This window comes from Notolepis coatsorum, assembly GCF_963971535.1.
Source record: "Notolepis coatsorum genome assembly, chromosome: 14".
NCBI classification, from domain to species: domain Eukaryota; kingdom Metazoa; phylum Chordata; class Actinopteri; order Aulopiformes; family Paralepididae; genus Notolepis; species Notolepis coatsorum.
The window spans coordinates 90337313-90614812 of record NC_140178.1 but is presented as its reverse complement, the minus strand read 5'-3'; the positions used below and the strand labels follow the sequence as shown (position 1 = coordinate 90614812).

Below are 277500 nucleotides of genomic sequence, written 5' to 3'. Positions count from 1 at the left end.
TTGACATACAGTAGACATAAAAAAAAAAAAACGTTAGCTTGAAACACAATTTATTTTGTGCAGCGATTTCGAATGTAATAAATGGAATCGCGGCACAAAGTGCAAAGCCTCGTCATTTTTAAATGACAGCCTTCCTGCTAGATGCGGTTCTAAGGTTTTGTCAGATAGTCAGGACAGCCATGTCTCCTGTCTCTATAACACAGTGGTTCTCAACCTCGGGGTCGGGGCCCCCAAAGGTGTCGCTAAGAGATATACAAATACATCATCGCGCTTATAATCCTCGGTATACAGGTAGATGCCGCTTTCTTGTGAAATAATTAATATTTGAAGTCTAAAGTTTATTATTATTTCATTATTATGTGTCAAAGTTACCATTCTGTCTATGCTTGAGTATTGGGGGGGGGGGGGGGGGGGGGGGGGGTTGTGAACAAGTATCCTGTTTTTAGGGTCGAGAACCAAAAAGCTTGAGAGCCGCTGCTCAGACAATGGAACATGATTGTGGCAGGAGGGCTGTTGTTCCCTTTTCCTTTTTTTCTTTTTTCTTTTTTAAAACCCTTTCACTACCACACTACAGAAGGTTAACCTTTCACTACCACACTACAGAAGGTTAACCGTCTGTAATGTGGTGGTGAAAGGGTTAACCTTCTGTAGTTTGGTAGTGAAAGGGTTGACCCTTTGTCCTGTGGCAGTGAAAGGGTTAACCTTCTGTGTTGTCGCAGTGAAAGGGTTAACCATTTGGAAGTGTGGCAGTGAAAGGGTTTAAGGAAGTCGTTTGACATGTTTGACCTGCTCCATGGTATGTCCTCATACACACTGTTGTGCCAGCCTTTCCTCTGTGTCACTCACACACATGCTTTTACCACAACACTCAATACACACACACACACACACACACACACACACACACACACACATTGCTCCTCTACTGTGGTATTACAAAGCGTTTAGCCTACTACACAACACATTTACAAAGTGGTAAATGATCACCTTTGCGATTGAGATTATAATGCATTGTCTGGAGTTACAGCACAGTGTATCCGTCTAAATACTCATAAAGGGAAGGACACTTATCTCTTGAGAAAGACACATCTTTAGGTTTCAACTGTACTCTACTGCAGTGCCATTATCAGACAAACGGACCCGGTCTAAGAACGAGGACTAAGGTGTCCTGTCAGTCATCTTACTGTAGTCGTTTTGTTCTACTGCACACATAAAAAAGGTAAAGAAATAGCTTTTCTCCATATACTCTCTATATGAAGTAACTAGCCCTCCTGTTTAATCACTTGTCAGGCAGAATAATTTTTTTTACACATACAGATTAGGCATTTATTTAGAAATGAAGGAGGATTTGTGGGCACTATCGCCTGAAGGGGTTATTTGTCCGTTGGCTATCTACTGTCCTTATTAGCGCACATTCACATTATGAGATCATAAGGATGATTTAGGACGAGTCCAAGCTAAGAAGTACTAGCAGGCTAGCAAAAGGTGCCTTCACTGATTGAATGTAGCCATCGTATTGTCTCCTTCTCCTGTAGGATGGAAGAATTCATCCAATGTATAGAGAGTTTCAAAGTGACAGCATTAACATTCTAAAAGGACCTAAGTTTATTTCCTGTTGGGTCCAAACGGTTCCCCCAACAACAGAATTCCAGTGAAACCGTTTACACTTTGAATGGAGAACTTGTCCAAAGTTCCGAAGTCCAAGGGTATTTATATTTATAGACATTAGACAAAGAATGCATGGATTTCTCTGCCCCTCTCTCTCTCCCTTTCTGATATACCAGTTCAGTTCCATATCACTGTGTAGTCTACATGCTGCCCATCAGTTAAGAGTCATCCATGGTCTTTGCACCATGATTGGAGCCTCACATATATCGCCACTGCCAAAACCCCCCTCCTCTGTGGTGTGATGTGGTGGTTATATACTGCAGAGGGAAGGTGTGTGTACTATAAATCCACCGTCCAGTATAAGACTATTGTAATTGTAGGTGGGTGTGCTTGATTTACCCAGATAAAGAGGTGTGTTTACTCTGTATACTTGCAAATAACTTGGACCTCACGACTACTACTGTCTCTCCTCCAGAGCTGAGGGGTCGAGGTCAAAGCCTGCCAGAAACGTCGTAAAGGAACAGGCACTTACCATCTTCTCCAGAGTGAGTCAGACAAGAAGATAGATACCAGTTTCCTCTCTGTGTGTTCAATAGAAAGCTATCCGGCTGCAAGCCAGCCTAGCTCAGCACAAATTAATGGAAGTGGATACGGACCACTAGCCTATAGCTTAAAATGATGGGAGAGGTGTTTTTGGCCAACAGCTAGGCTAGCTGGTTTGTATCCACTTCCATTCATTAGTGCTAAACTATAGGCTAGCTTGCAGCCGGATAGAAACTGGTATCTATCTTCTTGTCCGACTCTGGACAAGACGGTCATCGCATTTCCCATAATGTCGGCGTGTTCCTTTGACAATCGCCCCCCCTCTCTCCCTCCTTTAGTGTAACGCGGTCTTCGTGTGGCTCGCAGCTTTGCACCGTGGCACAGATGTTAACCGTGAGAGGGAGGGACGTTTGGAGGGTTTGGGACCGGGGGGGGGGGGGGGGCTCGTTACTATAAGGTTTTCCAGTGTATTCAGACTGGAAGTCAGTGGCGTCAGAAGGCAGAAGTTGCAAACTGTGATGTATATTTCTCTCATTATGTAAAGTTAAAGGGCCCTGTGAAGCCTGCTGCTTGAATATAATTAGAATGTGTTAAATACATTTTACTGGGGCCCCTGTGATCACTCTGTCCACTGCCATCACGTCAGCTATACCGACTGGTTCCTCCCTCTATACACAAAATGATTGTATGACATAGTTGTTGTTCATCTGGAAATGTATCCTTTCCTTTGTTACTGAGATGTGTTTGTTTTTATGTTGTGTTTACATTCCAGATTATTCCAGATTACCGTAGTGACTGTTATGTTATGTTATGTTATGTGAATCAACTCGTTTTGTGGCCTAAGACCTGCCGTACCGTACATAATTATTCAGGCTCTGAATCTGTCGGTTGGAAACACTGTTTAATAAGACATAGATATTATATATATATGAGTATAAATATAAATGTGTATATGAGAATAAAGAATACATTCATTACAAAAGGGAAATGGTGTGAACAGTCATTTATTACTATTCTGTTCTAAATATGACGTCCAATGTGTTTTGTGTGAGAGTTTATTACCTGTATTAGGGCTGTCCGGTCTTAGTCCATTCCTTTGGTCTTAGTCCACTAAGACGTTGTTAAATCTTAGTAATTTATTTGATGTTTTATTCATGCTGAACAAGTTATTTCCTGAAAAGTACTGGCAAACATTAGATTTAAAAATGATAAACACTGAGATTAGATTAGATGAAAATATAAAAAAGAAATGAGTGGTCTACAAACTCTTTCATGTCAAGGACCCCCAAATGAATATGTCACTGACCAAGGACCCCCATTTGATAAAATAGTATCCCATGGAACCCCATCTGACAAGTTATTTGTTGTTTACATGTGATACAATAACTTAACAATCATTCTCGTACGGACATACATTTACACTCTGGCTGGATGCTAAATTTATTTTCGTTGTATTGTACTTGTGCTGTATGATGACAATATATTTTAATCTAATCTCATTTTGGGATTATTATTATCAGGAGTCGCAAATCGCTGTCGCGCTACTGCATCGTTAATGAACTAGATTTATATGGAATTTGTTAATCTATTCTTAGTCTATTCCACTATATCGCACAATTGGGTTATTAAGATGCAGCAGGTGAGGCAGGCGGCTTAGTGAAGACACTGTACACACGCGCATGTGTGTGTGTGTGTAATGCTCAGGTTCCTCATTGAGCCATGACTATAAATGCAAAACGTAATTGTCGTATTTATTATTATAATTATTGAATTTTGATGATGTCTGTATAATCGACTTGAAGCAATCACCAATTATTTATCTTAAATGAAGCCTTCAGTTCCATCACCTGTGCATTGTATGTTACTATTGCACTTTAGTATTACATTTGCACTCTGGTTAGATGTTGTATTGTACTTGTGCTGTATATGACAATACATTTGAATCTAATTGAATTGTGATCATTCGCAAATTGGTTCCGCACTACGGTACCTGTTGAATAAGATCAACACAGCAGAGATGCAACGGCAGACCCTCTCACCTACTTATAATGAGCTGGCGGGGCATGTCTGTATGCAAATGAGGACATACGTGAACGCGCCTGGAGATGTGAATGAGTGACGTCAGTTGATTCAGCGGAGCACATCCGCAAACGTTTTTGCCCATTTACAAAGACCGCTTCACGCGTTCAGGAATCCGGAGGAGGATTTCCGTAAATCTGTTGGTACAACATTTACCAAGATATTTACCAAGGCACTTTTTTTTTTTTATACACTTTTTTTCTCCCATTTTCTATATTTTCTCCCATCCCAATTTCGTATCATCCAATTCAACCCTCCCCTGTCACGAACGCTGTTTCTTGCCTCCCACAAGCCGGCTGCAAATCAAATCAAATCAAATCAAATTTATTTATAGGGCCCGGCAACACACGTTAATGTCCCCATGGGCCGTACAGATCTTCTTTAAACAAGTCAAGAAGAAAACATAACAATAAGTCAAGAACAGAACAAGAACACCATAAGGTCCAAACATTTTTAGATGAATGCAAATAAATGAAAGAATGCAAGCACTCCCAGACATACCCCACGCGAAGGTAAGGAAAAACTCACCAAAACCTAACAATAGGGAAAAAAGCTCCACAGGCAGTGTGGAGGAGAGAAACCTTAGAAGGGCCATTCAAGGGGGGATCTCCCTTCTTAGATGTTGGTGATATAGTAGTGTTGCAGACGGACAGTTGGTAAGCATGCACTCATGTGTGTAGTGGAACACAGATGAGTGCATGCAATAGCAACTGTACATTTTGAAAGATTAAAGATAGAGCTGATAGCGAATCTATTTGAGGCACAGGGGCGGCGCAAAGACTAAGTGGACTAAGTCATACATAGCATAAGTCCCCTCCGGTACTTGAGGTAACAGCAGTCGCATCTTTTCACCTGCGCAGCTCGATCTCTCAGTGGCGAGGAGTAACGCGTGGGAGGCTCACGCTGCCCCCGACACTTCCTGATTCTACTGCGCAGGCGCACCAACCGACCTGTAGGAGTCGCTGTCCACAACGCCCGATCCCCACCCATCAGTTTCCCACCCCCTAATACGGCCAATGTGTATTAGTATGAACGACCAGCTAAACTGAAAGCAATGTGGAGCGCTGGGCTCGAACAGGCGAGCGCCTTGCCCACTACGCCACGTAGCCGCCCCTATATTTACCAAGGCACTTACGAACACATTTGAGAATGAGGACCATTAACAGTAATGATTGTATATTCATTTCAGCGACTGATTGTTTGTAGATGATTTTGTTCACTATTTAATGCATAATTCCATAACTGTCTAATACTGTAGGTGGATAGATTACACAGGACATTTTACATTTACATTTAGTCTTTTAGCTGACACTTTTATCCAAAGCGCCTTACAAGTTCTGTACAACAGGTCAGCAGGAAGGGTGCAACTCTTTCAGCTGAGTAACAATGTCCGGTAAACAGTGTTGAAACTTGCGGGTGCTACAGTCTTAAGTGCATAGTAGTAAAGACTATTAGCATATAGTAGGTTATAGGCAAGGAAGATCATTTAGTGGAAGAGTGCATGATAGTAAAAGACGGAGGAGAGTGCAGAATAGTCATTCTTATACTTTCTCTCACTGTACTAACTTCTAGTGAAGAATATAATTAGTGAAATTAAACCGTTCCTCATTTTACTGGGGACCTCCCTCGGGGACCCTATAGGGTTCCTCGGACCCCACTTTGAGAACCACTGGTCTAAGTCTTCAAGGTGATAGCATCTATAATTTATGGCCATATAGACAGCCTATATAACTCCTGAACTCACGCCATTAGGAACATGTTCTATCTAAAGCCACACTCTGCCATTGTCCTCCACAACAATACATGCTTTGCAGGTTCCTCTTTTTCTTGTCACCAAATCTATTTCATTGTTTCTGTTGAACCTTTATTTAACCTAGGTTCTCTGAGCACGGATGCTTACACACAATCACACCTGCGAGCTGCCGAGTAGGCTACAACCACAGTCCCACGGGAGCGGATGGGGGTTCAATGCCTTGCTCAAGGGCACTTCAGCAGTCGGTGTTGTCAAGGGAGGAGAGAGTGTTATTCATTCACTTCCCCATCTGGTCACAAGCGCAGCTTCTCTAACCTTTAGGTTCAGCCGCCTTGTTACCGTTACACAAACCCTTCTGCGCTGTTTCACCAAGCTGCCTCAAACTACATCAGGGATGTAGTGGAGGGCAGTGGCGGCCGGTGTGAACTACATTTGGGTGGGCGCGGGGGGGGGGGTGAAGGGGGGGGGCAAGCGGACAGCTGACCAAGTGGACAGCTGACTCGACATAACGTTACCAACGGTTAAGTCGAGACTCGAGTTCATTCATACTACACTAGTACACGTATGATCAATGCAATAATGAACACATATATATATCTTGTCATTTTAAACAAGTTACCATTCATTCATTCATCCATTATGCGTCACCCGCTGCGAAATTAACAACAACAACAACAACAACAACACGCTGTGTTGTGAGAGCGAGAGAGAGAGAGAGAGAGAGCGAGAGAGAGACCGCATTAACTCACTGTTTAGTTGAAACGTGGTCCAGGAGGGCTTGATAAAGTGTATATGTCCACTGTCCCACAGTCCCAGACTGTTGATGTATATCCACTGTCCAGACTGCATCCAGCTATAGCCAAATAGTTTCTTGTTAGCACAACACAACAATACTGTGATGAGCTGTGTCTTACTGTCTTTGCCCATTTCCGCGTCGAACAGCCTGCAAACTACCTGGCGTTCTATCGCCATGCTCTAAGACAAACTCTAACCTTAACCAACTTTGAAAGAGTGCCTAAGCTTAACCGTCGAAAGAACTATATTATTATATATATATTTTCTTCTTCTTCTTTTAACCAGGGAGGGCGGCGCTCTAGCGCCCACTATTGGTCGGCCGCCACTGGTGGAGGGGTCAACTCACCTAATAAGTGTGTGTGTGTGTGTGTGTGCACACCTTTAAATAATTTGTGAAATAGATTTTGCCAACCTTTTTAAGCCGATATAAATATTTTATTGAAATTATAGTAAGAAACAAAGTTTCATGTAATACTAGTTACATACAAATGTGCTCTTTTTGAAGAAATAAAACAAAATACTAAGAAAAAAGGTATATAATTATTATGTGTGTATTGGTGATTATTTACTGTGATCATCGATCATCATTTTATTTCACTACCACTGCTGTATCACTGTGTGTACTGCAGCTATTACATCAGTTATATTTGAACAGATCGTGGAAAACAAGGATCCTGTCCACCTTCAACTGATGCAAAGAGAAAGAAGCACTGGGTTCCATTCGCTCTCCTGTTGGAGTTCGTGGGGATGGGTCTAAACGCCCCGTGCGTGTTTATCACGGGACCAGTGACACATACACAACAGCCTGCAGCACAGATAAAAAAAAAAAACAGGCCAGAAGAAAAACATACGGGTGTAGTTTGTAGATAAGAAACCGTTAACTCCATGAGGTGTGTGAGCGCGCTGTTTCCGCGTGTGGTTTCCGTTACTTCAACACTTCAGCTACCTTACCGCACCACCACCACCATTACCCCGCCACAACTGTCAAATAAGATAAGAGAATTATATAATTGTTTTTGTTGTTATTTCTTTACGACCAATTCGTAGACCTTGAGGTTGTTGGGTTTACTCGGCCGGGACATCTTTTGGCATCTTGGCAAAGTTGGCACTGCCCGCGCTCAGGCCGGGGTTGTTGTAAACGTCAATGAGCGCGTGCTTCCCGCCCAGGGACACGCGGGCACGGCTTTATAAACTCCACCTCTTCTTCTTCGTTGCCTTTTAGAAGAAAGTAAACAGCGTCGCTCACTCTCACCTTTATCTCCTGAGATGCACGCGCGGTATCTCCAGAGCAAGCTGTCAACAGGCGCGAGGAGGAACGTTTGGAGCAGCAGGCTATACGCGCCAGTGATGTATTATGAGGACAACAGAAGACAGCGAAGACAAAGACGATGTTTTATTATGATAATCTCAACAGATTGTGGGCATTGTGTATGTTATTCTGCTGCGCCCAAGCAGCCTCCACTACTGTCCAGAGCGCACAGGACTTTGAAAAGAAAGGTAGGATATTAAAACGTTTGTTTTTCTATCTTTAGATGCACCTTGGTGATAATAAATGCAACTGGATTATTTCAACAAGACAAATAAAAAGTATTTCAAGTCAAATTTGGGCTGCAATGAGCATCATAAATGCAGCAATAATACAGCAATGAGCATAATAAAATGAACTAAAAATCCAGATAATTGTGTTGGCATATTATATATATATTTTTAAACCTTTGTTTAAAGGTAGAAAAAATATATATAATATGCTAACACAATCTACCAATCCTGTAATTAGGGGATATTGAGATAATTCACTTAGTCTTACTACCACGTGTTCTGATGTTGTAATGTTTAGATCGCCATAGCCGTTATTGTAAACAAACATTGGCCAATCCATGAACCCGTTACATCTTGCGCAACACCTTGTTTTCCATGGTGGAATGTTGACCCCCCCCCCCCCCCCCCCCTCCCTCTCCAGTGTCACTACTGCTGCACGAGGAGCCAGAGAACCCCAAATGTTTCGCTGAGGGCATGAGGGACCTCACCTGCTTCTGGGTGGAGGACGAGGAGAGGGCCGGCTCTGTGGACCAGTACACCTTCACATACGCCTACCAGTGAGTCACACACTCTACATATATATCACACACCACACATCATGCCTAATGTTGCCAGTTCGGGTACAGAACCTCACCTGCACCTCGTGTATATACTGTTTCTCATATTTGTATATTCAGAGCTAATTATATTGTTTACAATGTTTATTTTTCTCATATTTTTATATTCCGATTGAATTGTATTGCCTATAGTTGTGTCTTTCTTCTACCTATACCTGTACCCCCCCCCCCCCCCCCATGCTGCTATGTGACGCCCACATTTCCACGAGGGGATGAGTAAAGGAATATCTTATCTTAAATGGATCCAATAGCTCTTGTGAACATGAATGTACATGAAAATGTAAACAAAAGGATTTTCAGAATATTATGTATATTTTTGTAAAGGAGAGATGGGCATTCCATTCCACTGTTCGTATTTGTTCTTTATTGAGAGACATTAGGAAGGTGGAGCAGGATACAGAGTAGAGGAGACAGGAGGCTCTGCTTTCAATCCCAGGTCAGCAGGGGGTGCGTGTGGTTGTGGAGGCGGGGCCTGGGCACTCATCACCTGACCACTACATCACCTGACCACTACATCACCTGACCACTCATCACCTGACCACTCATCACCTGACCACTACATCACCTGACCACTACATCACCCTGACCACTCATCACCTGACCACTACATCACCTGACCACTCATCACCTGACCACTCATCACCTGACCACTACATCACCTGACCACTACATCACCTGACCACTACATCACCCTGACCACTCATCACCTGACCACTACATCACCTGACCACTACATCACCCTGACCACTCATCACCTGACCACTCATCACCCTGACCACTACATCACCTGACCACTACATCACCTGACCACTACATCACCTGACCACTACATCACCTGACCACTACATCACCTGACCACTACATCACCTGACCACTACATCACCTGACCACTACATCACCTGACCACTACATCACCTGACCACTACATCACCTGACCACCACATCACCTGACCACTACATCACCTGACCACTACATCACCTGACCACTACATCACCTGACCACTACATCACCTGACCACTACATCACCTGACCACTACATCACCCTGACCACTACATCACCTGACCACTACATCACCTGACCACTACATCACCTGACCACTACATCACCCTGACCACTACATCACCTAACCACTACATCACCTGACCACTCATCACCCTGACCACTACATCACCTGACCACTCATCACCTGACCACTACATCACCTGACCACTACATCACCTGACCACTACATCACCCTGACCACTACATCACCTGACCACTACATCACCTGACCACTACATCACCTGACCACTACATCACCTGACCACTACATCACCTGACCACTCATCACCCCTGACCACTACATCACCTGACCACTACATCACCTGACCACTACATCACCTGACCACTACATCACCTGACCACTACATCACCCCTGACCACTACATCACCTGACCACTACATCACCCCTGACCACTACATCACCTGACCACTACATCACCCTGACCACTACATCACCCCTGGGCATGTGAATAAAAAAATTAAACACGGAGTGTTCTTTGTTGTATATAATGCAATAACGTGTTTACTGAAGTAGGTGCATCAACACTAGAGGCACAGAACACATGGGTCCGTGTACGTTTTGATAGTTTGTTTTTCGTTTCAAAAGGAAATACGAAAAAAAGAAAAAAAAACGGAAATACGAGGTGTTTCCTATTTCCGTTTGAAACCCAAAATCGAAAAAATGGGGAAAAACTGAAATACGGAGCTGTTTTTCGTATTTTGGTGTCAGAATCAAATGAATGAATGAATTTTTTTCGATTTTGGTTTCAAACGGAAATAGGAAAACACCTCGTATTTCCGTTTTTGTTAGTTTTTCGTTTTTCCGTTTGAAACGAAAAACGAACTATCAAAACGTACACGGACCCACATGTCTTTCAACCACAGGGCTCTTCCCTTACACTAAGGGCGGCAGTCCACTCTCCTTCCTAACACATGGGGATCCTTCGTTTTGTTTGTGTGGCGACAGCGTGGCCTTTAGACAAAGCCGTTGTGTTCAGAACATGACAGACAACCTCATTCTAAGCATCTGAACGTCACTTAACCCTTTCACTACCACACTACAGAAGGTTAAGCCTTTCACTACCATACTACAGACGGTTAACCTGCTGTAGTGTGGTAGTGAAAGGGTTAACCTGCTGTAGTATGGTTGTGAAAGGGTTAACACTTTGTCGTGTGGCAGTGAAAGGGTTAACCTTCTGTATTGTCACGGTGAAAGGGTTAACCCTTTGGTAGTGTGGGTAGTGAAAGGGTTAAAACAACCTGAAATAAAAAGAGCCTTATCCCTAAACGATCTCCTCTCTCCTCTCGTCGCCCGTCCCGCCCAGGAATGAGAACAGCAGCAGGTGTCCCGTCAGGGCCGTGTCCGCGGCCGGCGGTAAGACGCTGTACGTCTGCCGGCTCAATCAAACGCTGATGTTTGTCCCAATCGACATCCGGGTGCATCGGGCCGGCCTGCTGATCCACAACCGCAGCCTCTTCATCGAGCTCGTCTGTAAGTCATATCGGTCTATTGTCATATATGGGAGCGTTAGATAGTAGTAGTAATAACAGAAAGAAAATACTAACCCTCTAACCCTTTTTACTATTATGTACCCTAATACTACATGGCTATTTTTTTTTTTTCTTTTTTTTTTTTTTATCAATTTCTCTTATTTTCTTTCTTTTCTTTCAAATGGAACATAAAACATGACAAAACACAATACAGTAATAATAATAGTAAACAGGACTTCACAGGACAATAATAGTACCGTAATAACAATAACAATAATGACAATAGAATAACAAAGATAATAAATACGGAACATAAAAATCGAAGTAAAATTATATTATCAATCACAGACACCACAAAAGACATTTCCTCCCCCACCCCCCCCCCCCCCCACCCAGGACCCCCGGACCCCCCAGGACCAACACTACAACCCCGCTCCGCTGCTAGATAGTGGCTTATCCAACCCCAATCACATGTGCAGTAGAGATTTCCATATAAATGACATCCAGTACTACACTACTATTCTTATACTATTACATATCTTGCTAACATGTCTATACTACTATGCACTCAGAGTGTAACACTCAACCTCGTTATTATTTGACAATGCCACTGACCCTTAGCTGCCAGAGATGTACCCCTCCTGGTGACATGTTGTTCAATCTGTAAGTCGCTTTGTATAAAAGAGTCAGATAAATTACCTAATTGTAATATTAATAATTATAGTAATAATAATAATAATACATGTGATTTATTTAGCACTTTTCAAGAACTCTAAGTCACTTGACAATAGGCGGCAGAGGTAGTGAGACAAACAACAGACATAACAAACATAACTGGATGGAGGGGGGGGGGGGGGGGGGGGGGGCAGTGGTGAAGACATGGGTCTTGAGGCAGGATTAGAAAATGGAGATGGACTCTGATTCCAGAGCCTGGGTGCTGCCCTGGAGAAGCTCTGTTGGACTTGAGGAGAGACAGAAGACGGGCTGAGGTACATCTGAGGGACAGAGAGGGTTGGTACGTAGGGGGAGAGGAGTTATGTGAGATATTGTGGGGGCAGTTGATGGAGGGCTTTGTAGGTGAGGACCAGGATTGATTGATTGATTGATTGATGTTTAAATGTAACAAAGGGAGATGATGGGGTTAGTAAAGTGCTCTTTTCGCTAAACTGACAGTAAATAATAAATGATTGACATTAATACCACTGTCTACAGTCACGACTAACATTATTACTAGTAGTGTATAATGACGGTTGTGTTCTAACCTCACCATCAGAATGCCTTATCTTTCAGACATGCTTCTGAATAATCCAAGTAATCACCAGTAGTAATCACTTGCTTTCTGTAATCAGATCATTTATATAATTCTACTCATTTACTAACTGTAATTTTCAACTAATTACAGGTACCAAATGTAAGTTAAAATTGCTGTAGGGAAATTCGGGGGAAATGAGCTAAATTTAGTTGACCTGCCCAGCAGAAATAGAGCAAGCTCTGCATCACTTCTTAAGCCCATGCACACGCAACAAAGGTTCCCCTTTGGAATAAACAAGAACATGTTAGATCGGCCCCAACTTTGGCTACTTTTACCAATAGGCTAAATGTGTTCATCTTCACATTTGCCTTTAATTGAAACCCTTAGTTGCAATTTTATTTAATGTTCTTTCCTTTTTATCTATTTCATGTAAAGCACTTTGAAATGACTCTGTGTATGAAACATGCTCTATAAATAAATAGAATAGAATAGAAATACTTTATTCATCCTGAGGGAAATTTGGCACTACAAATCGCTCACAGTAAACAGTAAACATTTAGGTAGACAAAACAAAGTCACGAATAAGAATAAAAATAAGCCTAAGCATAAAGAATAAAATAAGCCTAAGAATAAAATACGGTCTGGGATTTACATTTCCTATGTTATGTATATACATTCTAATATAAAATATACAGTAAAAATCTACAGAAATCTACAGTAAGTGTACAGTAAGTGTAATATTGAACAATGTTGTTTTAAAAGTAAAAGTAAAAGTCCAGGAAGATGGTAACTGTCACCCTGTGCTCAGTGATGCAGTGAGGCACAGTGATGCATTGTAAAGTCTGATGGCTGTCGGAATGAAGGACTTCCTGTGCCGTTACATCTTGGGAGTCTTAGTCTAGAACTGAACGTGCTCCTTCTGTCAGCCATGTCTGTGTATAGTGGGTGGGAGGGGTTGTCCCTGATGGCATGGAGCTTAGCAAGGCCAGTACCTAGTATGTGGGAGAACACATGTACTGTATTCTCCTTCCATGTTAACACCCACCACCCCTGTCTGTCTGCCCTCAGTCCTGCTGGATCCTCCCACTAATGTCACAGTGAGCAGCACGGACCAGCAGGGCCAGCTGGAGGTGACCTGGCTGCCTCCTCCTCTCAGATACATGGAGGACAGCATGATGTATGAAGTCAGCTATGCTCCAGCAGACAGCCACAGGGGACAGGTATGACATCACAATAACATATACTGTTTACTGTCATTACCTTAGTGGTGTATATACTAGGCCTGTCCCCGACTAAGGATTTGTATAGTCGACTTTGAATTGACCGATAGTCGACTGATGAAAAAATAAATAAAAATGAAATAAATTAGAATTTTTCGGATCATTCCATTTGGGCTGTGGGGGGTGCTTAATGTCTGAAGGAGTAGACTGAAGGCTTCTTGTCCTCTGTGAAAGCATGCAATTGGTCCACTGATGGATAGGCTACATCTTGATATTTGTCTAGTTACTAGACTCTAGTATATTCATTAGATGGGTGAAATCCTCTTTCAGTGCCTCTGTCCCCTTTTTCTTAGGCAGTTAGCCTCACTGGTACGCGCTCCATTAGCGTTAGCCACGCTTCTAGGCCTCTATGCTTTTGGAAAGAATGATATTAAAAAAGATTATATATATATATATTATATACCTTAGTGATAGTATCCTTAGTATCTTTGTTGTGAGTACATCTCACAACGAGGTTGTTAATGTTCTTAATTCCTGAAAAAAATCTTTGCCTGGATCCAGAGACCCTGAATCGGCTATCGATAATTCCGACCTCCTGAACATTTAAGAAAAGTCTACAGAGATACAAAGGTTTTCACCGGACGGCAGCGCTGTATTAAATACGGCGATATATACCAGCCACTGAGTGGGCTCCAATTTGTGTGACTCACTAATGCGAGTAGAATTCGGCAGTGGCGTGTAACTCGGTCACAGTGCAGTGTCACCGTTTTAGAGTCGTAGTGAAGAGTCTCCCTCTCTCTCTCTAATAATAATAATAATAATAATGGATTCGATTTGTACCGCGCTCCACATTCGCGAGAATCTCAGAGCTCTCTTTCTTTCTCTCTCTCTCTCTCTCTCTCTCTCTCTCTCTCTCTCTCTCTCTCTCTCTCTCTCTCTCTCTCTCTCTCTCTCTCTCTCTCTCTCTCTCTCTCTCTGTCTCATGTAGCCAAAATGTACACCATAAAAACGAACTGGATATTAGATAGAGTGTGTGTGTGTGTGTGTGTGTGTGTGTGTGTGTGTGTGTGTGTGTGTGTGTGTGTGTGTGTGTGTGTGTGTGTGTGTGTGTGTGTGTGTGTGTGTGTGTGTGTGTGTGTGTGTGTGTGTGTGTGTGTGTGTGTGTGTGTGTGTGTGTGTGTGTGTGTGTGTGTGTGTGTGTGTGTGATTTTTGGCTGGTGAAAATGCTGAGTGGCCAGTGACTTTGGAAAACCACTAGCCACAGTGGCTGGTGAGCCAAAAAGTTAATGTCAAGCCCTGCATACACACATATCGATAAAGTATCCTACTACTGTTCCTACTGTCCGTCCAGGCGGAGGAGGTTCGAGCCGGCTCCGTGTGTATCCTGAGAGGCCTGGAGCCAGGCACTCAGTACAAGGTACGCGTCCGCGTCAAGCTGGACGGCATCAGCTACAGCGGCTACTGGAGCGCCTGGACTGAGCCGGTCTTCATGGACACGCTGCCCGGAGGTCAGTGAGACAATAAGCATTCATGTTATTATTACATTAACGTCTTAGGTTTGTGAGATTATACATTTGAGAAGTGAACATTTGGTGATTGATGATGTCACAGTGGGTGCTGGTCACTGAAAGCTGTGGAGTTGTACAATTCCTGGATTCTGAAGAAGCATTCCAAAACGTCCACCTAAAAGGGTTAACACATTGTGCGCCATAAACGGCGTAAATCGTTATTGCCCGCCATGCGCTGAACGCCAACAATGGCGTATCACGTGTTTGGGATCAATATTTCATTTTTTCGGTGCATCGAGGAAATTCCTCCGCCAGAGATATATTGTGGCGTGTATCAATATACACACTCGAGTGCATTTGGATCACTTTCTAAATGCAATAATTTATATGATTTCGGCGTTTATTGCGTCATACAAACCGGAAATGGATCTAGCAGATCGACGTCAAATAATTGGGATCTTTTTCCTCCAGTCTCATTGGCGAACGGTAAGAGGACACTAGCGTTATTTTCAGCCCGATTGTTTATTCATTTCACTGCAAACAATCTGATCAATATATCAACCCATACTAAATAAAGCCATTACTGACGATCAAGGAATTATAAACGACCCCCCCCCCCTTTCCTTCACGCATGATGAAGCATAATGTATACCGATCATATACATTTGAATTTTTTAATATAGCGTGTATAGGAAAGAAACGCCAATCGATAATCTATCATATGCTTCAGGGCCTATAACTAGTGTTTTTGGAATTACAGCAGAAAAGCTTAAAAAGATACTTATATTATCGACGGTATTAAGTTTCAAGTTTCAAGTTTCAAGTTTCTTTAATAGTTGTCATACAGAAGTACAGAATACTTTTATACAAAATGCTTCTTACTGTTGCGCTCCAGAGACTGTGCAAGACAAGATAAGTATGAAATAAAATAACATAGTAAAATTAGAAGTAAAAAAAAAAAAAAAAAAAAAAAAGGTCACAGTGTTCAGTTTAGACATATGTACAATGTTCGATGCAGAATAGACGTAGTTACCATACAATATACAATACTGTGCAGTGTACTAATATACAATACTATATAGTGCAAGGCAGAAATGGAGAAATGGGACGAGGTGCAATTTAGGTACAATTCACAGTAGGTGTACGAGTTGTAGTGCAAATCCTTTATCAATAAATATAAAGTGTAAGTGTGTTTGTGTGATCTAAAGTGTGGAGAGTGGGTGCTGCAGTGTGTTGTTTGTTTGAGTGAGTGTGTGCGTGTGGGTGTGTGTGCTGTGTGCATTTGATGGTTGTTGCATAGTGATTATTGTTCGTTTAGCAGCCTGATGGCCTGGGGATAGAAGCTTCTTCTGAGTCTTTCTGTGCTCGCCTTAAGACTCCGGTATCGCTTAACACAACAATGTATGAATGAAAAAATATAACATTCCCACATCCGGAACGATAGATACCCGATGTTGAATGGGCCATAGTAATACAGATATAGGTATAATATTTAAAAAGTTATAGCCCTGCAAAGAAGGTAAACATCTCCATAGGCTTACAACGGTGGCAGAGAGGGCATAATGATGGGCACAATGCATGGTGCCCAATGTGTTTTAATAATAGGGGCTGTTGTATGTATTTTGTTTATAGATGTCATGAACTGAGGCAGAGTAGAGCGTGTTCTGGTGGGATGTGAGCCCAGGCCAGCAGGTCCCAGAGTACACGTGGTCCCAGAGATGGAGGTCCTAGACCACAATACCGTCTCTGGGGGCGCGATGACATACAATCCTGTAGGAAAGTGTTTCTCCATCGTCTTGTTCATAATCTGTTGTTGTGTAGATTTGTTCTCAAGGACAATATATTGCACCTTATGTAAATACTGTATACTTCATCAGAGCATATATTTAGCATTTTTAGATTATATATTAGATTAGATTTAGATTATTGGATTATTAGATTATATATTGCATAAATTTAGCATTTATCATTTTAGCATTTCGTTTTTTTAGATTATATATTAGATTATATATTGTAGGGCAAATATAACTGAGAGGGCATACATACCCTCATCTCGCACCTTGTTACCCATACGCACATGTCCAGAGTTAATTATACTGTATATTGTTTACACTGCCTTTTTATTATATTTAAAAAAAAAATTTGATCCACTTTTTTCTCCCATTTTTTCTATATTTTCTCCCATCCCAATTTCGTATCATCCAATTCAACCCTCCCCTGTCACGAACGCTGTTTCTTGCCTCCCACAAGCCGGCTGCAATGTGGACTAAGTCATACATAGCACAAGTCCCCTCCGGTACTTGAGGTAACAGCAGTCGCATCTTTTCACCTGCGCAGCTCGATCTCTCAGTGGCGAGGAGTAACGCGTGGGAGGCTCACGCTGCCCCCGACACTTCCTGATTCTACTGCGCAGGCGCACCAACCGACCTGTAGGAGTCGCTGTCCACAACGCTCGATCCCCACCCATCAGTTTCCCACCCCCTAATACGGCCAATGTGTATTAGTATGGACGACCAGCTAAACTGAAAGCAAATGTGGAGCGCTGGGCTCCAACAGGCGAGCCCAGCGTCTCCAGATTTTGTGGCGAGCGCCTTGCCCACTACGCCACGTAGCCGCCCTTATTCAATTTTAATTTTTTACTTCTCCACTGTACTATAATTCTGTGACCTGTACCTGTATGTCTTCTACGACCTGTACCTCCCCTCCCCCCTCCCCCATGCTGCTATGATGCCTGCATTTCCCCCAAGGGGATCAGTAAAGGAATATCTATCTTAAAGCTGATCCTGTCCTTTAGTGAGACCATGTTGTCCTACTGTCTCCTGCAGATCTGGACCCTCTCATTGTGTCCCTGTGTGTCGTCATCTCCCTCATCCTGACTCTGCTGTCTCTCACTGTGCTCCTGTCCCATCGAAGGTCAGCCCCTCATTTCATGTCATTTTGATTTTGTTCCGTTCATGGCAACGCACAGCTCCACAAAAGCACAACAGCATCATTTCGTGATAAAAAGCACCTCCTAATTTGTACATTCCACGAGCGGAAAGGAGCAGGGAGAAGAACATGCTATTTTGCCTGCTGCCCCTTACGCAAAACAATAGAAATAGATGGTCTGTCAATTACACACATTTAACAAGAAATAATTATAATAATCAAATAAAAATAGTCATAGGGAAAGCAATTACCCCTCAACTTTATAAAGTCTAAATGTTCTTTCTTTATACATTTTCTTGAACTGAAAGATATTTGTACAACTCTTTAAATCATTCTGTAGAGAATTCCACAGTTTATGCCACCTACTGAAAAACACATCTGCTTTAAAGTAGTCCTACATACTGATGCTTAAAATTACATTTCTTTCTATGGTTCTCGTCCTCAGAAATAGAAACAAACAACTTCTGCAAGCTTTCTGGCAAAAAAGAATCACTGCCTAGTCCTGCCTAATTATTTTGTGACTCGTGGTCTGGTCCTGCTGCCCTGATTGGTGCTTTACCCAGGTTGGAATAATATGCCCTTTATCCATCAAATGTATCGGCTAAATATCTTTTGCTATCTGTGTGTTTATATTCTCATTTCATTTCCAGGTTTCTCATTAAGAAGGTCTGGCCTGTCATTCCAAACCCTGAGAGCAAGTTCCAAGGTCTCTTTACTGTTTACGATGGTGACTTTCAGGTACAGAAGAATTACTGTTCACATTTTCTACTATAGATAGTTTCATTCTGGTTTAGAAGCAGCCTGTTTTTTAAATGTAGAAGATTTATAAGTGTGCCCCCCCCCCCCATCACATTCAGAACATGATAATGGCTTTAATGTTTTATAAATGTCGTACAGACCTCTGAGTCCCTCTGTCCTCCTTGTCCTCAGGAGTGGTTAGGACAGACCAACGGAGGCCTGTGGTTCACCCCGGCCTTCTCCTACAGCGAGGACAGCTCCACCCCCCTGGAGGTCCTCTCGGAGGTCAGTCTGAGCCCCCCGCCGCCTCCCCCGGCTCTGCCTCCCAAGACCTCCCATCCGCTGGCCAAGGACGAGGAGGGCGAGGGGAGCGAGGAGGTGGTGGCGGACGAGGAGGAGAAGAGGCTGAGGAGGGTGGACTCGGCGGAGGGCTGGAGGGAGACCCCCCACGACCGCTGGCTGATGGAACAGCTGCGGGCGCTCCACCGGCACCCCCCCGGCCCCCACTCCCAGTCCTCCCTGCTGGAGTCCCACGACGCCTACGTGACCCTCAACGCCCACGACTGCAGCAGGGAGGAGCCGCCCCTGGACGACATCCTGGAGGAGACTGTGCCCCTGCAGACGCTCTTCGCCTCCGAGAGGACGCCGTCGGGGGGGGAGTCCCGCTCGGACCTGGGCTCCATGCCGCAGAGTTCCGGGTCCGGCCGCCTCTCGTCCCAGTCCAGCTTCGAGTACCCGAACCACACCTGGCCGCCCAGAGGGCCCGGGTACGCCTACATGGCGGTGGCGGACTCCGGGGTCTCCATGGACTACAGCCCCATGAGTTCCAGCCGGATAGACGACATGGGGAAGGGGGTTGTCATCGTCTACGCCCACGAGTACAAGAACGAGACCGCTCCTCACAAGAGACCCGTTCTGACGAGGCAGCATCCCCTCCACTCTGGCTGTTGACAAGGAGCTGAGATAGAAGACGTCTTTATTTGTCATGCAGATTTAACACACACACATGCGATGGGTGACCCACAGGAACACACACACATGCACTGAGTCGCTGAATGAAATGTTCTCTGCACTCCCCATCCCATCTTCCTTCCCCCCCCTCCCAAGGGCAGCCGGGAGCAGATAAGGGCTGCAGTGTGCTCTGCGCCCGGGGACCAATCCAAGTGCTCCTGCCCGTCTTCGTCAGGGACGCGACAGCGTTAGCGATCCGTTGCGCATGTTTTTCCATTGGGTTTCTCTTATCGGGAGGGGAAACCCTTGCGTGCGCAGGAAGGAAGAACATGCAAACTCCACACAGGAAGGCCCGCGAGATACCCCACCTGGGTAACTGGCAACACGGAAACCTGGTCCCCAAGCAGGAATCGAACCCAGGACCTTCTAGCTGTGAGGCGACAGTGTTAACCACTACACCACCGTGCCGCTTTTAGATGATGGGACGTCCCATGTAGCAGCTCTGAGAGAGGATTATCTGGAGGTTTGAACCAAACTACAACTCTATGACTGTCCCCTGCCTGCCAGTGGAATGTGGAGACATTTTCTAACTAACACAACATAAACATTCTAAAGGTTTATTTCATAGACTATAAACTTGATCCCAAGCTGTTCCCCCAGTAACGGAATTATATTGAACAGCTCTATGAAGGGTTCAGTCTCTTTTTCAAACGAGAGACTGACTGACACCGACTTGTAAGCTAAAAGGACTCTTTAGGACACGTAGGAAGACGATTCCACTGGTTTTCCTAAAACAATCTCCCATCAGTACAGAATACTAGCATTCCAAGTAAATAGCAGCTGTGGTTTACACCTTAAACACATACTCTGTGCGATGGCCATGTTAATGTATACATTATACACTATAATCACATTATTGTATCTCATATATCCGCTGGATAAATACTTAAGATTCTTTTTTATATATATATAATTTTACTTAGGTGCAAGTTGAGGCCTATTTGTAAATATTTTTTTCTGTGATCACTTTGTCTATAGTATGTTGTATTTGTTTGTATAGAATAATCATATTACTGATCTTTAACCATTTCTTGAACACAAAACCCCTGTCTAAATGAAACGTTAAGAAAAGCTACTGTAGGCTGTGCAGGAATGTGGCTAGGAAGTGTTGTGTACTGAAGAAGCCAGTATTTGGTAATTAATTTAGTTTGTTTCTTTGTGGTGTTTAGAAAACAGTAATTCTGAAAGTTGGTTTCAGAAGGATAATCTGGAATGATAAGACAAGGATGGGTCGGTGTCATCATGAAAACATTAGAAAATGGCTCCTTTTACAAATGTCTCACTATCTGCCTGTTGAGTTGTTAACACTTGTCTAGTCCAAAGTAAGCATTTTAAGTTGGCTAGCCTATGTCTAGTCCAAAGTAAGCATTTAATTTTTAATTGGCTATGTTTAGTCCAAAGTAAGCTTTTTAAATTGACTATGTCTAGTCCAAAGTGAGCATTTTAAGTTGGCTATGTCTAGTCCAAACAAAGTAAGCATTTTAAGACATCAGCATTTTGGAATCAAACTGTAAATAGTGTCAATGTTTTATTGTCTTAGTCTTAGGAGCCAATAAGGTAAAGTTGAACTGATGACACTTTGAAGCATTAATGACCTTTTAAAACAGCACGGCTCAAATACTCACTCATACCTTTTAAACCCTGCCTTAACAATAGAGGGGACATGCCAGGCTAAAAGATCCAGGGTTCATATCGGGAAACACAGAAAGTACTGGAAACTTCATGGAAATGTGTTAAAACACTATTTTTTTCAGGTTTTGCTATAGATATATCTAGTTACTTTGACGGAATAATAACCAAATAACACATTTTATAAGTCTACAGTCATTGTGGTAGCTTTCCAAAACAAGATCTGGGACAAGAAGCTGTCCAACAAAAAAACTAAAAGTAACATTTGGATATTAACACCAACACTTCTTGGTCATGAAAACTGTACTATACATCACTGAATAACCATGGAAAAGGCATGTAATTTGATTTGGGAAAAAGTGGAATGAACCCTGAAGATCACCAAGTACAGAATTTGCATCAGCACAAATTATTTGAGCTAGTTTAGATTAAAAAAAACTTGCGTGGCTGACTTACAGCATAAACTAGAGGGATGATCTGGAGGGAAGATAAGGTGTGTGGCATTGTAACTTCATGCTAAAATAATTAACCTTGAGTTTAACTAACATTACGAGTATAAGTAACAATCACAATAATTTTTTCTTGTTCATATCATCGTATCGTATCATATCATTTATTTAAAAAGAAATATATATATATACATTTTTCCCTTTGGGTAATTTCCTCTTCCACATAAAAATGTCTTTCTCTATTTTATTATTATAATAATAAAAAAAAAAAGCATTTTATGGTTTTATTATGATATAAGCTACTGCAGCTCAGTGCCTTCTGTCAGGACTGTGTACACTCAACCACTAATCTACATGAACTACACTCATTTAAAATGGTCAAACGCCTCAGATAGGTCTTTAGAACATTGTAACTCAATAATAGAAATAATAAAAAATGAAGTTGAAACCCCAAAACTATACACTTTTGTAGTTGTAGGATAGTCTTTAAAAACATTTTGTTCTTTAAAGCTCAGTTCGGATATAGGCTAAAATATCTTTCTATTAACATTTTCTTTACATTTTGCAAGCATCTTAATACTCTATATTCTTGTTCAGTTATTCCTCAAAACAAAACGACAAACTGAAATTAATTTTTAACATTAATAACCAATACAAAATCTGTTTCTGTACTTGAGTTATGATGCTACAGCAACATAATGCAACCGTCAGTCATCGTTCCTCTGTTTAATATCATCATGTAAACAACAATATACTATAATGTAAAATTCTTTTAAATGTATTAAGTGTATTTTTTTTACCATCGTGTTTATAGAACTTTTGTCATTTCAACTTTTAATGAATTAAATGTCCACCGTCAAACAACATCCTTGTGGCCGTCTTGAGTTGAACCATTGGTGAATATGGACTGTGTGGGGGGGTGACACTGGCATGACAGTTAGCAATCATGTGAGTTGAGTGGGTGCGTGCCAGGTCACAACACACTACGTGAGATAAGACAACAAGGCACAGCAGCCACAGACGTTGGGTATTGTGTCAGGGGAGTCATGTAGGTTCAGACTTGAGCCAGCCCCCCTGGATTTACCACTTTTTCCCTTTAAAAAAAAAGTAGTCTAATAAAAATAAAAATAAAAAGTCTAATAATTCTATAATTTGGTTCAGGCAATACGAGACCTTGCACAGAATGTTTGTGTAGTTCTCCTTCTTCCAACGTGGCTGCCTGTAACCATTGGTACCCGCTTTCTGATTTCTGTGCAGTGGTAGTGTAGGTAAAACACTGGAAAAGCATTATTACTGTTCCACTGTGACTCGCTTACAAGATCCAGTCGTAAGACACAAAATTATTTAAAAAAAAAAGTAATTTTTTTTAATGTATTTTTCTCACATATCAACATGTAGCAGCTGTTGTTTGTTCCAACTACATGGAGGAAGAATAGGCATTCTAAACAATCTGTGAAACGCCTCGATTCAGGGGGTTGAACTGCTTGCATTTTGAGGTAGGGAGTCAGGGGTCTGGATCCAGGCTAGGACTGCTTTATTAATGCATAGAAAGACACGGCTGACAATACATACACAAGACTTTGTTTGATATAGTCTAATATAGGCCAAGCTTCAGTTCCTCTTAAATATCAAAACCTGGCCCTGCAATTCCCCAGCCACTGAGAACATCTGTCTCTGATTCACATACAGTACATTCAAACCACCGTAAACTCCATTGAGCCATTAGCAAACAAGGCCAAACGCCACTCCTGTGCTACACTTGGGTCCTCATCCTCATGTCCCTCAGTGCGGGCGGCCTCTATGATGCCCGTCCCGGACAGGTAAACAAGCCACGCCTCCTGTAGTCCGGCTGCCGTAAGTCCACAGCTTCTGTCCCGATCCAGTGTGCACCGAACCTGGAAATAGCGATCGAGGACAGCGAGGGTGGGGTCCGGGGCCTCTCCGCCTGCGTGCCCGACCTCCAGCTCCGACTGGAACGAGGCGATGATCCGGCAGGGAGCCAAGCTCGATGCCCGCTGCTCCAGTACCTTTGTGAAGAACGCAGCTGTGTCGTACAGCAGCGCTGAGACGTGGGCGGCGTGGGACTGCTCCCCCTGGTGGTATCCGCTGTGGCTGCTTCCCCCGAGGAAGCCCTCCAGCCTGTCCAGTAGGATCAGAGATGGAGGAACACCAGGCAGGCTGGCTAACTCGTGAAGACAGGACACCTGCTGGACCAGCTCCTCCACCGTCCGGGGATAGGAAAACTTGATTTTCTATTAAAAAACAAATATAAATACATAGATCAAAATAGAGACAGATAGATAGATAAATAAATCGATAATTTTAATTATTTGGGAGATGAGATTCTGGTGAGATTCAGATTAATAACATGAGGCCCATAACATGGATTTACAAGAGTTGGTCACACACTGACTGCACCAACAAAAAAAAGCTACTAAAATATGCTTTCAGACACCTTCAGTTTTCACTCAGGGGCCCATCTCTGGCGTGTTTTGCCCTGATAAGAGATACACAGATATGAAGAGCGTGTGGACAGACCCCTCTTGTTTATCGCCTGTAGAGAACGAGGAAAAGGAGTGGAGATAACTCGCCCCCCTTCACATGTTGTACACTTGTTGTTGTTCTGTTTTGACTTGAACATACAACGCAGGCTTTTGTATGTATGAATGAAGAAAGGGCGGCTAAACGCGGCTCTGCTGGGGAAGTGTGTGTGACAGCCGGCAAACACAATAATCAACGTGAAATCCTCTTTTCCAACATGTCATTGTCATGCGTGGATATAAGCCCCAGAGCACCAAAGGCCCTGATAGCATGATTATAATTTAATGGCGCCCCAACATAGAACATTTTAAGTCCCAATGGACCGAAACATACACAGGCTCCAATTTTGTCAAATAGTATCCTTTATCAAAAGTCCCTAGAAATAAATATTCCAGAGCTATTTGTTATGTTTCTTCCCCAGACCCCCCCTAGTTATGTTCATTTCATGCGGGACAGGGGCCCCTAGTGGCAGACTCTGACCATGGCATTCTCCGTAACAAAATATCATAGGTAGTCAGCTCAGATTAAATATCCGTGAAAGAAGCTGAACATCACTCTGAGGTCCACTACTACTACTGCACGCCCTGACTTAAGAAGCTGAACATCACTCTGAGGTCCACTACTACTGCACGCCCTGACTTGAGCTGAACATCACTCTGAGGTCCACTACTACTGCACGCCCTGAAGCTGAACATCACTCTGAGGTCCACTACTACTGCACGCCCTGAAGCTGAACATCACTCTGAGGTCCACTACTACTGCACGCCCTGAAGCTGAACATCACTCTGAGGTCCACTACTACTGCACGCCCTGAAGCTGAACATCACTCTGAGGTCCACTACTACTGCACGCCCTGAAGCTGAACATCACTCTGAGGTCCACTACTGCTGCACGCCCTGACTTGAGCTGAGACATTTGTTTTCTGCAAGGAGACTATAAAACAAGGAAGGGTTACAACGACAACGTACGATGAATTGAAAATGGGGGACCCTGATGTAAACAAGACGAAAGTATTTCTCTGGTCTGCATCCCCTTAACAATGGACCTGTCTCAAACCCTGCCCTCTTTTCTTGATCCTCCAATCACAACTGTCGCTTACCTCGGACAAACTTGGTTTGTCCGAGGTAAGCGACAGTTGTGATTGGAGGATCAAGAAAAGAGGGCAGGGTTTGAGACAGGTCCATTGTATGTATTGAGCTGTACTGTACTGTACCCATTCTGCAATCTGTTAATAAAGTTTTCAATCAATCAATCAAAACCGCCAAGCGTGGACATTTTCTGTTAGGCGGACATTGAGTTGAATGGGTTCACCCATCTCCTCATTTATATTCATAAATTATGACCTTTAAACGGGTTATTACCTCAGTCCTCAGATATCAGAATCACAGAAATGTGTTGCATTGATAACTAGCTAACGTTTGATATATTATTAGTTGATGTGTCCTTATATAGCTTGTATATTTTGAACGTTAATACAGGCTTCAATAGAACTCTGGCACCAAGCAGAGCATATAAGGCTGGTATTCTGATGTGATGATCCTTCCTTCTTGTATAGTTTAATTGGCCTGGGCTGTACACTGTACATTGGAATACTGACAAAGCCATACTTGGTCATTTACTGTACAACTGGGTTAGGACATTTGTAGGGGCCAGTTTCGAATTGCAGTCTCCTGTAGGTGTTCTTTGAGAGTGTTTTTGAAAGTGGGTAGTGATTCACATTCCTTTACAGCTTTGGGTAGGGAGTTCCACATTGATGTGGCATAATTGCTAAACGTGTTTAGTCCCTTGTTTGAGCCGAATCTGGGTTTAACATGATTTGTGGAGCTCCCTCTGGTGTTGTGATCGTGGTATTCACTGACCTTTGGGAAGTATTTTGACATGTACATGGGTACCTTGGTCGCGTAGTGTATCTTGTAGACCAGGCCCATTGCAAGTTGCTGTACTCTGTCGTCTATTCTAAGCCATCCTAGGTTGTCAAAGTGGGCAGGGGTGAGGTGGGTTCTAGGAGTAAGGTCAAGCAGTAGTCTGACCAGTTTGTTTTGAGATGTTTGTAATTTTGTTTTTAGTGCCTTTGTGTATTCCTAAAGTAGGAGGTTCGGGTGCTAACGACAGCCTACCTTCAAGCTGTCTGGGCTGGGGTTGGGCGTGCGGGCATGGAGACAGGCGGGGAGACTCTGGATCTGAGTTTGGGTGAAGAACACGACTCTCATGCCCAGCTCCGAGGCCGCCGTGACGGCAGCGAGCAGCAGCAGGGAGCGGGTGATGCCGCGGTCCCCCACCACCAGGCTGCTGCACGCTGCTGGGGAGGGACTGGGAGAGAGACCTTTGAAACCCTTCGTTGTTGGTCCCGTCTTGGGAACAAGGTTTCTAAACACAAGTGTCAAGATATCGGCCATAACTTTAAAGAACTTAATTTTATTATTTTAATAATTCGATCATTATTATGAACTGATCTGCATGCACCGGGTCTGTTTACATGTTCACATGGGTGTCCGCGCTGGTGAAGTCCGGGTGGAACAAGTATGCACTACACAGTGTACCGTCGCGGTGTTACATTCAAATCTACTGTTAATGCCGATTCATTTGGTTCGATGTTTTTTAGGTTTTTTTCTCAGTAAGCATGGATTTTGCAATCCAACGGTGTAAGGCCATTTAGAGGGAAATAAATGTAATGAGGAAAAACGTTCAATCAATCAATCAATCAATCAATCAATCAGACTTCCTGTTAGGTCTGACGCCGCTTCCGTATTGGGAGATGCTAGATCGGACGGGCCGGAAGAAAATGTTTAATATTTATTTAAACATTTTAGGTAGCGGGGGTGGTTACGGTTAGGCTTAGGGATATGTTCATAAACAAACTTTTAAGGGTAACATTAGGACGACTTTCGACTACTTTGCAGGCTGCAGCTTGGGCCAAAAACTGACGAGCCGTCCGATCTAGCCTCAACCTTGCGTGATCCTCCTCTGGCAGCATCACAACAACAGCTGTTGCCAAGATGGCGGAACGCTATGCAGAAGACGGTCCCTTGGACACCCATCATCAGACCGGAGACCCGGTGAAGACGACGGCGTTGAGGCGCTGCAGAGGACGCCCGCGGCTCACGGACTCCGACCGGGCGCAGAGACGCCTCGAGTCCCGCAAGAAGTACGACGTCAGACGGGTGTACCTGGGAGAGGCGCACCGGCTCTGGAGCGAGCTGCGGCGGCGCACAAGTCTGAGTGACGCCGGACTGGCCGAGTATCTAATCCTGCTCAACTCAACCTATGGGGAGAAGTATCAACAGAAATACTGCGGGTAGGTCCCACCATTTACCCCTACGATGCTGAATAGTTGGATGTTATTAACCATTTTAAAGGACGTTATTGCAACAAGAGAGGATGCCAGGAGGATAGACAGCACATGACAGTACAGTACAGCTCAATACATACAATTGTTAAGAGGATGCAGACCTGAGAAAGACTTTCGTCTTGTTTCCATCAGGGTCCCCCATTTTCAATTCATCATATGACACACATGACATACAGATAGACAGTACTGCTACATCTATACATTTATGACGTACCAGATTTTCAAATACAGTACTGTTTGTGATACTAAAAAAATCCAGAAGAAGAGTATACATTTGACATAGAAAAAAAAGCTCAGCTCCTCCTTTTCAGCTCTGACACTGACAGTCAGGCACACTCAATTTGTACTTTTGACCACCTTTCTGGGTTTCATTGTGCAGGTTTTATACCCCTCTATAGCATGCCCAGGTATCCAGTGTTGTTAGTCAAGTCGAGTCTTAAGTCAACAAGCCCAAGTTCAAGTCACTAAAGCACCAGCCCACGCCCCAGAAGTTACTATTTAGCAATTTTCGAAAAGAAAAACACTTAAATATTTCAAGAATATTCAAGTCCCAGTCGAGTCTCAAGCATAGCCGCTTCAGAGTGGCAGATGGTCAAGTCGTAGCTACTACAACAAGACTGACTGCCTTGTATCTAAACAATGACACAGGTTTTCTCTTGATTCTTGTCTGCCAGGAAGAAAATCGCTCCAGAGGAATCGGCGAAGCAGAAGAAAGGTACTTTGGCTGGGTGTGATGATGCAGGCCGATACGTTTGAGTGTTTCCGGAAAAAGCAAAGCTCCCAATTCACTAACCATTGTTCCTTTTAATTGATTGATTGATTGACTGATACTTCATTGATCCTTGAAGAGGAAGTGGGTGCAACAGCAACTCCTGCACAGATACACAGAAAACCAACACAGAGTACATTGGGCATGGCTACAAGATACGGAGTTGGACCTCTGACGTTACACGAAAGAAGAAGAAGCTTAGAGTGTCATATCTGGCGGGTTTTATACACATATTGCAGTCGCCTCCTAATTGTCCATTCATACACTCATAGGACGTGATGTATATAAGTGGAAGTCCACCTCTCTAGTCATATACCATCAATAGATACTTAAAAGCATGAATATACTATCAATCAATGGACTAAATGATAAAATACTACCATATGAGTGATGAAAGCAGTAACAAATAATGATATAGCGTTCTATAAAAGCATTCAAAATATATCCTCAATAAATAGGTCAATGAGTAAATATCTTTTCCTTCCACAGGGAGAAAGGAGAGAGTGTCCAGCCTCCACAGCTTAGTGTCCTGGTATCAGGAACACTCCCAGTCCTGCCCCCATGAGCCGACGCTCAGAGCCCTGGAGCCTCAGCCCGGCTTCTCCACCGCTGCCACCTGGCAGTGCGACGCCGACCACTTGTTCGTGCAGTACCTCTTCTCGCCACAGAGGGAGGACAGCGAGTCGGAGCTGGAAGGACAGACGGACAAAGAGGGCGAGGAAGAGAGCGCGATTACAATAGAAGCGGCGCCGTTGGCTAAAGGGGTCATGACCAGGATGAGGAGAAAGGAGGCCAATGGTTATGAACAGCTGGCAGGTACAGAGAGATTCAAGGGATGGCATTGAATTATCAACCAGAACAGCAACAGCCAGAGTCTATAGCTTTATCAACCAGCACCTCAACAATCTATAGCTTTATCAACCAGCACATCAACAATCTATAGCTTTATCAACCAGCACCTCAACAATCTATAGCTTTATCAACCAGCACATCAACATCCAGAGTCTATATATAGCTTTATCAACCAGTATCTTTAGCTATTTTTACAGTTCTATGAGACTCATTTCTAGGGCCTTTTGACAAAGGATATCTGACAAAACGTTGGGCCTTTTTACTCAAAACAGTACACTGAGACTCATTTCAATTAAAACTATGCTTGCATGGGCACATATTACAATTACAATGAGTGAGACGATGCAAAACAATCTACACAATCTACATAAATCCTGTGGGCCTTTTGGTGGCCCAGAACATTTCCCTGGTGTGTCGGTAGTAGCCTACTTGCATGGGGGGTGAGAGCCACACAACCATTTAGATTTTAGATGACCTTACTCCTAGAACCCACCTCTCCCCTGCCCATTTTGACAACCTGGGATGGCTTAGAGTAGACGACAGAGTACAGCAACTTGCAATGGGCCTGGTCTACAAGATGCACTACGCCACTAAGGTACCCATGTACATGTTGAAATACTTCCCAAAGGTCAGTGAATACCACGATCACAACACCAGAGGGAGCTCCACAAATCATGTTCAACCCAGATTCGGCTCAAACAAGGGACTAAACACGTTTAGCAATAGACCTATCTCAAACCCTGCCCCTTTTATTGATCCTCCAATCACAGCTGTCGCTTGAGGAAGTCCGAGGTAAGCGACAGCTGTGATTGGAGGATCAAGAAAAGAGGGCAGGGTTTGAGATAGGTCCATTATGCCACAACAATGTGGAACGCCCTACCCACCCACCTACCTTCAAAACCGCCCTCAAAGAGCAAGTTTTCAAGTTTCAAGTTTCTTTAATAGTTGTCATACAGAAGTACAGAATACTTTCATACAAAATGCTTCTTACTGTTACGCTCCAGAGACTGTGCTAGACAAGATAGTATCAAATAACATAGTATAGCATGTAAATTAGAAGTAGAAAATGAGGTCCCAGTGTTCAGTATAGACATATGTACAATGTTCGATGCAGAATAGACGTAACTGAGTTACCATATAATATACAATACTATGCAGTGTACTAATGTACAATACTATATAGTGCAAAGCAGAAATGGGATGAGGTACAATTTAGGTACAATTTTCAGTAAGGTGTACGAGTTGTAGTGCAATCCTTCATCAATAAATATAAAGTGTGGGGAGTGGGTGCTACAGTGTTTGTTTAAAGTGAGTGTGTGCTATAAAGTGTGGGGAGTGGGTGCTACAGTGTGTTTGTTTAAAGTGAGTGTGTGCGTGTGGATGTGTGTGCTATGTGCGTTTGATGGTTGTTGTTGTGTAGTGTTCATTGTTCGTTGAGCAGCCTGATGGCCTGGGGATAGAAGCTTCTTCTGAGTCTTTCTGTGCTCGCCTTGAGACTCCGGTATCGCTTGCCTGACCGCAGCAGTTCAAAGAGGCAGTTGTTTGGGTGACTGGAGTCTTTAATGATTCTCTTAGCCTTGCCCCTGCACCGCTTGTTGTAAATGTTCTGGAGGGTGGGGAGCCCCCCTCCAATTGTGCGTTCGGCTGAACGTGTCACTCTTTTTAGTCTGCTTCGGTCTTGTGCAGTGCTATTCCCAAACCAGGAGGTGATGTTGCCAGTCAGGATGCTCTCTATTGTACATGAGTAGAAGTTCTTAAGGATCTTCTGACTGACTTGGAACTTCCTTAGGCGCCTGAGGAAGTAGAGGCGTTGTCGTGCCTTCTTCACAACACTGTCAATGTGTGTGGTCCATGTCAAGTCCTCGGATATGTGGGCTCCGAGGTACTTAAAGCTGTTGACTCTCTCAACCGGTGCCCCGTCGATGCTGAGGGGGCTGTAGTCCTTGACCCCCGACCTCCTGAAGTCCACAATCATCTCCTTTGTTTTGCTGACGTTCATGGAGAGGCTGTTTTCCTGGCACCATCCCGCCAGGACCTTGACCTCTTCCAGGTAGGCCCTCTCGTCGTTGGCAGAGATCAGGCCCACCACCACTGTGTCGTCAGCAAATTTGATGATTTGACAGTCGTGTGTGTACAGGGAGTAGAGGAGGGGACTCAGAACACAGCCCTGGGGGGCCCCTATGTTGAGGGTGATGGATGAGGAGGTGCAGTTGCCTGCTCTCACCACCTGGGGTCTGCCCGTCAGGAAGTCCAAGACCCACTGGCAGAGGTCATAGTTCAAGCCCAGGTCCCTGAGCTTGGCTATGAGTTTGGAGGGGACTATGGTATTGAATGCTGAGCTGTAGTCGATGAACAGCATTCTCACATAGTTCCCCTGCCTCTTGTCCAGGTGTGATGCTGCTGTGTGCAGCACATGGGCTATGGCGTCCTCCGTGGACCTGTTGGGGCGATATGCAAATTGCAGGGGGTCCAGGTTGATGGGGAGGGAGGAACAGATGTAGCCCTTCACTAGCTTCTCAAAGCACTTCATGGCTATGGAGGTGAGGGCTACAGGGCGGTAGTCGTTGAGGCAAGCGGGCGTAGATTTTTTGGGTACAGGGATGATGGTGGATTTCTTCAGACAGGTGGGGATGACAGCCTGTTCCAAGGACAGGTTGAAGATGTCAGTGAATACCGGGGCCAGTTGGTCGGCACAGACTTTTAGGACGCGGCCGGGGATGCCGTCCGGTCCTGCTGCCTTCCTGATATTCACTTTTTTAAAGATCCTTCTCACCTCATGCTCTGTTACCCTGAACACTGAGTCTCCATCAGCAGACCCCCCCCCCCCATTGCCGTGGTTTGTAGGCTGGTGTTGTTATTCACAGCCTCAAACCTCGCATAGAAGGAATTGAGATAATTTGCTAAGGAGATGTCACTGTTCAGTTTGAGGGAGGTGCCTTTGTAATCTGTCATTGTTCTGAGGCCCTGCCACATGGCTCTAGAGTCAGCCTGTTCAAACTGAAGTTCAACTTTATCCCTGTAACGCCGTTTTGCCTCTATTACTGCTCTCCTGACGTTGTATCTTGCCGTCTTGTGTTCTTCCATATCGTTAACGTTAATATCGCCTAATCTATGTTTTAAATTATGGCTGTGTCTAATCTGCCCGTCGCTTATCAAAGAACACTTTTCCAGTCAGTGCTGTCAAGGCAGATTGTTTTTTTATCGCTTCATTTCCGTTTCAGAGCATTTTGAAAAGCACCCGTTTTGAAATAAAAAACAGTTTATTCTAGACCATTCTGTGATAATCGTCTTTTACTGGAATATTCCAGAACGTTGATATTCGTCGGCCTATTTATGAATCGTTTTCAAATAAACGCTAGATGATCAATATTATACGTGCACGCAAGCACATTCGCGCCGCGCACGGATAATCGCCGTGTTCATTTCCTCTTGGACTTTTCCAGTGAAACCGAAAGAGCCCATTTCACAAAACAGCCTATATCTTCATCAAAATTAGTCTGATTATCCTAACACTGATAACATAGATTCCTTACCTGACATCAGATGGTATCCAACTGGTATATTCCAATTCCTGATCACCATTCGAAAAAATCGATAAGTGTATGGATCCAACGTGATACAGTAGTACACATGATTCCGCGGGGCTGAGAGGCTCCAGAATGAACTGTGGTAACCCCGGCTGGATCAGTGGACTGGAAAATGTGGAGTACCGGATTTTTTTCCCCATCCATTTTCATTGAGTCCATTCCAAAATCCCTTATGTCATCTGGGAGACGATAGGGGGCGCTTTTTTCCACATATGATCGCCGGCGGTGCTCGGGTATACTCGGGTAGGCTCGCGTGATGCAATATGATTTCAGATCGCTAAAAAAAAAAAATAATCAGAGAAATCTCGTGAGTGGCTTTCAACATAACTATCGGAAACCCGATATATCTCGTGTGTGGCAGTTAAAGTGTTGTACATTTGTGTGTATTGAGCCGTACTGTAGTGTACCCATTCTGCAATCTGTTAATACAATTTTCAATCAATCAATCAATCAATCAATTTATTAACATTGTGTGACAATTTAATGTTGGCTATTAAGTCTTGGGTTAAGCGTTGCAACCCCAAACCACAAAATGTTTTGTACTTTTGCTGTAGCTAACTAGCATGGACGGTGCTTTTGAGTTTGGTTATGGTAGCTGTGTCAGTGTGTTACCACAGTTACGTTCCGGAATTGATATTAGGAATGTACATGGCACCAAATCCTCACAGTTCATTATTGCTGTAGTTGCCGTGACCAAATAATCGTCTGTTCCGTCTCTCGTTAACTTTTACTAATTTGCTAATGTGCTTTTTCTTATCTGGCATCTTATCTCATTACTTCCCTCTCCTCTCTAGACGCCGAAGAAAACCTGGATGTTTCCGGGGCTCAGGACACAACCAGGAACCACGGGGTAGAGGCCACACCTCTCTGCCACCTGCCCAGCATGGAGCCTTCCTCGGGGGAGACGCCGCCACAAGACCAGCCCGTCTGGGAGATGGACATGGTGATGGCGAGAGAGGCGGAGGACGGCATGGAGGCATCGTTTCACTCGGTGGGAGAACACCTCCACTCGGAGGAGGAGGAGACGGAGGATCTTAGGGGAGACACTGGAGGGGAGGGGGAGAGACTCGGAGAGGACGGGATGGAGGCATCATTTCACTCTGTGATCGTGGGGGAACACCTCCACTCGGAGGAGGAGACGGAGGATCTGAGGGGAGACCCTGGAGGAGGAGGAGAGGGAGGGGAGGGGGAGACACTCGGAGAGGACGGGATGGAGATGGGCGGCTACGAGTGTGTGGTGATGACGGCGTCGCTAGCGGACAGGCTGGAGGAGGAGGCGGAGGAGGTCGCCATGTTGTCCCAGGCGCTGAGCGGCTCCGCCGGACTGGACCCTCTGGACGACCCGTCGGTACCGCCGCTGCCCATGCAGGTGGCTCTGCAGACGGTGGTGACCAGCTGTGAGATACCAGACCAGGGCGCCACTCTGGAAGGATCGCAGGTGGGCAGTCATTCCAGCTTTCTTCTGTTTATTTGTGGTGGTGGTTGGGGGGCCACGGTAATGTATTGGTATTTATAAATGATCGTGTCACAGATTTCTTTAATATTGTGGATCATGATACACAATTACATTGTAGAAAATCATGATACAATTATTTTTGATTAATATATTATATTAAGTAAATATGAAGTTCTATTTTTCACCAAATGTTGCAGTCCAATATGATGAATATTTATTATATATATCTATCACGTGATAAATATCCACTGTATATTTGAGTTATCTGGTCAGTAGATTCTTTCCAGTAGGGAACCTTCTCAGTGACATTTGACCTCAGAGTCAAATGGTTACAAGACCTCGGAGCCAAATAGTTACAAGACCTCAGAGCCAAATAGTTACAAGACCTCAGAGCCAAATAGTTACAAGACCTCAGAGTCAAATGGTTACAAGACCTCAGAGCCAAATAGTTATATTCACAGATGTAATGGTGAAGCAGAAACATGTAATACAGAAATGTAAAGGTGCTATAGATAACATTCAGCCACTAGATGTCGCACTAGAGCACCAGCATGTCATTTATCCAATCAGGTGCATTCCACATGGGGAAATGGGAAGTAGGGAGGGGATACATGCCTGCAACATGTAAACAACATTAATTTAGGACCCGCAAATCCTTTTAAAATTATATATTAATATATTCATTAATCAATAATATTTTGGGGTGGAAAAGGAATACTTTCTAAAAGCTCTATGGATGTATTATTATAATATATATATATATATATCTTATTTATTATTACTGTACATACCATTTTTATCTATAGCACCTTTAATAAACACATAGTAAGCTGATATTTTAATATACATGTATTGATATTGAAAAAAAATTGAATTTCCATATTGCCCACAACCCTAATGTTGGTAAGATGGTACGTACTACAACATAGTCAGCGGCACAAAAAGACTGCGTACGACATACTACATGCCACAGCACCAATCAGGGTTTCCGTTGTCCGGTAATTACCGTTTTTTTACCAGGGAAATCTGTTGAAGTCCGACATATTTAAATATCTCCGGTCATAATGTCCTGTGAAATTCCCTCTAAGCACAATTTGAATTGTATTAAAATAGTTACATTTGTTTCATTGTTGCTTCACCAAGCAGGTCTAATAATGACAACGATGTGTGTTCCTATATCATATCACGCGCACAGCAAGTTTGCAGCGCGACCTGTGGTTTGCTGATGAGAATGGCGGGGCGGGAGCTTGATGCTGGATTGGGCCTAAAAAAAATTATTGTTTGTTTCCGGTTGCCGACCGACCCTGCCGATTTAGGTGCGACCCAATATATTTTCTGAGTTTAAATTTTTTATTTTTATTTTTTTAAGAATACAGTTTAATAGAAATCTTAGTCAAACCTTTAGTATTATGGATATTAAACATGCTGGCAGAGTACATGCATCCATGTTGTTGTGAACATTTTAATTAAATAAAGAAATTCCCTATCCATAGTCGCCGTGGGAAAGAATAAAAAAAAAAAAAAAAAATCCCTACCTACCCATGGCCTTAACTGACAACCAACAGGAAACAAACAATATTTTTTGTTATGCCTTAGCGAGAATCATGCAACTGCAGAGCTCACAGTTGTGCCCGCACAGTGCAATATTCCAATTCAGCCATTGGCAATTCAGCCACTGGGTGGGTGGCGCTGCTGAGCGGTCCCCAGACCGGACCTGATGGCGCCGCTGGCTCTGAGGCTCTGCAGTTGCATACTATTGGGATTAGTTTATCGCTTCGTTGAACGTTTCAGTGAACCCCACGATAATGTTGCCGTCTCTCTGCCAAATTTCTCAGTTCTTCGCTTGATATAATTAATACAAATGTCCAATATAACGGAATTCGTTAGCTCATAAAAATGTGATTATAACAGACTGCTGTTAATGTCGGGCCGACTGCCCACAGACACCTATTTGATTTCAAGTCAGCAGCAGCACGGAGTCTCGAGGGACTTATTTTATTTGGAATATAATGACTGTATACGCAAAAGTAGCCTAGTTTTAAGTTAAAATATTATAAATCTACATGCCTTGAGGATGTCATTCTTTATATAGCCTGCCTATCAATTGTTTTTAAGCTCAATAAACTGACTGGAATTTCTCACATTTGTCCGGGAGATTGAAATCTTCCAGGACACGGAGACCGGCAACAATATTTTCTAACGGAAACCCTGGCACCAATATATTAACACAATGCTCTTCATATTATGTTATTGGTCAAGTTCTCACCATGTTATATTAGATATCATTGTAAAGACTGTCCATGTCTCACCATGTTACTCCCAGCTCATCATCATCACGGGCACCGGCTACGAGGCTCTGGCGACGGACGGCATCCAGCTCAACATGGGAGACGGAGGCGTAGAGGAGGTCAGCTGTACTGAGGTACTGAGTGCTGTACTGAGTACTGAGGTCACCTGTACTGTCATCGAGGGCGTGGTGAGCTACAACCAGGTCTGCCAGTCAGACACAGACCTCAGGTCAGCAGAGGAAGAGGAAGAGGACTCCATCGCAGGTTTGTTCCCTTCACAATCCACTGAACCTTTTTTTAAACATTTAGACTAACGTAGACCAATTTCAGTTTCATGTCATGAGACAAATCCTGTTCTTGTGCACCTCCTATGTAAGCTTTACCTAATATAATAATAATTTTATTTGTATAGCACTTTTCATACAGAAGTTGCAGTTCAAAGTGCTTCACAACAGTAAAAAAGACAGGCATAAGCGAGCATAAACAAAATAGAGGTAGCAAGTAGGGCTGGGCGATATGGAAAAAAATCATATCGCGATAACGATATGATAATGTTATCATATTTCTCGATATCGATAATTATCGAATTGTCATAAGTATTACATTTTTTTTTTTTTTTTTTTTTAACAACAGATGTATGTTTATTTTGCAGCAATTCTTTGTCATTGCCGCCATCTTTAGTGTTACATCCCCTCACACTCCAGTTCTCAGGCTGCAGCTGGTTTAAAAGCGAAAGTAAACAGGCTTCTCTGCTGGCTGTGGCTCCAGGGGAGTTGAACAGTTCTGGCTCTGCTAGTTTATTTTCGATCTTTTGGCGCTTTTTTGGTGGACAAACCACCGCACATGTGCACCGTGACTCGTGACTGGAGTCTAGTTCTGCTAGCACACATAGCCTACTGTGTACAGACGGTTTCAAACTGTATTTTAAATTAGAAAGCAAACAAAATAAATGGACAAGAGAAAAAGAAATCTCAATTTGGTCAGTATTGTCATTTGGACAAGCAAAGCCATTACTTTAAGTTGCAGGCAAGAAAGACAAGTCTGTTCACTGTCTCTGGTTTTAAAACTGCCCTGTTGCAGTTCACAAAAAATTAAAAATAAAAAAAAAATTTAATTTCGATATTCGATATCTATTATTAAAATATATCGCGATATTTATCGTTATATCGCCCAGCCCTAGTAGCAAGGTAAGGTAAATCACAGTGTTTCTCATTAGGATCTAGCATCCCAATAGGCCTCTCTATTTACAGTTTCATTCAGTAATACAAATAATAAAAATAGAATAGACGGAGTAAAAAAGTGCGGTTTGATTCAGTTTAAAAATAGGCAAAAAATAATAAAATAGAACGGACATAAAATAGTTCTAACATACAACAGGGTATCTAACATTCTCGAAGACACTCTGATGTCACGAGACCGCCGCCATCTTGGTATAGGGGGACCATACGGATTTCTACCATCAAATCCATGCATTGAGCTCCGTTTTTATTACATGTTTTATCACATTCTTGTTCATTTCATAACATTTTCATACGATTTGTTTTGAAAATATTGAGGCCAACATGGCATTTCACTATTTCGAAAGCCTTTCTGGTGATTCTAAGGCGAGATATGAGTCAAAGAAACTCACCCTGATTCCCACGACCACAACATCAGAGCGAGTTAGCCGAACGTTAGCCACCAGCCACTTTTTCCTCTGTGATGGTATAAAACTTCCGATTTGGATTTCTGTTTTTGTCATTAGTATAACGCGTAACACAGCAGCTATTTGGCATTGTGAAGGACTGAAGAAAAGTCTGCTTGATTGTCTTTAATTTGCCGCTTTAACTATCCGTTTCTCCACTAAATAGTGTACACAATGTACCAGGGGGGGCAGTTTCCCCCCACGCTGCAGTTGCGTAGCAATAACAGACAGGAAGTTGACTTTGAGAATACAACAGAGCAGTGCATCAGTTTTGAATTACAACAGAGCAGCGCTCTTAAACACGTTCACTCACATTCACAGACTTTTCTAGGGGCAGAGAGAGGAGAGAGAGGACCTGGCTAGGGTCTTTGCTCAGGGCAGTAGGGTTTGGTCCTAGATGGCCTAGTTATGGTCTTTGCTGAGGGCAGTAGGGTCTGGTCCTAGACGGCCTAGTTATGGTCTTTGCTCAGGGCAGTAGGGTCTGGTCCTAGACGGCCTAGTTATGGTCTTTGCTCAGGGCAGTAGGGTCTGGTCCTAGACGGCCTAGTTATGGTCTTTGCTCAGGGCAGTAGGGTCTGGTCCTAGACGGCCTAGTTATGGTCTTTGCTCAGGGCAGTAGGGTCCATATGAGTGCCCCTTATAAAACTATGAAGAACTCTGGTGTAAGCGTCCCTCTGACGTGATTTCTTTGGTTAAATGACATATTGAAAGTATCTCTTTAGAGCACACATGCAGCCAGGAAATAGAAGCCAGTGAAACGATATATTTAGATTTCTCTATCTAAAAAAACGTATCCTGGGACCTAAAGACAAATGCTGTTGACCCCTGTCCTACACGCCTCTGTCTGAACATGGTAATGGTTGAAGGGATTTGTACGTTGACGTGTTTTTTGTTGTTGTCGTAACCTCTCTACCAACAGATCTGAATGAGAAACAGCTCCTGCAGCCCACAGTGGAACCTCTGGAGCCGAGTTGTGAGACCTTCCACAGGTCAGTCATCCGACTCGCAGGATGTTGATGATGTGTATAAAGTCCAATGCACATGGTGGGCGATTTTTGCCAGGCGACCGATTTTTTAAAGCCAGGCGACCGACAGAATTCTATCGCTTCCATTGTTATGAATGAGAGAAGCCACACAGCAGGAGATTTTCGAGCGACGATCGCGCAGCAACTTCTGTCGCCTGGCTATTTCTTTTTTTTAGGCAGACAGGCGACACAGCAAGGACAATGAGGAAATAACATGACTTCTACTGGTGTATCATTTGTAATATTTAATTTATCAATACATTCATTGATCAATAACCTACGTATTATTACCATGCTACTTATGTTAATTATTAATTAACAGGAACAATTTAAATAAATAATGTTAGTTGGAGAAGGGATGTCTCCCCCCTGATGTCCCGGTAACATTACATCCACGCCGGTTTGGCTTTAGTATTTTGTAGTCTGGTGAAAACGCACCTTCTGGATCAATATTTCCAACTCTCTCACACAGTTTGCACGAATATACTCGTTATTGGCAGTCAATGAGTTATTAATGCTGCTGTCATAGCAACTCATAGGCAATGTTCCCTCTTATTTTTTCCCGGTCTGAGCAAACACTCAAACCTCCTGAGCAGACATCAGCAACTACTGAGCAACATACATCACCTGCCGATTAACCCGTTAGTTGATTAGCGGCGGTTTGTAAAAAATCTGAGAATCTTAATTTCCCTCAATGTCTAACATAAAAATCTATACATTTTGCTGATACACAGAGAAATAATACAAAAGGGCATATTATATTCCTTAATCAAATATTTATTTGACCATTGATTGACGATACAGAGCAAAGTCCTTACTTTGGCGGCGGCGGTGTGAGTCGTGTCACTAACTTTTGTCTTTTTAGGAGGCTGACTCGTCATTATTTTATTAAGTGAATTATAATGCGACTTCAAGGGTGACCATATTGTGATTTTTTTTTTTAAAGAGGACACTCTGCCTTCAGCCTCAAGATACTTAATGATACTCAAAGTTTACTCAAAGATGCCTTATCATTTTTTTTGGTCCACTTTTTCTCCCATTTTCTATATTTTCTCCCATCCCAATTTCGTATCATCCAATTCAACCCTCCCCTGTCACGGACGCTGTTTCTTGCCTCCCACAAGCTGGCTGCAATGTGGATATGTGGATGTGTCATACATAGCACAAGTCCCCTCCGGTACTTGAGGTAACAGCAGTCGCATCTTTTCACCTGCGCAGCTCGATCTCTCAGTGGCGAGGAGTAACGCGTGGGAGGCTCACGCTGCCCCCGACACTTCCTGATTCTACTGCGCAGGCGCACCAACCGACCTGTAGGAGTCGCTGTCCACAACGCCCGATCCCCACCCATCAGTTTCCCACCCCCTAATACGGCCAATGTGTATTAGTACGGACGACCAGCTAAACTGAAAGCAAATGTGGAGCGCTGGGCTCGAACTGACGAGCCCAGCGTATAACTATACAACTATAAAGTCTATATCCTAGCAACGGCTGTGAGCCCATAGCAATGCCGCCCTATCTCTTAACACTTTCAATGCCAACGACGCAATATGTCGTTTATTCATGCCGACCGTTCATTGCCAACGACGCGATATGTCGTTTGTTTTTTTATTAGCGATTTTAATTCATATTTCATCAATCTAGTCTCACGTTAGTGCTGCAAACTCTCTCTGAGTTCCATTGGGAAAAGACCGCCCCCTATCGTCTCCCTGTGGTACTGCACCCATTTGGAATGGATTGCATGAAAACATATGGGGGGGGGTGAATCCAGCATCCTCATCTTACTTCTCGGCCAAGCCACCCGAGGGGATCCAAGTCATTTCCGAGCCCCAAAACAGCGTGGAATACATATTTCCAGTACCCAGCATTGGATCAATAAACGCGATCGGTATTTGGAATGGCGATCAGGAATTGGAATAATCTTTTTGGAGAACATCTGATCTGAGGTAAGGAATCTATTTTACCAGTCTGTAAGATCCTGATCAAACTGGCCAGTATCACGTCTTCGTCTGTTTGGCCCTCCATCCAATTCCTCTGCGTTGTGTCATTTTAATGGTCCTGACGTCTCCGATACTGGCGGATAAGATCCTTATCTCCCCCGTTAGTGCAATCCATAAACCATACTAATTCTCCACCTCCGTAAGAATTCGACACTTCGACACCGTGAAATACCTTATGAGGAAAAGCATTGTTTTATTGCTATAAACAGAACCTCATAATCAGATGTTATCAGATGTTATCAAATTGTATCGTCCTTGAAGAGTCTATTCTAATGATCTTTCGGTGTGTTCGTCTATCGTCCTTTTGTTATTCAGTCCAATAGTGTTCAGGCCTGGTCTTCAGCCTAACCCTCCTCGCGTTAGCCGAAGCTAGTGATGATGTGGCATTCTTCCCCCCCCCCCCCCCCCTCAATGAGAGGAGAGAGTGTCTTCTGTGTGATCAGTCCTACTCGCTCTTGGTCAGATTCTAGTCTGCCTTACACCCGGAAACACCGTTCGACTTATAGATGTTCGTCGTCGCAACGACGGCCCCGCCTTCTGGTTGTCATGCGACGTGTTGTCATGACAACTGCGTTAATAACCTTTACACACATTAAACGTTTCATTCACTGTTGCATTAAGATGAACCTCTCTCCCTCCTGCTCTGGGAGACACTCGCTCTTATCTCAGATGTTCTTACAAGGAATGTAAACAAACATTCTCTCGCTGGCAGTGTGCCTCACAACAATCACCCTGCTCTACTGAACCACCGTCTCCTGCTTCCACCGTCCGCATGCACTTCGACCTCTCTGACCCGGCACCGTTTTAGCTGTGGTCACTCCCCCCAATCTATACATCACATACATTGAAAAAGCACCCCAAATCCTTCAGTCTTAGGATAATCAGAGCTATTTCACAGAGATATCAGCATGTGCCCTGTGTGTGTGTGTGTGCGATCAGGAAATAAGAGATTCGATTTTTCAGCTCGCTTCTCTAGCGTGCATAAGTACACATATACTATCGATAATCTAGCGTTTATTTGAAAACGATTCATAAATAGGCAGAAAAATGACAGTTTTTTGTGTATTCCAGAATATGCCAGTAAAGGGCGTTTATCACATAATCTTTATATTTTCCTGAAACTTTCAAAAAACAAGAGTTTTTCAAAATGGTATAAAACTGAAATGAAAATAAAAAACCATCCGTTTTGACAATGTTGACTGCAAACAACTCATTGATAAGCGACGGCCAGATTAGACACACAGCCATAATTTAAGACATAGTTTATGCGTTTGCAAATATGAGAGCTCCATCATTGAAGTGGGTGGTGGCAAGGAAGCACTAAAGCTTGCACTGAGCTCCGGCATTGAAAGTGTTAATGGAATGTTGACGTTATCCCTAGCTATGAGTGACCTTGACTGGGCTTCTTATCTCGCTTCTAGCCACCCTGGCTCCTGCCCAGAGCACCCCGTCTGTCTCTACCGTTTCAGAGTTTAACACACAAGAGGATCCGTTAAAACTAAATATCTGTATAGATATTTACATTACATACACATATGAAAACCATCGATATCTCTCAATCTTCTATGTATATGTGTGTATATATATATACACTGTATATATATATATAAGATAATGTTTTCAGTCTGTTCACCTCATTCCATTAATATTTATTGCAGCAAAATGGGATTCAAATAATTGTGATATATCACTCATCCCCTATTTTCCTCACCCCTACTAAATCATATTGCAAGATGGTCTTTGTCGATTCATTAGCACCTTTTTGGGTCACCTGTGGGGAGGATTCAGGGCCAGTGTCTGTCCTAAAGGTCTGCAAACCACTACATTTTTGCTCCAGGTGTACAGTAATAAGGGACCAGAAGGATCACTGTGTGAAGGCAAAAAGTTCAATGTAGCTCAAAATTGTCATGTGAAAATAATATAGCATTACATGTGCGGTATATTCCATTCACAAATTGCCTTTCACTTGGATGAGGATGTTGGGCTACTTTGCTCACAACACTGTCACTTGGATGAGGACGTTTGGCTACTTGGCTCACAACACCGTCAGTTTGAGAACCGTTGCTGTAAATGCTCCTGAGGATTAACCTAACAGCATCTGTCTCTTGTTCAGGATCCGGTCCAGCAGAAGCAGACGAGGTCCCGTCATCGAGGAAGACGGCATGCTGAAGATGTTTCACTGCCCGTATGAAGGCTGCAGTCAAGTCTATGTAGCCATCAGCAGTTATCAGGTATGTTTATGTTATTTTATCACATATGTCTTGCACTGATTGTCTGACTGTCCCAACAATTCCAGAAAAGTAGTTTTGTAGGTACCGGTATTCTTAATGGTAATTTATAGTTTGTAATTTCCTGGAAAATGGGGGCATATACAAATTTAGCATCCAATGAAATGTTTTCCGGAATGACATTTACAGCACATTGTAACTGAGCTGCACTCGGCCTCTTTAACTAATTTGAAGCTTACTAGCTAATGTTACTAATGTGGCGTAACATTGCTAACATGCGTTGCTAACATTAGCTTGCTAGCTAATGGGTCGCCCGTAATGCACATTCTGCACTATTGGCTACTGTAAATGCCAATCAATATCCACAACCAGTCCCTCCCTAGCTTCCTGTTCTGCATAAATATGTGGAATCAAATAGCATTCTGCGAGCCGTTTCATGGGGACTTTAAGAGTGTTCTTCGCTTAACCCTTTCACTGCCACACTACCAAAGGGTTAACCCTTTCACTGCCACAACACATAAGGTTAACCCTTTCACTGCCACACGACAAAGGGTTAAAGGGCCACATTGCCGATTTTCACGTGTTCGTGTCTCCAGAGCTCTGCTGAAACGGATGCCATCCCCCGGAGGAGAGCAGACCTCTAGTGACCTGCAGACACCGTTTCCTCAAGGGTCTCTGCAGTTCACTAGAGGTCTCTCTTATATTGATGGTTATAATAATCCTCTTTCTCTCTCTCTGTAGAACCACGTCAACCTGGTGCACAGAAAGGGCAGGACCAAGGTTTGCCCCCAACCAGGCTGCGGAAAGAAGTTCTATCTGTCAAATCACCTTCATCGCCATATGATCATCCATTCAGGTGGGTGTACACACACACACACACACACACACACACACACACACACACACACACACACACACACACCCTAGCATATACATATTTAATGAAATAAGAAAAAAGAAGGGTTAATAATTTTTTTCTTTTTTTACTATTATGCACTTTGCTACTAAGTAATCTACCTTGCATATACTACTACCTACCAGGGGAGGAAACTAACTTTTTGGCTTACCAGCCAACTGGCGAGTATCTGATTTTTTTTACCAGACAAACTGATTTTTTACCAGCCCAAAAAAATCGCTAATTGTGATAATTACTTCTTTGTATGTCTTTGTCTAAATTGATTTTCAATCATAGTAAAAATCACACCGTGTCTCTACTCTTTAAAATATTTATTAGCATAAAACATTAATAACAGTCTCTACTCTTCACAATATTAGCATACAACATGTATTAATCACACTGTCTCTACTCTTCAAAATATTAGGATATCACATATTAACATGAAAGAGGGAACTATTCTGGACTGGGTTGGGCTGAACTAGGCAGTGAAAGATGCTGGGCTGGACTGGACTAGGTTGGACTGGTCTAGGTTGGACTGAGTTGGGCAGTGAAAGAACCAAGCATTTCACTGTAATGTAATAGCTAAATAAAACAACTTGACTTGTTACATTTGCACTCTGGTTGTATGCCAAATGTATTCTGGTTGTACTGTACTTGTGCTGTAAGATGACGATACATTGGAACCGAATCGACAACGCTAGGGGTTCAGCAGGTGTATTCTGAATGCCAAGTATGACAACATCACCGTTGTGAAGGGCATAATGGGCGAGTGGTGATATGGGGGAAACCCGGTAATAATAAAATGTCACTCGGCTGCATTTAAGCAAAGCCGCTCAGTATAGTCCACTATGTTGAACGCGCGTTATGGTAGCTTGTTACATGCTAGGTAGCTAGCCGGCTAATGCTGGTGCCTGGTTGACTTGTCATTCTCATCCGACTCGAAGGAGACGCGTCGCATGCTGTTGTTCGCCCCCATGTCAGACCGCACTGATATCCGAAAGCGACGACACTACATGCAATTATTTTCATCCACTGATGTGTTTTTGTCTAAGTTTGTCTACGTTGTCAAGCCGGTGGCAGGAGTCTGTAGGTCCGCGCGCAGTGATCTGTCCACTTCCCCTAGATGGGCGGCATCTTCTAGAAAATGAGTGTTCATTGGAGGAGCTTAGAGCGCATCTGTACAACGATGATGTTCATTGGTTATGGTTGGATTGAGGCGCAAATGGGAGGAATCAAGGGGGGAGTCAGAGTTCGGCTTGTGCCAGTGAGCGAATCAGCAGATTGCAGAATGATTTTTTTTCTTTGTTTTGTAATTACAAGTACTCGCCAGACTGGCGAGTGCTCTTCATGAATTACTCGCCAAACGTAAAAAATACTCGCATTTGGCGAGTAAAGTGGCCTAATTTCCTCCCCTGCTACCTACTATGCTAAAATGTCTATACTACTATTGCACCCTAGACTGTAGCACTGTTCATAGAGTTGTACCCTTCCTGCTGACTTGTTGTACAGAACTTAAGTCCCCTTGTATACAAGCGTCAGCTAAATGACGAAATGTACATTTTATGTAATTAAAAAATTATAATCATATTTCCAGGTGCTGGAAGAAACGGTACATCCAGACTGGACATGTGCTCTGATGAAAGGTCACGTTGGCCCGAAAGGAAATTAAATTCCGTTGAAATGTAAATTAAATTGAACAAAATTATTCTTATTCCCCAGGAGTCCGAGACTTCATCTGTGAGACGTGTGGGAAGTCGTTCAAGCGCAAGAATCACCTGGAGGTTCACAGGCGGACGCACACGGGAGAGACGCCGCTTCAGTGAGTGAACCAACGCTCGACGCACGGCTCCACATTTTTTACCTTCTGTAGTGTGGTAGTGAAAGGGTTAACCGTTTGGTAGTGTGGCAGTGAAAGGGTTAAACACGCACTGTTGGGTGGCTGGGTAGCGTAGAGGTTGTTGTGGAATCTTTAAATCAGCCAAACAGTGAAGCTGTAGAAATTCAGATAGTTTATTATCTGTTTCCATGGCCATAGACTAGAGTATGATCAGTTTATCATCAGAGACACACGAGCGTCTGACCAGAAAGTGACAGAGAGCTTTGGTCAGACTGACTTACCATTAACACTTTGAATGCCATCCACGAGTTTTCTTGTGTTTACCCCCCGCGGGTTGAATGCCCACTCACGAGAATATTTGTTTTATTCGTTTATTTTTTTTATTAGCGATCTGAAATCATATTGCATCAAGCGTCCCTACCGTTGGAGATCCAGTCACCCCAGGCGCTCGGATGTGAAAAAAGCGCCCCCTATCGTCTCCCAGATGGTAAATCACCCTTTTGGATTGGACTCAATGAAAATGAATGAGCCGCTGCGAATATGTGTTTTACTGTATACACGATGGATCAATCAAATGAGCGATTTTTTCGAATGGCGATCGGGAATTGGAATAAACCATTTGGATACCATCTGATCTCAGGTAAGGAATCTATGTTATCAGTATTAGGATAATCAGACTCGTTTTCACAGAGATATAAGCTTTTATGTGATTATGGTGATAGGCTGTTTGACTCTGCTCACTGTCAGGAAATAGGAGAATCGATTTTCAACTGGCGGCACGAGCGTGCGTGCGTACACATATACTATCGATCATCTAGCGTTTATTTGAAAACTATTCATAAATAGGCCGAAAAATTACAACGTTCTAGAATATTCCAGTAAAAGGCGATTATCATAAAATGTGTTTTTCCGTGAAAACGAGTGATTTTCAAAATGCTAGAAAACGGAAATGAAGCGATAAAAAAACAATCTGCCATGACAATGTTGACTGGAAAATTAGTCTTTGATAAGCGACAGGGCAGATTAGACACATAGCCATAATTTAAAACATAGATTAGGCGATATTAACGTTAACATTGGAGTGGATGTGGGCATTCAAGGGGGTAAAAAGGAAAACACGGCTGGCTCCCAAAAGTACAAAGTTGACACGATGTCAAAAGAAATTAATAACAGATCTGACATGAAATGAAAGGTAAACAAAAATGCCCTAGAGAGAAAATGAAAACAAAAGATGGGTCTAGGGCTTTGTTATGTCTCACACAAGAACTGGAGTTGAAAATAACCTTGGCCGTGTCATATCTCCTGGCCCTTTTGGCTGTTGTTTAAAGAAACACTGTCAGACTGTTGCCCTAGTGTCTTGAGCTGTATACTAGTTAAACTATTGTTAACTAGTCAAGGCTGTACAGAGAATATGTATTTAACACAGATGGACATGATAATATTTTCCAAGACAAGGTCTAAGCACTCGCCTGTCACCACAGTGGGAAGCCGGTGGGGTAAGAGGCCCTAGTTGTTGCCATAGCGACTCCTACTGTGCCTGTTCAGCGGGGAGGGGATCTGGGGGAAGATAGCATGAACCTCTGCACGCATTACGTTCCCCCAGTGAAACTCCTCGCTGTCGGGTGAAAAGAAGCGACTGACGACTCCACATTATCGGAGGAGGCATGTGATGGTCTACAGTACACCCTCCCCAGACCGACAGTAGGGCAGCCCAACGATCAGGAAGGGAGTTGGCAGAACGACAAAATTTGGGGGATGGGAGGAAAAGATAGAAAGGCAAAAAAAAACACACGTGTTAAGATTTCCATATCATTTGGAATGAGGATGGTGTTGAACAATGCCTGAATAAGTATGTCTGTCATGTTACAATGTCGTCTGTCCTCCTAATCTACCCTACAATGCAAAGCATGTTTTTCTGCTGTTATTCAAAATGTACATCACAATATGGTACGTTCCTGTATGTGTATCCTGCATCTCTTCCTACTGACTTTAGGCGTGGTTTAGACGTTGGTTTAGTATTTGGTGCTTTGCTGCAGTTCGTTTCCACACACGGAAAACTCAAATCTTCTTGTTTGATACAAATCTATTGTTAAAACATTGCTATCAAACATAAATTTAGGTTCAGGAGTTTAGTAGGGGACTTGACTTTCTTTGGCCAGGAGAAGAATCAACCCCCCCCCCCACCCCTTTCTGTGAGCTTGCCTTCTGGAAAAAGGGGGCAGGGGTTGTGGCGAAGGGCAAACGGGTGACAGGTGTGAGGCGGGAGGAAGGGGAGGATACAGGGGGGAGGGAGAGGTGTGAACAGAGGCCTCAAAGGAAACTTCCACAGAATCGAGGGTGGCTTTTGAAAAACCTTGGACCCAGTGATTCACTCGGCTCTTCTCCCCCCCTAGGTGTGAGATATGTGGCTACCAGTGCCGCCAGCGTGCCTCCCTGAACTGGCACATGAGGAAGCACGCGTCAGAGGCCCACTACAACTACACCTGCGAGTACTGCGGCAAGCGCTTCGAGAGGCTGGACAGCGTCAAGTTCCACAAGCTCAAGAGCCACCCGGACTAGCAGGCGACCTAACAGCGGTGTATCACAGCTGGCTAGAGGGCACATCACAGCTGGTTAGAGGGCGTATCACAGCTGGTTAGAGGGCGTATCACAGCTGGCTAGAGGGCGTATCACAGCTGGTTAGAGAGCGTATCACAGCTGGCTAGAGGGCGTATCACAGCTGGTTAGAGGGCGTATCACAGCTGGTGAGAGAGCGTATCACAGCTGGCTAGAGGGCGTATCACAGCTGGTTAGAGGGCGTATCACTGCTGGTTAGAGGGCGTATCACAGCTGGTTAGAGGGCGTATCACAGCTGGTTAGAGAGCGTATCACAGCTGGCTAGAGGGCGTATCACAGCTGGTTAGAGAGCGTATCACAGCTGGCTAGAGGGCGTATCACAGCTGGTGAGAGGGCGTATCACAGCTGGCTAGAGGGCGTATCACAGCTGGCTAGAGGGCGTATCACAGCTGGTTAGAGGGCGTATCACAGCTGGTTAGAGAGCGTATCACAGCTGGTTAGAGAGCGTATCACAGCTGGTTAGAGGGCGTATCACAGCTGGTTAGAGGGCGTATCACAGCTGGTTAGAGAGCGTATCACAGCTGGCTAGAGGGCGTATCACAGCTGGTTAGAGGGTGTATCACAGCTGGCTAGAGGGCGTATCACAGCTGGCTAGAGGGCGTATCACTGCTGGCTAGAGGGCGTATCACAGCTGGCTAGAGGGCGTATCACAGCTGGCTAGAGGGCACATCACAGCTGGTGAGAGGGCGTATCACAGCTGGCTAGAGGGCGTATCACAGCTGGTTAGAGAGCGTATCACAGCTGGTGAGAGAGCGTATCACAGCTGGCTAGAGGGTGTATCACAGCTGGCTAGAGGGCGTATCACAGCTGGTTAGAGAGCGTATCACAGCTGGCTAGAGGGCGTATCACAGCTGGCTAGAGGGCGTATCACAGCTGGTGAGAGGGCGTATCACAGCTGGTGAGAGGGCGTATCACAGCTGGCTAGAGGGCGTATCACAGCTGGCTAGAGGGCGTATCACAGCTGGCTAGAGGGCGTATCACAGCTGGTGAGAGGGCGTATAACACAGCTGGCTAGAGGGCGTATCACAGCTGGCTAGAGGGCGTATCACAGCTGGCTAGAGGGCGTATCACAGCTGGCTAGAGGGCGTATCACAGCTGGCTAGAGGGCGTATCACAGCTGGCTAGAGGGCGTATCACAGCTGGTGAGAGGGCGTATCACAGCTGGTGAGAGGGCGTATCACAGCTGGTGAGAGGGCGTATCACAGCTGGTTAGAGAGCGTATCACAGCTGGTTAGAGAGCGTATCACAGCTGGTTAGAGGGCGTATCACAGCTGGTTAGAGGGCGTATCACAGCTGGCGAGAGGGCGTATCACAGCTGGCGAGAGGGCGTATCACAGCTGGTGAGAGGGCGTATCACAGCTGGCTAGAAAAGCTGAGTATACCAGAAGATGAGGAGAGGAGGGAAAACACTACTGCTGTGGAAGGAGCCCCTCTGTGTTTGTCTGCTACTCTTGATGCCTCTTGTGTTGAAGATGCTTCTGTAATAGACAGGGTTCTTGTTCACCAGGTTGACAAGCGCGCACGCAGTCGTGCAGCAATGAACCGTGTCGGTAAGTCACAGCTGATGCAGGACTGTGATCCGTGTGAGCGAGGCTTTATGTGTAATTGACCTATATCTCAAACCTCGCCCTTTGTTGTGAGTGAAGGATCAAGAAAAGAGGGCGGGGTCTGAGATGGGATCCATTGGAAATCGGGGGCATTACTTTTAAGAGGAAAACGTTGTGCACTTATTTTCTATTAGTATCTTAACACTTTCAGTGCCAACGACGAGATATCTCGTTTGTTCATGCCGACCGTTCAGTGCCAACGACGAGAGATATTTAATTTTTTTTATTAGCGATTTGAATTCATATTTCATCAATCTAGCCTGACGTTAGTGCTGCAAAGTCTCTCTGAGCTCCATTGGGAAAATACCGCCCCCTATCATCTCTCCCTGTGGTACTGCACCCCTTTGGAATGGATTGACTGAAACGCATGGGGGAAAAAAAGTCCTGCTTCCTCATTTTTTACTTATCAGACAAGTCACCCGAGACGATCGGATTCATTGCCGAGCCCCAGAACAGCGTGGAATACATATTTCCAGTACCCAGCGTTGGATCAATAAACGCGATCGATATTTGGAATGGCGATCAGGAATTGGAATAATCTTTTTGGAGAACATCTGATCTGAGGTAAGGAATCAATTTGACCAGTTTTAGGATAATCAGAGATTTTTTCACAGAGATATCAACGTGTGCCCTATGTGTGTGTGTACGATCAGGAAATAAGATCATCGATTTTTCAGCCCGCTCCTATAGCGTGCATAAGTACACATATGCTATCGATAATCTAGCGTTTATTTGAGAACGATTCATAAATAGGCCGAAAAAGTTTTTTGTGTATTCCAGAATATTCCAGTAAAGGGCGTTTATCACAGAATCTTTCTATTTTCCTGAAACTTAAAAAAAACGAGTGTTTTTCAAAATGGTATAAAACAGAAATGAACCGATTAAAAAAGATTAATAAAAAAAATCTGTTTCGACTATGTTGACTGCAAACAAGTCATTGATAAGCGACGGCCAGATTAGACACATAGCCATAATTTAAGATGTAGTTTATGCGTTCGCAATTATGAGAACGCTATCATTGAAGTGGGTGGTGGCACTCAAGCACTAAATTGTGCGCCCCCTGCTGGCACTGAAAGTGTTAATACACGCGGACTGCACCGATCGCCTCAATACGTAGTTCTCGGCCATGATGAGCAATTATAGGACCTCTCCTTTTGTTTCAGACCGCCAACTGATTTTGACAGTTTACTGCAGGACACATCTTCTTCATACCCGTTTGTTGAGAGTCCAGTCGAGCTTTGTGCCCCCTGGTGATGTGCACTTATGTGCAGCTGCCATGATGTTGAAGAGGAACCCATCTCTAGAGGGTGGGGTGGGGGGGCTGCCGTACGCGCCGGCTCGGACCACTACTGAATAATGTGCAGACTCCGCCTATACGGTCCACTGCAGGTGTTGGGCGGCGTGCCGGCGGGGAGGACACTGCTCCCAGAGACAGCCGGTGTCAGTTGACTCAAAAGGTACAGCTGTGCCGGACACAGGCTGCCTGAGGTCATAAGGACCAGGGTCATGATGACAGATTCTGTGTTCAGAAATAACTGAAGTCATCACATTTTCAGAATATGTGAACATGCTGGTTTTTGGTGTGTATATTGATGGATTCTTTCCCCACTTAGGGCCAATCCCAATACTTCCCCTTGGCCCGCCCTACCACTCGGCCCTACCGCTTTGTTCTGCTCGTGGCCATGCAGGGTGTCATGATTGTTTTGTGGATGGAGGGGTAGTGGTCATGCAGCCCTCCACCTGGTCCTCCAAACCGAGTGTTTTCAGATGCCAACTCCAAACTGAGGGGTAGAAGGGAGAACATAAAGGACTTAGGTTTCTGTAGTGATACGTATATTATATTTTGTACATATCCCGCCTATTTGGTTTTCACAGAACACCTTAGTCTTTGAGGAAAACACATAGAATGCGTTTCATTTAGTTTTCTATCACTTTTCTCCAGATGCACACCGTTCCAAATATTATTAAAGATATTTCCACTGCTCCAAATTAAGAAAAAAGTCACGGCTATAGTTAATGTTTTGACGGTGGACACGGTGGTCATGTTGATTTGACGATGGGACGCGGGGGAAACCGCTCAACTGGACGGACCGGGCGGTACCGCTCCTCATTCCGGGTTCTCCCCAGCCCGCGGCTGTAGAACGCCAGTCGGGAGACTCGTCCGGTTTACGGGCGAACCAAACGGTTTCATAACGTGCAGCCGTTGCCGAATCACGTGGTTTCCCCCCCAGACGTACGCCGTTCCAAATATTTCAGTTAATAATTTTTTTAAATAATAATAATTGTGGGCACACAATTAACGTAATCTCTAATTTCACTGTAGATATAGTGCTGTGGTACAATGAATAAATACATAGGATTGTCATTATTATATGTTAATATTACACTTATTGTATAGGACAATATTAGATAAAATGGTTTCTAGGCCCTTCAAAAACCAAATAAGCTGATGCCTACAAAAATACATATCACTACAGAAATATGTAAGTCCTTTACATTATTTTACTACTGATGACAAAACGAGGGGTGTCCCATCTCCTGGGGACAGATTTCAACCTTCAACCCCTTCCCCTTCGTAGCTCCGTCCTGAAGGGCCCCTACCCAGTCAAGGGCACTGCAGAACCAGGGGCCGGGCCAAGGGAAGGGACTTGAGGGCACTGCAGAACCAGGGGCCGGGCCAAGGGAAGGGACTCGAGGGCCAACCCTTAATGCACAAGACAGCCTTGTTATTTATTTTTCTGTCCGTTGTTACATCTCACATACTGTTTTTTTTATCAACAACTGAATCATTTCTATTGATGAAAATCACAAAACATGACACCCTGATGTGTTAATCCAATAATATGCTGAATGAAAGATGTCGTCTCAATTCAGAGATTAAATGCAGAGGGTCAGCACTCTGTTGAAATAATTCACTTGGAACCTTTATTAATAGACCAGGAAAAAAAAACATTGCACAACGCAATGGTAAATGGACTGCCTGTATATCATGCTTTTATCCAAAGCGCTTTACATTTTATGCCTCACATTCACGCATTCACTCACATGTTCATACATTCACCCATTCACTCGCACGTTCATACACACTGACTGCTTTCTTTCTTCCCAGATATATATATATATATATATATATATATATATATATATATATATATATTTTTTTTTTTTTTTTTTTTTAAATATTATCTTTCTTCCCCTCCTTTTTCCCGATTTTTCTCCCATCCCACCCTTCCTGGTTGTTGCGTACTTTCCCCTACTGTTGGTCCGGGAGACCGGAGACTGTCACATGCTTTCCTCCGACGCATGTGCAGCCTGGGGCAGGCCAACCTGGCCGCGCAGGTTCTCACCGGGGAGAGTGTAGCGTGTGGGAGGCCACACTATCTCTCCTCAGTTCCAACCCTCGCTGAGCAGGCGCCCCGACCGAACTGTAGGGGTCGCTGTCCACAACGCCCAGGACCCACCCTTCAGCTTTCCCACCCCCTGATACAGCCAATTGTATCAGTGTGAGAGGCCAGCCAAGCTGATAGCAACGCCGGGAGCTGGATTCGAACAGGCGAATCCTAGTGTCTCCCGGTGTTGGTGACGAACGTAATCTCCGTGCGCCACCTGCCCCCCCCTTCCCAGATATGTTAATAGATCACAAGTGAGTTATTTACAATGCAATGCTGACCCCTGCGTTTTCTCTTTGAATTCCAGTTTGGAAAAAAGAGAATTCCAGTCCACTGTTACCGTTTTTTATGTCTTCAGAAAAGTTACATTAGTTACAAGATGTAACTTGCACCAATCTGATACTACTTGCTATAATTTATACATTTCAGTCATTGCCGTTGTACTGTATGTCCGCCTGAACGTGTGGGTAGAACTATTTTATTCTCAAAAATAACAAAGGAGGGTAAACCTGAGGCGGCTTCCCCCTCCATGGTGCCGTCTCATCCAGACAGTGACGTGAGACGCCGTCCAGGCGAGACACTGACTTCTGTTACATCTCAGGAACCTTTACTCAAACCTCCATAGTGAAACTCACGTTTTGTCTGCGTCTTCTGTTTTTGTACACCGATCACTGTAATATATGTGAATAGCCTATAGAACATATTGATATTGTAGAATATGTCTGAATGACATTTGTTTGAGACAAATGGATAATAAAGAAAAATGTGTCGTAGACCCTTGAACACAAGTGTATTTGTGTGTGTGTGTGTGTGTGTGTGTGCACATGTGTGCACATGTGTGTGCATACTGGCGGTAAGGAGGGGCATTGATGTGTTATGTCACCATACAATTCAACATACAATGACGCAGGGTTGATTGAGTGTTATTGGCCCAAGGACGGGCTGTAATGGTTTATAAAGAGCAAACGGTATTAATGGTAAATATTGCTGGTGTATTTGTCATCGACACAAATGAAGTTATGCATGCGTGTAAAAGAGCTGGTGCAAAGATCACCACTGGGAGTGTTTCGATGTGTATTGAGTCTGTTTGTGTTGAGCTGAACGTGTTTGTGTTCTGTTGTATTGAGTGGTCTGTGGGTGTGTTTGTGTTTCTGTGGGCTTCGGGTATCATGTACTGTATGTATATGTATATAAAATTACATTAACCCAGTTACATAAACATTAATCATATGCCATAAACCAATCAACACTTTTAATTAAACCTCTTCATATATATATTTCTACCGCTGAAGTTGACGACCCAAACTACCAGCATTTTATTGGACACCAAACGAAGGTAATCATTTCTATCCATATTCATCAAGCTACTTTTAAGAGCTTTGAACAAATGTTTACTTCATTATGAAACATCGGAGCGCTTTCCTATTTGTTTCTTGCAATGGATTTAATTTCTACCCATTACATGTCATTTCTATTAAAGGGGAATTTTACCAATTTCAGCTCAACCTCATGAATGACATCACATAGAGCAGACTTAAGACAGAGCAGACATAAAACAGAGCAGACCTAAGTCATATAGAGAAGACATAAAACCCAGAGAAGACTTATAGAGCAGACGTAAAACACTTGATTGATTGAAAACTTTATTAACAGATTGCAGAATGGGTACAATACAGTACAGCTCAATACTAACAACTGCTAAGAGGATGAAGACCAGAAAAAGACTTTTGTCTTGTTTACATAAGCATCCTCCATTTTCAATTCAAGACATTTATGACATACAAGACTTAAGACGCATAGAGAATACCTAAGACACATAGAGCAGACCTAAGACAGATAGAGCAGCCATAAAACAGAGCAGACATAAAACACATGGAGCAGACCTAAGACGTGTATAGAGCAGGCCTAAGACACTATTTCCTCATGTATTTGGTCAACTTCTGAAACTAGTTGAGACCGTGTCTGCAGTTCACTAGAGGTCTACAGTTCACTAGAGGTCTACAGTTCACTAGAGGTCTGTAGTTCACTAGAGGTCTACAGTTCACTAGAGGTCTGCAGTTCACTAGATGTCTACAGTTCACTACAGGTCTACAGTTCACTAGAGGTCTACAGTTCACTAGAGCAGGGGTTCCCAAACTTTTCAGGCCGGGGCCCAGAAAATAAGGCATCAGAGAGCCGCGGCCCAATGCACATCGTCTGGCTTTTTTTTTTTTTTTTTTGCCAGGCGACCGATTTTTTAAGCCAAATATCACTTCAATCCTATTAAGTTAGTTCAAGTTAGTTATTCATTTATGTGCTATTTATGAGAGGGCTAACTTGTTGCATAATGATAATAATAATAGCCTCATTAAAATACTATTGTTGCTTCGGTTGTTTTCAGCGTTTTATGTGCATAATCTGTTATTTAGTTTGAAATGTTCGTTGAAATAAGTAGATTTTTCGTTTTTGTTTATTTATTAAGTTAATATAAAACCATATAGTCACATTTTAGAATACAATAGAATAGAATTTTAGAATACAACTAGAAACACTGTCCTGGCCTGCTTCTAAGTTCAGTGGCCTGACAAAAAAAATTAAAATAAAAAAATAAAAAAAATATGTTTTTTTATTTAAAAAAATTTTTTTTAATCATCTCGCGGCCCACCCGTGGCTGCTCGCGGGCCACCTTTGGGTCGCGACCCCGACTTTGGGAACCACTGCACTAGAGGTCTGCAGTTCACTAGAGGTCTACAGTTCACTAGAGGTCTACAGTTCACTAGAGGTCTACAGTTGACTAGAGGTCTACAGTTGACTAGAGGTCTACAGTTCACTAGAGGTCTACAGTTCACTAGAGGTCTACAGTTCACTAGAGGTCTACAGTTCACTAGAGGTCTACAGTTCACTAGAGGTCTACAGTTATACAGTTCACTAGAGGTCTGTAGTTCACTAGAGGTCTACAGTTCACTAGAGGTCTGTAGTTCACTAGAGGTCTACAGTTCACTAGAGGTCTACAGTTCACTAGAGGTCTACAGTTCACTAGAGGTCTGCAGTTCACTAGAGGTCTACAGTTCACTAGAGGTCTACAGTTCACTAGAGGTCTGTAGTTCACTAGAGGTCTACAGTTCACTAGAGGTCTGTAGTTCACTAGAGGTCTACAGTTCACTAGAGGTCTACAGTTCACTAGAGGTCTACAGGTCTACAGTTCACTAGAGGTCTACAGTTCACTAGAGGTCTACAGTTCACTAGAGGTCTACAGTTCACTAGAGGTCTACAGTTCACTAGAGGTCTGTAGTTCACTAGAGGTCTACAGTTCACTAGAGGTCGACAGTTCACCAGAGGTCTACAGTTCACTAGAGGTCTACAGTTCACTAGAGGTCAGGTCTACAGTTCACTAGAGGTCTGTAGTTCACTAGAGGTCTACAGTTCACTAGAGGTCTACAGTTCACTAGAGGTCTACAGTTCACTAGAGGTCTACAGTTCACTAGAGGTCTACAGTTCACTAGAGGTCTACAGTTCAGTTCACTAGAGGTCTGTAGTTCACTAGAGGTCTACAGTTCACTAGAGGTCTACAGTTCACTAGAGGTCTACAGTTCACTAGAGGTCTGTAGTTCACTAGAGGTCTACAGTTCACTAGAGGTCTACAGTTCACTAGAGGTCTACAGTTCACTAGAGGTCTACAGTTCAGTTCACTAGAGGTCTGTAGTTCACTAGAGGTCTACAGTTTAGTTCACTAGAGGTCTACAGTTCACTAGAGGTCTACAGTTTAGTTCACTAGAGGTCTGCAGTTCACTAGAGGTCTACAGTTCACTAGAGGTCTGTAGTTCACTAGAGGTCTGTAGTTCACTAGAGGTCTACAGTTCAGTTCACTAGAGGTCTGTAGTTCACTAGAGGTCTACAGTTCACTAGAGGTCTACAGTTCACTAGAGGTCTACAGTTCACTAGAGGTCTACAGTTCACTAGAGGTCTACAGTTCACTAGAGGTCTACAGTTCAGTTCACTAGAGGTCTGTAGTTCACTAGAGGTCTACAGTTCACTAGAGGTCTACAGTTCACTAGAGGTCTACAGTTCACTAGAGGTCTGTAGTTCACTAGAGGTCTACAGTTCACTAGAGGTCTACAGTTCAGTTCACTAGAGGTCTGTAGTTCACTAGAGGTCTACAGTTCACTAGAGGTCTACAGTTCACTAGAGGTCTGTAGTTCACTAGAGGTCTACAGTTCACTAGAGGTCTACAGTTCACTAGAGGTCTACAGTTCACTAGAGGTCTACAGTTCACTAGAGGTCTACAGTTCACTAGAGGTCTACAGTTCACTAGAGGTCTACAGTTCACTAGAGGTCTACAGTTCACTAGAGGTCTGTAGTTCACTAGAGGTCTACAGTTCACTAGAGGTCTACAGTTCACTAGAGGTCTACAGTTCACTAGAGGTCTACAGTTCACTAGAGGTCTACAGTTCACTAGAGGTCTACAGTTCACTAGAGGTCTACAGTTCACTAGAGGTCTACAGTTCACTAGAGGTCTGTAGTTCACTAGAGGTCTACAGTTCACTAGAGGTCTACAGTTCACTAGAGGTCTGTAGTTCACTAGAGGTCTACAGTTCACTAGAGGTCTGTAGTTCACTAGAGGTCTACAGTTCACTAGAGGTCTACAGTTCACTAGAGGTCTACAGTTCACTAGAGGTCTACAGTTCACTAGAGGTCTACAGTTCACTAGAGGTCTGCAGTTCACTAGAGGTCTACAGTTCACTAGAGGTCTACAGTTCACTAGAGGTCTACAGTTCACTAGAGGTCTACAGTTCACTAGAGGTCTACAGTTCACTAGAGGTCTACAGTTCACTAGAGGTCTACAGTTCACTAGAGGTCTACAGTTCACTAGAGGTCTACAGTTCACTAGAGGTCTACAGTTCACTAGAGGTCTACAGTTCACTAGAGGTCTACAGTTCACTAGAGGTCTACAGTTCACTAGAGGTCTACAGTTCACTAGAGGTCTGCAGTTCACTAGAGGTCTACAGTTCACTAGAGGTCTACAGTTCACTAGAGGTCTGTAGTTCACTAGAGGTCTACAGTTCACTAGAGGTCTGTAGTTCACTAGAGGTCTACAGTTCACTAGAGGTCTACAGTTCACTAGAGGTCTACAGTTCACTAGAGGTCTGCAGTTCACCAGAGGTCTACAGTTCACTAGAGGTCTACAGTTCACTAGAGGTCTACAGTTCACTAGAGGTCTACAGTTCACTAGAGGTCTACAGTTCACTAGAGGTCTACAGTTCACTAGAGGTCTACAGTTCACTAGAGGTCTGCAGTTCACTAGAGGTCTGCAGTTCACCAGAGGTCTACAGTTCACTAGAGGTCTACAGTTCACTATAGGTCTACAGTTCACTAGAGGTCTGCAGTTCACTACAGGTCTACAGGTCTATAGTTCACTAGAGGTCTACAGTTCACTAGAGGTCTACAGTTCACTAGAGGTCTGCAGTTCACTAGAGGTCTACAGTTCACTAGAGGTCTACAGTTCACTAGAGGTCTGCAGTTCAGTTCACTAGAGGTCTGTAGTTCACTAGAGGTCTGTAGTTCACTAGAGGTCTACAGTTCACTAGAGGTCTACAGTTCACCATAGGTCTACAGTTCACCAGAGGTCTGTAGTTCACTAGAGGTCTACAGTTCACTAGAGGTCTACAGTTCACTAGAGGTCTACAGTTCACTAGAGGTCTACAGTTCACTAGAGGTCTACAGTTCACTAGAGGTCTGTAGTTCACTAGAGGTCTACAGTTCACTAGAGGTCTACAGTTCACTATAGGTCTACAGTTCACTAGAGGTCTACAGTTCACTAGAGGTCTACAGTTCACTAGAGGTCTACAGTTCACTAGAGGTCTACAGTTCACTAGAGGTCTACAGTTCACTAGAGGTCTGTAGTTCACTAGAGGTCTGTAGTTCACTAGAGGTCTACAGTTCACTAGAGGTCTACAGTTCACTAGAGGTCTGCAGTTCACTAGAGGTCTGCAGTTCACTAGAGGTCTACAGTTCACTAGAGGTCTACAGTTCACTAGAGGTCTGTAGTTCACTAGAGGTCTGCAGTTCACTAGAGGTCTGTAGTTCACTAGAGGTCTGCAGTTCACTAGAGGTCTGTAGTTCACTAGAGGTCTACAGTTCACTAGAGGTCTACAGTTCACTAGAGGTCTACAGTTCACTAGAGGTCTGTAGTTCACTAGAGGTCTACAGTTCACTAGAGGTCTACAGTTCACTAGAGGTCTACAGTTCACTAGAGGTCTACAGTTCACTAGAGGTCTACAGTTCACTAGAGGTCTGTAGTTCACTAGAGGTCTGTAGTTCACTAGAGGTCTACAGTTCACTAGAGGTCTACAGTTCACTAGAGGTCTACAGTTCACTAGAGGTCTGCAGTTCACTAGTAGATGTCACACAATTAATGTATAAAGCAAAAGGTAATGTACTTCCAGGAAACATTCAAGAACTGTTCTTTGATAGAGAGGGGGGTTATAATCTGAGGGGAGAACTCAATTTAAAAGTTCTTAGTGTACGCACTACCATGAGAAGACACTGCATCTCAATATGTGGAGTGAAACTGTGGAACCGAATGTGGTGCTAAAACAATGTCCAAATATGAGACAATTCAAACTGATTTATAAGGAAATTATGTTCACGAGGTACAGGGATAAGGAAGGGACTTAATTTGATTTCTTTCATGTTTTACATAAATAGTTTTTTTATATATATATATATATATATATATATATATATATATATATATATATTTGTTTTGAAATGTTTTAAATTAGTACACTCATTTGAGTAGTGGAAAAGGGGTAGGATTAAATACGTGTATACTTCTTCCTACTCCTTTTCGAACATGTAATTTGATTTTGTTTAGTTATTTATTTAGTTTGTATTTATTTATTTACATGTTCGAAATAAAGATTTCAAATCAAATCAAATCAAAGACAATGTGAGACAGATAAGGTCAAAGTATTGCCATGTGTCATGGAGACAAGAGTGACGTTGATCTCGTCAACATTCCATATCCCCTGTTTGTTTGGCTGTGTAGATGACATCGGGAGACGGCTCGCTGGGGGGCGGGAGAGTACAGAGAGGTCTGAACCACACTGTAAAAAATTTATGTTTTTTCACGGGAAATTCACTATTATTTTACAGATTACTTTTGTTTTTCTACTTTAAGTGTAAATGCCATACAAATCCAGTAAATTACATTTTATCAAAATATTAACCATGAATAAAGGTTGTAATCTGTAAATGTATTTGACTTTACTGTAATTTGACAGTAAGTATTTGGCAACCATTGATGCCAGACATTTACCGTTTTCTTGCAGCGTTTTTTCTTACAGTGCAGGCTGTCTGACTGATTGCGTTACTGTACCTAATGACCCCTCCATGATGAGCTGACCGCACGTTTAGCCACAGACTTATTGATTGATTGATTGATTGATTGAAAACTTTATTAACAGATTGCAGAATGGGTACAGTACAGTACAGCTCAATACATACAATTGTTAAGGGGATGCAGACCAGAGAAAGACTTTCGTCTTGTTTACATCAGGGTCCCCCATTTTCAATTGATCATAACATATATGACATACATGACATACAGATAGACAGTACTGCTACATCTATACATTTATGACATACCAGATTTGCAAATACAGTACTGTTTGTGATACAGAAAGAGTCCAGAAGAAAAAGTATATACATTTGACGTAGAAACTGTACATCGGAGGAGGTTGGGTAGGTGGGGGGGGAATGTACATTGGAGGTGGTTGGGTGGGGGGGGGGGTTTGGTAGGAGGGGTGGGTGGGGGACACTGTACAACTGTACAAACAAAACTGTACATTATCCCCCCCGACATACCACAAAGTATGCAATCAGGCTCCACAACCAGGCAGGGCCAGGACGGGCTAACTGCCGTGGACTGGAGGAGCTGATTTGTGGACTGTAATTAATTAACAACATGATTAGACTATTTTTTTTTAACCACTTTTAGCAATTTCTTTTAGCTCTTTCTTAGCCCTACGTATTATGTCCATCTTTGTTTTTAACACGTACTAACTAATTGTATGTTATGTATTAACTGTTTTTAAATGGCTGTGTGTTGATGCTGTGATGGACACCTGAATCTCCCCTCGGGGATAAATAAAGGTTTTCAATTCAATTCAATTTCCTTTTGTAGTCTAAGTATTGAAATGCTGTTGAGTTGTTCAGTAATGTTTCTTCACACCCCCCAGCTCCAGGATCACACCTCCAAGCCAAGACACGTGTGTTTTAAAGATTGCTGTGGCCACTGGCTACATCAACAAGTTTATCTTATTAGGAAACACAGACACACACACACACACACACATACAAACACAATACCTAGTCTGTGTGCATGCTCCTGCCACTCTGTGTGTGTTCGCCTGCATGCGTGCGTGCGTGCGTGTGTGTGTGTGTGTGCGTGCATGAGTGTATGTGTGTGTGTGTGTGCGTGCGTGCATGCATGGGTGTGTGTGCGTGCGTGCATGCATGGGTGTGTGTGTGGCTAAAGACAGGTGCTGCTACCTCTCTCCCTCCGGTGGGACAAGCTCTATCCCAGGTGAGCTGAGCTCCTTGGTTGCACTGGTTCCACCCACCTCTAACCCTCTCTGCTCCACCCCTTCCCCTACTCCCCCTCCCCTACACCCTTCACTCACATGGTTAACTCCATGTCTAGCAGAGCGAGCAACAGAAGGAGAGAGAGAGAGAGAGACTACTTCTAGGTCATTTTCAGAGGACACCAGAAAATCAGCCAGTTAACACTCCTACTCTCAACCACGTATACGTCCACAGCAACAGCCTCCATCACCACACCAGCACCGCCAGCCTCAGAACTACTTCCTGATAGCTGTATCGTCTGAAAGGTATGTATACTGTAGGATGAGACTTGAGAAAGACCTGACTTGGAACTGTTTCAAAGGGAGCAGTCAGGTCATAAGATAGTTTTCCTTTGTGTGTGTTGTGTGTGAGAGCTGAGAGGGGGGGGGGGGGGGGGGGTGTTCAGGTTTGACTTACTTTCCAGTGAAATCAGAAGCCATGACAACGTAGGCAGGGATTCAACAATGATCCCTTGTTCCCCCCTGGGATCCAGACCTACCATTACTCCTCTCAGTGGCCTCCTCTGAGATTGGTCTCTGGTGTGTTTTTGATGGATCAGTCGGAGCCGCACACCGGAGGCTTTGTTGATCTGTGTGAAAATTACTAACTATGATCGGGGTCCCAAGATGGATGAATTGCTCTACCAAAAATACAAACCATGTACCTGAAACTAAAGGGGGTCTTTATTTTATATAATGATGTTGTCCGATCAGATGCTGCCTTCATCTCAGGTATAGGGTGGGGTGACTCTCATTTTGGATAACGGGTTGTAATTAAAAATCTGTTCAGATATAATACAGTTTATAGAGGTTCTCCTTCCTCTATATTCCATTGTTGAGCATTTTGCTATCTTGGTTACACCAGGAAATGTCAGCATGCAAAAGAGGTCGGCTTCCAAGTTCTAACCACTTAACGACACGTTAACGATAGCAATACGTGTCAACAAACCATGTATATCATAGATATAGAGCCAGTTTCAACTTGACAACACAAAACGTTCTAAATGGACCAGAGTTTATTTCCTGTTGCAGTTCCTGTTCCTGTTTTCTTGTTAACAGGAAACAGACTTGGGTCCAAACTTATCACACGGTATTATCTCAAAGTCACACCGCTGCTTCGATGCACACTGAGGGATGATGACGCCTTCTGTTTACAACATCATTTGAATTATACAAAGTATGCAAATTTGCCCGAAGGTCCATGCTAGATCATTATTTATTTCATATTTATTTCACAAACTACAGATCAAGTGATGTAGATTGTAATAATGGATTTCATTTATTATGAATGCTAATAATAATAATAATAATAATAATAATAATAATAATAATAATAATAATAATAATAATAATAATAATAATAATAATAGTAGGTGTATTGCTGCAGGGAGGGATCCTGTGTCCTGTGTGTTTTTCTCTGGGGGGACATTTTGTTTTGTCATTTGCATGTGACTCCAGTCGGGTTAATAAATCACCAGGCTGACTACTCAGTGTTGGAGGGGAGCCGCTGGAAGAAGAGATGGACAGTAGAGGGAGGAGTTGTGTTGAGTCCAGGCGGGGGAGAGGGAGGAGGGGGGAGCTGTGTTGAGTCCAGGCGGGGGAGAGGGAGGAGGGGGGAGCTGTGTTGAGTCCAGGCGGGGGAGAGGGAGGAGGGGGGGGGCTGTGTTGAGTCCAGGCGGGGGAGAGGGAGGAGGGGGGGGCTGTGTTGAGTCCAGGCGGGGGAGAGGGAGGAGGGGGGAGCTGTGTTGAGTCCAGGCGGAAGGAGGGGGAGTTGTTTTGAGTCCAGGCGGAAGCTTGTGGTGTTGCTGAAGGCTCCTGGCGCCAAATGTATGATTAACCGGCTTTTCTCTGACGCTACGGTCTGACCACGTTGAATGTACTCGCGAGCCGGGGTCGGAAACTGCCCTCCTGACAGGCTTCATGCAGGCTAGTCTGCTGACAGACAACCGCCAGTCACTTTGGAATTCCTTTCTATAATAGAAATCAATAACAAATTTGAAAAGTTGCAATTGGTTGTCATACCAAGCTTATAAGCCACCTGTTGTTTTCCCCTGTGTTGTGTTAACAATAGTGTGGTTATTTGGTGGAAGTGTTAACGATATGGTGTGGTTATTTGGTGGAAGTTTTAACGATATGGTGGGGTTATTTGGTGGAAGTGTTAACGATATGGTGTGGTTATTTGGTGGAAGTGTTAACGATATAGAACACAGAGACTTCTGAACAAATGAACGGGAGGTGTAAAGCTTGTCGCTCAGACTCTGACAGAGCAGCCTGTCACTCACAATAGGCTGTTCTGCTGCTCTTTGTTGTATGAGGGAACAATTTATTGCTGTTTTGCTCCTGAAGACAAAGGGGACTGTTCTCTGTTCTAGGAGGCCTATATGCACACACACACACACACACACACACACACACACACACACACACACACACACACACACACACCAGTGGAGGCTGCTGACCAAATTTTTAGGTGAAGCACAAATTATTATATTATATATTAAATAATATTTTTAAAACATCCCCCACTGTGTGTCAGTGGTCAGTGGACACAGATGAAAACATATTATCATTAGGTGACAGCGGACCTGACCAGATGAAAACATATTAGGTGACAGCGCACCTGACCAGATGAAATCATATTAGGTGACAGCGCACCTGACCAGATGAAATCATATTAGGTGACAGCGCACCTGACCAGATGAAATCATATTAGGTGACAGCGCACCTGATCAGATCAAAACATTTTAGGTGACAGCGCACCTGACCAGATCAAAACATATTAGGTGAAGGTGACAAGGAAGCCACAGACTCATACCCCCCCGACACTCAACTAACCGCCTCGGACAGTCCTTCATACCAGTGGCCATCAGGCTCCACAACAGTGGGCAGGGACTGCTGCCAGACATCGACCTAGAACTAATAGGAACCCAAGTAGGACAATAACACTACCTTATGCATACTGCACCTTATGTGGATACTGTCATACTGTGAATAATGAATAATGTATATTTCAGTTAGTTAGATAGTAAATTATATTGACCTATTTGTTTACACTGCTTGTGTTGTTTTCACTACCTGTACCCCCCCCTTCCCCCATGCTGCTATGATGCCTGAATTTCCCCAAGGGGATCAATAAAGGAATATCTTATCTTATCTTAAAAGGAAAGATGAAATTACCTACCTGGGTTCCATCCTATAGAGGCAAATCTTTCCTGTGACAAAATGGGATCCAATGTAATAAAACTAAGTCAACCAACGAACTAGATTCCTGTACCGGATCTCCTCTCTGGTAAACAAGAATACCTTGAAGACTCTAACAGGAGCACTCATTCAAGGGTACTACGACTATGCTTGCACCTCATGGTACCAAAGCACCTCAAAGGCACTAAAAACAAGATTACAAACATCACAAAACAAACTGGTCAGACTACTGCTTGACCTTACTCCTAAAACCCACCTCACCCCTGTCCACTTTGACAACCTAGGATGGCTTAGAGTAGACGACAGAGTACAGCAACTTGCAATGGGCCTGGTCTACAAGATACACTACACCACTAAGATACCCATGTGCATGTCGAAATACTTCCCAAAGGTCAGTGAATACCACGACCACAACACCAGAGGGAGTTCCACAAATCATGTTCAACCCAGATAAAATAATAATAATAAAAAAAAAAAAAACGTTTTTTTTTAATAAAAGAAAATAGTCATAACTTAGAAATTAGATTGCATAGGTCTATGAATCGATATCGCGATTCTGTTTCAATTAATTGCCCAGCCCTACAGTGTGTACAGTAAGTTAGCTTGGTGATTATCATTGTGATGTAGGCTAAGCTGCCTAGCTACTGTTAGCATACAAGCACTGTAGCCTACTTACTTTTTCATCCACAAAGTTTTTTCTGATCCAGATGCATAAATCCACTTCTTCATGTTGCTCAGTTGCTGGTTTATACTTCGGTCCTAATGTTGGCGCAAAGTTTAATTTAGCCTGACTTGTTATAGCTGTACAGCTTACTAACTACTAAACAACAACTTTCTCATAGTCTCAACTTTCACATAGTCAAAATGGGTCCAGCTGCATGTGAGGAGGATAGGTTTAGCTCGGGCCAATCTCAAGTTTCTCAAGTTTCTTTATTAGTTGTCATACAGAAGTACAGAATACTTTTATACAAAATGCTTCTTTATGTTACATTTTGTATAAAAGTATTCTGTACTTCTGTATGACAACTAATAAAGAAACTTGAGAAACTTGAGATTGGCCCGAGCTAAACCTATCCTCCTCACATGCAGCTGGACCCATTTTGACTTTGCAATGCAGAAATCTCTGATTGGATTTGCAAGGCTGCCAATCATATTCAACCTCCGTGTATTGGATGTCAAGGGCTGTCAATCAATCAATCCTCCATTCAATGGCAAGAGTTTAACTGCACAGACCGTTCTTAGATGAAGTTAATAGCCTATTTTGATTCGCTGTTATTTATTATTTATTTAACAATGGGTCACACCTGTGAAGTTTTCTTCACGAATAATTACTGCAGGCAATACTGCAGTGCAGGCCTGCTCAGAGCTGTCAATTTTGGCCATTTTTGAAGATTTTTTTTTTTTTTTTTTTTTTTTTTTTAATATATAGGTATATGTAAATTAATAATAATTATGAATTATGAGTGAATTTGTGTTTCACGTGTTGTCATAGAGAAACCTCCACTGACACACACACACACACACACACACACACACACACACACACACACACACACACACACACACACACACACACACACACACACACACACACACACACACACACACACATTAGGGACAGACAGACCTGAACACACAGAAAGGGAAACCAAAGAGGTTGTAAAACGAAGCGGGGTGAGATGAACCATAGATATAACACACAATCAGAACAATCATAAACCTGCAATTGACTGTTCTCTGTTCTAGGAGGCCTATATGCACACACACACGCACACGCACGCACACATACAAACACAATACCTACTCTGTGTTTGTGTGCATGCTCCTGCCACTCTGTGTGTGTGTGTGTGTAAGTGTAGGTGTGTGTGTAGGTAGTTAACAGGCTGACACGTTGGGCCCTGGTTGGCGCTGGGTGTGAGGGCCATAAAACTGCTTCCCTGGCACCGCGTTGGCATCGTGATGGATGTGATGAACACAGAGGTCTCCATGCAAATAAAGACCCATGTTGTTCACCTTCAGTTCAATACATTCAGGAAGTAGATCCTCTTTAAAGGTAAAATCCGTGATCCAAACGTAAACAACTGGGTAACCCCACCAACAACCAACATTTTTATTAGATTCAAATGTATTGTTATTATACAGCACAAGTACAGCACAACGACAAGAGGTTTGGCATCGAACCAGAGTGCAAATGTAACAGTAAAGTGCAACAGCAATATACAATGTACAGGTGATCCCCGAGGGGATCAATAAAGGAATATCTTATCTTATCTTATTAAACTGGGTACAAAATGTACAAATGAGTACTACTGCATATAGCATTGTATAGCAGTGTACATAAAGACCCAGTGCCTCATCCGTAGCTAACAGTGTATTGCACTACCACAGGACCTAGCATGTCCTACCATGCTCTGTAAATAACTCATGTACAGATACCGATATGCCCTACTTTGTTACTTGTTATTGCACAATGTCGTTCTATTGGATTCTTATTATATATTACTATTGTAATTATGCACATCGTTGCGGGCAAGACCCCCCGCATTTCATTGTATACTTGTATGCCATGACAAATAAAACTCTTGTATCTTGTATCTTGTATCTACTGAGTACAGACTTGTATTATAATATGTACAGTGATACAGGTATAAAGTCAGTATGGTAGTAGGCCTAGTCAGCATACTGACCTGACACAGGTGTCAAGACAGTATGGTAGTAGTCATCATACTGGCCAGCAGCGTAACTAGTAAAATAAGGATGTAGCAGCTACAGATATACAAAATACAGAAACATACTAAGGAAATTGGAATGGAGACATATTTTCATTCTCTAGTTGATGGACTGAACTCTTGATAACATAATATAAACACAACAGGTAAACATGAGTTTTAAACAGCATTTGCTGTATTTTGTGGCTGTAATATGTTTGTAAATATCAAAGTAAAACAGACCAATATATTTTGCATGTGAATATGACATATATATTCACATGGTCTGGAAAAAAGATTCAGATAGAGCCTTTAATATTCAGATACTGGGGGAAAACCTTGATGAAAAGGTTGTATTATCCAACGTAATGAGAGAAGACTGAACAGTAGAAGTCACCTGAAGTCATTTCATGCGTCTTCTCCATGGCTCCTGGGCAGGGGTGTAAAAAGTACCCAGAAATTATACTTAAGTGAGAGTATGGGTACCGTCTCAAAATCGTGCTCAAGTAAAAGTCAGAGTATCTGGCTAAAAACACACTTGAGTAAAAGTAAAAAAGATTCTACTTTTAAATGTTTTAAGTATAAGTAAAAGTAAAAAAAAAAATTATTCCGGGGCAATAACATTTTCAGTTTCGTCCTCTTCATCACTCGTACTATCGTTTGTGGCCATCTTCTGTAGCTTGTCACCCTGACTGTCTATTTTTCTGATAGCAGGTGTTTAATCAAAGATCCCTGCTTTTTAGTCTTGCACAAGGACCAATCAGCATGGGTATGGGCGGGTTAATTTTCCATTGATGGGGATTTGATTGGCTGTTTTTAAATAAAGTGCGGCCGCAGGATTAATAACGTTAACGTTAGTTCGGCCAGAGAAACAAATATACTAATTAAAATGGTTGAACCTGCAAGATTTGTACTTTGTACTTTGTAGGTCTGCATTTTAAATGTAAGGAGTAAAAAGTATGTTTTTTTCTCTGAAATGTAAAGTACAACTGAAATACTGACCGCTATGAAAGCCAGAGACAAAAAATGCTCTGAGATTCGTAAAAGTCAATCAAAGCTTACCAAAAGCACGAGCAGTGAACTCCAAGCCCACGTGACTGAACTCAAACTAGAAAGAAACAGACTAAGAAATGACATAAACTCCATGATAAAAACTGCAAAAAAAAATGTCATCAATGACAAAACTGAGGAAAACAAAAATAAACCTCGTGAACTTTGGAAATTACTCAATAATCAACTAGGCTGCAGTAAAAAACTTAAAACCAGGTTCTCAAACATAAACATAAAGACGGACAACACGCTCATCACAGACAAACTGGATGTAGCCAATTACTTAAACACTTTCTTCACAAACATAGCCACAACACTGGTAAACAAACTACCCTCCCACTCAGGGCAGTATGGGGTAGAACACATAGTAGCATACTACAAGACCTAGGCGTCCACAAAGACGATTTCAAACTGGAAATGGTAACTACAGATGAGGTACTCAAAAAACTGAGCGCCCTCCAACCGAACAAGGCCACTGGCCATGACAACATCCCCTCCAAATTCCTCAGAGACTCAGCAGCCGCCATCACCCCAGTCATCACACACATAATAAACCTCTCCATAAAACAGGGACACGTCCCCAAGGACTTCAAAATAGCGAGAGTAACACCCCTGCACAAAAAGGGCAGCAAATTAGACCCAGGCAACTACCGCCCTGTTTCTATCCTTACATCCATCTCGAAAGTCATGGAAAAAATTGTATACGAACAGGTCGAAAAGTACCTTGCGGAAAAAAATCTAATCTACGAATTCCAATCTGGCTTCAGAACATCCCACTCCACTGACACATGCCTTCTCTATTTGAACGACCGCATCAAGCAAGAGGTGGACGCGGGCAAATACTGCGGCATGGTCATGCTAGACCTACAAAAGGCCTTCGACACTGTCAATCACACCATTCTGATTGACAAGCTAAAAGCAATTGGTTTTGATAGTTTATCAGTGAGCTGGATACAATCCTACCTGGAGGGGAGAGAAAAGATGGTGGAGGTAAACGGTACCCTATCCCCCCCCCTCACAGTGAACTGTGGTGTTCCACAAGGAAGCATACTAGGACCACTACTGTTCCTAATTTATGCAAATCACATGTCGTCAGCTTGTGACTGCAACTTGTTCCTGTTTGCGAGAACAAGAACAAGTTACAGGTTGAAAAAACCCTCAGCTCGGAACTAGGCAAAATCTGCATATGGCTCGCCGACAACAAACTATCATTACACATGGGCAAAACAGAGTCCATTCTCTTCGGTTCAAATAACAAACTCAGCAAGACCGACGGCTTCTCAGTTACAGTGGGTGACAATATTGTCACAAGGAAAGATGAAATTAGCTACCTGGGTTCCATCCTAGAGGCTAATCTTTCCTGTGACAAAATGGCATCCAATGTAATAAAAAAAGTCAACCAACGAACTCGATTCTTGTACCGGATCTCCTCTCTGGTAAACAAGAATACCCTGAAGACTCTGCATGAGGAGCACTCATTCAAGGGTACTACGACTATGCTTGCACCTCATGGTACCAAAGCACCTCAAAGGCACTAAAAACCAAATTACAAACATCTCAAAACAAACTAGTCAGACTACTGCTTGACCTGACTCCTAGAACCCACCTCACCCCTGCACACTTTGCCAACCTAGGATGGCTTAGAGTAGACGACAGAGTACAGCAACTTGCAATGGGCCTGGTCTACAAGATACACTACTACACGACCAAGGTACGTACCCATGTACATGTCAAAATACTTCCCAAAGGTCAGTGAATACCACGATCACAACACCAGAGGGAGCTCCACAAATCATGTAAAACCCAGATTCGGCTCAAACAAGGGACTAAACACGTTTCGCAATTATGCCACATCAATGTGGAACTCCCTACCCAAAGCTGTAAAGGAATGTGAATCACTACCCACCTTCAAAAATACTCTCAAAGAACACCTACGGGAGACTGCAATTCGAAACTGGCCCCTACAAATGTCCTAACCCAGTTGTACAATAAATAAAGAGCAAACTGGCTTTGTCAGTATTCCAATGTACAGTGCCCCCCCCCACACCTCCAATGTACAGCCCCACCCAACCCCACCCCACCTACCCAACCTCCTCCAATGTACAGTTTCTATGTCAAATGTATGTCAGTATTCCAATGTACAGTGTACAGTGTCCCCCCCCCCTACCCAACCCCCCCCCCCCCCCCCCACCTCCAATGTACAGCCCCACCCCACCTACCCAACCTCCTCCAATGCACAGTTTCTATGTCAAATGTATATACACTCTTTTTCTGGATTTTTTTTTAGTATCACAAACAGTACTGTTTTTGCAAATCTGGTATGTCATAAATGTATAGATGTAGCAGTACTGTCTTATCTGTATGTTGTGTGTGTCATATGATGAATTGAAAATGGGGGACCCTGATGTAAACAAGACGAAAGTCTTTCTCTGGTCTGCATCCCCTTAACAATTGTATGTATTGAGCTGTACTGTACTGTACCCATTCTGCAATCTGTTAATAAACTTTTCAATCAATCAATCAAAGTATACAAACCTAATAATACTTGAGTAAAGTACAAATCCCCCAAAACTTAAGTCAATTACTCAAGTACTTTACACCCCTGCTCCTGGGCTTCGTGCCCTGGATGCTGTGAGGGGAGAGAAGCAAGGGCACTCTGAGTGTTTGAGAATGATAACGCAGAGAGCGATAAGTCTGTTAACTTACGACGGCTGGAGGGGAGGCAGAGAGCTCTGGGAAAGTGGCAGGTGTTTTTCCCCCTCACCTCTCTCTCTCTCTCTCTCTCTCTCTCTCTCTCTCTCTCTCTCTCTCTCTCTCTCTCTCTCTCTCTCTCTCTCGCTCGCTCGCTCGCTCTCTCTCTCTCTCTCTCTCTCTCTCTCTCTCTCTCTCTGTTTCCTGGTAACAATTCAAAGAAAGCTGCATCTCACTCTGTTAATTTTTTACCCACTCGGTATGACAACACAGTGAAACTGAGGACTGAACATAGATATGGGTTTAAATAGAAATAATGAATTTTATAACATTTCTATGGGACTAAAGCACTACAGAAACAATGAACGAACAATGAAAAGATTATTAAAAAGTCGTTTCTGCCTTCAGAAAGTTTGATAAGAAACATAGTTTCCGCCTTGAAAAATGCTTTCCTTACATTACATATAATAAAGGGACATCAGTCAAAAAGGAATGCAAACCATGGTTTACTTCTGGTTTGCTGAAATCTGCAAAGAAGAAAAACAAATTATACAAAAAGTTTGTGACTAGCCCGACCCCTTTAAATTCAGATGTTTACAAAAAATTCAAAAATAAATTTACATACTTGCTTCGTGCAGCAAAAAAGACATATTATTCCAATAAATTTAAAGAAGCTGCCAGCAACATAAAATCCACATGGAACGTCATAAATCAATTACTTAATAAAAAAAAGCATGCTGTTTCATTTCCATCTACTTTTGTGGATGGAAATGAAACATACACAAACTCATCAGAGATTGCAAATGGTTTCAATAATTATTTTGTAAACATTGGAATTTCCTTGGCTAGAAATATTAAGAGCACAAATAACTGTCCACTTGACAAGATTCAAGGTCAGTACCCATCTATGTCTACATTTGAACCACCTACCTCGGAAGAATTGCAAAATATTATTTTAAATTTAAAAAACTCAGCAGCAGGTTATGATAATATTAAAAGTAGTCTGCTTAAAGAGGTATTACCTTCAATAATTGAGCCATTGAACCACGTTTTTTCACTCTCCCTGGAAACAGGTGTTGTTCCAGGAGACTTGAAAGTGGCAAAAGTTATACCTCTGTTTAAATCTGGTGACTCATCCTTATTCTCCAATTACCGTCCGATTTCGTTATTACCGTCCATATCTAAAATATTGGAGAAGCTGGTTTATACCAGAATTTTGAAACATCTTAATGACAATAATATATTATATGAACATCAATATGGTTTCAGACAAAAACACTACGTACATGGCTCTCTTACAGTTTATAGATAGAATCACAGATGCACTAGACATTAAGCAATTTTCAATTGGCATATTTCTGGATCTATCCAAAGCATTTGATACTGTGGACCATAAAATACTTATATCAAAGCTTCAGAGGTATGGTTTGGCTGGCGACGTGATTAAATGGCTCAGTGACTATCTTTATAATAGGGAACAGTTTGTTTCCATAAATGGCGATGACTCTGACAGGGCAAAGCTAGTCTGTGGGGTTCCTCAGGGCTCTATACTTGGCCCCCTTTTATTTTTGATTTATATAAATGATTTTGCTTGGGTATCTCCTAGAGTATTCTCGATCTTGTTTGCTGATGACACCAACATTATAATGTCACATGAGAATTTTGCAGTATTAATTAGGGAAGCAAATGATGGTTTATCTTGTGTCTCAGATTGGTTCCAGACTAATAAGCTATCGTTAAATGTAGAAAAATCTAATTTTATTGTATTTTGTAATAAAGGTAAAAGTTATTCGAAAAAGGAGGCAAAGATATTGATCAGTAACACCGAAATCAAACAAGTAACTTCAACAAAGTTTTTAGGGATCCTAGTTGATGATAAACTAAATTGGAAAAAACACATTGATCATGTTTGTAAAAAAGCAATGAAGTCAGTAGGTATAATTAGGAAGGTGTGTTCATTGATAAATAGAAGTTGTTTTTTAATCCTGTATTATAGTCTTATCTTTCCTTACATATCTTATTGTAACATAATTTGGGCTAGCACTCATTCATCTCATCTTCAAAAAATTATTTTACTTCAAAAAAGATTTGTTAGACTGGCAACCCTCTCAGATCGATTTGAACCATCTGCTCCTCTTTTCAAGAAACTAAACATTCTGACTGTGTCTGAGGTTAATTCTTTACAGATATGTATATTTGTGTACAAATGCATTCATGATCACAATCTACCAAATGGTTTTAATAGTTTTTTTTCTTTTAATTCAGATGTCCATTCATATGCTACACGTCAGTCCAGGGACCTGCATATACCTTATTGTGGTACTTCACTTAGGCAGTTCTCAGTGAGGTATAGAGGGTCCAATCTTTGGAATGCAGCTGATCCTATGCTGAGGAAATCTCCATCTCTGCTTATTTTTAAAGCAAACTACAAAGAAATTCTCATCCAAAAGTAGTAGATAGATAACAGGTCATACATGTAGGTATGCATTTGGTTATGTGGGTGGGTAGGTTTATAGGCAGGTGGGTGGGTTGTTATATATTATTATGTACACAGTATATCCATGTATGTACTGTGTGTATGTATGTTTGTATTAACACGAATCTTTTAATGTATTCTGGTATTTTATAATATGCATATTCTTGTATTTTTGTATGTTTGATTTTATAAAACGGGGGACGTTCTTGATAAGCCTCTAGGCTTCTAACTTCTCCTTCACAATCGTTATAACTTATTATGTATTGTTTTTACTTCTGTTTAACTGTGTTAATAAACAAACAAACAAACAAACAAACAAACATTCATTCTTATATCTACTTTTAGCTATTTTGTGATTTTCCGTTTTTCTTCTTAAAAAAGATTATACTACTAAATATGAACATTTGGGGTGAGACATTTTTGAAAAATCATTGATCATGCCTAGACTGATTCTATACATCTATACTGTTAAGCTAAGCTTACTAGTGGGGTTGCTGTACTGAGGAACCACAGGGGAACCAGCCTTATGTTTTCCATTTTAGGTTAATTAGTTTGATTTACAAAAGAAGAGTAGGCATACTACCCCTTCTACGTAAGACTCATAATCTAATAAGACTAATAAATAAAGGAAAGAGGGAGGAGGAAGAGAAGAGGGGCGAAGATGAAAGAGGAGGAGAAGAGAGTAGAGGATGACAGGAAAAGGGAGTGGAGAGGAGTTGAGAAGAGTAGGAAGAGAAGACGGGAGCAGACACAAGAGGGGAGGTGTGGAGAGAAGAGGACAGGATGAGATAGGAGAGGAGTGGAAGAGAGAACATATATCAATCCCAGTGCTCATGTGTTTCAAAGTTCCAGTTCAATAAATAGTTTTTCATCTACAGCTTGTTGCATTATTTCATGCATTGATATTATCAATAAGACATAATCTCTAAGCATTTACAATGTAGCCTTGACTGGCACATCTTTTAAATCAAGTAAGTAGTCAGGTGTCCTAGGGGGTTGTGTGTGTGAGGGGAGGGGGGCACGGATGGGGGCGGAAAGCTTCAGGGGCCTTAATAGATCATCACTCAATATGGTACCTGGAAAATCAGGAGGTAGCATGGAAAAAAATGTCAAAGCAAGTGTGGGAACCCTGAATTGGCAGTGTCAGCAGGTGGAAAGCCGGTGGGGTGGGTCCTGGTCGTGGTAAACAGCGACTCCTACAGGTCGGTCAGGGCGCCTGCACAGCGAGGGAGGGAACTGGGGGAGGTAGTGTGATCCTCCCACGCGTTACACTTCCCCAGTGAGAGTCCTCTTTGTCAGGTGAAAAGATGCTGCTGGCTGTCTCCACATGTATCGGAGGAAGCATGTGATAGACTTCAGGGCTCCCTAGACCGGCAAGTGGGGGGCAAATGCGTGCAACGACCAGGAAGGGGAGGGGGGGAATTGGCATAACGACTAAAATTGGGATGGGAGACAAAATACAGAAAAATAGGAGGAGAAAAAGTTGATAAAAAAAGGAAGTTCTGTAAGAAACATGTAAAAATAAGACAACACTCGTATTATTCAATCAATTAGGCATGATGACAAAAATGCAAGTCAATATAAAAATGCTACTTGAGAAGTGGCTTCAGTCATTGAATCAGCTGCTAACCTATAATGTTCTCAGGAAATGCATTCCATAGGGAGGTGTAGTCTGACGTCACTTTAGTTTCCCGCACGGTCCACCCGTATAGGGATTTATCATTGGGAAAATGTATTATCCGCTATTGTAATAATTCTGCCTCATGAACATTGGCAAGCTTTCCATTTTTGCACAAAATGAGTTCCCTTCTATCACTAATATTACTGTTCATTTTTGGTTGAAATAAAGTTAAAAAGGTTGTTTAATTTGTTGTTAAAAAAGAACTACACTTACCAGTGGAACTTGTCTGTCGTTCAGTGCTGTCGCCTAATACACGTCACGGCCATTGTGTAGACATTGCAATTGAGAATACATTGCAATTTCAAGTGGGGTGGACTGTGCGGGAAACAACACCTCCCTATTATGCAGGGACCTTAGTTTTCATGTTGCAAAGTGACGGATTACTGTACATAGCAATTAACAAATGAGTCAGTGTCAGGTGTGGGTACAGTATGTACAAATCCACAAGTAGTTTGACTCATTTACATTCCTCCTTATACTGACTGCATGGCTAATATTTTACCTGTAGAATTGAAAAGAGAACCATGCACACTGGTTCTACACTGAAGAGAGTGAAATATTGGCTGAGGTATGAACACTATGTATATACATTTTGTTTGTATATACATATATATTTCAGTGTATTCATTTGAATTGATCTGTACAAAATAACAAATGTAAAAAGGGTAGGTTTAATACGCTAGGGCCTCAGCCTACCGGACACCTTTTAAAGGGTAATAAAGCTTCAGCCTACCGGACACCTTTTAAAGTTTAAGTTTATTTCGATCCCCATTATTCTTCCTGGGGTCCATAACACATAAAATACAGAATGAATACAGACTTACATTATACACTCAGACATTCACATGGCATACAGACAAATGAACAACAATACATACTCCTAATCAATTCATAATACAATACAGCATAATATACAATTTAGCTTTTTCATATATTATCTACTTTTATATCAACCAATTATTCAATCTTCTAATAATGTATCCATATCAGACACATACATTTTCATTTACATATCCCTATCTCCTTATCATTTATGTACACACCTATAATATCTATTAGGTAATGTCAATTTCTCTCATTGAAAATGGTGTTTTACCAAGATTCTGAAACTACCTTTATTATTCTCCTGCGTAACATGTCTGGGAAGAGATTTCCATTCCTGCATACCTCGGAACATGACAGTTTGCTTCATTGCATTTTACCTTACTTTTGGAAGTGTAAAACCTTGTGCAGATTGCAGAAGCATGTCTAGTGGAATGGTCGTGTCTGTCAAGACTTATAGATAAATAAATTGTTATACAGAATTGAGGGGATATTTGTAACAAGAATACTCCTAGTGAATACAAGGAGTGAGTAGAGTAACTTATTTTTGACAAGTAACCAAGTTAAACAATTGTGCATTTCTGCAACATTAGTTCTGTACTCACAGCTAAGCGCTATATGTGCTGCTGTTTGATATAATTTAGTGGTAACAAATGAGCACATCTTTTAACAACAGCAATACCTCCCTTTTCACCACTAGATTGTTTATATGTTATGACCATGACAATTTACTGTCTAATGTTACTAGGAGTTTAGTCTCCTGGACTTGATCAATTACCTCATCACTTATTAAAGGTTTCAAGACTGGGTTCGTACTCAGAGTATGGTTTGAACTGAAAATTATGCTACTTGTCTTTGATATGTTTAGAACTAGTTTATTATTCTTTATCCATTCAACCCCTGATTGCAACTCTGCTTTTGGACCGTATTTAATGAATTGGCTGTAGAGGCTGATGTGTAAATCGTTGAATCATCCGCATACATTGAAATATAGGACTTATTTAGGACTTACCGTGTTAACATCTGAGTAACTCCCATAACAAAAAACTATTTGTTTCCAGTTTGCTAAATAAGTTTGAATCCAAGATAATGTTCAAGTTCATTCAAGTTTTTTTAAGTAAGAATTTGTGATCAATGATATGAAAAGCTGCAGTAAAATCAAGCAAGGCAGCGCCAACCATTTTCTTTTTATCTATCTCTCTCAGCCAATCATCTGTCATTTGGGTTCAAGCAGTCGCTGTTGAATGTCCTTCACGATATGCATGTTGAAAATCAGTGGTTAATGTGTTCAAAGAAAAATAAACTAAACTGAAACTCTGTCTCTCTTTCTCCTCTGCCTCTCTCCCTCTATCTCTCTATCCTTTTCTCTCCTCTCTCTCTCTTTCTCTCTCCCCCCTCTCTCTCTCTCTCTCTCTCTCTCTCTCTCTCTCTCTCTCTCTCTCTCTCTCTCTCTCTCTCTCTCTCTCTCTCCCCCCCCTCTCTCTCATTTTACAGGTAGAAAAGCCCACAGCAAAAATGGGATGTTTTGGATTCCTCAAAATCATGATGTTTGCCTTCAATGGTATTATCTTTGTAAGTATTCAATTGTATTATGTTTGTAAGTCTTCAATGGCATTTTCTTTGTAAATCTTCAATGGCATTATGTTTGTAAGTCTTCAATGGCATTATCTTTGTAAATATTCAATGGCATTATCTTTTTAAGTCTTCAATATTGTCTTTGTAAGTCTTCAATGGTATTATGTTTGTAAGTCTTCAATGGCATTGTCTTTGTAAGTCTTCAATGGTATTATGTTTGTAAGTATTCAATGGCATTATGTTTGTAAGTCTTCAATGGCATTGTCTTCGTAAATCTGAGGGGTTTCATGTGAAATGAGAAACAACTGATGGTGCAGTTCACCCGTTCCCAATGAAAACTGCCATCTCATGTATGTTTCTTTATTGCTATGTATTTGTACAGTAATTTACAATGTGGTAAAGTTATGAGAACACATAAGTGAAGGACAGGGGCGACTGTATTAGTTTATGACATACTGTACAGTACGGTAAGCCATGAACATGAGGAGGATTTTACTGTGTCTTAAACAAGTATAAAAGGAGTGAGTGTGTTTTGTGGGCAGGAATGACCTTGAGATAGAAGAGAGGAGGACACAAGCCACACATTGTAGTAATAAACATTTAGGGGACCGCGGGCCAAATTCTGCCCTCCATAACATTACTTTTGGCCCTCCAATGGGTTCCAGAGAATGATTAGATATTCTGTTCATGGTTTATTTTGATGCAATTTGAGGAGATTTTTTTACATTGACTATTACAAGCTACAAACACACTGACATTACACCTAAGACACTTGTTATTTACTCGTTACATTCATTAAATGCTCAATGTCCAGTCACACTATTTTACCCCACGGTGTTACATTTAGGTCCTTCACCCTTAAAAGAAGTTTGGGCAGCCCTCATTACATTAGATTCGATTAGATTAAAATGTATTGTCATTATACAGCACAGTACAGTACAATGGAAATAAGTTTGTCATCCAACCAGAGATCTATATCTACGTCCTGAAAATCTGCTTTGTTTATTTAACACAGTTGTCCAACAACTAAAGTATACAAACTAGCGGGTAGTTATTCACTGAACAGATATACCATCTCTATATGAAAGAAATATCTTAAAGGGGAACTATTCATATATGTTATTCCTGTGGTCCAAAGACGGTCCATAAATATTAGTGAACACAAACATCTCTCTCATCATCTCCCAAAACTAGAGTTTGTGATGTCTGATCAGGTATAAAGTCTGAAGCTGCTTCATAGACAATGACTTGGGAAAGTTGTCAGCGATGAGTCTATATGAATTGAAAATGGGGGACCCTGATGGAAACAAGACAAACGTCTTTCTCAGGTCTGCATCCCCTTAACAATTGTATGTATTGAGCCGTACTGTATTGTACCCATTCTGCAATCTGTTAAATAAAGTTTTCATTCATTCATTCATTCATGACACTGAGAGCTCATAGGTACATTTTCTGTCTCAGAACTGAGAACATTACTATAGAATAAAGCTCAAAATCAGTCTCCCATTCATTGTCAGTGGAGCAGCTCCAGCCTTATGGAATAGAATAGAATAGAAGTACTTTATTGATCTCGAGGGGAAATTCAGCACCACAGATTGCTCACTTTATACCTGATGACGTAACAAATGTGAGTCTTACTTCTCTGGTGTCTGGCTTTGGGAGAGAGAGTAGCTCATGTTATTGATGGAACCTTCAATAACCTTCAGGATGCTCAATGACTCCATGTAACAACCCATCATCTATTCTACACTCATTGCACACACATCCACATGCACACACTCACTTTTAAACAAACACTCACCTTAACACTCACTTTAGAACTCGACTCGATCTGAATTACTACAGCTCATCGTTTCTTCTCTTAGAATAATTTCCACAACACACTTTAACACTACATTTACATTCATATTTAACACTTTCAATGTTGGCCGTGTTTTCCTTTTTACCCCCTTGAATGCCGCCACCCACTTCAATGTTAGCGTTAAAAACGCATAATCTATGTTTTAAATTATGGCTATGTGTCTAATCTGCCCGTCGCTTATCAATGACTTGTTTGCAGTCAACATTGTCGAAACTGATTGTTTTTTAATCGGTTCATATCCTTTTTATAGCATTTCGAAAAGCTATCGTTTTCTCGAACATTTCCGGAAAATAGAAAGATTCCCTCATAAACGGCATTTATTGGAATATTCTCGAATACACTAGACACGTTGTCATTTGTCTGCCTATTTATGAATCGTTTTCAAATAAACGATAGATTATCGATAGTATATGGGTACTTATGCACGCTATAGAAGCGAGCTGAGAAATCGATTACCTCATTTCCTCAACATCACACACACACACACACATACGGGACACGCTGAGATATAGGTAAAAACAGCTCCGATTACCCCAAGACTGGTAACATAGATTCCTTACCTTAGATCAGATGTTCTCCAAAAAGATTATTCCAATTCCTGATCGCCATTCCAAATATCGATCACGTTTATTGACTGATTATTGGCTGCTGTAAATATATATTCCATATATATTTCCATCTCACGATCACTGATCAGACGGCTCGCCAGCATAGTGGAACCAGTAGGCTCCCCCCACACACATCCACCAGTATAATCGAATGGCCTGCAGTTACACAGGGATAGATGATAGGGGGCGGTATTTTCCCATCGGAGCTCCTAGAGGGGCTGCTGTACCAACGGGAGACTCGGTTGATGAAATATGAATTCAGATCGATAATAAAAAAATAAAACGACAATTTGCGTCGTCGGCACAAGTGTTAAGAGATTTGCACTACATTCATACCTCATTTGCATTTGCACCTTACCTCAAAGTGTTGTACCTCATTTTCTGCATTGTACCTCACTGTTTACTCATTTTTACTCACTGTACTTAGATTGTACCTAGGTTGTACTTTAGATTGTATATTGTACTGTATATTGTATATTCCTCTTTACTTACTTTTTTACTTACTTTTTACTTACTTTCTTACTTACTTTAATTTTTTTTACTGTATGAAGCACACTCTGAGGGGCTCAAACAGAACCAAGCATTTCACCGTAAAGTATGTGTATTTTATTGTGATAATTAATAAACAAACTTGAAAACTTGAACTTGAAAACTTCGGAATGAACATAACGGAATCCTTCCTCACCACACCTCCACCCTTCTACCCCCTCCAGGTGGCGGGTGCTGCCATCCTGGGCATAGGGATCTGGGTGAAGGTGGACAGTGGTTCCATCCTGGGGCTCCTGGAGAACCTCGAGGACGCGCCCTCAGAGCTCAGCCAGCTGCTGAACGTGGGCTACCTGCTGATCGCAGTGGGGGCCGTGCTGCTCATCATCGGCTTCCTGGGCTGCTGTGGAGCCATCAAGGAGAGCAGGTGTATGCTGCTTCTGGTAGGTTGCTGTTGCACATTTTCTATGAGCCTCGGACGAGATTGATATCAGCGTTTATGCAAAGCACCTCATAGACAAACGATCACTTACTTGATCACTCACTCACTCACTCACTCACTCACTCACTCACTCACTCACTCACTCACTCACTCACTCACTCACTCACTCACTCACTCACTCACTCACTCACTCACTCATTCACTCACTCACTCATTCACTCACTCACTCACTCACTCACTCACTCACTCACTCACTCACTCACTCACTCACTCACTCACTCACTCACTCACTCACTCACTCACTCACTCACTCACTCACGGACGGCTAATCAATCTGCTCCTAGTGGCGGCTCACAGACATGGCACTTTCTGTAAGACCAGGTCAATCTGCGAGAAGGAATGCTTTGGATCTATGTTCTCGTTTACTAGTCGAGTGCAAAAAAAAAATTCACTTGCCAGGATTTGCGTTGAGGTTAAAGGAACATGCCAACATTATGGGAAATGAGCTTACCGTCTTCTCCAGAGTCAGATAAAAAGATAGATACCAATTCTGTGCGTTCAGTAGAAACCTACCAGGCTGCAAGTTTAGCCTAGCTTAGCACAAATGAATGGAAGCAGATACGGACCAACTGTCTAGCTGTTGGCCAAAAATACCTCTCCCGAAGTTTTAAGCTAGGCTAGTATCCAGCAGACATGGATACTAGTTATAGTTGAAAGTGGAGGTGCAATTCTTTTTTAATTTTTTTAAATTTTAAATTTTAAATTTTTTTATTAAATTTCTTTTTGTTTGTTTTTTGGGACAGGCAATGGGTGGTTTGGAGGGAGTCTGGCACGACCCCCTCCACGGCATTTTTTTATTTAATTTAATGAACCTGTACGTGCAATTTCCTGCAATATAGAGCCTTCAATCTTGACCAATAAAGCTGCTCTTTTCACTATAAAACTCAGTTTATATTGCAGTATGATAGCCAATTACTATAATAATAATAATATATTAATATATATATATATACTGTATATATACTGTATATTGATTTTTCGCTCATTTATTTTTATTAAATCAATCTCCTTTCAAATAGGCCAAGTTTTTAATAAGAAAGAGAAAAAATATATATTTCCATTACCTGTAACTCTTGTGTCTCTTTCTCTCCTTCTCTGCCTCCTCCCTGAGTCTGCAATGCACAGTCATGACATCGATCTAAAAAAAAAAAAGTAAAAAAAAAAAAATGTTGAGGCCCCTCATCACTAGAGGCCCACGGGCCGCGGCCGTCGTTAATCCGGCCCTGCTCGTCTGCCATATAGATAGCGAATGTATTTTGCAAACAAAGTCATGTCATCCAGCTGACACCACATATCTAGATAATATGACAACGTTAGCTAGCTAGAGAGAAACGTTGTTATTATTATTATTATTATTATTATTATTATTATTATTATTATTATTATTATTATTATTATTATTAGAGGATTTACGGTATGACCAGATGGCATTTCGGGACGTGAAACACTTTTATTGTATTGCGTGGTAGAAGTTTTACCATTCAATAGTAAAGACATGTCTAACATAAAAGTTTGTTTGAACAACTTACTTAGTGGAAAAGCCTGGCTGTGCCTAAAGTGTTCACGCTGCCTGGCCACCACCTTATTACACCTGGAGGCTGCAACGCTGTGCGCCGCGCCACGGTCTGCTGGGAGTGGGAGGCACTGGATCAAACCATATGGGGCAGGGGGGGGGTCGCAATCTTTGGAAACTTAAAAACTTGCTATTAAGTGTCATTGCGTATTATTAATTTGATTGAAATTACGTAGTTATGGTTAGATTTATATATTGGGGGGGGGGGTATATCTAATTTTTATATGATCAAAAAGTGAGGGAGCAAAGGGACACGTTTGCTCCCCCAAGTTCAATAGTGGGGGAGCAGCTGCTTTGAGTGCTCTATTGCGCAGGCGTCTATGATATGGTCCATATCCGCTTCCATTCAGTTGTGCTAAGCTAGGCTACGCTTGCAGCTTACAGATAGCTTTCTACTGAACGCACAGAGAAGAAATTGGTATCTATCTTCTTGTCTGACTCTGGAGAAAACGTTGGTGTGTTCCTTTCAATGACTGAATGAGGGACTGAATGGCATCTCAAACAGCCGTACCATGCAGGCTAGAGGCCTACATCTTCAAATTCAGCCTCTACATTGGTTCTAAATATATAAAATATATATATGGTATATTCATTGCTTGTTATTAGTCGATGCAACTCCTAATAATACATTGTATTGTCTCTGCCTCCCTGTGTTCCAACTAGTTCTTTATAATCCTATTGGTGATCTTCATCGCAGAGGTGGCAGGAGCAGTGGTCATCCTGGTGTTCAAACCCTTGGTAAGTCATCAGCTGGCTTGGTTGCAAGGAAAACAAAAGAATAGAGGCCTTTCAAGGAATGTGTAGAATGCCCATTCTTCCTCCATGTTGGAAGACACAGCAGTTGCTATGCGCAAAACAACAGTTGCTATGTGTTTATAAATGTGAAACATATCGACAAGCATTTTTACTCTTCCAATGTTTTACCCGCTGCACAGGAGTTAGGCGGTTTCTCTCGAAAGTGGTTACCAGTGGTTACATGCGGCCATGTTGGAAGAAAGAGAACTCCACAGAAAACATTCAGTGTAAAAGTCTCGATTGGATTCAAACGAGAAAGGATTCTGTGTTTACATTTCAGGCAGAGGAGTTGATTAACAAGCTGGGCACCAAAGCAGTTGCGAACATCAAGAAGGATTATGGGAAGAACGAGGACATCACGGGTCTCTGGAACACTACTATGGACACGGTATGACGTTCTGCTGGACAAGAGGGGAGCGGCTCTCACACTACCGGCAATACCTGCACCTCCTGTTGCCTTTGTGTCATATGAATTCTCTTTATGCCCTCTTTAGCTTCAATGCTGTGGATTCTACAACTACACAGACTTCGAAGACTCTCCATATTACACGAGCTCCTCCGGCCTCGTCCCGCACCAGTGTTGCCTGGACACTAACTCTACTTGTGATTCTGCAGCTGCAGCAGCTGCTGGCGCAAAGGTATGAGTTCTGAGCATCACAGAAACCAAGTATCTAGATCAGGGGTGTAAAAAGTCTCAAAATCTTACTCAAGTAGAAGTCAGAGTATCTGGCTAAAAACACACTTGAGTAAAAGTCAAAAAGTTTCTACTTTTAAATTGACTTAGTATTAAGTCAATTAAGTAAAAACTTTTTTTCTGAATGTCTATTCTTCTGATAGCAGGTGTTTAATCAAAGATCCCGCTTTCTAGTCTTGCACAAGGACCAATCAGCATGGGTATGGGCGGGTTCATTTTCCATTGATGGGGATTTGATTGGCTTTTTTAAAATAAAGTGCGGCCGCAGGATTAATAACGTTAACGTTAGTTCGGCCAGAGAAACAAATATACTAATTAAAATAGTTGGACCTGCAAGATTTTTACTTTGTACTTTGTACTTTGTTGTTGTACTTTGTACTACTGCATTTTAAATGTAAGGAGTAAAAAGTATTTTTTTCTCTCTCTGAAATGTAATTGAGTAAAAGTACAAGTATACAAACCTAATAATACTTGAGTAAAGTACAAATCCCCCAAAACAGTACTAAAGTATTGTAACTAAGCCTTGATAGTCTTTGGCATGATTTATATTTAGTTATTTAGCTGACGCTTTTATCCAAAGCGACTTACAGATTGTGAACAAAATGTCACCAGGCAGCTAAGGGTCAGTGCTATTGTTTGCCAAATAGTATCAAGTGCATAGTAGCATAGCCATATTAGTATAAGGTAGTAGTATAAGGATAGTAACTGTAACAGTGTACATAGTGGTAAGGTATATAATAGTAAAAGACAGTAAGAAGGTTTTTTCTTTTTCTTTTTTAGAATTTCAGATATTGATTGAAGAGGTGTGTTTTTAGTCTATGGTGGGAAGTTGGGGCGGGTTTTAGCTGTCCATCCTACCACCCTCACTGTTCTGTGTGTCCTCTCCAGACTGTCCTGATGTCCATCCTACCACACTCACTGTTCTGTTTGTCCTCTTCAGACTGTCGTTGGCTGCTACCCAAGGATCCAGACACTGATCGATGACAACTCAACCGTTATCGCAGCCGTCGCACTCGGGATCGCCGCTCTAGAGGTAAGCCTGGTGGTGGACTAAGTATTACTCTCATTTTCTTGTTTGTATGGGTTAAGATAAGATAAGATTTATTACGTTTATTGATGCCCTTGTGGAAATTTGGGCACCATAGCATTATGGGGGGGGGGGGGGGGGGTATAGGTATGGGCAGGGTAATAGTAGAAAGACATAAATATAGGCAATAGATCTGAATTTAGAGATATGATAAAAAATATATATAAACAGTAATGTAATTAATCTAATTTACTCTGAATATAAAAATAATATTTTGTTTTATTTTGAGGAAAATAAACTGTAAACAATTTTTATTTTTTATTTTATTTTTTTTACATACTATAGACTGTATTCTTTACTCCCAAGAGTGTTTATTCCCTATAGCAGGGGTGGCCAACCAGTCAGAGACTAAGAGCCACAAAAAAATTACTGTGGTACCACAAAGAGCCACACCATATACCAGCGTTTCTCAACCTTTTTTTTCAGTCACGGCACCCTTCATGTGTTTATAGGTCTCACCCTCTGGCCTCTGAAGTTGCTAATGTCTTTTTTATTTGGGCCTCACAGGGTTAAAAGTACCCTGTGAGACCCACGGTTGCAAAATTACAAAATCACTTTTAGCCATTTAAAAAAATAATGTTTATTTAAAAAATGTTAAAGGGGAACTATTTTACTATTTCTTTCACTATTTGGGCACTTTTACACAATTCCTGTGAGTCTATGGAACACCTAGTTTTTTTTTTTTTTAAATGCATTGTTTTGTATTTCTAATCAAGTACTAAAAACCGCATTTTTCTACCTCAAGCCGTTTTGAGGCTGGGCTCCAACCACTGTGTGCCAACTGCCACATCAACTGCCACATTATAATGCAGCTGAGAAATCTCTGACATCACAGATATGCACATTTTCAGATGACTCAGTTCAGTGAGGGTGAATATTGTGAGAGGAGAATTGGAAGAATTCGCCAATATGAGAATTAGAGACATATATCCTATTAATATAAGTCCACATAGCTAAGAAACAATGGTAAACACTGAAAAAAGCCATTTATAAGATAGTTCCCCTTTAAGCACATGTATAGTCAATTGGTCCTGTTGTTCAGCCTCACAATGCTATTTGATTAATGTGTTTATATGTCCCACCCTCTGGCCTCTGAAGTTGCTAATTTCTTTTTAATTTGGGCCTCACAGGGTTAACCTCTAAAGCCCGAGATATACAGTAAAAGTGTATATTTTCAGCATTATGTTTGTTTACCAATTATTTTAACTGTTATTAGTGAAATATAAGATTATAGAAATCTCAGGGCATTGAGTCGGAAACCGGCGCATATTGACAGGAGGAAGTGGCACAGCCAAAAGTGAGTGTAGTCTTTTGAAGGAAGAGACTCAGGGCTTTCAAATTTCGAAAAACTACCCTACCCAGCTCACACCAGCCCCTGTCAATCATCTGACTTCTGGATTTACTTTTTAATTTCTCTTATTTTTTGGGATTATCTCCCACAAACCTGAACGTTATTGCCATAAAACAGAACGCAGTTAGTTTCTCTACCTTTCTGTGAATGTCTTGCAAAAAACGGTGTTGCAATATGATGAAGAATGGTGGAGAAATTTACATTATAAAAAAGATGGCAGAATTCAGTACTGTATCTACAAAACCTTCTGTTTAATCATCTTCCCTTTATTCATTTGCTTAGATTTTTCAGGTCTGGTCAATTTTAGCATGGTGTTATTTACAGTCAAAGATATATTTTTTTTTAAATAGAATTGATATTCTCCTTTGGTTCATTACAATTTACTCAAGCCTAGTAACAGACACACTATTTCTGACACTGATCCATATATGTCCCTAGATTCAGATACCAAGAACATGCAAATGGACCATTTAAAAAAAAAATGTAAATGTTTATTCTACGTCCTTATGGAATGAGTGACATAAAAAAAAAAAGTAAAAAAAAAAAAAAAGTAATTTTTTTTTTTTTTTTTTTTTTTTTATGGATGGAAGAGCCGCACATTGACGGGCAAAGAGCCGCATGCGGCTCGCGAGCCGCGGGTTGGCCACCCCTGCCCTATAGTATGTAGAAGGACGCATACAACTCAGAAGATAGATAGAATACAGTGTGTCCATTGTTTTCACATTTTGTTTACACCAGAGCGAATATGGGCGTAGCTATCGAGTAGAATCAACAATGCTGTACATGATGGAGTCATGATATGGTCTCTGGATGAGTCATCATATCCACAGCACTGCCTTTTTATGCTGTCCACTCCCCTCAGTATTTATATTTTCATTTGATTTGTATTATTATTATTTTAAATGTCTTATAATTATAATTCTTTAAATATAATTATTTATAATATACATATATATGAATATCGAGACAGTAGGAAGGCTGGGAGGGAGGGAGACAGAGTGGGTGAGAGACACAGGACAGAAGGTTCTGTCAAGATTCTATCAAGAGTAAAGTTCTAGAATCATGGATCTGAACTACCACTAAGATACCATATGGTCCACTTCTCACGTGTGTCAGTTCTGATCTGATCGCTATATCATGTCTGTTGTTTTCTCCTAGGTCTGTGCCATGATCGTCTCCTTGATCCTTTACTGCAGGGGTGGCCAACCCGCGGCTCGCGAGCCGCATGCGGCTCTTTGCCCGTCAATGTGCGGCTCTTCCATCCAAAAAAAAAAAAAAAAAAAAAAATTTTTTTTACTTTTTTTTTTTTTTTACTTTTTTTTTTTATGTCACTCATTCCATAAGGACGTAGAATAAACATTTACAATTTTTTTTTAAATGGTCCATTTGCATGTTCTTGGTATCTGAATCTAGGGACATATATGGATCAGTGTCAGAAATAGTGTGTCTGTTACTAGGCTTGAGTAAATTGTAATGAACCAAAGGAGAATATCAATTCTATTTAAAAAAAAATATATCTTTGACTGTAAATAACACCATGCTAAAATTGACCAGACCTGAAAAATCTAAGCAAATGAATAAAGGGAAGATGATTAAACAGAAGGTTTTGTAGATACAGTACTGAATTCTGCCATCTTTTTTATAATGTAAATTTCTCCACCATTCTTCATCATATTGCAACACCGTTTTTTGCAAGACATTCACAGAAAGGTAGAGAAACTAACTGCGTTCTGTTTTATGGCAATAACGTTCAGGTTTGTGGGAGATAATCCCAAAAAATAAGAGAAATTAAAAAGTAAATCCAGAAGTCAGATGATTGACAGGGGCTGGTGTGAGCTGGGTAGGGTAGTTTTTCGAAATTTGAAAGCCCTGAGTCTCTTCCTTCAAAAGACTACACTCACTTTTGGCTGTGCCACTTCCTCCTGTCAATATGCGCCGGTTTCCGACTCAATGCCCTGAGATTTCTATAATCTTATATTTCACTAATAACAGTTAAAATAATTGGTAAACAAACATAATGCTGAAAATATACACTTTTACTGTATATCTCGGGCTTTAGAGGTTAACCCTGTGAGGCCCAAATTAAAAAGAAATTAGCAACTTCAGAGGCCAGAGGGTGGGACATATAAACACATTTACTATCAAATAGCATTGTGAGGCTGAACAACAGGACCAATTGACTATACATGTGCTTAAAGGGGAACTATCTTATAAATGGCTTTTTTCAGTGTTTACCATTGTTTCTTAGCTATGTGGACTTATATTAATAGGATATATGTCTCTAATTCTCATATTGGCGAATTCTTCCAATTCTCCTCTCACAATATTCACCCTCACTGAACTGAGTCATCTGAAAATGTGCATATCTGTGATGTCAGAGATTTCTCAGCTGCATTATAATGTGGCAGTTGATGTGGCAGTTGGCACACAGTGGTTGGAGCCCAGCCTCAAAACGGCTTGAGGTAGAAAAATGCGGTTTTTAGTACTTGATTAGAAATACAAAACAATGCATTTAAAAAAAAAAAAAACTAGGTGTTCCATAGACTCACAGGAATTGTGTAAAAGTGCCCAAATAGTGAAAGAAATAGTAAAATAGTTCCCCTTTAACATTTTTTAAATAAACATTATTTTTTTAAATGGCTAAAAGTGATTTTGTAATTTTGCAACCGTGGGTCTCACAGGGTACTTTTAACCCTGTGAGGCCCAAATAAAAAAGACATTAGCAACTTCAGAGGCCAGAGGGTGAGACCTATAAACACATGAAGGGTGCCGTGACTGAAAAAAAAGGTTGAGAAACGCTGGTATATGGTGTGGCTCTTTGTGGTACCACAGTAATTTTTTTGTGGCTCTTAGTCTCTGACTGGTTGGCCACCCCTGCTTTACTGTGTCTGTTGTTTTCTCCTATCTGTGCCATGATCGTCTCCTTGATCCTTTACTGTGTCTGTTGTTTTCTCCTAGGTCTGTGCCATGATCGTCTCCATGATCCTTTACCGCAAAATAGGATCAAAGAGAGGCTGAATCCGCTCGAGGACAATAGAGGTGTCTTTTCTTTTTATTATTCTTTTGAAACGCTCCAAGCATCTCAAATGGACTCTGGGAGAGGATGGCTCTTTTATGGAAAAGTATCATCATTGAACCGGGGGGCCGTTAATATCAAATCTTGTGCAATCATCATACTTATTGAATTACATAAATCTATTTTTTACACAAGCCTTGTCTAATAGATGCCTTTTAATGAATGTACATTGTATGTATTTATTTCCCGAGATTTCACTGTAATGTAGAGTGGAGTGCATAATAAACATTGTGCTGGCAAAGTGCACTGTTACACATGGCTATTAAACGAGTTATTACACGTCAATTGCATTCATTGTAACCATGAAACCCAGAGAGGCAGGGATCAATGTCTGAAACTGCCAGAAAAAAAGCAGGGACGATTTACGTGTTGTTTGCATGTATGTTGTAACTGTAAGGTGTCAACATTTTGAAATAAAGTTAAGTGTATTTCTCTAGTCCTTGTTTTATTTTAATTTATTTTGTGGTAAATGCCAGTGTTTTTGAAAGTACCACAAATGCGAAGCTGGACAGGAAGACGTCATATAAACCCTCTCTGATATAACTCTCAAATCTTGTCAATCTTATGTGTCACTTGTTTTCTGAAAAGTTTGGCCATTGTGATATGATACAATCTTCCCTTTTAGACCATATTAAGGCACCATGGTGTCTACTTTCCAGGGGGGGGAACTCAACTTTTCAGGAAAATGCACAACAGATGTTAGCATGGCTTTTTTAGTCAGATGTGGTGACTTTCATTTATACACATTTTCAGATACAATGGAAGCCTATGGCAGTGGTGGATCAGCAGAAAATAACTTCATTGACTTAATGTTAATTACGGCTCATTGAAGGTAGCAGTCCCTATAAGACAAGGTATTGCTATTTTGGGACAAACATGTCTCCAGGTGTGATTGTTGACACAACGGGGAATTCCATTGTGTGTCGTAAGGCTGGTTAATATGACCACACAAATCCACTGTTTATAAAGTCTCATGTTATGCAATTTAATGATTTGGTTTATTATACAATTATGCAAATAATGTACAGAGCTAAATCAAAGTTACTCCCGGACGGTGAGCAAAGGTTTTTTTCAATACATGAAAGAAAATATGATTTGAGAGACATTTGTAAATTTGCTGTTCAAAAAGCTAAGAAAGGCATTAAAAGGAGATGTATTTCTATTGTTGGGGTTAACTTGTGGAACAATGCTGATATACATTTAAGAATGAGTAATTCGCTTTTGGTTTTTAAGAAATTGGTTTGTATAGCTATTTTTGATGATTACAAATGTGAATCATTCTTTTTTGATCTTTTCTTTTAGAATACTGTTTTGGAGTCTTCATTTTGTTAAGAATATAGGACAGGCATGTATAAGCATTATGCTTCAGTCTGTACCTTTTCAGTCACTGCCAAATAAAAGATCATTGAATGATTGTGCATATTGTATTGTGTGTGATGACTGAATACTACTACTACTACTACTACTACTACTACTACTACTACTACTACTACTACTACTACTACTACTACTACTACTACTACTTCCGTCATCTCTTTGAGACTCAAAAACACAGGAAAGACTTTTGTTATTTGAGGTCCACTGTTACGGTCGAACCAAGTAGTCAAAAGTGGCAGTACCCCGGGACAGACAGACAGGAAACATAATAAATAAACCAGATTTAATAGAAATATACTGGGCCGACTGGGGATTGGTAGGAGGCCTGCCGGTGGGTGGTGGGAGGCCTTGCTACGGGAGCAGGTGGTAGAGGCTCCTATGAACTCCCCTACCAATACCCAGTCGGCCCTGGTCACACATTGCCCTAGGCTTCGTGACGGGCCTTCCCTTGTCCCGTGGTAAGGACACCATCCTGACCATCGTTGACCGGTTTTCCAAGGCCGTTCATTTTGTGGCACTCTCTAAGCTCCCTTCTGTCCCCCAAGAGAGTGGGCCACCAGAACCGCCAGCTGACAAACTCGGCAGTCCGGTGTACTCCAGGATGGCAGGCGAACTGGCTAGAGTGACCCCACTCTAGGAACTGCGGCCGGACAGCGGTGGGAACGAACAGCCGGTGTCTGGGTCCATTATATTACCTGGATCCGGCTGGGTAAGCTGGGCCCTTCTTACCTCCGACTCGACGACCCAGGTGATGACTCCCACCGCCCGGGGCTGGGGGAAGGATAGTGTCCAGGGCCCCCGGGACCGCAGAGCTCTCCTCAGAGAACTGTCGGGAGAGAGCGTCAGCCCGGACGTTCTTGGATCCCGGGCGGTAGGTGATTGTGACGGCTGAAGAAAAGGGCCCAGCGCACCTGCCTGGAGTTCAGCCTCTTCGCCGTTCGCATGTAGGTCCAATTCTTGTGGTCTGACCAAACAAGGAACGGCAGCTTTGCTCCCTCCAGCCAATGTCTCCACTCCTTTAGGGCGTTGTGGACCGCCAGAAGCTCCTTGTTGCCCACATCATAGTTCCTCTCGGCCAGGTCATAATGTCGGGAGTAGTAGGTGCAGGGGTGGATCCTCTGGTCTTCCTGCTGGGAGAGGACGGCTCCTAAGCCAGAGTTGGACGCATCCACCTCCACGATGAACTGCCTTGAAGGCATTCCTAAGATCTAATTTAGTGAACAGCCGGGCGTGAGTCAGTGGCTCGAAAGTGGAACTGGGAAGTGGGAGTAGGTACTTATTCTTAACCGTGATGTCGTTCAACATATGAAAATCAATACAGGGCCTCAGGCTGCCATCCTTATTCGCCACAAAGAAGAAGCCTGCCGCAAGGGGGCAAGACGATTGTGAGGGCTGGGTACTGCCGCATCTCTGGTGTGAGACGTCGCGTCGCTCCCTTGTTTCCCCGGGGAGGATTTCTGTGCGCTCTCTCCCTTTCCATGGACCCTCGTTTTTTGAGTTGCCCGTCGGCGGTTGCTCTGGTGAGTCTGGAACATACAAACCCTAACAACGATGGTCTTATAATGCCTGAGGCTAAGGATTCGGAAACATAGTTACGCATCGCCTCCTTCTCCGGGACCGAGAGATTATACAGCCGCTCCGTGGGGAGGGCCGCCCCGGGAAGGAGGTCGATGGGACAGTCATAAGGCCGGTGAGGGGGAAGTGAAAGGGCATGGTCCTTACTAAATACCTGAGCTGAGTCGTGATAAACAGAGGAGAGACCACGTCTCTGGGGCTACTGGACGGAGAGAGGGCGGAGCGCAGACAATTGGCATGACAAGCTATGCTCCAACCCAATATCCGTCCCGTGGCCCACGGTACAGAACCTGGCAGCAGCGACTAACATCGCTCAACTAGCTGCTTTTATGTGCAAGCTATGGCCTCTGGGAAGGTGACGACGCTTACAACCTTGATGCACAGACAGACATCTGTGGCTAGAGCAGTCATCCCTGGAGGAAGAGAGGAAGACTCCTCTCATGGCCCCCCTCTCCGAGGATGGGCTGTTTGGTTTATTCGCGGAGGAGATGTCGGCGGCCTATGAGACCCAGGCTTCCCACATCGCCCCATGCCCCACAACCAGAGGGGAGAGCCCTGTCTCGTCAGCGGCTGCTGCGAGACCTCTGACCGGCGGTGTTATGACCCCTGCCCAGGGCACCCTGGTGCGCGAAGTGCAAAATAGAACAGAGAAGAGGGGCCCAAAATACCGACAGACCCGGGCGGGCATAGGTCTATGCAAATATGAAGTGCACGGATCCCCCCGGGGATTAGACCAGCGCCTTCATTCTGCGGTGTCTACAGGGCTTGACGTTAACTTTTTGGCTCACTAGCCACTGTGGCTAGTGGTTTTCCAAAGTCACTAGCCACTCAGCATTTTCACTAGCCAAAAATCCCCGCACTCGCACCCCCACCCAAAAAGTAATAAATATAGGTAATTTCTTCTTCACTAACCCCTGCTGGGGACAGTATCATTGTAATCATACTGCTACACGCCAACTGTACAACTGTGCTTCTGACTGTTGACTCCATTGTTTACTACTGCCTGCGACCAGTGACTCAGCCGCAAAAGGAGCTCCAGTTGGGGCAACGGCTGACTGGGACAAGATGGAGGGTGTAGATGTGGAAGAGTTGTGTTGAACCTAGCAATTACATTGTTGCTCCAAACGCTGTGAACATTATCATTGACACACCTATGCAGGGCTTGACGTTAACTTTTTGGCTCACTAGCCACTGTGGCTAGTGGTTTTCCAAAGTCACTAGCCACTCAGCATTTTCACTAGCCCTGGCAGGTGGGCAGGTGTCAACGTCAAGCCCTGGGTGTCTAGCAAAGCTCTTTGTTCATCCCCTAGTATTCTATATAAAAATAGGGGCTCTGTTCCCCCTCTGGCGTTGGGTCGCGCTACTATCCCTGCCAGAAAACGTAAGCGGCCCGACAAATCACCTCATGGCTGCGGGCCATACTCAGGTCCTGGGTGAGTGTTGTATTTTCTTCTCATATCGGCGCCTGTGTACACAGTGCATCCCAGAGACAACAGCATAATGACGGAGCGAGTCTCCCTGACTCCGCTCGTCAGAGAGGGAACCTCCGGCCACATCATAACGACGTTGTGACACTGTGCGGGTTCCCCCAGCCCCACCCTCGCCATGCCGGGTATTACGTTTGTGCTCTCCCCGTCCAGACTACGTGTCCTAACAGAGGCAGCGGTGTTTGGAGCACTCGTAATTTGGATGGTAGTAATACCATTGCAGGGTCACAGTGTAAAAGTAAAGGTATATGCCACGGCTATATCTTCATGTCACATAGGCTTTGAGGGCAAACCACTATTCAGCCACCCTCTTGTAAAACGTTTTCTGCTGGGCGCACGGCGTCTTAAGCCTGTTAAACATACTTTGTCCCCAAGCTGGGACCTCCAATTAGTCCTGGTGAGACTTTTGGGTGCCCCTTTTGAACCTCTTGAGCGTGCGCCGTTGAATCAGCTGTCTTTCAAGACAGCGTTTCTCCTGGCAATCACCTCCGCTAAATGCGTGGGTGAATTATGCGCTCTTTCGATTCGGCCCGAGTGTCTATCTATACAGGTACCAGGTACGAAGGCCCAATCTAGCCTTCGTGCCAAAAAATATCCGGAGCTCTTTTCGCTCCAGGGATATTGTGCTAAAGCCTTTTCACCCTCCCCCTCACCTATTGTGTCCCATTCATGCGCTTGTGATATATCTCAAGCACACACAGGACTTCAGGGCTACCAGCCAACTGTTTGTTTGTCATGGTGGCCCTAACAAGGGTAAGGTGCTGTCCAAACAACGCTTGTCACATTGGTTGTGCGAGGGCATTGCCCTCTATTAGACCTTGGCTGGACATATATTCCACCTGTGGAGTGGCAGCCTCTGCTGCCCAGCTTAGAGGGGTCTCGGTGGAGGACATAAGCACTGCGGCTTCATCTGGCCCTTTCGACAGGTTCTATCTCATGGACATGACTGATAGCTCTGTCTCTCATGCAGTCATTAGTGCTGGGACCTCTTCGGCATCCCACCCCTAATAGGCCGTGAGCCAGGGCCCCAAATTTGGGCCACGGGTACCATCTTATAGCTCCTGAACCATTTAAGGCCTATACTGTTTCTGGTCTCCTTTGATAGGTAACAAGCTAGGACATGTGAATCCAGTAAGTAAACCCACATATATTACCATTCCAGAGTAAATGGAGATACAATGAAGGAAAACATAATATTTTTACCCTCGCCAGGTACATATTCTACATTTAATAGGCAATATCACCATTATAAGCAAGATCCCATGGATAATAATACAACTGAATGTGTCCTCCTACTCCTTGACTACAAATATAACTCTGGATGTGATGAAAATACACAAGAAATACAACATTTATGATACAATTTATAAAGATATCCCATTCGATCCATGGACATGACTTTTCAAGGCTGTCTAGATCTATAATTATTGTCATCTGACTCCATCCATTGAATCAATTAATCATGTTTTAACATGATACTGTGCAGGTTAAGAAGTGTTAACATGTTACTGTACAGGTTAAGAGCTTACGCTGTTACTGTGCAGGTTAAGATGTTAACATGTTACTGTGCAGATTAAGATGTCAATGTACATAATCTGTGTTTAAACTGCGTTTAAAGTAAACATGAGATGTTATATTACTTGTACATGTCAAAATATCATGAGAGTGGATACTATAGGTGTAAACGTAAAGGTTGTGCATTTTAAAATTAAAACATAGTGTGGATGTAGCCATAGATTAATATCACCTTTGCAGCAGGTGATTTTTTTCATCAGCAATGTTAGTGATTCATTTTTCTTTGTTTTTGTTTCAGGTACTATGGTGAGAGAGACGAGTAGAGTAGATTTGGTTCTGGAGTAGCTGAATAAATTTGCATCAGAATGGAGAGCCATACACACAGATTATATTAAGAAACAGTGTATCATACACCAGAACACATCAAAAGAAGATGATGACCATTTAATTAGTCCTCAAGACTATGCATCCTGGAAAACATTATTGAAGCAGCCAAAGTGAGAAAGTATGTCCCTATTTTAGATGTTGCGAAAGAACTTGGGAGAAAAAGAAGTCCCAAGAAATTGAATCTACTATCACCGAAAATGCCGAAGCCTATTCACCATGAAGAGAGACTTCAAATAAAGCATTACTGATGAAGCTGGTGAGACATCAAAAGGCCAAGGAGGAGATCTTCATCAGAAGCAAGCGTGTATGATAAAATCAGCATTTTTCTTTTTAGATAAGATGAAGAAGGTTCTAAAGGGCTCCCAGATGCATGAAAAGCGTACACAAGCTGTACAACTCAGAGCTGACCAAACACCACGAGAATGTGCAACCCAAAAGGGAGATGAAAAGATTCTAGCAGCAACAAGCAGAGAATGATGAAGAAACAGATGGTGATGAACTGTATAAAAGGATTGAAAGGGAAGCCTATAAAGACCTTTTCAACTATATCAGAACTGATATCATACCCAACAGGAGGTGGTGGCAGAGAGGGGGATGAGAAGGAAGCTGGCTGCTATCCTGGAGAACCCCTCCCACCCCCTCTACGACGAGCTAGTCAAGATGAGAAGCACGTTCAGTCACAGACTCATACCCCCCCCCGACACTCAACTAACTGCCTCGGCCAGTCCTTCATACCAGCGGCCATCAGGCTCCACAACAGTGGGCAGGGACTGCTGCCAGACATCCAACTACTAGGAACCTAAAAGGACAATACTACTACCTTATGCATACCGCACCTTATGTGAATACTGTATACTTCATCAGATCATATATTTAACTTTTAGCATTCTTAGATTATATATTAGATTAAATTTAGATTATATGATTATTAGATTATATATTGCATATATTTAGCATTTAGCTTTTTTCAGACTATATATTCGATTACATTTAGATTATTGGATTAGATTATATATTGTAACTATTATTGTAGGTCAAATATAACTGAGAGGGCATACATACCCTCACCTCGCACCTTGTTGACCATTATGCATATGTCCAGAGTTAATTATGTTATGTTAAGCATATTGATATGTTATATTGTTTACACTGCTTTTTACTACCTGTACCTCCCCTCCCCCATGCTGCTATGATGCCTGAATTTCCCCCAAGGAGATCAATAAAGGAATATCTTATCTTATCTTAACAAGATGATTGTACAACTCAAGTCACTTCTTTGTGACTTAAACTGGAATATTTCATGCTATCTGGTGGAGTTACACTCAGGCAAGATTCTACAAGGAAGCACATTCGTAGGAAACTTGAATCTGAGCTGGGCAATTCAGTAGATATATCTCCAGATGACAAAGGAAAATTGTTGATGGTTCCTCAAAGGGTATCCTTAAGGGACATTGTCTTGGAAAATCAAACTCTACAGAGGGAGCTCAAAGTTTGGAGGGCCAAGTCAACCAATCTCAACAAGATCATAGATCAAACTTCATCATATATCAGATCAATCATTAGACAGGGGATGACTGTGACTACCTGGCCATTCCAACCATCTGATGTGAAAGATAGATATGCTCATATTAGTTCATGGGCCAGAGGCCAAAATTTCACTTGTCGGTGCCACTCAGGGTGAATAAACTTACATATAATTTTTTCAAAGATCTCTGTCTGTAGATGATATTTTGGTATGATAGCCATTCCAGAGTGGTAGCTTTATCATAATTATCAAGTCATGAAGTATACCCACCCCCTCAGGAAATTGCATTTCAGATGCTGGCGCATATCCTGTTCAGACTCACGTAGAGGACATCTGTCAATGTTTCACAATATTGTGTTTGGTATCATTTCTCATAAAGGGGACTATGTCATCTTTCATTCAAGCTAAGATGTGAATCTTTCTGACCAATATAGAGGTCACTGGAGCTCTTTGAACAGTCAACACACATTTTTACACGATTTTCGCCTAAATGATATACTATCTTTTAGCCTTGTGTCATCTACGAGCAACAAAATACAATATCTACAACACTCTCAGGACCATAAGGATTCAGGAAATGTATAATATGCCTATACTATTTCATTGTTACAGGTCATTGTGAGCCTTAAATTAGAAGAGCAGTATTAGGCTCCTAAACTATACAGAACAGCCACTATAGTCTAGAATGGAAACATAGGTCCACCTGCATACTTAGGGTGGATTTTTTTTCACCACCTGTTTTTTATTAATCCTTGAAGTGTCTATTTTAAGATTCTGACAGGTAACAGGTTGGAATAATGTCCCATGGGGTTTATTTTTAACCCTTTATTACACCTATCCTGAACCAAAACCTGAAAGATAAGAAAAAGAAAACAGCATAACTTTTGAAGTTAACAACATATAGAGACAAATTAAAACATTTTCCCAAACAAGTTTGACCCAAGGAATTCAGTACAATTGTTATTTTTAAGATTCAAACAAATGTACTGAAAGTTTCTGGGTGACACTCTGAGGTGTTCCATTACAACTCGAAGTGGAATTGGTCTTGAACTTTGGGTGCTTTCCTTTAAATTATAATCTGAAAGTAACATTTTCTAGGGCTTTTATTTTGAAAAGCCACATCAGAATGTACTGAAAGTTTCTGGGTGACACTCTGAGGTGTGCCATTACAACTCTGAAGTGGAATTGGTCTTGAACTTTGGGTGCTTTCCTTTAAATTATAATCTGAAAGTTGAGGTAAATTTATATAACATTTTCGAGGGCTTTTATTTTGAAATGCCACATCAGAATGTACTGAACGTTTCTGGGTGACACTCTGAGGTGTTCCATTACAACTCTGAAGTGGAATTGGTCTTGAATTTTGGGTGCTTTCCTTTCAATTATAATCTGAAAATTGAGGTAAATTTATATAACATTTTAGAGGGCTTTTATTTTGAAATGCCACATCAGAATGTACTGAAAGTTTCTGGGTGACACTCTGAGGTGTTGGCCTTGAACTATGGGTGCTTTCCTTTAAATTATAATCTGAAAGTTGAGGTAAATTTATATAACATTTTCGAGGGCTTTTATTTTGAAATGCCACATCAGAATACTGAACGTTTCCGACTAGGGCTTTTTTCCCTTTCTGAATGTAGCACTTCATGTCACACTCGTCGTGTATACGATATGAAATATTAATTTGTAACTGAACATAACATCTCTTGCTATATCGTATGAGATACAAAGGGGTGAAGGGGAAACAGGATGGCAACGGGCAGCGTCTATATTAATCCCAGCCGAAGAGTGCAAGAGCGCTTCCGCATTCTTCCCCATTCGCCGGTAAGCAATGCGCATTTCCTTTTCCTTCGCCCAGGTGCTCGCCGCGCATGCGCATGAGGTCCTCGCTTGGTTCAGACCCCCATTCAACACGGTTAATCACAGTTGCCAGAACGCGCCATATTAAAGCCTTTGGTTCATATTAGCAACGCTGGTCACATTAACGCTGGTCAATCACATTAATCACAGAAGCCGGGGAGCTCCAGTAGCTCACTGCGTACCTCGAACGCTATTTCGGCGTCGGGGACAACCGTGCACTGCGGCTTCATCTGGCCCTTTCGACAGGTTCTATCTCATGGACATGACTGATAGCTCTGTCTCTCATGCAGTCATTAGTGCTGGGACCTCTTCGGCATCCCACCCCTAATAGGCCGTGAGCCAGGGCCCCAAATTTGGGCCACGGGTACCATCTTATAGCTCCTGAACCATTTAAGGCCTATACTGTTTCTGGTCTCCTTTGATAGGTAACAAGCTAGGACATGTGAATCCAGTAAGTAAACCCACATATATTACCATTCCAGAGTAAATGGAGATACAATGAAGGAAAACATAATATTTTTACCCTCGCCAGGTACATATTCTACATTTAATAGGCAATATCACCATTATAAGCAAGATCCCATGGATAATAATACAACTGAATGTGTCCTCCTACTCCTTGACTACAAATATAACTCTGGATGTGATGAAAATACACAAGAAATACAACATTTATGATACAATTTATAAAGATATCCCATTCGATCCATGGACATGACTTTTCAAGGCTGTCTAGATCTATAATTATTGTCATCTGACTCCATCCATTGAATCAATTAATCATGTTTTAACATGATACTGTGCAGGTTAAGAAGTGTTAACATGTTACTGTACAGGTTAAGAGCTTACGCTGTTACTGTGCAGGTTAAGATGTTAACATGTTACTGTGCAGATTAAGATGTCAATGTACATAATCTGTGTTTAAACTGCGTTTAAAGTAAACATGAGATGTTATATTACTTGTACATGTCAAAATATCATGAGAGTGGATACTATAGGTGTAAACGTAAAGGTTGTGCATTTTAAAATTAAAACATAGTGTGGATGTAGCCATAGATTAATATCACCTTTGCAGCAGGTGATTTTTTTCATCAGCAATGTTAGTGATTCATTTTTCTTTGTTTTTGTTTCAGGTACTATGGTGAGAGAGACGAGTAGAGTAGATTTGGTTCTGGAGTAGCTGAATAAATTTGCATCAGAATGGAGAGCCATACACACAGATTATATTAAGAAACAGTGTATCATACACCAGAACACATCAAAAGAAGATGATGACCATTTAATTAGTCCTCAAGACTATGCATCCTGGAAAACATTATTGAAGCAGCCAAAGTGAGAAAGTATGTCCCTATTTTAGATGTTGCGAAAGAACTTGGGAGAAAAAGAAGTCCCAAGAAATTGAATCTACTATCACCGAAAATGCCGAAGCCTATTCACCATGAAGAGAGACTTCAAATAAAGCATTACTGATGAAGCTGGTGAGACATCAAAAGGCCAAGGAGGAGATCTTCATCAGAAGCAAGCGTGTATGATAAAATCAGCATTTTTCTTTTTAGATAAGATGAAGAAGGTTCTAAAGGGCTCCCAGATGCATGAAAAGCGTACACAAGCTGTACAACTCAGAGCTGACCAAACACCACGAGAATGTGCAACCCAAAAGGGAGATGAAAAGATTCTAGCAGCAACAAGCAGAGAATGATGAAGAAACAGATGGTGATGAACTGTATAAAAGGATTGAAAGGGAAGCCTATAAAGACCTTTTCAACTATATCAGAACTGATATCATACCCAACAGGAGGTGGTGGCAGAGAGGGGGATGAGAAGGAAGCTGGCTGCTATCCTGGAGAACCCCTCCCACCCCCTCTACGACGAGCTAGTCAAGATGAGAAGCACGTTCAGTCACAGACTCATACCCCCCCCCGACACTCAACTAACTGCCTCGGCCAGTCCTTCATACCAGCGGCCATCAGGCTCCACAACAGTGGGCAGGGACTGCTGCCAGACATCCAACTACTAGGAACCTAAAAGGACAATACTACTACCTTATGCATACCGCACCTTATGTGAATACTGTATACTTCATCAGATCATATATTTAACTTTTAGCATTCTTAGATTATATATTAGATTAAATTTAGATTATATGATTATTAGATTATATATTGCATATATTTAGCATTTAGCTTTTTTCAGACTATATATTCGATTACATTTAGATTATTGGATTAGATTATATATTGTAACTATTATTGTAGGTCAAATATAACTGAGAGGGCATACATACCCTCACCTCGCACCTTGTTGACCATTATGCATATGTCCAGAGTTAATTATGTTATGTTAAGCATATTGATATGTTATATTGTTTACACTGCTTTTTACTACCTGTACCTCCCCTCCCCCATGCTGCTATGATGCCTGAATTTCCCCCAAGGAGATCAATAAAGGAATATCTTATCTTATCTTAACAAGATGATTGTACAACTCAAGTCACTTCTTTGTGACTTAAACTGGAATATTTCATGCTATCTGGTGGAGTTACACTCAGGCAAGATTCTACAAGGAAGCACATTCGTAGGAAACTTGAATCTGAGCTGGGCAATTCAGTAGATATATCTCCAGATGACAAAGGAAAATTGTTGATGGTTCCTCAAAGGGTATCCTTAAGGGACATTGTCTTGGAAAATCAAACTCTACAGAGGGAGCTCAAAGTTTGGAGGGCCAAGTCAACCAATCTCAACAAGATCATAGATCAAACTTCATCATATATCAGATCAATCATTAGACAGGGGATGACTGTGACTACCTGGCCATTCCAACCATCTGATGTGAAAGATAGATATGCTCATATTAGTTCATGGGCCAGAGGCCAAAATTTCACTTGTCGGTGCCACTCAGGGTGAATAAACTTACATATAATTTTTTCAAAGATCTCTGTCTGTAGATGATATTTTGGTATGATAGCCATTCCAGAGTGGTAGCTTTATCATAATTATCAAGTCATGAAGTATACCCACCCCCTCAGGAAATTGCATTTCAGATGCTGGCGCATATCCTGTTCAGACTCACGTAGAGGACATCTGTCAATGTTTCACAATATTGTGTTTGGTATCATTTCTCATAAAGGGGACTATGTCATCTTTCATTCAAGCTAAGATGTGAATCTTTCTGACCAATATAGAGGTCACTGGAGCTCTTTGAACAGTCAACACACATTTTTACACGATTTTCGCCTAAATGATATACTATCTTTTAGCCTTGTGTCATCTACGAGCAACAAAATACAATATCTACAACACTCTCAGGACCATAAGGATTCAGGAAATGTATAATATGCCTATACTATTTCATTGTTACAGGTCATTGTGAGCCTTAAATTAGAAGAGCAGTATTAGGCTCCTAAACTATACAGAACAGCCACTATAGTCTAGAATGGAAACATAGGTCCACCTGCATACTTAGGGTGGATTTTTTTTCACCACCTGTTTTTTATTAATCCTTGAAGTGTCTATTTTAAGATTCTGACAGGTAACAGGTTGGAATAATGTCCCATGGGGTTTATTTTTAACCCTTTATTACACCTATCCTGAACCAAAACCTGAAAGATAAGAAAAAGAAAACAGCATAACTTTTGAAGTTAACAACATATAGAGACAAATTAAAACATTTTCCCAAACAAGTTTGACCCAAGGAATTCAGTACAATTGTTATTTTTAAGATTCAAACAAATGTACTGAAAGTTTCTGGGTGACACTCTGAGGTGTTCCATTACAACTCGAAGTGGAATTGGTCTTGAACTTTGGGTGCTTTCCTTTAAATTATAATCTGAAAGTAACATTTTCTAGGGCTTTTATTTTGAAAAGCCACATCAGAATGTACTGAAAGTTTCTGGGTGACACTCTGAGGTGTGCCATTACAACTCTGAAGTGGAATTGGTCTTGAACTTTGGGTGCTTTCCTTTAAATTATAATCTGAAAGTTGAGGTAAATTTATATAACATTTTCGAGGGCTTTTATTTTGAAATGCCACATCAGAATGTACTGAACGTTTCTGGGTGACACTCTGAGGTGTTCCATTACAACTCTGAAGTGGAATTGGTCTTGAATTTTGGGTGCTTTCCTTTCAATTATAATCTGAAAATTGAGGTAAATTTATATAACATTTTAGAGGGCTTTTATTTTGAAATGCCACATCAGAATGTACTGAAAGTTTCTGGGTGACACTCTGAGGTGTTGGCCTTGAACTATGGGTGCTTTCCTTTAAATTATAATCTGAAAGTTGAGGTAAATTTATATAACATTTTCGAGGGCTTTTATTTTGAAATGCCACATCAGAATACTGAACGTTTCCGACTAGGGCTTTTTTCCCTTTCTGAATGTAGCACTTCATGTCACACTCGTCGTGTATACGATATGAAATATTAATTTGTAACTGAACATAACATCTCTTGCTATATCGTATGAGATACAAAGGGGTGAAGGGGAAACAGGATGGCAACGGGCAGCGTCTATATTAATCCCAGCCGAAGAGTGCAAGAGCGCTTCCGCATTCTTCCCCATTCGCCGGTAAGCAATGCGCATTTCCTTTTCCTTCGCCCAGGTGCTCGCCGCGCATGCGCATGAGGTCCTCGCTTGGTTCAGACCCCCATTCAACACGGTTAATCACAGTTGCCAGAACGCGCCATATTAAAGCCTTTGGTTCATATTAGCAACGCTGGTCACATTAACGCTGGTCAATCACATTAATCACAGAAGCCGGGGAGCTCCAGTAGCTCACTGCGTACCTCGAACGCTATTTCGGCGTCGGGGACAACCGTGCGCGTCACGGATCTGGGCTACACGAGTTCGACTCCCGGACTCGCCGTATTTTCTCAGAGTGTCTTTCCCCCGATCTATACCCCATTCAACCTGTTTCTGTCGGTCATGCTTGACCAGAAAAAGCGATAAACGCTAAAAGAACCAGCTGACTGGTCAAAGTTTTAATCACAGAAGCCATATTAAAGCGCTAATACGGTATATATATATACCTGATGGACGCAGCAGGCGATCATAACGCCATAACGTTATTTCGCTGTACATTAACACAACGCAGCTGTCAACTGTACTTTGTAACGTTATGTTATTTCGGGCATTCATAACGTTATTTCGCGCGACTGTACATTGTAGCCCAGCTGTCAACTGTACATTGTAACGTGCAACTGTACTTAGTTTATTAACAGATTGCAGAATGGGTACAGTACAGTACAGCTCAAAACATACAATTACCAAAGTAAACAAACCCTGGTAAGGAGACTGGTTGATTGACTTTTTGATACAAGGACTACATTGACTAGACAACATGTAACTATGAGTTTTAATTGTAATTGCTGTATTGTGTGACCAGGGTTTGTTTACTTTGGTAATTGTATGTTTTGAGCTGTACTGTACTGTACCCATTCTGCAATCTGTTAATAAACTAAGTACAGTTGCACGTTACAATGTACAGTTGACAGCTGGGCTACAATGTACAGTCGCGCAAAATAACGTTATGAATGCCCGAAATAACATAACGTTACAAAGTACAGTTGACAGCTGCGTTGTGTTAATGTACAGCGAAATAACATTATGGCGTTATGAAAGTACAGTTGACAGCTGCGTTGTGTTAATGTACAGCGAAATAACATTATGGCGTTATGAAAGTACAGTTGACAGCTGCGTTGTGTTAATGTACAGTGAAATAACGTTATGGCGTTATGTGGTCCTCGTTTGGATCATATGTAATGTTACAATGTACAGCGAAATAACGTTATGGCGTTATGTGGTCCTCGTTTGGATAATATGTAAAGTACAGTTGACAGCTGCGTTGTGTTAACGTTGCAATGTACAGGCGTCTGAGCGGGGAAAAATAAAATGCGCATTTGGAGGGCGTTACCTGGGCCAATCAGGGCAAAATGCGGAAGCGCTCTTGCACTCTTCGGCTGGGATTAATATAGACGCCAACGGGCAACTGGCTTAAGGTAACGTTAGCATGAACTAAATACCTTTTTACCATAATAAGGCAAGTGTATGCGCAAACGAAAATAAACGGGTGGACCACTTGAATGAATGAATGAATTAAAACTTTATTTAACAGATTGCAGAATGGGTACAATACAGTACGGCTCAATACACACAATTGTTAAGGGGATGCAGACCTGAGAAAGACGTTTGTCTTGTTTCCATCAGGGTCCCCCATTTTCAATTCATATAGACATTTATGACATACACAACATACATGACATTTATGGCATAGGGACATATAGGTATTTAGTACTGATACATTTGTGACTTAAACGGTATTCAAATATACAGTACTGTTACCCCTAGATCCTGACAGAGTATATACATATGATGGGGAGGGGACTGTACATTAGGAGGGGGTGGGTGGGTGGGAGAGAAATATACATACGGCGGGGAGGGATTATATACATGCAGTGGGGAGGAGACTGTCTATTAGGAGGTGGTGGGGGTTTTGGGCATTTACGGTGGCCAGTTTCTAATTGCAGCCTCCCGTAGGTTTTGAATGTGGGTAGGGATTCACATTCCTTTACAGCTTTGGGTAGGGCGTTCCACATTGATGTGGCATAATTGCGAAACGTGTTTAGTCCCTTGTTTGAGCCGAATCTGGGTTTAACATGATTTGTTGAGCTTCCTCTGGTGTAGTGGTTGTGGTATTCACTGACCTTTGGGAAGTATTTTGACATGTACATGGGTACCTTAGTCGTATAGTGTATCTTGTAGACCAGGCCCATTGCAAGTTGCTGTACTCTGTCGTCTACTCTAAGCCATCCTAGGTTGTCAAAGTGGGCAGGGGTGAGGTGGGTTCTGGGGGTAAGGTCAAGTAGTAGTCTGACCAGTTTGTTTTGTGATGTTTGTAATTTTGTTTTAAGCGCCTTTGAGGTGCTTTGGTACCATGAGGTGCATGCATAGTCGTAGTACCCTTGAATGAGTGCTCCTACCAGAGTCTTCAGGGTATTCTTGTTTACCAGAGAGGAGATCCGGTACAAGAATCTAGTTTGTTGGTTGACTTTTTTTATTACATTGGATGCCATTTTGTCACAGGAAAGATTTGCCTCTTGACTGTGATATCCGAATTGCAGGCTGGCTTGACCGCAGTCAGAGTTCAGAGTTCACACCGTGGGTTGAGGACAGTGTTCCAGAGAAGAGTGGGATGATCAAATCATTCTTGGATACTCATTGATTGATTGATTGATTGATTGATTGATTGATTGAATGATTGATTGATTGATTGATTGATTGATTGATTGATTGATTGATTGAAAATTGTATTAACAGATTGCAGAATGGGTACAATACAGTACAGCTCAATACACACAATTGTTAAGGGGATGCAGACCAGAGAAAGACTTTCGTCTTGTTTACATCAGGGTCCCCCATTTTCAATTCATCATAACAGATATGACATACACGACATACAGATAGACAGTACTGCTACATCTATACATTTATGACATACCAGATTTACAAATACAGTACTGTTTGTGATACAAGAAGAGAGTACAAAAAAGAGTGTATATACATTTGACGAAAAAACTGTACATTGGAGGAGGTTGGTAGGTGGGGTGGACTGTACATTGGAGGAGGTGGGGGGGGGGTTCTGTACATTGGAGGTGGTGGGGTGGGTTGGGTAGGTGGGGTGGGGTAACTGTACATTGGATTATCGACTTTGTCCCAAGGAGAGGGTCTCGTGTATTATTTGGTTTAATAGGACATTTACTGTACATTGGAGGGGGTTGCGTTAGGACATTTACAGGGGCCAGTTTCAAATTGCAGTCTCTCGTAGGTGCTCTTTGAGAGTGGTTTTGAAAGTGGGTAGTGATTCACATTCCTTTACAGCTGTGGGTAAACCTCTGAGGTGAGGCCAGTCCACCTCATTTACAGAACTGCTGAGTGTACAACAAGATAAAACAACACAACACTGTGCAGTGCAATCAGTTAAAAACAGTTACAATATGACATGGCCAGTGACTTGAACCAACACGGCGAACAATATGCTGCAACGTCCACTCTTAGCTGAGCTGATAACCCTGTGGACAGACTTTCTGGAACACCTCCGTCACAACAATGGAGAGCTCTCTGCATTCTGGATGTCATACATTGACATGGTAGAGGACGTAATACTTGGCCTTCTGCGTGCCTCTTGTGAGGGGGACAGGGAGTTGCACCTCCATGCTATAAGAACCATGATCCCTTGGTGCTTTGCCTATGATAAGATAGATTATGCCAGGTACCTGTCCCCTTACTTTGCTCAGATGACAAACCTCCCAGAGAAGCAGCCTTCTGTGTATGAGGCCTTCAAGACAGGCCAATTCTCGTGCAGCTGTCAAGTAACAACCCCTTTGGATGGATCCTTGTGGACCAGGCTACTGAAGTCACACTTAACAAAGACACACAGACTCATGGAAGACATGGAAGACTTGGGAAATGATTGTGATTATTAGGTTATTAACATATGTAAAACAAAGTATGGTAGGTTTTGTATTATTATTATTATTATTATTATTATTATTATTATTATTATTATTATTATTATTATTATTATTATTATATATGTTGTTGTTTTTTTACGTCTGTACTAGTCTTGGCTCCCAGACAATTGGAGAGCGCCGCCAACAGCACCACAGATAGAGACTGAGAACTGTCTGTACTGACGGAACTTATACAAAAGGTAATTAGTTATTTGAATTCCTGAATCAATTCTGTGATGTGATTATATGTGCCCTGGGTTTTGTATTGAGTTTTCCAAAATAAACAAATATTTTTCTGAAAACCAATAAGCAATATATCATTGTATAGTCAAGTCAAGTCAGTTTTATTTATATAGCACATTTACAAATGACTAACAGCCAAACCAAAGTGCTTTACAACATGATAAAAAAAACACATACAATGCAATAAAATACACTAAAATTACAAAAAAGGTAGAGTACAGTACATATAAGAAAGCAAGGGCAAAGTGCAATAAAAAAGAGACAGAAGAATTGGATAAAAAAAAGTGCAGAGTGACAGCGGACGTCATGTGTAAATGCTAGGCTAGCTCTGGTCAAAGGCCAGGGAGAAGAGGTGTGTTTTGAGCAAGGATTTAAAGCCTCTAGGCTCTGGGCAGATCTTATGTGGGGGAGGCTGTTCCAGAGCCAGGGGGGCAGCAGCAGCACATTTCTATCTCCCCTAGTTTTAAATTAACGATTTAATATAACTTGGTTAACTAAATGCAAAGTCATAATGACAGAGAAAGGGGAAAATACTAGACTGTTGGAAATATCATAATTTTCCAAATATATATTATTAATTTACTAAGAAAGACTAAGTCATAATGACAGAGAAAGGGGAAAATACTAGACTGTTGGAAATATCATAATTTTCCAAATATATATTATTAATTTACTAAGAAAGACTAAGTCATAATGACAGAGAAAGGGGAAAATACTAGACTGTCGGAAATATAATAATTTTCCAAATATATATTATTAATTTACTAAGAAAGACTAAATAATCGACGGCAAAGCAAACTTACATGGGCTCCGCCATTAAAAAAAAATATTGCCACACGTCACAACTTGTGAACTCGGAGCTTTCAGAAAATGTACATTTACGACGTTGTGAATATCACAACAGTGGGTTGTTCATTCTCTCATGCACATGGTAAACACGACCCCATTTGAAGGCACCAATAAAGTCACCAATAAAGCAATTTATAGGCAGGACCGTCAGTTGCCATGCGAACCTGACTTGGAAGGAAGGACAACTCCGATCTACCCCCACAGACAGTACTTGTTCCCTTTTGTTGTTGAAAAGTCTTACTGTAGCCTAATCTGATATAAAGTTTGATGTTATCTATTCACAGTTGTTTTTAAAAGTTGTATCGGGGTTTCCAAGAAAATGGGTGTACTGTTGTTGTTTGGTTCCAGCACTTTGCCAGTGAGGTCAGGTTTTAGAAATGACACAACAGTGCCCCCGTGTGATCGTAGTGGGTACTGAAGAGAGAGCAGTAGAGTTGTGGGTCTGTTGATTGATTGATTGATTGATTGATTGATTGATTGATTGATTGATTGATTGATTGATTGATTGATTGACATTTTTATTAACAGATTGCAGAATGGGTACAATACCGTACAGCTCAATACACACAATTGTTAAGGGGATGCAGACCAGAGAAATACTTTCGTCTTGTTTACATCAGGGTCCCCCATTTTCAATTCATCATAACATAATGACATACATGACAGTACTTTTACATCTAGACATTTATGACATACCAGATCTACAAATATACAGTACTGATTATGAGTACAACAAGAGTTTACAAAGAGAGTATACATTTGAGGGGGAAGAAACTGTACATTGGAGGAGGTTGGGTAGGTGGGGGGGGGGGGGGGGGGGGGGGGGGGGGGGCTTTACATTGGAGGGGGTTGGATTTGGACATTTACAGGGGCCAGTTTCAATTGTTCTCAGACCTGTGTTCCCCAACTATGTATTTGTTTGATCCCCCCCCCCCCATGTATGGGCCTTGTAAGTCAGTGATAAAAGTGTCTTTCAAGGATAAGTGAGCTCCTGCACTGATTATTATAGTTCAATATTCAATATTTGATCACCAAAACCCCCCAAAAAGCATAAAAAGCCCCCCCCCCCCCCCCCCCCCCCCGCCCGAAAAGGGCCCTTAAAAATCTGGCTTCGGACGCTTGGTCAAAAAACACATAGATATAGTGCCCTTTTCAGCCTTTGAGCACCTGCCCCTCTAAAGTCCTGTGCACGTCCCTGTGTTTCTTCTTGACTTGTTCAAGAAGACTTGTACAGCCCATGGGGGAATTACCTTGTGATTTCGGGCTTAACAAATACATTTTATTTGATTTGATAAGTGTTCACTTTAAGTTTTAAAGGAGCTTTGTAAAGCCTTGAGCTCTTTCACTAGTATTTACCTTTGGGGATTTTCTAGTTTGCTTTCATAGATTTTACAGCGATACAGGCGACGTATGGTAAGCTGTCTAATTATTATCTCTGACAAAGGCAAGTCTACTATAGCATGGCTGTATTATGGCTCTTCTCACTAGGTCTACCTTAATAGCCTACAGGTAACCAACCAAATAATGGAACCACCACATCTTATTGTTCTACAAAGTCATATTTTCAAATGTGTTTTAATGAGCTATTTCCTGCTTAGAACAACAAAAGGCCAGGTTCCTTCAATATATTTGAATGTCAACCAATAGGATCTTAGTGTCACCTGCTATATGCGGTTGGGCAGACTGTCCATCAGAGGAGCCTACTCATGAATTATGGCATGTGTGCTTCCCTTATGGATTGCATTTCTATATAATTCTATGACTGCATTAAAGTCCAGTTTGTCAAACCCTGACCCCTAAGTTAACCTTAACCTAACCATAACCTCTAACCCTAAAATAGTCTCCTTCACCTTACGGTGACCATCTCGCTTGTAGTGACATCACCTAACGCAGATAAGACTTCAGATACTGCAGCATCAGAATCAGAATCAGAATCAGAAATATCTTTATTTGCCAAGTAGTTTTCACATACAAGGAATTTGCTTTGGACGTTGTCTGTGCAACATTAGTGGACAGACATTAACAGACAGATAATACAATAAAGAGGTGGAGTAAAATAAAATGAAATATGAGCCAAGTTAAAGCACAATAGAATAATATAATTATGAAATAAAATATAGGCCAGGGCTGCACAACTGTAAATAAGAGGTTGAATAGCTTCCAAGGTGCTCAGTGTATTGGGTCCCTTTCTTCAGCTGTACGGTTTTGAGCAATCTCTGTTATATTTGATAAGATTATGTACATGGATCAACACATCAAAGCATTGACCAGTACATCTCTCTCCATTTAGAAACATTGCCAAACTCAGGTCTGTTGTATCACAACCTGAGCTAGAGTTGATCATTCACATGTCACCATATCACCCTGGCTGGACGACTGCAATTCCCTTTTCACCTGTATCTGCAAGTCGTCCCTGAACCGTCTAATGGTCCAGAACTCTGCTGCAAGGCTAGTGACCAGGTCCAGAACTCTGCTGCAAGGCTATTGACCAGGTCCAGAACTCTGCTGCAAGGCTAGTGACCAGGTCCAGAACTCTGCTCCAAGGCTATTGACCAGGTCCAGAACTCTGCTCCAAGGCTATTGACCAGGTCCAGAACTCTGCTCCAAGGCTATTGACCAGGTCCAGAACTCTGCTGCAAGGCTAGTGACCAGGTCCAGAACTCTGCTGCAAGGCTAGTGACCAGGTCCAGAACTCTCCTCCAAGGCTAGTGACCAGGTCCAGAACTCTGCTGCAAGGCTAGTGACCAGGTCCAGAACTCTGCTCCAAGGCTATTGACCAGGTCCAGAACTCTGCTGCAAGGCTAGTGACCAGGTCCAGAACTCTCCTCCAAGGCTAGTGACCAGGTCCAGAACTCTGCTCCAAGGCTAGTGAACTCTGCTCCAAGGCTATTGACCAGGCCACTGAGGTATTCTGACCAGGGCTTACTGGTTGACCTGATAAATCTATATCACCAGTAGGTCACTGAGGTATTCTGACCAGGGCTTACTGGTTGACCGTCCCTCTCGACTTAAAACAAAAGGTGATGGTGTCTTTGAAGTTATGGCTCCGACACTGTGGAGCACTCTTCCTATAGACATGGATCTGCAGTCTCTTTAAAAACCAGCTGATGACTCATTTATTCAAACTGGACTTTGTCTTGTAATTTTGTGTTTTTTTAAGGTCTTATGTTTGATTGTTTGTTTTATTTTTTTGTTTACTATTGTATGGTCTTGTTTTTTTTAAGAAAAGAAAAGTGCAGCACTTTATGACTGCTCTTTGAAATGTGCTAAATAAACGTTACTTACTTACACACACACATTGTTTATTTTCTTACGTTATTTTACCTTTATATGACTCGACTATTGCTCTAATGTGACTAGTGCTTCTACTGCTGAGCTGACCAGTTCTCTCGTCCAACACATTTCATTGTACATTGCCTTTTGTATGAACATACATTATGATCAATACATTTTTTTAATATCATTTTGTAGCACAATACAATGTTACATTTTCCTTTTAGTCTACAGCTGTTTAAACTGTGATAGTGATACTAATAACATGTTAAATTGTCAACTTTGTGTGTGCGTGGCACTGACCCTGTTCTTCTGTGTTGCTAAGGAGGAGTCAGGCCAAACCCGCACCACGCACACACACACGCACACACACACCCTTCGATTGCATACAGTCGCATATATGAACACTTGACACTTTACAAGGGAATTTAACGAAGGGAGTTATCAAGATTCCAGGACTCTTTGCGATCGTCGAATGAACGATACCATCAAACCAAGTCAAGTTTGTACTTTCGGAAACTGAAGTTGTTGATGATTCTTACACTACTAGTCTCGGAACTTGCTAACAGGTGTTTGGGGCTCGCTGCCCGCGGAGCAGAACATGTCTGGGAAGCGCGCAAGTACAACACACAAGTAAGTCGCCACAGTAGGCTACTGTCTACAGTACAAACGTAGGCTAGAGACTATTTTTTATTATTATTATTATTATTATTATTATTATTATTATTATTATTATTATTATTATTATTATTATTATTATTATTATTATTATTATTATTATTATTATTATTATTATTATTATTATTATTATTATTATATATTTGTATCTGGCAATCAATTAGTAGCATTTTCATCGTGTGTCTTATCTGTTCACATTGAAGTGGTCCAACAATGATGGACCCTCATAGTGGGGGGAAGATGTAACGAACTGTAAGTGAAGAAGGACATTATTCTATTTCCTCCCTCATACTTCAGTCACACCCCTCCCCTTTCTCCCCTCGTTATATCACGGAAACTTGCAGTTTACCATCGATGTATAACATCTATAATTGCCCTGTGAAATCACCTGTGATCACAAACCATCATACTGTACTTTCCGACATCAAGATAAAAACAAGAATATAAACAAGAATAAGGGTTGGTGATGACTGACACAGAATAAGGATAGGTGAGACATACAATATGTATTCCATCGATAATAATAACAATGCAAGTATGTACAGCCCCCCTGGTATTATACTCTATCCTAAGTTAACCCCATTTGGAAAATATATAGCTAATTAAGTCTACTCTGTACAATGTGCAATACTCCATAGTGTTAGTCTACCCTGGTGTAAGTAGACAGATTAAGCGGATTATCAATAAATATAAATGTGCGTATACAGATAATATCTAATTAATGTGCTAATAAACGAATGGGTGATGTGTGCGTCCTTGTGCAGGCCAGGGTGGCGGGTGCCCCAGAGTCCGTTCAGGTTTCAGCAGTTAAGAGTCAAACAGTTCTAAGTAACAGTTCTCAAGTTCTCCAGCCTTTTAGTTCACTGGCCGTTGGCCAAGTCAGTCCTTGCCCACGGTTGTGGAGCCTGACGGCCACTGGCGCAAAGGACTGACCAAGGAGAATTAATTACATAATACCATTACTGTAACACACCAGCTCAGCCTACTACTGGAGCCTTTTGGCCTATAGGCATGGCCTGGCAAACAGAGCCCACACTGAGCCTGGCAGCCTGGCTGCTCCCTGTGCCCTGCTCTGCTGCTCCCACTTGGACAGCACACAATTGTCTGTGTGTGTGTGTGTGTGTGTGTGTGTGTGTGTGTGCGTGCGTGCGTGTTGTCGATGGCATCATTGCCTCACCTGTGAGGTAGAGCATCAGGCAGAGCATTAGGTAGAGCTTTAGGTAGAGCTTTAGGTAGAGCTTTAGGTAGAGCTTTAGGTAGAGCTTTAGGTAGAGCTTTAGGCAGATATTTAGGTAGAGCTTTAGGTAGAGCTTTAGGCAGAGCTTTAGGTAGAGCTTTAGGCAGAGCTTTAGGTAGAGCTTTAGGTAGAGCTTTAGGTAGAGCTTTAGGTAGAGCTTTAGGCAGAGCTTTAGGTAGAGCTTTAGGTAGAGCTTTAGGTAGAGCTTTAGGTAGAGCTTTAGGTAGAGCTTTAGGTAGAGCTTTAGGCAGAGCTTTAGGTAGAGCTTTAGGTAGAGCTTTAGGTAGAGCTTTAGGTAGAGCTTTAGGTAGAGCTTTAGGTAGAGCTTTAGGCAGATATTTAGGTAGAGCTTTAGGTAGAGCTTTAGGCAGAGCTTTAGGTAGAGCTTTAGGTAGAGCTTTAGGTAGAGCTTTAGGCAGATATTTAGGTAGAGCTTTAGGTAGAGCTTTAGGTAGAGCTTTAGGCAGAGATTTAGGCAGAGCTTTAGGTAGAGCTTTAGGTAGAGCTTTAGGCAGAGCTTTAGGCAGAGATTTAGGTAGAGCTTTAGGTAGAGCTTTAGGCAGAGATTTAGGCAGAGCTTTAGGTAGAGCTTTAGGTAGAGCTTTAGGCAGAGCTTTAGGCAGAACATCAGGCAGAGCTTTAGGCAGAGCTTTAGGTAGAGCTTTAGGCAGAGATTTAGGTAGAGCTTTAGGTAGAGCTTTAGGTAGAGCTTTAGGTAGAGCTTTAGGCAGAGCTTTAGGCAGAGCTTTAGGCAGAGCTTTAGGTAGAGCTTTAGGTAGAGCTTTAGGTAGAGATTTAGGCAGAGCTTTAGGTAGAGCTTTAGGTAGAGCTTTAGGTAGAGCATCAGGCAGAGCTTTAGGCAGAGCATCAGGTAGAGCGTCAGGTAGAGCTTTAGGTAGAGCTTTATGTAGAGCTTTAGGCAGAGCATCAGGTAGAGCCTCAGGTAGAGGTTAAGCCTCTAGGGCTTTTGATGCATTCCACTGAAGGCAGAACTTGGAAAAAACAGACCTCCTGCTTGGAAAAACACAATGGAATGGCCCCAGAGGTCGGAAATGCCAAGTAGGAAACTCAGGGTTGGTCTCTCAACTCAGATTTTTCCGAGATGCAGTTAACCAGTGGCGGGCTTAGGCATGGGCAACATGGGCAGCCGGGGAGGTGGGCGGGGCTATTTATATAAAAATAGCACACCTCTATAATGCAATTCATGAAATTAGCCAAATAAACCACAGTTCATTCATAATACTGTGTAGACCAGGGGTAGGCAACCCTAGGCACGCGTGCCTGCATAGGCACGCGGGGGCATTTGCATAGGCACAGGGGGCAGCACTAAAAAAAAATAAAAAAAAAATAAAAAAAAATAAAAAAAAATAAAAAAAATTATTTAATTTTTTTTTTTTTTTTTTTTTTGCTTTGAAATATTATAGTGAACTATTTTGCACTGTTGTCGCATTTATCTTGTTGAAATCCTCCCACAGGTTCTTTTTACTTCCACATATTTAATTGAGACCCTTTATTTGTTTATTATTTCAATTTAGCTGGAAATACATTGCTACATCATTCAGTAACATTTGCAGAGCCTTATAACAAAAACATTATTACGGTCACCATTGTGACCAGTGGGATTAATCAACAAATTGTATTATTTATTTTTCTATTTCATTGAACATTGCACATGTTAAAAGCCATTTTTTTACTCAAAATGTGAGTATTACCAAGTCAACTTGTGTTCTTAAAACAATGACAATAAACATAGTTTTATTAGGTTGAAATAATGTGGTTGTGTACTTATTTTTCTGTTAACTTATTATGGATTGAAAACTGAAAACCTTAATGCACAGTAACTGAACTCAATATTTTTAAGTTCTGGTAACTAATAATTTTTTTTTTACAGTGTAGTCTTGCGATCAATCAAAACTTATTTACACGATATACCTCACATTCACCCTCCATTCACATCCTGGTGTTCTCCTGGTGTTCTCCATTAGGCCTGTAGGTGGAGCTATGACAGCACACGTACAGTACACACACCGATGGTGTGTGATGTGTCCAAAAATGAATGGGCAAATGTGAGTGAAATGGTCGCACTGTATGCAGCTGTTTGTCTGCATTGCATTCCCCCCCCCCCCAACTCAGATTTAGGGTTGATACAACCATCATAATAATATTGTTAATAATAACAATAACAATAATGATGTAATAATGTAAAAATTATCATTAAAAAGACCTGATTATGAGAAAAAAATATTACGATGCATGGAATATTGTTGAGGCACACTAGTTACAACTATATTTCAAACAGGCACTCCATGTCAAAAAGGTTGCTGACCCCTGGTGTAGACTATTGTTGCATTGGTTTTCTGGTTTGTGCAAAATCATTAAGAATCATATAAAGTCTGCACACCATTGGTTTAGCCTCGACTCTGTCGTAATCGGGAGTTTAGGAGAGGTGTAGGATTCAAACGCAGGACAGTGTAGGGTGAGAGAGACGAGGCAACAAGTCGACGTTCCAAAATAATAAGCTTTACTGAGCAAGACTTTCTCACAAGCTGCACCCCGACTCTGGAACGCCCTCCCTCAGACCATCAGAGACTCTCCCTCACTCTCCACCTTCAAATCCAGACTCAAAACCTACCTGTTCTCCCAAGCATTCAACCTTCCTTACCCATAACCACTCTCCTCCAATTCGCCACCATTTCCCCCTGCCCCACGTTCTCTCCTCTCCTGCCCCCCCACCCCCCCTTGGTTTTACCTTACTCTCCTCCCGACTGTCTCCCCTACTCACTACTGTATTTGTTATCCGTTACTCGTGGTTTTATGTTCCTGTGTATTCTTATTGTCCTCAGTTTCCCTGTGGTTCTATGTTTCTTTGTTTTCTTTGTTTCTTTTTTGCTATACAAAATAAATGAATTATTATTATTATTATTATAAGACACAAGGATACAAGTTACAGGGGAACCAAACAAAACCGAACTTCAAACACGGAAACAAAAACCTCAGCTGTGCTGGTAAGAGTGGCTAGGAAGCAGGAAAGGACTCAACGGGGAAATACAGAATAGCACGGCAGGATACAGGGGTAGACAGGAACAGCACGGAAAGGTACTGGGGTGAACAGAGAACAGCAAACAATGGCGCAACACTGGTAACAGAGGAGCGGCACGTATAAATACAGATACTAATTATAATTGACAAGGAACAGCTGGGGGCTGACAGGCTAGGACACATGAATATCAATACACACGAATACAAGGGAAGGAGACTAGACAGGCAGGAATAAACATTGTAAACATAACAACACTGGGAAAACAGGGCTAGACCAGGACATAAGAATATACACAGGGAACACAGGGCTGGACTAGGACATCTGAACATACTGGGGAGAACACAGGACCGATAACAGATACAGGGGGAAAACAATAGAAAACACAGTCAGCAGGCTCCAGACACTCGCCTGCAGTACCGCAAACAGAGCGCCAGAGGGTGGCAGAGGATAGTCTGTGTTCAGATAGTTCAGATTGTTCCTGAAGATTGTTCAGATTATGACAGACTCTTGTGACAGTACACCTCAGTCTTGTCAAGTCACCATCATGAAAACAATGAAGCCATCAGGTGTGCATTTAGAGAAAAGAAGAAGAGGAGAAACATTTAAAAGATAAAGGTATGCAGCTATGTCATCCCTTTATGAGCATAATATGTAATGATATAGGAAAATATATGGCTGCATTTATATAGTGTTTAAGCGCTTTACAATTTGTTCCTCACATTTGACCCATTCACTCACACCGATGGCAGAGGCAACCATGCAAGGTGCCAACCTGCTCATCGGGAGCAGTTAGGGGTTAAGTGTCTTGCTCAAGGACACTTCGACATGCTCCCCGGGAGGAGTGGGAATCGAACCGGGAACCTCCGGATTCCCAGGTGACTGCTCTACCTCCTGAGCCACTGTCGCCCACATAATGACATGCTAGTACTATAACACACTGTATATTTGTTAGCCTATATTGCTACTTGCTAGCTAGCTATGTTGCTTGCTATGCCTATGCTATTAAACATGATAGCACATACACCCAGGGCTGCATTTATAGATTGGAACGCCACTGCAGTTAACTGATGTTAACTGTCATGTCAACACGATGGCACATGCTTATGTTGTTTTAACATGTTTGTAATATTTTTGACAATATTGAAGCTTGATTATCTTTGGCACCAGTGTGGCAGCCTAATATATATATATTAGGGGTGGAACGATACGCATTCGAACCGTGTACCGTACGGTACGACCCCCGCGGTTCGGGGCTTCTGTGTATCATGCGGTTCAGATGACGCGCAAATAAAAAAATTAATTTGGCGGAGCCGGGAGAGGTGAGCGCTGGCTGCAGCATCAGCAGCAGCACTGGAGGTGCTAGTTTGTTTGTGTAAAAATGGCAAGCACAATATAAATCAATCTTCATTATGACTTTAAAAACATAGCCATTAACATTACATAGGCCTACACACATCTTGCCATAGCGTTAGCAGTTTGTACAACACAACGCATGTTGAACTATGGTAGCCCGCCAGCTAATACAGTCAATGCAATGTTATCGTATAGCTACTAGCTAGCAGAGGAGAAAATGGGAGTCTGAGAGGTGGGGTGTTTAAAGACAATGATAGGCGTTTATTCAACATCCAAGAAGGCTAACATACAACTGTGTTTTACTAACTCCAACCGGGACTATTGCCGCTTTTCCACTGCATGTTGATGTGAACTCCTCCTAACGTTACCGGAGCTGATAACGTTGCCTGAGCTGAAGGTCCGTGACACTAAAATGTCCGTGGGGACCCGCCAACCCATAGATAGTTCCAACTCACCGAATTACGTAATCAACCACAGTTGCACTCAATATTTAAATAATGTTAGTCTAAATAAATGTAGACAGATAATGTACGTATTTTTTAAATAGAATGAACAGAGCAGTGTTGTTTTGAAACAGTACAGTGTGTGTGTGTGTGTTAGTTTGATGTATGCTGCAATTTATATGGATGGCTAATTTGTTTATTTATTTATTTTAAATAACAGTGACACTTTTCCCTTTGATAAGAAATCCAGCCATATTCCTTTCATTGTATTTCAAATACTGCACTTTAATTTCAAGCAGAAAACGAATATTTCCATTAAGAACTGACAATCAGGGAATTTAAACATTGTTGACATTGTTTTTTTGTGTTTATATTAAAGAAAGGAAAGTCTAGTGCTGGCTGAGCATATTGTTTGTTTGCACTAAGTTAATACTTTGACAAATGTAGCCTATACAGCAGGCACGTTGGAACTTTAAATCGGTAGGGGGTGCAGCCTTTGAGATATATATTTCTTTTTGCGCAGTGGAGAAAAACAGAGTCGGGACACATTTCCTTTAGTCTAGCATGTACCCCCCAGACATGTTGCTGGCCCCGTCAAAACAGTATCCTATCAGCCTCTCCATGGGCAGGTCGAGGCGTAAAAGAATGTCTTTTATACACAAAAACAGCGTCTCGGCTGTTGTGTCTGGGCCGGGCATTGTAAAAACCCCAAAAGAAGTTCTGAGCTTCCAAGTTGTCATCCGCGAACTGTATATTACACGAGAATTGTTATTTTCCAGTGACATCAGTCCGTCAGCGCTCAAGCCAAAGAATGGGCTTTTGGATGCTTTGCCTCTAATTTGTCGCTGAATATCATGGGCAAACAGCTGTAAGATTTCGTTTTGGATGTTGTTGCTTGTTGGACATCCAGTTGTCTCTCTTTTGGAGCCAATTCTTCAACTCGGGATCAGACTCGGTGCGCACTCTTTCCATCATCAGCTGCCATAACACCCCATCCCTATTTGCATCACCCCTCAGTGGAAGCCCCTGGCGCCCGAGGGGGGGTATAGGGGAACAGACTCAGTTAACTCTTCAATACCTGATGCTGAGGCTGAACCTGTCGTCTCTGTCTCTCTCTGACGTTTATCAGATTTAGTGGGACTGTCACTGGGACCGGCGGGACGTCTCGAAAAAAAATCTGATATCTTTCTTTTCCGCGAGTGAGACATTCTGTGCTAGCAAAGTCTGACTACTAGCTAAAATCGACTGACTGCGCAAGCACTGTATCACAGTAGCTCAGTGGTTCGTGGCGCGTGGGAAGGGTGGGAGACGGGAGGTGAATACAATTAGTTGTTTCACCTGTCATTCAATCAGTCTGTGACAGTCTGTCATCACTCGAAAATCTACTCTGCTACAATCTTGTCGGTTTTACACGTATGATCATGTATGTACAGTAGTGTAATGAATGAATGAAAACTTTATTTAACAGATTGGAGAATGGCTACAATACAGTACGTCTCAATACACACTATTAAAATGGTGAAGTGCTTTGAGCAGGATAAACTTATAATATACAGTGTTACAGCTATACAGTTACAGTATATAAATACTGTGCTGCCGCACCCCCCGCACCCCCCCTTCCAACGTGCCTGCTATACAGTGTTTCCCACAGGATTTTCAGAGACTATGGGGGTTAACCTCCGACCCTCTAGGGGTGTCCGGGGGCATGCCCCCCCGATTTTTTATTTTTTTTGTACATTTTAGTTAAATGTTAAATGTTAAAAGTTAAATGCATCAATCTGGTGCACTTTGAGAGCAAAATAAAGAGGCTAGATTCTATGATGAACTTTGTGCTCATAACACAAAATCGACTAGACTAGTGCTTCCCAATCCTCGAAGCACCCCAGCCGTTCAATGTATTTGTTAAATTCCACCACCAGCACACCTGATTCAACTTAACTAGCCCTTTATTAGTTGAATCAAGGTGTGCTGGTGGTGGAATTTAACAAATACATGGAACGGCTGGGGTGCTTCGAGGAGAGGATTGGGAAGCACTGAACTAGAGCATACATTTGAGCCATCAAAGAAATTAAGCAAAAGTGGTTACCTGTGTTGAACTGGTTTCTTTTTTAGAAAATAAAAAAATATAGTGGATTACTATTACGACTACTACCACTACCAATACTACTGATACATCCCTATTGCCAAACTTTATATTAAAAAAAGAAAAAAAATTATAAAAGTTTTGTTTTGTTTTTGTTTTTTTGTTTGTTCATTATACAACTGTAGCGTGCTGCCACAGTCTAGGTCATTGATGGGAAACCCTGCTATATTTTTCAGTCAGTTCGGTCTTTGTGTGCCAAACATTATTTAAGGCTGTAAACACTGTAACACTGTAAACTTAAAAAAAAAATCTTTTAATAAATGAGAAGCATGTTTAGATTTTTGAGTGTTAAATTCTTTTTTAATAAAAAACAACGTATATCGAACCGAACCGAAAATCGTGCCCCCAAAACCGTGATACGAACCGAACCGTCCATTTTGTGAACCGTTCCAACCCTAATATATATATATATATATATATATATATATATATATATATATATATATATATATATATATATATATATATATATATATATATATATATATATATATATATATATATTGTGTTCAAAAACCAGCCACATAAACACCAGCTTCTTGCACACTACATATTTTACACATCTATATGGTTTCTCCCTTAAACAAACTACATATTTGACATATCTATGGTTTCTCCCTCTGTATTTCCCAACTGGTAGCTTCCGACCTCCCCCCTTTGAGGTCATATAGGCTACTGTATTTTATCCTCTACATGTTTTAACAGAACGGTGCACACAGTTCAGCTTCTAGATCATTTCAACTGTGGCACAATAATCGCTTTACTGTATCTTGATTATCTTGTTTTCATGATCACAGGAAGCCAAAAACGTAATTTGAAATTTGAAACGCGGTTAATCGCTCTATAGCTTGTGTTGTGAAGGGCCAGATTAAACCGAATATATATATTTATTTATATATATATATTTAATTGTATTTGTATATTCTCTAATATTCCCTGATATCCCTTGTATATTCCTTGTACAATATGCATTGAATATCCATTCTAGCCTACTGAACATCCCATAATAGTCTCCATTCTACTATTGGTCGAGACCTTGGTGCCAGGCTGCCATACCCCTCAGACCCAGTTCAAACGTACCGCTCGACATGTACGAACAAGTCCTAGTTCCGCGTAGGAATCTGGCTACCGCACCACTAATGGGACTATTTGTTCATAGTGCGTATATATACTGCGCTACTAAAGTAGGACTTTCTTTTCAGTCCAGTTTCTTACCCTCCAATAGAGTCACAGACGTAAAGCCTCCCCGCGACGCCACGTGTGGGAGTAAGGCCAAGTTCGCCTACCATCGGTATTGAGACATCGTGTATATTAATATTTGAATAGTCATATTTGGCACTATATCGTCGAGTTGGACGTAGTCTATTAAGCTAATAATAGTCTGTTAATATATAGTGCTTCGTGCGGTGAGAATACTACCGTAGTTAGTACCCCATCGTTTCGGGCAGAGAACTGGCTGCTTACCCAGGGTGGTTGACCCTATGTGAAGCTGCACCCGAGGAGCCCCAGAGCCGACGAGCGAGTGGACCTGTATACCGGATTATTCTACCGACGACAGCCCGCCTTCCCAGGCACGGATTATGCTTTGGATACTTTGATTATTCCATGGATAAAGACCCCCGACACTGCCGTGTGTTGGAACCCCCCCCCCCTGGAGAGGACGCAAGGTGAGGAGACGCTCTGCAAGACGAGGTCGCTTCACGTCTCTCCCCCGTGGACCGGAGAGAGCCGGCCCACAAAGAGTCCACCTGCTTTCATCTGTGGTCCAAGGATCGCCGGCGCATTGAACGGCACTACAGTGGGTTCACCTGGGATACCCTTGGCCGGACGAGGCAGCCGGATTCTACCCCCCCCCCCCTCCTACTCCTGTCGGCTTACAAGCGACCGGATTAACCCCCTCTAGTGTATCTAGTATAATCATTAAAGTATCATTGCTGTTATTCCTTAACTATTCCAGGTCGTATATTTACCACCTGCGCCTTCAGAGATTGGACATTCTCTATTGATATACCGACGAATACTCCTTGCCATAAAAGTGCATACTATTTCAATTCATAAATGTAATTAAGTGATTAAGTGCTTATTCTACACACCATCGCTGTGTAGGAAATAAAGACCTGTTTCTAATTCGTACATTTGTGTTGGATCCGTTTCATCTACGTGAGAGTGTTCATGATAATATATTTATGCCGTGTACTGGGTGGCCGAATATTAAGTACAAAGGTAGTGGTAGTAAGTATCATATCTAGTAATACAGTCAGGGAATTGTACCCCTCAGTTACAATTGGTCCTTCGAGCCGGATGGTAATCAGTGTAATATTAATATAGTGTTATTAATATTGAAATGGCCTATGATGAACACTCCACGAAACGATCCTCCTAACCAACGCCCGCAGCGCGAACGACGGCTCCCTCAGTACTTAGAGGCTTACGCTGTCAGTCAACAACCTAGTCTTCTACTAACAGTAAACGCGGTAAAACTAGAAAGTAAAAGTATGTCTAACCCCAACGCCCAGACTACCCCGACCATAGAGGCCCCTACGGGCTCTAATGTAACTGACCAAGTTCACGGTGGGGACCAGTGGGAACCAGACATGACTTCACACCCCGCCAGTACTGAAGAAGTAGTCCCCTATGAGTCCCGGGAGGAATACAACGCTACCGAGAGAGAACTCGGCACGGAAGAAGACGGGGAGAGCACCGTGGAGATAGAGCTCCAAGGCTCCGCAAGGAGTAACCCGAGGGAAGGCTCCCCTATACAACCGCCTTCTCCCAGCGAGGCAGAGAGGACCCTACAGCAGGCCTTCCTCATCAGCCTGAACGCCGCTGCTGAACGCGACCGACTGCAGATCCAGCAGCGAAGCGAACACGAGCAGATACGTCTAGAAATAAGACGCATTCAGATGGAAGAGAATGTGGCCCGAGAACGAGCCGGTGCTCAACGGGACGCAGCGTGCGACAGACAGCAGTCGCAACTAATAGAACAGCTGATCAGACGGACAACACCCTCTCCCTCCGCCAGAGGCTCCAGGAACTCGTCTAGACACACCTCCAGGGCGGCATCCCCTAGCCGAGTAAACAACCCTGAACTTGACCAACAGACGAGGTCTATACCCCCCACAGACCACCTCCCCCCACCGGTCCAAGCGAGACCTAGCAACCGGGAAGGAGCAGCATATCCTGTGGAGAGGCTAAACCAGAGACTACAAGCACTGGATGACCTAACTGAAGACGAAGAGGAAGAGGAGGAGAACCACGCCCGAAGACAGCACAGTACTCTACCGGACCAGGAGGTCCGGTACAGCCCAGGCTATACTCCCGCGGAGCTGCGCTACAGACCCCCGACTCTATACACGGGTGAGCACGACGCACGACCCGCACCGAGGAACAGCACCTGGACAAGCGGGCCATGGTACACTGCCGGTACCAGCCCATACCAAGGAGCGGGAGGAGACTCGCCTAGGAGGCCTCTCCCCCAACGCTCGCCGATGTATCCACAGTCAGCGTCATACATTGGCACGCCTATGGTACCCGACTTCACCCAAGAGAACCGGGCCCAGTATACAGAACTCCGCATGTGTCTGGAGACCATGTTGGTGGATGTATTGGATGAACGCCACAAATACGCCATCCTACTGCAGCACTTAAAGGTGCCCCGCGCACATAATATAGCGCTCGCCTACGCGACTTCCACCACCCCATACACAGCAGCGCTGGTAGCATTGGACCAGAGGTATGGGCGCATATGGGATTACGTGATCCAGGAGATCCGACACATCGACCGCTTACCCCCAGCAATAGACAATCGAGCACTGGACGACCTGTCCATCAGAGTGCAGTCCCTGGTAGGGATGTTGGGAGCGCAAAGAGAGAAGGGGAGGCATGAACTTTACGCCAACTCAAATGTGGAAAGGATCCTGGAGAAGCTGCCGCCCGCTCGTCAGGAGCGCTTTAGGGGGGGACCCTAGAGGGACCACAGAGACCCGAATGGCCCCGAACCGAACCTCCTCGATCTAGCAGACTTCCTGGCGAGAGAAGTCAGCAGCCTACGGCTAGATACATTCGGACGGAGCACCCCTGGCTCCAGAGAAGGAACCAGACGACTAAATGATGGAAGAAGATCGGTGACTGTGATGCACCAATCGGAGTCAGTACCGAGCAGCAGGAGCCACAGTACCCCCTCCAGAACGGAGAAGTGGAAGATAGTGTGCCCCTACTGTGAGAAAGAACACTGGCTAGCGCAATGTGACTCCTTCCCCAAGCTGAACGCGGAGGAAGCAGGTCAATGGATAAAGTCCAACAAGCGCTGTTTTCGCTGTGCGCGCTCACACATGGCAGCCGAATGCCGCTTAAAGAAAAGGTGCACCAAGTGCGATGGAGCCCATCTGGACATACTTCACGACAGTAACAGACGGCGCCCTTCACCTGCACCATCCAGCCGCAAAGCGAGCGTCATGTACATCGATCCCGCCAGCAGCAGTGGAGCCCGAGTACTCCTAAAAGTAGTGCATGTGACACTAAGCTACCAGAATAAAGTCCTGGACACTTACGCCGTCCTCGATGACGGGTCAGAGAAGACCCTGCTGCTCGCCTCCGCTGCGGCCCAGCTAGGGCTGCGGGGAAGCGAAACCCAAATGACAATTCGGACAATAAGACGAGATTTGAAGACGATAAAGGGCGAGAATGTCTCATTCTCTATCGCAGCAAGCGGCCAGCCTGAGCGACGGTACCAGATTGCAGACGCTTTCACCAGCCAAGAAATAGGACTGTCGCGGTACACATACCCCGTCGCCAAGCTGATGGAGAAATATGCACATCTGCGCAAGTTACCGATCCCGCTCATAGACAATGCTATGCCGACCCTGTTGATAGGCTCCGACCATGCAGACCTCATTGTCCCGATAGACCGGGTTCATACCGGACCCCGAGGCTGCCCTGCAGCAGTCGAGACCCGTTTGGGATGGACTCTCCAAGGCCCGCTCGCCAAATCTCTCAACCGAAGTACAGCCACTAGATGTCTCCACTCCCGAGTCACAGAGGGAGAAACCGCACTCCTGCAACACGTAGAGCGGCTATGGAGCTTGGAACAAATGCCCTTTAAGAATGGAAAGAAAGACATTCGCTCTAAAGATGACATTTACGCCATTCACCTCCTCGAGACAGGGACCAAGAGAGTCCCGGTCAACGGCGTGTTGAGATACGCCACGCCACTCCTGCGGCGAGAAGGAATGCCTACTTTCCACGCCAAGACAGACGCCATAGAACGGTACCTGCTGAACACGGAGCGGCGCTTAGCCAAGAACCCCGTCCAAGAGAGTGTATACCGCGCTGAGATTGAGAAGCTCATCACAGCGGGACACGTCACAAAGATGGACATTAAAGAGGCTGACCAGACCACTGAATCGTGGTACGTGCCCCACCACAAGGTCCATCACAACGGTAAAGACCGCATAGTATTTAACTGCAGCTACCAGATCGGATCCCAAAATCTGAATAAAGAGTTACTGCCCGGTCCCACACTCGGCCCCTCCCTACTCGGCGTTCTACTCCGCTTCCGCCAGGAAAAGGTGGCCATCAGCGGGGACATTAAAGGAATGTTCCTGCAGGTGAGATTAGTAGAGGCGGACAAGCCCCTGTTACGGTTCCTATGGAGAGAGAAGCCAGGAGATGAGCACCCAGCCATCTACCAATGGGAAGTCCTCCCCTTCGGAACGACGTGCAGCCCCTGCTGTGCGACATTTGCACTACAGAAACATGTAGCAGAGGACCCAGCAGCGGACGAAGAGGTCCGACACAGCGTAAAGAACAGCTTCTACGTAGACAACTGTCTACAAAGCCTTTCAACCCAGGAAGAAGCCGAGGCTCTCCTGATTAAACTCCGCGCCTCATTGATCAAAGGCGGCTTTGATCTCAGGCAGTGGGCCAGCAGCGATCCGCAAGTACTGCGCAGCCTCTCCTCCGAGGACAAGGCAGCCAGCAGCGAGACCTGGATGGCTACAATCCCGGGAGAAGCCCAGGAGATGACCCTGGGATTGGTGTGGCGATTCAAAACAGATTCGCTTCACTACAGACACAAGCCCCTGACTACGGAGCAGGGAAGGCCGGCGGCGGCGCCGACCACCAGACGGAGTGTGTACACAACACTCGCCCGACAATATGACCCGCTAGGATGTATTCTACCGTACACCACCAGGGCAAAAATGATTGTACGAGCATTGTGGGACAAGGACCAGGGCTGGGACGACCCCATTCCCGCACACCTTGCATCCACCTGGAGAGAGTGGGAGATGGAGCTCCACTCACTCCCAGGCGTTAATATGCGCCGAAGCTACTTCCCACCCACGGTGAGGCCAGAGACATGTAAAATGGACTTACACGTCTTCAGTGACGCCTCAGAGGTCGCATACGGATCAGTAGCCTACTTGCGGGCCCAAGACCAGGGGGGAGAGATCTACACAGCATTTGTCCTCGCCCGCTCGAGAATAGCCCCACGCAAGCAACAATCTATCCCACGTCTAGAGCTCTGCGCAGCCCTAGCCGGAGCGCACCTAGCCACGCTCATCCAACGTGAGCTCACCATACCGGTGTCTAGAACAATCCTGTGGTCAGATTCCACGACGGTACTCGCCTGGATCAAATCGGACTCATGCAAGTACAAAGTCTTCGTGGGAGTCAGAGTCACCGAGATTCAAGACTTAACCGAAGAGTTAACCGGAGAAACAGAGTGGCGCTACGTTGATACAAAACAGAACCCAGCTGACGTCATCACCCGGGGGATGCCCCTGGATGACCTCACCCGTCGCAATGTCTACAGTGACGGCCCCGCATTCCTAAGACTCCCGGAAGGACAGTGGCCCATGCCTATCCCGAGGGAAGCAAGTCCAGAGGAGGTGGAAATTAAGAAGTCTGTGTTCTGTGGATTGAGCACCGTAGCCTCCACCGACCCTAACATAAACGATTGCACGTCCATAGAGAGTGCACAACAAAGAACATTCCTGCGGTACCACCCGGAGTGCAAGTCCCCCGCTGATATGTCAGCAGCTAACTACGAGGAAGCAGAATTGCTTCTACTGCAGCGAGCCCAGAGAGACTCGTTCCCCGATGAATTGGCCTGTCTACAGGGAGGAAAGCCCGTCCCTTCCGACAGCAGATTAATTCACCTGGCCCTCGAGAGCGACGCTCATACCCTCATCAGAGTGGGTGGTCGCCTACGCAGAGCCCCCAATCTACCGGATGACATTAAATACCCGATCGTATTGAACAGCCGACACAAGGTCACAGAGCTGATTATAAAGAAATACGATGAGGATGTACATCACGCAGGAGCAGAAAGAGTCTTCGCGGAAATCAGACGTCGTTACTGGATCCTACAAGGAAGAGAGGCGGTACGACGCTTCCAACGAACATGTCTAGACTGCCGCAAGTGGCGCGCGCAGCCCAGCATACCAAGGATGGCTGACCTTCCTCCATGTCGCCTCCGAATCGGTGACAAGCCATTCCACTCAACGGGTATGGACTGCTTTGGCCCGCTGCACATAAAGAAAGGAAGAGGAACCGAGAAGCGGTGGGGTATTGTATTCAAATGCATGACCACCAGAGCGATACACATCGAGCTTCTCCCGACCATGAGCACAGACTCATTCCTTATGGCCTTCCGTAGATTCACATCACGGAAGGGAAGACCGTCTACCCTATTGTCCGATCATGGGACAAACTTCAAAGGCGGCGAAAGAGAGCTGAGAGAGAGCTTCCAAGCTATGGGCCCAGAACTTAAGACCCACCTCGCTCCAGCACAGGTTGATTTCCAATTCAACCCCCCAAACGCACCCCACTTCGGTGGCACTTGGGAACGAGAAGTGCGCTCCATAAAGACAGCCCTGTACGCAGTACTTGGGGCCCAGACTGTGGCGGAAGAAGTCCTAATGACAGTCCTCACGGAGATTGAGGGAGTACTCAACTCGAAGCCCCTCGGATATGTCTCCAGTGATGTGGCGGATATCGACCCAGTTACCCCCAACACACTCCTGATGGGGCGGCTAGATCCTGCATTACCACAGACAATGTACCGGCCTGAAGAAGCGAACGGCCGACGAATGTGGAGGTACAGCCAAGTATTAGCCGACAAGTTTTGGAACAGTTTCCTACTGCACTACCTACCGTCTCTACAGACCCGCCAGAAGTGGGTAAAGGAGAGAGACAATTTGACAGAAGGAACAGTCGTCATGATTATTGATCAATCACTGCCCAGAGCTATGTGGCCGGCCGGCCGCGTAAGCAAAGTGATCACCGGTGCCGACGGCAAGGTCCGAGCAGCTGAAGTGCTCGTCCAGGGTCGCACTTACACCCGTCCCGTGGCGAGGCTCATAGAACTGCCTCGACTCCCAGACACAATCGATGATGACCATGACCCTACAACCCTATGACTTTGTGAAGTTGACTGACCCCTACAGCAAACCCTTATGTGTAAATAGACAACGCGATTAATCTGTCTCTGTTTAACTGATTAGGTCTGGGACCTATTCAGGGGGTGGCTGTTGTGAAGGGCCAGATTAAACCGAATATATATATTTATTTATATATATATATTTAATTGTATTTGTATATTCTCTAATATTCCCTGATATCCCTTGTATATTCCTTGTACAATATGCATTGAATATCCATTCTAGCCTACTGAACATCCCATAATAGTCTCCATTCTACTATTGGTCGAGACCTTGGTGCCAGGCTGCCATACCCCTCAGACCCAGTTCAAACGTACCGCTCGACATGTACGAACAAGTCCTAGTTCCGCGTAGGAATTTGGCTACCGCACCACTAATGGGACTATTTGTTCATAGTGCGTATATATACTGCGCTACTAAAGTAGGACTTTCTTTTCAGTCCAGTTTCTTACCCTCCAATAGAGTCACAGACGTAAAGCCTCCCCGCGACGCCACGTGTGGGAGTAAGGCCAAGTTCGCCTACCATCGGTATTGAGACATCGTGTATATTAATATTTGAATAGTCATATTTGGCACTATATCGTCGAGTTGGACGTAGTCTATTAAGCTAATAATAGTCTGTTAATATATAGTGCTTCGTGCGGTGAGAATACTACCGTAGTTAGTACCCCATCGTTTCGGGCAGAGAACTGGCTGCTTACCCAGGGTGGTTGACCCTATGTGAAGCTGCACCCGAGGAGCCCCAGAGCCGACGAGCGAGTGGACCTGTATACCGGATTATTCTACCGACGACAGCCCGCCTTCCCAGGCACGGATTATGCTTTGGATACTTTGATTATTCCATGGATAAAGACCCCCGACACTGCCGTGTGTTGGAACCCCCCCCCCTGGAGAGGACGCAAGGTGAGGAGACGCTCTGCAAGACGAGGTCGCTTCACGTCTCTCCCCCGTGGACCGGAGAGAGCCGGCCCACAAAGAGTCCACCTGCTTTCATCTGTGGTCCAAGGATCGCCGGCGCATTGAACGGCACTACAGTGGGTTCACCTGGGATACCCTTGGCCGGACGAGGCAGCCGGATTCTACCCCCCCCCCCCCTCCTACTCCTGTCGGCTTACAAGCGACCGGATTAACCCCCTCTAGTGTATCTAGTATAATCATTAAAGTATCATTGCTGTTATTCCTTAACTATTCCAGGTCGTATATTTACCACCTGCGCCTTCAGAGATTGGACATTCTCTATTGATATACCGACGAATACTCCTTGCCATAAAAGTGCATACTATTTCAATTCATAAATGTAATTAAGTGATTAAGTGCTTATTCTACACACCATCGCTGTGTAGGAAATAAAGACCTGTTTCTAATTCGTACATTTGTGTTGGATCCGTTTCATCTACGTGAGAGTGTTCATGATAATATATTTATGCCGTGTACTGGGTGGCCGAATATTAAGTACAAAGGTAGTGGTAGTAAGTATCATATCTAGTAATACAGTCAGGGAATTGTACCCCTCAGTTACAGCTTGCATCCTTACTTTCCTCTGTGTTTCTGTGCACCAGTTCCTCACAGTTGACCCTGAAGGAGTGTCTGGATGAGTGCATGGAGGCCCTGGACCTCTTCCTCAACAACCACTTCAACGAGAGCCTGGAGAGGCTACGGCCACGGTAACAGAACCTCTCCTGAGCCCGAAGGGCCCGTGCAGCTTCCCCACAGGCCACTCTTACTGATCCAACTGCAGGTCTAAAGGTAGAATCTGTAACGCCGTCAAACAGGCAGAAGAGCCCCGCTTGGTATTGCACTTTGTTTACATTTTTCTTTTATGGTTTTCCAGTAGTTATAGGGGAAGGGTTGCTATTGCTGGCCACACCTCAGGCTCTGCCAAGAAAGGTCTGGAGAAATGAAGATAAAATAACGCTTTATTATAATAATAATAATAATAATAATAATAATAATAATAATAATAATAATAATAATAATAATAATAATAATAATAATAATAATGCAGGACTTAACTCAGAAGTCTTTATTCGGCATGCAGTGATGGGCGGCACACACACAGGAACACACACATACATTTACTGTTTTTTCAGGGTCGCCGATGCGATTGAGCTCTGCGCTTGACCCATCCCCTTGTCCTTCCCCCCAAGGGCAGCCGGGAGCAGACAGGGCATCGGCGAGGTACCGCGCCCGGGGACCAATCCAAGTGCTCCTGCCCGTCTTCGTCAGGGACGCGACAGCGATCTGTTGTGCATGTTTTTCCATTGGGTTTCTCTTATCGGGGCGGGGGGGGACCCTTGCGAGCATGGGGAGAACATGCAGACTCCACACAGAAAGGCCTGGGAGATCACCCACCTGGGTACCTGGCAAAGTGGAAACCTGGTCCCCAAGCAGGAATCGAACCCTGGACCTTCTTGCTGTGAAGCGACAGTGTTAACCACTACACCACCGTGCCGCTTATTGATCCCCTTGGGGAAATTCAGGCATCATAGCAGGGAGGGGGGGGGGGGGGGGGTACAGGTAGTATAACATGGTACAGGTGACATAATTATAGTACAGTGGAGAAGTAAAAATAAAATAGAATAAAAAAGCAGTGTAGACAATATAACAAATCAATATAATTAACTCTGGACATGTGCATATGGGCAACAAGGTGCGAGATGAAGGTATGTATGCCCTCTCAGTTATATTTGCCCTACAATAAATAGTTACAAATATATAATCTAATAATCCAATAATCTAAATCTAATCTAATATATCATCTGAAAATGCTAAAATGCTAAATATATGATCTGATGAAGTATACAGTATTCACATAAGGTGCGATATGCATACGGTAGTACAGTATATTGTCCTTTCACACTATAATTCACACATTCACACTATAATAAGTTACAATATATAGCCACATATATACAGTATTGCAACATATATAGCCACATATAGGCCTATGTGCAGCTATATAGTAATATATTATCGCCAGGCCGCTTCAATAGCAACCCCCCCTATCGCTGCTCAATTCCAACCCACACAAGAAAGGTAAACAACACAGTGCAACACCAAGCGGGGCTCAGTTGTCACTGTTTGCCAGCGTTACAGATTCCACCTTTTATGTGTGTATCATGACGCCACACTAAGCAAATAGTATGTGAAAGGAAAGACATCATGTATACACCCAGTTATCACTGGAACAAGATAAGCAAATAGTATGTTTCTAAAAAAAGAAAAGTCCTTGCACTCTCTAATATGAGCCTGAGCTCTGTTTCTCACGTCAACGTCAGCTTTAGTGATAGTCAGAGCATTTCTGTAACCAGTCCTGTGGCATAGTTGTGTATAATACTTTATCTCCTTGTAGCGTGTTAGCGGTGTACTGTGTTTTGTGTGGTGTCGGCGTGATGTTAGGTGTGAGCTGTTATTTAAAGGTGGTTTGCGGCACAGTCGGTGTCAGCCACTGACTTCCTGCTGCGCCGTCAGGCCGGCACTGATAGGCTGGTCTTCCTGCTGCGCCGTCAGGCCGGCACTGATAGGCTGGTCTTCCAGGATATGAAGTGTCAGGACGGCACTGATAGGCTGCTCTTCCAGGATATGAAGTGTTTGCTGAAGCTGACGCCCAAAGGCCGAACTGGTCCGACACCTGGCAGGACGTCTTGTCAATAAGCTGAACATAGGAGCCCAGAGGAGACATGGACAGGGACAATACTGAGGAGGAGCCTAGAGGAGACAGGGACAGGGACAATACTGAGGAGGAGCCTAGAGGAGACAGGGACAGGGACAATACTGAGGAGGAGCCTAGAGGAGACAGGGACAGGGACAATACTGAGGAGGAGCCTAGAGGAGACAGGGACAGGGACAATACTGAGGAGGAGCCTAGAGGAGACAGGGACAGGGACAATACTGAGGAGAGCCTAGAGGAGACAGGGACAGGGACAATACTGAGGAGGAGCCTAGAGGAGACAGGGACAGGGACAATACTGAGGAGGAGCCTAGAGGAGACAGGGACAGGGACAATACTGAGGAGGAGCCTAGAGGAGACAGGGACAGGGACAATACTGAGGAGGAGCCTAGAGGAGACATGGACAGGGACAATACTGAGTTAGTAGTTGCGGTTCACTTATCATTTTGTAAGTGGAAAATCCACGAGTAACACTGTAGTAACACTGTGTTTATATCTCTCTCTCTTTCCATCTATTGCACTGTCTCTCCCCCCCCCCCTCTCTCTCCTCTCTCTCTCTCTCTCTCTCTCTCTCTCTCTCTCTCTCTCTCTCTCTCTCTCCTCTCTCTCTCTCTCTCTCTCTCTCTCTCTCTCTCTCTCTCTCTCACTCTCTCCTCTCTCTCCTGCTCCCTCTCACTCCCTCTCTTCTTTCTCTTCCACTCCCTCTCTCTCTCTCTCTCTCTCCCATTCACCCTCTATCTCTCTTTCTCTCTTCTCTCTCTTCCTCCCGCTCTCTCCTCTCTCTCTCCCTACCTCTCGCTCACTCTCCTCTCTCTATCTCTCTCTTCTCTCTCACACTCTCCTCTCTTTCTCTCACCCCCCCCCCTCTCTCTCACTCTCCTCTCTCTCTACCTCTCTCTCCCTCTCACTCCCCCCCCTCTCTCTCTTTCTCTCTCTCTCACACACGCACGCACGCACGCACGCACGCACGCACGCACGCACGCACGCACACGCACGCACACACACACACACACACACACACACACTCCCCCCCCCCCCCCCCCCCCCCCCCCTCTCTCCATGCTAACCTGGTATGTATTATGCTAATAACCATGCAGGGTGAATGAGAGTATGTATCACGCTCTGATCTACGCCACGGTGCTGGAGATGCAGGCCATGATGACCTTCGAGCACGATGACATCACCAACGCGGGGAACACCATGAAGAGCGCCCAGGAGATCTGTCAGAGGTCAGCGGACAACTCTGGGACTGTGTGAAGTTTGTCCCATTCAAGTTATTAACAAAAACTGAGAATGAATGTTCTATTAATCGATAAAAGACAAATGTGCCATAGACTACAGATGATTTTGACCAACTTTAGCCCCAGTTACTCCATGATCCCGTGTAGACGAGGAGGGTAAACCGCACCTGGGAGGCTCCTCAGAGACCTTTCCCTCAACACACCAACGTTAAACACATTCATTGGTTCATTCATTCATTCTCTCTCTCTCTCTCTCTCTCTCTCTCTCTCTCTCTCTCTCTCTCTCTCTCTCTCTCTCTCTCTCTCTCTCTCTCTCTCTCTCTATGGTTTCCACAGGGCCTCTCTCTCTCTCAACACACCAACATGTCGTGTGAATGGTTTTAATCTCACCTGCATAATTGGATTAATTTGTTGCTTTGCTCTTTTTCTTTGCGCCATTGCAAATAAGTAAAAAAGAAGCAATTATGAATGCTGTAGTGTCTACCATGCGTTCCACCCTCTTGAAACAAAACAGTCCCAGAGACTCTTATCAGTCATTCTGCTTGTGACTCTTTTACATAATTTACGCAAAAAAAGGTAAATGGACTGCATTAGGGTTGGGTACCGTTCACATTTGAACCGGCACTGGTACCTGTGAACGATACCGGTACCCAACGGTACCTTTTTTCTGTACTTTAGTCACTAAAATGTAATCTACCTACCTCAGTTGTAAAAAGAAATGTGTCCAAACTTCAAATAATTTATCATTATTATTTATTTAGAACAATTTGTAATATATATATAATATATAATATTGCAGCGAGCGTTGTCTGCATCTAGCTTTGTAAAGTGTAACCACACTTGCGACCGTTTTCGGCCTACCATTGCCCGACTGCTTCGTGGTTGAATCAAGTCAAATCCTAGGTAAGTGTGTATTGTGCGCGTGAACGTTGACGCGAACGTGCGGCACACTTCATAGGTTTTGTTTCGCGGTAAACGAAACGTTGACGTCATCGGACTACTTTTTTTTCTTCTTTTGCATTACCGAAACGTGGCACCGGTGGATCTCACCTGAATCGACACTCGGTAGTACCGACGTGATTCGGTCGATACCCTTAAAAGTACCAGATTCGGTACCCATCCTGTATATAGCGCTTCTATTCATAGCGCTTTACAACTTATGCCTCACATTCACCCATTCATTCACACACGACGGCGGAGGCAACCATGCAAGGTGCCAACCTGCTCATCAGGAGCAGTTAGGGGTTAAGTGTCTTGCTCAAAGACAAATCGAACCTGGGAACCTTCCGATTACCACCAGACTCCTCTAGCTCCTGAGCCACTGTCTCATAAGGATTACGCAACAACCACCACAAGGATACTGACCCTATTCTTCCGCTATCCACAAGTCATAACAGTCAAATGAGAGTATCTCCATGGCGACCGGTCTGGGACCGTGTTGGAATTTGCCTGTGTTTGCATTGGAGGAGCAGTGGGCAGTTAAAAGTTGATTGGTGGAAACCGGGGAGCTGGTGGATGTTGTGACGCGTGAGATGCTGAGGTTACTGTTCCAGCAGGGATCATAGCATCATCTTCTCTATGGGGACTGTGTCACTCAAAGAGTCATCAGGATCTGCATCATATATATTGCCAAGTCATTTACATACAAGGAATTTGCTGTTTGCTTGCACAAAGAGGTAAAAAACTAACAAAAAAGGGGTCAAAAATAAAATCTGAGAAGTGACAGTATATACATATTTATATACATTATATATATATATATATATATATATATATATATATATATATATATATATATATATATATATACATACGTACATACATACATATACAGTATTAGCGGTGAAATTAATAGAATATACAGAAAACGTATATCTTCTTTTTCTTTTTTTTTTATTGGTCTTTTTCCCCCTCCATTTTCCCCCGATTTTTTCTCCCATCCCAATGTTAGTCCTATGCCAATTCCCAATCCCCTTCCTGGTCGCTGCGCACTTACCCCCCACAGTCAGATCATCTGGGAGAGTGGAGGCTATCACGTGCTTCCTCCGACACACGTCCAGCCAATCAACCGCTTCTTTTCACCTGGCAGCGCGGATCCTCCCTGAGAAGGCGTAGCGTGTGGAAGGATCACACTATCCCACTCAGGTCCTATCCGCGCTTAGCAGGCGCCCCGACCGAACTGTAGGAGTCGCTGTTTACAACGACCCGGACCCACCCCGCCAGCTTCTCCCACCCTCTAATACTGCCAATTGTATTAGTGTGAACGGCCAGCCAAGCAAAACGTATATCTTCTTGATGTACAGGATATACAGAGTTTATATATGGTTATAACTTATATATGGGTTGATATGCTATAAGAAACAAGGACACCAGCATACTGTCTTCACTCACTCACTCACTCAATATTGTAGCGACCCTAGTGGACATGGGGGGGGGGGGGGTATCCATGGGGGTGGGGGGGTTGCCCCTAGTTGAGCTATGATTGGCCACTTAAGTTCTGGGGGTGGTGTGTAAATTGCGATGGAGAAAAGGAGACCGCTAGGGAACTTGGGGAATAATAATAGCAAGTGAAGACATTTGCGGTTGTCCTTTCTTACTCCTGTACCCTGTTCTCATAAAGACTGTTGTCCAGGTTTGCAGGAGACTCTGATGACAGGTTTGTTGAGATGGAGATGTTGTGATGAGGTGAAAAACAAGCTCTATTACTCTGTTTCAGATTTCGACGGAAGTCTCCAAGTGTGGTTAAAAGGTCCTCTGGAGAATCACTCACAGAAGGTAAGGGTGTGGGAGTCAGGCGACATGAATAAGGGAGAAGGAGTGGGGGAGACACAGGAGAGAAGAGTCCAATAACTCGGCTATAGAAAATAATCGATTCAAAATGGCTGCATTTAATTGGTGGCAGTTAACTGTTCCTAGTCTGATGGGAACACAAAGGAAGGACAATCATTTCATTCAGAAGCTTGTTTGTTCCAAAATGCTCTAAAAAGATCCCGTTAAAGTGCTGCTTTAACTCCATTCCAGTGTGCACTAAGCTGTCAATTGACAAAGTGTTCAATTGTGTTTTTTAATGATAATCAAATCATTTAGGTGCACATATTAATCAATAAAATAATCGTTGGATGAATGGATTACTTAAATAATCATTAGTAGCACCTCTAGTAAGGGCTACCTTGGATCATAGGATCATCATCTCTGAAGTCTCAATACTTCCTGATACATGAGCGGCTTGCATTATTACTTATCACTCTCTCTCTGTGTGTGTGTGTGTGTGTGTGTGTGTGTGTGCCTGTGTGTGTTTGCAGAGCAGCTCCATGCTGAGGTGTGTTTTGCTGAATGCCAACTACAAAGAGCTGCTCTTACATTCCTGCAGGTACAGTGGTACATTTCCTCATACCATCCTGTCTCCTCTCAGACCAAGACACACTGTCTCCTCTCAGACCATACTGTCTCCTCTCAGACCATACTGTCTCCTCTCATACCATACTGTCTCCTCTCAGACCACACTGTCTCCTCTCAGACCACACTGTCTCCTCTCAGACCATCCTGTCTCCTCTCAGACCATACTGTCTCCTCTCATACCATACTGTCTCCTCTCAGACCATACTGTCTCCTCTCAGACCATACTGTCTCCTCTCAGACCATCCTGTCTCCTCTCAGACCATACTGTCTCCTCTCTCATACCAAGACACACTGTCTCCTCTCTCATACCAAGACACACTGTCTCCTCTCTCATACCAAGACACACTGTCTCCTCTCATACTGTTACATTCAAGCCTAACATATGGCTCGTCAAGGCCTTGAATGCGACGTGGTGGACACAGGACACTGGACAAAAGTTTATCAAAAATAACTATTTATTCACAACTAACTAAATGGACAGAAATAGTGGGAGCTGGGTGTTCCAGACTCCAAAGTTAAATAACAAAACTAATAGCAAAAGGAAGAACAAGCCGAATGTACAACAAAACAAAGAGAGAGCAGGTGAGACGCTGGAGAGCTGAGACATCTCCTGTGAAGTGGGGGAGACTTGACTGCTGCCTGCACTCTGCATTTGTAGGGCGTGGTGCCTCATCACCACACCTGTGATCAATAAAAAAACAGCAATTTTAAACACAAGCAAAAACAGGAAGAAACAGTGTGTCAATCAAACCACCAATTAGTGACAGCACACTTAACCACAATGTGAATATGCACCACAGACAGTAAGTATCCCTCCACCATGTGAACGTAATACATAACACCCCCACACCGAAGATTTATGTTCTTCTCCCAACTATAGCCCAAAGAAACCATCACCAAGAGAACGAACATACATAAATAAGGGGATACTTACCAACCTTACCAAAAAAAAATGCAACCACACACTCCAACATGTGCAGCGCCTGTACTGTGTTGAGTGTGAGCCCCGGTCAAGAGTCACACTCAACTGCACATAAAAAATTAATGTGACCCACAAAGCGAACCACTACCACAGAGCGACAATGGGCCGGCCCCTGTCGAACACAACCCTCAACTCCGTCGAATGCTCTCTACTGAGGAACATTCGACACTGTCGTTTAGCAACCCCGTCCTGATACCCGCCCAAGCGAGACCCCACCAAAATGTATCCAGCCGGGCCTGGATGGAGCGGAGCTAGTGGAAACATCTGGGCAACTAAACCCCACTCAGCCCCTACCGAGGCGCAAGGCCTAGAAGCCAATCCACCCACCAACAGATCAACACAAAACAAAAACTTTACCTCAACAGGCCGCTCCACCGATACCGACCTGTCAAAAATAGGCATTAAACCGGAATCAATATGAGAGACAGGCTCATTGCACACAGGATAGCCAAGATAGCCAACAGGAACACAAGACACTCCACACGTCCCTGGCACCACCACAGGGCCCATCTCCCTCCCTCCTGACACCGGCAGGCCAGGAGCAGACATTAAACCATGATCTCCCAGAGCAGGATGTACCGCCACAGGCACGTCACCACCGTCTCTGGAACACAGTAACATCTCATCAATCACAAAAACATTTGGATCACCACCCAAAATGGCGCCACAAAAAATAACATGGTCAGGATCCAAAATGGTGTCACTCAAAACAACATCAATAGGATCCAAAATGGTGTCACCTAAATTAGCACTGTCATGAGCAACAATGGTGCCACAAAAATTAGCACTGTCATGAGCAACAATGACAGAAGAAACTGCACCGTCATGAGCCAAAACAGTGTCACAAAAAATAGGACTGCCATGAGCAACAATGGCGTCACAGACAGCAACAGCGTCACGATCAAAATGGTTGCCACTTATTAGACAAGGTTGTGAAGACTGCTCCTGCTGTACAGGACACAGGTAACTAGGTTGACAAGCATACCTAGCATACCCAGTGCCTGGCAGAGAGTCAGTGTGGTCACGTGAAACAATATCAGAACCAATAACTGACATACTGGGATCAACAATATCATCACCGCTGACAAGTGAGACATCATGAACATTAGAGCTATAGGAAGGCTGGCAGCCTAATTCTGGCCTTGTAGCCTCTTTAACCAGAACGGTGCCACATGAAATATCAGAAATGGTGCCACATGAAGTAGCAACATCCCTCATAACATCATCCTCATTCTCCTCCTCCAAGTCGCCTGCGGCCTCAGCCACTGTAAAGGCTGGGAAGCCCACGAGATACTGCTCCGCCACTTGAGTATCTGGCACGCATGTCACCTCCGGTTTCACAAGTACTTTACCTCCAGCCAAGTCATTGCCCAAGAGCAACGTCACCCCCTGCATAGGGAGTTTGCCAGCCGTCACTCCGATCACCACTGGTCCTGACACAAGGGCACAATCAAGAAAGACATTATGCAGCGGCACATTCATCGTGTGCATTCCAAAAGCCTCAATAACAACCCCTGCACCCAACTCAGAGTGGTGCGTAAAGGGCAGGACACTACTTTGCACAAAAGTTTGGGATGCGCCAGTATCACGGAGAATTGTCACCGGTACTTTAGGACCCCCCTCTGTCAATGAAACAAACCCTGTACTCCTGAAAGGTGTGTAAAGGTCATCCACCCCTCTGCCATCTAGTGGAGACAGAACAGGGTTACGTACAGGTGTATTTATCAACATCACCGGTCTGGGTGGGTTAGACGGGCGCTTTTCTGGGTGCAAACGATAACAATTTCCCATCACATGTCCTGCACTCCCACAAAATTCTGGCACTTCCGGGCATCATCGCTTCCCCATGCCCCATTAAACTTACCACTACCCCCAGCACTGGACACTGTAGGCCTATTAGGAGTCCATTTCGGCCTCCCCTCATCATGCACAGGATAATGCTGTCTCTCAAAAGACGTCCTGTGGCTCAAAACATACTCATCAGCCAGGACCGCAGCTGCTGAACAGGTCCCGACTTTCCTCTCATTTAAGTACATGGCAATATCCTCAGAAACGCCATATACCTTGAATTCCTCCAATAAGATTAGGTCCCTAATCTCCTCCACTGTGGTGACCTTTTCTGCTGCACACCACCGGTCAAAAAGCAACCGCTTTTCCCTCACAAACTCCACAAAAGACTGAGAGTTCTGTTTCCTCAAATTGCGGAATTTCTGGCGGTAAGCCTCAGGGACCAATTCATAGGCTTTAAGGATAGCCTGTTTCACCAAAGCATAATCTTTGTTATCAGGATACATCGACGCATACACGATCTGTGCCTTACCGCGCAAAGCACTCTGCATGAGGATAGTCCATTTATCTGCTGGCCAGCCGCAACTGCCAGCTATGTCCTCAAATAATAAAAAAAAACTATCGACGTCCCTTTCCAAAAAAAACGGAACCATGCTTTTTTGCCTAGCCATATCAAAACCCGGCTCTCACATGTATAGCACCAGCACCACCCGCATTACGCATCGCCATCTCCCGGTCATATGCTGCCTGGGCGCGTACCGCCTGTGCCACCTCAAAAGCTTCCTGGGCCTCACGTTCTGCTCTGGCTGCAGCTGCTGCTGTAGCTGCTGTAGCTGCTGCTGTAGCTGCTGCAGCTGCTCTCCTTACCTCACTAGCTTCAATAGCCTCCCGTTCAGCTGCTTTGTCCTCACGGTCTGCCTTGTTAATAGCTGCAAGCTCACGCGCTGTCCTAAGCTCCACATCTCGCCCACGCGGTAGCTCAAAGCCTTCTCCCTCCTCCTCCAGAGTTCTACCTGCAGCCACACCAAAAACCTTCAGTGTACTCAGTTCCTCAATTAATTGACCTACCAAGTTCTCCTTTTTCTGGCCTGCATCGAGGTCTATTGAAAACCTTGATGCTACCTGTAGTAACTCAACCTTTGAACATTGTTTTACCTTAGCCAGTGTTGGCTCTGCAACAAAGTCATCAATGTCCAACGTCATTGTCTATTATCCTCAGTAAACGACAACAAATGAATACAACAATATTAATTACTAATTAATCAATTAATCAACCAATTAATTAATTACCAGTACAAGGCAATACTACAATTAATCCACAACAAGGGACATAATACAGTACCCAAAACACAAGCAACTCACCCACCGTTACTACGACCTGGGGTTCAAACTCCAATATCCCTGTATCCACAAAAAGGTGTAGCACGTAATTAAATGACAGTGATTGAAGATACACGGCATAACACAGCACGCAATTAAACTCACAAGCAGTAGTTCAAAACACGGCATTTTATGTTAGCACGCAAAACAAACCACTGTATTTAAGACACACGGCATAACACATACTGGATCAAAAAGGTCAAGCTCAATAATGCACACAGATCCTATACTAGAGAATCACAGCAGACACTGCTACTGGACACTAGCTACAGGCCTCTGCTGAGACGAACCACCCACAAGACTAACCCTGTGGTAGCCATTTATCCCAAAATACTGGAACAAACGCTCTTCAGTAACACAAACCAAGTGAGGCAAAACCCCTTGTGTTACACTCAAACAAATGCAACAAACAAATTCAACTAATCCAAACAGGTGCTCCATACAATCTGATTTGACTCACAAATAGCTTCTAAAACCTATACTGCAGTCAAAAGAAGGACTGCTAGGCCCACCACATGTCTAATCTAACAAAAAACACTTACATCAGGTCCTAACACACTAATTACATTTCCCGGCCCCCTAACCTACCTATACTGAAAGCTAATGCACTGTAGACCTAGCTTTCTTCAACCACACCTGCTACCAGCCAAAGATCATATACCAATCACTTCTTTGACTGCCCCAGGAGTACGTGGTACACAGGAGGCTAACAACAGCCAGAAAACAATGAAATTACCTACCTGTGGTGTCCACTAAACTAAATATTTTAAAGCATACCAGTAGTCAAATCAAATTATAAATTAAGAGCATACTTACCTGTTTGAAGACCGGCTAGAGCCCCCATGTTACATTCAAGCCTAACATATGGCTCGTCAAGGCCTTGAATGCGACGTGGTGGACACAGGACACTGGACAAAAGTTTATCAAAAATAACTATTTATTCACAACTAACTAAATGGACAGAAATAGTGGGAGCTGGGTGTTCCAGACTCCAAAGTTAAATAACAAAACTAATAGCAAAAGGAAGAACAAGCCGAATGTACAACAAAACAAAGAGAGAGCAGGTGAGACGCTGGAGAGCTGCAACATTTCCTGTGAAGTGGGGGAGACTTGACTGCTGCCTGCACTCTGCATTTGTAGGGCGTGGTGCCTCATCACCACACCTGTGATCAATAAAAAAACGGCCATTTTAAACACAAGCAAAAACAGGAAGAAACAGTGTGTCAATCAAACCACCAATTAGTGACAGCACACTTAACCACAATGTGAATATGCACCACAGACAGTAAGTATCCCTCCACCATGTGAAAGTAATACGTAACACATACCAAGACACACTGTCTCCTCTCATACCACCCTGTCTCCTCTCTCATACCATCCTGTCTCCTCTCATACCAAGACACACTGTCTCCTCTCATACCAAGACACACTGTCTCCTCTCTCATACCAAGACACACTGTCTCCTCTCATACCAAGACACACTGTCTCCTCTCTCATACCAAGACATACTGTCTCCTCTCTCATACCAAGACACACTGTCTCCTCTCATACCAAGACACACTGTCTCTTCTCATACCAAGACATACTGTCTCCTCTCTCATACCAAGACATACTGTCTCCTCTCTCATACCAAGACACACTGTCTCCTCTCATACCAAGACACACTGTCTCCTCTCATACCAAGACACACTGTCTCCTCTCATACCAAGACACACTGTCTCCTCTCATACCAAGACACACTGTCTCCTCTCATACCAAGACACACTGTCTCCTCTCATACCAAGACACACTGTCTCCTCTCATACCAAGACATCCTGTCTCCTCTCTCATACCAAGACACACTGTCTCCTCTCATACCAAGACACACTGTCTCCTCTCATACCAAGACACACTGTCTCCTCTCATACCAAGACACACTGTCTCCTCTCATACCAAGACATCCTGTCTCCTCTCTCATACCAAGACATACTGTCTCCTCTCTCATACCAAGACACACTGTCTCCTCTCATACCAAGACACACTGTCTCCTCTCATACCAAGACACACTGTCTCCTCTCATACCAAGACACACTGTCTCCTCTCATACCAAGACACACTGTCTCCTCTCTCATACCAAGACACACTGTCTCCTCTCTCATACCATACTGTCTCCTCTAATAACAAACCATGTCGTCTCCTCTCAAACCAACACACAACAAACCACAACAAACACCTCCTCTACATTTTTGGACAGTCCACATTTTGTCTAACAAGTGGGCAGTCCGCTTTTTTAAAAGTATTTTTCTTTATTGAAACGATAGGATGGTCGATAGGGAGATGGAGTAGGGGAGACACAGGAGAGAAGGTTCTTTATTGAGACAGTAAGAAGGCTGAGAGGGAGACAGAGTAGAGGAGACACAGGAGAGAATGTTCTTTATTGAGACAGTAGGAAGGCAGAGAGGGAGACAGAGTAGGGGAGACACAGGAGAGAATGTTCTTTATTGAGACAGTAGGAAGGCTGAGAGGGAGATAGAGTAGGGGAGACACAGGAGAGAATGTTCTTTATTGAAGACAGTAGGAAGGCTGAGAGGGAGACAGAGTAGAGGAGACACAGGAGAGAAGGTTCTTTATTGAGACAGTAGGAAGGCTGAGAGGGAGACAGTAGAGGAGACACAGGAGAGAAGGTTCTTTATTGAGACAGTAGGAAGGCTGAGAGGGAGTAGGAGAGACACAGGAGAGAAGGTTCTTTATTGAGACAGTAGGAAGGCTGAGAGGGAGACAGTAGAGGAGACACAGGAGAGAAGGTTCTTTATTGAGACAGTAGGAAGGCTGAGACGGAGTAGGGGAGACACAGGAGAGAAGGTTCTTTATTGAGACAGTAGGAAGGCTGAGAGGGAGACAGTAGAGGAGACACAGGAGAGAAGGTTCTTTATTGAGACAGTAGGAAGGCTGAGAGGGAGAAGGGGAGACACAGGAGAGAAGGTTCTTTATTGAGACAGTAGGAAGGCTGAGACGGAGTAGGGGAGACACAGGAGAGAAGGTTCTTTATTGAGACAGTAGGAAGGCTGAGACGGAGTAGGGGAGACACAGGAGAGAAGGTTCTTTATTGAAGACAGTAGGAAGGCTGAGACGGAGTAGGGGAGACACAGGAGAGAAGGTTCTTTATTGAATACAGTAGGAAGGTTGAGAGGGAGACAGAGTAGGGGAGACACAGGAGAGAAGGTTCTTTATTGAAGACAGTAGGGAGGCTGAGGGGGAGACAGAGTAGGGGAGACACTGGAGAGAAGGTTCTTTATGGAGACAGTAGGAAGGCTGAGAGGGAGACAGAGTAGAGGAGACACAAGTTCTGGGCATATTATCCACTACACCAGGGGTCGGCATTAGGCGGCCTGCGGGCCGAAATGGGCCCGCCAGCAATCATTTCTGGCCCGTCAGTTTATTTTGAGAATATGATATTTATTTTACGCGCAGGAAATATTCACTCGTGACGCCAGTGTCTTTGTGAAGCTGTATCTATCTATTCATCATATCTATGTCTGTCACTATAGCCAATTGAAATGCTAGAAATGGTCACGTTGACTGGGAGAACCAATGGAATAGTCCCACCGGGCCGTGTGTATATTTTCCCTAACACACTTTCACTTCCGCGTTTGGGATGTGATCATGCGAGAGACTAACTAAACAAACATCTTTGGATAGCTTCTTTGCAACGGGGAAATACCAACTGAGGAGCCAGAAGAGGAGCCTACGACCTCCAAGACACATAAAGCTTCTTTTAATAAACAGGAGTCATACTTAAAATACGGGTTTATCGCAACAGGTGACTCTCGCGTGTTGACATGGCAACACGAGGCAATGAAGCGACTGTGTTCAAGTTGGCACAAGATAAAGTAGTTGCATTCAACGCGAGTGGACATTTGACATGTTTCAAACATTAGCAGGGATTTTGGAGGACCGAAACAGAAACAATAATAAGCCCAGGGCAGGGCTGCATTATGCTGAGTTGTGTTTTAATAATAATAATACATTCGATTTATAATACACCCGCCGCGGTGCTGCAAATCAAATGCCCACCCTACTGATCTGTTCATGTGTTATAATAATAATAATAATAATAATAATACATTCGATTTATAATGCGAGCACCTGCATTAAAATCAAATGACTGATCTGTTCATGTGTAATGCACCCGAGAGGCACTTTATAATAGAAAAAAGACAGTGCAAACATATAGTATATGTCGCTTACAGTTTATTATGCCACCTATGCAGCTCGTTTATTTTGACAGAGTTAAAAAAAATTCACTATCATTATATTAAATTAGCCATTGTTTTTGGTCCTGGCCCGCCATTCAATCGCTTGGGGAAAAATTGGCCCGTGAGCAAACCTAATTGCCGACCCCTGCACTACACCATCTCTGGACACCAGATCATTCTACAGTTGTATGCATTTTAAGTTAGATGAGGTAAAAAAGAGTTCCCACACACTTCTTCTTGTGCATCAATACATACATACATACATACATAACATTAATTCATTTAACTTTTATTTAACCAGGCAGGTCAATTAAGAACAAATTCTTATTTACAATGATGGCCTGGAATTAATCCCTTTAGGGAAATCAGGGATTAGGGCTGCAACGATGAGTCAACATCGTGGATGACGTCGACCATGACATTTACGACGCATCGTATCGTTACTTATGTGCCATCTTTATAGTGGAAAGTCATAACGTGCACAACATGTCATCTAACACTATTTCAATGAATGAATGAATCACGTTCAAAATATAAATAACTTCTCTTAAACCACTCCAGTGAGGAATGGGAGGGGCGGAACGTTCTCTGTACGCTCAATCATTTAAAGTAGCCAAATGTTACACTATAAAAACGAACTGGATAGTTGATGATGATAAATATTTCACTTCATTAGCAGAAATATTCTAAAATCATTAAGTCTGCTATAAGCTATTCTCTCTCTCTCTCTCTCTCTCTCTCTCTCTCTCTCTCTCTCTCTCTCTCTCTCTCTCTCTCTCTCTCTCTCTCTCGTGTGTGTGTGTGTGTTGTTGTGTGTGTGTGTGTGTGTGTGTGTGTGTGTGTGTGTGTGTGTGTGTGTGTGTGTGTGTGTGTGTGTAGTTTTAACAATCCTGATTCCTGGGCCTATTTTATTCGACAGGAAGATATTGTTTTGCACATGTATATACATATATATATTTTTTAAATAAAATAATCAACAGATTAATTGATAACAATATAATCGTTAGTTGCAGCCCTATTAGGAATACAGGGAACAATACAGGTTAGATCAGGTGAAAACGCTGTAATACAAGCTGATCCATACAAAGTACATAACGCAACAATGTACAGTATGTAGATGATAAGTACATCTACAAGGTGTACTTTAAAAGGTGATAAAACCGGTTCTGCATGTCTTCTATATTATATTTTCTTCCATTTCCTCTTCCTCTTCTTGTAGGATGAGAACATGGTGAGTTTTATCAAAGGAGGAATCAAAGTACGGAACAGCTACCTGATTTACAAGTAAGTCTACATAGGAGAGCATTTTGTTGTGTGTGTGTGTGTGTGCGCGCGTGTGTGTGTGTAGGGATGTTAAGTTATTTATTTTGTACCCAGGGACAGTGCACATTAATCAACATCTTCAGTTTCCACATCAATGTAAATCTGCCAGAATTAGCTAATGAGCTAGTTTTCATCTCTAGTCCCTGCCTACCATGCATGTCTTTATGGTAGTGCACTTATCTTGCTAGGCTAAATTGACTAGCTAGGTCCGTTGTCCTCACTTGCCATTGAGGTATAGACCTTTCCTGGTTCTTCTGATTAACACATCAAAATACTCAGCTTAAAATTAGCCAATGCTGCTTAAAATCACTTATCCCTCTAACAAACAATTCACTAAATATTATGATTGGGCAATGACACAAATGATTAGGTTATTACTAGCCGCCAGATAGACTGGTGGCACTGGAATTCTGAGAATGCAATCCAGTCAAATCTAGCCATTATTATTTTTATTAACACTTTGGCTGCCATGGGTTAAATTCATTATCAACCGTAGGTTGCCGGCTCTATTTGTCTATAGAGAAAGTCCCCCTCTTATTAGGGCCCATTCAAAGTCCTATATGTATTGTTCATTGTGTAGCAACGTTAAACTTTTTCATTCACATATTCATAGTAAAGTATGGTCTAATGTATAAGTATGTTTTCATCTCTTTCTGCAGCTTTCTCCAGAACGTGATCTATAGCCCCAAATACATTATATTGATGATGCAATACAGTTTTATGGCAATCAGCGCGATATAAAAAATTCCAACTAGACGTACTTCTAGAAGTTACTACACGTCATCTGATGTTGACCGGATGGGCTAGGGGGCGTTTATAATTCCGTGGGCAGCGTTATACCAATCATCTAATGTGGGTCAAATGTTGATAATAGCAGTTAGTATCGAAGACGGTAATTTTACACGCTAAAACTCACCCCAGTCTCCGCGCGCCATTGGGCGATCATCGTAGAGTAGAAATTTTACCATTATGGGATGCCGATTTACCCGGTCCATCTCCAGCTTGTATAATGGTATATACGTCCAAATCATGTTGTTTATCGAGTTATTGGCAATCGATCGCTATGTAGTGTGTCGAGATCGAGCCTCGGGACCTATAGCGAGTGCCCGGAAGTAATACGGCCGACCAGCACGACCTCTACGGCACTTCCTGTTAAGCGATTGCGCCGATCAGCCACCAGATGGCGCTCCTGAACCGCCAGAGAGCTCAGTGGGTCCTCCTGGTGGATCTCAGGCCAGCGGAGGGGAAATATGAATCCGATCCCAGATTTTTGAAATATTGATATTAAAGACGCTGTAAAGCGTCTTCGGCAACTTGAGCATGGCCGGGAATGACGTGTTTAGGCGTTTTCCGGCAGCCAAAGTGTTAAGAGATGACTTGGAGCAGCGCCACTTGTGTTCACTTCCGGTCTCATTTCTAGGATCAGTTCCAAAACTTGCTGCAGTTTAAAAGGAATTGGCTGGTAACTTTTTGCTTTGGGTACACAGTGCATTGTCTCCACCCTTTATATAGACGTGGTGGTGATTTTCCAGCACCAGGTACCACCACAAAATGAATGTATAGTAGGCTATATGCTTTAGGCATGTAGCCTACATGTTCTATTTCTATGTTCTATGTTCTATTTCTACTAAAATGTGCAGTGCTTCAGTGATGACCAACTCCCTTAGATCTTCCTACTTACCCCTACAATGGGGGACAAGGCAGGGTTTCCCCCTTTCTCCAATTTCATTTGTTCCTGCTATTGAGCCTTTGGCCATTGCTCTGCTCTCCCTAGAGGGTTATGAGGGAATTCACAGGAGGTGTGGAAAACAGAGTGTCTTTGTATGCAGATGACCAGCTTTTGTATGTAACAAATCCTTATAAGTCCATCCCCAACATAATGTCTATTTTAACCTCTTAACACATTCAGGGCCATTCGTTTTCCCCATCTAGCTATAGCACAGCCAGATTTTCATTACATAGTTTCACTGTGCATCACGTTGTTTGTAGAGCTAAATCTATATTTTATATTATAGCTATGGATACAACACCATGGTCATTTGACAGTAACTATCTTCCGTTCAAGATGCAAAAAAGAATAAATGTTTTCATGAATTCGTTCACGCGTTATCCCATGGTGAATATGAGTATAATTTCTGAATGATCCGGGCAAATTCCTAGGAGGCGGCTATAGGGCGCAACGTGAATTCTACTAAAACCATTGGCATTTCGTCCCTGGACACGCTATTATTTTCAAATCAAATGCATATGATAGGTATTATGTTTCATCATGAATGCATGAAAGGGGGGGGTGGGGTCGTTTCTGATTAATTGATTGCCAATAACGGCATTCGTTATTACCACAACACACGCAGATCAGGGGGATGGGTATGAAAACCATGCACGATCAAGCTGAAATTGACGTCAGATTGTCCTTACCAGGCTGTGGTCGATGGTATTCCAAAAAGAATATTCCAATTATTTGATCGCCATCTGGTCCATCCTATGCCCATCTTGTCCACGATATAACCCACCACAACATATGGATCGGGGGTCCCGAAAACGATTCAATGCGATCGAGTGAAGCCCTAGGTTTCCCATTACTAGAAAAGAGTGCCCGGAGCGGTTTAAAGGTAGCACCCGGTCTGGAACAGGGTTTACTGCACTCTCGATACTGCCTACTAGCAGGATATGGCCGGTACTGCACCTTCGGAGTCCCAGTATGCCCTTTAACGGCAACATACAGGTCCCTGACATTGAATAGGATATTAAAATCGGAAAAAAGGAGGGGCGGCTGGGTGGCGCAGCGGAGATTGCGCTCGTCACCAATGCAAGAGACTCCGGTCTCGAATCCGGGTGTCAGCATTGCCTCCGGCTTGGGCCGGCCTTCATACTGGCTCAATTGGCAGAGTCAGCGGGTGGTAATCTGGATGTTGTGGACAGCAACTCCTACAGGTCGGTTGGGGGACGCCTGCACAGCAGAGACAGGAAATGGAAAGGGTAGTGTGAGCCTCCCACACGTTACACCTCGCCAATGAGAGTCCGCGCTGGCAGGTGAAAAGATGTGATAGGCTGCCTCCTCGTGTACCGGAGGGGACACGTGATGCAAGACTTCTATCCTCCCTACAACCGACCAGTGGGGGGCATATGCGAGCAACGTTCAAGACAGGGGAGGGGAGAATTGGAAAACACGAAATTGGGATGGGAGAAAAATAAGGAGAAAAAGTGTATAAAAAAATATAGAAAAAAAGGGAAAACCGCTGGCGCCCAATAACGTATATATAAGGAAGGGCAATAATGTATATATAAGGAACCGCTGGCGCCCAATAACGTCTTTTTTTCAGGATTATCTCCCACAAACCTGAACGTTATTGCCATAAAACAGAATGCAGTTAGTTTATCTACCTTTCTGTGAACGTCTAACAAAAAGCTGGGTTGCAATCTGATGAAAAATGCTGGAGAAATGTACATAATAAAAAAGTAACTGTACTTACAGTAGATTTCATTCACGGTTTGTGAATCACTCCTGGTGATACTAAATCCAGATTGAACTAAATCCAAATTTGGCCCGATCCATAGATGTGCAACTTGGCCATAATAAGGTATAATAATAATTGTTAGACTAGAAGTCTTTATTTGTCATGCAGTTTTAACACACACACGCGAGATGGGCGACCCACAGGAACACACACACACATGCACTGAGTCGCCGATGAAATGTCTCTCTGCACTTTTCCCATCCCGTTGTCCTTCCCCCCATGGGCAGCCGGGAGCAGATAGGGCGTCAACGTGAGCCGCGCCCCGGGGACCAATCCAAGTGCTCCTGTCCGTCTTCGTCAAGGACACCACAGCGTTAGCGATCTGTTGTGCATGTTTTTCCATTGGGTTTATCTTATCGGGGGGGAAACCCTTGCGAGCACGGGGAGAACATGCAAACTCCACACAGAAAGGCCCGGGAGATACCCCACCTGGGTACCTGGCATCATGGAAACCTGGTCCCCAAACGGGAATCGAACCCTGGACCTTCTTGCTGTGAGGCGACAGTGTTAACCACTACACCACCGTGCCGCTACCACCGTGCCGCTAGGTCATTTATAGGCCTGATATTCTATATTCTATAATCATATTTCAAATTGGCAGAATTCAGTACTCTATCTACAACCTTCTGTTTAATCATCTTCCCTTTATTAATTTGCTTAGATTTTTTGTACATGTGATCTCAAGAATCTTTTTATGTACCCATTCTGCAATATGTTAATACAATTTTCAATCAATCAAATTTGATTGATTGAAACTTTTATTAACAGATTGTAGAATGGGTAGAATACAGTAAGGCTCAATACACACAATTGTTGCAGACCAGAGATAGACTTTCGTCTTGTTTACACCAGGGTCCCCCATTTTCAATTCATAATGAATTGTAAGTAGGGTGCAACTAGCACCGTGCAATCCATTCTTTGTGGATCTAGCCCTTGGCTTTTTTAAAGCTAATTTTAAATCACTTCATGAGTGTACTACCGGTGACCTTGAGATATGGTCATCTCTCCATCACTTTGGCAGGCAGAATAAATGTAGTGACATTTTACACCCTTCCAAAATGTAAATCCTTCTTTACATCCATTGATAAAAGAAATTTTAGTTTAATTTGGGACCTAGAATCGGGGAAAGCCTATTTATTTTATGGGATTACCACATTTCTCGTTTTATAATTGGGTGTGTAACATTCATGCTCACTCCTTCTGGGCTAATTTTAATAAGCATGAAAATCCATGTTTGGCTCAAATGGAAAGCAATGCATACCATTTGCCATATCTGAATGCTCTTTTGTTCTCCCCTATGCCTCTGGCTTTACATTATGTTAAGAATAATCCCATTGTAACACAGTCTTAAAAAATATGGTCTAATATCAGAGCGCTCTGCTTGCTCCTGGTTATCCCAGCCACCTCGTCTCCCCATATATTATGGACGAATATGTTGGTATATGCGAAAGTAATATAGATTGAGGCCCTTTATATAGATTTCCTACCTTTTGAACAGCTGTGAAATAAATGTAATTTACCACAGTCCCACTTAAATTCCTCCAGATTCACAGTTATTTTAAAGCCAACACACCTTCTTTCCCCCGGTTTTCCTGACGAGACACTCATGTCTGTCTTCCTTTGAGCCCAGTGGCGTCTTTTCAGTAAAAGGCAAGGTATGACGAGGAGGGGGGGGGGGGGGGGGGTGAAGGGGGGGTGAACTGAACTGCACTATTATAATCACTAAGCCAGACCTTACCTGTGTCCCTGTATCACTTGTCTCTGCTGCCCTTTGAAAAAAACGTCCCTATGTCCATTTTCCTTTTTTTTGGGGCATATTTCAGTTAGTCACAGTAAAAGTCACCTAGTAAAAGTGAGATAATTGACAATATCAAAACATGCTAGGGCTGTACCGAATAGTTCGAAGCTTTGTTCATAATGTTGACATTCGAATTCTAAATCAACATAAAAAAAATTGTAATTTTTTTTTTTTTTTTTTTTTTTTTTTTACAAATTGACGCCCCTGTTTGAGCCTTAAAGGAGTTGACATATCTTTTACCTATGATGTCTCGTATAATTTACACAACACATCACTGGAGATTATAAAACCTGCATGGGAGTGGGATTCATGGTCTGAGCTAGTGGTTCGCAACATGTCCCATCTCCTTGAGGGACATGTTGGAAACATGGGGAAACATGGGGAATCTTTTAACAGCACAGTGTCATTGAATGAGAAACTAGGCAAACAAGATAATTAGGGCTGTCAGTTTATCGTGTTAATTAGATTAATTAATTACACAGCAAATTATCGCGTTATGAAAATTAACTCAAAATTAATAAAAGAAATTAATAATTTAATACTTTTGTTTATTTTTTTGAATTTTTTGAATTTATTTTTTTAATCTCATTCATTCAATACGAACGTAGAATAAACATTTACAAATTTTTTTTTAAATGGTCCATTTGCATGTTCTTGGTATCTGATTCTAGGGACATCTATGGATCTCAGGGAATGTATTCCCAGTGTCAGAAATAGACTGTGTCTGTTACTAGGCTTGAGTAAATTGTAATGAACCAAATGAGAATATCAATTCAAATTTTATTAATTTTTTTTGACTGTGAATAACACCATGCTAAAATTGACCAGACCTGAAAAATCTAAGCAAATGAATAAAGGGAAGATGATTAAACAGAAGGTTTTGTAGATACAGTACTGAATTCTGCCATCCGGGCACATGCAATTTGAAATATGATTATAGAATATAAAATATCAGGCCTAAAATGGTTATGCGATTAAAATGCGATTAATTCGATTAATTAATTACAAATCCTGTAATTAATTCGATTTTTTTTTACTGAATTCTGCCATCCGGACACATGCAATTTGAAATATGGTTATAGAATATAAAATATCAGGCCTAAAATGGTTATGCGATTAAAATGCGATTAATTAGATTAATTCATTACAAATCCTGTAATTAATTTGATTATTTTTTTTAATCGCCTGACAGCACTAAAGATAATATAACATGCGTGACTATTCTGATCATAGGTTTCACTTTCTGCACTGTTATATCCTCAACTAGAGACATGTCTGTACTAATTCTGTACTTAAATTGTCTAACTGCCATAATTATGCTTTCATGCCTAATTATGAGCCTAATCATAATTATAAGCCTATCCCAACAGCATGGTCCTTTCTGGCAGAGAGATGTGATGTGTGCTGGCATCAGCCATTGTTGTAGATCTACCCCCTTATGTCACTTCATTATTGGACATCGTACTCGATTGGCTTGCAATTCAGACCATCAGAGTTTACACTGAACTTGGGACATCTGTTTTTAGCTTTTGTGCTCCCCTGTGTCCTGCAATGCACCTTAAAACGACATACCGTTAGCCTCATATATGATAATTGCCTAAAGTAATTTTTCAAGATTGTTGGAAAAGACCCTCGGAAGTCAGTCACAAGTCACACAAGTGAGTTAGGCAGATGGGGATATATTTTTTTTTACGTAACAAGCATTCTGATTGGCTGAGGACATACATTTAGAACATATTTAGTGCACTAACCTATGTTTAAATGCAGCAGTGTGAGGAGAGTACAGTTAGGCAGAAATCTCAATTTGGCAAAAAAAATTACTTCGGCAATTATCGTATGAGGCCAATTTAAATCCTTACTGACCAACCATTTCACCCCAGTCTGCAGTTGCTTTTAATTGCTTTACAGATTGACTTAAACAAAAGATTGGTATTTATTATGTGCTGGTCTTTTTTTTTTTTTTTTTTTTATCTTCGAGATAAAATAAAGTGTTGTTGGTTAAGGAGTGACATAATTGCCTTTTTATCACCCAGAGAACTACACACCTACATCCAGACCAACGGCTTTATGAAAGGACCAAACCATAATCACTTAGAAGGAGGGGTGTCGTTTGGAATAGGGGCATTCAACTTGGTACGTCCCACTGTTCCCCTAACAATATAACGGTCTGTATTTTATTTATTTTTACCGGACCCAGAGAGGCGGTCTTACAGTAATGTCCCTGACTGACTGACTGACTGGCTGACTGAATGACTTGACTGAATGACTGGCTGGCTGGCTCACTGACTGACTGACTGGCTGACTTGACTGAATGACTGGCTGGCTGGCTGACTGACTGACTGACTGACTGACTGACTGAATGACTGGCTGACTTGACTGAATGACTGGCTGGCTGGCTGACTGACTGACTGACTGACTGACTGACTGACTGACTGACTGACTGACTGACTGACTGACTGACTGACTGACTGACTGACTTACTGACTGACTGGGTGACTGACTGGCTGACTTGACTGACTGGCTGACTTGACTGACTGGCTGGCTGGCTGGCTGGCTGACTGACTGACTGACTGACTGACTGGCTGGCTGACTGACTGACTGACTGACTGACTGGCTGGCTGACTGACTGACTGACTGACTGGCTGACTGACTGACTGACTGACTGACTGGCTGACTTGACTGACTGGCTGGCTGGCTGGCTGGCTGGCTGGCTGGCTGGCTGACTGACTGACTGACTGACTGACTGACTGACTGACTGACTGACTGACTGACTGACTGACTGACTGACTGACTGACTGACTGACTGACTGACTGACTGACTGACTGACTGACTGAATGACTGGCTGGCTGACTTGACTGACTGGCTGGCTGACTGACTGAATGACTGACAGGTTGACAGGCTGACAGGCATGTGTGAGCGTTGCGGCCGGGTCCGGCTTCACTAGGCCAAGTCTTGTTTTAATACCATACAGTTCAGTTTTCATTTGATTTTTTTTCAGACGCTGTCTATGTTTCCTGCACGGATACTGAAAGTTTTAGAGTTTGCCGGATTCTCCGGAGACAAGGTATGGTGGAATAATATATATATACATATTTGTCATATAATAAACTTACATATAATCCTTCTATATACTTACTTATACACCTACATATAACACATAACTTTGTATGATAGCAATGTACAATAATGCTGTATATATCGTATATATATATAGATTTTTAACCTCCATCATCAAACTGGAAAAAGGGGATTTTAATTTCCATATTAATAACTGTAATGACAATTTTGCCACCAATTTTATTTGTATCACTGAATCCTTCAATTTTGTCCAACATGTCTCAGGCCCCACACACAACAAAGGTAACACACTTGATCTTGTTTTTACTCAGTGGATTAGACATAGATAACATTGTTTATGAGGAAATGATTTTAAGTGATCACAAATGCATACTTTTTAATTTAGTTTTTAAAACTGACACTATTTCCACTAAGCGAGTTAAACGCTTGCGCATGCTAAATGACCTCTCGGCAGAAATTTTTTCCACAGCCTTTGAGAGCAGTGCGGTGCCATCTCTGAACGTTAATGGCGACATTGATACTTAGTGCAGGGGTCTCAAACTCAATTTACCTGGGGGCCGCTGGAGGTAGAGTCTGGGTGAGGCTGGGCTGCATCAAATATTCCACACAAAAAGGGTTTCAAGTATTTTTAAAACATTTTTATGAAAATGTATGGTTGAAACATGCAAACGTTCAAACGAACACACACTAATAAGCATTGGAGGCTTTTAACCAGGGCCGGACTGGGGAAATCATTCAGGCCAGGAAATATAGTGCGAAATATAGCCCCAGTCAGACCACTTTTTAAGCGGGGGGTCCCCCACCAGGAGATTTTGTGTTACAAATACTTCATTTCCTGCATTCTGGTGCAGGAATTGTTTTATTTGTACCCTTTAAATGCCATTGTTTACATGACTGCAAAAAAAATAAATAAATTGCAATTGGCCCGCAGGCCGCGAGTTTGAGACCCCTGCTTTAGTGCATGCTTTTAACCGGCACTGCTTAGACATTTTAGATGTAGTTGCTCCTCTGAAATCCCGCACTGTTCGCACTTTAAATTCCTCTCCCTGGCTAAATGAGGATATTCGTCATTTTAGACGAAATTGCCGGTGTATTGAGCGAAAGTGGAAGTCCACTCAGCTTAATGTACACCGTCTTCATTTTATGCAACTTTTAATTGATTTTAACAGTATGGTTAAGGATGCGAGAGCTGCCTATTTCACAAACTTAATCTCATCTAGCAAACTAAACCCCAGAGTCCTATTCGACACCATTAATATCATTGTCAGTCCACAAACCCCTGTCACACCTGTTTTATCTGCTGAGGACTGTCATGATTTTCTCCAATTTTTTGTAAATAAGGTTGCAAATGTCAGGGCAGGTATTACACCCTCCACCTCAATCCAACCGTTATCTCCTAACAGTCAGTCTACTCTGAATTCCTTCTCACCCATTTCCCTCCACGACCTAACAGAGCTAGTGAGAAGCACAAAAACCTCCTCTAGCCCATTAGAGACCATCCCAACCTCTCTATTAAAGGACGTTTTAAGCACTATTGGTCCCAGTCTGCTTTCCATCATAAATCTCTCTTTGGTCTCTGGCCAGGTCCCCGCCTACTTCAAACAGGCAATCGTTCAGCCGCTTTTAAAAAAGCCAAGTCTGGACGCCTCGTTACCAAGTAACTATCGGCCCATCTCCAAATTATCATTTATGTCCAAGATTTTAGAAAAAATTGTTGCCAACCAGCTTATATCCATTTTAAATGAACACCACATTCTCGACAAATTCCAGTCGGGTTTTCGTAAGCAACACTCTACGGAGACTGCACTTTTAAAAGTATCCAATGATCTAATGATGTCCGCCGACTCAGGTAGATGCTCCATTTTAGTGCTACTGGATCTCAGTGTTGCATTTGACACTGTGGATCACAACATTCTGCTAAATAGGCTCAGAGATTGGGTGGGTGTCACAGGGATTGCACATGAGTGGTTTGAGTCCTATCTCTCAGGTAGATGTTTCTCAGTCGGAGTAGGCCCCCATGTGTCTGAGTCTGTTACCCTTTCCTGTGGGGTCCCCCAGGGCTCGGTACTTGGTCCGATTTTATTTTCACTATATTTTCTCCCATTAGGACACATTATTAACGCTTTTAAAGGCATCTCCTACTAGCTTTATGCGGATGATATCCAGCTGTATTGCTCTTTTAACCCTGATTGCCCTGATGATTTTAATTCAAATTGTATTGTTTTAAATGAATGTCTGTCGGCCATTAAGGCCTGGTTAGCTAGCAACTTCCTCCAGCTAAATGAGGTGCTCATCGTGGCCTCTGATGGCGTTGCGTCTAGGGGTGGCTGGTTGCCTTGGGCCCCTAGAAACTAATGTGAGCCCCAACCTCAGGAACCTTGGGGTAAACTTTGATCAGGCCATGCACCTCGACACCCATATCAAGTCGGTGACCCGCACCTGTTTTTTCCATCTCAGGAATATTGCTAAGCTCAGGTCGATGGTTTCCCACTCTGACCTAGAGTTGATCATCCATGCCTTCGTTTCTTCTCGTCTAGACTACTGCAATTCGGTTCTCACCTGCCTCAATAAATCATCCATAGACCGCCTCCAGTTCATCCAAAATACTGCTGCAAGACTGCTAACCAGATCAAGCAGAAGGTGTCACATTACTCCAGTTCTGGCCTCCTTGCACTGGCTTCCTATACATTTTAGAATTAATTTCAAAGTCCTGGTGCTCACTTTCAGAGCTCTGCACGGCCAGGCACCAGAATATTTAACTGACCTGCTGGAACCATATGTGCCCAGCAGGACCCTGAGGACAGCTGACCAGGATCTGTTGGTCATTCCGCGCACAAGGCTGATCACCAAAGGTGACAGAGCCTTTCAGTCTGTAGCGCCTAGACTCTGGAATGCCCTTCCTCGTGGCCTAAGAGCTGTAGCGTCTGTTGAATTTTTTTAAAATCAGCTAAAAACATTACTGTTTAAACAGGCCTTTGGGTAATGTTTGAGCTTCTCCTTCAGGTATAGAATATGTCTTTTGTTTTGTTTTGTTTCTCTGTGATGCATTGTGAACAACATGATTTGGACGTATATACTATTTGGATGATTTGGACGTATATACTATTATACAACCTGGAAATAGATCGGGCATTTCAACATCCCATAATCGAAAACTGTCTACTCCACGCTGATCGCCCAACGGCCCGAGGAGACTGGGGTGAGTTTTAGCGTGTTCGATATAAACTGCTATGATGAACATATGACCCACATTAGATGAATGGTATAACGTTGCCCACGGAATTATAAACGCCCCCTCGCCCATCCGGTCAACATCAGATGACGTGTAGTAAATTCTAGAAGTACGTCCAGTTGAAATTTTTTATCTCGCACAGATTCCTACCAAACTGTATTTGATCATCAATATAATGCATTTGGGGCTATAAATCACGTTCTGGAGAAAGCTGCAGAAAGAGATGAAAACATACTTATACTTTAGACCATATTTTAGTATGAATATGTGAATGAAAAAGTTTAACGTTGCTACACCATGAACAATACATATAGGACATTGAATGGGCCCTAATAATGGCAATCTAGCAATAGAATTTAAAAAGTTATAGCCCTGCAAAGAAGGGGAACTTCTCCATGTTAAATAGAGCTGGCAAGGGATGGTATATCATGAATTTAACCTTGGGCAATCAAAGTGTTAATAATTTCTTCAGCTTTCCATGTGTAGTTTTAGCATTTAGCCTGTCACATCCACACTGTTGACGCGCTTCATTGCATCTTTTGGACATGTAGTGTTAATTCCTGAGGACGTGCACAAAGTACGCTCCAAAAAGAGTGCAGGATACCCAACTCCTCGTCCAATCAACAGTCATCTCCCGCCTCGACTACTGCAACGCACTGCTAGCTGGCCTCCCGGCCACTGCCACCAAGCCTCTTCAACTCATTCAAAACGCAGCGGCCCGCCTGATCTCAAACCTACCGAAGTCGGCCCATGTCACCCCACTTCTTAGGGACCTGCACTGGCTCCCCATTGCTGCACGTATCCGCTTCAAGGCCCTCGACCTAGCATACCGTGCGGCAAAGGGAACCGCTCCCGCCTACCTCCGGTCAATGGTCTCTAACTACACACCCTCAAGACCCCTACGCTCTGCATCTTCTGGCCGCCTCAGACCTACTCCTATCCAAGCTTCCAACAATGGTGGAATGAACTACCCATCCCAGTTAGGACAGCCGAATCCCGTCCAATCTTTCTCCGTTGACTAAAGACTCACTTCTTCAACCATTATCTGAAATGATATAAAAAAATATATATATATATCTGAAATGATATTAAAAAAAAATTTAAAATCTAGCCCTGACTAACCTTACTGTCATGCACTTGTCCTAATAAACTAACCTACACTGTAACACGCAACACTTTGATGAACATTGTTACTCAGCTGATAGAGTTGTACCCTTCTTGCTGTCTTGTCGTACAGAACTTGTAAGTCGCTTTGGATAAAAGCGTCAGCTAAATGACTAAATGTAAATGCAGCTCCGCCCTCTTGCGCCTGCAAACGCGTATTTAAAAGCAAGTATACCGAGCGCATTAGTCGCTTTGCTCATGTGCATGTTTTCGATGTCCGTCCCTCTTTTAGGAGTACGGTCTTTCCCAGCTGCATGACGGTGCGACAGGAATGACGCTGCGCTCCATGCTGTGTGCCCTCCTCCTGCTCTGCCACCATACCTTCCTCACATTCATCCTAGGTACTAACAAAGACACTCTGTTACAGGAAGATAACACATCCTAGGTACGAACAAAGACTAGGGATGCACCGATCTGACTTTTTCAGCCCCGATACCGATACCGATACTTGGGTTTGGGTATCGGCTAATACCGATACCGATCCGAAACCCATTGTCCAAATATTTTTTCCCAAAAAGTAAAAAAAAAAAGAATGTATCCACGTTTTTTTATTTTTATATTAAAACCCTTGTCACTTCCTGGTACCGTTTTCTACTTTCTGGAATGTGTGTGTGTGAGCACAGCGGTGTCTGTGTTTATTATTATTTCATGAAATTGGGAAAATATCTTCATTTTACATATATTTTCATTATGTCAAAAGCTTATGATTTGAAACGCTCTAAAACAAAGGTTATTAGCATAGGGTACACTACGGTGTACCTGGCATCCGTTTTCATCAGCACCGCTCCCATGTTAAAAGGCATTTTTAATCTGCTCTCATTCGTTCAATTCTAGATAGAATTACCAAATGCAATGTCTAATGTCTAATGCAATGCTAGGACTATTTTTGAAAGGTGCTGTTCACGATGTAGAACGCACGGTGGCGCAATTGCTCTACAGCTCACTTTGCCGGCAAAGAAGCAGGCAGGCTGCGGTGATTGAGCTGGGGAATGTGGCAGGAGCGTACCATACTGCTCCGGTGGGGGGGGGGGGGGGGGGGGGGGCGGTTGCGAGACAGCGTTCAACACAAAACAACCACATTTCCACCTCTCTTCCGCATCCTCTCTCCTATCGCGTGTCACAGGCTGACATACGAGACCCCCAGGCCGGCCCCCCGCTTCGATGCGGAACTGTAACTAGGGCTTCATTCGCGGAAGTACTCTGGTGCTTTGCCGACAGCGACCTGTGTTCAGAATTGTACCGGGAGATTGAGTAATGCTCGCCCGCAGAATATAACAGTAATAATCAGCGCTTACTAACGTTTAGCGTCTCCGCTATTTCTGACCGAATTAGTCAACCTTTCTTTTTTCTAATGGCAGTTTGGATTTGTTTTTCACTCACCATTGACGTTTACGAGGAAAGTGTTACTCCTTGCAGCCGTGCGCTTGATGAATTCATCTGCGATTACATCCAGGTTCCTCTTTCGTGACCAGTGATGCCGGTAACGCGTTACTAAGTAACGCGTTATTGTAATCTGATTACTTTCCCCCGAAAATAGTAATCTAACGCGTTAATCTTTAAAAGCCAGTAATCTGATTGCAGTTACTTGTCCAAGTGGCTGTGCATTACTATTTCGTTACTATCTCATCATAAATTCATAATGCAGGCGGAATGCAGTATTTTATTTCGTTTTCGACAGTCAAAAATACATTTTGAGCTGTTTTTCTTTTGGGAGTGACGTAGTGTGGCAGTGAAAGGGTTACACAAGAATGTGTCCCGCGGGCCGCGGCGTGACTGGACACTCTGTCTGTGAGTGACTCTGCTTTGGTACAATCACATTCCCCATCCACAGTCTGCGAATCAGAGGCAGAGTAGGGCGGGTCTTCACAGCACGTCATGTGACATATGCGCCAATCGTGTGACAGCAGGGCTCCGTCGTCGGAGAATTCCACCCCAAAACGCTTGGCAAAATTAAAAGTGAGTTTCTGTTCAGACTTCCATCCCAAAACGCTTGTCAGTCACTACTTCACGTTCATATGCGGAGGAAACAAAATACTGTCTACCGCTAAAAACAGCACATCCAATTGCATTGAAAGCATCTGGAATCACAACACTAGCCGACGCTTCGACTAGTAGGTACAGGAGGACTCGGAGGCCAGCCAAACAGCAAAAGAGAGAGATTGTTTCTTTCCCTTTTGATTAATGTATATTTGATGGTGGCAGAGCAAAAGCTCTTATTTGCCAGATTCACAGTTAATTTACATGTTAAAGAGAGACTGATTGTATGTTTATAGAGAGACATTTATAAAAACAATTTAATAGTTACAGTTGATATAATTGAATAGTTCAGCCTGCATTTGTTAGATGTGAATGGATACACTGGTTTTGTAAAACCACTGGCTGGCTGCTCTAATGCTGTGAGCATCATAGACTGTTGCTTTACCATACTTGATGGTACAGAAGCTGAAGCACTAGTTTAACAATTTACGTTATGTGCAGAGAAACAAGTTAAAAACAATTTATGCACTTTCAATAAAGCGTTTAAAAAAAACGGTTGGGGGAACGACGACGACTTCGTAACCTAGTTACTTTCAAAGTAACTAAGTTACTCTGATAATCAAGTAATCAGTAAAGTAACTTGGATTACTTTTTAAAGGAGTAATCAATAATCAGTAATCGGATTACTTTTACAAGTAATCTGTGGCATCACTGTTCGTGACACATTCTTGTGACACAAGCTTGTTGTAGACCTGTTCGAATGCCAGAAACATTTGACGCGCCGTCGTAGCACTGGTGACTGGCCTCTACATTTACCGATTGGCAGTGAGAATCTCATCAGAACGTCTTTTAACAGCTGAAAAAGTGCGTCTGCTGTTGTTTTTGATGTCTTGCAGCTACTTTATCTTCTGCCAACTTGAACACAGTTGTCATGCTTCATTGCCTCGTTTGCTAACTTGTTGTCGCCACATATTATGCAGAGAGGACGTCGGCACGTGAGAGTCACCTGTTGCGATAAACCCGTATTTTCATGGGTGGTGTTGACGACAGCTCCACTTTGTTTTTTCCTTTCAATAAGTCGCTTTGCCTGGTGAAGTTCTGCAGAGATGTTTTTCTCCATTTGGCAAAAGGCTATCTTTGTCCATGAATGTCTTGTGCTTGGGGTTGAGAGCTGTTGCTCATCTCACAGCGACATTACCATTCTAGAGTGAGCGAAGGGTGAATGAAAATAACTTATTGAAATCTCACTTGGACAACAGAAGCCTGTATTTATTTAGGCTAGTTTATTAGCTTATTTCAATTTAGAACAATTGGTTTATGTAAGGCTATACGCCTACACAACAAGCATAGTAAGAATATATAGGCTAGTTAATTACAATAAAAGAAATTCACCCCTATGGATGGTCCATTAATGGTCTATACTTTTCACGCCACTACTGAAGCGCGAAAATGCGGTCACGGACCGCGGGTCCTAAAGTGTTGTTTTCATTATGAGTTTAGTCATGATTATACCAAATAGGCTACACATCGAATATGATTAATTTAATAATTAAATGGAAAACAAATAATATATATTAACAACCGCAGTTGTTGCGGTGGTATGTTCTCCATCCGTGGCCGGGTGCCTTGACACACCGCATTATTGCGGTGATGCGGGACAGTCCTACCTACCATGCATGTCTTTATGGTCGCGGTGGCCTCGCCATCCTCCTCATCTTCACTGCTCTTCATTGTGACCATCATTGTCGTGACATTTGTCACCTGGGGCTGGGAAGCCCTGCTGCTGCTTGCCAGCAGTCCACGTGCCAGCGCTTGATAACATTCTATTTATTTAAATTTTTATATAAAGAAATAAAATAAAAAAGATAATATATATTTTTTTATTTCTTCTTCTCCGCGAGGCCTCATAGGTGCGAGGCCCTGTGCGACCGCACCTCTCGCACGCCCCTTGCGGCGGCCCTGCTTGTATGCCTGCATGAATAATACAAGCTCTCCATGTGGTGTGTGTCATGTCCTCCATCCCACAGGAACAGGTGAAGGGGAGGCAGCTGAGGCTGAGGAACTACTGAAACCTTTCCAGCTCCGCTACCCACGGGTGAGTGGCACTTACCTCACTCTAGTCTAGTGGACAATGGTATTGAATAGGTCTCCCCCTGAAGTGTCGTCATTAACCCTCCAATAGCCATGCAGCAGTGGAAAGTGCTGATCAAAAAGAAACATGGCACCAGCAATAATATGCTTGCTGTATTCAGCATTGGGTTTATTGGTACGTTGGCTGTATTTAGCATTAGGTTTACTGGTACGTTACCTGTATTCAGCATTAGGTTTACTGTACGTTAGCTGCATTCAGCATTGGGTTTATTGGTACGTTAGCTGTATTTAGCATTGGCTTTACTGGTACATTAGCTGTATTTAGCATTGGGTTTACTAGTACGTTAGCTGTATTTAGCATTGAGTTTACTGGTACGTTAGCTGTATTGGGTTTCTTGGTACGTTAGCTGTATTTAGCATTGGCTTTACTGGTACATTAGCTGTATTTAGCATTGGGTTTACTGGTACGTTAGCTGTATTTAGCATTGGGTTTACTGGTACGTTAGCTGTATTTAGCATTGGGTTTACTGGTACGTTAGCTGTATTTAGCATTGGGTTTACTGGTACGTTAGCTGTATTTAGCATTGGGTTTACTGGTACGTTAGCTGTATTTAGCATTGGGTTTACTAGTACGTTAGCTGTATTTAGCATTGAGTTTACTGGTACGTTAGCTGTATTGGGTTTCTTGGTACGTTAGCTGTATTTAGCATTGGTTTTACTGGTACATTAGCTGTATTTAGCATTGGGTTTACTGGTACGTTAGCTGTATTTAGCATTGGGTTTACTGGTACGTTAGCTGTATTTAGCATTGGGTTTACTGGTACGTTAGCTGTATTTAGCATTGGGTTTACTGGTACGTTAGCTGTATTTAGCATTGGGTTTACTAGTACGTTAGCTGTATTTAGCATTGAGTTTACTGGTACGTTAGCTGTATTGGGTTTCTTGGTACGTTAGCTGTATTTAGCATTGGCTTTACTGGTACATTAGCTGTATTTAGCATTGGGTTTACTGGTACGTTAGCTGTATTTAGCATTGGGTTTACTGGTACGTTAGCTGTATTTAGCATTGGGTTTACTGGTACGTTAGCTGTATTTAGCATTGGGTTTACTGGTACGTTAGCTGTATTTAGCATTGGGTTTACTGGTACGTTAGCTGTATTTAGCATTGGGTTTACTGGTACATTAGCTGGATTTAGCATTGGGTTTACTGGTACGTTAGCTGTATTTAGCATTGGGTTTACTAGTACGTTAGCTGTATTTAGCATTGAGTTTACTGGTACGTTAGCTGTATTGGGTTTCTTGGTACGTTAGCTGTATTTAGCATTGGCTTTACTGGTACATTAGCTGTATTTAGCATTGGGTTTACTGGTACGTTAGCTGTATTTAGCATTGCGTTTACTGGTACGTTAGCTGTATTTAGCATTGGGTTTACTGGTACGTTAGCTGTATTTAGCATTGGGTTTACTGGTACGTTAGCTGTATTTAGCATTGGGTTTACTGGTACGTTAGCTGTATTTAGCATTGGGTTTACTGGTACGTTAGCTGTATTTAGCATTGGGTTTACTGGTACGTTAGCTGTATTTAGCATTGGGTTTACTGGTACGTTAGCTGTATTTAGCATTGGGTTTACTGGTACGTTAGCTGTATTTAGCATTGGGTTTACTGGTACATTAGCTGGATTTAGCATTGGGTTTACTGGTACGTTAGCTGTATTTAGCATTGGGTTTACTAGTACGTTAGCTGTATTTAGCATTGAGTTTACTGTATGTTAGCTGTATTGGGTTTCTTGGTACGTTAGCTGTATTTAGCATTGGCTTTACTGGTACATTAGCTGTATTTAGCATTGGGTTTACTGGTACGTTAGCTGTATTTAGCATTGGGTTTACTGGTACGTTAGCTGTATTTAGCATTGGGTTTACTGGTACGTTAGCTGTATTTAGCATTGGGTTTACTGGTACGTTAGCTGTATTTAGCATTGGGTTTACTGGTACGTTAGCTGTATTTAGCATTGGGTTTACTGGTACATTAGCTGGATTTAGCATTGGGTTTATTGGTACGTTAGCTGTATTTAGCATTGGGTTTACTGGTATGTTAGCTGTATTTAGCATTGGGTTTACTGTATGTTAGCTGTATTTAGCATTGGGTTTACTGGTACGTTAGCTGTATTTAGCATTGGGTTTACTGGTACGTTAGCTGGATTTAGCATTGGGTTTATTGGTACGTTAGCTGTATTTAGCATTGGGTTTACTGGTATGTTAGCTGTATTTAGCATTGGGTTTACTGTATGTTAGCTGTATTTAGCATTGGGTTTACTGGTACGTTAGCTGTATTTAGCATTGGGTTTACTGTATGTTAGCTGTATTTAGCATTGGGTTTACTGGTACGTTAGCTGTATTTAGCATTGGGTTTACTAGTACGTTAGCTGTATTTAGCATTGGGTTTACTGTATGTTAGCTGTATTTAGCATTGGGTTTACTGGTACGTTAGCTGTATTTAGCATTGGGTTTACTAGTACGTTAGCTGTATTTAGCATTGGGTTTACTGTATGTTAGCTGTATTTAGCATTGGGTTTACTAGTACGTTAGCTGTATTTAGCATTGGGTTTACTAGTACGTTAGCTGTATTTAGCATTGGGTTTACTGGTATGTTAGCTGTATTTAGCATTGGGTTTACTGGTACGTTATCTGTATTTAGCATTGGGTTTACTGGTACGTTATCTGTATTTAGCATTGGGTTTACTGGTACGTTATCTGTATTCAGCATTCGGTTTACTGGTACGTTAGCTGTATTCAGCATAAGGTTTGCTGGTACATTTGCTGCCTTACATTTTCCTCACTCACAATAGTGGATGTTGTGATCCATGCCTTGCACTGTGGGGTTGCTATTGGAAGTAATACTATGTACTGTACTGTATATGCCCCCCTCCCCTGGCCTCACAATGAAAACTATGCTGCAATGCAACATTCCCCAGCATACAATTCAAATCAGATCACATGTGCCAGAGTATTGCCTAATGTTCTCAGTCAGTCAGCCAGGCAGGGTAACATTTTTATATTTTGCACAAATACTGACAGGAAATGTTGTTGGAAGAAAAAACGACTGCCTCTCCACCCTCCTTTCACACTGAATCACTCTGAATCACTCAGTTCACTGTCAGTGTTCATATCATCACATCTTCATACTCCATACTATCACTTTATCACTCCTTCATATCATCACTCCTTCATATCATCACTTCTTCATAGTCATTCATAATATCACTCCTTCATACTATCACCCATTCATACTATCACCCATTCATACTATCACTCCTCCATACTATCACCCATTCATACTATCACTCCTCCATACTATCACCCATTCATACTATCACTCCTTCATACTATCACCCATTCATACTATCACTCCTCCATACTATCACTCCTTCATTTACATTTACATTTACATTTAGTCATTTAGCTGACGCTTTTATCCAAAGCGACTTACAAGTTCTGTACGACAAGCCATCAGGAAGGGCACAACTCTATCAGCTGAGCAACAATGTTCATCAAAGTGTTGAGTGCTACAGTGTAGGTTAGTTTATTAGGACAAGTGCATGACAGTACGGTTAGTTAGGGTTAGATTTTTTTTTTTTTTTTTAATTCAGATAATGGTTGAAGAAGTGCGTCTTTAGTCGACGGCGAAAGATTGGACGTGATTCGGCTGTCCTAACTGGGGTGGGTAGTTCATTCCACCATTGTGGGGCAAGGACTGAGAATAGGCGACTTCTCTTTGATGACCCTCCCGGAGCTTGGATAGGAGTAGGTCTGAGGCGGCCAGAAGATGCAGAGCGTAGGGGTCTTGAGGGTGTGTAGTTAGAGACCATTGACCGGAGGTAGGCGGGAGCGGTTCCCTTTGCCGCACGGTATGCTAGGTCGAGGGCCTTGAAGCGGATTCGTGCAGCAATGGGGAGCCAGTGCAGGTCCCTAAGAAGTGGGGTGACATGGGCCGACTTCGGTAGGTTTGAGATCAGGCGGGCCGCTGCGTTCTGAATGAGTTGAAGAGGCTTAGTGGCAGTGGCCGGGAGGCCAGCGAGCAGTGCATTGCAGTAGTCGAGGCGGGAGATGACTGTTGATTGGACGAGGAGTTGGGTGGCTTCTTTTGTCAGGAAGGGGCGTATCCTTCTGACGTTGCTCAGGAGGAATCGGCAGGTTCTGGTCGTCGCTGCGATGTGAGCAGAGAAGTTCAACTGGTCGTCGAGGACAACACCAAGGTTCTTGGCGGTCGGGGACGCAGTCACAGCTGTATTCTCGACTGTGATTGAAAGGTCGGTTAGGGGGGAGGATTTGGCCGGCAGGTGGAGCAATTCTGTTTTGCTTAGGTTCAGTTTGAGGTGGTTGGACGTCATCCAGGCTGAGATGTCGGACAGACAGGCCGAGATCCGCTCAGAGACGTGGATATCTGAGGGAGGGAAGGAGAGGAAGAGTTGAGTATCGTCGGCATAACAATGGTAGGAGAAGCCATGAGACGTGATAATGTTACCCAGTGATTTAGTGTAGAGGGAGAAGAGAAGGGGTCCTAAAACCGAGCCCTGGGGGACACCCATCCGCAGGGGGCGGGTGGCCGACAGGGTCCCTCTCCATGACACTTGGTAGGAGCGGTCATTGAGGTATGATGACAGCCATGTCAGCGCAGAGCCAGCCACTCCCATTCCTCCATACTATCACCCATTCATAATATCACTCCTCCATACTATCACCCATTCATACTATCACTCCTTCATACTATCACTCCTCCATACTATCACCCATTCATACTATCACTCCTTCATACTATCACTCCTCCATACTATCACTCCTCCATACTATCACTCCTTCATAATATCACTCCTCCATACTATCACCCATTCATACTATCACTCCTCCATACTATCACCCATTCATACTATCACTCCTTCATACTATCACCCATTCATACTATCACTCATCCATACTATCACCCATTCATACTATCACTCCTTCATACTATCACCCATTCATAATATCACCCATTCATACTATCACTCCTTCATACTATCACCCATTCATACTATCACTCCTTCATACTATCACCCCTTCATACTATCACTCCTTCACACTATCACTCCTTCATACTATCACTCCTTCATACTATCACTCATTCATAATATCACTCCTTCACACTATCACCCATTCATACTATCACTCCTCCATACTATCACTCCTCCATACTATCACTCCTTCATACTATCACTCCTCCATACTATCACTCCTTCATACTATCACTCCTCCATACTATCACTCCTTCATACTATCACTCCTCCATACTATCACTCCTTCATGGGGGTGGTGATTTGATCTTAATATAATGCTAAGTAGGTCAGTAGGCTAAGTAGGTCAAATAGGCCGAATAGCTAAGCAGCAGAAACTGCAGGACAGAACATAAATACTTTAGACTGATGATGTCTTCATAGTTGTTACTGGAAGCTTACTTCTCCCAAAACACAAATTTGGTCAATCTGAGATAAAGGTTTCAGCGCCATGGAGAGTTCTGTGCGCCATGTAGGCCTTTGGAGGAATTCATATTTCTTGTTGGACTGTGCTGCTTTGAGCCTTCTGACGAAGATGATGTTTATAAAACTCTTGGCATGTCAGAGAGAAATTCGCTTGGACTTGAATCTCACTCTTCACAAGATCCACGCTGCATCACATTCTCCTGGTTTCATCTTCAGCCGTAGAGCAGAGGCCAGTGAACCTGAAAGTGCCAGACTGTAGAGTGACTCACACTGTGGCCGACAACACGGCTCACAATAGCCAGCAGTTTGTTGTCCCTGCGAGAGGAGACACTGACAAACTGGGAGATACTCATGTGGAGGCTAGGGATGTACCGATCCGATATTGATATCAGATATCGGCCCTGATATGACTCAAATAGCTAGATTGGATTTTAATAATAAATAACAATTCAGTACATTTATATCTATGTTCAAGTTCAAGTTTCTTTATTAGTTGTCATACAAAAATACAGAGTACTTTTATATAAAATGCTTCTTTCTGTTTTGCTCCAGAGATTGTGCTAGATAAAAATAGAAGTATCAAATAAGTATAAGTATAAAATAGAAGTCAAGTACGTAGACAAAAGTGTTCAATGGCCATATATACAATATACAATGCAGAGTAGAAGTAACTGAGTTACAATACAATATACAGTACAATGCAGAAATGGGATGAGGTACAGTTTAGGTACAATTTCCAGTAAGGTGTGATGAGGTATGAGTTGTAGTGCAAATTATTTACCAATAAATATAGTGTGTTAAGTGTCTAAAGTGGGTAAAGTGGGTGCTGTAGTGATTTGTTTGTTTAAAGTGAGTGTGTGCGTGTGGATGTGTGTGCTGTGAGTGTATTTGATAGTTTGTTACATAGTGTTATTGTCATTTAGCATCCTGATGGCCTGGGGATAGAAGCTTCTTCTGAGTCTCTCTGTGCTTGCCATGAGACTCCGGTATCGCTTGCCTGACCGCAGCAGTTCGAAGAGGCAGTTGTTTGGATGGCTGGAGTCTTTTGATTATTCTCTTAGCCTTACCCATGCAGTGCTTGTTGTAAATGTCTTGGAGAGTGGGAAGCCCACCTCCAAGACATTAAGTTAGGAAAGTAATGTTTTAAGTCAAGCCTGATGTTGCCTTGCACAAAAGAATGACCCCAGTCTCTTCCACACAGTGAGGCATACAGTTTATTAATTGAACAATGGGTATCGGATCGGTACTCGGTATCGACCGATACCCAAAGCCCAGGTATCGGTATCGGGACTGAAAAAGTCGGATCGGTGCATCCCTAGGGAGGCTGCTGGTGATATAGGACAATTCATGGCTATTCAATTCTAGAATGATTATCAATTCTAGATATATCTATTATAGAGGGATAACAGGGGCTAAATCATATATAAATTAATGACCAGAGGTAGGGATTGCAGTAGTTTGAATGGAGAAATCTATAACACTACTATAAGGGCAGCAACAACAAAACGACTTGCTGCAAAACAAACACATTCTGAGAAAATAATTAAATGTGATGTTATCTTATGTTGATTAAAATGATAATTTACTGCATCTTGAGGTGAACATTTGTCACAATCTCTGCTGGGAATTGTGCAATGAGTGATTGCCATGGTAACCAAGGACTAGAAGCTGGTCTAAATGGAAAAAAAGAAACATTTCTATCACACAATTGTCCCTTTTGTCCAAATGAACCATTCTGTGTTGTGAGTAATTGACCAGTGACTTCAAATGTGAAAGAAAAACAACGATACGTACGACAGATTCTTAAGATACAGACAGGGGTCAGGTCTCGTTAGTCCTCGTTATCAAGATAGAGGAAGAGTGAACTTCATGTTGTCACTCCTTGATATCATCTCTCCTTCCACTCCACCAGTCTCTCTCACTCCTTCATATCATCTCTCCTTCCACGCCAGCTGTCTCTCTCACTCCATCATACTATCACTCCTTCATACCATTACTCTGTCCACTCCACCAGTCTCTCTCACTCCTCCATATATCACTCCTTCATACTATCACTCCTTCATATCATCTCTCCTTCCACGCCAGCTGTCTCTATCACTCCATAATACTTTCACTCCTTCATACCATTACTCTGTCCAATTCACCAGTCTCTCTCACTCCTTCATACTATCACTCCTTCATACTATCACTCCTTCATATATCACTCCTTCATACTATCACTCCTTCATACTATCACTCCTTCATATCATCTCTCATTCCACACCACCAGTCTCTCTCACTCCTTCATACTATCACTCCTTCATATATCACTCCTTCATACTATCACTCCTTCATACTATCACTCCTTCATATCATCTCTAATTCCACACCACCAGTCTCTCTCACTCCTTCATATATCACTCCTCTATACCATTCACTCCTTCATATACAGTATCACTCCTTTATACTATCACTCCTTCATATATCACTCCTTCATACTATCATTCTTTCATATCATCACTCCTTCATACCATTACTCCATCCACTCCACCACTCTCTCACTCCTTCATCGACGGATGCCTTCAAGTCTAGACTCAAAACCCACTTCTACTTATTAGCTTTTCCCGATGTTCACTGACTCATGCCCTGTTTTCCTGTGTGTTTGCTTGTGTGTCCTCCCGTAAACCTGAGATGTGATTGCTGTCTATATGTTGTCTAGATGTATCTATGTGTATCTACCCTCTGTACAGCACTTTGGTTGACATGTGTCATGTTTAAATGGGCTCTATGAATAAATCTGATTGATTGATTGATTGATTGATTGATTGATCATACCATCACTCCTTAGTCCTTCATATCATCTCTCCTTTCACTCCAGCTGTCTCTATCACTCCATTATACTATCACTCAATCTCTTACACTCCTTTATAATATCACTCCTTCATAATATCACTCCTTCATACCACCACTCACAGTGTTTCCCACAGGATTTTCAGAGACTATGGGGGGTGAACCTCCGACCCTCTAGGGGGGTCCGGGGGCATGCCCCCCCTGAAAAAAATGTTTTTTGTACATTTTAAAGTTAAATGCATCAATCTGGTGCACTTTGAGAGCAAAATAAAGAGGCTAGATTCTATGATGAACTTTGTGCTCAAAACACAACATTTACTAGACTAGTGCTTCCCAATCCTCTCCTCGAAGCACCCCAGCCGTTCAATGTATTTGTTAAATTCCACGACCAGCACACCTGATTCAACTTAACTAGCCCTTTATTAGTTGAATCAGGTGTGCTGGTGGTGGAATTTAACAAATACATGGAACGGCTGGGGTGCTTCGAGGAGAGGATTGGGAACCACTGGATACATTTGAGCCATCAAAGAAATGAAGCAAAAGTGGTTACCTGTGTTGAACTTCTTTATTTTTTAGAAAATAAAAAAATATAGTGGATTACTATTACGACTACTACCACTGCCAATACTACTGGTACATCCCTATTGGCAAACTTTATATAAGTTGTTCATTATACAACTGTGGCGGGACTAATTAGCGGGCCGCCACAGTCTAGGTCATTGATGGGAAACCCTGACTCAGTCTCTCACTCCTTCACTCCTCCTCAGTCCTCATTACTCTTTCTCCCCCACCCTTTGACTGCATGCCGGCCCCACCCACAGTGTAAACTCAGCACTGGGACTCAGTGTGTACCGATACAAGCCGAGGGAAGTCTTGGCAAACATTAGCCAGACTAATAGGTGCACAGTGCGGGCGCCTCCCCGGGATAGTTGGGACAGCGGGTAGGGTCGGTTGGGACACCTTGTTCTGAGTTTGGAATGGATATGGTCTTCTGCATCTTCATTTCAGTGGCACCTATCAGCTCAATATAGTTACCATAGCCCTACATGTAGTCTATAGGTGTATGTAGGCTATTAGTTAGTTTAGTTTTGCAAAAACGCAGAGTTGAACTCTGCACATTCAAAATATTTACATGGCCTTTTAATTCAGCTTAGCAGTCTAAATCTCTTAATAGGCTAAACATAACTTAAAACAGAGAGCATGGGCTATAACAGGGGTGGCCAACCCGCGGCTCGCGAGCCGCATGCGGCTCTTTGCCCGTCAATGTGCGGCTCTTCCATCCATAAAAAAAAAATTGTCCATTTGCATGTTCTTGGTATCTGAATCTAGGGACATATATGGATCAGTGTCAGAAATAGTGTGTCTGTTACTAGGCTTGAGTAAATTGTAATGAACCAAAGGAGAATATCAATTCTATTTAAAAAAAAATATATCTTCGACTGTAAATAACACCATGCTAAAATTGACCAGACCTGAAAAATCTAAGCAAATGAATAAAGGGAAGATGATTAAACAGAAGGTTTTGTAGATACAGTACTGAATTCTGCCATCTTTTTTATAATGTAAATTTCTCCACCATTCTTCATCATATTGCAACACCGTTTTTTGCAAGACGTTCACAGAAAGGTAGAGAAACTAACTGCGTTCTGTTTTATGGCAATAACGTTCAGGTTTGTGGGAGATAATCCCAAAAAATAAGAGAAATTAAAAAGTAAATCCAGAAGTCAGATGATTGACAGGGGCTGGTGTGAGCTGGGTAGGGTAGTTTTTCGAAATTTTAAAGCCCTGAGTCTCTTCCTTCAAAAGACTACACTCACTTTTGGCTGTGCCACTTCCTCCTGTCAATATGCGCCGGTTTCCGACTCAATGCCCTGAGATTTCTATAATCTTATATTTCACTAATAACAGTTAAAATAATTGGTAAACAAACATAATGCTGAAAATATACACTTTTACTGTATATCTCGGGCTTAAGAGGTTAACCCTGTGAGGCCCAAATTAAAAAGAAATTAGCAACTTCAGAGGGTGGGACATATAACACATTTACTATCAAATAGCATTGTGAGGCTGAACAACAGGACCAATTGACTATACATGTGCTTAAAGGGGAACTATCTTATAAATGGCTTTTTTCAGTGTTTACCATTGTTTCTTAGCTATGTGGACTTATATTAATAGGATATATGTCTCTAATTCTCATATTGGCGAATTCTTCCAATTCTCCTCTCACAATATTCACCCTCACTGAACTGAGTCATCTGAAAATGTGCATATCTGTGATGTCAGAGATTTCTCAGCTGCATAATAATGTGGCAGTTGATGTGGCAGTTGGCACCAGGCCACACAGTGGTTGGAGCCCAGCCTCAAAACGGCTTAAGATCTTGAGGTAGAAAAATGCGGTTTTTAGTACTTGATTAGAAATACAAAACAATGCATTTTTTTTTTTTAAAACCTAGGTGTTCCATAGACTCACAGGAATTGTGTAAAAGTGCCCAAATAGTGAAAGAAATAGTAAAATAGTTCCCCTTTAAAAATGTTTAAATAAACATAATTTTTTTAAATGGCTAAAAGTGATTTTGTAATTTTGCAACCGTGGGTCTCACAGGGTACTTTTAACCCTGTGAGGCCCAAATAAAAAAGATATTAGCAACTTCAGAGGCCAGAGGGTGAGACCTATAAACACATGAAGGGTGCCGTGACTGAAAAAAAAGGTTGAGAAACGCTGGTATATGGTGTGGCTCTTTGTGGTACCACAGTCATTTTTTTGTGGCTCTTAGTCTCTGACTGGTTGGCCACCCCTGGGCTATAACCTAAACCAAGTTCATTCAAAACAGTTGTAACCCTATCAAAACCCTAACCCTAAACCAAGTTCATTACGGGGCAACAGTGGTTCAGTAGGTAGAGCAGTTGTCTGGTAATCGGAAGGTTCCTGGTTCAATTCCCACTCCTCCCGGCAGTGTGTTGAAGTGTCCTTGACCAAGACACTTAACCCCTAATTGCTTCCAATGAGCAGGTTGGCACCTTGCATGGTTGCCTCCGTCGTCGGTGAGTGAATGGATGAATGTGAGGAACAAATTGTAAAGCGCTTTGGATAAGAGCGCTATATAAATGCAGTCCATTTACTATTGAAAACATCATTAACCCTATGAAAACCCTAACCCTAAACCAAGTCCATTAAAAACATTATTAACCCTATGAGAACCCTAACCCTAAACCAAGTTAATTAAAAAGATTATTAACCCTATCAAAACCCTAACCCTAAACCAAGTTCATTAACAACATTATTAACCCTATCAAAACCCTAACCCTATGCATCACAGGGGTTTATGAAGGAGGCAAAAAAGGGTTTCTGACTGGTTGCCACTTGAACATTACAGAACACACAGTGAACATTAATTCAGTGACTTCTCAGTGGGCCTGAAAGGGTCTCATTCAATTAGGAAAAGCCTTTGTCTTGTTTTTGTCAGATTTAGATTTGTAACAAGGTAGGAACTGTAAACATTATTGTCTCAACCGCCCCAGGGTAACTGTCCCAACCGCGTGAATATTAAAGGCAACCAACTTGTGTTCGGCTTTTCTCTGATTGGCCGTGCCCCCCCCGCCCCCACGCGCAGGCAAGCGCAGCCGTCCCACGTCCCAAATGAAATCCAAAGAGCAAGTGCGGCAGCGCGGCAGCGCGGGCAACCAACTTGTGTAGTGTTGGGCTGCTGTTCCAACGCACTTGTGTTGGGCTGCGGTAGCAGTGGAGCGCTGCTGACTGATTATTATGTTTCGCGTTTTTAACAACCAAAGTTAGATTCACTCGTCACTGTACATGTATAAACAAAGCCCATACAGTTATGAAATAATAAACACTGACTATCTGACTCTTACTAATAAACACTGTGTTAGGACTATAAACACTGTTAGGACTATCTGACTCTTAATAATAAGCACTGTTACAGACTAGTGTTAGGACTATCTCGATTCACGCGTCACTACTGTAACTAGAAACTCTGGGTGTCACTGTACATCAGTAACGTTATTTCGCGTTTTTAACGTCAGCGGGGCGATGCGGTGGTTAGTCCCCGGCTTCCGTGCACCGCCGCCGGCTCTACTCGGTCCAGCTCCAGCAGCAGCGACCGTGCTCCGTTGTAGAACGAAGCCCTTCAATGACAGAGCTCTCATATTTTGCGAATGCATAAACTATATCGTAAATTGTGGCTATGTGTCTAATATGGCTGTCGCTTATCAATGACTTCGCGACAGCCATATTAGACACATCGCCATAATTTAAGATATAGTTTATACATTCGCAAATATGAGAGCTCTGTCATTGAAGTGGGTGGTGGCAGCTTACTAACAGTAGCGATTTTTATTGTTTTGTCATGACCAAACATAATCCCAACATAGATAGGAGGTGTACTGTATGTCAAATGTCGGTCATGTGGTGGAAGTGTTTAGTACAGTCACACAACAGAACACCGCTGTAGAGTACAGTCACACAACAGAACACCGCTGGTTCGACCAGCGCTTTTGCCGCGTCTCTCTTTGCGCGAGGGCGTGTGCTAGTGGATTGATTGATTGGCCGTGTGGCCAATCAGAGAAACGCTGAACGAAAAGCTGAACACAAGTTGGTTGCCTTTAATATTCACGCGTCCCAACCGCCCCAGGGTAACTGTCCCAACTGCCCCAGGGTAACTGTCCCAACCGCCCCAGGGTAACTGTCCCAACCGCCCCAGGGTAACTGTCCCAACCGCCCCAGGGTAACTGTCCCAACCGCCCCAGGGTAACTGTCCCAACCGCCCCAGGGTAACTGTCCCAACCGCCCCAGGGTAACTGTCCCAACCGCCCCAGGGTAACTGTCCCAACCGCTCCATGGTAACTGTCCCAACCGCCCCAGGGTAACTGTCCCAACCGCCCCAGGGTAACTGTCCCAACCGCCCCAGGGTAACTGTCCCAACCGCACCAGGGTAACTGTCCCAACTGTCCCAGGGAGAGCAGACACACTTTGGACTCCTGTGCTGCTAAGCTACCAACCAACACATATTCATACAGCTAACACTAGCATCAGGCCCGGACTGGCCATCGGGAGCACCGGGAGTTTTCCCAGTGGCCTGGCCTGCACAGATACAAATTATAATAATAATAATAATTAAATTTATAAAAAAATTATTTTACCCGCAGTCAGCCCACTGAACTTAGAAGCAGGCCAGGCCAGTGTTTCTAGTTGCGGTGGTGCGATAGTTAGATAACCTAGGTGGGGAACAACCAGGAGATCACAGAGGGTAACAGTCTAAATGCACACAAGTTAGAGCTATCTCTCTCTCTCTCTCTCTCTCTCTCTCTCTCTCTCTCTCTCTCTCTCTCTCTCTCTCTCTCTCTCTCTCTCTCTCTCTCTCTCTCTCTCTCTCTCACACGCACAAAGGGAGTCGCATGTGATTGGTGGAGGCAGGACCAGGCCATACAACTGATTGATAGTGGAGGCGGCGAATGGAATGGCAGATGGCACTTCTGCTGAATGACAGGGAGAGACAGAGCGAAAGACAAACATAAAGACAAGCATAACCTGCGCTTGAAGATGGACAGTAGAAAAAGAGGAAGGGTGGGGCAGAACAGAACAGTCAGATGTACCAAACACTACTGGAAATTAAATGTTTCAACAGTGGAAAAAAGAGGAATGGTGGAGCAGAGAGGGAGAAAGAGAAAAAAGAAAGGCCCTTGCAGGAGATACATACTGCTGACTAGGGATGCCCCCCGGACCCCGGTTTTGAACGGGAACCGGTACAATATTAGAAAATACCAGAGTATTTATAAGCTCCGACGTCCTCGGTACTGCTATCGATACTCTAGAGAAATTATTATTATTATTATTATTATTTAAAAGTTGCGAACGATCCTCTCTCTGTCTCTGCACGAGAAGCGAGCCGCAGCCAGCGAGTCAATTATTACACACACTCCTCGCGAGTCGCTCGCTAGTGCTACACATAGACATACGGGTACTACATACGGGTACTCCTTAATGAAAGCGCTGTCCCCGACGCCCCGTGCTATAGCGCGCTGCACACAGACAGCAGCTCTGCATGCACTGAGTCGTGATCATGGCGGATAGAGCGAAGCGTTCTAAAGTATGGATATACTTTACAAGGGTCAATGCCGACAATGCACGTTGCCACAAGTGCAACAAAACATTTGCCAGTAAGGGTGGCAATACGAGCAATCTATCAAAACATTTGTTGGCAAAACACGATATTATTGTGCAGAAATGCGCGTATTCGACTGCCTTGCGCGCAGTGTCCCATCTGCATCCACGTCCACTGCAGCCGGCCGGTAAGCCAAGATACTGAGTTTCCTAGGCTAATAACGAATTATTACAAATAGGCTAATAAACAAAATAATTGTTTAGCTACAAATACTACAATCTAAAAACTTTTTATAGATCGTCAAGCTGAGGCGTCAGCCACCAATGTGTCCCAGCCCAGTGAGCCCAGGGCCACCACACATCCTCCCTCTACCTCCCTCCACCACCCAAAGTCCTTTCTCCCTAGCAGCTAGAGGAAGGATGATAGAGGATAGGGTGAACGAGTGTCGCAGGGCTGTGACAAAGTTTGTTGTCAAAGGCCTGCACCCCTTCTCTACAGTGGCGTCCAAGGGCTTTAGGTAACAACTAATCATTCAGTCAGTGTATATCGTTTTTTTTGTATACATAGTTGTCTAACTTGTTTGTTGTTGTTGTTGTTGTTGTTGTTGTTGTTGTTGTTGTTGTTATAATATAAGTTATTATTGAAGCAGCTATTCCCACCACTCCACACAAATTTACAATAATTCAATCATTTCTAATCTTTACTGTAGGGAGATGACTAATGCTCTCAACTGCAAATATAAAAATCATAAAAAAATTATCAAAAAGAACCGATAAGAGTATCGATAAAGTACCGAACTGTTAAGCAGTATCGATAAGAGTAGTAGTATCGATAAAATCCTAACGATACCCATCCCTACTGCTGACTGCTTGTATTTCACAGAACAGTCAGATGGAAATGATTGGAAATTAAATGTTTCAACAGTTCAACAGTGGAAAAAAAGAGGAAGGGTGGAGCAGAGAGGGAGAGAGAGAAAAAAAGAAAGGCCCTTACAGGAGATGCCGCTAAATGTGGCAAAATTGACCAAATGTTTTCTTGCACCACGGGACCACCAGGTTAGTCAGTGATAAAAAATAAACATGCTAGCTAGCTAACATAGCTAACCTTACCATGCATCATCATCGTCCCCTGTCAAAAGCCCAATGTTAAAGCTGCCAAGAAACTGGACAATCAATCATTTAACCTGTACCGGATCTCCTCTCTGGTAAGCAAGAATACCCTGAAGACTCTAACAGGAGCACTCATTCAAGGGTACTACGACTATGCTTGCACCTCATATACCAAAGCACCTCAAAGGCACTAAAAACAAGACTACAAACATCACAAAACAAACTGGTCAGACTACTCCTAAAACCCACCTTACACCTGCCCATTTTGACATCCTGGGATGGCTTAGAGTAGACGACAGAGTACAGCAGCTTGCAATGGGCCTGGTCTACAAGATACACTACACCACTAAGATACCCATGTACATGTCGAAATACTTCCCAAAGGTCAGTGAATTCCACAACCACAACACCAGAGGGAGTTCCACAAATCATGTTCAACCCAGATTCGGCTCAAACAAGGGACTAAACGCATTTCACAATTATGCCACAACGATGTGGAACGCCCTACCCACTCCTAATGTACAGTTTCTTCCCCCTCAAATGTATATATTTTCTTTTAGGATCTCAGTTAAACAGTACTGTATATTTGTATATCTTGTATGTCATAAATGTAACAGTACTGTATGTTGTGTATGTCATAAATGTCATGATATATATCTGTATATCTATATGTCATGTATGTCATAAATGTCATTATGAATTGAAAATGGGGGACCCTGATGTAAACAAGACGAAAGTCTTTCTCTGGTTTGCATACCCTTAACAATTGTGTGTATTGAGCCGTACTGTATTGTACCCATTCTGCAATCTGTTAATAACATTTTCAATCAATCAATCAATCAATCAATCAATCAATCAATCAATCAATCAATCAATCAATCAATCAACCCTTGTGTCTTGTCTTACCATTAGGGGACTAAATTGTCCTCTTCAAAATGTTGAAATACTTTTCCACTTTTTTTTCCATAAATCTTTTATTCAACTTCAGTCCTGATCATAACCATTTTTATTTAGATTTTTCTTGTAATGTCAGATTAAAAATGAAATACTCCCACTTTTCTGATAAGAGTTGTTGTTTGGGAATTAAGTGTCTTTGTAAGTAAAATGTTCCTGGTGGTGGACCCCCAGACCCCCGCTTAAAAAGTTGCCTGACTGGGACTATATTTTGCACTATATTTCCCGGCCTGAATAATTCCCCCAGTCCGGCCCTGACTAGCATCATCTGAGTTTTCTAACAATAATGTATTTTATATGTGGCATAACTAAGTAAGAGTATAGAAGAAGAAAAATAAGCAGTAATTTATAAAGAAATATTGGATAAAATGTGGATAAATATTCAGAAGGTCTCTCTGAGGCGTAAAATGAAGAGGGTGTGGCTGAGCGTGAACACGGTGAATGACATACTATGACATACTGTAGGAATAGCTGCTTTCTAACTTGCTAAAAAGGCGTACCCATCTCCCTATCGTTTAAAAGGCGATTTTGTCAAAGTCTCACTTGATATTAGTACGTACAGAGTGTCACTTACCTGTAATGTATGGCTGTGCATGGACTCTGTGGCTTAAAGCACTGTGTCTCGCTCCTCTGTCCAGGGAGCCATATTCCTCTTCTTTGCAGGCAGGACCGAGGAGATCAAGGGGAATATTGATGAGGTGAGGTTCACAACATGCTGCTTTAACCCTTTCACTACCACACTACAGAAGGTTAACCTTTCACAACCACACTACAGAAGGTTAACCTTTCACAACCACACTACAGAAGGTTAACCTTTCACTACCACACTACAGAAGGTTAACCTTTCACTACCACACTACAGAAGGTTAACCTTTCACTGCCACACGACAAAGGGTTAACCCTTTCACTACCACACTACAGAAGGTTAACCTTTCACTGCCACACGACAAAGGGTTAACCCTTTCACTACCACACTACAGAAGGTTAACCTTTCATTACCACACTACAGAAGGTTAACCTTTCACAACCACACTACAGAAAGTTAACCCTTTCACTACCACACTACAGAAGAAGGTTAACCCTTTCACTAACACACTACAAGGTTAACCTTTCACTGCCACACGACAAAGGGTTAACCCTTTCACAACCCCACTACCAAATGGTTAACCCTTTCACTGCAACAATACAGGTTAACCCTTTCACTGCCACATGACAAAGGGTTAACCATTTCACTACCACACTACAGAAGGTTAACCTTCCACTACCACACTACAGAAGGTTAACCCTTTCACAACCACACTACATAAGGTTAACCCTTTCACTCCGACAATACATAAAGTTAACCCTTTCACTGCCACACGACAACGGGTTAACCCTTTCACAACCACACTACAGACGGTTAACCGAGTTTAGTGGCGCTGAACAATATATCCAATATATATATATATATATATATATATATATATATATATATATATATATATATATATATATATATATATATATATATATATATATATGTATATATATAATATCTATATCACAAAGCCAAATAAAAATAAATGACAAATAATACAGTGTTATAAGTTAGAGAACATCAGTGGAAACAGTGGGAACTTTAACATTACATACATGCTGTACATTCTCTCATGTACCCTTGAGGAGGTTCCAAGGGGCCCCCTGAAAAGTATCAATATTTAATCATTTTTCATTCACTAGAAGTTAGCCCAGTGAGAGAATGTACAGCATGTATGTAATGTTAAAGTTACCATATATTGGATATATTGTTCAGTGCCACTAAATATCCAAAATCCTGTGTCGGTGTCTGGGATCCTGCTCATAATTTATAACACTGTATTATTTGTCATTTATTTGTATTTGCCTAGATTCTATTCTATTCTATTCTATTCTATTCTATTCTATTCTATTCTATTCTATTCTATTCTATTCTAATGCTGAAGTTGTATTGTGCCACCAGGCGGTGGCGCTCTTTGAGGACGGCTGCAAGGCCCAGCAGGCCTGGAAACAGTTCCACCACATGTGCTACTGGGAGCTGATGTGGTGCCACACCTACAAGCAGGTCTGGAAGATGGCCTACTTCTACGCTGACCTGCTGAGCCAGGAGAGCCGCTGGTCCAAGGTAACTAACCCTGACCCTAACCCTGACCCTAATCCTGACCCTGACCCTAGCTTCTACGCTGACCTACTGAGCCAGGAGAGCCAGAGAGTCAGGACTAGACTACAGTTGATTATTACTCAACTAGTTATTCGCCTAAATATCCTGAAGAGAAGAACAAACAGAAGTCACTTGGGACAGATGTATCTAGATGGTTCCCACCGGGTGCAAAGTGCCATCGTAATTCTGTAATATCTTCACACCTGTTAGCCATGGTGGTCTACTTAGTCCATCCACGTTAGAGATCGAACCAATCCATCCATGTTAGAGATCAAATCAAGGAATGGAAATTAAATAAAGAACGCAAAGGCACAGGTTATCGGTTTGTAAGACTAGAAAATAGAATGTGAAGGCAGCACACTTCTCTCATGCAGTTAAATATATTTATTGGAGTTTGTTAGCATCACCAACCTGTTTCATCTGTCAAGACAGCATAGATATGATTCACAGACACCTTAATCAACATTAAGCAGGTCTCACTCGCAAAACAATGCCATATCAACACGCCATGTCCACAGTAAACCATTACAATAGGTATGTATCAAGGTCAAGGTATCAAGACAAGAAGATAGATACCAGTTTCCTCTCTGTGCGCTCAGTAGAAAGCTATCCGGCTGCAAGCTAGCCTAGCTTAGGACAAATGAATGGAAGCAGATACGGACCACTAGCCTAGCTTAAAACTCTGGGAGAGGTGTTTTTGGTCAACAGTTAGTGTTGTGAAGGGCCAGATTAAAGTTGAGAATCTGCATTTATTGTTTTATATACTTTGTATATTATTTATATATACACGGTATATCCCTTTAAGCCTGCGTGTAAATCATAGTAACATTCACTTTCCCCATGAATAATGCCCCCTGACGAAGGCTCCAGGCAGTCTCGCACTCAGACAGGTGCAATGGGCGAGTTTCAGGCATGTCAGAACATGCCCAGAGGCAGTGTATTGATACCAGACAAGAACTGAGGTTTGGTACTAGATTGTCACTTAAGTATATATGCTGGCGCAGGTGTGCCCAGCAGTAGTTTATTCAGTTCGTCTAAAGCAGCAGTGTGACAAGTTCGGTAACATTGAAGTGAGCAACCGTGCGTTTAGAACATGTGCGAATAGAATAGTAAAAGTGTCAGAGTTAGTGAAGTAACGTCAAGTTTGACCTAGTTTAATGTGAATTATAGTGCACAGGAGAACCAGCGTCGGCGATTGCAGAACCATTCCTGGTTGGATTATATTGATTTGGGACGTGACCACCGGAGAAGAGTATCGTTGATTTCCACTGTCGTTTGGGATTCAACCTCGTGAGGATTAAAACTCGGGCCTGCCTCGTGGACGGGGCTGGCTAGCTGTCATCAATGCTGTCGGGCATTTTGGATTACAATTATTGCTTTTGCTGCTGATCAAGGGAGTTTACAAGAACCGACTCCTGTACCTGGAGTCTCTTTATTCCTCATTGAATCAGACGGAGTACCCGAACATTCCTCTACCCTCCAGGCCTTACACCCCGGAGGGAACCCATTGTCTCCAGTCGGTACCAGTGTTGCCCTATATAATTGCTACTATACAACAGGTGGCGTCAGCTTAGACCCATCGTAGGATTCCTGCTATTCTTAGTGACTTATGCTCTTGACTGACTTTACGTATATTCTTCGCCATACAAGCGCGACCCTAATTCTCATTCTGTAACCTAACGTTGCCTAATAATAATAAATTACCCTCCAATAGTATTTCTGTGTCAATGCCGTGTTCTTGTGGGTGTTCACCATCTATATTTGATGTACTGTCTGGCCAGTAATTAAAGTACATAACTAGCAGTGGTTTAATCTATCACAATCTTTAATACAGTCAGGGTTTTGTAACCCCTCAGTTACAGTTAGGCTAGCCGGTCCTTATCCGCTCCCATTAATTTGTGCTAAGCTAGGCTAGCTTGCAGCCGGATAGCTTTCTACTGAACACAGAGAGAGGAAATTGGTATCTATCTTCTTGTCTGACTATGGAGAACACGGTAAGCGCATTTTCCATAATGCCGTGTTTCATATGAGTCATGACAAACAGTAAATGATGAGGATGTGCTCGACTATGAAAATAGAGGATCCATTAAGATATTTATTCTGACAGTTTTTTTCCTTACCTTGATACATATTGTCCTGGTTTACTGTGGACATGTAGTTGATGGGACACATTGTTAGCTAGACTGATTGGACTGTCTTTTGTGGCTCCTGATCGGAGAACTGCTGAATGTTGATCATCTGTGAACCTTATATATGACGCCTTGACAGTCTGAGTTTACACCCTGATGAAGACAGAGGCCCAAACATGTTTGTGATACTAACATAGTCCAATAAATATTTGTAATATAAAAAAATATTTATTTGATATATAATATAAATATCAATATTTTTTAATATTTTTATAAAGATCTAATCAATCCATCCATGTTAGTCATGTTGGAGATCTAATCAATCCATCCATGTTAGTCATGTTGGAGATCTAATCAATCCATCCATGTTAGTCATGTTGTAAATCAATCAATCTGTCCATGTTAGTCATGTTGGAAATCAATCAATCTGTCCATTCCCAAGCTTACTAGGTAACAGGTGAAAGTGTGTCACTCCCAGTTATGCGGAACTGGCAGAATGACACCCGGCCATTTTCATTGCGAACAGCGTTTTGTCGGGGGAGTTCCATGGTTTCTTCATAGAGGCCTATTGTACTTCTTAACAGCTCAGAGCAGCTCAAGCAACAACGAGCTCAAAGCGGCTCAGGAGGTATTGGTGACTGGCCCTGAGCACGGTGTGTTTACCAACATTACATGAATCTATTGACCGGCCCATACCGGGCTGTTTGCTGCTTTGTTGATATATTTCAACCTATCTGTCTTGTCAGTGACTTTGAGGCCCTGACAAAGCTGGGTTGTTATGCTTGATCAATGGAATAATAATTTCTCTTGCCGGCCCTGTATATATAATTATATCTTACTTGCTGGCCATATATATGTGCCCCCCCCCCCCTCCTTCAGGAAGCGCGTCCCAACATTTCAGCCTATCAGCTCCCTCACACCTCTGGGTGCATGCGCTTCTGATGGCCTCACGGTCCACCATCCCACTTCTGACACCAACATAGTGAATTCAGGGGGCAGCTGGGAATCGAACCACGGGACCAACACTAACCAGTCAAATAAAGGGTCAGACCCGCGCTGGCCTGTCTTTCTCACAGGCCATGTATTGTATTGTATTATATATAATCACGTTTGTTTTGCAGGCCATGTATGTGTATATGAAGGCTGCTTACCTCACCATGCTTCCTAAAGATGAATCCAGGCCGTTTGGAGAGAATGAGGTGGACCTCTTCAGGTAAACACAGCCCACAGTTTTAGAGTTGGTATTAAACTCCCTCAGTGAAAGCCACAGGTTTCAGGCTTACTTGTTATTTATGTATTTACATTTTTTTTTTATTTATTTTTTTTTATTATCACAAGACAACTAATGCAACATTACTTCCTGTTAATGTATTAAATGGGGTCCCGATAAATACAAACAGTTGGTAAATAAACAAATAAGCCCCCTCTGTCTCCTCCCCTGTGCCCTCAGACAGGTGCCCACCTTGAAGCAGAAGATTGCAGGAAAGTCTCCGCCCACTGAGAAGTTTGCCATACGCAAAGCCAGACGCTACAAGGCCCAGTCCCCTATCAGGCTCCCAGTGCCCGTCCTGGTGAGGAGGCACACACACACACACACACACACACACACACGCACACACACGCACACGCACGCACGCACGCACGCACGCACGCACGCACGCACGCACGCACGCACACACACACACACAGACCCTCCACGTGTGGTTTTGATAATAATACTGTGCTTTTATTTTGTAGGAGATGATGTACATGTGGAATGGCTTCACTATGATCAGCAAGAGGCCACAGCTGACTGAAGGGATGATGCAGACGTTGGTGGAGGCAGAGCGCACCCTGCTGGAGTCTCCCGGTACTACAGACCATCACTATCCACTGTCCAGGCCCTAAGCCTAATGCTAACCCAAGAGAAACCACCTTACCCCCAACAGAACTTTAAACATCCACTTGAGAATACATGACCAAAACCTCCTCACTCCAATTGCAGTGTTCCTTAAGATTCATTCAAGATTCAATAGTTGACTACCATTTCAATGAAACATTGATTGGAATGTGTCGAGTGCAGAGGTAAACAACAATCATACACATAACAGTACAGCATAATACTCATCAGCATAGACGTGGAAAGAATACACAAAGTAAGCAAATAAACTAATTAACGAAATACTTTAAATAAAATTTAATAATACAGATACATAATAAAATGTCTGGTGCATTTAAGAGTGTCTGGAGTATGTTTCAGCATGTTTAAGAGGTCCCTAGAGGTCCCTATGGGACATGGTTGATCTGGGCATCATAGCCTGAACAGATGGTTTGATTGATTGATTGATTGATTGATTGATTGATTGATTGATTGATTGATTGATTGATTGATTGAAAATTGTATTAACAGATTGCAGAATGGGTACAATACAGTACGGCTCAATACACACAATTGTTAAGGGGATGCAGACCAGAGAAAGGCTTTTGTCTTGTTTACATCAGGGTCCCCCATTTTCAATTCATCCTAACATATGACATACACAACATACAGATAGACAGTACTGCTACATCTATACATTTATGACATACCAGATTTACAAACAGTACAAAGTACTGTTTGTGATACATAAAGAGTCTAAAAAAGTGAGTATATACATTTGACGTAGAAACTGTACATTGGAGGAGGTTGTGTAGGTGGGGTGAGGAGTTATGGGCCAGTGGCTTTACATATAATACTCTTAAACCGTCTTCTAGATGGGAGGGGGACAAACAGTGCATTATCTGGACGAGAGGGGTCTCTATTTTCACTCATCTTTAACAAGCGGAAATTGTATATAAGATAAGATAAGATATTCCTTTATTGATCCCCTTGGGGAAATGCAAGCATCATAGCAGCATGAGGGAGGGGAGGTACAGGTAGTAAAAAAGCAGTGTAAACAATATAACAAATCAATATAATTAACCCTGGACATGTGCATATGGGCAACAAGGTGCGAGATGAGGGTATGCCCTCTCAGTTATATTTGCCCTACAATAAATAGTTACAATATATAATCTAATAATCCAATAATCAAAATCTAATCTAATATATAATCTAAAAAAACGAAATGCTAAAATGCTAAATATATGCAATATATAATCTAATATATAATCTAATCTAATATATCTAATCTAATATATCACTGATGCTTGGTAGATATTGACCAATGGTTTTTGAAGCTACCTTCACTACCCCGTTAAGCCCCTTCCTGTCATCATATGAGCAGCTACCATGCCACACGGTGATGGAGAATGTGAGAATGCTCTATCACAGCTCTATAAAAGTCACGCATCCCTGGTTTAGAAGCCCCAAACATCTGGTGCAGAAAAAACTGTCGTTGGGGAGCTTTCTTCGCGATGTGGCTGACATGTTGTTCCATATAAGGTCAGAGGAAATTCTGGTCCACGGGAACTTGGAAGTTGTCTACCGTTTCAACAACCTGCTCATTTGATAATCAAGGGCTCCACGCTTTTTTTGCGGGAGTCCACAACCATCTCCTTGGTTTTGGAGATGTTTTAGGGTTAGGTTATTATAAGCACACCACTCAACTAGTGAGGAGACTTCTGCTCTGTAAGGCGTTTCATTATTACAGACCTGTCGCAGTGGTGTCATCAGCAAATTTGAAGATTTGAACTGAGTCAGAGTGAGAGATACAGTCGTTTGTATACAATGAGTACAGAAGAGGGGACGGAACACATCCCTGGGGGACACCAATGCTAATGGTTAGATACCTTGTTGTTAACTTTGACAACTTGTGATATATTGGTCAGAAGGTCAAAGATCCTGTTGACACCCATCCCAAGTAGTTTGTCATGCAGGCTGAAGCTACCTTCACTACCCCATTAATCTATCTAATCTATTATCTATGTCCCTTCCATAGATAATGAGTATTCAGTGGATGTCTCTATATTTGTCCTCTTCCATAGATAATGAGTATTCGGTGGATGTCTCTATATTGTCCTCTTCCATAGATAATGAGTATTCGGTGGATGTCTCTATATTGTCCCTTCCATAGATAATGAGTATTCAGTGGATGTCTCTATATTTGTCCTCTTCCATAGATAATGAGTATTCGGTGGATGTCTATTATTGTCTTCGTCTATAGATAATGAGTATTCGGTGGATGTCTGTATTGTCCTCTTCCATAGATAATGAGTATTCGGTGGATGTCTCTATATTGTCCCTTCCATAAATAATGAGTATTCAGTGGATGTCTCTATATTTGTCCTCTTCCATAGATAATGAGTATTCAGTGGATGTCTCTATATTGTCCTCTTCCATAGATAATGAGTATTCAGTGGATGTCTCTATATTGTCCTCTTCCATAGATAATGAGTATTCAGTGGATGTCTATATTTGTCCTCTTCCATAGATAATGAGTATTCAGTGGATGTCTATATTTGTCCTCTTCCATAGATAATGAGTATTCAGTGGATGTCTATATTTGACCTCTTCCATAGATAATGAGTATTCAGTGGATGTCTATATTTGTCCTCTTCCATAGATAATGAGTATTCAGTGGATGTCTATATTGTCCTCTTCCATAGATAATGAGTATTCGGTGGATGACCGCTGCCTGATTCTCCTGCTGAAGGGCCTGTGTCTGAAGAACCAGGGTCACATCCAGGCTGCCGAGGAGTGCTTCCACAGGGTGTTCCAAAGGTCAGTCTCACTCCCAGGCTGCTGAGGAGTGCTTCCACAGGGTGTTCCACAGGTCAGTCTCACTCCCAGGCTGCTGAGGAGTGCTTCCACAGGGTGTTCCACAGGTCAGTCTCACTCCCAGGCTGCTGAGGAGTGCTTCCACAGGGTGTTCCACAGGTCAGTCTCACTCCCAGGCTGCTGAGGAGTGCTTCCACAGGGTGTTCAACAGGTCAGTCTCACTCCCAGGCTGCTGAGGAGTGCTTCCACAGGGTGTTCAACAGGTCAGTCTCACTCCCAGGCTGCCGAGGAGTGCTTCCACAGGGTGTTCCACAGGTCAGTCTCACTCCCAGGCTGCTGAGGAGTGCTTCCACAGGGTGTTCAACAGGTCAGTCTCACTCCCAGGCTGCTGAGGAGTGCTTCCACAGGGTGTTCAACAGGTCAGTCTCACTCCCAGGCTGCTGAGGAGTGCTTCCACAGGGTGTTCAACAGGTCAGTCTCACTCCCAGGCTGCTGAGGAGTGCTTCCACAGGGTGTTCCACAGGTCAGTCTCACTCCCAGGCTGCTGAGGAGTGCTTCCACAGGGTGTTCAACAGGTCAGTCTCACTCCCAGGCTGCTGAGGAGTGCTTCCACGGGGTGTTCAACAGGTCAGTCTCACTCCCAGGCTGCCGAGTAGTGCTTCCACAGGGTGTTCCACAGGTCAGTCTCACTCCCAGGCTGCTGAGGAGTGCTTCCACAGGGTGTTCCACAGGTCAGTCTCACTCCCAGGCTGCTGAGGAGTGCTTCCACAGGGTGTTCAATAGGTCACTCGTAGGAGACTCAAGGCTTTAGACAGGTGTCAGTCAGAGAGGAAGGAAGGTGCTGCTTATAGCAAGATAAAGGTCCAAACAGTATGAAAGAACAGCCTATGGATTTTCTTGTAAGGACATTTTTATTGTATGTCTTTCATCCTGTGAGGAAATTTTTTCTATTGTATGTCTTTCATCTCGTAAGGACATTTCTATTGTCTATCTTTCATCTGGTGAGGACATTAAGTAAGGGCAGCTCTCGGCTGGGCGTATCGACGGTGTGATGTTTGCTAAGAGCCAATAAACCCCCTGGACTCGCCCATCAAGTCGTACAGTGAATGTTGACAGAGAGTAGCTATTGTCTGGAGGTTCTCTGATGACTAAACAGTGTCTTGTGAAATGGACACAGCGCTTGTGAAAGCCATCTGTAGGAACAGGACACACACACTACCATGTTGTTGAATTTATTCTACATTATCCCAAACGTTAATGAAAGGGATAGCTCTCATTTTTGTAACCCTAGCCCTATTTCATACTTACCAATGATGGTGTTGATTGGTAGAGTCCTTTTCTCAGCACAATCCATGATGTTCCTCATAGTGGCTCCGGCTAGTTAGCCACAAACCAATACAAAGTCAATGGAGTCACGCTCCTGTTTGCACGAGCTGACTTGAGGCTCACTGAAATTGAATCCACAAGTGCACACAAGTAAATTACAGCGAGCCTCTGCTTGTACAGACAGCATGGCGTCCCCTAGAGGTACAGCGATTCGGGAATCCATTCTTGGGGTCACGATTCCATTCATAATCCATTCTAGATCGCTGTTTTGAGTTATTTTACCCATTTGACAGCGGCAGACAGTCAATAATAATAATAATAATAATAATATGTTTCAAAAGATTTGAATGTAAACCTTGCCTACCATCTCGAACACGCTGTTCCATATTGTATCCATGTCGCTCTTCGACTTGTGTGGCGGCCGGCAGCAGCTCCAGTAGTCTCCTTTTCTGCTCAAGGGCCTGATTTGTGATGTGGCTGTGGAGGAGGAATCCAGTGGTTTGCCTGATCTACTCCAGCAGTCGTGACACAGAGGGCGGCTTCAGAGCTTGCTGCAAGGCCAGGTTCTTATTATACTTCCATTGCCTAGCTAACGTAGCAGCTTATGCTATCGTGTTAGCCGCGTTATCGGTATTTCCAGCGTTAGTTGTGAGCTGCCTTCATTATCAATGATGATGATGTAGGGGTGAAGATCTGTTGAAATGAAACAGGCTGTGGAGTTATTTTCTTCACCCGTTCAGAGTTTGCTTGGAAGTTCAGAAAAGTGGTACAGGGTACGTTTGTTGACCGGAATGTTTGCTACTTGCCTCACTTCCTTTGTCTCTGGATGATGGACATGATGATATTCATGATGATAGTCATGATGATAGTCATGATGATAGTCATGATGATAGCTATGATGATGGTCATGATGATAGCTATGATGATATTCATGATGATAGCTATGATGATGGTCATGATGATTGTTATGTACTAGAGGCCTGGTCACTCCTGTGTCACCGGGCATGCAGGTGAGGCCTGCCAATTAGCCAATTAGTGCTGATTGGTTACCTGCTGGGGAGCTTTAAAGGCAGACCTAGTAACACACATGCACTGTCTGTGCCTAGAGAAAGAGCTGTCAGGTTCTTACAGTCCTTGTCCGTTGGGTTACCAGTACATTAGTTTATAGTTATATTAGTAGTTCCTTGCTATAGTAGCATTTTGAGTTAGAGCACGGGGTTTTGGTGTCGGTTTTGCACATAGGTTGCGTCCCTTGAGCCAGGGTCGTAACAGTTGGGCGCTCGTCCGGGATCTTTTACCTCTAGAAATTTGTTTGGTGGTTTTTTTTTTTTTGTGTTACACAGGGTGTCATGGTATTATGGTTTGGGTGGTGTTCGTTACATATGGTGTAACGTGGGGGCTGAGCCATTTCATCAAACAGGTGAGTATGCCGTATTTGTTTGTAATTTGATGTGACTACTTATGCTGTTAAAATATATAGTTTAGTCGGCACCACATGTAGATAGGGACATTATTTTCTGGTTGTTGGTTAGCGTCCTGTGCACCACGTACTCCTGGGGCGGTCAATGAAATGATTGGTATATGATCTTTGACTGGTAGCAGGTGTGGTTGAAGAAGGTTAGGTCTACAGGGCATTAGTTTAAGGGTAGGTAGATTAGGGCGGCCAGAAAACACAGGTAGTGTGGTAGAGCTTGATTTAGTGTTTCTTAGGGTAGACATGTGGTGGGCCGTTTTTTTTTCTTCCTGCAGTTTAGACGTAGAAGCATATGTAGTCATATCAGGTTAGAAGGCGCACCTGTTTGGAATTGTTTGTTGGATTTATTTTGTTTGTTTGAGTGTTTGGTGAGCATACCTGGTAGCACCTAACACCCTGCGTGTATGACACGTCTATTTAGGGTGGGTGTGTTTTTTTTTATTATTTTTGTTGTGCAACCTAGAAAGGTGCGCTCCGTAGAGCTCACATTTACACCGCGTTCCCTTCTGGTTGTTATTATTGGCATTTAGCATTATTCATGGTTCTTCAGTGGTTCTTCGTGGTTCTTCAGTGGTTCGTTGGGGGGGTCTTCGTGGTTCGTTAGTGGTTCTTCGTGTCTGTGAGGTTGGGTGTGTAGCTTGGGGTGTCTAGTTCAGTGACAATGGCTTCCATCAGGGACTTTGTTGATCGTCCGTCTCATGACTTATTAGACAAGTTTTCCAAAGAACAACTGCTAGAACTTGCTGTACACTACAGGGTAGAGCTTTCTGCAGGGGAGAAACGTTTGAAGCCGTCTGCCTTGAGTGCTTTAAGGGTGTTACTCATTAGAGAGCAGGTGCTTGAGGAGAGGGTGGAGGAGCCTCCTTCGTCTGGCGCGTCTCCGCTATTACCTGGGGTAGAGGGTGAGTGGAGGATTAGGGAGTTGGAGTTTAGGGAAAGGCAGCTAGAGTGTGAGGAGAGGAGAGAGGAGCGTGCGCTTAAGGAGAGAAGAGAGGAGCGTGAGTTTAACAGTGAGCGTGAACTTAAGGAGCGTGAGCTTAAGGAGAAACAAATGTTGCTGGAGCACGAGCGTGCACAGAAGGAGCTTGAATATAAGCATGCTGCCTTGCAGGCGGGTGCTCTGCATCCAGAGTCACGTTCCGGGTTTGATGTAGGCAGGAATATTAGGATGGTGCCACCATTTTTTGAGAAAGACGTGGAAAGATATTTTCCCATTTTTGAACGGGTGGCAACCACATTGAAGTGGCCTGATACCGCCTGGACACTGCTGCTGCAATGTGTTTTAGTTGGTAGGGCACAAGAAGCCTACACTGCTCTGTCCCTTGAACAAAGCGCTGATTATGAGCTGGTTAAAGCTTCCATATTGAGGGCTTATGAGTTGGTCCCCGAGGCCTATCGTCAGCGTTTTAGAGGCTATCGCAGGTCGGAGGGACAGTCGTATGTTGAATTCGGAAAAGAGAAGGAGAACCTGTTTGACCGGTGGTGCACCTCGCAAAAAGCAGAGTCAAGAGAGCAGCTTAGACAGTTGGTTCTCCTAGAGGAATTTAAAAGGTGTGTTCCTGATAACGTTTCCACACATCTAAATGAGCATAAGGTATCGAAGATAGGCGACGCTGCTGTCTTGGCTGATGAGTTTGTGTTGACACACAAATCTGTCTTTGTAGAGGAGGGCCGTGTGGAGTCCAGGGGTAGTAGGCGTCCTTTTCAGGGGAGCCGGCTCCCGGCACCCGTGTCTGCTGGTCGGTTTACTTCGACTCCTAGGCAAGGTGGCTCTGCTAGTGCATTCCCAGAGGGGGTTATCTGTTTTTACTGTAAGGAGCCTGGTCATATCGTTGCTGGATGCCCTGTGCTTAAGCAGAAAAATGTAAAAACTGTGGCTCTGGTAGAAATCATGGACAGGACACCTATGCCGACATTAGAGGGTGGGGTGCGAGGTATCAAAGGTGCAGACAGGGAGCTAGAGGGCTCCTCAACGTTTATGATGGATGGATTTGTTTCACTGGTTGGTGCATTAGGATCAGAGCAGGCTATTACTATATGGAGAGATACAGGAGCTTTCCAGTCTCTCATTCTGGATGGGATTTTGCCATTTTCGGAAGATTCTTCATTGCATTCCGGTGCCATTGTTCAGGGCTTTGGAGGAGGCTTTGTGAATACTCCTTTGCATGAGGTCTCGCTAAACTCTCCCTTAGTATCAGGCAATGTTGTTGTAGGAGTGTGTTCTCACATCCCCATAAAGGGGGTGTCCTTCATTCTTGGGAACGATTTGGCCGGTGGAAAAGTACTGGCTACTCCAGTGGTAATTCCCGTCCCTGTAGTTTCTGAGGTTCCTGATGAGCTCGCACAGAAGCATCCAGGAGTGTTTCCTGTGTGTGCGGTAACACGCGCAATGTCAAAGGTCAAATGTGACACCCAGGATGTTGTTAACTCAGATTGTGATATGACACTTAGTGACACGTTCTTTGTTGAGTTGAAAAGTGGCCCTGATGAGGGTTTTGGTAAGGTGATACTGTCTCATGAGCAGTTGGTACTAGAGCAAAGCAAGGATGTCTCCTTGTCGTCCCTCTTTGAAGAGGCGGTTTTAGAGGATGCAATGATAGATACGTCTCAAGGATACTTTGTTAGCAATGACGTGCTCATGAGAAAGTGGACACCACCTAACCTGTCCAGTCTGGATGACTGGGGCAGTGTGTTTCAGATTGTTGTTCCAGCCATGTATCGTCCTGATATACTGCATCTAGCACATGATCATGATCTTGCTGGTCACATGGGAGTCAGGAAGACTTATGACCGTGTGCTGAGACATTTTTGTTGGCCTGGTTTGAAGTCAGATGTGGCACAATATTGCCGCTCGTGCCATGTGTGTCAGGTTGTTGGTAAACCAAACCAGAAGATCCCTCAGGCTCCTCTGCAGCCTATCCCTGCCGTTGGGGAACCTTTTGAGCGGATCCTCATTGACTGTGTTGGTCCCCTCCCTCGAACTAAGACAGGGAACCAGTACCTTTTGACTATTATGTGTGCAGCGACCCGTTTTCCTGAAGCCATTCCTTTACGCAAGATCACAGCCCCAGCTATATCCAAAGCTCTGGTTAGGTTTTTTTCGACGTTTGGTCTACCAAAGGTTATTCAATCAGATCAAGGGTCTAACTTCATGTCCCGTCTCTTTGCTCAGGTCCTCCAGCAGTTGTCTATCCAGCATTGCCCTTCCTCTGCCTATCATCCAGAGTCCCAGGGGGTGCTGGAGAGATTTCACCAGACTATCAAAACAATGCTGCGGGCATATTGCACGGAGTTCGACAAAGACTGGGATGATGGAATTCCTTTGCTTCTGTTTGCTGCTAGGGAGGTAACCCAGGAGTCTCTTGGATTCAGCCTGGCTGAGCTGGTGTTCGGCCACACAGTGAGGGGTCCTTTGAAACTGCTGAAGGAAAAGTGGTTGGCTGACCAGACTCCTTCCTCTACTAATTTGTTGGACTATGTGTGTGACTTCAGGCTTAAGCTTAGTAGAGCATGTGAACTAGCGAAAGAGAACCTAAAGGTAGCCCAAGGAAAAATGAAGGTGTGGTATGATAGGCGGGCCCGACATAGGGTGTTCTCACCGGGAGACAAGGTGTTGGTTCTCTCGCCTATTCTTGGGTCTGCATTACAGGCTAAATACAGTGGGCCATACTCCATTGAGCGCAAAGTTGGTGAGGTCGACTACTTGATTAAGACTCCCGACCGCAGGCGCAAGAGTAGATTGTGTCACGTCAATATGTTGAAGGCGTACAATGATAGGGCTCAGATTGACCAGTCAGGGGTCAAGCCTGTGGCTGTTCTAACAGTTTCTGCATCTCCTATTGTAGCCGACTGTTCTGTGTCGAAGGAGATTTCTCAGGGCCGGTTGCCAAACACCCAGATACTAGGTGACTTGGACTCACACCTGTCGTACTTACCACTTCCTGAGCGTACGGATGTGGTGCGCCTACTTAGACAGCATATACGTTTGTTTTCTGATGTCCCTAGTCGTACTTGTAACTGAGGGGTACAATTCCCTGACTGTATTAATCAAGTATGGTATCATTAAACCACTACCGTCTTATGTACATTATACTGGCCATACCGTACACAAGTATATGATGATGAACACTTCCCCACAATGAAATCGGTTCCACACAAAGTTGTCATTAAGTATTTATTACAGCAAAAGGTACATAATATACTTCTCTAATTACTTTGGATGCTCTTGTAAGGCAAAGGAATGTGCGTAGGCAAATCAATAATGAATGTCCATTCTCTGGTTACGCATGAAATAATAATACAACTTGAATATTAAGAATTATATCTAGGGGATACTGGTAGGGGGGTTCCACCGGTTGTAAGCCAGCAGGGGGAGGCAATGCTCTAATGCAAAGTCTGGGTCAGCGGGGATTCAATAGGCTCCTGGAGGCGGTATATTACTCCCTGCTCGGCAGACGAAAGACAGCTGTAATCCCAGTGTGCGTGCCGCACAGATGGAAGCCGGTCAGCCTCTCCAATAGAGACGGGCTCGAATGATGGTCCTCACGGGCAGGTCCCACAGCAGTGGGTGTAGACGATTCTCCTCCGCTCCAACAGCCTGGTCAAAGCAATAAGAATAATAATCCAGCCGGAAAGGGGCTCTGCAATCACCGGTGTAGATCCTCCGGTGCGCGGTACTCCACACCAACCAAGTTGAACTTGAGTTACTCAACCAAGCTCTGATACTACACTATCCTATTCGCACGCGGCTATAAGTGCTCTATTTAGACACACAATTGCTCACTTCACTTGGTCTTTGACTCGTGATGAAGGCTTACTAGTAAGGAGCGAACGATACGTTGAACAAACGTATTAGGATAAAACAAGACTCTATTTTGGGGCAATACGGGCCCACTTCACCGCACGTTGCATAGTGGGTGAGGCTTCACTTGGGTAACTCGAACTCGAACTGAACTGCGGACTGAACTACTTCTGTATTCACTTGCGCCATATTTATATGTACGGGGAATAAACTAGTGCCAACCTCCTCTCTGTCTCGTAGTCCTGGGCAAAAGCCGGGCATGTTGAGACAAGCCTTGACGGTAGCTTTGAACTCGACTCTGGGGGTAAAACACTGGCGCTGGTGGCACGCTATCCAATAGGAGAATGAAATATTATGGTCTGTAATAGGCAAACGATATACAAATACTAGGCAATATATATATATCAATAAATATATATATTCGGTTTAATCTGATCCTTTGTAACAGCCGCCCCCTAATTAGTCCCACCTAATTAGCTAAGCAGAGACAGATTAACCGCACTGTCCACTACTCAATGTCTGTTGTGAGGGTAGGCAGTTCACAAAGTCAGGGGTCATGGTCGTCATTAAGCGAGTCGGGGAGCCTTGGCGACTCTATCAGCCTCGCCACGGGTCGGTTGTATGTCCGCCCTTGGCCGAGCACTTCTGCCACTCTGACCTTTCCGTCGGCACCAGTGGTCACTTTGCTTACGCGGCCGGCCGGCCACGCAGCTCGGGGTAGTGACTGGTCTATGGTCATGACGACTGGACGGGATGAAGGGGGGCTTAGGAGGAAGCGGGCCTGAGACTGCTTTGATCTGTGCTTGGCTGTGCCTCCTCCTCCTCCGTCTGTTTCTCTTGTTTGCTCTGTACCCCGTCTGAGGAGGGGCCGGTCCCGGCCGCCCCGTCAAGGAGTCGCTTGGGGTGCTGGGTTCGAGGTCAGCTACGTCTGAAGCGCAGCTGAGGGGGGTGGAGTTCCGAACTCCCTCTGGTGCCCACGGTTCTCTCACGGGCCTCTCGCTTAGTGTCAATAGCCTCTGCTGTACGAGGGAGTGGCCGGTGTCGCTCGCCTTTGTGTGTAGGCAGCGTGTAGACGTGGGTTGACTGTCAAGTCCGTAGAGGGGGCCCTGGAGCGTCCATCCCAGTCGGGTCTGAACCGCGACTGGGCATCCTTTGGGTCCGATGTGGGCCGCCTCAATTGGGAGAATGAGGTCCGCGTGGTCGGAGCCGATGAGCAGGGTCGGTGTGGCGCCGTCGATAAGCGGTATAGGTAGTTGACGTAGGTGCACATACTTAGCCATCAGCTGTGGGATGGGGTAGGTGTACTGAGACAAGCCTATGTCGTGGCTGGTGAAGACGTTGGTTATACTATACTGCTTCTCGGGCTGGTCCACCGCTGCTATCTTGAAGGAGACCTTTTCACCTTTTATGGTCTTCTGGTCCCTTCTGATGGTGCGTATGGTCATGGTATCTTTGACACCCCGCAGGCCCAACTGGGCTGCTGCGGAAGCGAGGAGGAGAGTCTTTTCAGACCCATCGTCCAGGACGGCGTAAGTGTCCAGGACCTTGTCCTCGTAGCTCAGGAGCACTCTGACCACTTTGAGGAGCACTCGGGGGGTCCCGCTCTGCTTGGGGTCTATGTGGAGCACTCCTGTTGGTCGGTTGCCTCGTCGGGCTATTCTTATCATGTTATCCTCGCACAAGAATCGGCGGTGACCGGCTTGTGGGGGGTCAGACGCAATCCACTGCTCCATTTCGGCGATGGTCAGTTCCGGGAACACGTCGCACTGGTCCAGCCAGTGTCCTCCGCGGCAGTACGTACAGTCGATCTTCCATACCTCCTTTGCCGGGGGGTTGTCACCTGTCTGTGGTGACACAGAATCTATATGGTGCGAGTCGCACCGTGACTCCCAGTGTCTGCTGTAGCAGTCGGGACACCAGGGAGCGGTCTGGTGGCTCTTCGGTACTGGTGCCACCGCCTCGGCATGGTACATTACCGCGACGGGCCCACTCTGTTGTCCTGGCTGACGCCTGTTGATGTCATGCAGGACCTCCAAGTGGGTGCCACCGCACCTGCTGCACTTCTTCTTCAAGCGGCACTCAGCTGCTAGGTGGCTGCGCGCGCAGCGGAAGCAGCGGCGGTGGTCCTTGGTCCACTGACTCACCTCGTCCGTGGTCAGCTTCCCGAAAGTGTCGCATTGGTACAGCCGATGTTCTCCCTCACAGTACTGGCACTCAATCTTCCACTGGTCCTCTTTCGTCGAGGGGGTGTTGTGGTTCTTGTGCTGCGGTACTGATTCGGCTTGGTGCATAACGGTCACCAACCGACGGTTATCTGTTGATCCCCGAGGTCCGAGTCTTGGGCTTGGTCCACTCCATACGAACGTGTCGAGTCGTAGGCTACTGACCTCCCTGGCGAGGAACTCAGATAGGTCTAGGAGGGATGCCTCTGGACCGTTGGGGTCGCGGTGGTCTCTCTGCCGCCGAAAGCGCTCTTGTCGGGCGGGAGGGAGCTTCTCTAGTATCCTCTCTACATTAGAGTTAGCGTACAGTTCATAGATCCCCTTTTCCCTTTGGGACCCCAGCATCCCTACCAGGGACTGTACCTTGATAGCGAGGTCATCTAATGCTCTGTTGTCTCTGGCTGGGGGGAGACGGTCAATGTCTCTTATCTCCTGTATCACATAGTCCCATATGCGTCCATAACGTTGGTCGAGGGCTACTAGAGCCGCGGTGTATGGGGTAGTAGAGCTGGAATATGCCAGCGCTATATTGTGCGCTCTGGGCACCTTCAGGTGCTTGAGTAGGATAGCATACTTGTACGGTTCATCTGGTACGTCGGACAGCATAGTCTCTAAGCACATTCGTAGCTCTGTGTACTGTGCTCTGTTCTCGTGTGTGAAGTCCGGGAACGTCGGTGTGCCATGGTACGATGCCATGGATGACTGGCACATCGGTGAGCGTTGGGAGAGAGGCCTCCTAGGCGAGTCTCCTCTTGCGTGTCGTCTTGGGCTGGTACTTGGTGGGTACCGAAGGTCGGGTACCCAGGTGCTGTTCCTCGGGGCTGACGGTGCGCCAAACTCACCCGCAGGCGCAAGAGTAGATTGTGTCACGTCAATATGTTGAAGGCGTACAATGATAGGGCTCAGATTGACCAGTCAGGGGTCAAGCCTGTGGCTGTTCTAACAGTTTCTGCATCTCCTATTGTAGCCGACTGTTCTGTGTCGAAGGAGATTTCTCAGGGCCGGTTGCCAAACACCCAGATACTAGGTGACTTGGACTCACACCTGTCGTACTTACCACTTCCTGAGCGTACGGATGTGGTGCGCCTACTTAGACAGCATATACGTTTGTTTTCTGATGTCCCTAGTCGTACTTGTAACTGAGGGGTACAATTCCCTGACTGTATTAATCAAGTATGGTATCATTAAACCACTACCGTCTTATGTACATTATACTGGCCATACCGTACACAAGTATATGATGATGAACACTTCCCCACAATGAAATCGGTTCCACACAAAGTTGTCATTAAGTATTTATTACAGCAAAAGGTACATAATATACTTCTCTAATTACTTTGGATGCTCTTGTAAGGCAAAGGAATGTGCGTAGGCAAATCAATAATGAATGTCCATTCTCTGGTTACGCATGAAATAATAATACAACTTGAATATTAAGAATTATATCTAGGGGATACTGGTAGGGGGGTTCCACCGGTTGTAAGCCAGCAGGGGGAGGCAATGCTCTAATGCAAAGTCTGGGTCAGCGGGGATTCAATAGGCTCCTGGAGGCGGTATATTACTCCCTGCTCGGCAGACGAAAGACAGCTGTAATCCCAGTGTGCGTGCCGCACAGATGGAAGCCGGTCAGCCTCTCCAATAGAGACGGGCTCGAATGATGGTCCTCACGGGCAGGTCCCACAGCAGTGGGTGTAGACGATTCTCCTCCGCTCCAACAGCCTGGTCAAAGCAATAAGAATAATAATCCAGCCGGAAAGGGGCTCTGCAATCACCGGTGTAGATCCTCCGGTGCGCGGTACTCCACACCAACCAAGTTGAACTTGAGTTACTCAACCAAGCTCTGATACTACACTATCCTATTCGCACGCGGCTATAAGTGCTCTATTTAGACACACAATTGCTCACTTCACTTGGTCTTTGACTCGTGATGAAGGCTTACTAGTAAGGAGCGAACGATACGTTGAACAAACGTATTAGGATAAAACAAGACTCTATTTTGGGGCAATACGGGCCCACTTCACCGCACGTTGCATAGTGGGTGAGGCTTCACTTGGGTAACTCGAACTCGAACTGAACTGCGGACTGAACTACTTCTGTATTCACTTGCGCCATATTTATATGTACGGGGAATAAACTAGTGCCAACCTCCTCTCTGTCTCGTAGTCCTGGGCAAAAGCCGGGCATGTTGAGACAAGCCTTGACGGTAGCTTTGAACTCGACTCTGGGGGTAAAACACTGGCGCTGGTGGCACGCTATCCAATAGGAGAATGAAATATTATGGTCTGTAATAGGCAAACGATATACAAATACTAGGCAATATATATATATCAATAAATATATATATTCGGTTTAATCTGATCCTTTGTAACAGCCGCCCCCTAATTAGTCCCACCTAATTAGCTAAGCAGAGACAGATTAACCGCACTGTCCACTACTCAATGTCTGTTGTGAGGGTAGGCAGTTCACAAAGTCAGGGGTCATGGTCGTCATTAAGCGAGTCGGGGAGCCTTGGCGACTCTATCAGCCTCGCCACGGGTCGGTTGTATGTCCGCCCTTGGCCGAGCACTTCTGCCACTCTGACCTTTCCGTCGGCACCAGTGGTCACTTTGCTTACGCGGCCGGCCGGCCACGCAGCTCGGGGTAGTGACTGGTCTATGGTCATGACGACTGGACGGGATGAAGGGGGGCTTAGGAGGAAGCGGGCCTGAGACTGCTTTGATCTGTGCTTGGCTGTGCCTCCTCCTCCTCCGTCTGTTTCTCTTGTTTGCTCTGTACCCCGTCTGAGGAGGGGCCGGTCCCGGCCGCCCCGTCAAGGAGTCGCTTGGGGTGCTGGGTTCGAGGTCAGCTACGTCTGAAGCGCAGCTGAGGGGGGTGGAGTTCCGAACTCCCTCTGGTGCCCACGGTTCTCTCACGGGCCTCTCGCTTAGTGTCAATAGCCTCTGCTGTACGAGGGAGTGGCCGGTGTCGCTCGCCTTTGTGTGTAGGCAGCGTGTAGACGTGGGTTGACTGTCAAGTCCGTAGAGGGGGCCCTGGAGCGTCCATCCCAGTCGGGTCTGAACCGCGACTGGGCATCCTTTGGGTCCGATGTGGGCCGCCTCAATTGGGAGAATGAGGTCCGCGTGGTCGGAGCCGATGAGCAGGGTCGGTGTGGCGCCGTCGATAAGCGGTATAGGTAGTTGACGTAGGTGCACATACTTAGCCATCAGCTGTGGGATGGGGTAGGTGTACTGAGACAAGCCTATGTCGTGGCTGGTGAAGACGTTGGTTATACTATACTGCTTCTCGGGCTGGTCCACCGCTGCTATCTTGAAGGAGACCTTTTCACCTTTTATGGTCTTCTGGTCCCTTCTGATGGTGCGTATGGTCATGGTATCTTTGACACCCCGCAGGCCCAACTGGGCTGCTGCGGAAGCGAGGAGGAGAGTCTTTTCAGACCCATCGTCCAGGACGGCGTAAGTGTCCAGGACCTTGTCCTCGTAGCTCAGGAGCACTCTGACCACTTTGAGGAGCACTCGGGGGGTCCCGCTCTGCTTGGGGTCTATGTGGAGCACTCCTGTTGGTCGGTTGCCTCGTCGGGCTATTCTTATCATGTTATCCTCGCACAAGAATCGGCGGTGACCGGCTTGTGGGGGGTCAGACGCAATCCACTGCTCCATTTCGGCGATGGTCAGTTCCGGGAACACGTCGCACTGGTCCAGCCAGTGTCCTCCGCGGCAGTACGTACAGTCGATCTTCCATACCTCCTTTGCCGGGGGGTTGTCACCTGTCTGTGGTGACACAGAATCTATATGGTGCGAGTCGCACCGTGACTCCCAGTGTCTGCTGTAGCAGTCGGGACACCAGGGAGCGGTCTGGTGGCTCTTCGGTACTGGTGCCACCGCCTCGGCATGGTACATTACCGCGACGGGCCCACTCTGTTGTCCTGGCTGACGCCTGTTGATGTCATGCAGGACCTCCAAGTGGGTGCCACCGCACCTGCTGCACTTCTTCTTCAAGCGGCACTCAGCTGCTAGGTGGCTGCGCGCGCAGCGGAAGCAGCGGCGGTGGTCCTTGGTCCACTGACTCACCTCGTCCGTGGTCAGCTTCCCGAAAGTGTCGCATTGGTACAGCCGATGTTCTCCCTCACAGTACTGGCACTCAATCTTCCACTGGTCCTCTTTCGTCGAGGGGGTGTTGTGGTTCTTGTGCTGCGGTACTGATTCGGCTTGGTGCATAACGGTCACCAACCGACGGTTATCTGTTGATCCCCGAGGTCCGAGTCTTGGGCTTGGTCCACTCCATACGAACGTGTCGAGTCGTAGGCTACTGACCTCCCTGGCGAGGAACTCAGATAGGTCTAGGAGGGATGCCTCTGGACCGTTGGGGTCGCGGTGGTCTCTCTGCCGCCGAAAGCGCTCTTGTCGGGCGGGAGGGAGCTTCTCTAGTATCCTCTCTACATTAGAGTTAGCGTACAGTTCATAGATCCCCTTTTCCCTTTGGGACCCCAGCATCCCTACCAGGGACTGTACCTTGATAGCGAGGTCATCTAATGCTCTGTTGTCTCTGGCTGGGGGGAGACGGTCAATGTCTCTTATCTCCTGTATCACATAGTCCCATATGCGTCCATAACGTTGGTCGAGGGCTACTAGAGCCGCGGTGTATGGGGTAGTAGAGCTGGAATATGCCAGCGCTATATTGTGCGCTCTGGGCACCTTCAGGTGCTTGAGTAGGATAGCATACTTGTACGGTTCATCTGGTACGTCGGACAGCATAGTCTCTAAGCACATTCGTAGCTCTGTGTACTGTGCTCTGTTCTCGTGTGTGAAGTCCGGGAACGTCGGTGTGCCATGGTACGATGCCATGGATGACTGGCACATCGGTGAGCGTTGGGAGAGAGGCCTCCTAGGCGAGTCTCCTCTTGCGTGTCGTCTTGGGCTGGTACTTGGTGGGTACCGAAGGTCGGGTACCCAGGTGCTGTTCCTCGGGGCTGACGGTGCGCCAAACTCACCCGTGAGTTGAGTCGGGGGTTTGTAGCGCAGGGCCTCGGGGCTGCCGTCTGGGCTGTACTGGACCTCCTGGTCCAGAGTACGTTGCTGCTGGTCGGGGCTGTACTGGGCCTCCTGGTCCAGAGTACGTTGCTGCTGGTCGGCTTGACATTCCTCCTCTTCCTCCTCCTCTTCCTCTGCTAGGACCTGGAGTCTTCTGTTCAGTCTCTCGGCGTGGTCCGGTTCTTCCCGGTTGCTGGGTCTCGTATGGACCGGCCGGGGAGGGGGTTCGGAGACGTGGACAGGATCCTCCTGTTGGCGGGGTCCCGGGTCGCTTGGTCGGGTAGGGGAATGCGTCCTAGACCCTTGTCTTGACGATCTCCGGGAGCTCCGTGCGGAGAGAGGGGGTGTCGCCATGGTGATCAATTTGTCCATCAGCTGCGCCTGCAGCCGGTCGCGCTCTGTCTCGCGCTGGGCATGGGCGGCGTCGCGCGCTGCTTCGCGCTGGGCATTGGCGGCGTCGCGCTGCGCATTGGCTGCGGCGTGCTGCGCATCGGCGCGGCTTCTCTCAATGTTCTCTTCCGTCTGGAGGCGTCTGGTCTCCAGTCTTATGCGGTCGTCTTCACTCCTTTGTTGCGCCTGGAAGCGCTCTCGCTCGGTTGCAGAATGTTCGCGTTCACGGAGGGCTTGCGCTTGGAGTTGCGCGTGAAGGCGCTTTCGTTCGTCTGCAGCTTGTTCGCGCTCGCTCGTCTGTTGCGCTTGGAGTCGATCGCGTTCACCCTGAAGTCGATCGCGTTCGGTAGAGGCTGCCAGGGTGGCGATGAGTGCCTGTGCCAGCATCTTGTCCGCCTCGCTGGGGGAAGACGCCGGTCTAGGTGATCGGCTCCCGGCAGTACTCGTTGGAGATCCGTTCTCCTGTCGCGTACCGAGGAGATCCATCTCCTGGGTGCGCGTCTCTTCTTGTGGTGGGTCGGGTTCCGTCCCGGGAGGGCTTTCTTTATCCTGGAGCTCTCCGGGGACTACCTCGTCGACGTTGGCGGGGGGTAAAGTCATGTCAGGTCCCTCCTGGTCCCCACCGTGAGCTTGGTCAGTTACGTTAGAACCCACTAGGGTCTCTATTGGCGGGGTAGCCTGGTCGGTAGGGTTGGACATAATTTTACTATCCGCTTTAGTTACTTTATCCGTATTTAACTTCTCTTTAAAGCTAGGTATTGGACTGACAGTGTATGCCTCTAGATAGGGAGGTGGCTGCCGTCTGCGCTGCGGGCGATCTAGCTTAGGAGAACCGTTTTGTGGAGTGTTCATCATAGGCCATGTCAATATTAATATTATATTAATATTACGCTAATTATTCTCCGGCTCGAAGGACCAATTGTAACTGAGGGGTACAATTCCCTGACTGTATTAATCAAGTATGGTATCATTAAACCACTACCGTCTTATGTACATTATACTGGCCATACCGTACACAAGTATATGATGATGAACACTTCCCCACAATGAAATCGGTTCCACACAAAGTTGTCATTAAGTATTTATTACAGCAAAAGGTACATAATATACTTCTCTAATTACTTTGGATGCTCTTGTAAGGCAAAGGAATGTGCGTAGGCAAATCAATAATGAATGTCCATTCTCTGGTTACGCATGAAATAATAATACAACTTGAATATTAAGAATTATATCTAGGGGATACTGGTAGGGGGGTTCCACCGGTTGTAAGCCAGCAGGGGGAGGCAATGCTCTAATGCAAAGTCTGGGTCAGCGGGGATTCAATAGGCTCCTGGAGGCGGTATATTACTCCCTGCTCGGCAGACGAAAGACAGCTGTAATCCCAGTGTGCGTGCCGCACAGATGGAAGCCGGTCAGCCTCTCCAATAGAGACGGGCTCGAATGATGGTCCTCACGGGCAGGTCCCACAGCAGTGGGTGTAGACGATTCTCCTCCGCTCCAACAGCCTGGTCAAAGCAATAAGAATAATAATCCAGCCGGAAAGGGGCTCTGCAATCACCGGTGTAGATCCTCCGGTGCGCGGTACTCCACACCAACCAAGTTGAACTTGACGTTACTCAACCAAGCTCTGATACTACACTATCCTATTCGCACGCGGCTATAAGTGCTCTATTTAGACACACAATTGCTCACTTCACTTGGTCTTTGACTCGTGATGAAGGCTTACTAGTAAGGAGCGAACGATACGTTGAACAAACGTATTAGGATAAAACAAGACTCTATTTTGGGGCAATACGGGCCCACTTCACCGCACGTTGCATAGTGGGTGAGGCTTCACTTGGGTAACTCGAACTCGAACTGAACTGCGGACTGAACTACTTCTGTATTCACTTGCGCCATATTTATATGTACGGGGAATAAACTAGTGCCAACCTCCTCTCTGTCTCGTAGTCCTGGGCAAAAGCCGGGCATGTTGAGACAAGCCTTGACGGTAGCTTTGAACTTGACTCTGGGGGTAAAACACTGGCGCTGGTGGCACGCTATCCAATAGGAGAATGAAATATTATGGTCTGTAATAGGCTAAAGGGATATTCCGTGTATATGTACAAGGAATATACAAGGGATATCAAACGATATACAAATACTAGGCAATATATATCAATCAATAAATATATATATTCGGTTTAATCTGATCCTTTGTAACAGTACTAATGTACTCGAGCATGACATTGATGTTGGTAGTGCAGGGCCAATTAAGCAACATGTCTATAGGGTGAATCCGGAAAAACGGAGGATCTTGAGTAAGGAAGTAGACTATATGGTGAGACATGGCATTGCGGAGCCCAGTTCTAGTGCATGGAGCTCCCCCTGCCTGCTTGTTGATAAGCCAGACTGCACTCATCGGTTCTGTACTGACTTCCGTAAAGTTAATGCAGTAACCAAGCCGGACTCGTACCCTCTTCCTCGGATGGACGACTGTATCGATCGGGTGGGTTCAGCAGCCTTTGTAAGTAAATTGGATTTGCTAAAGGGATACTGGCAGGTTCCGCTTACTCCGCGAGCACGTGAGATATCCGCTTTTGTCACACCAGAGAGTTTCTGCCAGTATACAGTGATGGCCTTTGGCATGCGAAATGCCCCAGCGACGTTTCAGCGGCTAGTGAACAAGGTCCTGGCCGGGGTAGCGTTCTGTGAGGCATATCTAGATGACCTGGTTATCCACAGTTCCTCTTGGTCACAGCATGTGGAGCATCTGGCCGAAGTGTTCAAGCGGTTGGGTGATGCTAACTTGACAGTTAACCTTGCGAAATGTGAATTTGGACAGGCCACGGTTACCTACCTGGGTAAGGTGGTTGGACGTGGGCATGTGTGCCCCATTACAGCTAAGGTGGAGGCTATAGTGGGCTTCCCTGCTCCCATCACCAGGCGGGAGTTAAAGCGCTTCCTAGGTATGGCAGGGTACTATAGGAGTTTCTGTAGGAACTTTGCTTCTGTTGTTGCCCCTTTGACCAATCTGCTCAGTCCTAAGGTACCTTTCGTGTGGACTGAGACTTGTCAACAGTCTTTTGAGAGCATCAAGGGTATTCTGATTAGCGCTCCCGTTCTGTCAGCTCCCGATTTTCAACTGCCATTCAAGTTGGCAGTGGATGCTAGTGACCTCGGTGCTGGAGCCGTCCTCTTGCAAGAGGATGCATTAGAGGTGGAGCACCCATTGTGCTACTTTTCTAAAAAGTTTGACAGGCATCAACTGCACTACTCTACTATAGAGAAGGAGGCGCTCGCTTTGGTTCTTGCCTTGAACCATTTTGATGTTTACGTGGGATCCTCCAGTTTACCCCTTGTTGTGTATACAGACCATAACCCTTTGGTTTTTCTTCGCAGCATGGTAAATTCGAACCATCGTTTGATGCGATGGAGTTTGTTCCTCCAGGCGTATAACTTGGATATTCGCCACATTCGTGGGAGGGACAACGTGCTAGCAGACGCCCTCTCACGATCATAGTACCGGTGTTTGTGGTACTCGTTATCGCTGTTGTGGTAGAGGCCCTGACAACTAAGGGGTCACAGTTGTTTTTTTGTTTTGTTTATGGGTTGTTGTGTAGTGGTTGCCTCTTGGGCAACCAGTTTGGTGGGGGAGGTGTTATGTACTAGAGGCCTGGTCACTCCTGTGTCACCGGGCATGCAGGTGAGGCCTGCCAATTAGCCAATTAGTGCTGATTGGTTACCTGCTGGGGAGCTTTAAAGGCAGACCTAGTAACACACATGCACTGTCTGTGCCTAGAGAAAGAGCTGTCAGGTTCTTACAGTCCTTGTCCGTTGGGTTACCAGTACATTAGTTTATAGTTATATTAGTAGTTCCTTGCTATAGTAGCATTTTGAGTTAGAGCACAGGGTTTTGGTGTCGGTTTTGCACATAGGTTGCGTCCCTTGAGCCAGGGTCGTAACAATGATGGTCATGATGATATTCATGATGATAGCCATGATGATAGCCATGATGATAGTCATGATGATAGCTATGATGATGGTCATGATGATGGTCATGATGATAGTCATGATGATAGCTATGATGATGGTCATGATGATAGCTATGATGATGGTCATGATGATAGCCATGATGATAGTCATGATGATAGCTATGATGATGGTCATGATGATAGCTATGATGATAGCTATGATGATGGTCATGATGATGGTCATGATGATAGTCATGATGATAGCTATGATGATGGTCATGATGATAGCTATGATGATGGTCATGATGATGGTCATGATGATATTCATGATGATAGCCATGATGATAGTCATGATGATAGCTATGATGATGGTCATGATGATGGTCATGATGATAGCTATGATGATAGTCATGATGATAGCTATGATGATAGCTATGATGATAGTCATGATGATAGCTATGATGATGGTCATGATGATAGCTATGATGATAGCTATGATGATAGTCATGATGATAGCTATGATGATGGTCATGATGATAGCTATGATGATAGTCATGATGATAGCTATGATGATAGTCATGATGATAGCTATGATGATAGTCATGATGATAGCTATGATGATAGTCATGATGATAGCTATGATGATAGTCATGATGATAGTCATGATGATAGCTATGATGATAGTCATGATGATGGTCATGATGATAGCTATGATGATAGTCATGATGATAGCTATGATGATAGTCATGATGATAGCTATGATGATAGTCATGATGATAGCTATGATGATAGTCATGATGATAGCTATGATGATAGTCATGATGATAGCTATGATGATAGTCATGATGATAGTCATGATGATAGCTATGATGATAGTCATGATGATAGCTATGATGATAACATGATGATGGTCATGATGGTGGTCATGGTCATGATGCTAGCTAGCTATGATGATGGTCATGATGATAGCTATGATGATAGCTATGATGATAGCTATGATGATACCATGATGATAACATGATGATGGTCATGATGATGATGGTCATGATGATAGCCATGCTGATACCATGATGATGGCGTTAAGTATAAAATAAATAAATCCTTTTTATTTTATTTCTTTAAGTACAGTAAAATGTTGGTACTGTTACACTTGGATAACTTACCATGTGATTTTCTACACCTAAGCAGATATTGTGATGTACTGTATATCCTTATTGGGAAAAGTCCTCCTGAATTTATACAGTATCTATAATGGTCCATATTGCTCAGGCCTAACCCAGTGCCTTCACAATAAAAACAGCTGACAGGACCTTCCCTCCTCTGGTGTCTTGCAGGGAGAAGAAGATCAAGTATGACCACTACCTGGTTCCTAATGCTCTGCTGGAGCTCAGTCTGCTCTACATTGACCAGGGCAGGAGGGAGGAGGCCATCAAGATCCTGCACAAGGCCAAGTGAGTTCCCCCCACAGCAGCAGTGCTGGGCGATACTTCCAACATCATCGTTTATCATATGGATCATATCAGGATGAAATTATGATATTGAGATATCTTCAATATTTGAGGTTATTTGAAATCAAATCAAATCAAATGTATTTGTAAGGCCCGACAACACACGTTAATGTCCCTATGAGCCGGACACGTCTTCTTTAAACAAGTCAAGAATAATCATCACAATAAATCAAGAACAAAACAAAAACACCATGAAATCCAAAATAAAATGTAAAATAAATAAACAAAGGCAACACTCCCAGACGCGAAGGCAAGGAAAAACTCACAAAAAACCTAGCAATAGGATTTTAAAATGACATTGGTTCGATATTATCATGTAGTTCAATTCAATGAACAGCAATGGGATTATTCATCTTGGGCCCGAATTAAGCAGGTAAATAATAAGCACCAGATCAGACAATATGGACAACAATTCAAATTAATTTAAGTTTAAATTATTTTGCAGATAATCTCACACACATCCAACAACTCTAAACAGTTTTGCACAGATTCATTTAGTTATTGAGAGTAAATTAGTTTGGATATGGCCGCTAGTGATGTCATCGGGGACATTCATTATTGTGTTGTGTTGATTACAGCACAATGAAATGTAGCAGTCCCTATAAGACAAGGTATTGCTATTTTTTCCAACTATGTCATTTAATTGGAAAGATATTCAGATTGAATTGTATTGCCTATAATGGAGCTATCAGATGACATTTTATTGCTTATATTTATGTCTTCTTCTATTACCCTGCCCATACCTGTATCTCTCCTCCCCCATGCTGCTATGACACCTGCATTTCCCCAAGGGGATCAATAAAGGAATATATGATCTTATCTTATCTTATCTTATAATTTAGCTGTAATTAACACAACACAAGGATTCAGTGTCCCCGATGACATAATTGGTGACCATATTCAAACTCATATTACTCTTATAATAACTGTCAAACTAAACGAATGTGTGCAAAACTGTTTAGAGGTTTTGGATGTGTGTGAGAGAGCTTTCTGGTGAAGTGCCCCTTTAAGACTGCTTACTCACCCAGTTCAGTCAGTCAATGTGCTCACAGGGTGGCATTTCAACATGTTCCACTTCCACAATATTATGTCCTAATGAATAGACTGGTCTGGAGAGACATTACCCAAGATAACGGCAAAATGGAGACCGACTGGGATGTTCGCCTTCAATCTGTTGCTGAGGACAAACATGATTGCAGATGGGAAGTGGGATTATATTAAAATCAACGTTCCTAATTTATTGGATTGGGTTTTTATTTAGAGGGCAGGATGTGGTCAGCGACAAACTATCGCCACTTTTCAGGCATGGAGAGGAATGGCATTTAGTGTGTAAATAGGAGAAAATGCAAATTCAAATTTTTAATTTTTTTAATGTTAACTGTTGGCATGCATGTACGTATAAATACAGTAGATGTAGTAGTACATCCAAATATATGAGCTAACGATACAAAAAAAAAGTAGGTTTTCTTTTCATGTGCAAAGCCACAGGTAAGCCTAGTTAACCTGTTCACTGCCACATGACAAACGGTTAACCCTTTCACAACCACACTACAGAAGGTTAACCCTTTCACTATCACACTACAGATGGTTAACCGTCTATAGTGTGGTAGTGAAAGGTTAACCATCTGTAGTGTGGTAGTGACAGGGTTAAGCCTAGTTAAGACCTGGCCAAGACACTGAGTCAGTCAGTTACATTTAGTCATTTAGCTGACAGTTAGGGACGTTCACTACTGTAGGCCCGTCCTCTGGGTCCAGCAGAAACAGCACCATGGTACAGAAGAAGCAGAAGTCTTTAACCCTTTCACTGCCACACGACAGAAGGTTAGCCCTTTACTATCACACAACCGACGGCGATGCTCCATCATTAGCATCATAAATGCGGAGCTAATGATGCTAATGATGGAGCATCGCCGTCGGTTGTGTGATAGTAAAGGGCTAACCTTCTGTATCGTCACAGCGAAAGGGTTAACCGGATGTCGTGTGGCAGTGAAAGGGTTAATCACCATGCACACGCACATGCGATGGGCGGCACACACAGGAACACACACAGGAACACACACAGGAACACACACATGCCATTTTTCTTTGGGTTGCCAATGAAATGGAGTCTCTGCGTCTCTTGACCCGGGGACCATTCCAAGTGCTCCTGTCCATCTTCGTCAGGGACGCGACAGCGTTAGAGATCTGTTGTTGTGGATGTTTTTCCATTGGGTTTATCTTATCGGGAGGGGAAACCCTTGCTAGCACAGGGAGAACATGCAAACTCCACACAGAAAGGCCTGGGAGATACCCCACCTGGGTAACTGGCAACGCGTAAAAACCTGGTCCCCAAGCGGGAATCGAACCCTGGACCGATTTTGCTGTGAGGCGACAGTGTTAACCACTACAACACCGCGCGGCCTACAGTGCAGTAGGCAGTACTGTGACAAATGTAGAGACTTGACCAATGACCTTAACACAAGATAACAAGGCAACGGTAAATATGTACACTGCAGCCAGGAGGGCCCTGGCAGACCTCTATTTGAACCAGGGGGAGGGGCTTGGTTATATGCCACGAATGTTGTCGACTTTGAATGTCGACAAATAATGTCTACTCATGCTCGTGTAGAGCATATAGAATCTAGTTTATATGGTATATATAATTTATATAGTATATATAGTCTATATAGTATATATAATATAGTATAAGATAAGATATTCCTTTATTGATCCCCTTGGGGAAATTCAGGCATCATAGCAGCATGGGGGATGGGGGGGGGGGGTACAGGTAGTAAAAACAACACAGCAGTGTAAACAAATAAGTCAATATAATTACTATCCAACTAACTGAAATATACACTATTCACAGTGTCACATAAGGTGCAGTATGCATAAGGTAGTGTTATAATTTACTATGTAACTAACGTAAGGTTATGTATATAACTGTGAGTTATGGTGCGCTCAGCACCAGTTGCATAATATCTCGCTTCAGCGTATATACACTGAATAAAAAATTCCACCATGTACCTTTACATGCCAGCATTCATCTGACCACACCCCCATCCGCTTACCTTCATAAGCAGGGGTGGGGCCACACACTCATCTCCTTCCCAACAAATTTCACCACAATGAAAAATCAAGGGCTGCAGCGGAGTCCTGGTGCTGAGCGCACCATAACTCAAAGAACTTGGTTATATACATAACCTTACGTTCTGTTTCGTTATGGCTTGCTCAGCACCAGTTGCATAACGGAGCTGAGCGGGAGCCATAGCCCGACAAATACACCCCGCTGAGGCCCCCCACAACCATCAGACCAGGGAGGACCGAGCCCCCCGACCCTCCCTAATGGAGGATACCCCCCCTATTGGAGGCTTACGGGAGGGAGACGGATCCGACCAGGCGAAGAGGAACTCAAGCAACTCAACGCACAGGGTGAGCAGACCGTGGCTTGACCCCACGACTACACACACGCACAACCCGCATGCCACCAGGGAACGAACGGAAGGAACAACCTCGTTACTGCCCCCAAAATCACGGGGTCAAGAGCAACCCTAACCCCGTGGCAAGGCCGTAGCAGCGGAGCGCGAAGGAAGACCCAGTCCCACTGAAGGGACTGGATCCCCTGAAAAAAGGGGGCCTGGAGAGGTCAATGACGCCAGGCATCAAGACCCCACCAGGCGGTCACTTAGTGACACCGCCCCCCACATCGCCAGCGTATTCGGATAGGGCCCCTCCATGAGCGGGCCCTTTCCCCCCAATAGCACACCGCCTGGCACACTGACTCTGAAACACAGGCAGTCAGCATGGCCGTAAGCACTCAAAAGGTTAACCAACGGAAGCAGGCAGCGCACCGGGGAAACCAGGCAGCAGGCTGTAACCTGAGCCTGGAGCACTGCGAACGAGACAGGCGCCAAAGGAGTCAGCTGAAAACAGCCCCCCCCGGCGGAAGGGGCGGAAGCTGGCGTTGTTGATCACCATGACAAAGCCTCCATTAAAAAAAAACCACCAGAGGGGTAGAGGCAGCGAAGGCTGACATGATTGGCAGACGTCATGAACGTGCAGGGGCACACTCAACCGGGTAACCCGGGAGTTGACTCTGCTCCAACATACCAGGGAATCAACCACCCTCTCGGTATAGACGGTGGTTGTTCCTATAACCCCTCAAGAAAAAAACTCCGGCTATACCGCAGTACAAGCGTTTCAGTTTTCAAAAAAGGGTTATCCCAGGCCTACGGTATCAACGAAACTTTACTTCGGACCGGGCCCGGCAGCACGGGAAGCACAGGGTTACCAGAGGAGGTCCAAAACCACCCCAACAGCCCCCTCTTCGCCACGCGTGAGAGAGGAGCGAAAAGAATGGAGAACCAGCCCTAAGCACACCGCACTTGGTATTCCCAGGCGGTCTCCCAACCAAGTACTAACCAGGACCGAACCTGCTTAGCTTCCGAGATCGGACGAGATCGGGCGTGTACAGGTTGGTATGGCCGTAAGCCATTACGATAGTGCAGAGTACAACATGTACCCAACAAAGGGTCTCCATAACGCCTAACCCTGTGACACCCGGACCGACCCGGCATTTTTCCCCCCGAAAAAAGCACAAGTCCCTCAGGGTACCAGAACAGCAGATCTGCATCCCCGGCGGACAACGGGTTAACTGACCTGGACCAGCGTGACCAGACCAGTCCCGTGTCCTAACCACGCCGACATGCCCACTCCAGGAGAGGGGGTAGGTATGCGTGTCGATCTAAAACATGAAAAGAGGGCGCCACCCAGACGGTCCCATTTGGACCGTGCTCAGCGGCCCACCCCAAGGGCGTGAGACCCCTCTACCTATGTTCAGATCTATTCCGTTAACATCCCCCAGATATGAACGAGAATTCATCGAGACAACCTAGTAAACTGGCGCTCGGAAGAGACAAAACTCCATCCCAGTTGCCCTATAAAAACGCTGTTTTAACAAGCAACCAAGGCGCACTTAGCCCCTGCGTGATTCTCTAACAGAAACACACGAGCCAGCACTATGTATGCGTCGAGACCCAAGGCATCCCACCATCCTCGCCATAGGGAGGAGACGGAAATCCCCAGAGAGACTTCCCACGCGAGCTGTATAGATTGAAAAGAATATATTGCAACATTGAGCTATGTAATATTTGGGTTAGGGCTCTCCGAGGAGGAGGCACTGAACCAATACACACTCAATAATCGAATTGAATCGAATACACACACAATAGAGCAGAACTCCTTTTTGAAGTTCTACTCACCTTGACAATCTGAGGAGGAGGCTCTGAACTATGAGGAGGCTCCCTCACAGGGAAGGAGAGTCCTAACTCACAGAAGGCCCGAGGACGAGCTTCGTGAGGAGGAGCTCTGACAACTCCCTGAAACAGATCCATAACATGGACCTGAACAACTCACGGAAGTCTTACCAACAGAGACGCGCACAGTGACGTACTCTATGGCGGGGGAATTTCTGCGGTGCACACGCCCAATCTTCCAGGGTGTGGGACCAGGAAACTCCCCCCCCCCCTCTTACCCTGTAATGTGCCGAACAGCAACGTGACAGGAACCTTGAAGGACAGGAGGTTTTAACCCCTGACCAATCAAAAAGGGGAGGAAAGGATTACCAGTTCACCCCTTTACGACCCCACACCCATGATACGATGTAATGACAAAAAAGAGCATGACACAGTCATAGTCAGCTTCATGAAGTGTCTAACAGCTTAACACAGCTCATGTGCTAACCTTCTATCTGACTTTTACTAAGGAAAAAACACAGAATAGAGAGGGCCCCTTTAAGAGCCCCGGTACCAGACTTACACATGTGCTTCTGTGGCCAACCTAACCCAGTTGTAGATCACAAGACACACACAACCCTTTATCACAAAAAAAGGCAAGTACACTCTTGCTACAGAGGAACGCCGTTTTTCATAACGAGAGAATACAGAATCCTCGATTATGTATCGGCCACAGGCCTTGCTAAGCGACCAAACAATCTTTTCTTTCGGAAAATATAGTTTCTCAAGCGGTTAGCACAACCCCAGCAATTAAGCTAAGGGTTACATCGTATCCCCACAAACACAGTGACACAATATATTGTAAACAACATGTCTGAGAGGAGGGTGGGGAAGCCCCAGGGAAACCGGGGGGATCACCCCTCCTACCTTACCCTTGATACGGCCAAGTTGAACAGGTAACCCTGTTAATATGTGAACACACTGTTCATTGTCATTACAGGCTGAGAAAAGAATTCATTCTTCACTCATATGTCACTAAGCATAGCTTTATAGGTTAATTAACCCCCTTAGTTGTGAGTTCACGGTACATGAACACACATGTTCTCAACACAACTAACCAGATCATTTTTACACATGTAAAACAACAACCCGATTTCTATGGAGAGAGAAGCTATACCAGTGACAAGACAATTCACACACAACACGCGTCGTATCCTCAATGTATTGCAGCAACACCCGTTTTGGAAAACACCGTTATTACAAAACATTTAGAAGGGAAGGAAAGAAGAAGTGTTTAAGGTCCGGTCGGGACCTTCCTACCCTGAGCGCAGGCCAAGCGAACTGCAATCTGGCTAACGGGGCACCGAAGTTTGAACACAGCATCCCTGTGTTGACGACGAGGGCAGCGTCGCTGCGCCACCCAGCCGCTACGGTTCTCCATGTTGACGCAGTCCTCGCTGGCAGGGCTCCCGGTAGGTTCGACTAACATCCTCTGTCAAAGATGATGTCGTAGTCAGAGTGTTTAAGGCATGTTATAGTCACAGAAAACGTTCAACAGTGTAGCATTAAGCTAACAGCCGTTCGGCTGATAGCAACAAGCTAACGTTTACTAGCCTGGTAAACACAGCGAGCTAACGCCGCAGCTAACACAGTAGTCCACAAACTAGCATGCAAGCTAAGCAGCTATCACCTGAACTGTACACAATGACATAACAAGCCACACTTCAGACAGGCCGCTGTCCTAGTCCCTCCCCTAACAGGGAAAAGAAAAAGAATGTCAGAACACAGTTGTCAACGGTGATCCAGACATACAGCGGGGCCCTTTGAGCATGGAACTCCCGATAAAGAAGATCCTATGCCCACATTTCCTCGTTAGGGTATACTTTCATTTGTATATGAAAGATGGGGCCTGCACAGGACAGAGAAGCATCTGCTCGAGAATCCTGGGATCACCAGGACCTAGTCGCGGCCCACTAGATTAACCATCATGGGCATCAGACCAAGATCCTCCGACTGCCGTTTAAGCCGAGCAGAGGACCCTAGCCTGGAGTCGGCGTTTCGTAAATTGTCAGCTAACCCCCACAGCATCAACAACAACCAGAGCTCACAAGCAAAACAGTACGTACCCAACCTGGAAACAACCGCTTCTCACAACAGTTGGTGCGTCCTACAGTCCAGCTTTGTTGCCGGAGGGTGTTAGGGTTTGAAACCGACCTCAACAGCACGGCACAGCCAGGTAGTTCAGAGTTAGCCAAACACTAGGGCGTATTTATTACAGAATCAAAAAGAGCCAAATAACAATTCTGAATCAACAAAAAAGGAGAATGCCTTCGGCAGAGTTGTCTGCGGCTCTGCAGATCCTCCCGGTGTTAGAGGTGGGGAATTGGCGTAGGCGCCGCTGCGGCTCTGCAGATACTCCCAGATCCAACTCGGAGTGGAAACGGAGAGAGAGAGAGAGAGATCAACAACAGTCCAACAGTACACAGAGGCAGTGCAGTTCAGTCCTCCCTTAGCTGAGTCCAGTATGAAATACAAGTGACTTGATCTTCGGTGTAAACTACACACAATTTGGCTGAGTCCAGTACAAAACAAAACGGTACTTCTTCAGTGTTATCCAAACACACAATTTAGCTGATTCCAGTACAAAACAAAAACGGTATTTCTTCAGTGTTATCCAAACACACAAAAACAGATAATCCAAAAAGGTTTGTTTCCAAAACTCACCAAAGCGCAAACGCGTAAAGCGGGCAACGAGGCGCAGCTCCAAACGGATGATCAAGATATTCACCAGCGGCGATCCAAAGATGTCCTGGAGGGAAAGTAGACGAGGCACAACAACGGGGGGAAGACAGGCAGTAGCAGTAGTAATCAAAATGACCCGACAACGATTGAAAGAAGGTCCGAGTATATGAAGCCTCTGGAGCGCTAATCACAAACTACGACAGGTGCGTGATGGAATTGGTAATCGCTCCTGAAGCGTGTGGCGGGGAATGCACCAATCAACACAGTACCTTGAAGAAGTGTGTGGCGGGGAACGAGCCAATCCTCACAGAGGGTAACCCCATCCAGCCGCAGCAAGGAGGACTGTAGCTGGGAAGCATGTCAGCGGCGTGAGCTCCTAATACGAAAAAGATGTTGAAGGTCGGAATGATCCAGACACTCCAGTAACGAAGACAATATCGCCGTATTTTCTCGAAAATAGTGAGAGAGAAAATAAAGATATGATGTCAACGTATCTCCTTGTTCTTCTGTTTTCCTTTCCTCAGACTAAATATTTTTCTCCGCGTCAAGTGGGCATATAGCAGGCACTTCCTTGTGGATGAAATTTGAGAAGGAGATGAGTGTGTGGCCCCACCCCTGCTTATGAAGGTAAGCGGATGGGGGTGTGGTCAGATGAATGCTGGCATGTAAAGGTACATGGTGGAATTTTTTATTCAGTGTATATACGCTGAAGCGAGATATTATGCAACTGGTGCTGAGCAAGCCATAACGAAACAGAACTGAAATATACAGTATTCACAGTATCACAGTATCACAGTATTCACATAAGGTGCAGTATAAGTGTATTGTCCTCCTTGGGTTCCTATTAGTTCTAGTTGGATGTCTGGCAGTATATATAATTTATATAGTATATAGTTTATATAGTATATACAATATAGTTTATATAGTATTTATAGTATATAGTTTATAGTATATATAGTTTAAATAGTATGGTTTGTACCAAGTTTGATGTAAATGGTTCAAACTATTAAAATATACTATATGACTATATCAATCAAGCTTATGGTGTGGGAGATACAATTTTGTCATTTTAGTGCCTCATTTGGGCCAATCAATACGTGTCCAGTGGTGTCTAAGATGTTATATGTGAGGGAACCAAGAAAAAGATAATATAGCGGCCCACTTAAGGCCGACCCGTGCAATGTTGTAAATGGCCACACGCATGTTGTTAGAATGGGACCAGTGCTGTCTGAGAGATTACACATGAGGGAAGAACAGAGGATGTAGACCCCCCCTCTCTTTAAGATACTATCTTAACCCTTTCACTACCACACTACCAAATGGTTAACCCTTTCACTGCGGCACTACATAAGGTTAACCCTTTCACTACCACACTACAGACGGTTAACCTGGTAGTCTGGTAGTGAAAGGGTTAACACTTTGTCGTGTGGCAGTGAAAGAGTTAAGATAGATATTATGTAAGATAGAATAATAAATAGTAAATAGTAAATGCAGCAAGGCAGTGCCAAGATACATCACTCTGTACACACATGTTGTCGACATTGGACCCCCCCCCCCCCCCCACACAGTGTTCATGTTATTTAAGTTGTTGTTTACTGAAGTTAATTATTATGTATTACTCATGTTATTTCGTTATTTAACATGATGTTATAATAAATATAATATAATCACGCTTTATATATTACCAGATTTCCATCTTCACTTTTCGGAGCTGTTCAAAGAGTGTGGAAGATATGTCTATCTAATAATGGGACCAGTGGTATTTTCAGACAAATATTTTATAAATTGATGAGCGGAGTATATATATTCTCTTTTTTTCTGCCATAGAAACAACTACAATAAGTATTCCATGGAATCCAGGACTCACTTCAGGGTGCACGCTGCCCTGGCCAAGCTGAAGGCTGACCCGGGTGATGTGGAGGACAACACCAGGCTGTGAGGACGCGTCTGGTCCTCATAGTGGACCAGGCTGGACACACTGGTCTCTCCACTGGTCTCTCCACTGATATATCCACTGGTCTCTCCACTGTTCGTCCTACAATACCTATATCCAGTAACTAAAGTAGATATTCTCACAGTACAGTGTGTTCCAACACTCCTGTGTACCTGTTCCATAGTACTACTGTTTGTATCAATGGTTGGATCCCCCTCTCTGCCCTTGCCCTACCCCTTACCCCCTAGCTCCTCGTCCTAGACCCTAGCTCCTCCCCCTGGCACCAAACCCCTAGTCCTAGCCCCAAACCCCTCCCCCTAGCTCCTCCCCCTAGCCTCTCGCCCCAAACCTGCCATCCTAGCTCCTAGGCCCTAGCCCTTAGCTCCTCCCCCTAGCCCCTAGTCCCTCGCCCCTAGCCCCAAACCCGCCGTCCTAGCCCTTAGGCCCGAGCCCCAGCCCCTCATCCCTCTGGGAAGCCCCATCAAACCGGGACATTGTTTTTCTCACGTGACACACAAAGAGTCCAATCCATAAATGATGCGGGTCCAGTTCACTACACACTGCGTCCTCAACCCTCGAGGGAGCAGGCGAGAGTAAGGGACAAAATCTGTTCACTTCAGCCCCACATATGACCCACAATGCAATGCATGTTGTCACGTCTTTCTTTCCTTTCTTTTTCAAGTAAAGATGCCGGCAACGACTAAACAATATTAAACACATTTGGAGAACATTATTAAATGCGATGTGATTTTATGTTGAGCTTATAATGTAGCTACTGCAGCTTGAGGTGTAAATGTGAGCTTTAAAGATGTACTAAATGTCTAGCGATTCTCTGCCAGTAGGACGTCAAGCAGTCGCGGACTGGGACCATAATTCCTACCGGGAATTTGACTCAGGCAGGCCAGGCCACGTGAATATTAAAGGCAACCAACTTGTGTTCGGCTTTTCTCTGATTGGCCGCGCCCCCACGCGCAGGCAAGCGCAGTCGTCCCACGTCCCAAATGAAATCCAAGGAGTGCAAGCGAGCGGCAGCGCGGGCAACCAACTTGTGTACCAACGCACTTGTGTTGGGCTGCTGTTCCAACCAACTTGTGTTCAGCTGCGGTAGCAGTGGAGCGCTATGAAATGCGCTGAACTAGAAAGCGTAAAGGTTATTATGTTTCGCGTTTTTAACAACCAACTACCAGATTCACTCGTGTATAAACAAAGCCCATACAGTTATGAAATGCGCTGAACTAGAAAGCGTAACATTATTATGTTTCGCGTTTTATTATGTTTCGCGTTTTTAACAACCAACTACCAGATTCACTTGTGTATAAACAAAGCCCATACAGTTATGAAATGCGCTGAACTAGAAAGCGTAGCGTTATTATGTTTCGCGTTTTTAACAACCAACTACCAGATTCACTCGTGTATAAACAAAGCCCATACAGTTATGAAATGCGCTGAACTAGAAAGCGTAACGTTATTATGTTTCGCGTTCCATTGATTAACGCCATTACCTGCTGTGCTGTAGGAAGCAGAGGTACAGTAAGTTACAGTAGGTGTAGGTTACATGTTTAATCAAAGCCCATACAATTTTTTAGATGAATGATTGTGGATATAATATAGAAAACACATCATTATGATATTGTCAGATGGCGCAAAATACAATGGTGAGTGAGAAATATATCTCCAGTGATAAAACCCAGTGCTCTATGTCTCTATGATACACAGCGTGAATGGGCTTTCAGAGGGAGAGGCATGACTTCGCGACAGCCATATTAGACACTCACTGTACATCAGTGTGGAACTGTAACGTTATATGTTATTTCGCCCGTGGAGGCTGCTGAGCCTGAAGCGCAGCGGGGCGACGCGGTGGTTTATCCCCGGCTTCCGTGCGCCGCCCGCGGCTTGACTCGGTTCAGCTCCAGCAGCAGCAGCGGCCGTTCCTCCGTTGTAGAAGCCCTTCAATGACAGCGGCTCTCATATTTTGCGAATGCATAAACTATATCTTAAATTATGGCTATGTGTCTAATATGGCTGTCGCTTATCAATGACTTCGCGACAGCCATATTAGACACATCGCCATAATTTAAGATATAGTTTATGCATTCGCAAATATGAGAGCTCTGTCATTGAAGTGGGTGGTGGCAGCATTACTAACAGTAGCGATTTTTATTGTTTTGTCATGACCAAACATAATCCCAACATAGATAGGAGGTGTACTGTATGTCAAATGTCGGTCATGTGGTGGAAGAGTTTAGTACAGTCACACAACAGAACACCGCTGTAGTACAGTCACACAACAGAACACCGCTGGTTCTGCCGCGTCTCTCTTGCCGCAAGGGCGTGTGCTAGTGGATTGATTGATTGGCCGTGTGGCCAATCAGAGAAACGCTGAACGAAAAGCTGAACACAAGTTGGTTGCCTTTAATATTCACGCGGCCAGGCCAGGCCCATACCCCCCCCCCCCACACATTATAGTATCACTCACCCTCACGCTGCTGCCGTCAGTTCAACATAATGACGCGTTCCTTACATCTCCGCAGCTTCAATATCAGCATCCAAATCATCCATCAGACTTATAGCTGTTCTATTTCACGGTCAGGTTCCAACAAACTGTCTTCTTTAACTCCCAGCAGTACATCCAATAAAGTGATCAAGTGATCAACATCCGGAGTTTCCACGTCAATTTCAATGTCCATCTGATTCAAAACTCGTGTAGTAACACCTCTGATTGCGCCCCGCTTTCATCTCATTCTTTCAATTTCAGTCCGACGTTCGTCTTCACCCATTCTAGAGATATCCAAAACGTTCATATCTCCCGGGTTTCGGCAGTTGATCTCATCATGATTTAAATTAATAGGCTTGTTTGAGATTGGTGACTGGCGAGGCCTGCGCAGGCGCACTGTACTGGGCTGTGAACAACAAGTTAACTCATTCCTGCCTGCTTACCTGAACTTATATATGCGCAAATAGAAACATGTATACCGACCTGGCCTGCTTCGGAGTTCAGTGGCCTGACTGCGGGCACAAACAAACAAATTTAAAAATAAAAAAAAGCATTTGCCAGTCTGCCAGGCCACCGGGAAAACTCCCGGTGCTCCCGATGGCCAGTCCGCTAGTGACGGCAAGGGTGTCTCAATTCAGTTTATTGCAGAACCTACTCCCTCACACAAAGTGACCCTCATAATGACGACAGGCTTAACCGTCTAGTGTGGAAGTGAAAGGGTTAACCTTCTGTAGTGTGGTAGTGAAAGGGTTAACCCTTTGTCGTGTGGCAGTGAAAGGGTTAACCCTTTGGTAGTGTGGTCGTGAAAGGGTTAAGTGAGAAAAGTGCTCATTTGATCTGAGCTGAGGGCCGAGGGTTTGAATTAAAAGCAATGAGATCCAGAGCAAATAAACACTGGCATCTCTTGACAATAGTGCCACCTGTTGGATTTTACAAGGCAGTGTTCCTTCCCTGATTGGCTGTGGGAGGGAAATGAAGGTGACCAATAGAGTCAGGGCTGTAGCACCACTGCCTTTCATTGGTTTACACAGACTTGATTTTATCCATTATTATTTTATGGACAATATATTTTTTATGTTTACACTCTAAATTAAAGGCCTTAATCAACGATTGATTGACACCAACTCTTAATGACTATTATTCCCATGAAATGTTATTATATTATTGTGGGGCTTTATTAGACTCTTTATTTTAGTATTACCGGTATATAATTGAGTGATTTTAGTATTGTACAGTAGAAACAGAACTTTCAGAGGAAGTAGTCTTTTATAAGGTGTTAAAATGTCCAGGCATACTTTATTGATGATGTCTCCAAAAAGTAGCCAATATTAAAAGCTCTCCCATTAACCGTGTTTTAATAATGTAAAAAAATAAAGATCATGCATATTCTCTCAAATGTTATTCCAAACTCAAACATTTTCCGGGCGTGTACAGATAACTCCAAATTTGCCTGGAATTTTTTTGTTTGCATAGGCATATCTGTACAACTGATACATACTTCCCAGAGGAGAAAATGTTTTTTACTGTCTGTACAAAAACGATATTCCAGAATAAATTCTTCGTTTTAAAATGTTTTGTGTTTTTATTTTTTTCTGCCTCAACTGTTTGTTGGTTAAAAATACTGCCTTGGAACTATTTCACAAAATATTTCTAAATACATTCATTTGGATTACTTATTTGTTTTTTGGTCAGACATACTAGGTTACAGACATGGAATAACATTAACCCTGAACTCAGGCCGTAGGTTTGATTTCAGGGACACTTATAAGACATTTTTGACATTTCTTTTGCACTAATTTGAGCGTCAATACTGTTTGGCAGCATATGATCCTGATGACTTTAGCACTTGCTGCATACAAATTGATAGCAAATTGGGTCCAAAATAATAATAGGACAGCTTGCTGCAGCTGTCAAATCTATTGCATTCTACTAATTATAATACTAACGTTTTTCACAATTGCTAAAACACATTTCATGAAACTGCCCTCCCTTTTCCCAAAACTCTAAACACAAAACACTTTTCTCAAGCTACATACACAAAACCTCACATTTTCTTTTCAAACCCAAACTATCACACCAAAACAGTTGCCCATATGCTCAAAGGCTAACTTTGACACCAAAACAGTTGCCCATATGCTCAAAGGCAAACTTTGACACCAAAATCCCTCTCAAGGCCTGCAAAAATTTAAACAGTACTAAGCATCATTACAAATAATAAACAAACAAATAATTGAAAACACAATGTTCAGAATGTGAGAATGTTCTTTTTACAGTTTCACAACTGCCAGGACACATTTTTAGAAACCTTCTTATCTGTTCTCAAAATATATGTATTGGGCATTTATAGATTTGTGTGTTTCATAGGAATAGTATATAAATTACTGCAAGAAAATGAAGGAAATACAGTTATCACAACTCAATGCAAAAATGTGTAAGCACTACGGAGGATCCATTACACACAAGAATACATGTAAAATGTAAAACACTGTGATTTTTATTTAATTTATTTTTTCTACAGTAATTACATAACTCCACTGTCCTTATCAATATGTCACAGTTTTTTGTAAGCAATTTGAATATAGTAACAGTATATATACTGCATTTGGAAACAACCTATACATGTACAATATAGGCCTACTATACAGTAATGCATCTTGTACACATCCTTGCCCCCCACTCCCAAAGAAGAAAATAAGAATCCTTTGGAACCTTCAGCAAACTGTGCACTCTGCACTGGCATATATAGGTGTGGTCACATAATTTGCAACAAGTGTCTTACATTTTGAGTCATTGTGTTTTATCAATGACACCAGGTGTGTTCAACTTTTGCTGACTGGCTATCATTTTGCATCACATGAGCTTCAATGTGCACATTTGATCAGAGACTTTTGCAACATGTGTTTTAGCAAGACAAATGTGTTTCAAGTTTTGTGAATTGTGTCTACAGGTGAAATGTGTTTATGGTTTTGGCAAATGGGGGCTAGTTTTATTGAATGTGTTTAGGGAACTGGTCATTTGGTTTAGGGTATTGGGTTTTGTGTTTTAGCAATCGTGAAAAACTGTAAAACTACAGTCCCTAGTGTAGTGTCCCTATATAAAACTACGCCCATGCCTGAACTAAAAACTTGCTTTCAGCAGAGATCTCCGATGGGAAATTATTCTTTCTCATCTTGGATTAGGCTTGGTCTGTGTCTGTGAAACTTTACCCCGTGTAAAGGAATACCGTTTAAATGACATAACGCAAAACATGACCCCCCCCCTCCACCCTTGGTTCCGTGGAATTACCTCAGGGATATAACACGTAACATTCATAATCATATCCTACTCCGACTTCATCATGAGGCTGTAATAAGGGGATTTAGACTATATTTTCTTAAAGAAATTTAGTAAATCAAGTCTTTTCCTGCTAACAAATCTGATAATCCAGTCCCTTCAACACTTGAACTTGAGGGGGAACTCATTCAGCCAAGTATTTAGCCTGAGGTTTCAAAGAAGGTTTCTAGTTCCATTACCCTCCTACCACCACCGTACATGTAGAAAACACAGATGGTGCACTCTGACACGCTTAGTACATTTCCCTGTTCATCTCCATACTAAAGCTACACTCCATACTAAAACTACACTCCTTTGTCATTCCTGCAGTAGAAACCTACCCTTATGGACAAGTATCATGATGGTAGTATGATGGTAATTTCAGGTTAACCGTGGTACCTGTCGGTAAATAATTGACCATGGTGAAAGTTATGTATCTCCATGATACCACTATTGTTCTTGAATAATATCATGGTATAATCCAATTTAAACAACGATACCGATGGTAGTATCCAGGGACGTGCACAGGAATTTAGAGGGGCAGGTGCTCAAAGGCTGAAAAGGGCACTATATACCTGTGTGTGTTATAACCGAGCGTGCGAAGTGTGCAAGCCCGATTTTTGGGGGCCCTTTTCGGGCGGGGGGGCCTCCTTTTTATGCTTTTTGGGGGGTTTTGGTGATCAAATATTGAATATTGAACTATAATAATCAGTGCAGGAGCTCACTTATCCTTGAAAGACACTTTTATCACTGACTTAAACGGCCCATACATCTCCATAAATGTTCAGGGGGGAGGGAATAAGTGCTTATCCTACAGACCCCAAGAAGTGCTGTATATTATGTATTGTTTAATATAAATGTATTTTTATTCCAATCCCGATTTGTATTTGAGATTCCCAAATCCCATCGGACTTCACTTCTTCGTGTCCGCAGCATCGTGTACCGCAGCATCCAAACCAGGACCTCAGTCACCCTGAACTGTTCTCAGCTGAGACCTCAGTCACCCTGAACTGTTCTCTTCTGAGACCTGTCACCCTGAGCTGTTCTCTACTGAGACCTGTCACCCTGAACTGTTCTCAGCTGAGACCTCAGTCACCCTGAACTGTTCTCTACTGAGACCTGTCACCCTGAACTGTTCTCTACTGAGATACAGTAGAGTTAAATAGATTAAGGTACAGTAGAGTTAAATAGATTAAGATACAGTAGAGTTAAATAGGTTAAGGTACAGTACAGTTAAATAGATTAAGGTACAGTACAGTTAAATAGATTAAGGTACAGTAGTTAAATAGGTTCAATCAATCAATCAATCAATCACATTTATTTATATAGCACGTTTAAACATGACGCTTGTCAACCAAAGTGCTTCACATAGCTAAGCTAAGTACAAAGAAAAGTATAAAATAAACTGAAAAATAAAATAAAATCAACGGATAGACAAAGGAAAAACAGAACAACACGTCAACAAGTACGGCAAGAGTCAAAGTGAGTCAGGGAAGGCCAGGCGATATAGGTGGGTTTTGAGTTTTGATTTAAAAGACTCGATGGAGAGGTTAAGGTACAGTAGAGTTAAATAGGCTAAGGTACAGTAGAGTTAAATAGATTAAGGTACAGTACAGTTAAATAGATTACGGTACAGTTAAATAGATTAAGGTACAGTAGTTAAATATGTTAAGATACAGTAGTTAAATAGATTACGGTAAAGTACAGTTAGATAGATTAAGGTAGGGCTGACCTCGATTAGTCGAATAGTCGACTAATCGATCGAAAGGAGCCGTAGTCGACTGCCAACCTCTTAGTCGAATGCACTCACTCTTTCCGCGCATACCAGCGAGGCTAACTGCCTAAGAAAACGGGCACAGAGGCACTGAAAGAGGATTTCACCCGTCTAATGAACACACTGACTAGACAAATATCAAGATGTATCCATCAGTGGACCAATTGCATGCTTTCGCAGAGGACAAGAAGCCTTCAGTCGACTCCTTCAAACATTAAGCACCCCCCACATCCCAAATGGAATGATCCGGAAAAAAAACTATCTGCAAATTTTGGCCAATCAAAGTCGACTATACAAATCCTTAGTCGGGGACAGACCTAGTACAGTTAAATAAGTTAAGGTACAGTGTGCACAGGGGTAGAATGAGGAATGTGTGAAGTGGGATCTTTGTAGATTACTAGTGGTACTTATGTTTTGCACTCCTGTTAAGCTAATTGATTATAGCTGTGGGGAAATGTTGAATAGTGCCTGATGTGGGGGTGGTGGGATGATTCCTCCCTGGTTCCTAGGACTGGAGAGGTAAGTCAGGGAGATGTCTCTGTGAGGAGCCTGTGTTTTAACTAAAATAAAGATTATTTTCTATATTACGTCATGGTCCAGAGTTTCCCTCTATTATAAGCAGAATATAACACTTACTTACCGAATCCCATGGTCAGAGTTCTGGTCGGGTTCCGAGCAAACCAGAAAGCAAACAGGGTCACAAAACCAAAACTCTACACAACATGCAGGCATAAGTGTTCCCCATTTCCAACACAAAACCACAGTCCTCCAGCATTTCCCATTCTGCTACAGTGTTGGCACTATTTTCTTTCTTGAAAAAAGCTTGTTTAAAAGTGCTGGAGGGCTGTGGTTTAGAGTTAGAAATGGGGAACACTTTGCCTGCATGTTGTGGTTGTGGATTAAAACCGTTCCACGTTTGCTGCCTGTCTAAAGCTTCTCGGTTCACTTGGAACCCGACCAGAACTCCGACCACGGGACTCGGGAAGTAAGCTAGTAGTTTCATCGACTACACTACTGGCAAGTATTTCAGACGTACCAGGTTAGAATGACATTAACCCTGAACTCAGGGCCGTAGGTTTTATTTGAGGGACACTCAGGGACGGATTAACGACCGGGCCGTCCAGGCCCCTCGTCACTAGAGGCCCCACATTTTTTAAAAAAATTTTTTTAACTTGATTTTTTTTTCTTTTTTCGGCCCCTCGTCACTAGAGGCCCCAATTATTATTATTCTTTTTTTTTACTTTTATTTTGGAGGCCCCTCGTCACTAGAGGCCCCAAATATTTGTTTATTTTTTTTTTACTTTTATTTAAAAATAATTTTGGAGGCCCCTCGTCACTAGAGGCCCCACGTTTTATTTTTATTTTTTTATTTTGGAGATCGATGTCATACTGTGACACTGAAATGAAAACATATTTCATCAACTAAAATATTTAGTCAACTAAAATATTTAGTCAACAAAAATATTTCATCAACTAAAATATACAGTACGTCACACCCTGCCGTCTGCAAGTGGCTAATCTTGAGTATTTTTTCTCCTCTTCATAAGAGTTTGAGGTTTTCCGTTTGAGGTAAAAACAGCAATAAAAAGTCAAAACTTGCATCTCCACATCCCAGCCCCGACGCCTGAATACTTTTACCAACGGATTTCCAGTTCCGCGTTCGCGTTCTGCGCTCTGATTGGCCACTGACGTTTCTGGTAGCGCCAATCGTGTGATGCCTCTTTCTTTCACCGGTTAAGCTTAGGCACTCTTTCGAAGTTGGTTAAGATTAGAGTTTGTCTTAGAGCAGGGCGATAGAACACCAGCCCTGATTCCATACTCTAACCTTAACCAACTTCGAAAGAGTCGCCTAAGAAACATCAGTGGCCAATCAGGTCGCAGAACGCGAACGCGAAACTGGAAATCCGTTGGTAAAATAATAGACACAGCCCCGACACGAATAAGGCAGATTGGGATCATTATTCATGACAGACAGCAGAGACCCGCCGGTGCTGATAGCGGATATCATCGAGCTCCCCCTAGTGACTAGGGGGCGTTATTTCTAAACCTAGCCGCATTTCTGGCAGATGCTCTCTGATTGGCACTGACTGACCCTCTCTGATTGGCCACTGACATGTTTGCCCAATCGCGTGACGAGCTGTGTGTTTGCCCATTTCCGCGTCGAACAGCCTGCAAACTACCTGGCGTTCTATCGCCATGCTCTAAGACAAACTCTAACCTTAACCAACTTCGAAAGAGTGCCTAAGCTTAACCGTCGAAAGAACTTGCCGTCACGCTCTAAGACAAACTCTAACCTTAACCAACTTCGAAAGAGTGCCTAAGCTTAACCAGTGTAGAAACAGGCGTCTGCCAATCAGAGAGTGTCTTGCCAGAAATGCGGCTAGGTTTAGAAATAAAAAAAATAAGAGATAGGAAAAAAATATATATATATAATCAGATCCTCATCCAGCGTTTACTTTCACAGCATCTATAGTGACTACTAGTATCATCTCATATCTATTTTTATTACATTTTTTGTATTGCAAATAAAAATATGATTGATTGTTTGATAATGAGGGGTGAGAGACGTTGAGTCTACGTGACACTGACGTCCAGGTCCAGGGGTCACTGTCAGGTCAGGTGACCACTGATCGCGAGAATTGCACTTGCAAGTTGATCAAGTAGGCTAAGACTTGAGTAGTACTGTATGATCATATGACACTCAAAAAACATGGATAAAAAAGTTAAACGGTGGGAAAGCGGAGCTGCTAAGTTAAAATCTAAACAGGAAAGGGACAGAAAGAGCGCGTTACTTCGGCAAAGCATACCAACTATCTGTTCTTTGAGAGTGTTTTTGAAAGTGGGTAGTGATTCACATTCCTTTACAGCTTTGGGTAGGGCGTTCCACATTGATGTGGCATAATTGCGAAACGTGTTTAGTCCCTTGTTTGAGCCGAATCTGGGTTAACATGATTTGTGGAGCTCCCTCTGGTGTTGTGATCGTGGTATTCACTGACCTTTGGGAAGTATTTTGACATGTACATGGGTACCTTAGTCGCGTAGTGTATCTTGTAGACCAGGCCCATTGCAAGTTGCTGTACTCTGTTGTCTACTCTAAGCCATCCTAGGTTGTCAAAGTGGGCAGGGGTGATCAAAGTCCTTTTAGCTTGGCCCTCAGAGCCCACCACTTCTAAATATTCTATATATTTTTTAAAGTGACGTATAAAAACGACACTGTGCGTGCGTGCACGTGTATGTGTGTGTGGGGGGGCCTCCACAAGAATCTGGCCCAGGGGCCTCTGAAGTCTTAATCTGGCCTTGGGGACACTTAATACGCAAGCGCATATTAAGATATGTTTGACATTTCTTTTGCACTAATTTGAGCGTAAATACTGTTTTCTGACGAGACTCAGGAAGTAAGCTAGTAGCTTCATACACTGGGAGCATGTCTATGTTCCCCGGTAGCGATAGATAGTCAGACCACCAGCCCTGATTCCAAACTCTAACCGTAACCAACTTCGAAAGAGGGCCTAAGTTTAACCAGTTCGAAACAAGGCGGACATTAATAATTAATTAAATAATAAAAATCTATAAAATGTTCAATCAATCAATCAATCAATCAATCGTGGGAACATAGGACCCGGGGAACATAGGGATGACCCCCATACACTGACTATCCCTTTAAGAGGGGGCAATGTTTCTCTTTCATTCTTTCTCTTTACCGGTCGCTTCTTCGCCCACTTGTTTTTCAACATTTTGTTCTCGTTTGCCTAAAAATTATTTTTAACAACGTTAGCGTTTCTCACTGAAACCCCAGGCCAGTTATTTTGTGGTGCCCCTTGTTTTCAATGAGGGATCCTTAAGCCAGAGCAACAAGCCATTTCAAACAGACTGAAGGACAAATATAGAGACCTTTTTCCCCACAATGTGACAAGTGTGTGACAAGAAAAAGGACAGAGCTAAAATATCAAGACATTCCTTTCTGTCAACCTCCAGGGAGATGCTGCCCGGTAGCTCGCGCTGTCCCTTCCAGTAGGTCGTCTCCGACTCGGGGATCCTGGCTATCCCTCGGGTCTAAATGCATGCTCAGGGGTGGCCACAGCCCCTAGACTGGAACAGCCACGTCGCCATCTCTATCAGATCCTAGCCTGTGGAACAGCCTCTCCATCTCTATCAGATCCTAGCCTGTGGAACAGCCTCTCCATCTCTATCAGATCCTAGCCTGTGGAACAGCCTCTCCATCTCTATCAGATCCTAGCCTGTGGAACAGCCTCTCCATCTCTATCAGATCCTAGCCTGTGGAACAGCCTCTCCATCTCTATCAGATCCTAGCCTGTGGAACAGCCTCTCCATCTCTATCAGACCTGTTGACTCCATCCAAGTCCTGGTTCAAAACACACATTTATTCTTAAGCATTTTGGGGCCTCTTGATCTGGTAATTTGTGGTACATGGACTGCATTTATATAGCGCTTTTATCCGAGGCGCTTTACAATTTCATTCACCCATTCATTCACCCATTCACATGCTGAAGGCGGAGGCAGCCATGCAAGGTGCCGACCTGCTCCTGGGGAGCAGCTAGGGAACCTAAAAGGACAATATACTACCTTATGCATACCGCCGCACCTTATGTGAATACTGTATACTTCATCAGATCATATATTTAGCATTTTTTTTTTATTAGATTATATTTAGATTATGTATTGCATATATTTTGCATTTAGTTTTGTTTAGATTATATATTAGATTAGATTTAGATTATTATTAGATTACATATTGTAACTATTTATTGTAGGGCAAATATAACTGAGAGGGCATACCTCATCTCACACCTTGTTGCCCATATGCACATGTCCAGAGTAATTATATTGATTTGTTATATTGTTTACACTGCTTTTACTACCTGTACCTCCCCTCCCCCCTCCTGTTGTTATGATGCCTGAATTTCCCCAAGGGGATGAATAAAGGAAAATCTTAATCTTAAGTGTCTTGCTTAATGTCACTTTGACACACTGCCGGGAGAAGCTGGAATCGAACCGGGATACTTGCGATTACCAGACGACTGCTCTACCTCCTGAGCCACTGTCGCACCCCATAGGCTTTGGCTTGTGCAATCCTTTGCTCAGCTCTAAGTTGTTTTTAACAAAAGACTATATTCCATATGGATTGCCATAGCTACCCTGATAATATCCACTCGGCTGGAATGTGATTGGATGAAGATAACTAAGCTCAACAACATTTCGTGTCACAGGCGTTTATTACGATGACTGATGAAAGACGTAGAAAAAACAACTTTGAACATCATGGAGAGGATGTGACAACTAAACAAATACGTTTACAATCGAGTTAATTATGTACAGTGCGTCCAACACGTGCCAGAGCAGAGGCCAGACTACGAGGAGGAGGTGGCAGCAGGAGGAGGAGGAGCCCCGGTCTCGTCCGTCAGGTGGCGTCTGACTAGTTTCTTCTTCTTCTTCTCCTCCTTGTCGATCTCGGCGACCATTTCCAGGAAGCGGGGGCTGCGGGGGTCCATGGCGTAGCCGAAGCGCTCGCGGGCCTCGGTCAGCAGCTTCTGGCGCCGCGCCGCCTCCTCCTTCGTCTTACGCCTGGTTTCCCGCTTCTCCCGCCGCCAGTCGTCTATCATCTTGGGCATCTTGGCCATGTTGTCCGCGACCAGCTTCGCTCTGCAACACAAACGGATGGGGTCAGGATTAAGAGCATAGTGGCCTACGAGTAGACTACCCTTAAGTCACCTTGGTGGTGGTTGGCTGGTGGTAGACCCAACCTATACAAGGCTGAAACGCATAGTACGAGGTTAGGAGAAAATACCATAGGCTGGAAAACATGTATGTATGTACAATCAATCAAACTTTAATACAGACTCATGGTCCAGATAAAACAAATAAAACATACACAACCTATATAAAATTACACAGGCAAAGATAACATCACTTAAAATACACATCAACGTCCCACAAATAGACAGCTGTGCCAATGTCGATGAGTGGTAACGTGTGGCACTGAGCCTAATGTCCGGTAAAACCAGAAAGATCTCATTTCCAGAGTCATTTAGCCCAGGGGTTCCCAAACTTTTCAGGCCGGGGCCCAGAAAATAAGGCGTCAGAGAGCCGCGGCCCAATGCACATCGTCTGGCTTTTTTTTTTTTTTTTTTTGGCAGGCGACCGATTTTTTAAGCCAAATATCACTTCAATCCTATTAAGTTAGTTCAAGTTAGTTATTCATTTATATGTGCTATTTATGAGAGGGCTAACTTGTTGCAAAATAATAATGATAATAATAATAGCCTCATTAAAATACTATTGTTGCTTCGGTTGTTTTCAGCGTTTTATGTGCATAATCTGTTATTTAGTTTGAAATGTTCGTTGAAATAAGTAGATTTTTCGTTTTTGTTTATTTATTAAGTTAATATAAAAGCATATAGTCACATTTTAGAATACAATAGAATAGAATTTTAGAATACAACTAGAAACACTGTCCTGGCCTGCTTCTAAGTTCAGTGGCCTGACAAAAAAAATAAAAAATAAAATAATTTTTTTTTTTTTTTTTTTTTAATCATCTCGCGGCCCACCCGTGGCTGCTCGCGGCCCACCTTTGGGTCGCGACCCCGACTTTGGGAACCACTGATTTAGCCGACATAAGATTTCTTAAAACAGCTTGGCATGTAGAGTATGTATGTATTTATTTATGTATTTATTTATTTGTCAGGGACTATGCGAAAGAAAACATTGTAGCAGGTTACAATAACAAGATACAGATGCATTGCATGTAGGATTTCTAGCCACGGCTGATTCGCGACCCCTGTCCCTGGTTTGGCTTTTCTACTTAAAAAGTGGTCATTACATCATCATTACCAAAAGTACATTAGTTCAAATGAGCACATAATTAAAATAGTGACATTCTTTACATGATCATACAATAATTACGATAATTACATCTCACATTACAGTAATTGTACATGTGTTGTATATGTGTGGATGTGTTCCCTGATGGCAAATTATGTGTATTTATTTGCATATGTTTATAGGTGTGTGTCTGTCCGTGTGCATGCATGCATGTACTGTAGTCTTATGTAGTAATATGTATGTATGTTTGTCTTGTTTATGTGTCTGTTGTCTGTTCCTCTATCTGTGTGTACAGTACATGCGTGTCTGTTCCTCTATCTGTGTGTACAGTACATGTGTGTCTGTTCCTCCATCTGTGTGTACATGTCCATGTGTGTCTGTTCCTCTATCTGTGTGTACAGTACATGTGTGTCTGTTCCTCTGTGTGTACATGTATGTCCATGTGTGTCTGTATGAGTGCATGATCAGTGATCAATGATTTCCGGTTTGGTTTGGTTTGTTTCACCTTTACATTAAATGTTTTCAGATCAGTTTGTTTTTATTTAAAATGCTCGCTATATATATGGGCGTAACTCAATGTTGACTTTGTGTCATCATTACAATACTTTGTACAACGTTTGCAATATTCGCCGTCATTTGCAAAGGGCAGTGTTAAATCCCAACGTTGTTTGCATATGGCTTTTCCTTAATGGTAGCTAGTTACGCACTCTCACATGTGACTGCGTTTACAGGTGACCTGCCATGCCAAGATAAATGACCTGACGGGGTCACTTGGGCATGCGGCTAAAACACCTGCAAACGCAGTCACGGCACAGATTACGTACCTCAGTTTGAGGAAAAACCATAATGCAAACAGTGCTGGGATTATAAACGTCACCCTTCTTCTTTACACACGATCCCAGTCAATATTGGAACTTGGTGCAGCCGAGGTGTTTTGATGACACAAAGTCAATGAAGTAATTTTCAAGTAGTTATATTGAAGAATTTTGTTTTCTGGCCTATGGTATTTTGTGGCAGTCGATTAGTTCCATGGGGTGCATCGAGTCCTATTTTCATGAGGTGTCGTGCATTTCCTTCCAGAATGGTGCCATAAACACAACTCATTCATTGGCTGTGGATGTAATTTAATTATATTTAACAGTTTGCCTACCATGATGATGATGATGATGATGATGATGATGATGATGATGATGATGATGATGATGATGATGTAATGAATGGCATACTATGTGTAGCAAATGGGATATTTATGTAATTATGAATGTTCCAAGACCTGGACCGACTGTGTTATATACATGCTAATGAAAAGTGAAGCTCTCCTCTGTGACTTGTCATTGTCAATATCGGAAACTGTTTGCGTGTGTGTGTTTGTTTGCGCGTGGGTGTGTGTCAGAAGGGGGTGTTTGTCATCGACATTAGTAATTTTAGCTACACTGGCTAACGTCAAAGTACTTACTTTGTGAGACGTATTGCAGCCACCGCATTCTCACTGGCAGCTATGTTCTTTTGCATCACCGCTAGCGGAGGGTGCCATTGATTCTCGTCTGCAATGATCTCTTCCAACTGGGCATGACTGGGCCACAGCGTCGCAGGGTCGATCCCCGACGCAGAGCCATAGCGCCCGTACAGCTTGCGGTCATTCTTAGCAGTCTTCTGCCACTCCGGCGTCTTGACGTTGTCCTTGTCTGGTATATATGGATCTTTAATGTTGAGTCTCAGTGGTTTGGGGTTATAGTTTGCGATCTGTAGTAACAACCCACACTGGGAAATCTCCGGGATCACCGGTTTTGACGATGAAACCCCCCTATAAACCCAGCGAAACATCGCTGTCCTCCTGCCCAACATGGACGCCGCCATCTTTCTTCCCTGGCACGAAGGGTCACCCAAGCAAGTCTACATGGGGGTGTCTAAAACGGTGCCTGTTGAGATCATGTTTTGTCTTCTTCTGATTTTTATTGGCGGTTGGCACACACTTTCTGGTGCATTACCGCCACCTTCTGAAATGGATCATGTTTTGTATTATGTATGGTTGTTATTATAATTATTGATTGATTGAATGATTCCTTTTTTATTTTTTGTGTCATCCACCAAAGTGGACGATACAGTTGCAATGGTGTAGAAAATGAACATAAAAAGAAAACCATAATGCTACTCTAGAATCATACATATAAAGTGCTTTTTGTTAAAGGTGCTGTAAGTGGAATTATTTTATAAAAAATATGTGTTAAATAGCTCTACATTCACAGCCATCACTGAAAATATAGTTATTTTGTCAGTAACATGGGTCTCCGTTCTGCAGTAAACAGAAAATACATGTTCTGGTATCTCGTTCCCACTTTATCCAATCAGGAGAGAGAACCCTAGATATTTTTACTTAAGGGGGGACAGCACCCCCTAATAGGGGAACAAATAAATACTTGAATAGATATCACTATGAAACTTTCCCAGTTTGTTATGTACATATAAACTAAGGAAAAATATATTACAAGTTTTCTGAATTTTATGTTTATATATGCAAATGAGGCACTTCCCCATTAAATATGCACATATGTGCATGTATCGCCAAGACTCGCATCACCAAAATGGATAATGCCAGATTCAAAACCTTGGTTTCATTTTGTTGATACATTAGTTTTGGTATAAAATGTACTATAAACCTGGCTATGAATGATATATATCAACAAAACTTTCTATAGAAAGAAGCATATGGATGGGAAGAAATGTGGAAAGTTTGGTGTGTGTAGGTACTAGGGAAATGGAGTTCCAACTCTTTGTGTGTAAGTAAAATGCATAAAAACTAGTTTTTCAGAAAACTACCTCAAAGTTTTGTATTGTAAAATGCCATTTTTTTTTTGAAACAGCTATTTACAAACACAACACCCAATCAAACCATTAGTAATAGACAACCTAAACACATGCCTGATAACTGAATAATAATAATAATAATAATGATGTTATTGAACTGAACAGAACTACACACAGACTACAAACAGTGTAGTAACAGTGTAGTAAGTGTAGTACCCTCTAATAGGCAAACAAATAATTGAATAGATATCACTATGAAACTTTCCCAGTTTGTTATGTACATATAAACTAAATATATTGCAAGTTTCCTGAATTTTATGTTTATATATGCAAATGAGACACTTCCCCATTAAATATGTGCACATTTATGGATGCAATCAGGCAAAATGAAGTCAAATAAACAACTAAATGTGTGTTATTGACATTTTATTGTCACTAGTTTCATAGAAGACATGTTTAGGAAGCAAAATATAACAAAATCTCAATATCGTCGAAAAAAAGCTAAAAGGCCATTTTGGGGGTGCTGTCTCGCCTTAATTCAAGAAATGTCACCTAGCCAAATATTAGCTTACTGCACTGGCAGATAATTTTATTAGTTAATAAACACATATTAGCTTAAAACTAGGTTTTATTTCTGTCAGACAATTTTCTCTCCCCTGATTGGATAAAGTGGGAACGGGATACCAGACACCTTATTTTCTGTTTACTGCAGAGCGGAGATCCATGTTACTGGCCAAACACTCTATATCAGTGATGGCTGTCAGAATGTAGAGCTACTTAACCTATTAACTGCTTGAGTGCCAAAAACTACTTAAGTAGTTTCTGGGCCTAAGTCGTTCAGTGCCAAAAACGACTTAAGTCGATATTTTTTAGTGAGAGTGATATTTTTCGATATTCTTATTCATTACCCACCCAGGGAGCCTGTTGTTACCATGGGGAATGAGTCTGAGGTCGCCAAGGTGCAATACTGGCCGCATCCAGCTAGACGGTGGTATTGAGCACCCTTTGAAACCTTGTCCTGTGGGTTAATATTTTACCTTAAACTTGACCTTATTATGACCAAATCATACATCTATGGATAGGGAAAAGGCTCCTCTTTCATCGCGGTTTTACGATAAAAGAGATATAATTAGCTTTTTCCCCCCGATAAATTCTTATTTTCGGTAAATCTTAAAAACATCGGTAAAAATTAAAATATACACTTCGACTGCTGTTTTGATAGGGTTAAGGTCTTTACTCTTGGCTACATTTGAAAAATAAACACTCTTAACATCCAAGGGGCACACGTGGGCCCTCTTGAGGACGATTCGCGACATGCCACTTTGCCGACCTCTAGCGGCTCGGGTGTGCATTTCTTTTAATACAATATATATATTAAAGCCATATTTGTTGCCTGTCGATTGCCGTTCCAGGCGACAAAATGCGTTCAGCGATTCTCGAGTTACATGCCGATATGTGAGGCGTGTGCCAAAGTACACATTACCACCCCTGACTCCCGGGGCTCTAGCTCCGTCAATCATTTGGCGATCTCGAAAAAAATTTGACACGGTTGTAGCCACGTCATCTAGCCATCTAATACGGTCTGTGTTACAAAGGATCAGATTAAACCGAATATATATATTTATTGATTGATATATATTGCATAGTAGTGGTATATCGTTTGATATCCCTTGTATATTCCTTGTACATATACACGGAATATCCCTTTAGCCTAGTACAGACCATAATATTTCATTCTCCTATTGGACAGCGGTCCACAGGCGCCAGGGCCATGCCTCCAGAGTCAGGTTCAAGGCCACCGTCAAGACATGTCTGTACATGCCCGGCCTTGCCCAGGGATACGAGACAGAAATGAGGTTGGCACTAGATTGTTCGCCGTGCATATAAATATGGCGCAGGTGAATACAGAAGTAGAGTTACCCAATAAGTTGAAGCCTCACCCACGATACTCCGTGCGGTGAAGTATGGCCTGTTTGGCCCCAAATAGAGCATTGAGACCGCGTGCGAATTAATAACTGAATTGTCAGAGTTTGGCGCTATACCGTCGAGTGCGACATATTTCTATTAAGTCAGTAATAGTCTATTTGTGTATAGTGTATCGTGCGGCTAAAGTTCTACAGTGACCAGCATCACCAACGCTTCCTCGTACCAGCTAGAGTGCTTATCCAGGCTGGGCTGCTTTCATGGCGCTTTCACCCGAGGAGACCTAGACGAGAACCGTGTGGACATGTACACTGGATTAATCTACCCGACGACTACATAGCCCTTTGCGGCTGGATTATATTTGTTTTGGTCCTGTGATTTATGGAGCGGAGAATCGCCGACGCCTACACGTGTGGGATTTACCCTGTGAGGAGCCAAGTCGAGTCTGCGCCTCAGAGAGCCTGAGGCCGGCTAGCTTTCTTCACTGTGGAGCTACAGTCTACGGAGAACAGCTGTATTCGTCTGTGGATCAAGAGACTATTGCACCGTCTCCTGTACTTGGAGTCTCCTTAGTCATCGTTGACCAGACTCTCTACTACCGACAGATCCTCTACCCCTGCTGGCTTACAACCGGGGGGACCCTTCCAGTATCTCCCGCTATATATTACTAGTGTACCATAGATATAATTCCCTAAGATTCAGGTTGTATAATTACCTCCTGCGTAACCAGAGAATGGACATTCATTATTGATTTGCCTACGCACATTCCTTTGCCTTATAAGCGCATCCAAAGTAAAATAGAGAAGTATATTATGTACCTTTTGCTGCAATAAATACTTAATTATAACTTTGTGTGGAACCGATTTATTGTGGGAAGTGTTCATCATATTTATATATCATGTACTGTATGGCCAGTAATTAAAGTACATAAAGCGGTAGTGGTTTAATGATACCATACTTATCAATACAGTCAGGGAATTGTACCCCTCAGTTACAATTGGTCCTTCGAGCCGGAGGGTAACTAGTGTAATATTAATATAGTGGTATTAATATTGACATGGCCTATGATGAACACTCCACAAAACGGTTCTCCTAAAGTAGATCGCCCGCAGCGTAGACGGCAGACACCTCAGTACTTAGAGGATTACGTTGCCAATATACTACCTAGCTTTCTACAGACGGTAAACGCGGAAAAAGTAGATAGTAAAATTATGTCCGACCCTATCGACCAGGCTACCCCGCCAATAGAGGCCCTAGTGGGTTCTAACGTAACTGACCAAGCTCACGGTAGGGACCAGGAGGGACCCGACATGACTTTACCCCCCGCCAAGACCGAAGAAGTAGTCCCCGGAGAGCTCCAGGATAAAGACAGCTCTCCAGGGATGGAACTCTACCCGCTACAAGAAGAGGAGAGCACCCCGGAGATGGATCTCCAGGACTCGCCACAGGAGAACAGATCTCCAACGAGTACTGCCAGGAGCGGATCACCTCAACCAGCGTCTTCCCCCAGCGAGGCGGACAAGATGCTGGCACAGGCATTCCTCGCCGGCCTAGCAGCCTCAACACAGCGCGATCGACTCCATGCACAGACGCTTAGTGAGCGCGAACATTCTTCCATGGAAAGAGAACGCCTTCAGGCGCAGCAACGGAGCGACGAAGATCGTATACGTCTAGAGATTAGACGCCTTCAGACGGAAGAGAATATGGTAAGGGACCGGGCCGAAGCCCAGCGCGCCGCCGCCGAAGCCCAGCGCGCCGCTGCCGGTGCCCAAAGAGAAGCAGAGTGCGACCTCGCTCTCACCAAGCGCGAAGCTGAGCGCGACCGATTACAAGCGCAGATAATGGAGCAGCTGATCACCAGGGCAACACCCCCTCCCTCCGCACGGGGTTCCAGGGCCTCGTCAAGACAAGGGTCAAGGGCACCCTCCCCTACCCGATCAAGCGACCCTGAGCCCGACCACCAGAGAGAGCCTATACCCCCCTCCGAACCCCTTCCCCGACCGGTCCAAGTGAGACCCAGCTACAAGGAAGAAACGGTCTACACCGCGGAGAGGCTAAATAGACGACTACAGGATCTAGAGGACCTGCCAGAGGAAGAAGAAGAGGGAGAGGAGGAGAGTCAAGCCCGACAGCAGCACAGTACTCCACAGGACCAGGAGGTCCAGTACAACCCAGGCTCTACCCCCGCGGCTCTGCGCTACAGACCCCCGACTCAATTCACGGGTGAGCTTGACGCACGACCAGCCCCGAGGAACAGCACCTGGATACGCGGGCCATGGTACCCAGCAGGTACCAGCCCACCAAGAGGCGTAAGAGGAGACTCGCCTAGGAGGCCTCTCTTCCAACGCTCACCGATGTGCCAGCCATCCATGGCATCATACATTGGCACACCGACGTTTCCGGACTTCACCCACGAGAACAGAGCACAGTACACGGAGCTACGAATGTGCTTAGAGACAATGATGTCCGATGTAGCTGATGAACCGTACAAGTATGCTATCCTACTGAAGCACCTCAAGGTGCCCCGAGCGCACAATATAGCGCTGGCCTATGCCACCTCTACTACCCCATACACAGCGGCTCTAGCAGCACTCGACCAAAGATATGGACGCATATGGGACTACGTAATACAAGAGATAAGGCATATTGACCGCCTACCCCCAGCCACAGACAATCGCTCACTAGATGACCTGTCTATCAAGGTACAATCCCTGGTAGGGATGCTGGGGGCGCAAAGAGAAAAGGGTATGCACGAACTGTACGCAAACTCTAATGTCGAGAGGATTTTAGAGAAGCTTCCGCCCGCCCGACAAGAGCGCTTCAGGCGGCAAAGAGACCACCGTGATCCTAACGGTCCCGAGCCATCCCTCCTAGACCTAGCCGACTTCCTGGCGAGAGAAGTCAACAGCCTACGGTTGGATACGTTCATGCGGAGCACCCCAAGCTCCAGAGAGGGACCTAGGAGAGCAAACGATGGCCGAAGATTGGTGACCGTCATGCACCAATCAGAATCAGTACCGAGCAGCAAGAACCACAGTACCCCCTCGATGAAAGAGAAGTGGAAGATGGTGTGCCCGTACTGCGAAAAGGAACACTGGTTGTCACAATGTGACATGTTCAAGAAGATGACCGCCGACGAGGTGAGTCAATGGATAAAGTCCAACCGACGCTGTTACCGATGTGCGCGCAGTCACATGGCAGCCGATTGCCGCTTAAAGAAGAGGTGTACTCGGTGTGACGGAGCCCACCTAGATGTCCTACACGACAGTAACAGAAGAAAGCCTGCACCCTCAAGCAGCACAAAGGCAAGTGTTATGTACATTGACCCCGCCAGCAGCGGGGGCGCCCGGGTGCTCTTAAAGGTGGTCCGCGTAACACTGAGTTACCAAGATAAGGTCATGGACACTTACGCCGTCCTTGACGACGGGTCAGAGAAGACCCTTCTCCTCGCGTCCGCTGCGGCCCAGCTGGGGCTGCGGGGGAGCGAAAACCAGATGACGATTCGGACAATAAGAAGAGATCTAAAGACGATAAAGGGCGAGAATGTCTCCTTCACTATCGCAGCAAGCGGGCAGCCAGAGAGACGGTATAGGATTACTAACGCTTTCACCAGCCAAGAAATAGGCCTGTCGCAGTACACCTACCCCATCGCCAAGCTGATGGATAAATATGTGCACCTGCGTCAACTACCTATACCGCTCATAGACGGTGCCACCCCGACCCTGCTGATAGGCTCCGACCATGCAGACCTCATCGTCCCGATTGACCGGGTCCACACAGGGCCCAGAGGCTGTCCTGCAGCAGTCGAGACCCGCCTAGGATGGACATTACAAGGCCCCCTCGCTAAGTCTCTTAACCGAACAGCAGCCACTAACTGCCTCCACTCCAGAGTGACAGAAGAAGACACCACCCTCCTACAGCATGTCGAGAGGCTATGGACACTAGAGACAATGCCCTTTAAGAACGAAAAGAAAGACATTCGTTCCAAGGAAGACATTTACGCTATAGCCCTCCTCGAGCAGGGGACAAAGAGAGTCAAAGTCAACGGAGTGATGAGATACGCAACTCCACTCCTGAGGCGAGAGGGTATGCCTACCTTCCACGCCCCAAAAGAAGCGACAGAGCGGTATCTATTGAACACAGAGCGGCGCCTAGCCAGAGACCCCGCTCAAGAGACGGTGTACCGCGCTGAGATTAACAAGCTAATCACAGCGGGACACATAAAGAAAATTGACATTAAAGAGGCCGATCAGACGACCGAATCATGGTACGTGCCGCACCACAAAGTCCACCACAACGGCAAGGATCGTATTGTGTTCAACTGCAGCTACCAGATCGGATCACAAAATCTGAATAAAGAGCTCTTGCCCGGCCCAACACTCGGCCCCTCTCTACTAGGCGTGTTACTACGTTTCCGCCAAGACAAGGTGGCCATCAGCGGCGACATCAAAGGGATGTTCCTGCAGGTGAGACTAGTGGAGGAGGACAAGCCCCTGCTGCGGTTCCTATGGAGAGAGAGGATCGGGGATGAGCAACCAGCCATCTATCAATGGGAAGTCCTCCCTTTCGGAACCACATGCAGCCCATGCTGTGCTACGTTTGCACTGCAAAAACACGTCGCAGAGGACCCAGCAGCTGATGAAGAGGTCCGACAAAGTGTAGGAAATAGTTTCTACGTGGACAACTGTCTGCAAAGCGTCTCGACGCCAGAAGAAGCCGAGGCCCTTCTACTCAAGCTCCGCGCCTCCCTGATCAAAGGCGGCTTTGATCTCAGGCAGTGGGCCAGCAGCGACCCGCAAGTATTGCGCAGCCTCTCCCCCGAGGACAAGGCAGCAAGCAGCGAGACCTGGATGGCGACCATCCCAGGAGAAGCCCAAGAAATGACATTAGGACTAGTCTGGCGCTTCAAAACAGACTCGCTCCATTATAAACACACACCCCTGACCAAGGAGCAGGGAAGGTCGACTGCACTACCGACCACCAGACGGAGTGTATACAGAACACTCGCCAGACAATATGACCCGTTGGGATGTATTCTACCTTACACCACCAGGGCAAAGATGATTGTAAGAGCGTTATGGGACAAGGACCAGGGCTGGGACGACCCCATACCCGAACACCTTGCATCCACATGGAGAGAGTGGGAGACGGAACTCAGCTCACTCCCAGGCGTCAACATATGCCGCAGCTGTTATGGTTTGTAACCGACCCCAATCGCACAACACAAGACAGGTATGATGGTTTGCCAAGAAACAGATATTTATTGTGAACAGGGAAAAAGGGCACTGTCCCTTTAAGGGAGAAAACACAAAACACTGGAAAAGAGGGGAAGGTAAAGTGCCTTTAAGAGGCGGGCAGGAAAAGGGAACACTATGGGAAAGTAAGGGAACGCCTAAGGGAAGGTTAAGGGAACGCCTTGGGACAGAGGAACTAGAGACTAGGTAAACCAGGGACAAGGAGAACTAGGGAGAGAGGACTAGGGACTAGGAGAGCTAGGGATAGAGGACTAGGGACTAGGAGAACTAGGGATAGAGGACTAGGGACTAGGAGAACTAGGGACAGAGGGGACTGAGGCCCGCGGAGGCGGGCTGGGGAACAGGGAGGAACTGGGGACAGAGAACCGCGGAGGCGGGCTGGGGACAGGGAGGAACTGGGGACTGGTGGGAAAACATCTGGGCCGCTCTGCAGAACAGAGGAGAGGGTTAATATTCAAAGGGAACAAACAGAGCAGATGCAGAACAGTCCAAATAACAAAGTAACAAAGTAAATACTATCTTCGTGTGAATAAACACACAGTGGGAGATGAAATGTCCAAAATAATATCCACGAGAGAACAAAACAGAGTGGGAGATGAAATGTCCAAACTAATAACTAAGTGAGAACTAAGGAGGCAATACGCTGGGTGAGTGACATCACAATCAAAACTCACCCAGGCGTATGCGTAATGGTGCAGGAACAGCAGCGGGACGAGGGCAAGGGGCATTACGCTGAGTGAGTGACATCACAATCAAAACTCACCCAGGCGTATGCGTAAAGGTACAGGGACAGCAGCGGGAACGGGGGCAACAAGCATTACGCTGAGTGAGTGACATCACAATCAAAACTCACCCAGGCGTATGCGTAAAGGTACAGGGACAGCAGCGGGAACGGGGGCAAGAGGCATTACGCTGAGTGAGTGACATCACAATCAAAACTCACCCAGGCGTATGCGTAAAGGTACAGGGACAGCAGCGGGAACGGGGGCAAGGGCACTACGCTGGGTGAGTGACATCACAATCAAAACTCACCCAGGCGTATGCGTAATGGTACAGGGACAGCAGCGGGGCGAGGGCATCGCCACCGGGTGGCTGGCTGTCCGAGCCGAGGGACAGAGTGCTGGAACAGTGGCGGTGGCGAGGGTGTCGTCCACCGGGTAGCCAACTGTCGGAGCCGAGGAACAGAGTGCTGGAACAGTGGCGGTGGCGAGGGTGTCGTCCACCGGGTAGCCGCTGTCGGAGCCGAGGAACAGAGTGCGCGCCACACCTTGGTGTGCGCGTCGGAACAGTGGCGGTGGCGAGGGTGTCGTCCACCGGGTAGCCGCTGTCGGAGCCGAGGAACAGAGTGCGCGCCACACCTTGGTGTGCGCGTCGGAACAGTGGCGGTGGCGAGGGTGTCGTCCACCGGGTAGCCGCTGTCGGAGCCGAGGAACAGAGTGCGCGCCACACCTTGGTGTGCGCGTCGGAACCGAGAGACGCCTCGGGGTGCGTCTGCGAGGAGGAGTGTGCCAAGCACGAAGGTCTGGAAGATGCGCGTCGGCGCACTGAGGTCTGGAGAGCGTGCCAAGCTCGAAGGTCTGGAAGATGCGCGTCTGTGCGCTGGTACGGAGGAGCGTGCCAAGCTCGAAGGTCTGGAAGATGCGCGTCTGTGCGCTGGTACGGAGGAGCGTGCCAAGCTCGAAGGTCTGGAAGATGCGCGTCTGTGCGCTGGTACGGAGGAGCGTGCCAAGCTCGAAGGTCTGAAGTGGAACACTGGAATACCTCCCGTAGAGGATTAGAGAGCGCAGTACAGTGTCTCCCTCCAGGCAAACGGCGGCAGGTGGCGAAGGCTTGAGCGCATCTGGCGCGCTGGTCTGGAGTGGAACACTGGAATACCTCCCGTAGAGAATTAGAGAGCGCAGTACAATGTCTCCCTCCAGGCAAACGGCGACAGGTGGCCAAAGCCCTTGAAGATGCGCGTTGCGCGCTGGTGACTGGAGAGCGTGCCAAGCCCGAGGGTCCGGGAGATGCGCGTTGGTCTAGATGTGCGTCAGGACGAACAGCTGCGCTGGGGTCTGCAGTGGAGCGCTGGGGTGCCTCCCGTGGAAGTTACAGGGAGCGCAGAACAGTCTCCTCCACAGGCTACGGCGACAGCAGACGAAGGCTGGAGCAAACATCTCAAGGCTGGAGAGATCCATCTTACAGCATTGGTAGACCAGAGGATCTCCCGAAAGAGTCTAGATGTTAGAGAATATGACTCAGCATGAATACAACACGACCCCACACCGAAACGAGGGGAAGAGCCCTCGTATTTAAAGCCCACAGGGGAACTAATTAGCCTGCCACCACAGGTGCGAGAGGTAATTGATAATAGTCCAGGTGTGGCCACTGAGAGTAAAGAACGAGAGGGTGGGGGCTAGAGAGAGTGAGTGAGAAGGGAATTTCTAACAGTAGGCTTAAAGAAAACAGAGAAAAGGTGGTGAGCAGCGGGCAAAACCTCACAGTACCCCCCCCTCAACGGGAGCCACCTGGCGACCCAAAACAAATACAGACAGAGTGGCAGGGGGCAAAACAAGAGGTACTGGCCAAGCCAGCAGGGGAAGCCACCACAAGAGTGGGGCTAGCAAAAGAAACAGGGTCGCCGAGGGGAAACTAGGGTAGCAGAGGGGCAACTGGGGGAACTGGTCTAGAGGAACTGGGTCTAGAGAACTAGTCTAGCGAACTGGGCAAGAGAACTGGTCTAGAGAACTGGTTTAGAGAACTGGTCTAGAGGAACTGAGGGGCGAGCAGGGTAGCTAAGGGGTAACCATGGAAGCACCGGGAAAGGGCTAGCAGAGGGAAGGTTAGCTGCCAGGGCACTGATAGCTACAGGGCCTATGCTAGCTGTACTGCTACATCAACATAGAGGCTGCGCAAGCTGCCGGAGCCAGGCTAGCAGAGGGAAAGGGTAGCTGCCAGGGCACTGATAGCTACAGGGCCTATGCTAGCTGTACTGCTACATCAACATAGAGGCTGCGCTAGCTGCCGGAGCTAGGCTGGCAGACAGGGCTGGACCAGCATGAGAGCACAAGCTAGCTGGAAGGACAGTCCTAGCTGTGTGAGATAAACTGACCTTGCTAGCTGAAAGGGCAGTCCTAGCAGTGGGAAAAACTACACAAAAAAGTGGAGGCCATGCAGAGGGACCGGGTTAGCTGCTTGGGCCTGGCTAGCTACAGGGCCTATGCCAGCTGCAAGGCTGCATTAACATAGAGGCTGTGCTAACAGCCGGGGCCAAGCTAGCAGACTGGGACCATGCAGAGGGAAACTGGGTTAGCTGCCAGGGCATGGCTAGCTACAGGGGGGTCAAACAGGGCAAAACGGGAAGCAAACAGGGGAGCTAACCGGGGAGACTAACAAGCTAAACAGGGGAGTAACAGGCTAACAAGGGAGCTAAACAGGACTAACAAGGAAGCTAAACTGGGCTAACAGGGAAGCTAACAGGGCTAACAGGGGAGCTAGAGGGGAGACTAACAAGCTAACAGGGCTAACAGGGGAGCTAGAGGGAACAAGAAAAAAAAAAGGCAAACTCAACATACACAGTCTGTGCTGGCTGGGGTCGTAGACTTGGTGGGGTCGTACTGTTATGGTTTGTAACCGACCCCAATCGCACAACACAAGACAGGTATGATGGTTTGCCAAGAAACAGATATTTATTGTGAACAGGGAAAAAGGGCACTGTCCCTTTAAGGGAGAAAACACAAAACACTGGAAAAACACAAGAGGGGAAGGTAAAGTGCCTTTAAGAGGCGGGCAGGAAAAGGGAACACTATGGGAAAGTAAGGGAACGCCTAAGGGAAGGTTAAGGGAACGCCTTGGGACAGAGGAACTAGAGACTAGGTAAACCAGGGACAAGGAGAACTAGGGAGAGAGGACTAGGGACTAGGAGAGCTAGGGATAGAGGACTAGGGACTAGGAGAACTAGGGATAGAGGACTAGGGACTAGGAGAACTAGGGACAGAGGGGACTGAGGCCCGCGGAGGCGGGCTGGGGAACAGGGAGGAACTGGGGACAGAGAACCGCGGAGGCGGGCTGGGGACAGGGAGGAACTGGGGACTGGTGGGAAAACATCTGGGCCGCTCTGCAGAACAGAGGAGAGGGTTAATATTCAAAGGGAACAAACAGAGCAGATGCAGAACAGTCCAAATAACAAAGTAACAAAGTAAATACTATCTTCGTGTGAATAAACACACAGTGGGAGATGAAATGTCCAAAATAATATCCACGAGAGAACAAAACAGAGTGGGAGATGAAATGTCCAAACTAATAACTAAGTGAGAACTAAGGAGGCAATACGCTGGGTGAGTGACATCACAATCAAAACTCACCCAGGCGTATGCGTAATGGTGCAGGAACAGCAGCGGGACGAGGGCAAGGGGCATTACGCTGAGTGAGTGACATCACAATCAAAACTCACCCAGGCGTATGCGTAAAGGTACAGGGACAGCAGCGGGAACGGGGGCAACAAGCATTACGCTGAGTGAGTGACATCACAATCAAAACTCACCCAGGCGTATGCGTAAAGGTACAGGGACAGCAGCGGGAACGGGGGCAAGAGGCATTACGCTGAGTGAGTGACATCACAATCAAAACTCACCCAGGCGTATGCGTAAAGGTACAGGGACAGCAGCGGGAACGGGGGCAAGGGCACTACGCTGGGTGAGTGACATCACAATCAAAACTCACCCAGGCGTATGCGTAATGGTACAGGGACAGCAGCGGGGCGAGGGCATCGCCACCGGGTGGCTGGCTGTCCGAGCCGAGGGACAGAGTGCTGGAACAGTGGCGGTGGCGAGGGTGTCGTCCACCGGGTAGCCAACTGTCGGAGCCGAGGAACAGAGTGCTGGAACAGTGGCGGTGGCGAGGGTGTCGTCCACCGGGTAGCCGCTGTCGGAGCCGAGGAACAGAGTGCGCGCCACACCTTGGTGTGCGCGTCGGAACAGTGGCGGTGGCGAGGGTGTCGTCCACCGGGTAGCCGCTGTCGGAGCCGAGGAACAGAGTGCGCGCCACACCTTGGTGTGCGCGTCGGAACAGTGGCGGTGGCGAGGGTGTCGTCCACCGGGTAGCCGCTGTCGGAGCCGAGGAACAGAGTGCGCGCCACACCTTGGTGTGCGCGTCGGAACCGAGAGACGCCTCGGGGTGCGTCTGCGAGGAGGAGTGTGCCAAGCACGAAGGTCTGGAAGATGCGCGTCGGCGCGCTGAGGTCTGGAGAGCGTGCCAAGCTCGAAGGTCTGGAAGATGCGCGTCTGTGCGCTGGTACGGAGGAGCGTGCCAAGCTCGAAGGTCTGGAAGATGCGCGTCTGTGCGCTGGTACGGAGGAGCGTGCCAAGCTCGAAGGTCTGGAAGATGCGCGTCTGTGCGCTGGTACGGAGGAGCGTGCCAAGCTCGAAGGTCTGAAGTGGAACACTGGAATACCTCCCGTAGAGGATTAGAGAGCGCAGTACAGTGTCTCCCTCCAGGCAAACGGCGGCAGGTGGCGAAGGCTTGAGCGCATCTGGCGCGCTGGTCTGGAGTGGAACACTGGAATACCTCCCGTAGAGAATTAGAGAGCGCAGTACAATGTCTCCCTCCAGGCAAACGGCGACAGGTGGCCAAAGCCCTTGAAGATGCGCGTTGCGCGCTGGTGACTGGAGAGCGTGCCAAGCCCGAGGGTCCGGGAGATGCGCGTTGGTCTAGATGTGCGTCAGGACGAACAGCTGTGCTGGGGTCTGCAGTGGAGCGCTGGGGTGCCTCCCGTGGAAGTTACAGGGAGCGCAGAACAGTCTCCTCCACAGGCTACGGCGACAGCAGACGAAGGCTGGAGCAAACATCTCAAGGCTGGAGAGATCCATCTTACAGCATTGGTAGACCAGAGGATCTCCCGAAAGAGTCTAGATGTTAGAGAATATGACTCAGCATGAATACAACACGACCCCACACCGAAACGAGGGGAAGAGCCCTCGTATTTAAAGCCCACAGGGGAACTAATTAGCCTGCCACCACAGGTGCGAGAGGTAATTGATAATAGTCCAGGTGTGGCCACTGAGAGTAAAGAACGAGAGGGTGGGGGCTAGAGAGAGTGAGTGAGAAGGGAATTTCTAACAGTAGGCTTAAAGAAAACAGAGAAAAGGTGGTGAGCAGCGGGCAAAACCTCACAGCAGCTACTTCCCACCCACAGTGAGGCCGGAGACGTGCCAGATGGACCTGCACGTCTTCAGCGACGCCTCCGAAGTAGCCTACGGTTCGGTGGCCTACTTGCGTGCCCGAGAGGAGGGAGGAGAAATACATACTGCTTTCATCCTGGCTCGCTCAAGAATAGCCCCACGAAAGCAACAATCTATCCCGCGTCTAGAGCTCTGCGCAGCCCTAGCAGGAGCGCAACTCGCCACGTTAATCCAACGTGAACTCACCATTCCGGTGCAAAGAACAATCTTGTGGTCAGACTCCACGACAGTACTCACATGGATCCGGTCTGATTCGTGCAGATACAAGGTCTTCGTGGGAGTCAGAGTCACAGAGATTCAAGATTTAACAGAAGTAGCAAGCTGGAGGTATGTGGACACAAAACACAACCCAGCTGACGTCATCACCCGGGGAATGTCCCTGGATGACCTCACCCGTCACAACCTATACAGTGACGGGCCAGAGTTCCTCAAGCTCCCGGAAGAAGAGTGGCCTACACCCACCCCACGGGAAGCGAGTAAAGAGGAGGCCGAAAACAAGAAATCTATGTTCTGTGGATTGAACACACTCGTCTCCACAGACCCCGACATAGACGATTGCCTCACCCTAGAGAGTGCGCAGCTAAAGACATTCCTGTGGCACCACCCAGAGGTTCAGCTCACTACTGACATTACAGCAGCTGACTACGAAGAAGCAGAACTTCTTCTACTACAACGAGCCCAGAGAGACTCGTTCCCCGATGAGCTAGACTGTCTACAGGGAGCAAAGCCCGTCCCATCAGACAGCAGACTGCTCCACCTAGCCCCCGAGAGCGACGCCCATGGTCTCATCAGAGTGGGTGGTCGTCTGCGCAGAGCTCCAGACTTACCGGATGACGTCAAGTACCCGATAGTCTTAAACAGCCGACACAAGGTCACAGAGCTGATCATAAAGAAATACGACGAGGATGTGCATCACGCCGGGGCAGAGAGAGTCTTCGCGGAGATCAGACGTCGTTATTGGATACTGCAAGGGAGAGAAGCAGTGCGGCGCTTCCAGCGAACCTGTCTAGACTGTCGTAAGTGGCGAGCGCAGCCCAGTATACCCCGGATGGCTGACCTACCTCCCTGTCGCCTCCGACTCGGCGACAAGCCTTTTCACTCCACCGGTATGGACTGTTTCGGCCCGCTGTATATAAAGAAAGGAAGAGGAACCGAGAAGCGGTGGGGTATTGTATTCAAATGCATGACCACCCGAGCGATGCATATAGAACTCCTTCCAACCATGAGCACAGACTCATTCCTTATGGCCTTCCGAAGATTCACATCGCGGAAAGGCAAACCGTCTATATTATTGTCTGATCACGGGACAAACTTCAAAGGCGGAGAAAGAGAGCTGAGAGAGAGCTTCCAAGCTATGGGCCCAGAACTTAAGACCCACCTCGCTCCATCCCAGATTGACTTCCAGTTTAATCCCCCGAACGCACCTCACTTCGGTGGAACTTGGGAACGAGAAGTACGTTCAATAAAGACAGCCCTGTACGCCGTGCTTGGGGCCCAGACCGTGGCAGAAGAAGTCCTAATGACAGTCCTCACGGAGATCGAGGGAGTATTGAACTCAAAGCCCCTCGGTTACGTCTCAAGTGATGTAGCAGATGTCGACCCAGTCACCCCCAACACACTCTTGATGGGGCGGCTGGACCCCGCGCTACCACAGACAATGTACAGGCCTGAAGAAGCGAACGGCCGAAGAATGTGGAGGTACAGTCAAGTATTGGCTGACAAGTTTTGGAACAGCTTCCTACTCCACTATCTACCGTCTCTACAGACCCGCCAGAAATGGGTGAAAGAGAGAGACAATTTGACAGAAGGAACAGTCGTCATGATTATCGACCAGTCACTACCCCGAGCTATGTGGCCGGCTGGCCGCGTAAGCAAAGTGATCACCGGTGCCGACAGAAAGGTCCGAGCAGCCGAAGTGCTCGTCCAAGGACGGATCTACACCCGACCCGTGGCGAGGCTAATAGAACTGCCAAGGCTCCCCGATACTATCGATGACGACCATGACCCCATGACTTTGTGAACTGCCCGACCCCTCACAACAGACATTGAGTAGTGGACAGTGCGGTTAATCTGTCTCTGCTTAGCTAATTAGGTGGGACTAATTAGGAGGCGGCTGTTACAAAGGATCAGATTAAACCGAATATATATATTTATTGATTGATATATATTGCATAGTATTTGTATATCGTTTGATATCCCTTGTATATTCCTTGTACATATACACGGAATATCCCTTTAGCCTAGTACAGACCATAATATTTCATTCTCCTATTGGACAGCGGTCCACAGGCGCCAGGGCCATGCCTCCAGAGTCAGGTTCAAGGCCACCGTCAAGACATGTCTGTACATGCCCGGCCTTGCCCAGGGATACGAGACAGAAATGAGGTTGGCACTAGATTGTTCGCCGTGCATATAAATATGGCGCAGGTGAATACAGAAGTAGAGTTACCCAATAAGTTGAAGCCTCACCCACGATACTCCGTGCGGTGAAGTATGGCCTGTTTGGCCCCAAATAGAGCATTGAGACCGCGTGCGAATTAATAACTGAATTGTCAGAGTTTGGCGCTATACCGTCGAGTGCGACATATTTCTATTAAGTCAGTAATAGTCTATTTGTGTATAGTGTATCGTGCGGCTAAAGTTCTACAGTGACCAGCATCACCAACGCTTCCTCGTACCAGCTAGAGTGCTTATCCAGGCTGGGCTGCTTTCATGGCGCTTTCACCCGAGGAGACCTAGACGAGAACCGTGTGGACATGTACACTGGATTAATCTACCCGACGACTACATAGCCCTTTGCGGCTGGATTATATTTGTTTTGGTCCTGTGATTTATGGAGCGGAGAATCGCCGACGCCTACACGTGTGGGATTTACCCTGTGAGGAGCCACGTCGAGTCTGCGCCTCAGAGAGCCTGAGGCCGGCTAGCTTTCTTCACTGTGGAGCTACAGTCTACGGAGAACAGCTGTATTCGTCTGTGGATCAAGAGACTATTGCACCGTCTCCTGTACTTGGAGTCTCCTTAGTCATCGTTGACCAGACTCTCTACTACCGACAGATCCTCTACCCCTGCTGGCTTACAACCGGGGGGACCCTTCCAGTATCTCCCGCTATATATTACTAGTGTACCATAGATATAATTCCCTAAGATTCAGGTTGTATAATTACCTCCTGCGTAACCAGAGAATGGACATTCATTATTGATTTGCCTACGCACATTCCTTTGCCTTATAAGCGCATCCAAAGTAAAATAGAGAAGTATATTATGTACCTTTTGCTGCAATAAATACTTAATTATAACTTTGTGTGGAACCGATTTATTGTGGGAAGTGTTCATCATATTTATATATCATGTACTGTATGGCCAGTAATTAAAGTACATAAAGCGGTAGTGGTTTAATGATACCATACTTATCAATACAGTCAGGGAATTGTACCCCTCAGTTACAGTCTGTATTGATCGATTTATGATAAAAACAGCAGGGTCCCCCAATTGGGGGACCTTACAGCTTAACTTATTTGTTATTTTAAGATGTAGAACAAAGATATCACTTACAGCACCTTTAAGTACGATTTACCACAAACATCTTAATCTTTCCTGAACCACAGTTCAAGTCTTTCATCCAACCAAAATAAATTAGCAGAGATAGAAAATATATATATACACACAGGAACGCACACATGCAATTAGTTGGGTCGCCGATGCGATTGAGTCTCTGCACTTGACCCATCCCGGTCGCCTATATATTAAAGGCAGCCCAAGAGTGCTTCCGCGTTTCTCTGATCGGCCGCGACGGCCCGCGTGACAACGCCTAGCACGCCCCGCGGCAGAGCGGAAATAGGCTGCTGCTCCGGCGAAAGAAAGACAGGCATTCTATTGCCATGCTCTGCGACAAACTCTAACCTTAACCAACTCCGAAATGGTTATAGGATAACCGTATGTTATATATCGTATAGCTTACGCTCTGCGCTCTATTGGAACACAGGAGCTGAGCAGAGCGGAAGCTCGACAAATGTACCCGCTGAGGCCCCCCACAACCATCAGAACCGGGGAGGACCCAAGCCCCCGGACCAGGGGTCTCAAACTCATTCCATCGTGGGCCAAGTTTTCATTTTAACTATACATTGCACCAGGTGAGTTAGTTGAAGAGGTGAGCCAATTAGTGAAATCATCAGCTGGTGTTTAGGCAAGGCTCGAATGAAACCAAGCATACACTCTGCCCACAATGGAATGTGTTCTGCGATAGACAATGCTGAAATGAAAGAACAGAGGACACTTTTTTTGCATTAAAATTATTTAATGCACTTCTCCATTGAAGGTAAACTAACATGGACAGCATTCACATCACAGCATGAATAATATCACAATATTAAAAACAGAATGGTGTATCCTGAATAATATCACACAATATTAACCACAGCATACTGGATTATCCTGAATAATATCACAATATTAAAGGCAGAATACTGGAGTATCCGGAATAATATCACAATATTAAAGACAGAATACTGGAGTACCCTGAATAATATCACAATATTAACCACAGCATAATGCAGATCTGACTGTCTATTCTTCTGATAGCAGGTGTTTAATCAAAGATCCCCGCTTTCTAGTGTTGCACAAGGACCAATCAGCATGGGTATGGGCGGGTTCATTTTCCATTGATGGGGATTTGATTGGCTGTTTACCTGTGGTTTCAGGATTAATAACGTTAACGTTAGTTCGGCCAGATAAACAATTAAAATATACTAATTAAAATGGTTGGACCTGTGAGATTTGTACTTTGTAGGTCTGCATTTTAAATGTAAGGAGTAAAAAGTATGTTTTTTTTCTCTGAAATGTAATGGATACAAAGTATACAAACCTAATAATACTTGAGTAAAGTACAAATCCCCCAAAACAGTACTTAAGTATTGTAACGAAGTACAATTACTCAAGTACTTTACACCCCTGATAATAAGTAATAGTAGTATCCTCTCTCTGTCCCTCCATCTTTCTCTCTCTCTCTCTCTCTCTCTCTCTGGTTGACATACTGTAGCTTAAATTATGTGCATGTAGGTAATTTATCAGGTAAAAGGGGCTTGCTACACACTGCAGATTACCACTGGAAATATGTCTTAATTTAAACTGTGTAGCATTCTACAACAAAAACTGTTCAGAGCACCATACTAATTAGAGTCATAATGCTATTGCTGAATCTCAACGTATAATGTGTGGGTTGTCAGAGTCCAAACTGTCATAATAAGGCCATCGCCTGGTAAATGAGTCATTTGTAATTTCAAAGGCAGTTTCAATGACTTTGACTTCCACAGGCTAAATACAATAGGGTGGGCTCTCTCTCTCTCTCTCTCTCTCTCTCTCTCTCTCTCTCTCTCTCTCTCTCTCTCTCTCTCTCTCTCTCTCTCTCTCTCTCTCTCTCTCTCTCTCTCTCTCTCTCTCTCTCTCTCTCTCTCTCTCTCTCAGGATCCCCCTAGACTTGGAGGCGGTTGTGAGCAGGTGGGCAATAGCCCCCCAGCACCAGAGCAAGGAGGGAAGCCGAGACTCTTTTAACACCTTCTTTGAACATGGAGGGACCACTGTGCAGGGGAATTAAGCAGAAAACACACTCTAAAAGAAAGGGTCTTTGTTTTAACCCTGAGCCCCCCTTCCTCCTCCTCCTCCTTCCTCCCTTAGCAGCCCCCTCTGCCCCTCCGACTTTTATATTTGATTTCTTTTCAAGGAGGGAGGATGGAACAAACAGGGTTGCTCTCGAGTGCTGCACTTACAGAGACAGATGTCACCGCTTTTGTGTTGCGGGAGCGCGCAGAGCCTCTCCATCGCCGCTAAAGACGCAGCGTTCCCATGGCAGGAGCGGCGCGCGGGGCAGAGATGGGGGGGGGGGGGGGGGGGGCTGGGCATGACGGAGGCTTAATTTGGCTTAGGAGCGATCCGGTGCCAAGCCCAGGGCTTTAGGGATCACATGAACGTCAGTCACAGGCAAATAGGCTTGTTAGCAGTTAGAAGATAACTGGATGATGGCAAGGAGACGAGTCTATTTCTGAGTGAGTGAATGAGTGAGTGAGTGAGTGAGTGAGTGAGTGAGTGAGTGAGTGAGCGAGGGGGCGAGGGATAGGTGGTGTGTCGGTGACGACTGAACTGAGTTAAGTTAGAGGAGCAGGCTGACATTATGGGATGGGAGACAAGCTTACCGTCTTCTCCAGGGTCAGGCAAGAAGATAGATACCAATTTCCTCGGTAGAAAGCTATCCGGCTGCAAGCTCGCCTAGCTTAGCACGAATGAATGGAAACGGATATGGAGTTTTAAGCTAGGCTAGCTGATCCTTATCCACTTCCATTAATTTGTGCTAAACTAGGATACGCACAGAGAGGATATTCGTGTCTATCTAATTGTCTGACTCTTGACACAACATTTTTTTTTTTTTTTTATTATCTTTTTCCCCTTCCTCCTTTTTCCGATTTTTCTCCCATCCCACTGTTAGTCGTTATGCCAATTCCCAACCCCTTTCCTGGTTGTTGCGCACTTTCCCCTACTGTTGGTCCGAGAGGCCGGAGACTGTCACATGCTTTCCTCCGACGCATGTGCAGCCAGCCGGCAGCCAGCCTGGCCGCGCAGATTCTCACTGGGAGAGTGTAACGTGTGGGAGGCCGCACTACCTTTCTCCAGATCCTACCTTCGCTGTGCAGGCGCCCCGACCGAACTGTAGGGGTCGCTGTCCACAACGCCCAGGACCCACCCACGGCTCCCCTCCCCCTAACTCAGCCAAACGAGTTAGTATAGCGATCAGCCCGAGCCAAGGCAATGCTGACTCTCCGGGAGTCAAGACCGCAGCCTCTTGCATTGGTGACGAGTGTAACGGGGAAGCCCGTGGGTATGTCCACAGTCACGGAAACAGGTGTGTTGACGAGTGACTGTGGCAGTGCGGGCTGGTAAATTAAACTCACTTCCCCATAACAGGGTTAACAGACGCATAGGTACGGTAGTTAGGAGTGAATTCACTTCATAGTGCAGCGGCCTGTGTCGTCACCCGCGGACGCGGGAGCCCCCTGTTCGACTCCCCCTCGGGACATTCTCATTTAACATCAAACACAACGCAGACCCAGTATGATCCGTCACACGAGCACAATCTCCGCTACGCCACCTGACCGCCCAGACACAACATTTTCTTGCTGAAAATGTCATTTATATTCTACAATATAGTACGGGGTACGGTCTGTGTATTCAAAGTGCACTCAGAATGGCATTAAGTGGTCCGTGGTCTGACGTGTTTCTGAATGGGCCGGGAGGGCCTCCGTTTGACCAAAGGGACATTTGGGCGTCATATAGCAGCATGGGGGAGGGGAGGTATTGGTATGGGCAGGGTAATAGTAGAAAGACATAAATATAGGCAATACAATTTGATCAGAATAAAAAAATATGAGAAAAATAAACAGTGTTCAAAGGTGCAGATGAGGGTCTGTATGCCCTATCAGTTATAATATACATTGCAATAAATATAGTCAATAATTTTTTTTTAATCTGGATATATACAGTAAAAGTAAAAGGTTTACACTAGGTGCAGGTGAGAGTCTGTACCCTAACTGGCATGATGGGCGGCGGGCGGGCGGGCGGGTGGGTGTGTGAGTGGGTGAGTGAGTGAGTGAGTGAGTGAGTGAGTGAGTGAGTGAGTGAGTGAGTGAGTGAGTGAGTGAGTGAGTGAGTGAGTGAGTGAGTGAGTGAGTGAGTGAGTGGGTGAGTGAGTGAGTGAGTGAGTGGGTGAGTGAGTGAGTGGGTGGGTGAGTGAGTGAGTGAGTGCGTGAGTGAGTGAGTGAGTGAGTGAGTGAGTGAGTGAGTGAGTGAGTGAGTGAGTGGGTGAGTGAGTGAGTGAGTGAGTGAGTGAGTGGGTGAGTGAGTGAGTGAGTGAGTGGGTGAGTGAGTGAGTGAGTGAGTGAGTGAGTGAGTGAGTGAGTGAGTGAGTGAGTGGGTGAGTGGGTGAGTGAGTGAGTGAGTGAGTGAGTGAGTGGGTGAGTGAGTGAGTGGGTGAGTGAGTGAGTGAGTGAGTGAGTGAGTGAGTGAGTGAGTGAGTGAGTGAGTGAGTGAGTGAGTGGGTGAGTGAGTGAGTGAGTGAGTGGGTGAGTGGGTGAGTGAGTGAGTGAGTGAGTGAGTGAGTGGGTGAGTGAGTGAGTGAGTGAGTGAGTGAGTGAGTGAGTGAGTGAGTGAGTGAGTGAGTGAGTGAGTGGGTGAGTGAGTGAGTGGGTGAGTGGGTGAGTGAGTGAGTGGGTGAGTGGGTGAGTGGGTGAGTGAGTGAGTGAGTGAGTGAGTGAGTGAGTGAGTGAGTGAGTGAGTGAGTGAGCGAGCGAGCGAGTGAGTGAGTGAGTGAGTGAGTGAGTGAGTGAGTGAGTGAGTGAGTGAGTGAGTGAGTGAGTGAGTGAGTGAGTGAGTGAGTGAGTGAGTGAGTGAGTGAGTGAGCGAGCGAGCAGGATTTCCCACGTAGCTGTAGCCTCTGGTCGGCGGTCCTGCACCAGTGCCAGTGACGTCAGCCTCCGTTGCTGCTGAGCACCAGTAGGAAGAAGGTTCTATACTGTATGATCACACGTTGGAGGTGGGATTATTTAAAAATCAATGATCACATCTTATTGGCTGGAGCACAGGAGCGATCATTTGCCAGGGGTTGAGAGAATGGAATTTTGAGGAATAAATATAACGCAATGCTATTTTTCTCTGGTTCTCTCTGGCATGCATCGGTACTTCCAGTGCACATGAGTTAACAAGACAAAAAAAACAAAAGTAATTTTCCACCTCACAGACTCTTTAAACATGGTGAAGAAGGTGACTAAATATATTTGAAAGGCGAAGGCGAGGTTATTGGTATGTATATGTATATAAGTACAAGTCTTTATTTGTCATCAGATTAACACACACACATGCAAAGGGCGACCCACAGGAACACACACATGCACTGAGTCGCTGAGGAAATGTTCTCTGCACCTCCCAGCTATACATATGTATATGTAATGCTGTATGTTGTAATACCAGCGCATCAGTTAAGGTCAAGGAGGTCGCATGCATGAGGAGAGGGAACATGTCGTCTGCTGAGAAGCCTTGGCAGGTCAGACGAAGGGTCCGTGGTCCTGGCACCAAACAATGGCTTCCCAGGGAGGGCAGAGGTACAGGGAGGGCAGAGGTACAGGGAGGGCAGAGGTACAGGGAGGGCAGAGGTACAGGGAGGGCAGAGGTACAGGGCACATTTACATGAGGGTTGAATTCCACTGTTGGCCCTGGCCGCCTCTCACCGGAGTGCCAACGGAGAGAGGCCCGTCCGTATGGGGGCGTCTGATTCCATATTAACGCGCTCTCTCTCCACTCCTTTATAAAAGGCGCATAACTTAGATCGCAGGAGAGACTCGCTGTCGTCTCGTGCCGGTGACCCTTTTGCACATTTGCAGCCGTTTAATCCCGTTGTCACGCTTCCTCCTCACAGCGGAGGTCTAGCCACTCGAGCAGGGCGCCAGGCACAACTTTCACATACTTTGAACTTGGCAGAGAACTCGGTTAAAAGCCTGTGATGCCAAATGTAAACAAATGGGGAGCATTTCCATTCTCTCTCCTTTTTAAAGGATTTTATATATATATAAATATATATATATATATGTGTGTGTTTGTGTCAAAAATTTGGAACTTTCTTAACGTATTGTAAATCAGAATGTAGGTCTGTTTCACTGCAGTGTTTGTGTTACAGCCATAAAATACAGTAAAAACGTATATACATTGACTTTGTTAAAATAAATAAAACACAGGTAGGGTCTTTAATTAAAGCACACAGAAAGTCTGAGAACTACTTTAAAACTGGGCTAATTAATTGCTTCAGAGTCAGAAGTGGCTGCATGAGCACAGTTTATCATATTTTCCTTGTAATAATCCAAATGTTTTCTCTTCCAACCCCAATCTCTCTCTCTCTCTCTCTCTCTCTCTCTCTCTCTCTCTCTCTCTCTCTCTCTCTCTCTCTCTCTCTCTTTCTCTCACACACACACACACACACACACACACACACACACACACACACACACACACACACACACACACACACACACACACACACACACACACACACACACACACACACACACACACACACTCACACACACACACACACACACACACACACACACACACACACACACACACACACACACACACACACACACACAAGCCTTGGCTTTGCCTTTGATATCGCGCTATTTCTCCTGTCCAGTGTTACAATTTGTTGACACATATAGAACTCATAATAATAAGGGTGTAAATGAACCAGTCCTTTAACAATAAGAGCTCTTTATACAGAGTTTGGCACAGAGCGTCGGGCCTGTCAGCGTCTCCCTAGGAAGGAGGATGAGGACAAATTCCAAATAAAAAAGAGCTGAATCTAAGAATAATCCGTTTTACCAGCAGAGGTGACGTCATGCTGTAACAGTAGGCTACTGCAGACTATACACAGCAACAGAGGAAGCTGGGATGATGGCTCCCCACAGTATCCTGCCGAACGGTATGTCCTCAACAGGACCAGCGCTCGGTACAGTAGAAGGCCTCGCACAGAATGCTGAATGTGGTTGTCTTTCTCCCAACATGGCTGCCTGTAACCATGCGTCACCCAAATTATATAGGTTTAAATCAGGCCTTCTAGCAATACTAGAATATAAACCCCCATTGGGTGTAAGAGCTCACAAAAACATTTGATGGCCTCATGAAGTCAGAGACCCATTCGTTGTCTATACGGAGCAGATTTGACATCCCGGTGACATCACCGATTGGAGGGTTCTCTCTATTCGATTTCTAGCTAGACTGAACTGTCCCGGGACACAGGAAGAACTGTATGTACATTCTTAAAATGGGTGGCATTTCCCTTTTTTTTAAGCCGACCATCAAACAAGTGAGACATGATGAACGCTCTTTTTGGATCGTGACGTTGTGTAACCTGGTCCTCACAGTATAGACGAGTTCTCACTGCAGAGTAGTGGAAGACTTCATGGAAGTGATGCATGTGCAGATTCTATCACTGGCACAGTCCTGTAGATGTGGCTGCGTGATCACTCTCACAGCTCTCCGCAGGCTGCGTTTTAAACACCCCGACCCGACCCCCACTAATGTTAAACTTGGACTAAACCCAATTCAGAACTGCCGGCGTAAGCGGTCTTACGAACGGTGGGGGGGGGGGGTGGAGAGGGGACAGGGTTAGGTGGATGGGTGGGGGGTGGGGGGGGTGAAGCAGCAGGGTGTTTTACGGTAATGGATGTACCACATGGAGATCCAGTTAGAGATGTGTTTGGAGCACGACGGGAGGTTCGGGCCTCCGTGCCCCGCTGCCCGCTCCCCTTGAGTGTAACTGTGGAATAGACAGAGATGTGGCTGCCTTTTTAAAAACAGATTTATCCACCTGGTCCCCGACGGCTGGAGCGGAGGGGCGGGGCGGAGGGCTGCAACCCGACAGGGAGCCTTTTATTTCGGCTCAGAGTGCAGTCGGAAATGGCAAGAAGGGACACGCATTTCCTGTGTGTTTTTGCCACATAATGGCTGTAATGCGTGTAAACAAATTAACTTGCGTCAAACGAATCTCCGCGACTCGCGCTCGTGTAAACACCTGCGGAGAAAGACAAACACCGTTATGAACACACATCCACGTGACGTATACGCGATTTACATGTGACTTACAGGGGATTTGGCATCAGTTCCTCTGGTCTATAATGTCACAGGATCCCCAATGGCAGGAAACACAACCGGGGCATTCTTTGCCTCTAAATACATTCAAATGTTTTTCCAAATCATCAAAAGGGGCCGTGGGATTGAACAGATTGCGGTTAAAAAAAAATGTTTTAAATGACCAAATGCGTCTGATTTGACAGATTTGTAAACAACCTTGATAATATCCCCAGAATATTTAGCTTCGGTGGAGCTGAAACTCCTGCCCCCCCCCCCCCCCCCCTACGACCCCCCCAGCCTCACTGGGAGTCCCGGCGCGGCCCCTGGCTCAGAGTCCTAATGAGATGATGAATGGTACCAGACAGAGTGACGGAGGCCCTCGATCCACGGTGACTGCTAATTTAAGGGGAGATTTATCAAATGCGGGGCTGCGCTCGGCCGCACCCCTCATAACGGAGTGCTGGGGCCCGTGAAGATGAATGGGGGTAATTATGGGCTCTACCTGTTCACAGCCACCCCTCTCTTCTCAGAGGCGTCCTGGGGTCTCTGGGACTAGTCATCTGTCTCCTGCACTACGCGCCACATGACTGGCAGATCTTTACAACGAATTAGCCATTTCCACTCGTAATCAGAGGGTGTTTTATGTTGAGCGTGAGGTACAGTACTAATGTTTATTAGTATTAGTACAATATCTTTTTCTCCTTATTTTTCAATTTTTTCTCCCATCCCAATTTCGCCTTGCCAATTCTCCCTTCAATTTTCCCCTCCCCTGTCTCGAACGTTGCTAGACTATGCCTCCCACTGGTCGGCTGCAGTGAGGACCAAGCCTTGCATCACATGTCCCCTCCGGTACACGAGGAGGCAGCTGTCGCATCTTTTCACCTGAACAGCGCGATCTCTCAGTGGCGAGGAGTAACGCGTGGGAGGCTCACGCTGCCCCCGTTACTTCCTGATTCTGCTGTACAGGCGCACCAACCGACCTGTAGGAGTCGCTGTCCACAACGTCCAATCCCCACCCACCAGCTTTCCCACCCTCTACACTGCCAATTGTGTTAGTATGAACGACCGGCCAAGCCGGTAGCAACGCCGAGAGCTGGGCTCGAACCCAGCATCTCCTGCGTTAGTGGCGAGCGCCTTGCCCACTGCGCCACTTAGCCGCCCCCGTATTAATACAATATCTGAATAAGAACAATTTAAATTGTATTGTCTTTTACTGTATGCTACTATGTCTATACTACTACCTACTATGCTACTATGTCTATACTACTATCTACTCTACTATGTCTATACTACTACCTACTATGCTACTATGTCTATACTACTATCTACTCTACTATGCTACTATGCCTATACTACTACTATGCTACTATGCCTATACTACTACCTACTATGCTACTATGTCTATACTACTATGTACTATGCTACTATGCCTATACTATACCTACTATGCTACCATACCTTCTGTATATTACTATCTACTTTCAGCGACTTCGGGTCATTGAGAAGCGCTATATAAATAAAATGAATTATTATTATTATTATTATTATTATTATTATTATTATTATTATTATTATTATTATTATTATTATTATTATTATTATTATTATTATTATTATTATTATTATTATTATTATTATTATTATTATTATTATTATTATTATTATTATTATTATTATTATTATTATTATTATTATTTACTATGGTAATGATACTACTATCTATTATGTACTATGCTACTATACCTACAGTATATTACTACCTACTATGCTAATATGTATATACTACTATGCACTTAGACTGTATTTTTCAGTTAAATTCTCTGGTCGACTAAGAACGAACCGACAGATTAATCGATTACTTGACTGAGAGACAGACAGCTGAGAGACAGACAGCTGAGAGACAGACAGCTGAGAGACAGACAGCTGAGAGACAGACAGCTGAGAGACAGACAGCTGAGAGACAGACAGCTGAGGGACAGACAGCTGAGGGACAGACAGCTGAGAGACAGACAGCTGAGAGACAGACAGCTGAGAGACAGACAGACAGCTGAGAGACAGACAGACAGCTGAGAGACAGACAGCTGAGAGACAGACAGCTGAGAGACAGACAGCTGAGAGACAGACAGCTGAGAGACAGACAGCTGAGAGACAGACAGCTGAGAGACAGACAGCTGAGGGACAGACAGCTGAGGGACAGACAGCTGAGAGACAGACAGACAGCTGAGAGACAGACAGCTGAGAGACAGACAGCTGAGAGACAGACAGACAGCTGAGAGACAGACAGACAGCTGAGAGACAGACAGCTGATAGACAGACAGCTGAGAGACAGACAGACAGCTGAGGGACAGACAGCTTAGGGACAGACAGCTGAGAGACAGACAGACAGCTGAGAGACAGACAGACAGACAGCTGAGAGACAGACAGACAGACAGCTGAGAGACAGACAGCTGAGGGACAGACAGCTGAGAGACAGACAGCTGAGAGACAGACAGACAGCTGAGAGACAGACAGACAGCTGAGAGACAGACAGCTGAGAGACAGACAGCTGAGAGACAGACAGCTGACAGACAGACAGACAGCTGAGAGACAGACAGCTGAGAGACAGACAGCTGAGAGACAGACAGCTGAGAGACAGACAGCTGAGAGACAGACAGCTGAGAGACAGACAGACAGCTGAGAGACAGACAGCTGAGAGACAGACAGCTGAGAGACAGACAGCTGAGAGACAGACAGACAGCTGAGAGACAGACAGCTGATGGACAGACAGACAGCTGAGAGACAGACAGCTGAGAGACAGACAGCTGAGAGACAGACAGACAGCTGAGAGACAGACAGCTGAGAGACAGACAGACAGCTGAGAGACAGACAGCTGAGAGACAGACAGCTGAGAGACAGACAGCTGAGAGACAGACAGCTGAGAGACAGACAGCTGAGAGACAGACAGCTGAGAGACAGACAGACAGCTGAGAGACAGACAGACAGCTGAGAGACAGACAGCTGAGAGACAGACAGCTGACAGACAGACAGACAGCTGAGAGACAGACAGCTGAGAGACAGACAGCTGAGAGACAGACAGCTGAGAGACAGACAGCTGAGAGACAGACAGCTGAGAGACAGACAGCTGAGAGACAGACAGACAGCTGAGAGACAGACAGCTGAGAGACAGACAGACAGCTGAGAGACAGACAGCTGAGAGACAGACAGACAGCTGAGAGACAGACAGCTGAGAGACAGACAGCTGAGAGACAGACAGCTGAGAGACAGACAGCTGAGAGACAGACAGCTGAGAGACAGACAGCTGAGAGACAGACAGACAGCTGAGAGACAGACAGACAGCTGAGAGACAGACAGCTGAGAGACAGACAGCTGAGAGACAGACAGACAGCTGAGAGACAGACAGACAGCTGAGAGACAGACAGCTGAGAGACAGACAGCTGAGAGACAGACAGCTGAGAGACAGACAGACAGCTGAGAGACAGACAGACAGCTGAGAGACAGACAGCTGAGAGACAGACAGCTGAGAGACAGACAGCTGAGAGACAGACAGACAGCTGAGAGACAGACAGACAGCTGAGAGACAGACAGCTGAGAGACAGACAGACAGCTGAGAGACAGACAGCTGAGAGACAGACAGCTGAGAGACAGACAGACAGCTGAGAGACAGACAGCTGAGAGACAGACAGCTGAGAGACAGACAGCTGAGGGACAGACAGCTGAGAGACAGACAGACAGCTGAGAGACAGACAGCTGAGAGACAGACAGCTGAGAGACAGACAGACAGCTGAGATACAGACAGCTGAGAGACAGACAGCTGAGAGACAGACAGACAGCTGAGAGACAGACAGCTGAGATACAGACAGCTGAGAGACAGACAGCTGAGAGACAGACAGACAGCTGAGAGACAGACAGCTGAGAGACAGACAGCTGAGAGACAGACAGCTGAGGGACAGACAGCTGAGAGACAGACAGACAGCTGAGAGACAGACAGCTGAGAGACAGACAGACAGCTGAGAGACAGACAGCTGAGAGACAGACAGCTGAGAGACAGACAGACAGCTGAGAGACAGACAGATGAGAGACAGACAGACATCTGAGAGACAGACAGACAGCAGAGAGACAGACAGCTGAGAGACAGACAGCTGAGAGACAGACAGACAGCTGAGAGACAGACAGACAGCTGAGAGACAGACAGACAGCTGAGAGACAGACAGACAGCTGAGAGACAGACAGCTGAGAGACAGACAGCTGAGAGACAGACAGACAGCTGAGGGACAGACAGCTGAGAGACAGACAGCTGAGAGACAGACAGACAGCTGAGAGACAGACAGACAGCTGAGAGACAGACAGCTGAGAGACAGACAGACAGCTGAGAGACAGACAGCTGAGAGACAGACAGCTGAGAGACAGACAGACAGCTGAGAGACAGACAGACAGCTGAGAGACAGACAGCTGAGAGACAGACAGCTGAGAGACAGACAGACAGCTGAGAGACAGACAGACAGCTGAGAGACAGACAGCTGAGAGACAGACAGCTGAGAGACAGACATACAGCTGAGGGACAAACAGCTGAGAGACAGACAGACAGCTGAGAGACAGACAGCTGAGAGACAGACAGCTGAGAGACAGACAGCTGAGAGACAGACAGCTGAGAGACAGACAGACAGCTGAGAGACAGACAGCTGAGAGACAGACAGCTGAGAGACAGACAGCTGAGAGACAGACAGCTGAGAGACAGACAGACAGCTGAGAGACAGACAGCTGAGAGACAGACAGCTGAGAGACAGACAGCTGAGAGACAGACAGACAGCTGAGAGACAGACAGCTGAGAGACAGACAGCTGAGAGACAGACAGCTGAGAGACAGACAGCTGAGAGACAGACAGACAGCTGAGAGACAGACAGCTGAGAGACAGACAGCTGAGAGACAGACAGCTGAGAGACAGACAGACAGCTGAGGGACAGACAGACAGCTGAGAGACAGACAGACAGCTGAGAGACAGACAGACAACTGAGAGACAGACAGCTGAGAGACAGACAGACAGCTGAGAGACAGACAGACAGCTGAGAGACAGACATGGAGAGGTTAGTCCTGGAGCAACTCCGCCCGGTGACCAAACCCCACCTAGACCCACTCCAGTTCGCCTACCAGCCCCGACTGGGGGTAGAGGATGCTGTCATCTACCTGCTGAACCGAGCCTACACTCACCTAGACAAGCCGGGGAGCACTGTGAGAGTCATGTTCTTTGACTTCTCCAGTGCTTTTGATACCATAAGGCCTGGGCTACTGGGTGAGAAGTTCGAGGTGATGCAAGTAGAGGCCCCCCTGGTGTCCTGGGTTGTGGACTGACGGGAAGACCACAGTACGTGCGCCTACGGAGCTGTGTGTCAGACAGACTGGTCAGCAACACTGGGGCCCCGCAGGGGACAGTCCTCTCTCCCTTCCTCTTCACTGTCTACACCAACGACTTCCACTATCGGTCAGAGTCCTGCCACCTTCAGAAGTTTTCTGATGACTCTGCGATAGTGGGATGTATAAAGGACGGTGACGAGAGGGAATACCGGGAACTGGTAGTAGACTTTGTTACATGGTGCGATAAAAACCACCTGCAGCTAAATGTGGCGAAGACCAAGGAACTGGTTGTGGAGCTGGGGAGGAGGAGGAGTGCACCTGTGACCCCCGTTTCCATCAGGGGAGTTGATGTGGACATGGTTGAGGTGTACAAATACCTCGACAACAAACTGAACGGGTCAAAACATGCAGAAGCACTATACAAGAAGGGCCAGAGCCGACTCTACTTCCTCAGAAGGCTGAGATCCTTCAATGTCTGTACAAGGATGTTGAGGATGTTCTATGAGTCGGTGGTGGCGGGCGCCTTCTTGTACGCTGTGACCTGCTGGGGCAGCGGACTGAGAGCAGTGGACACAACCAGGCTGGATAAGCTGGTCAGGAAGGCCAGCAGCGTGGTTGGGGTGGAGCTGGACTCTCTAGCGAGGGTGGCGGAGAGGAGGAGCCTCGCTAAGCTCCAGGCCATCAGGGAAAACCCCACCCACCCACTATACACAGACTTGGCTGACAGGAGGAGCATGTTCAGTGCTAGGCTCACACTACCCAAATGCAGCACTGAACGGCACAGGAAGTCCTTCATTCCAACAGCCATCAGACTATATAATGCATCACTGTGCCTCACTGCATCACTGAGCACAGAGCGGCAACTCAATAGTGGCAGGAGGCCGCGACTAGCGGCCTCCAGGCTCCACAACAGGGGGCAGCGTCGGCTGCCAGACATTGATCTAGGACTTATAGGAACCCAAGGAGGACAATACACTACCTGAAGCATACTGCACCTTGTGACACTGTGAATACTGGAATATATATTTCATATTTCATTTAGTTAGATTTAAATTATAATTATATTGACCAAATTGTTTACCCCATGCTCAGTATGCTCAGTATATTCTTACTGTATTTATTTCTGTATATTTTATTTCATTTCATTTTATCCTATTTTACTCTACTCTTATCCTAGGCAACTTGATTTGATTTGTGTTATTATTCTAATTTGTGACCTGTCCTGTCTAAATGTTTAAATGTTGAGCGATTTGCAGTGTCAAATTTCCCACGGGATAATAAAAGTATTTCTATTCTATTCTATTCTATTCTATTCTATTCTATTCTATTCTATTCTATTCTATTCTATTCTATTCTATTCTATTCTATTCTATGTATTTGTATCTGTCCCTTTCAAATAAATCAAATCAAATTAATCATTCCAGCACAGTAGGCTTCTATTATTCGAATTACTTGTTTTATTAGGTATTATAGTAGTAAGTCCTACTGTAGAACATGACATATTAGCATGATCTCATTTAGTAATGTCAATACTGAACGACTGTGCGATTGGCTCTTGACAAGTGTGCAGTCGTTCAGTATTGACATTAGTAAATGAGATGTCTGGGTTTCATGTCTGTGCATTGTATGTTACTAGTGCACTTTAATGTTACATTTGCACTCTGGTTGGATGGTGTATTGTACGTGTGCTGTATAATGACAATACATTTGATTTGAATCTAATCTCATTTTGAGATCAGTCACAAATCACTTCCGCACTACCTGTAGAATGGGTCAGCATGGTGCAGATGCAATGCCGAACCTCTCATCTCAAGCTGTTTTGCACAGGGCCCTCGCCGTTTTGCACACGCCTCCTTTGCCTTATAATGAGCTGGTGGGGCGTGTCTGTATGCAAATTCAGGTGTACGAGAACGTGCTTTGCAGTTTAAGAATGAGTGACGTATTACATTCATGGGAACCCAGCTGCGAAGATTTTGGCCACTTACGTTTCACACGTTCAGGAATCCGGAGGAGAATATTAGTAAATTTGTTGGTACAAAGTTTTTACAAAGATATTTACAAAGGTACATACGAACATGTTCGAGAATGATGACCAATGCTTATTTATTTTGCACATAATCTCACACACATCCAAAAACTCGAAACAGTTTTGCCACATTCATTTAGTTTATTATTATTTATTATTGTTTTAAATAATTATTAAATATGATTATTTATTGAGAGTAAATTAGTTTGAATATGATCACAGGCGATGTCATTGCGGACATTGAATCATTGTGTTAATTACAACTCCATGACATTTTTATTATGGAGAGAAGTTCCCCCCTTTCCTGCTAACATGGGACCTTATTTCAGAAAAAGTATGGTAATCAGCAGTGATAAACAAATAATTTTTGGATCCGGTTTTGGGTTGTGCCATGAATTTACACATGGTGTTTGTCAAGAAAGTTGATTGACAGGCAAGTTAGCTAACGTTAGTGTGGGATATTTGTGGATATCCTGATGAAGAATGTTCTCAGTCAACCGAGGCTTGGATAATAACAAGGTTTATTAACCAAACAGATAGATTACATAGAGAGAATGGCTGAGGGCTTCCCCCAGGTGATCAGCTGAAATGACCCAGGTGAGAAGACCTCGATTGTGGTCGGGAGGAGCCCTTTATAGTTCAACAAGGGGGGGTGTGTGGTCCCATTTGATAGGTCAATTGGGGGGGGGGGGGGGGGTACAGGTTTGGGGAGAAAGGGGAGGGGAATGTCTTATTCCACAGAGAGGGGGGGGGCATAGGTAAGGGGATACAGGGGAGGGGAATATATTTACATGAGAACATTAGATATTATACCACAATACTCACTTTTCTTTCTTATAATGTGGGTGAGATTAATGTATAATATACCAGGGTTGTTTGGAACAGGTAAAAGTGAAAATAGAAAACAATTAAAATAATGAAAATTTTGGCCAATGTGATCTGGTTGTTGGCATAACAGTTTAAAATAGAATTATTTACATACATGATTCATGACATGATCGACTGGACTGCGGTCTGTGTTATTTTGATATCAGAGATGTGGGAATAGATATCACCCTTTTCTTTTATTAATCGCTCAAAATACCTATATCAATGAGTGGTCCTCAACTCTGATATCAAACAACAATTAACATAATCATTAGAAGCTATCGCTGTGCAAATATCTTGGCATACCTTCAGTCGTTCATGTCGTGACTCAGGGGAGCTAATGTGATGGTTGTGCATACAGGCATCGTAATAAACCAATTAAATACATGCACTGTCTCTGTGTGGTCAGAGTGCACAGGGTGAAAACACAAAATCGTGTGCATAATTATTAGGAATAGGATTTACACATAAGCATTAACTTAGTGGCTAATGTGTACAAAAACATTTAAACAACCGTTAACCTAGTGGTTAATAAAACTAACATGATTGGTTATGGGAAACTGTTCAAAAATATATATATGCACAATTTATAATGATTCTTGATGAAATTACTTAGGATCCAGTTGTATTTAACCTGAGTTTGAGTGTCACTTTCATCTGTGATTGAAAGATTGATCTTTACTTAGAATCAGGCAATTTTGTAACCTAAGTAATTCAAATGTGATGTAATGTGATCATGTGACCACTTCTTCTCATTGATTTCTTTTCATCACATCCCTAGTTCATCGTTTTGCAGATACATACAATTGTGTGAAAAGTTTCCTGCTTGTGAAGGTATTAATCTGAATGATGTTGCGTCGTTGTTGCCAAGGTGTTGTTCTCTGTCGGTCGTGTGGCAGGGCCAAACAGTAACACATAAAAATTAAATAAATACATAACAATGTGGACACTGTGTGTTCAGAAGTCTCTTGGTTCACAGGCCTCTGATGATGTCTCTTCTTGACGATGCAGTCGGGAACATTCACTGGTCGCCGTTCATTCCCTGTCAAGGGTCACCTGTAGCAGTGTGGCGGTCAACTATAGTGGCCTTGCAGACTCTTTTCCTGGAGCCTATGTTGTTCTCCACCACCATCACATGTCTGCCACTGTGCTCACGCTTGACCTTTATCAGGCCTTGAGACATGGCGGTAGGATGGTCTTGAACGTGCTGTGTGGTGGTTGGTCCCCCGCTCCCCGTCATCGCGGTACCAGAGGGGCGAGGGTTTGCTGGTGTAGTGGCCTGTCTGTAGGACGCTCTCTCTCACACGGATGACAAGCTTATCATCGGAATCCATCTTGATGGTCGGGGCTTTGGTTCCCATCTGCAGGTGATGGGTTTGGTCTGCCGTGGTCTGCAGTGCCGGGGTGGAGGCCGTCAAAGGTTGATCTCCTTCAGGTCGCAGTCTCCTCTTCGTCAGTGTCTCCTTGGTCAGTCTTCTTCGTGGTCTCCTGCTCCACTTTCTTGGGGATGTCTGTGGGCTGGGTTGGATGGCGGCTCTCCCACGGTTGCTGTCGTCGTCCTGGTTGTGTCCGCAGCTCCTTGGCGGCGTCTCTGGTGGTAGTATGCTGTCGTGGGTCGCTCAGGTCGCTGGGTTGTGTTCCTCCTTGCCTGGTCGCACCGTCGTTCGTGGTTCAGGTCACGCGTCGTCTCACTCGTCCTGTCCTCTCACCAATTTATGATCTCAGGATGCGTTGGGTGTATCTCAGGATACTTACTTCGCCACGCCTTCTCTGGCGTTATTCACGTCTCAGTGTGGCTCGTCATAATTTAGCATGGGGAAAAAACATAAAATCTAGGCAGACAGTTAATTTTGCATGAAAAACAATCATTCATTTTCTCGTCTACTCTTAAGTAGTATTAATTTAATTACCTCTAATATACCTTGTGCATTTTGATAATCATTGTGTAAATGATTATCTTGCTTTCAACTGATACAAATAATTCTAACCCTAGCTAACCTTACTGTCATGCATTTGTCCTAATAAACTAACCTACACTGTAGCACTCAACACTTTGATGACCATTGTTACTCAGCTGATAGAGTTGTGCCCTTTTTGATGTCCTGTCATACAGAACCTGTGAGTCGCTTTTGGATAAAAGTGTCAGCTAAATGATCGATGTACCTTTACCTTGTACATTTAGATAATTATGTTTCAATTTTTTTTTTTGGTGGTTGATTATTTTGCAGTCATGGAAATACTTGAAATTGCAAGGAGTTAGTGGTTGTAAGCAGAGGATAGAAGGAGGAGATTGCAAGTGAAGTTGTTTTCATCATTAATCTTTCATCTCGGGCACTTCTACTTTGTCTGGTTTTATTCAGAATTCATATCTCTAATTCGTGTGCCTCTTGAAAAGAGATGATGAAAACAACTGGTTAGTTATTGTTAGTATGGGAATTAGGTAGACTTTCATGACTGCAACATCATCACTTGTGTCTGATTTCATGTTAACTAAGTGGTTCTCTGTTGGTCCACCAAGTCTGTGGTCAGAGTGTAGGCATACCCTGTGGTGTTTCAAGTGCCCATCCTAAATAGTGTCTGCTATCGTCTTACAATTGATTTCCCTTTAGCTCCAAACTGCTTTGTTCTAATGTAGATTAACTCAGTCCCTTTCTGTCTCTTGATTGTCTGTTTGCTTCTTGTAAACACAATTTACATGTGGGTGTTTGGATGCAGATTTGTTTTAAATGGTCAATCGATTGTCTCTCAGCTCCACACCATCTTCGGTTGACATGTAAATTGTTGGAGTTTCAGTCTTTTGTGATACAAGTGTGTTTAAACACTGCTTTGTAATTCAATTTAGAGGTAAATCCGTCTGCCTCTCCTGATTGTCTGCTTGCTTCCTGTAAACACAAAAATATGTTAGTGACGCTTTGACTGTCTGGGTTGTGTTGATTAGAATCCTATTTAAAACTAGCTTTATGTGACTTATAATGTGTAAATTAAAGCAACATAAACACTCAAGTGATCTGAGATAGTTGTAATTTACTGTAACTGAGATGCTAGTTGTGTATGTACAGTTACTCCCTTTTCTTGACTCCTTTTGTATCACAAACAGTACTGAATTTGCAATTCTGGTATGTCATAAATGTATAGATGTAGCAGTACTGACTATCTGTATGTCATGTATGTCATAATATGTCCTGATGAATTGAAAATGGGGGACCCTGATGTAAACAAATCTGGTATGTCATAAATGTATAGATGTAGCAGTACTGACTATCTGTATGTCATGTATGTCATAATATGTCCTGATGATTTGAAAATGGGGGACCCTGATGTAAACAAGACGAAAGTCTCTCTCTGGTCTGCATCCCCTTAACAATTGTTTGTATTGAGCTGTACTGTATTGTACCCATTCTGCAATCTGTTAATAAAGTTTTCAATCAATCAATCAAAGCATCTATATTTATGATTTTCATACTCACCGGGGAAAGCTGTTGTGTTGACGTCGTATATTATAATCGAATAGTGGTTCCAGAGGCTGTAGCACGTTACGTGTCGTCAATGCAATGTTCGGCTCGTTTCTCCGGTGGTCTGGGATAATGCAACTCTGGAAACACTCTTCTGCATCTCGCCACCGCAACTCAACATTTTCCAATAGCAGCGCGCACATACATATACAAATAAAACATATACTACATGTGGATTTCACGCACCCTTGGCATTGGGCACATTAAACTTTACGTTCGCTTATGGATAGTTTCATATAAAATCATAACTCCACGGCGCGCATAGCGTGACGTCATCGCTCCAAGCGACGTTCGTGCGTTCCCATTCGCCTCGGAAATAACGCTTTGCAATCCTTATATTAGTTCCGCGAGCTCTCAATAGCCTGGAATTTACCTTAACCCAGCGTTTTGTTACCGAATGAACGAGCCTGTGCATATGTGAAAACGTAAACAAACTGAAACGATAAAACTATACTTCCCAAATGGTCGTTCCCGTGGGCCGGTTTTGTTGGTTCCGGAAATTACTATCCTAGTTTGTCGCGTGAATTGCACCTCAATGTTATTCTCTGTATAACGGTACTCGTCTCTCAATGCTCGCCGCGATATCAGTCGGCATATTGTGCGTATACAAACGAGACTTTAAACAGACAAACAAACATTAATATATATAAGTTAACGTGTGTGTATATCTGACTGTATTGGATCGCTGTACGTTTAGTCGACCAGCATCTGCTGCGACAAGGCATTTATCCCTTGATATAACTACACATCGTTATTAAAGTCATAACGACCGAACCTGACTTCGAAATTTACCAGCGATATATTAGATTATATATACCTTTTAATCATACTCTCGGTCCCTTCGACCCGCGACTAATGTCCCGTTAAATGTACATTCACGTACTGCCGAGGCATCGCCGGTCATCTTCCCGCTATCTGTATAATCAATTGGAATTCAATCCAAATACATCGTTTTCAGGAATGGAAGAGATTGTGGGCTTAGTTTGAGGTTGAAACAATGAATATTATGACGCTACTCTGGTAATTAATAGGTTCCAATAGAGTAGCGTTTTCCAAGGATATCACATCATAATAAGCCCACGTTTCTTGCCTTGTTGCCTATATTTTAGTCTGCATCAGCTAGACTTGGGTTAGCAATTCAACAACCTTATTTTGTGCCCTAACTTTCGGTTTGGCAACAGCTCAAATCCGGGAATAGCACTAACAACCCATCCTCTCAGAACATCTGTCCAGATAAGGACCCAGGTACACGCGTTTCCCCGGTACGATTCTCAATACAGATCAGATATATTAATGCACATTATTCTTACTCAGCCATGATCTCAATATTTGACAACATTCTGTAATATTCACCTGGCACAGAGAAAAGCGGGAAGGTTTTAATTC

At 44.2% G+C, this 277500-nt stretch overlaps 7 protein-coding genes across 8 annotated transcripts in view; 5 read left to right on the top strand and 2 right to left on the bottom strand.

The window, feature by feature from the left end:
* The window catches only part of rab3db (RAB3D, member RAS oncogene family, b), a 60624-nt gene extending 60244 nt beyond the window's left edge, over window positions 1-380 (top strand). Inside the window, exon 5 of the mRNA XM_084329205.1 lies at window positions 1-380. This exon is cut by the window's left edge and continues 3701 nt beyond it. The gene's annotated coding sequence lies outside the window, so the exon portion shown is untranslated.
* Window positions 381-8079: 7699 nt separating this feature from the next.
* Window positions 8080-21768, top strand: epor (erythropoietin receptor). The gene is made up of 8 exons (XM_084328570.1): window positions 8080-8275; window positions 8739-8874; window positions 11303-11469; window positions 13789-13940; window positions 15292-15448; window positions 18274-18361; window positions 19027-19114; window positions 19307-21768. The coding sequence occupies exons 1-8, from the start codon at window positions 8167-8169 to the stop codon at window positions 20063-20065; spliced, it is 1656 nt and encodes a 551-aa protein (XP_084184696.1). The 5' UTR covers window positions 8080-8166; the 3' UTR covers window positions 20066-21768.
* A 1823-nt stretch (window positions 21769-23591) lies between these two features.
* On the bottom strand, window positions 23592-27536 carry swsap1 (SWIM-type zinc finger 7 associated protein 1). Its single transcript, XM_084328571.1, has 2 exons — window positions 26862-27536; window positions 23592-24455 (listed from the first exon to the last, which is right to left on the bottom strand). The coding sequence occupies exons 1-2, from the start codon at window positions 27138-27140 to the stop codon at window positions 23898-23900; spliced, it is 837 nt and encodes a 278-aa protein (XP_084184697.1). The 5' UTR covers window positions 27141-27536; the 3' UTR covers window positions 23592-23897.
* A 204-nt stretch (window positions 27537-27740) lies between these two features.
* znf653 (zinc finger protein 653) lies at window positions 27741-49273 on the top strand (the record flags this gene model as incomplete). The annotated part of the gene is made up of 10 exons (XM_084329204.1): window positions 27741-28039; window positions 28768-28808; window positions 29352-29678; window positions 34096-34739; window positions 37081-37309; window positions 39649-39718; window positions 43865-43982; window positions 44721-44835; window positions 46597-46696; window positions 49108-49273. The coding sequence occupies 10 exons, from the start codon at window positions 27741-27743 to the stop codon at window positions 49271-49273; spliced, it is 2109 nt and encodes a 702-aa protein (XP_084185330.1).
* A 13875-nt stretch (window positions 49274-63148) lies between these two features.
* Window positions 63149-91384, top strand: tspan34b (tetraspanin 34b). The gene is made up of 8 exons (XM_084329472.1): window positions 63149-63196; window positions 79056-79133; window positions 82319-82534; window positions 84830-84904; window positions 85242-85349; window positions 85456-85599; window positions 86596-86688; window positions 91052-91384. Exons 2-8 carry the CDS (start codon window positions 79077-79079, stop codon window positions 91109-91111), a joined length of 753 nt encoding a protein of 250 aa, XP_084185598.1. The 5' UTR covers window positions 63149-63196; window positions 79056-79076; the 3' UTR covers window positions 91112-91384.
* Window positions 91385-114150: 22766 nt separating this feature from the next.
* LOC311239943 (tetratricopeptide repeat protein 39A) lies at window positions 114151-226123 on the top strand. Of its 2 annotated transcripts, XM_084328385.1 has the most exons (19): window positions 114151-114393; window positions 132658-132762; window positions 135866-135997; window positions 138726-138784; window positions 139312-139379; window positions 149013-149077; window positions 156466-156565; window positions 157432-157497; window positions 157776-157793; window positions 162140-162248; window positions 165912-165979; window positions 183139-183198; window positions 184479-184640; window positions 187927-188018; window positions 188256-188376; window positions 188543-188654; window positions 191372-191486; window positions 212011-212127; window positions 221967-226123. In XM_084328385.1, exons 1-19 carry the CDS (start codon window positions 114362-114364, stop codon window positions 222076-222078), a joined length of 1713 nt encoding a protein of 570 aa, XP_084184511.1. In that variant the 5' UTR covers window positions 114151-114361; the 3' UTR covers window positions 222079-226123. The 2 variants fall into 2 exon arrangements, with proteins under 2 accessions (XP_084184511.1, XP_084184512.1); XM_084328386.1 differs by lacking the exon at window positions 157776-157793.
* An 8726-nt stretch (window positions 226124-234849) lies between these two features.
* On the bottom strand, window positions 234850-238378 carry gadd45gip1 (growth arrest and DNA-damage-inducible, gamma interacting protein 1). The gene is made up of 2 exons (XM_084328859.1): window positions 237949-238378; window positions 234850-235313 (listed from the first exon to the last, which is right to left on the bottom strand). Exons 1-2 carry the CDS (start codon window positions 238347-238349, stop codon window positions 235022-235024), a joined length of 693 nt encoding a protein of 230 aa, XP_084184985.1. The 5' UTR covers window positions 238350-238378; the 3' UTR covers window positions 234850-235021.
* Window positions 238379-277500: the final 39122 nt, after the last annotated feature.

What these genes read in the sequence shown, in the direction of transcription:
- epor (XM_084328570.1), top strand. Translation starts at nt 8,167, where the DNA reads ATGTTTTATTATGATAATCTCAACAGATTGTGGGCATTGTGTATGTTA. An exon ending in ACAGGACTTTGAAAAGAAAG is followed by an intron (nt 8,276 to 8,738) that starts GTAGGATATTAA and finishes CTCCCTCTCCAG; the next exon opens with TGTCACTACTGCTGCACGAG. An exon ending in CAGACAGCCACAGGGGACAG is followed by an intron (nt 13,941 to 15,291) that starts GTATGACATCAC and finishes CTGTCCGTCCAG; the next exon opens with GCGGAGGAGGTTCGAGCCGG.
- swsap1 (XM_084328571.1), bottom strand. Translation starts at nt 27,140, where the DNA reads ATGGCCGATATCTTGACACTTGTGTTTAGAAACCTTGTTCCCAAGACG. An exon ending in CCAGCCCAGACAGCTTGAAG is followed by an intron (nt 24,456 to 26,861) that starts GTAGGCTGTCGT and finishes GTTTTTTAATAG; the next exon opens with AAAATCAAGTTTTCCTATCC.
- tspan34b (XM_084329472.1), top strand. Translation starts at nt 79,077, where the DNA reads ATGGGATGTTTTGGATTCCTCAAAATCATGATGTTTGCCTTCAATGGT. An exon ending in CAGCAGCTGCTGGCGCAAAG is followed by an intron (nt 85,600 to 86,595) that starts GTATGAGTTCTG and finishes TGTCCTCTTCAG; the next exon opens with ACTGTCGTTGGCTGCTACCC. An exon ending in TCGGGATCGCCGCTCTAGAG is followed by an intron (nt 86,689 to 91,051) that starts GTAAGCCTGGTG and finishes GTTTTCTCCTAG; the next exon opens with GTCTGTGCCATGATCGTCTC.
- LOC311239943 (XM_084328385.1), top strand. Translation starts at nt 114,362, where the DNA reads ATGTCTGGGAAGCGCGCAAGTACAACACACAA. An exon ending in CGCGCAAGTACAACACACAA is followed by an intron (nt 114,394 to 132,657) that starts GTAAGTCGCCAC and finishes TCTGTGCACCAG; the next exon opens with TTCCTCACAGTTGACCCTGA. An exon ending in TTCCACAGGGTGTTCCAAAG is followed by an intron (nt 191,487 to 212,010) that starts GTCAGTCTCACT and finishes GGTGTCTTGCAG; the next exon opens with GGAGAAGAAGATCAAGTATG.
- gadd45gip1 (XM_084328859.1), bottom strand. Translation starts at nt 238,349, where the DNA reads ATGGCGGCGTCCATGTTGGGCAGGAGGACAGCGATGTTTCGCTGGGTT. An exon ending in GCTGCAATACGTCTCACAAA is followed by an intron (nt 235,314 to 237,948) that starts GTAAGTACTTTG and finishes TTTGTGTTGCAG; the next exon opens with AGCGAAGCTGGTCGCGGACA.